This window comes from Crocuta crocuta, unplaced genomic scaffold (assembly GCF_008692635.1).
Source record: "Crocuta crocuta isolate KB4526 unplaced genomic scaffold, BGI_CrCroc_1.0 scaffold551, whole genome shotgun sequence".
NCBI classification, from domain to species: domain Eukaryota; kingdom Metazoa; phylum Chordata; class Mammalia; order Carnivora; family Hyaenidae; genus Crocuta; species Crocuta crocuta.
The window spans coordinates 283,998-572,104 of NW_027530969.1; the positions used below are offsets into that span (position 1 = coordinate 283,998).

The window sequence follows — 288,107 nt, forward strand, 5'->3', positions numbered from 1 at the left end:
TTAGTTCTTCCCATGAGCTTGAAAGTCGGGTCTTCTCAGCACCATATTTTGGGAATGGGAGGGGTTGAGAGGATAGGCCCCTGTTTTCTCTGACTGCCATCCCAGCCCACAGGGCCTGCCCCTTCCTTTATCTCCCAGGCAGCTCCCAGAGCTCATCTGGAAGGAGGAGGGATTCTCTTCCAAACAGCTGCATTAACCTCTCCAAATGGGTTGTTGCAGTTCCTTAATAAGCCACGGCAGAAAAGTAGCACCTTTTTGTGATGCTTGTCTATTCTCCAAGTCTCCAGGCATGGTGGGCCTGGGAGGTGGATGGGTCAGTTGTGTATGGATACGCGTATGGAGTGGAAGCGGGGAGAGAGGTAAGCCATTTGGTCTGTGCCCAAGACTGGGTGGATCCCAGTTTGGGGGAGCCTGATGCTGATACAATTTGACAGGAGGCGCTTTTAAAAAAGAGGAACAGAACATTACAAATGCAGAAATACAGACCTTGGGTATAGGTCTTTGTAAGTATAATAGGCATCATTGGTTTTCTGGTAAGCCCCTCTCTGCTAAGATGCTTACCACATCTTCCACCCATCCTGCGTGGAGCTGGTGGGAGAGGTGGAGGCAGGTGGAAAGAGGGACTCAGGGACTCAGGATGGAGGATAGGAAGAGAGTCCTGCCTCTGCCACTCCCTAATGAAATGGGCACATCTCTGTCTGGCTGATCTCTAAGGTCCTTTCCAGTTTCTTTCATTCATTCATTCATTCATTCATTCATTCATTCATTCATTCCATCCATCCTTTCATTTCGTGAGCAAGGCCATTTAAAAGTCCAAACCCCTATTACCTTTTTTAATAGAAGCTCTCTCCTGCCTCATGTTAAATGCAACAAAATACATTCATATCACTCATTAAATATATAGTTGTATTTCTGTAAAATTTAAAATATTTTTAAACTTTAAAAAAACTTATAAGTTGAACCTTTTCAACTTCACTTTTAAAAATTTCATTCATTCAACAAATAGTTTACTGAGCTCCTAGTATGAGCCAAGCACTGTTCTGGATGCTAGGGTACAAAGTTAACAAAATCCCTGCCCTTATGGAGCCTATGTGGATCAAGCCCAACAAATAGATACAAAAAATGTATAGTATGGCAGATGGTGATAACTGCTAGGGAGAAAAGTAAAGCAAAGAGAAAAGGCAAAAAAAAAAAAAAAAAAAAGCAGGAATGGGGACAAAGTTGGTTTATTGCCCATAAAGGCCCCCAGGGTTTCAGTGGTTAGTTCTGGCCTTAGCCTGTGATTAATAAGGGACTAGTGAAAATAGCCCCATGAGATAAAGTCAGGGAGACTGGAGTCTTGCCAGAAAAACTCAGGACCCTGGAGTTCAGCCTTGATTCAGGGATGACTCAGATGTGCTTTGGCATTGATTAACTCAGTTTCTTTACAGGTGAATACGATCTCGCAGTAATCAATAGGTATTGCTAAGTTACAAGTTTAAAATGGAATGAAATGTTTATGAGTGCTGAGTCTAAACCTAAGGATGGCATCCTAGTATTACATTTGTAGACATTCGTTAAGTATGTTTGAGATTGTGCTGGTTTCTATTTCACTTTGGAAGCAGACATGTGTCTTTAAAGGTCTCACATATTTTGTATCCCCTGGAAAGCGCACAGGTATTGGGCAGAATAAACCGTCCTGTTAATGAACTCCCTGCCCCAATGGGCAGCTGTTCCTGTGGGCATGTTCCTGTTTGCCCTGCAATGATGTTCATATCAACTTTGGGCTTCTGCATTTATGAAAGAGAGATCATGTCTACCTCATAGGGCAGTTTGACGCTGCAACAAGATTGCTCCTGGTCCTCACACAGCCCCCCTCCCCAATTCTTTGTACCTTCTATGTTATCCACAGCAACTCTCCTTGAGAACTCACCCACCAGCTCCCCACTCGGCCTCAGCCCTGTGCCTGCAAGCCTGACTCCAGAGCTGCTGTCCCAGAGGCCTGCTGTTCCAGCATCATCATTGTGAATTTCAATTTGGTCTCAATGCCTTTCTCTCCTTTCTTCTCCTTGGTCACAGTGGCTCTCTCCTGTCCTTTGGGGACATTTGGGGAATCCACTGCCATCACGTTCTATGGCCATGTAGGAAAGTTTGTTCTCTGCTGCAGCAGCCAGGCCATTAACCCACTGCTGCCCCCTGCTCCTCCTTTGAAGATCATGCCATCTGGTTCTGGGATTTTCCCCTTCACCTCTAGTGACTCTGGCACCTAATGTGTGGGCCTGGTGCCCTGACTGTCAGTATTGCTCCCCTGCATGGGGATGTCCCACCAGAGCCTGTTCCCTCTCTCCTGACATCACTCCCTGCTGGTCGTCAGCAGTAGGCACACTACTTTCCAGGCCACATGTCGTCCTGCTCTGTGTGTCTTATTTGAGGGCCTTCCCTTTCCTGCCATAACCAAACTAACTTACCTCTCCTCAAACCCCAAGTCACATAACCCATCCCATTTTCCCCAGTCCACACCTCCTTTTGTTCCACCTGATTTCCTTCCTCTGGGGTCTGGACTTCCTCAGCCCTTCAGACCCTTTGGTGTTGTTCCCGCAAATGGCCTAAACTCACCTAAAATTTATCCCTCAGCTGGTGCACCCTCAGCCCCAGACTGTCCTGTCTTCTTTCTCCTCTCCTGCTCCTTGGCTGGGAGTTGGCTGGTGGAGAGTTATCATTCCATGTTAAATGAACCAACTACAAAATCATCCTAACCCTACCATTTTCTCTTGGCAATCTGATTGATTCATTTCTCATAAATGCATGCTTTCATTACTCAGTGACTATCTCAACCTTGCCCTTTCACCCTCAAATTCTTAATCCTACTCCTATTGCCAATTTCTAAAAATTATTTCATCTACTATTTTCTGGCAGCCAATCATTAAGAGCTTTGTCGTCTTCTCTGTGCTAAAAATGCCTTCCTTGTCCCAGTATATAAACTCTTGTCCCCCTCAATCATAACCCCCTGGCTCAGATAAAGGACATTCCAGGTACTGAAAACTGGCAAAGAAAGGTCATGCAAAATTATCTGAACTCATGGACAGCAAGAGATTAGCAAGCGTAGTTCTGATTTTCTGAAAGTCAAAGGTGATTCCCTACAACTTTAGGCTTGGTGAGCTTATCACCATCTCAGGCAGAGTTATGGAAGGAAGGGCTGCTTTATGTGATTTAGAAAATGTTACAGCAATTAGGAGCCAAAACAAGTTCTCTAAGTCTCATTTTGACAAGGTTGCTGAACTGGTAAATCAGGAAAATGCCATGAGTCCATTTGATCTGGATTTCAAGGAAGGCATTTTCTTTTCTTTTCTTCTTCTTCTTCTTTTTTTTTTTTTTGAAAGCCTTTACATTGTTTATTTTATTTTCAGGGCTAAAGTTACCAGTGGCAGTTTTTTTTTAAGGAAGGCGTTTTCTGACAACCCTGTGAGCATAGAAAAATATGGTCTGTTTTAAAGTAAAATTAAGAGGATTAGTTACTGGGAGAGTGTGCCCAAAGAGTGCTGAATAATTGATTAATCTCAATCAGAAAGGATGGTTCTAAAAGTTTGCTGAAGGGACTACACACTGAGACCTTCCCCATTCAATGTTTTCCCAAATTTTTTGGATTATAATACAGAAATAATGTTTACAAATATGTAGACAATATTTGTAAAGGGAACTATTTTGGAACAAACTATTAAAGCCAGAATTAACTCAGTGGACTCTAACAAGATATCTTTAAGAGAGAAAATTCATTAAACACATAATATTAAGTGAAAGAGACAAATCATAGAAAAAAATTACAACATTCCATTTATATATTTGAAACAGGCAGAACTAAACAGTGTTTTGTTAGACAAAAGTAGGGGATAAAGGCTGTGAAGAAAAGCAAGGGAATGGTGATCACAAAAGTCAGGAGAGTTGGGAGGGAAGGAGTGGCCATGATGAGGGGAGGGCACAAAGGGGCCAGGGGTGGGTTGGGGCTGTTCAATTTCTTAGCTTGGTCGATAAAACACAGGTATTTATATTAGCATTCTCTTTCAAAGTGACTGTATCTTTCCACGCACTCTTTTTGGGTGCTTATGACATTTTACAGCAAAAAGAAAAATTGATCCATCCATCCATCCATCCACCCATCCACCCACCCAGCCACCCATCCATCTAAAGTCCTCTGATCCAAAGAAACTCCCCAAGGTCCCAGCAGTCTAATCACTGTGATGTGTGGAAAAGACATTGTCAGTCAAAGAGTCAGGTGATTTAGGCTACACATGGAGAAGAATGGGCTCTCCACTGCTCTGTGCAGGCCGCTGGGGTCAGGGGCAGTGAGCATGAACAGTTGGGGAGCTGCTGTTTACCTGGGAGTTAGGGAAGCAGTGGGGGAGAGGCACTTGACCCATGTGATGTGAGGGGCCATCTACTGTCCTCACATGCCTGCTTTTTCTGCTAATAGGATGTTTAGGAGCAGTCACATGTGGCAATCACATGATCCAGTCTTCCAAGGCTGTTCATGGAAGAGGACTTCAACTTGGCCTGTGTGGTTCCAGAAGACAAAATGATAGGCTGAAGTCACTGTGGGACTGACTTTGACTCCATAAAGTAACTTTCTAATGACAAATGGCTTTAGAAAGTACCGAGCTTCCTGTCTCTGGATGCATTCTCGCTGACACTGAAGGAGTTCTGTTACAGAATGTTGTAAAGGGCACCAAAGAGTGTGATCAGCTTAGGTGACCTTCAAGGTCCCTTCTAAACTCCACAGGTGTTGTTTCTATGAAATTCCATGATTCTATGAAACCTGTGCATTAATGCCTGTGAGAGAAGGCTAGAAGCTAAATCTGAAACAAAAGAAATTTGTTTTTAAGTATAAGCATCCTGTTTTGAACAGACATTTTCTTTTTCAATCAATACATGCTATTGGTTTAAAGGGGTCAGGCACCTTCTATCCCACATTTATAAGATTTCAGTGGCAAAGAGCTTGAGACCCCGCTCCCCCCACTCCCACCCAAAGCATAGGTTTTCCAGATGTGCTTCAAGATTCTTGGTGCTGGAGGGATACCTGAGGTCCTGTGTCCATCTCTCTTCCAAATGCAAGAATACAATATGGACTCACAAGTTGGCAGCTGGAACCACAACTGGACAAACTGAGGACTGTACTATTCTCTTCTGCCACCTGCTGGCCCTTCCCCTCAGGTCTTGTTTCTCCAGGACACTGGTGGTATCTACCCAGGAAAGTTCATTTCCAGGAGGCATCTGCCACCCAGAAGTTCTGGGAAGGAAGAAGGGTTGGGGGGACCCTGACTGTAAGGGGAAAGCTTGGATGACTTCCAGTGTTTCTTAATCTAGGAAAATTTTAACTTCACAGAGGACAGTGAAGGTCTAGAAGAGATCTTCAAACTCGTTCTAAGCCAGAGCCCTCCAGTGTAGCTCACAGATAGGCCTGGTTTGGCCTAGTGGTGTTGAATAATATTGAGCTCATGTCTACAAATTTGACTTAAAAGTCAGATTCGTGATGTCATTTGCTATTTATTGGGTATTCGTGAAGTTGTAAAGCTGAGAGCAGTAAGTAGGTGAGTAAACTCACATTCCAGTTATGAGACACACCAGGAGTGAGATTACAACAGTCACAAAAGATCCCTGCCCTTGGCTTTTGTCTAGCAGCTGCTGTGGAAGAGGGGAGCATCAGGGCATGTGGGGAGAGCTAGAAGAGGCGGTGACCAGTCAGACCTGAACTAGCAGGTGGGCTGAAGTTTTAAATTATATTTGTGATTAAAGTTTTGACTTAAATGATCAAAATTTTAATATCTAAAAGGAAGTTGTAACTTAAAAATGGAACTGTTCCTATTGGGGAAGCTGATCAGAAAGTCCCAGAATCTGATCTGTTGGTACAAGATATCATCAAAGGGTGGGCAAGAGAATCCGGAGTACAACTTAAGAAAGGCCTGGAAGAAAACAGCCATTTCTTTTTTTTCTGTCCTATCAAGTTCAGCCCCTCTGATGAATCAGTTAATAAAAACTTATTTCCCCATGGCGATCGTTGGCCAGAGCTGAGAAGCAGCTGCCCCCTTTAGAAGATCATACAGGGTGTGTGTATGCACTTGCCTGCCTCACTGGCCCTCATTCCCATTACCTGCCTGAGACCCACAGCACTGGAATTCACCTTGCTCTAGTCCTATTCCCCACTTTCCAGTGGGCAAAGAAAAGCCCAGAGGGAACAACTGACTTGTGCCAAGTCACATAGAAAAGGAGCTGAGTTTTATCCTCAAGTCCACATTCCAAAAGATAAAATCTTGGCATGGAAATGGCATCCGGCTCCCTTCCTTCACTTTACTGTGCAAATCCTTACCCTTCTGTGCCCTCTGCCCTTTTAAACCTAATTAATATGATTGAAACCATTTTATTTATTTATTTACTTTTTTGAAAACATTTTAAATGTTCTTTACCAGATCTTTTTTCCCATTCTTTGAGTCATGGGAGGAAAAAAAGCACTGGACATTGGGCAGCTAAGGCAGTAGGTGGCAAGAACATCTTGAGTTGCTTGAGGCCAGTCCTGTCCCCATCACCTCCTCTCCCACCCTCAAGTGCAAACGGAGATGAAAGAAGCAGCCTTCTTCCTTCCCTTGGGTTCATTCTCCATGGAGCTCAGATTCAACAGGAACACAGGAATTCTCTGAGGGACAGCCTGTCCTTTAACTCAGTGTCCAAGCAGAGGTGGTTCTGTGGGTGGGGACCCCAAGGCACTCCTAATCCTCCCGTTCCTCTCCATTTCTCTCACTGCCTCCCCCTAAGCACCAGAAGCCAGGTGTGATGTCTGGGAAGTGGCTGGGCTTTTTCTTTTGGCTCAGATACCCCAGCAGACAAAGGCAGAGAGAAGTCCCCCTCCCTTTCCTCATTAGTTGAGCCGCTGCTACATCCAGGCCAAGAAGTGGGCAGAAAAATCCCCCTCTAAAGCTGAGTCCAGATGGGGAAATTCTACCTTTGATAAAAAACTGGTAATACTGGTTACCTCCAAGGAGAACCAGGAACACTTGTCCCTCTGTACCCTTTTCTTCTTTTAAGCAGACTTAATTTTTTAGAGCAAGCAGTTTTAAGTTCGCTGTGCAACTGAGCAGAAGATACAGAGATTTCCCATTTACCAACTACCCCCACACATACACACAGCCTCTCTCATTGTCAGCATCCCCAACAGAGGGGTACATTTGTTACCATTGATGAACATCCACTGACCCGTCATAATCACCCAGAGTCCACTTTACCTTAGGGTTCCTTCTTGGTGTACATCCTATGGGTTTGGACAACTGTATACTGACATGTATCCACTATTACAGGATCACAGAGTAGCTTTCTTGCCCTAAAAATCTGTGCCTTTTATACCTAATTCATATAATTGAAAACATTTCATTTATTTTTTGAAAACTTTTTTTTTCAACATTCTTCCCAGTTCAGAATCCCAGAATATCCTGGGGGTGGTGAGCTCCCCCAGGGGAGTTCATTCACAGTGCTTTCAGGGAAGAGCAGGCAAGCTGATGTGAGGGTTTGTGTTTCCAGCATTTTCTTTAATCTCTGATACATGAGCGGTTGTCTGAATTGAAGTGAGGGAGAAAACAAATCCAGGTAATCAACGTACTGTTCTGTTCACCAAGGTTTTACTATGTTACAAATCACCAATCATTAACTGGTTTTAAACATGGGGGATAAGGTTTTTCACCACTGGCAGAAGAGGGACCAAGCAGGACTTCACTTTGTGGGTGAGGGGAAGGAACATGAATGGCCTTCTCCCTTCTTGTTGAAGAAGGAAACATTTTCTAACCACATGCACCTGTAAAGGCTTCTCTGTGACCAAAATTAAGCTTTGTCTATTTGAGACCTTCCACCCCTTTCCAAAGACTTTTTTAACCCCCACATGAGACATTTTAATAACATCCCAGAAAAGGAATTTCACAGTTCCTAAACAGGTATCTATAACTTCAGCTCCTCTTACAGCTAAGGAGGTGGAAAGACTGGGCTGACCCCAGGAAAAGGCAGGGGCAGGGTGGGTGTGGCCACAGAATTTACTACCTGCTAGGAGCTCTGGAAGCACCTTGGGGAAGACTGGGAGATAATGGTGGGTGGGGGTTACCCAAGGGATGCTTTCACATCCAACATTCACGCCTCTGGACAGCAGCCTTGGGAGGTCTCATGTCCATTTGAGGACATGAGGAAATGAGGGTCTCAGGTGATGTGGACAGACCAGCACACGGTAAAGGCAAAGAGAACAGGACCCACACAGTTTCATGTGAGGTCCGGAGCAAGACTGTCAGCACGGAGTCTCGTGGCCATGTTTTTGTAAAATGTACAGTGGCTTTGCTGAACATGGGCTGGTTATCATTCTCATTGATGAGGGTGATCTTCACCTTGGCATAGCTCATATGGTTGGGCACTTTCATTGGCAAAGAGGTCAAAGTTGTAGCAGTCCAAAGTCTGAGTCCAGAAGGATGGCCACCCAAATGTGAATGTCTGCTTTCCCGTGGACAGAGGTGGGGGAGATGATGAAGTGCTGGGAATTTTTCCCCACCAGGTACACCTTGAACATGCTGTTCAGCCCCAGGTGTCATTACTCTGTACGATCCTCTTCCCATGGGCAGACAGCAGAGATGAAGGAACACTGGAGTCTGGAGCCCCGTCCAGAGGAAATGGAGTTGGGAGAGGTTGAGTGAACCATCCAAGGTTGCACAGGACATTAGAGGCAGTGAGGCTAAAAGCCCAGGCCCAGCTCCCAGGCCAGGGTGCCTCCCAGGCTGAGGGAAGTGGGGTCAGAGGTTCCCCCAGTTGTGGCTCCAGTGCTATATGAGTTACTGGAACAGAGTACCACTGAGCACTCCAGGGCGAATCTGAGTGAACGCCAGCAGGTGAGGCCAAGCAGGGAAGGCTGCCCTGGAGAAGGGGAGTTTTGAACTGGTTTTAGAGAAAATGGACTGGACTCTTAAATTCTACTTTTCAAAGAAGCTATGTAAGCCTCACTGACACTGAGTACATTAACTATAAAATTAAAAACAGAGTTTTGAAGTGATAGAACAAAGCCAAGGGCTTCACAATGAAGAGAATTCTGGCAAGGCCGAACTGGGTAAGGGGCACTGCCTCTAACAATATTTTTGTTTACCTTTTTCAGTCTGTAATTTTGACCAGTTGACCCTGGATTTGGCCAAGAAGCTAAAAAGGTTCAAGAATAACAGACCAGCCTTTAACACCTGAAAGATCCTATTCTCATAAGCATATCCCAGAAATCTTAAGCAAATGTTAGCCTCCTCTCTGCAGGACAAACTGCTGAGGCAGAAACCAAAATACCACCAGGAGTGCAGGCAGTGAAGGGCTCAGCTAGGCAGGATGTGAAACGTCAGGCCATTAGTCTTATATTTTTACTGCAGTGGTTACAGGATGGGGTTGACATGGGAATGAAAATGCATACTGACTTGGGAGAGTTNGTTTGGGAACCAGTAAAAGCTATGTAAGATTTCAAGGGTGAGCCTTCATTCTCCCCTGGCCTCCACTCCTTGGCTCTCAACAAAGGCAGAAATTGCCAGGTCAGTACCACTCAGTACATGCCGAGAGCAGGGAGGTTTCTTATTTCACCTGGCCACGGAGCAGAACTATAGCCCCAGCTGTAAATGTGGAAGGTTCCTCAAGTAATTGATACCGTGAAATCAGAAATTTACAATAAAGCAATCAATGTGAGGCAGAAAAACAGACGGCAGTATATTCTAATGATCAACCACGGTTAACACATGGTGCCAGATGAACATTTATATTTTCAGTGTACTCTATGGCCACCAGCTGTACACGTTGGTCTCTACATTTTTTTGGTTATGAAAATTCTGGTTTCAATTGATCTTTCCTATATAGGTTAATTTCCTCAAAAACTTAAACCCTTTGGGATGCCCGGGTGGCTCAGTTGGTTAAGTGACCGACTTTGACTCAGGTCATGATCGTACAGTTGGGGAGTTTGAGCCCCATGTTATGCTCTGTGCTGACACCGTAGAGCCTGGAGCCTGCTTCAGATTCTGTGCCTCCCTCTCTGCTTCCTACTACTCATGCTTTCTCTCTCTCAAAAATAAACATTAAAAAATAAAAAAAAAACCCCAAAACCATTAAACCCCAGAATTCTCATAGTTAAGGAGGTTAAAACCAAATGGATGTAGGGGCACCTGGGTGGCTAAGTTGGTTGAGTGTCCGACTTCAGTTCAGGTCATGATCTCGGGGTTTGCTGAGTTCCAGCCCTGCAATGGTCTCTGTGCTGAGAGCTCAGAGCCTGGAGCCTGCTTTGGATTCTGTGTCTCCCTCTCTCTGCCCTTCCCTCACTCATGCTCGCTCTCTCAAAAATAAATAAACATTAAAAATTAAAAAACAACAACCCCAAATGGATGTAGGTATTGCCCCAACTAGTGAGAAATAGAACTCAAATGTCTTCTAATAATCACTTAAGAATTCAAATATGCTTTTGCAGCTGGGGGAGACACTTGAACATTTCTGTGGCTCCCTCTACCCCAATACCTGCCTGCAAAGGCAGTTACAGAATAAGCGCTACCATAGAAGGGGTGAAGCCATGAACAACACCAGTCCTGAGCCACCCCATTCCTCAAGGATGGCTTAAGCCACCCTATTCCTCCAGCAAGATTTCACATCTGTAGCCTCCTCGTCAAAATCTCAGCAGACCCCTAGGATTTGTGGGAGGCAGGGTATCAAGGTGTAAACTTCAAATACCAGTGCTCAAATATCATGGCCCTTGAGCTCCAGGTTTTTGACTTCTCTTCCTGGATTCCTGGGCAATCTTCCCTTCACCCTAATTTCTTTTCCTCTCACTAAGGAGCAAAACTGACTGTTTGAAGGGCATCATTTCAGGCAGCCAAGAACCTCCTTGTTCCTACTCGCCTAAAATAAGTATGTATATCCCATCGGTGAGACTGAAGTTTAGAGGAGCAAAGTAAAAAGTAAAATCCCACACACTTCGTTCTACTCAAACTATAAGCTTTTATTTTACATATCATTCATCCAGGACATGAGGAATATGCAGCTGACATCTTCCCGTTTCTGAAATGATACAGCGCATGTAATGTCTCTTCCCCTGTGCCGGGCCCACGTGCGCCCAGCAGAGAAGAGCTGTCACAAAGCAAAACCTGAATGTGAGTCTGCTTGGGCATCGGCAGTGGCTTCCTCATTTCTGAGCTGTCACACTTGCCGGAGTTACATGGGTCAAAACTGACAGCTTGGAATTTAAGTTTCTAATTTTACACTTCTGATTACATTAAGTTACAGATTGTTTCACAGTCTACTTTAAAATCAAAAGGTTGCCCACTGACTTTACTATGCTCATTCTGAGTGTGGGATCTGTTACTCGCCATCACACTTCCAATCAAATAGAGAAAGGGCAGGCTTCAGTTTTTCCAGGAAAAACTGGAACTGTTCTATTTCCTTACCCTGTGCAGTTTTCCCCATAACCCATTCAAGCCCAGAGAACAAGGGTTTTCCCTCTCAGATGCAAAGGTGGGAGGGAGAGCCTCTGCTGGCTCCGAGCTGGAGGCTAGAGCTGAATTCTCTCCATTCCTGCTCTGCGTATGCCTGATGCCCTCCTTCTTGAGTGAGGAAACCTTGGCACTTAAACAGTTAAAAGTCTCACCCAAATCTGTGCTTCGAGACAGTCATAAACAGTACAACAAAATAAACAGGAGATACTGATGGGGTTCAACTAACGCTTATTGCCAATTCTGCTGTCAGAATTTCCCATGCTCTGGGAAGTTTCGAGAATATGTGTTCCAGCACAGGAACTGTGACAGAGCTCCCTTGCCCAAAGATTGTGACCCAAGATCAACAAAGGTGGGTAAGAAACAGATTCTTCAGCTGTGAGGAATAAAACAGAGCAGTAAATTGTGTGAGGTAAATTCAATAAAGTGACCCTCAACTGCATGCAGGCGAGTGGGGAAACGAGACACCGTTAATAAGAGAAGCCCTCAGGATGCAGGGATCTGATCAAGGGCACAGCTCATAAAAAGAAAGACTGGGAATTTTCCTATAGAAAGTTTAGGACACATGCCAACAGCAAGAAACGAGATGACTTCAGTGCTAGCAGTTTGCCTGTCAGCACTGAACCAGTGTCCTCGAGAGAAAATGTCCTTTTTTTCCCCCTGGGATCCCGGGCACTAGGGAAAAGCCTGCCCAACACACACAGGGAGTGGAAGCAGCTCGAGCAACTCGAGAGCTAGGAATTCAGAGAGGCCTTGACACTGTAAACCAGGGTGAGGGGAGAATTAGGACACGTTTAAAATGTAGACCCCAGGCTCTCTCACACTGCACTAAAAATACAGGTCTGTTTCAAAGGTCCTACCTAAACTTGTTGTGAGGCAGGGTACAGAGGAGCCCTTTGGAAGTGGTGGCAGGGTGAGGTGACCCAGGTGGTGGTAGAGGCAAGGTATCCCCATTTTAGGTGTCTGCTGCAGCGTGAAAGACGTGCCTAGGGTAAGCTCACGGACCAGCTTGCCCTCAATCCAGAGAGGGTTTGGGCCAGTGGGCATCTGGCGGGAGTGGGAGGAATGCATGTAACAGTGTGTGTGGGGGGGAGAAGGTACTCCTCTAGAACCTGACACATTGAATCTCGGATAGATGAGGGTATTTTTTAGAGCCAGATCATCCCCCAAACCAGCTTGGGGATAATGAGTGGATTCTAAGAATTCATATACCAATGTCCTTCCGAATAAAAAATGATACTTTATTATTACATTTCAAAATCACAGAACCCCAGACAGAATATTATCTCACACACATCCACACATCCACACATCCACGGTCACTAATTTCTGGAGTCAACTCCCATACCCCTTCTCAAAATCTGGCTGAGCTATGCCTCGGAAATTTTCCAGTTTCCAACTCCACACACCAATTTGGGGTAAATGGAAACACTGAAGTCTTTTGGTTTTACCCATAGTTCCATAGTGCTATTACAGGTAGAGTATTTGTTGGAGGAGACCATTTTTGCTGGGTTAGAATACAGTGAAGAATAAAAGCAAGTTGCGTGTAAAGCTCTGGGTGTGGTTGAAACGTGAATCTGTATGCCTCCTGACCTGCAGGCTTTGTTCTCTCCCCCTTTCATGGTTCTGTTTTGTCTCTTTCTACAGGAAATGCAATAAAAATATATCTTCTATTCGGAATCACACTGGAGAGTAGGTGGTTCAGATGAGTAGTCCTGTTACATATTAAGTTACTGGGGCTACAACTGAGAAATCTGAACTCTGGGGTTACAACTCAAAATAAATATCATTCAAGGTAAATAAACAAATTACTTGGCTGGCTCGTGAAATGCTTAATTGTTTTCTAAAATCATACCCACAACATGGACTTCTATTTTGGCTACATCTCAAGACACGAGTCAGGTAACCTACATCTCTGAAAGGACTCGGAGCATGCCGTCCTATTTCTCCCCTCAGTGCTGAGAAAGGTTCCAGGGCCTGGAAGTTGTGATGTGCGTGGCTCAGGTTACTTGGTGCTCAGGCAAAACACTGCCACATGCCCAACCTTGATGAATATAGACTCCTTTTTTAAGTACGACGGTACCTAGTGGGAGGCCCTCGCTCAGAGAAAGGACACAGAAGGTAGAAGTAGGATAAGCCAAGAGCTGAAGACAACTCTGCTAAGAGACTCAGATAACACAATGGAACAGGAATACTGAAGCCAGCAACCTTCTGGAAATATCACCATCACCATCACAACCCATAAGCTTTTTTCTGTAGTCAGGAAATCAAGGCTGAGGGGAACATTCGCATATATTGCTCACTAATACATTCTTCTTAACAGAAGTGAAGCTATTTTGAGACTATGAAAAGCTTTTCAAGACATCTGTTTTCAGGGACAGAGCACAGTAATGAATACTTTTCAGAGCTGGTTCGTTCTAAAGTCTATCCCAAGAACAAGGGCAGCCAACTTTTGTGAGGTACTAAGACATGTTCCGGCAAAAACATTTTCACTTTCCTCAAGTTATATGCTTTTTTCAAGTCCAAATATATTATAAATATCTGGTCCTTTTCTGTTGGCAAAAAAGGAAACTTTTTTTTTAAACTCTCAAGTTGGTAATATTTGTGTAGAATGAAGGTAGAATTTTACTCGTTTTTTTATAACTCAGAACACAGATGAAATCATAATGTCTGCAACTGTCCCTAAATTCACATCTTTAAAAAGTCCTTTCCTCCATTCACATGAATTCATCTGAATCATTGCCGTCCTGTAGGAAACAGAAAAGGGACACCGTGAAAGCCTTCAACACAAGTAACTCCATTTTAAAAATGTACACAATTACTCTTAAGTAACAAGCTTCTTCATGAATAACTGTAGTGTTCAGAAAGTAAAAAGTAAAATCATTAAATTCACTCATGAATTTTCTATCTGAAAGTAGGAGTTGTTTAAAATAGCTGGGTTCTCTAAGGTGTTGTTGCATGGCCTCAATTACATAGTGACAAGTGCCCAGTGGTTTCCAAATCATGAAGTAAGGCTCACCTGACCTAGTACAGGATGTAACAAGCGTGATGGGAAGCAAATGTGATTGTTCCTACAACAAATACAACAAAATATGAATCCAAACAGACCCTGCCTCGTATCCTTCTGCCAATGGTGCTGCCAATATGCAAACACATTTTTGGTCTAAATTTCATGATGTTGAGTCTCAAGATTGTCACCAGATGGTTGGTTTTTTTTTTTTTTTTTAATAGGAAAAGTGATTAGGAAGTCACAGGCTAGGTTATCAAGTTAGTTGGCCTGCCAAGTCATTGATTAAAAACCTGACATGATGGTATGTAGTATAAAGGCACTGATTTTATTGTGTGCTTTATAAACGAGTCCTAGAGGCAAAGGACAAAAGTGGAGCACCAGGCTCCTTTTTGAGCTACTGCACACCCTGAGAACACTGCTCCAAATGCCAACAGTCACTAATAGTTTAAGTTCGGGACATTTGCTTGAAAATGGGTCACCCTGAACATATCAATTGTTGCAGCTTCTCTTCCCCACTGCTTGATCCCCGAGCTGTTAGAGAAGGGGAGAGGGCTCAGGCTTACAGGTGTATGTGTTTTTCACCTTCTTACCAGCTCTTATTAAAGATGGGTAAGAAACAGGAGATACAGGCAGGAAACGATGGTTTCTTAAGTCTGGTTTAATTTCTGGTTTCGTTCGTTTTCTCTGTGCTTCTCTTCAGTTAGCACAATGCACCCAGGCCACAGTAAAAATGTCTTAGATAACTGTACCAAGAGCAAATTAATGTTGGTATTCTATGTCAGGGCCAGAACTGGGACTGCCCTAGAGTCCGACACTGAAGTCACAGCATTACAGATGTTCAGAGAGTCACCATCTATCTTGAAGGTCAGCATTAAATCTGGAACACTGAGGAGGAAAAACGCTCTAAGATAACCTGGGTTGGTGACAATGAAAGTGTGTCACTCCCTATAAAGGCCGAGAGTCAGATCTGCAGAGTTCTGGCACGTCCACGGATCTGTATTTGGGGATTACAGTAACTTCTAAGTATACGTCTGAGATCCAAGACTTTATTTGGACAATTTTTATACTTAAGTTCCCTTTAAGAGTCAATATGGTTTTCCTTTTTTTTTTTTTGTTTACCTATTTTGAGAGAAAGAGAGCATGTGAGCAAGTGTGAGTGGGGGAGGGGTAGAGAAAGACTCCCAAGCAGGCCCTATGCTGCCAGCTGGCTAGCTGCCAGCGCAGAGTCCAACTCGGGGCTCGATCTCACAACCTGTGAGGTCATGACCTAAGCTAAAATCAAGAGTCAGACACTTAACCAATGAGCCACCCAGGTGCCCCAATATTTTTCAATATAGCAAAATAGGTATCCATCTATAAAGTGAGAAGCAAATAAAACTGAATTGAAAAGTAACTGTTTACTGATACCAAATTTAGAAAGGTTAGGAAGAAATTACAGATTAAAAAGGATTATTCTAAATAGGAGAACAAAAGCTCAAAATTAAAACCAACTTCAGAGTGGGAGACTAATAATTTTCCTGATGAATTCATATAAGCCAAATTAAAAATCAAGTCCTTTGCACCTGAGTGGCTCATTTGGCTGAGCATCCAACTCTTGATTTCAGCTCAGGTCATGATACCAGAATCATGAGATCAAACCCAGCGATGGGCTCTGCAATGAGCGTGGTTCTTGTTTAAGATTCTCTCTTCCTCTCTCCCTCTGTCTTTGCCCTCTCCCCAGCTCATGCTCTCTCTCAAAAAAAAAAAACAAAAAACTGAAAATCAACTGAGCTTGCAGCCAAATTAGATCATAAAAGGTCTGTATCCCCTTAACAGCAGAAAGTTACAAGGAGAATTAAAATGTATTCTTTTGAAGTATGGGGGAAAGCTGTAAGAGTCCTTCCACTACAAGAGAGAATACAAATACCCAGTGTAAAACTTCTTTGGGAATGGGAATCTGATGGAAACCTGGTGCTCAGGGACAGAAGAACAAGCAACAGAGGGGAGAAAGGTAGAAGAGTTTGTGATCCTCTGGTCTATAGCTCTGATTTACTAATCCTGGAACTTTTAACATCTGTCACTAATCAGATCACATTTATGTATGTGTGTGTGTGTGTATGTGTGTGTGTGTGTGTGTGTGTGTGTGTATATTTATTTATTTCTGTGTGTGGGGGGGCAATTCCAGAACACTCAACTTTAAAAATCCACAATGATGGAAATGAAAATGCCTAAGGTCATGTATAACATTACGCAGGTGCCAGATTTCTGCTGGATTAGCCTCTAAATAACAGAACATTTTGATAGCAACAATAACCACAAAACAAAGACATTAGATTTAGGGTATGTTCAAGACTTCTGTTTTACTATTAAGCTGTTTTAAGAGTTCCAAGAAATCTAAGAATAGTTTCCAGAAGGGATTAAATACATGTCATCATCATTAATCCTGATACTATGTGGGAAAAGAGAAGCTAAGAACTCTATCAGTAAGAAATAACAATGACTGGGGCGCCTGGATGGCTCAGTTGGTTAAGTGTCCCACCCTGGATTTTGGCTCAGGTCCTGATCTCAGGATCCTGTGATAGAGCCCTACACAGGGCTCCGTGCTGGTGCATGGAGCCTGCTTAAGATTTTCTCTCCCTCTCCCTCTTTCCCTACCTGCTCACGCAGTCTCTCTCTCAAAATATAAAAATATTGAAAAAAAAAAAACTAGGACCATTTACATTCGTAGACTAAGGAAGAACTTTCACATATATGTCCTTGTTTAAATTTTAGTGCAGACCCATGAAGTAACAGGTCTCTTCCACTGCTGATGAAATCTCCCTCAGAGAGGTTAAATCACTTTATCAGGCTTATCCAATTAGTAAATGACAGTTTTTAAGGCTCTAAACTTCAAATTCAAGGCTGTATTTAATTACATAATGCTACCCTGGAATGTTTCAGGATAAATCACAAAGCTACATCTCTGACTCACAAAGAAGCCTCATAAATTTAGTTCTTCAAGGAGACATGAATAAAAACATTGTTATTATTACTCATTTTTAGGACATCCAGATATGAAAGGTGTAAAATCCTACTAACAATTCTAATTTGTGAACTAAATATGGGGTTTGACTAGATGACCTGTAAGTGATCTTACATTCTATTAATTATTTCTAAGCACCTGAGGCAATACTGCTTAATAGTATTTTCTGTTCTATATCTACACTGTCCAATACGGTAACCACTAGCCATATGTGGCTAGTATGACTGAGGAACTGAGTTTTTACACTAAATTAGATGCTAATTGAAATTTAAATAGCCACATGTAATTAGTGCCTGGTATCCTGAACAACACAGATCTAAAGTATATATAGTTGACTTGAATAACATGGGTTTGAACTGCACATGTCTACTTTTACAGATCTTTTTCAACAAATACGGTACAGCTCTGTAAATGTATTTTCTTTTCCTTATGATTTGATGTTCTTTTCTCTAGCTTCCTTTATTGTACAAATACAGTACATAATACATATAAGATATGTGTTAAATGGGGTCCCAGGGTGACTCAGTCAGTTAAGCATCCAACTCTTGATTTTCGCTCAGGTTATAATCTCTTGGTTTGTGAGTTTGAGCCCCACATCGGGCTCTGTACTGAGAATGTAGAAACTGCTTGAGATTCTCTCCCCTTCTCTCTGCCCCCCTGCCCCTCCCCTGCTTCTTTCTGCCCCTCCCCTGCTCTCTCTCTCTCAAAAATAAACTAAAAATAAAAATAATAAAAAAAAGATATGTGTTAATTGACTGTTTATGTTACGGGTAAAGCTTGTAGTCAACAGTAGGCTACCAGTAGTTAAGTTCCGAGGTAGTCAAAAGTTATATGCAGATTTTCAACTGTGTAGGGGGTTGGTGCACCTAACCCCATATTGTTCAAGGTCAAGTGTATCTGTAATCTGTACTATAAAACATGCTATATAGCAAATATATCTACCCAGTTTCAATTTTCTGCAGACTGTTAAGTGATAGCTAAATTGTGCTATCTCCAGTCACTTCAAAATAAATCTGAGAAAGACAGTACTCATGGACGATAAGTCCCTGACACAGTTCTAATAAAATAGTTAGGTGCTGACACTAAGAAGATTCTTTCAGTACTGTAATACGGATCACCATTTCTCTTTATCATAGGATGTACTATCAGACCGCACTTCACAACAAAGTACAACAATCTCTTTCCATGAGGTGACCTACTTTAAAAACATGAGCAAGTTCACAGGGAAGGAGGGGTGATGCCTCCTAGAATCCACCTGAGTGCACGTTGGTTACCAAATCATGTCAAGCCATCAGCAACATGTGAGTCGGTATTGGCTAGTAGCTCAATTATTAAAAACTCTTAATTATTTTAAGGCACAACACTAGAGCAAATAACTTGAACATACCTGATTTGAAGACATATTTTCAACTTTCATTAGAGATGAATAGCTCCTAGGAGAAAATAAACACATCTGCAATCAGGTTACTCAGCCAACAAAATATTTCATGAACATTTACCAGGCATCCAGCACTGTTGAGGGTCTTCTGGAAGAAAATATAATCATTTGCCCTCAAGGAGAATGCAACAAAAAAGAGGCAGGTATCTCTGAACAGTAAATAAGATGTGCACAGAGATTTACAAAGTGCTTCCTCAGACCCATGTCATGTCACTGCCACAATAACTGGGAGGTAAGTGACATTATTCAGATGAGGAAATGCATCTACAGCCACGAGCGGTTTGGATCCCTAGTCAGGGTATGTACTGCCCAGGCTGCAGATGCTAAAGGAATTCAAGGAAATGTGGCAGCGTGGGCAGAGCTGCCGGGGCACTCTCCTTGCATGAGGCAGAGCCCAAAGCGAGCCTAATAAGTATGTGTGATGAGCAAGGGAGGCAGATCCAGAGAATGGTAGGGGCAAAGACAAAGAGATGGTGTTTATAATGACATTTCAAACCAACTCAAGTGGAGTCTGAAGGCCAAACAGGGAATTAGGCTAGATGTGTAGGCCTCAATTATGTTGTCCTAATTGCGGGAGTTAACACAATGTGAACAGCAAGAAGCCACAATATAAGACGGGAGTAGAGAAGAGACATAAGAGATTCAACTAGCATTTATTAAATATCCATGATGTATAAAGCCCTGTGATAAGCCTGGGTGGAGGATGGGACAGAAAGAAAATAGAAAATGATGAATAAGACAAAGCCTTATTCCCAATGAGCTCACCAGGAAGGGAGATAAGGCCTATTCAAGCCATAGCTATACAAAAAGTTCAATTAAAAATACACAAAGAGACAAAGGAAAGTGAGACCATATAATACCAATGTTTTAAAAAGGGTAATCTGTAGTAGACAGATGAAAGGAAGAAGGGACATTAAGGCAAGGAGCTTAGTTAATAATAACAGTATTTACCATTTACCCAGTATTCTTTATTTGCTGGATCTGTGTTATATGCTTCAAAAATTACTGCTAATCCCCCAACCACCTTATAAGGCAAAGAATAATATTATGCCTACTGAATACCATATGATTTCATTCATGTGGAATTTAAGAAACAAAACAAATGAACATATGGGAAGGGAGTAAAAAAGAGAGAAGGAAACCAAGAGAGACACTAAATATCGAGAACAAATTGAGGATTGCTGGAGGGAGGTAGGTGAGGGGATGGGTTAAATGGGTGATGGGTACCAAGGAGGGCACTTGGGATGAGCACTGGGTGTTGTATGTAAGCGATGAACCACTAAGTTCTCCTGAAACCAATATTATACTATATGTTAACTGGAATTTAAATAAAAGCTTGAAACAAAAAAAAAAATACATAGGAGGCAGAGCCAGGGAATTTAGGAAGTTGTCCAAAGTCTCCCAGCTAAGGAACTAGTGGAGACAGCAGGCTTTTGCACCCACATTGGACTCCTGAGCTCACACTCCTGCCATCATGCTCCAGTCTGCTGCGTCCCCGCGTGAGGATATCCTCCTCCCGACCCCCTCAAGCTCCAGGAGTCCATGCTGTCAGCAGCTGTCTTCATAAGAAGGGATAACATTTAGAGAATCAACGATGACATCAAGTTTCTAGCTTGGGTGATCTGAAGAAAATAATGCTGCAGTTGAGAGACATCCAGGTAGATATGAACTGTAGACACTGAAAATTGAGAACTGTAGGGAAGGAGAAATGTCACGGTTAGAGGCAACCATCTGGGAGACAACTGGAGCGAGGTCAGGTGAAGGTTGTCAGACAAAGTGGTATCTGTAAGAAATAAACACTAAGATCAACACGCTGCATGAAAGGCATGCTGAGAAAAAAGTGGGCAGGGCAGGAAATCTCAATTGGGGCAATTGGGGCTGCACTGTTAAACCACTTCTGGAGATTAAAATGAAGATGGGTACCCAGAAGCCAGGTTCAAGAACCACTGGGTCTTGAGGGCCCACTGAGATGAAAGCAACACACACATTCACCCTTCTTTACACCATGCCCTTCCCCTCAGCTCCATCCCATCCATCCAATGGCCTATCTGACATTTTTTCTGGATACCTCCAAGGTATTTTCAGATTCATATGTGCATATGCAACTCAAGGGCATCCCCACTACCAAAAAGTTTGGTTCTTTTCCAGGATTCCCTAGCTCAAAGAACTGAATCGTTACCCATTCCATTTCATAAGCCAGAAACCCAGGAGGCATTCCTTTTCTCGCTCTCCTACCCCCTCAATCTGAACTCTCTTCAAATCTTGTGATTTTATCTAAGAACTTACTTCTCCCTGGTCCACTTCTCTCTACCTCCACATCACCACCCTTTTCCAAGCTACCAACATGGGGACAACTGCACTAGCTTGCTAACTGGCCTATCCACCCCCGACTGGTTCCCTTTCCCATCTGGTCAGCAAATGAGATTTCCAAAACACCAACCTTGTCGTCGTACTATGTTTCAAACTCTTTGATGACCTCACAAAACTCTGATGAAGGATGAAGACAAACGTGGCCAACAGGCCCTGCATGCACCGACACCTAGATCCAGGTGTTCATTCCCTTGTTCCTGCTGTTCCACACACTTGGGTCTGCCTTTAGTCTGGTGTTTCACCTTGCTCCCTCCACATAGGGTCTTCATATACATAGTTCCCTCTGCTTAGAGCCTCCATGCGACCCACCCCCCTCACCTTTTTAAGTAGGTTTCACACCCTTTTAATTAGCAAACATAGTTTTGATCTTAGCTCAAGAATCGCTGTATCAGAGAAGCTAATCTCAGTTACTTATTCATTCATAATGCATTGACTAAATCACTCACTGCATATGCAAAGCACTGGGTCACATGCAAGGGTGCACATAAGTGCTCTTCTGAAAGAGCTTCATTAAAATGAAGAGCTAAGGCTTTATTTATAGAAGGCAGCAGTAGTAGTGTCTGAAGGAGAAACAAAAGAAGGTACAATTAAAGCAATTTCTACATCGAACTATATCATCCTTATAACCACTAGTCTCACTATTACCTTTTCTACATGTTGCCACTGAACTCGTCCTACAAGTCTACTTCCTAATATCCTAGGAAACCTGTAATAGCTCCTTATCACCTACAACATGGAATTGTGCACAAAGCAAAACTTCAGTCACCCTCCGATGTGCCTAATTTTTCATTCTTTCATTTGCCTACATATGACCTTGACCTTGCCAACCCATTCATTCCTTGCCTTATAGGCAGCATGATGTGGACTTCAGAATTACAGACTTGAGTTGAGATTCCTGCTTTGCCACTCATCAGTCAAAATTTTTCACACATTATCTTGCTAAAGTTGTCTCTGCCCCCAAATCAAGTTCATGTTACTATTCAGATGATATGCTCACCTGTGAGCATCTGGGTCTTGGACTTCTCTGACTTCAATCCCATAAGCCTTGGGTTCAAATTCCAACCTCCTAGTCTCCCAAGTTTTAAAAAATCTCTGTTAGTCCCTACCTTTTTCTTTTCTGATCTCTTAGTTACCTTCTAGTAACTACCTTTCTCTATTGTTTATTTCTTCTGGTTTCAATATCCACATAGTGGAGCTTGACTTTGATGTTAATAGTGCTTGTTACACTACCACAAAGGTACAAGATTCAAACAGAGCAGGTAAGCTTTTACTTGGATGTAACAACGAGTTCAGCCACGGAGATGAAACAGCCCTACTGGACACACTGAAGCCAGCATGGATACTCTTCCCTAGTACATGCCAATAAGTGACGGGGTCTACTGGGAGACTCCTGGGGAACCTGCTTAAAGGATTTCTCCAAATGCTTGTTCTCTAAAAACAAAGGTAGACAGTAGAACTGATCTCCTTCTCTCACTCTCCAAGCCAAGGTCCTTCTAAAACTCCTACTACTTTGAAAACCTGTGTTGAGTCTCTCCTGTTATTTTCTCTTACTCTATGAATGGCTTATAGGGTAGCAGCCATGGAAAGAAAATAACATGTGAGGGTTCCCCCCTACACCTAACTCTATGCAAAGATTCTCTAAACCAGAACCCCATTAGATGCTAGGCTGACAGGGCATATGTGAGCTACAAAAACTAAGGAGCTAATGAATATGCTGGTAAGTGAGAATTAGTACACAAAGTCTAAGGAAGGGGACATTCTCACAACTGTTTAGATGAATCACATGGTTAACAGATGGTGTTAATATACCCTCCCAACAACCCAAATATTTCTAAAACCTACCTATGAGCATGGTCTTTATGGAGACCTATTTACATTACTGGATCATTACAATTTCTGCATGCTAAGGACAAGGAGTAAAGATGGAGTTGTCTCCAGAGGCTACCATTCTGCCTCTGAGAAGGAAATCAGTGCCTTCTGTGTGGTGGGGTTTGGCTTGTTCACTGCTGAACTAAAGGCTGACAGATAAGATCCTGATGAGAGCTCAAAGAACTTGGGACTACATAATGGCAATTCCATCCACCTTTTTCTCCCCGTAGAAATTAGAAATGAGAAGCTTACTGTCATTCTGGTTCAAAAAGTTGAGAGGATAAAGGAGACTAGAGTCTAAATAATGGTTTCAGAACTGAAAGGAAGCTAGAGATCTGTGGATGTGAGGCTGTATTTCTTCACTGAGACCATCTGGAAGCACTGGGGATAACTTCCGGGACAGGAATAGCTTCCCGGCTTCTCTGTAGAGTCCCCTGCAGATTCAAGAGTCTTTCTTAAGCAATCAGGGCACTAAAGTGAACATTCCCTACTAGATGGTCCAGAAAAAAGAACCAACTGCTGGTGAAATTTAATAAAATTCTGGCTGTCAGGAAGCCAAGAGAAAGACTTTAAACTGAGAGGCTTCTGTAAGCACAGCATCTGACTTCTTGGGTGGAAGAGTCAAAGACAGAAATTAAAGTGACGTGTGAAGCTGTACAGATATATAAAAAAATTCTAAAAGAGGTCAGGAGCTGAGAGCTCGCTGCTGGGATCTCCCCGAAGCTGCAGGGCACGGCACCCAGACGGCAGCGGTAAGCAAACCCGTGCTAGGTCCCCTCGTCGGTCCCCAGCCCCGCTGCTCTGCCCCGTGTCCTGCTACCTTCAGCAGCTTGTGAAAGCAAGTCAGTTTGGTGGCATTGGTTTCATAGACATGAACGTTTCAGTAGTAGGTTTTTTTGGTTTTCTGAGATCCATGAAAATTTATTTAAAAGAAAGCACTAGGAACGAAGTAGAAAAACATAGAGTAGAAAAGTGACTTTTCCATTTATTCCACTTATATTTTCCTTTTGATATATACGTGCTGGAGTAATACAGGATGAAAACTTGTGTCTGAGAAAACAAATGGAAAATCTACAAGTGACTAGGGACGCCTGGTTGGCTCAATGGGTTAAGCGTCAGACTCTTGATTTTGGCTCAGGTCATGATCCCGTGTAGTGGGAGGAGCCCGATGTCTGGCTCTGTGGGGATTCTCTCTCTTTCCCTCTCTCTCTGCCCCTCTCCTCCTTACACGTCTGCTCTCTCTCAAAACAAATAAGTCAATGTTAAAAAAAAAAAAAAAGAAAGAAAATGGGACTGATTAAATTTCCTTTTGAAGCAAAATTTTCATTCAATAACAATGAGAATTTTCCCCCTCAGCATATTTAAATGTTTTATGTGTTGTGGACACAATAAAAGAAAATTTGAGAGATATGAACATTGTGTTTTGGTTTAAACTAGTAAAATAAAACACACAAAATCCCCTAAATATTACTAGTATAGCTTGATTTGAAACAAAAATGTAATGCATTTTAAGATAAATTGACATATCTATAAGTTACTTGACTTATATAGAATAAATCTTACTTTAAACACTGAATAGACCGAATGAGGCAGAAAAGTGTGGTAATAGCATGTGTGAGCTTGAGAATCACACAGATTATTATGTGACTTTGGGTGAGTTACTTACTTGCTTTTTAGGCTCATTATCCTATTCTAGAAAATAAATAATAACAATATTTGACTTATATGGCTATTGCTACGATTAAATGAGATCACACAGCTAAACACAGTACAGTGTTTAGAAGATGACAAGTGTCCAAAAATTTAGCTATACTTAAGTTTTTAAAGTTTTTTAAAAAAAATATGATTTTTCATTTTAGAGAGAGTGTGTGTGCATGCGGGGGGGAGGGAGTAGGGAGGGAGAGAAGGGAAGGGAGAGGGGNGACAGACAGACACACGGACAGGAGAGGGAGGGAGAGAAGATCTTAAACAGGCTCCACGCTTAGCATGGAGCCAGACACGGGGCTCGATCCCACCACTCTGGGATCATGATCTGAGCTAAAATCAAGAAATGGATGCTCAACTGACTGAGCCACACAGACGCCCTTCTTGTTAAGTTTTCAAGTAAATTAAGTGATATTATTATGCCTAACATATCATGTTTCTAAACAAAATTGTTAGGTTTGTAAAGAGCACAAGAAGGTATGTTTTTGATCTTTTCTCCACTAAAACCAAAAATGAATAAGCTACTCTCAATCCCAAGTTGCTCAAAATTACACATATTTTACCACACTGATTGCGTTGATAGTTTTTTTTTCGCTCACAACACAAAGCAGACTCACAACTTAGGTCAAAAGAAATCTGTGCATTTGTTTATCTCATGTTAGCAGAATATAACTCAGGATAATACTTCTGGAGTTCTCCATTTGAATGTTATATTTTAAATGAGGCCACTTATGCTGTTTTAGCAGAACCCTGAACAGGAGCACATGCATGCAGATAATTAATAAATACCAGTACTTGATCCTAACATCTGCATTCTGAACCAACAATCTTTCTAATGATCCAGCCTTTTCTGGGGAAACCGAGTCAGGACATGGCACTACAGCTCATTTTGATCCTATACCATTTCCAAAGGCACAGCAATGCCTTTTCCCCCCTTTCTTTTTGATATACTTTCACAAATGATATCTATGGAAAAATGTAGGAAAATCTAGAAATTCTGTATGTAAAAGTTGCAGGATTAAATTCCTTCTTTGACAAAGAAAACCTAGAAGCCTCCTCGGGTACAGCACGCCACACCTAGTGGTGGGCAGAATAATGATCCTACCCAAAGATGTCCACATCCCACTCTCCAGAACCTGCAAATATGTCATCTCATCTGGCAAAAGGGACTTTGCAGATGTGGTTGGGTTAAGGATCTTACATGTAAAGATTATGTATTGTCTGGGTGGGCCCAATGTCATCACACTGGCCCTCAGAAGCAGAGAAGGTCAGAGAGGTGGCTGCGACTCTGGAAGGTGGGTCTAAGAGACGCCCTATTGCCAGCTTTGAAGATGGAGGATGAGGCCATAAGCCAAGGAATGTGGGTGGCCTCTAGGAGCTGGAAGAGAAAACAGACTCTCCCCTAAGTTCCACGAAGGAACACAGCCCTGCGAACACCTTCAATTTAGCCCCGTGAGAACCACGTTGGACTTCAAATGTATGGATGGCTGGAACTGTAAGATAATAAATCTATGTCGTTTGAAGACATTAAACTTGTGATAATGTGTTACAGTAGCCATAGAAAACTAATACAGTCAATATTTCGGGACCCAAATTGTATTTTAACTACGATTTATCATTTATTTTTAAATGATTTTATTTTATTTTTTTAAGTAGGTTCCATGCCCAACATGAAGACTGAACTCACAATCCTGAGATATGGAGTCACATGCTCTATTGACTGAGCCAGCCAGGCACCCCCCTCCCCGCGCCCCATTTATCATTTTAAAATGGAATGTTTTGGGATAGGCCTCATGATATTAATTACCTTAAACTTTCAAAATATTAATAAAAAGGGTTTTAAAAACAGGTTTTAGGCACTGGTCTTTAGAGCGAAGACAACCTTATTCAAATACCATACTAACTAATGTCAAACCATTAATATAGCACGTTTTCTTCTCTCAAAGATGTTTACAGACCAAACTCTAAGAATAACCTTTGGCAGTTTATCTAACTATCCAGTTATTTTATCCAGCTATTTTATTTCACATGCTCTCATAGCCTGCCCCTATAACAGCATGTCATCTGACCAGCGCATCAGCATAACTACCTTTTTCTAAGCTGTTTAAGGCCCTGAGCTTGTCATATGTCTCTCTCTCCACCAATATATCCTTCCTCCAGGTTGGTTCCTGGTGAAAATCAGCATGAGTAATCTCCAAGGTCAACACCAATACTGTAGCTCTGACATACCTAAGTTCATCCATTTCCCGCTTCTTCTTCATCTCTTCCTTCTCTCTCCTTTTCATTTCCTGAATTTGGGCTTTCTTCTCATTCCTCTCTTCTCGGTCTCTGCATTCCTTTTCTGCTGCTAGGTCTGGGAACCGTTCCATTCTGGTCTTTTCTAATCGGTTCAGGATCTCATTCACTTTCTTCTCCACTGTCACAATTTTCACCTTTGAGAGAGATGAGGGTGCGGAGCGGGGAACAAAATTGAACTGTAATCTATGTTCCGCTCCCCGCCCCCGCCCCCCCAACAGAGGAGATGTTGTCTCGGGGGCTGAGCAACACAGCTGAGAGGGACTTAGAAAACATACATCATGCTGAGCCTTCGACAACGAAGGTGTGAGACAGAAAACACCGGGACTCTGCTCTGCGCACTCTGGTGGTGCACAACACTTACATCCTTCTGCCTGTGAAAGCCTATCTGTCCCACATCCATGTCAGCCGTTTTCTTTAGGTTCGACCACGGTGTATATACCACATTAACGTTGTTCATCTTGCAGCCTGCCAAGAGAGACTGTCTTCAACGTGCAGGCAGAACACTGAGCAACGTGTTCCCACTGGCAAATTACCAAAATCTAACAGAGAAAAAGGCTTAGCATAAATAGCCATCAAGTGATTCAAACCACAGAACACTTTTTTTAAACCCACCCACAAATGGCAAATGGTAAAGGCGACCAACACAATTCAAGCATAAGTATTAGGAAGGAAAGCAGGAACTGCTGAGACACCCTAATATAGAATGCAAAATTTATGATATGCATTTTTTTTTAAAGAGAAAAGGATTGAATAGATTTCCTCAGAGGAGTCCTTGACCCAATAAAGGCTAAACAGCAAGATAAAGCAAAACGCCAAGGTCTGGGATTTAAGGGACTTGCCTCTATCCTGGCACCACCATGAATCAGCTGTGTCACTTAGGAAAACTCCCCACAGCTCCCGGAATCTCATTTGAAACACAAAGAAACTGGACTGGTTCAATAGAGGGGTTTTTCTTAGTTTGTTTTTTTTTTAATTCTTTTAGTAGTGACACCTCTGTTTACCAAAGAAAACATATGAAAGTAAGAAAAGCAGAGATGCTCCGGATGAAGGGGGTGCCAGGTACCCCATTCATTCCTCCTTCTAGCCCCCTACCACCTCCAGCCCACATTTCCTCTCTGCCACTGCTTTTCAGGCGGCTCTAAGCATCCCAGTTTAATCAGTGCTCCAACACTCTTTAAGGCCCTTTTATTAAATCACCGCGTGCACTACAGAAATCTGGTGAACATGTCCTTAAGCGATCAAAATTAATGTCACCAAAAATGGGGCAAAATGGCACCATGTGCCTCCTGACTATAGCGCCCAAGATTCCACTCACGTAGCATTCCTGCCCGACAATGCATGGACTCATGCTCGAGTGGAAGCACCAGACCAACCCAAATCACAACGACAGTCTACAACTGGCCTCCACTCAAGGTGCCAATGTCCTGAAAGACAAAGAAGTTTCTTTAGCTAAAAAGAGACTAGAGACTTGATGAGGAACTATACCACATGAGCCTGGGCTAGAAAAAAAAATGCTATAAAGGGACAGTAGTGAGACAATTGGAAAAACTTACATGTGGCCTGTGTATCAAATAACAGTATTCTATCCATGTTAAATTACCTGAAATTTGATCACAGTAATATAGTCACATTGCTCTTAGGACATGGGCTATAAGATCAGGGCATACAAAAGTTTTATTTTTCTTGAACTCTCCTGTAAGTTTGAAATTTTTTCTTCAGAATTAAGATTTTTAAAAATCTCCACGTGCATGGTGCTATGGGAGATCCAAATATGGATCAGACAATGGGTCTTGCCTTTCAAAATTACAAGGCAGGTAAGTACATAATAACCATAATGAAAAACAGAACTTGTCCAATGATGTTGGAAAGGTATAGGCAGAATGCTGAAGTAGCTCAGAGAGAACTCAGTGGTCACCCAAACTGGAAGAAGGGAAAGGTTCCATGGAAGAGGTTAATGCAGTTGAGTGGTTAAGACAGAAGACTTCAAAGACACTGTCTGACTTCAAGTACAGCTACTGCCACACTTCACAGCTCTGAGATCTTGGGCAGGTTTCTTAATTCCCTTAAGTTCAGCTCCCTCATCTATAGAATGAAAATAATGTGTTTAACTCAGTAGGGTTGATAAATGAAATAATTTGTAATGTTCTTAGCATGGTGCCAGACATGTAACTAATACCCAGTGTTAACTCTACTACCATTACTACAACTACTGGGGTGGCCCTTGAACCTTAGCTTGGTGCTAGACATGGGGTGATTGACAAGGAAGATGAAACTGAGGGCAAAGAGACAACATAAACAAAGGCATAACGTAGGAAAACAGCAAATACGTGCTTTGGCTGGAGTGTGAAATAACTGAAGGGAAAGGAGCCTGCAGTCAGATCAGAGATGTTTAACTTCCAGCTTAACAAGTCTGGACTTAACTGTACAGATAAGGTGAGGTGTGTTACAGAGAGTGTGGAAGCTTTTAGAAAGTTTAATCTAGTGAAAAATTCTAAAGTGAATCAACTGGCTGACCAGATTCTACGATGACAAACAAGATTAACCCAAAGCCCTTGGTTCTGAGGTCAAGCACAGCACAGCAATGCGAATGGAGTGTCCTTAGCAAACCCCACAGAAGAAGAACCCCTTCTTCACCCCTTGGTGTCCTCTGCTAAGGACTCACGAGCAAGGCTCCTGGGCTTTGCTCCTTATTTTGCTAAGTCAGCTCTCACTGTGGAAGGCCAAAGAGGAGAGTGGAGAGAGGCAGTATTCTCTTCTGTTTTCTCTAGAACTGGTAGACTATAAAAAGATTACAAAGCAAAAGACTGGGTCCAGAATAAAGAGTCCAAAGTGATCTTTTAATAAAGTCACATCTGCTAGCCAGGGGCATGGAAAGGGGACAAGAACATGTGAAAGAGGTTGCAACACACACAGGATAATGATTGCTTTAACTTTGTTATTTTTACTTTAATAACTGATGCTCTTAACTGGAAATCTTAGAAACTCTGTTCCACTCATAAAAATGGAATGTCCTAAAACTACAACTTAATGATTTATGGAGTTGGAAGTCAGTGGCTCTACAAGACCAGACTTCTACTTTCTTTGGCTAGGTATCTGACCTATTAAAGTTGCCCAAGTTAGATTTAGGAAACACAGTCTAAGCAATAGAGAAGGGGTACACAGGCCAGCTCCTGTCCTATAATCACCGACCCCTGGTACCTGCTTTCAGCTATGTGTCTGCCCTGTGCTTATCCTCTACCCAAACCTGATTTCTTCCCAACCCTCTGGATCACCTTTGAACCTCACATCAAACCAAACTTACTTCTACTCTACTTAAGTCTATGTCCTATACCCCAAAATCCAATCTCCTAACTAGCTTAATCATTCTTAGCAGAACACTATCTCCTTCCTGGCTCCCCTTTTTAACTCTCATTTCCTCCCCCAAAGTTGTCCTTCTCGACCTATACTGACTACTGACAGATTAAATCTACTACTGACAGTAGAAATAAACAAGCACCAAGCCCAGAATTACAGGCCTTACCTAAAACACTTAGACTGATTGTTCTCAACCCTTTTTGCACATTATAATCTCCCAGAGAACACTATAAAAATACGAATACTCCTGGATCACCCAGACCAACTATACAAGATTCTCTGTGAGATAAAAAGATCAACAGACTCGATACCTTCACAATTCGCAGGGAAAAATAAGTATTTAAGAGAAGGATAGAAAGAAAAAGTAGGAAACAGGGATACAGAGACTTGAATTCTAGAATCTAAGGTCAGATGACAGAAATAAAGATATCACACATTAAAAATAAAACCATGAGACACATCTCTTGCTTAGCCATTAACTTAACCTCATTTCTGAAAGTCTTTCTACAAATAACCTCAAGGGTAGGCAGGTCTAGACAACTTTCTAGTCAAAGTAAGGAAGACAGGGTGGAAAGAGCCGAGAAAGGGCCACAAACATTCTAGAGGGGTGGGAGATTGGCTTTCAGTCCTCTGACAGATAGCAGAACTGCTGCTTTAAAGAACAAAACAGGGCAAAGATATACTACATATTATTCCTCTGACTCCAGCCAAAGTCCCTGACATGTTCTCTGAAACGTATTCCACCCCAGAGACAGAAATCAGTGTTAATTCTGAAAACACCTCTAGGAAAACTGACCTTGAATACTATTGGCCTTCACAAGATGGGCACAGTCCATCAAGACTTCCTTTGGGATGTCTTCTATTTTCTCCCCCTGAAATACAAAAATAAACCAGATGGTCCACTGCCTTGTCACTGATCGATACCGGAGCACTTACAGGCCTTGAGTGCCTTATGAGGCACAATTTTATTAAAAGCAGAGACTCTTCACTGTATTTCAGAACACTGTAAAATGAAGTCTATTATGGGAATGTTTGAGAGAAGGAAGTACAAGTAATACAGAAAATATTAATACTTAAGAAGTGGGGAAAAAGGGTATGAAAAACCCCCACCTCAATATTAGCTATAATTATGTCTGAGTAACTTTCCTTTCTTTCTTGTTACTTTCATCTCTTAAATCTTACTTCTAGAAACTGTGTAGGGAAATGGTATCTATTTTTGATAACTGGAAGAAGTCTTCTTTGATGAGGTCCCTACAACTTTGCTCTCAAAGAGACATCTCATAGTTTTGGCTGTCAAACATCTGGTAGGTCATCTATCAGCCTTAATTAGAAACCCAACTCTTGGTGCATTAGATATAACCATCCACCCTAAGGGAAAAATAATATTGACTCATTTTCTGTACAGATAATGTAACAAAGTCAAAGCTGAATAAGCAAAGCCATTCCAAAACAACAAAAATATTTCCAAGGCAAGAGCAAGTGGGAATCACCTCAGTATGGCTCCAACTAGGCACGGGATTAAAGCACTTCTGTATGGGAACAAAATGTTCTTCCTACCTAAATACTGAAGATTAATTTATACTATTATGCTTCTAAATTAGTTTTTGTTTAAAAATGGGTATCTCTCAAATACAGAATTTGGACAAAAAATAAGTGATTTAAGTTTGCCATTACACTGTGCAGTTCTCTGACCGCTTAAATAGAGGATTCTGAATTTCACATCTTGATAACACAATGTCGTTATTAAGAATATCAACCATTACACCAGACTATAATAGGATGTCTTCAGGGGCTTCCAAAATACACAGAAGCAGACTGACCCTGTACTAAACAAACAAACAAACAAAATCCCACCACGTGCCAGGCACTAAGTAAATAGCCGTATGAAATAATGATACCTTCACTTTAGCAATGAAGAAAATGAAGCTTAGTAAGGTTAAGTAACCGGGCCAAGGTCCCCTAAATCCAGTAAATGACAGGACAGAGGTGAGATATAAGCCCAGGACTAAAGCCGTGTTGTAGCAACTGACCCCAGAGTACGGTGCTTGTGAAATTCTTGTGGAAACGTACTTTCTTGGTCTTTGAGGTCAGGCTACATCCTGATATCCCTTCTTACTACCTGTGTCTGTCACTATTCCTGAAACGATGTCATCTTCCTGTTTTGCTACTTCTAATATAATATGAGCAGACTTAAAAAAAAAAAAAATCACTCAGCTTAGCATTATGCCTGTGGAGAGTCTGAGATGCCCTTAATACATCAACGTCAGAATTATAACTGTGGACTTTGTGCCAGCCATATTAATGAGATGAGGCTTTTCTGTGGGTTTTCAAAAATCAAAGAAGCCTAGGAAAGAACGCTGCTGAATATCTATGACCTTCAAGGTCTAGGTTGAATTCAACAACAAAATTAACACCTATGATGCTTTGCATGTGGCAGGCATTATCCTAACTGCTTCAGTCATGCTCACTCACTCCTCACAACAGCCTAGTAAGATAGGAACCGTCAGCTCCCTTTTACAGATGAAATGGGCCCAGCTAGGTAACTTGCTCAAAGTTACATAGCCAGTAAGCAGCACAGCCAGGATTCAAATCCAGCAGTCTGGATCCTGAACCACTTTAGTCTTATTCCATCTCCAACACGTACTTGGTGTCTACTATGTACAAAAGGCTATGCTGTTTACCACAGATCAACCAGGTAAACAGTCCCTAAAGAGCATTTATTTTTACTGAGCACATTATGTGCTTCCAAAAGAAAATGAAATTAAACTTCTTTTCAAACAAGGAGAAACTGGTGGTAATGTCAACTTGGGACTGCCACTATTCTTCCCATTTTCTGACACACAGAGCCTAAAGGAAAAAAATTTAATCTAAACCAAAAGGAAAGCTGGTAACACCATACTGTATTTTCTTTAAACTTAAAACAGCTCCAAAATGGCAAGAAGTTGCCAAAGAGAATCCAGAGTTTTATTCCAGCACAGAGCTCACAATCTTCCTCTTCTCTTTTACAAGGCAGTTCTCAAAGATATCAACAGTATAAATAAAGATGAGGCACAATATTTACCCTTGCTAATAAATTAGGAAGTGACTATTATAACCCCAATGAAATAGCATCTTGTATTTATTGAATTATTGTCAAAAGGTTGCTATTTTTTTAAGTTATACAATCCCAGGAAGGTTTGGAAAACCTGTATATATCAGGTAGCATTTTAAGCTAGCATAATACTTTGAGAGGGCAATCTGATCTATCTTTTGACTCAGTGATTCCACTTCTGAGAATTATTGTAAAAAATCTAATTCAAAAGAAAAACAAAGTGGTTCATAAAAAAAAAAAAACCAAACCAAAACAAAACTTGTTGGGGATTCATGATGCTGAAAACAAGAAACAACTTATATCCTGACAGGGGAGCTTTCAGATGGGGGAGCTAGGTAATTGTGGCATATCAACTCAAGGCAGCCAGTCAAAACAATAAATATGAAAATAGTACAGTAACATGAAAAAGTTTACAAAACTGTCATGTTAAAGAGTAATACAATCAACTAGGGGAATTAAAAATTTGTTGTAATAATACAATCAACAGGATGGAATATATATGGAGATAAAACATCTGAGTGCATGGCATAACATCACTGAAAGCCACGGCGTGAAAAAAAAAAGCTTACAAAAATAACTTTGGAAAACAGCATTTCAGCTGGAAATTACAAGGCAAAAAAACAAAAGAATTGCATGTAAACAGCATGCTTTACTTGATAAAGTTGTTTCCTATGCGAACATAGCTTAACAAATCTGAAACCACTTACACATATAGTGGAGTCAAAAAACAAGTACGTGATAGACGGCGGTAACCAGGTCTCACTATGAGAAGGAAGTAATAGAGAAGCAAAGAGAAAAGACTAGAATGGCCTCTAGAATAACAGATTCATCACAGCCATCAGTTTGAGCTCAGACTTAACATAGATACAGATGGAGAGACAGAGAAATAATCAATCACATGAATTACTAACAGGGATTAGTATACATACATGTACTTCCTAGCTCTTTCTGCTGAGAGGGCCTAGAAGCAATGACACTCGAGGAGCAGTGAGCACACCAAGTCCAGATCTTGGCTTCTAAATACCATTCCCCAATAAAAGGAATCAGGGTTCCTTGGAGAAAGGCCTGATTCTAGGACTGGGGCATGGAAAATACAAGATGAGCCCATAGCACCTTAGAATGCCAGAAAGAAAGTGCTCAAAAAAGAAAAGGATGGGAGCATATCAAAGGAACATAGGTGCCAGCTGAAAGAGCTCCAACCAAAGCTGGGACAATTTCAGCAACCAAATAACACAAAACTAGATTATAACCCAAAATATAAAATAAATGTATGAGTCTATACTGATACAAATAAACTACTGTATTAAATATGTAGGGGAGAAGAGGTAGAATCTTCCTTATAAGTTTATGTAGATATTCCCCACTCCAAAAAGTGAAGCTTAATTCCACTCCATCCCCTTTGAGTATGGTTTGGACTTGGTGACCTGCCTCCAAATACTAGAGTGGGAGAGGGGAGAAAACCTGGTAAACACCGGCCTGGCCAGGAGGTGAAGGTTAGCAGCATTAGTGATAAACTTTATTAATGCACATGCCCCTGACATGATGTGATGAAGAGGGCACTCCACCTCTGCTTTTCTTCCTCCAGAACCCGTTAACTCCAGTCATGAGAAAAACATCAGATAAACTCAAATTGAGTGGCCTTCTGTAAAAAAACTTGACCAGTACTTCTCTAATTGCCATGGTCATGGAAAATAGGGAAAATCTCACACTTTTGGAGCATGAACCGTTATGGTCCAGAGACTAGGCAGACGTGACAACTAAACACAATGTGGGACACTAGACTGTATCCTGGAACAGAAAGAGGACATTAACGGAAAAACTGGTGAAAGCTTAGTGAACAGTGACATACCAATGTTGGTTTCTTGGTTCTGACCAATCTGCCATGCTCATGTAAGATACTAACAATGGGGAAAGCCAGGCATGGGGTATATGGGAACTCTGTACTAGCTCTGCAACTTCTCTGTAAATCTAAAAGCATTCCAAAATAGGACATTAAAAAAAAAAAAAAGCAATACACATAACAAGTACATACACCCTACGATTCAACTGTATAAAATATATGAACATTAAGGCATTAGAAAAATAGTGGTCTTATCTTACTATGAAACACTGCATCTTTTTACTTTACTTTTTTAAAAATTTTATTTATTTATTTTTGAGAATCAGAGAGAGACAGAGTGAGCAGGGGAGGGTCAGAGAGAGAGAGAGATACAGAATCCAAAGACAGGCTCCAGGCTCTGAGGTTGCTGTCAGCACAAAGCCTGACACGGGGCTTGAACCCACGAACTGTGAGATCATGACCTGAGCCAAAGTCGGACGCTTAACTAACTGAGCCACTCAGGTGCCGCATCTTTTTCCTTTACTATTATAATGCTGTTTTAACTGTCCCAAAGAAGCCCGTGATAACTGGGAACATCTGTCCTTGATGAGGCAGGAGAATCACATGAGTGTGAGCAAAGGAACCACACATGATCTCCACTGGAGAATATAAGGTCCAGAACTGTCAACTGAAATGAAAGGGAGAGAAAGCGGAGGTGACAAACGACATATCTCTAGTTGCAGGATAATTATGTCAGTCGTTCTAGCTTGGGTACATATGCTACATCCCCTTTCAAGTATCAAAGTCACTAGAATTTCCCTTAGTGATTTTCTGGGTCAGGGGTAGGGCATCTCTTTGTTTGCTAATTTTTTTTTTTATCTTTTGCACATATTTATTACTTTAAGCAATTTAACTGCAAAAAAAAAAAAAGGAAAGGACAAGAGAGGATGATAATCACTCTTAATCATGCTAAGTCATGAGTCCACGTTTAAATCCAGTTACCTTATGTAATCGAAGGTACACATGAGCCGAAGAGAGTTTGTCCACATGAAACCTACAAAGAATGAAAACCACTTTTAGCAAAAGGTGCAAGACAACCATCTCCTCGGGCCCCTTGCGTTTAAAGCATTCCAATCCAAAAAGTATTAACTCAGTGCTTACCACATGCGAAGCACCATGGGGAGTAAAAACATGATCACTGCCTCCAGAGGGCTCACTATCAACTGGGAGAGGTAAGGTAAACACAGCAAGTTCCACAGCTGCATGAGAATAAGTGCCAAGCTGAGTACTAGAGACAATAAATGGAAATACCTTGGAAAGGGTGATTTTTTTCCTTTCTTTTTTTCAAAAAATTTTTTAAGTGTTTTCTTTATTTCTGAGAGAGACGGAGATGCATGAGCAGGCGAGGGTCAGAGAGAGAGAGGGAGACACAGAATCTGAAAAAGTCTCCAGGGTCTGAGCTAGCTGTCAGCATAGAACCCGACGTGGGGCTCAAACCCACGAACTGTGAGATCATGACCTGAGCTGAAGTCAGACGCTTAACTGACTGAGCCACCCAGGAGCCCCAAGGGTGATTTTTTTCAAGTGAGAAAGAACTATCAGTGATCAAAAACTTCATTGATGAACTGAGATTTAGATGGTCCCTGACTAAAGCACAGGACTTAGAGAAAACACAGGGAAAGGAATCTCAGGTGAGGAGAGAAAGGAATGAAAGAAATCATCAAGATCCATGGTGTTGCAAGCCTGGGAGATTGGCAGGACTATAGAGAAAAATACTTTACAGGTGGAGAAGGCACGAGTTTGGGAAAAAGATGAGAGGATTGGTTTGGGGCATCCTAAGTTTCAAAATCAAAGAGAAGCACAGAGTTGGAAGAGTCATAAAATGGGTCAGACCAACAATTCATCCCGCCTTATATCTAACAATGGCACTAATGTGTCTTCTGGGAAAGCACGGGGATTGCCCTTTATGATACAATCCTAAAAAAATTCCAATGTCCTAAATTTACCTTCCGTTAAGGCTCTATCATCCACCAATGGAATGAAATCTTTCTAAACTTAATTCCTTTTACACGGAGTCTAACATTTGGAGATATTCCCCAAATAAAGTTGAGTTTCTCTTTCCAACTTCCAGAGATGCCCCCAGAATTGTAGCACCAAACAACAGTAACACATGACGGTCACTTTGGGATTCTGATAACATTAGTCATCTCTTCCTTAATTCCTCACATTTCTAGACTAAAGAGTGTTCAGTAAAACCATAAGGAGGCACCACTATACCCTACTATATATTTCTCTAGACATTTCCTTAGTATTAATGTGTTTTTAGGAGTAAAATTGGTCACACACCTACTGTAAGACGTGGACAGAGTGATTCTATACAAACATTAAAATTATGATGTTCCTAATGTCCTCCTAAGGAAGTTAAGCATTTTGCTACTCATTTGGATACAGAAAAATACTACACATTTTTGGCAGTTTGTGATGACTCTAGGTTTTATTATTATCCATTACTGGTAGCCAGAGGTGGACACTGACTTATTTTTCCCATATAAGTTTTATATTTCCATATAAGAGATTCCTACTGATTATTGTCTTCAGCTTGGCCTTTTCCACTGAAAAAATGTGTTTTTGCAAAGATAGAAATTATGTATCTTATTATTCTCTTTCAGGATCTTAGGAAGCTAGTTCAGTTGAGAAGTAACTTGCCCCATTCTAACTTGTTTTAAGCTTATTCTCTACTTGTAACAACTCTTTCCTACATACCCATAGTAAATGGATTGTATTCGGATTTTTCTTGGAGGTCTGATACGGAATTTCGTTGAAAGAAATACACAAATAATTCCATGTCTATCCGGTGGAGTCATATATAAGTCATCAAAAGCCTAAAACACACTTGGGAATATCAGTGCTGCTGCACAGAGCAACTCCAGGCTGGGTGGCTTATCTCTACAAAGGCAGGGGGAATGTGTGGAAGTATGGGGCTTCGGCTGCACTGTATATCAAAAAAAGCCAGCTCTATAAACAATCTTGAGCAAGATTCCTTAAAAAAACAAACAAAAAAAACCCTTTCCAAACCTCCCAAAATGTTTACTCTGAAAAGTTTAAATTATGCCCAGTAGTTCCCTAGTTCTTCCTGGTCCTTGTCATCATCCTCTCCTTACTTAATCACTATTTTCTTTACTGAATGCAGAGACTGAAAAGCTCAGTAAATGAGCATCAATGACCTCGGGACACGGATGCAGAGCCTCAGAAGTGGGGCCACTGAACTCCTGAAAGTGGGGTCCCTGGAAATACTATTCATTAGGGAGTTTGGAGGCAGTAAACACACACTATTTCTATTTTCTTTTGTTTAAAGGTAAATTCAGTTCCATTCTCATTTAGTCCTGGGAAAATCCTTTCCTTAAAAGTGCCTCAGAAGGTTTTCTGGTATGAACTCAGATGCTGGTATCTACGCAGGTAAAGTTCTAACTAAAGTTTACCTCAAAGTGAACCAGGTTGAAAACGTACCCTGGAATGTCGATCAACTGAATCATTCTTAGCATGCCCAGGAACCTGTCCAGGATCGACACAACAGTTCTGAAATTTAGGGCTGGCTATTCTACCTCACATCATGCCTCAAATAGCTTTTGAAAGTACAAGTAATCACTTCCAACAAGAGTTATCAATCTCAGAGTGTCAAAATGGGTATTCAAGGTATCTGTAGACACCAATTTGGTTAAGCAGCATTCCAGAAGATAGTCAACCATAATGAAATAAAAAACCCAACTGAGAATACATAGGGCATAGGCTGTAAATTGGAAATTTCTCTTCCACTTATTAAAAAAAAAAAAATTAGGTAAAAGGCTGCGGCAAATTGACTTTCATGGTACATCTGAGTATGTAACCTTTTCTACGTAGGTGTTTATGCTTCAAACCTGACATATTAAAAATTCACAGCAGATAAACTACCTAACAGATGCAGCCCTTCTAATCTCCCTTGACAGGATCTGGAGATCTCTGGGTTTTAAGAACAACTAGAATAATTCAGCTCAATGACAGGTGCTCAAAATGGAGATACCAGAACGCAGTTACTGTGAAGAAATGTCCAGTAGAGATCATTTCTAGACAGGCCAAGACTTAGTTAGGAAGTCAACAAGTATCTACTGAACATAAGCCAGGTCCTATGCTGGGTGATGGGATGTGGTGGTAAACAGGTGACCATTGTCCTCATGAGGCTTATGGTCTAGGGTTCCAGGAAGGGAAGCAGCACGCAATCCAGAAGCCCTTGGCCATGCAAACTGCCCACCTGAGGTTAAGGGGGTATTAAGTGGTGTCTACCTTGATGACACTTGTTATTTGAGCTCAGAAGATGGGCCTCTGTGCTGGGACAAGACAGGAGGCAGACCAAAAAAAATAAATAAATAAAAGACTTTAAAATTCCTCAGGTTTGTCATGCCTCTTGGTTCCTACAGTGTGGACGTTAGAGAGGGCAGACAGGAAAGCACTTCTTCTGCATCGTGTATTAGTCCCTCCATAATGGGGTAGGCTGGAGCAAGAGAGAAGGGGCCCTTGGGTGGGTACCTGCAGCTACACCCAGGGCTTCTGGGTAGGGCCACATCTGGGGGTAGCTTAAGTTAGTTTCTGTGTAATAGTTTTCCTAATAAATGTCCAATGCCGTCCACTTCATTGAAAATCAAGCTACTCTTCTAAAAAGTGACCACCTAAACTCTGCCTCTGTAGGGAATTAAATGAAGGATTCAGGCCCACACTTCGAGAAAAGAGGTCCAGAGAGAGTTGCAGCAATGGCCTGAGGAAGGAAGGAAGTCACCCTCAGCCAAAGAGCAGCAGCCGAAGGGAAGAAAAAAATTGTTGTTTCAGAACTAGAGCCGGCTGGGGGAGGGCAACAACCAGAGCGGATCTGTTCAGTTCTCTTAGCCTTAGTTTCCTCATCTGAAAAATGGGCACAATACCAATAACTACTTTACAGGACACTGTGAAATTGAGTGTATCAATAAGGTAAACAGCTACCAATACTTGGCATATAGTTAGGTCTTCAATAACTAATGACAGTGTTTACTATTACTATCATTAAAGCAAACAAGATCTGTGCTTATCTTCAGGGATGAAATTTGATAGGGGAGTGTTTGGAGTTGTGGAGACCACACCCTGCTCTATGTGTAAAATCAGGTGCCAGGAAGGAGACATCACAAGAATAGGAGCTGAAGACAAAAAGAAAGCAAACTGAGTCCTACAGTATTAAATGAAAGTAACAGGGGTCCAGATCCTTCTAAAAGGTTCCAGGTTTGAGTGGCAGAAATGCCCACATGGCATTCTAAGGCAGTTAGAAAAAGAAAAGAATTCAACTAAAATGAAGGAGTTTTTGGTGTGTTTTGCACCGTTTTTGGGGCTGGGTTTGTAAGCAGCAAATTAAATTATCTTAGAAGAAGGCAAAGAAAGTATAGTTATTATTTTTTAAATTTCCAGAAAATATTTTAGAAACGGGGGTAGAGGCTGCATCAAGACAGGGCTAACCTTATGAGGGAGTTGAGAAGACAAAGGGAACCCAGCCTGCGTTTTCTTTAAAGCTGGACCTGGTCAGATTCTCTATCTAGTCCATCCACATGGAAGCTTCTACTTCCCTCCCCACTTCTTGTGAGGCCCTCATCCATCTCCCCGAGAAGAGTGGTCTGAGCACGGGAGGGCGGCGGTCTCATTGACTCACTCAGAAGACACACGTGAGGTAACAGGAAGCCTCTGAGGTCCGGCCTTAGATCCAACCCTGAGACATCACCCCCCAGTTGACATGGCAATTAGAAACGAAGGCAGCTGGCAGTAAGCTACTTACCACTGAACATGAATAAAACGCAACGCATGAATTCCAGGTTTCATCATAAAAGTGAAGTGGTTGGCCAAATCCAAGACATAAGTAATGCATAGAAAGCAGAACCAAAATTGTTACTTACCAAATGTCTTCAGGCCAGCCATACTTTATTAGATCTTCATCTATAGCAAGATACAAGAAAACAAAGAAAAGGTTAAAAAAAAGCTGTCAAATGAAAATATGCCAGAGTTTATACTAAGCTGGGGAGTAGAGAAATACCAATTCTTTTCATAACTGTTTCTCTCCCTTAATGGAGAAAAGAGTAATTGAGAAAGGCTTTGATGCCTGAAAATAGAGGAAAAAAAAATCTGTAAAAATAGCTTTTACGTTAGTTATCATAATTGATATAATTTTTATAACAATACTTCTAAGAAGTTCAAGAGTTTTCTAAAATTTTTTTAAATGTTTTTTATTTATTTTTGAGAGAGAGAGAGAAACTGCATGAGCAGGGGAGGGTCAGAGAGACAGGGAGACACAGAATCTGAAACATGCTCCAGGCTCTGAGCTGGCTGTCAGCACAGAGCCCAATGCAGGGCTCAAACCCACGAACTGTGAGATCATGACCTGAACCGAAGTCGGACGCTTAACTGACTGAGCCACCCAGGTGCCCCAGATTTTTCTTATTTTTTTAAGCTTATTTATTTTAGTGGGGGAGGGACAGAGACAGAGAGGGACAGAGAGAAAATCCCAAGCAGGCTCTGCACTGTCAGTACAGAGCCTGATGCAGGGCTTGATCTCACAAGCTATGAAACCAAGAGTCAGACACTTAACCGACTGCGCCACCCAGGTACCATCAAAGATACCCCCCCAAAGATATTTCTATTAAAAGTCAGTAAAACTTCAAATTACAGCAGCTGAGAGGTTAAATAAGGTCTTAGGAAATTGATTCACTGTAATAAAGTTATTTGTAAAAATGGTTTTGCTCATCACTGAACTATGTTTTACTTCTTAAAAAAGACCTCTTAATTATAAAGTTGTAGAAAATTAGAAAATAAAACCACCACAAGTATAAAAAAGGAAACAAAAATCACCTAAAATTCTATCACATATGATAATAAAAAAAAAAACAGAAATAGCTAGAAGTTAAAAGTAACTGCCTCTCCAGGATGGAACATGGGTGTTGGAAAGGACAGGATGGAAAATATTTTTACAATATATACTCTCTTACTATTTGGATTTTTTTGAATTTTTAAAAAATTTTAAAACTTTTTTCTAAATGTTTTATTTCTGAGAGACAGTGTGAGCAGGGGAGGGTCAGAGAGAGAGGGAGATACAGAATCTGAACAGGCTCCAGGCTCTGAGCTAGCTGTCAGCACAGAGCCCGACACAGGGCTTGAACCCACGAATCGTGAGATCATGACCTGAGCCAAAGATGGACACTTAACCGACTGAACCACCCACATGCCCCTTACTATTTGGATTTTTAAGCTATGTATATATTAGATAAAAATAAAAAATTAAAAAGTTCTTTGGAAACAATGACTACTTAATTCTATCATGTGAATAAACTTTTCTATTGTTCACATTTTTTTTTTTTAAGTTTATTTATTTTGAGAGAGAGCAAGTGGAGGAGGGACAGAGAGCAAGGAAGAGAGATTCCCAAGCAGGCTCTGCACTATTAATGCAGAGCCTGGTGTGGGGCTCAAACCCATGACCTGAGCTTAAGTCAAAAGTCAGATGCTTAACTGACTGAGCTACCCAGGCACCACTGGGCTGTTTTTAATTATAAATGCTTCAGTAAATATTTTTAAATTTAATATGTTCACATTCCTGGTTATTTCCTTACAGCATATTTATATTCTTAAAAGGTAAATCGTTAGTTTGAAATGTATACTTCTATATTTTTAAGAATATATATCACTACAGAAAGGGAAGATCAATTTACACTAATAGCCATGCTAATAATTATAAAAGAACTGTGTTTAATACAAAAGCATTAAAGTATGAGATACAAAGTTAACAATTGTAAAGTAAACAAAATGATTGATTAGAGGACTTAAAATGTACCCAAGAGCGTATAATCTATCTAACTTGAATGGGGATATTCATTTTCCAGAAGAGCAAAATGAGGATAAATCTCAGATGAAGATAACCTTAGAAACTGCAGACACCATACATTTTCTGAAAGGCTCTCTATTAGCTTACATGGGAAGGTGAGCCAACAGCCAACAAGTAATCAAAAAAAGGAAAGGGAAATATAAAAACCTCTTGTCTTTAGTCAGGCAATGTTTGGCTTCCTAGTGACACCTGCTGGCTAATAAAAAGAAAACATGGCTTTTAGTGAAAGAAAGTAAATTATTCAATTAAAAATTCACTAATGTTTCATTCAGTCCTTAGTCTGAAGTCATCAAGAAATAAGTATGATGTGCTTGGAGCACTAGAAACAGGGCACTTTAAAAATGTAATGCCATGAACATTGGGGTACATGTGCACTCTCAACAATAGCTAAAACATGGAAAGAGCCTAAGTGTCCATCAACGGACGAATGGATCAANCCGCAGATCATGATCTCGTGGTTTGTCAGTTCAAACCCTGTGTCGGGCTCCATGCTGACGGCTCAGAGCCTAGAGCCTGGAGCCTGCTTCAGATTCTGTGTCTCCCTCTCTCTCTGTGCTCCCCTCTCATCCCCCACACTTATGTTCTGTCTCTCTCAAAAATAAAAACTTTAAAAAAGTTAAAAAAAAAAAAAAAAGAAATACCTTTCTTACAAAGCAATCTAGGAAAGCCGGCACCTCCAAATGACTCCAAGAGACCCTGGGTTTTTTTTTCTACATACATTTTATTGTTTTTAAGTTTAATTATTTTGAGGGAGACCGAGAGTCGGGGAGGGGCAGAGGAGGGGAGACAGGATACGAAGCAGGCTCTGCATTGTCAGCATGAAGCCTGAACCAGGGCTTGACCCACGAACCGTGAGATAATGACCTGAGCCGCAGTCAGACACTTAATCTACACAGCAACCCAGGCACCCCTCTATGTTCATTTTAATGACAACAAAACTCTACTCGAGTGGACTCTAGAAAGAATATAAATTGGGGCGCCTGGGTGGCTTAGTCGGTTAAGCGTCCGACTTTCGCTTAGGTCATGATCTCGCGGTTCGTGGGTTCGGGCCCCGCGTTGGGCTCTGTGCTGACTGCCAGCTCAGAGCCTGGAGCCTGTTTCAGTCTGTGACTTCCTCTCTCTCTGACCCTCCCCTGCTCACACTGTCTCTCTCTCTCCTAGAAATAAATAAAACATTTAAAAAATATATATATAAATTTACATCTGCAGACATAAATTATATATTTACATTTATATCTGTAAATATAAATTCCGACAATGGATATTTAAAGGATTCTCCATCAAGCCCCTCCTAACCCACTCCTCCTTCTTGGGTTTCCCTAATCACATTTATGCTGCCCCCTCTACTTCTATAGCACTTATTAATATTGCTTCATTTTGCCTATACTTTTTAAATAGACATTTTAAATTTTATTCTTTTATTTTTATTAATTTTGAGAGAGTGCATGAGTGAGCAGGGGAGGAGCAGAGGGAGAGGGAGAGAGAATCTTAAGCAAGCTCCATGCCCAGCACGGAGTCTGATGTGGGCTTGAACTCATGAATTGCATGAGATCATGATCTAAGCCTAAATCAAGAGTCAGGTGCTCAACCAACTGAGCCACCAAAGGCACCTCTAAATTAGACTTAACTTTTGACAGCAGTTTTTAGGTACAAAGCAAAATGACCCATTACCCATTTTTGCATGTGCCTCTCCACCTTTAATACTCTAAAAGCACAGAATACACCTTCCTCTTTGGACACTCAGATGGCCAATGGCCCCATACAGATAAGCTCTAGCAAACAGTTAACTAAAATGGAAGGAAAAGAGATCTGGTGGGAATGTCACTGGCACAGCTGCCTTAGGTCAATGACACTAGCAGCCCAGCAGTGTGGGCCAGTCCTTCACTGTAAGAAACGTATCAGTCCCCTGCCCAGAGTTACACGGTGCAAAACCCATGCAACCATATGCAGGAGCTCTCCTTTAGGTGCTTCTCAGTAACCTAAGTCTTGGGTTTGCATCCTTGATATGATAGGAAGAAAAGTAGATTTGGTTATATGTGGATCCATATCTACTGCAGATAATTGGTTTCAACCAGCCTCCTTGCTCAACATGTAAATACAAGGAGATAGCATCCCCTCCTCAGCTACATTCATCAGGACAATGCTATGAAAAAAGTACAAATTACCTATGATGATGTAGGAGTTACTAGGAGAGATATAAAACTCAAGTATACTGCAGACTGCTTCTCCATTAAGTCACACTACAGATATGTCATAAATTCATTATAAGGAAAAACTGTTTAAAAATTAGTTATTTTATCCTGTTGTTTTTTTCTTTTGGCTAGAATGTAATAGTCTTGCTTATTCTGATTCTGCTTTATGGCAACCAGTATTACTACACAGTTCTAAATCATTTATATAGGTCTGATTAAGAACTATAGATGTTTCCATATAGGGGTGCCTGGGTGGCTCAGTTGGTTGAGGGTCTGACTTTGGCTCAGGTCGATTTTACAGTTCGTGAGTTTGAGCCCCACATTGGGCTCACTGCTGTCAATGCGGAGCCCACTTTGGTTCCTCTGTCCCCCTCTCTCTCTGCCACTACCCCACACACACTTTCTCTCAAAATTAAAAAAAAAAATTTTAAAAAGATTTCCATAGCTATCACATATATCAAGTTACATATTTTATGTACGCTTTATATATGTGTACATACACTTATGTCATATTAATCACATATATGTTAATTACATAGTTATATATATTTACATCTTAGTTATACATAACATTACTGTTCTTTGACATCTTTTAATTTTTGGCCTTATTTATTTCATTACTATCATATGTCCCATAAATGTTATACTTGCCTCTTTTAAAGAATCAAGTATAAACTGTTGTCAGTTTCATACTGCACCTAGAACAAACACTGATGGTTGTAGGGAGGAAAAAAGGCAATATTGGAGGTTAAAGAAAAGTAACCGTAGGGTATTACCCAGTCTCAGACTGCTGAGGCAGTGGTCCAGCCCTGGAGTGTTCCCATGAGAGGGCGGAGCCAGCTTTGGTGCAGGCTCCAGTGGTGACGACTCCCATTACTGAGTGCCCACGCTGGGCCAGGCGCTTTACACACACTCTTTGATTTAACCTTCACAACCCTGCAAGGCAGATACTGTCCCATGATCCTCTTCTTTCGTCTCAACAATGTGAGGTTCAAAGAGGTTAAGTAACTGTAGCTAGTTTGCTACAAGCTGGGATTTTAACCCAGATGGGCCAGACTTCAGAGCTGTCTTTTCCAGAATATTACACTAGCCCTATGAGAAGAGCCACTGTGTCTTCTCCAAGCTTGAAGAAGAGTGATTCTGGTCATTTCTCCAAGCTCCCTGGTTGCAAATGTTTTCTCCCTCAGCTCAGTGCTGTCAACTCATTGCTCTAGAGCAAGAAAGCTAAACTTCTCCCTCCTCACTCATGCAATCAAAAGGTCATCCCCTTAAGCAGTTTTCTTTTTAAGCTTTAGTTCAAATTCATTAGTGGGTCAAAAAATTAATTTAGCAGGTTGAGACTAGTTTTTAAAAAATAAAACAGAAAAGAGGGCACAGCAAAGAGTATGGGTATTTTTTGGAAATTTTTGGTTTAGTTACATAAATGTATGCAGTATGGAATAAAGTATTTCATTCTGCGGAGAGTGGTCAAGAAACTTTGAAAAAACTGTTAACATTTCATGACTCAAAAAGAGCCATCTTCAGCCTCAAAAAACATAATAGATATGTTTCCTTGATTCCTAAATGTGGTAAAAATGTACAGATTATTAATGTACAAGTCATAGATTATTTTTACTTGATATAAACTAGCATGGGTTAACCTGATTCATGTCACCCTAAATCAAATGATACCACAAAAACAAGTTTCTAATCAGCAACAAGTGATCCCATAGGCTCTAATACTATTTGATATAACTAAATTCTAGGAAAGTTAACCCATTGGAGTTCCTTCTAATGGACTTAACTAGTAGTAGTTAGTTGAAAACTCATATCCAACCAACTATAGGGGATGGGGGAGGAGGCAATTAACACTTACCTGTTGGAAATTTCAAAATCAAATGCTTTTGAAAACTTACTTTCATATTTATCCTTTCCCATGTAAATAGTGTAAGCAGATGAGTTAACTAAGACAAAACAAAAATATAAAACACAGTTAGATAACTTCATCCCCAGCAAAACTGCTTCACAGGAAAATCAAGTGACAAATACTTACATCACAGGTTGGCAAGACATGGCCTGTAGGTCAGATACAACCCTGTTTTTGGATAGCCCACAAGCTAAGAAACAATTTCTATATTTTTAAAGAGTTGAAAACACAAAATGAAAAAGAAAAACTACAGAGACTGGATGTGGCTCACAGAGTCTAGAATTTACTATCGGGCCCAAACAGGAAAAGTTTACTGATCCTTATTAGAGAAGCTTCTTCCCTACTTTCCTAAGAATATAGTTTAATACAACTCCAGTTTAGTCCTATAATTTTGTCTTCTTCTAAAGAGTTAAAAACAAAACAAAAAACCCAACCTTCACCTCAACCATTTAAAAATAGGTTCCTATACTTAGCTAAGTTTTTCATAATTTTATTTAGCCAGTATTAGTTTTTACCAGCTGTGCTACACATTATAATGGGCCCCTATCCCATTCTGGAGAAATATGGTTTTCAAACATCTTCTAAATCAGTGATTCTGAACCCTCATTACACATTAGAACCACCTAATTATGTCCCAGCTCCACTAAGACTAACCAAACCCAAATCTCTGGTGGGTAAGCAATAGTGTTTTTTACAGGATCTCCAATTATTTCCAATGTGAATTCAGGGTTAGGAGCCACTGCCCTAAACCAAATTGATTATTCACCTTAGAAATGACATTTGCTTTACTAAGCTAGTGTCTTTTAATGTAGGCATCTTCCATCTGGGGTCAACTAAAAAGTTCACTTTCCTAGTGGAAATTCTATCTGGGTACTGGATTTCCAAGCTAGTCTACCAAAACTTGTTTGACCCCATTTGTACCAAGACTCCTGAATTAATAGCCCCTGGGCCTCCAGTCTGGGTAGTTTGTTGACTGTTGCTAGACAGCACAGAATGAGTATGTATGAGTGGAACTCTAAAGGCCAGTGAGCAGCACTCTTTCATTTATAAATTCTTAAATAAATTGCCTGTACTTCCAATAATGAGAAGCTCTCTAAATTTTTTTTTTTTTTTTATTTCTAGGAGAGAGAGAGAGAGACAGCGTGAGCAGGGGAGGGTCAGAGAGAGAGGGAGTCACAGACTGAAACAGGCTCCAGGCTCTGAGCTGGCAGTCAGCACAGAGCCCGACGCGGGGCTCAAACCCACGAACCGCGAGATCATGACTTAAGTGAAAGTCGGACGCTTAACCGACTAAGCCACCCAGGCGCCCCGAGAAGCTCTCTAAATTATCACAGTTACCTCTCTTGGGGAGGGAAAAATCTCATTTCCTTCAGTCAACAGTTATAATGACTACAACCCAAAATACTTGGAAGTGGTTGAGAGAACTAACTGGAAAGGAGAGTATTTGCATTGACAGAAATAGCTGCTTATAACTGAGCACTACATTAGCTTGGTAAGGCCTTAGCGTAGCTAGAACAGCCATTGTTAACAAATACCAGAAGTGCAGAAATAAAACCATTTCAGATTCTCTGCATGAGCTAGCAGTATTCACCCTTTGATCCTACAATGTCACCACTAAGTACATACTATAACTATTCTATGAAGCAATGATGTTTTTACAAACTAAACACTCATTAGTTGAGACTGGTTAAACACACCATAGAATATTCAAACAAATACCAGGTACCCACTGAAAAGAAAAGGTAGAAATTAAACAGAACAGCATTTTTGTATAAAAAGCAAGATTCAATTTGTAAAAAATGAATATATAGTTGTTTGTACATGTTTACAAATTTATTTTTTAATATATGCACCTATCTTCTGTATATGTATGGAAAGATACACATACAGCTGTTAATAATACTTTCCTTGGCTACTAGCTCACTTACAAAATATATAGATGGTTTTGTAATCAGACTGAAAGTAATTTCTAAAATGATTAAAATAAAATAAAGCTGTTTGTGCAGGCTAAGCCATCTAAATTACAGTCAAGAGAATGACAGACTACTGTTTGGATGGCTGACCTATAAAATGAGGCGATTAAGAACATAACTCAAATGCAAACTGAACATAACTCAAATACAAATATTTGTATTCTACAAAATAATTCAACAACAGTGTCATGAAAGAGAAAGGCTGACCAACTGCTCTAGATTAGAATGGACTACAGAGTAATGAATGACAGCAGAATGCAACAATGATTGGTAATTTCCCTTTGTTATAAATGCATTATTAGGACACCGATGAACACTATATAAAGTATGATTAGATCATAATACTGCTGCAACATTAATTTCCGAATTTTGATAATGAGGAATGCTTTTTGATTTTAGGGGGAAAAACCTGAAGTATTTAGGGGTAAACTGCAAATTTTCAACAAATGTTTCAAGAAAAAGTGTGTGTGTGTGTGTGTGTGTGTGTGTGTGTGTGTGTGTGTAGAAAGAGGTGAGACAGGAAAAGAAAGTAGAAGTTAAAATATTAGAATCTAGGGGAGAGGTTATAAAGGAAATCTTTTATTATTTTTGAATTTTTCTGAAAAACTGAAATTACTCTAAATAGAAAATTAAAAGTAAAAAGGAGCATGATTGCTGAGCAAGAAGTCTCAATGAAGTTCCTATGTTAATAAGGAAAAAAGAAAAGTAAACTGAATTATTCTAGTACTTTTGTTATTCTTGCCCAAGTATGTTTAATTAGTATGAAAGGTAATTATCTTGAAGGTACTAGATTCAGGTATAGCAACCAATCCACCCTAGAGACTCTGTAATAATGTCACGGTTTATAGAACAATCTATCTTGAGGGGCGCCTGGGTGGCTCAGTCAGTTAGGTGTCTGACTTCAGCTCGGGTCATGATCTCATGGTTCACGGGTTTGAGCCCTGCGTCAGGCTCTGTGCTGACAGCTCAGAGCCTGGAGCCTGATTCAGATTCTGTGTCTCCCTCTCTCTCTGACCCTCCCTTGCTCACGCTGTCTCTCTCTCTCTCATTCTCTCTCTCTCAAAAATAAATAAAAACATTAAAAAATTAAAAAAAAACTATCTTGAGATAGACGCAATTAAAAGGTACTAAAACTACAGGTGAACTCAATGAACCAAGTTCAGATACTTGGTGGGTCAATCAATCAGATGGTCTTGAATTTGACAGTGGAAATACAGTAAGGCTAATGTTTCATTATTCCATTATGACAAGGCATGAAACATGAAGTCAATGAGATTTTATTCAGATACTAATTTTAAAAGTAAAGGCAATCCCCCAAACAAAAAACAAACAAAACAAAAAAAATCCTGAGATTTTCTTCCCATTTAAAAAGTTTTTAAACAGTAAACCGTAAATTGGTTGAAAGCTTGGCTATCTATATGAAGTCGTTTCCTGAAGATTCTATATGTTCAAGTTGCTTTATGTAATGGAATACGTAGTTTTACTACTGTTTAACTGACAAGGTTATAATTTTTCCATTAACTTTGTAATTTTAAAAGATTTGCTGCACAGGTGCATTTTTATTAGACTTAAAGACCAAATATTTTTCCAACAGGAAGCAATTCTGACCTTATAATAGAAGCCAAGGAAAAAAATATGACCTATAGTCTGTGGGCACCTGTGTATTACTAGTGCTCAAAGAATTTAGAATGGCTGTAAGGAGAATTAGGCAGCTAGCATAAACTACCTTTAGTGCCTGTATACCCTACCTGTATTTTTTTTTTTAGTATTTATTCATTTTTGAAAGAGAAAGTGGGGGGAGGGAGGACAGAAAGATGAGGAGACAGAGGATCCTAAGTGGGCTCTGCACTGACAGCAATGAGCCTGATGTGATGCTCAAACTCACAAACCAGGAGATCATGACCTGAGCTGAAGTCAGACACTCGACCAGCTGAGCTACCCAGGTTCCCCCCTCCCCAACCTGTATTTTTTAATTCCACTGTTGGGCCTGTAGTTGGGAAGCTAAAAATTGATGTTAGACTTATGACAAAGTTAGCAAACGGAACAGAAAAGATGAAGCATGACAATGCTATCAGGGCCCTGAAACGATTTTTCAGGCTAGTGTGAATTTTATTTCTGATAATTTTAATAATATGAGTAAGACAAACCAAATCTATAAATGCAGAGAAATAGCTTATGGGACACTGTGGAAGTCTAGACTATTGAACAAAATTGTGAGATGTGACAGCGTGATGGTATAGGAGGGGTGACTGGGGATGATCTGTGTTACAGATTCCCTGGGTCTTAACGTTCTCATCTGCAAAGAGAAAGTATCACCCTATTCAAACCCACACAAACAGCATGGAACTAGTTTCGCTTAAATCTCATCTTTAACAAGTAAGGAGAATAGCAATAGTATAGCATGTGTTATGACTAAGTTAAAAAATACCGTTAGTTTATTCAACAAGCATTTATTAGCTACTATGAGGCAAGCACTAAGCTAGGTAAACAAGGAGATCCTGCCCCTGTCCTCAAGGAGCTTACAGTCTAGATGAAGCAGACAGCATTTAATACTACATATGAGGAATACCAAAGGTACTTGTGGGGTGTTAGTGGCGTTCCCAAAATGGTTTATGTAAGCAATCTCTGGGGTGGGAGTTAGGTCGGGAAAGGCACTTGTAAAAGATGGGCCAGAGTTGTCTTAAGGAAGTTAATTGGGGATTGACCAAGCAAAGGGAAAAACGAGTCCAGACCATAGCACTTCCTGGGAACTAAACGCCAGGAAGTTTAGTTCCTCTTCGGCCAAAGAAAAATCAGAAACATTATCATGTCAATTTTTGATATCTGGGACATCAACTCTGCCTAGAGAGTACCCTGGCCACTCCAGGGTCTTTTTACTGTTTTGTTTCCTTCTAAGCCCTACAACATCCCATCCTAGAACGGTACGGAACCCTTCCTGTAAGGCTGAGTTCTTGGCAGGTATTTCCTTTCTACCTCAAAGTGGATAAATTACAAGGACGCAGCCAGAATAAAGGCTAAGGCGGTGAGGGTGAGCCTGGGGTGGGATGTGAAGAAGCCCACAAACAGGTCAATTTCAGGTAACAAAAGGGGGTCTCTCTTCAGGAAAAGAACTCCGGATGCAAGGACAGCAGGGGTTATGGTCCACTTATACTCCCGCCAGGCCCTGGTCAAGGGCACACGGAGAGACACGAGTGGGGACCGAGAGCGCGCGGGAAGAAGCACCTACTGACTAGGAGACCTTTTAGGACCAAGTCCAGGCTCAACGGTAGCCTGCGGGTCACAGCTTCGGAACCCCGCGGTCGAGCAGTAACCGAGGTGGTCGCGGCGCTCACTCACCGCTGTTGCTGGTAAAGTAGAACACCATGATCCCGGCGGCGGCGCAGCGACTCCAGCGCAGAATAGCAGCACTCAACTCGCAAGATACCAGGACACGAGAAGCGCGGAGGCCGCCTGTTCCCCGGAACTCCTCGCTCACTTCCGGCGTACGTCAGGTCGCGTCATAACGCAAGCCCGTCGGCGCCATCTTTAATCCTGGCGAGGAAGAAGGTGTAGGCGAGCTAAGAGGCTTTATTGGCCTCGGGGTTGAAAAGGAAGGATGAAGCTAGAGATTTCGTGGTTGGAAAACACAGCGAGAAAACTGTCTTTTTAAAAGAAAAACACTGCTGGCCGATTTTATTTTCAGAACTTTCACCAGTCTCCACTGGTTATATCTGCCACCCACCACCCCCTTATTAGCTCCCTGGGAGCAGAAACAGTTAGCCTTCTTCACAGGTGTTCACTCTGCTATTCACAGTACTTGACACTGAGTAGAAGCTCATTTTATTTTGAAATGAACCCGAATTCCTCCACTATTCACGTTCTTGTCCCACCACTTGTAAGGCACTTGTTGAGCACATTGTGTGCTTCACTTACCTTATCTGCAAAATGAAGATGAGTAGACCAACTAATTCATGAGTTATTTTGCTAAGGTTAAAAAAGTTAATAGGCGTAAAGGGTTTAGAACATAGTGAGTGCTCAAAGTGGCTAGTGATATTCCCCAGAGGCATATGCTTACTGAGGTTTGGACTCTTGTTGGGCTATTCTGCCTTTTAATCTGAGCTCTTCCATCTATTACCTGTGTGTGATAGGGCAAATTCCAAACCTCTGAACCTCAGAGATCTAACAGCTTTTGTCAAGTGGGAATAATTTCACTCATGTAAAGCTCCCCAGCAGTTAGTTTTGACCTGATTTTTTCCTTTTCACTCCAACAGGCTATATTCTATGAAGTGCACCACGTAACTAAATTTATTTAGAACTAAGAATGTGCCAAATACTGTACCAGGAGCTACTGAAAACAAAGAGAATAACAGTAGCTGACAATCCAGGAGTACTTTAAGAACATACAGCTTCCCTAAGCAAGAACCTAAGCTATATCCTACAAATTGTAATTGTTTCTAGGCCCTCAGTTTTATTCTCAGTAAAATGGGAATAATAATACATAGCTCATAGACTGTGACGAGAAGGAAATGAAGTAAAACTCGTAAAGCGTGTGAGACTGCCCGGCACATCGCAAATGCTCAGTGCCGGTTTTCGTTTTAATTTAAATTGAAATATAAAAAATGAACTAGAAATCTAACCTATTACTAATAAAAAAAAGTTAAACTAAAGACAAAGCTTCAAATGTGAAACATAACTGCCTCGAAAATATTAGGAAGACTACTTGACAAAAGCATGCTAAACCAAGTGACCCCAGAACATCACTCGAGTTCAGGAGGGTGCCTTTATTCTGCCGAAAACCACATTTCCCAGAATGCATCTAAACAAGACCTCAGCAAGGGAGGCCGGCGGTGCCGCAAGGGATTATGGGAGGGGTTCATTCCTCACGGGGCGATTGAGTTTCACCTGCCAAGGGCGGGAGATGTTGGAGACCGCCTCTTTCATAAATCAGGCAAGGGCCAGTGAGCGACCAATCACCGAGCCAGCCCCCTGGAGGGTCTGAAAAGCGGCGAATCAGAACGCAGAGGCTTCAGGCTTCACGGGCGCGCGGTAATTTGAATACAGTGGAGAAGACACTGGCTCCTCCAGAGAGAGGTCGCTTGCGCTGAGGTTCAGGTTAGTGCCACGGCGGGCTGAGGCGTGGGGTGGGACACCGAAGAGAACGGGAGGCTGTGGAACGTGGGGGAGAGTGTCAAGGACAGAGAGCTGTAGCTCAGGGCTTGGCTGCTGGAGACCGAAGCCACCCAGGTTCTCTGCACTTAGATAGAGGTCACCGGGTTTCCATCTTTCTGACGCAGAGTTTCGTTTTTGCCCTGACAGCGTTCGGGGACAGGCGCGCTTTTCTGTCATGCCTGTCCTCATTCAGCCCCAGAAGAGTCTTCTCTTAAGCCGCTCCTGGACATTGAGTTCCAGAGACCCTGGTTTTCCGTTTAACCTTGAAACATGCTTGTGTAATACTTTTCTAGACGTACCTGATCCGAAAGAAAGGGAAGGGAAAACTTGTGTTGAGCAGAAGTGCTCTCTGATGCTAGAGAATGAACGTGCATGACTTGTTTATTTTCAGCAGCCTTAGGAGGTCCGAGTATTTTGCAAATCAGGAAACAAACGTCCTGCTCAAGGCTCCTCAGGCAGTAAAATGGGAGAGGATTAAGCTAAACCTATTTTGTTGCTGAACTCTGAAGAAAAGGCTAGATAGAAACGGTCTCTGCCTTCACTGAACAGTCAGGCTGTTGAGGAAGACAGTTAAGCCAGCAAGAAAATGTCTTAAGTGGCATATTAAGGAAGTATGGGTCTGGTGAGGACAGTCACAGGAAGATATCCCCGTAGAGTATTTTAACTTGGTGTAAATCAATCAAGCTAATTAAAAGGGAAACTGTGCCCTGAAATGGGGTTAAAAAATACTTCCTTCTTGGGAGGATTATTTTCCAACCTGAAACAGATGGACTGATTCTTTTTTCTTGTTCTTAATTGTTACTGTGATGCAGTAACAATTTTTTTTTTACCGCCATGGCTTAAATGTTTATTAAAGTGATTTGCTTTTTAAAATACCCTCACCCATCTAAAAACTTTCTCAGACTCTAAAAGTATAATTTTGATATAGTGATTTCTATACAAATTGGATAAATTGGGTTATTAAAATTTTCCTATTGATTTTAGGAGTTCAGTTAAGAAGATGTCAGCTTTTACTCCAAGAAAAAAGAAGCAGCGTTCTTTGAGTTGTGACAAGTGAGTCTCATCCTAGAAACTCTTAGAAACTCTTAAAAAAGAAAAATCCAACCTCTGTCATATCTTCTCCGTTCTATTTCTTAAAATTTCCGTTATTCTACTTGTCTGCACCTTGTGGCTATAGCATATTCTAATTCTAGTCTGGAAATATTGTAAGCTTTCAAAATTAATTAGTTGGTGCCTTTGGAGAGAATCAGAAAGAGCTTTTTCTATTACTTGGAAATGTATGTCAAATCTTTTATTTCCTTGTTCCTCTCAACTTTCTTATATAATAATTATAGTGTTTTTCATACAGTACTTGTCTGCGAGCAATCCTTGAAAGTCTGCTTATCCAGTGCTTACTACGTGTCATAACAGGTTATAAATCCCCACAGAATAGGCTTGAGGTCAGTTTATTACATAAAACTAATCATTTTAGTGGACATGTAGCCTGTCAAGCCAGGTGAGCTATAACTATATGGGCTATAATTTGTATATGGCCACAGTCTAGATATAGGTTTTAAAACATACATATACACACACCCACATGATATCAAATGTTTTGTTTTTTTAAATTTATTTTTGAAAGAGAGAGTATGTGTGCATGTGATTGGGGGAGGGGCAGAAAGGAGACAGGATCTGAAGCAGGCTCTGCACTTACACCAGAGAGCCCCATACAGAGCTTGAACTTGGGAACTGTGAGATCATGCCCTCAGCCACATTTGGATTCTTAACCAACTGAGCCACCAGGTGCCCCAAATCTTCTTTGTTAACAGTTTGTTTTTGCAGACATTACTGGGACCTTACTTTTAAAAAAATATTTGAATGCTTTGGTAAAGACAAAATTTGAGAACCCTATTTTTATGTATGTATGTATTTTTTTAGTAGGGCAGAGAGAGAGAATCATAAGCAGGCTCCATGTTCAGTGCAGAGTCCTACGTGGGGCTCGAGCTCATGATCCTGGGATCATGACCTGAACCAAAATCAAGAGTCAGATGCTCAGCTGACTGGGCCACCCAGGTGCCCTGAGAATACTATTGTTAAACTGATAGGTAATTTGTATGCATGGTTGTTTGGTAGAGAGAATTGTTTTTAGTTTGACCTACAAGTATAGTTGTTTATTACTTAGTAGTAGATTGGCATAAAATTGAAGCAAAATAAAGCTTAATGAAACTTATCAATGGACTTTGTTTCTTTTCAAAGCCCATTATCAGACATCCCATCAAAGAAATTAATTTTGGACTTTGCTGAAAATATATTTCCATCATCTGGTCAAAATGAAGAAAAGGTACTTTGCTCTCAGCAAGGCCATTTCATTTCAAGTTCACTCAAAACAACTGAAAAAACCAGATTGGCATCTGCAAATCAAGGTTCACCATTTAAATCTGCTGTGTCTACTGTATCCTTTTACAACAAAGATAAGTGGTACCTGAATCCATTAGAAAGAAAGCTGATAAAAGAGAGTAGATCCATTTGTCTAAAATCTAATCGTGAAGATAAATCTTTTCCCATTGTGGCAGTCTGCTCCAAGAAGACCAACAAAAAACCACAAAAGAGTTTAACTTCTAAATATCAACCGAAATCTAAACGCATCAAGCCTGTATCAAAGAATTCTAAAAATTCCAAGCAAAATCGAGTGGCCTATAAGCCAATTGTGGAAAAAGAGAATAATTACTACTCAGCTCAAAATAATCTGAATGCTCCTCGGGTTCTAAGCCAAAAAGTCAAACCACAAGTTACACTCCAGGGTGGAGCAGCATTTTTTGTTAGAAAAAAGTCCTGTCTTAGAAAATTGTCTTCAGAAAACAAGCCACTACTGGTACTCACACAAAAGAATACATCAGAAGTGATTGAAGATTCTGATGTAGAGACTGTCCATAAAAGAAAAAGTTTTGAGACACAGCAAGCGGCAAAGTGCTTATCGCTGGAAAAAGAACCGAATGTTGAGATGCTTTGTGCAAGAAGTAAAAATGAAGAGAAATTAATAAAGGTAAAGAAAACCAAATGTATCACTTTAAAAACTAAATTGGCTGTCTGCAAAAAGTTCAATATATCTAATATGTATATATAGCATGGTTGAACAAAATTTTATTATTTTTGCAGTCCACAGGGCTGCTTTTATGAAGCCAAATAGTATAGTTTAATCACTAGAAAGAATTTAGGGGCAAGGTGCAATGATGAGACTTCTCTTTTTTGGCTTAAGCCTACAACATTTTCTTGCATTAAGGTATGCATTTCACTAAATCCCCTTATTACTAAAATCCAGAGAAGCTTAACAATTTTTATTTTGTAGTGGGTTTTTTTTTTGTTTGTTTAAAAAAATTTTTTTTAACATTTATTTATTTCTGAGAGACAGAAAGAGAGCATGAGCAGGAGAGGGGCAGAGACAGAAGGAGACACAGAATCCAAAGCAGGCTCCAGGCTCTGAGCTATCCGCACAGAGCCGGATGCAGGCTCGAACCCACAAACGGTGAGATCATGATCTGAGCTGAAGTCAACTGAGCTACCCAGGTGCCCCATATTTGGTAGTGTTTTTAGAATGTAGAAATAACAAAACATATGTAGTAGATTTCCAGCATATGGACATACTGTTTTTGTTTCAGCTCGTTATTTAAAGTACTAGATTATTCCATAAAATTTAAATTAAAAAAATTTTTTTATGTTTATTTTTGAGAAAGAGATGGAGAGACTAACATGAGTGGGGTAGGGGCAGAGAGAGAGGGAGACACAGAATCTGAAGCAGGCTTCAGGCTCCAAGCTGTCAGCACAGAGCCCAGTGCGGGACTCGAACCCATGTAGTGTGAGATCATGACCTGAGCTAATGTCAGATGCTTAACCGAGCCACCCAGGCACCCCTTCATAAAATTTAGAGAAGGCAGAAAGTTAAAAAAAAAATTATTTTGTAACCCTACTACTTGGAGATGATCACTGCTCATATATAGTTGGATTTTCATTTATTTTATATAGTAGATTTCCATGGTTGCCATTCTATGCTTTTTTGTTTTTGTTGATATTTCACACAGCTAGCCTAGACTAGTGCTGTCTATTAGAAATAGAATACCAACCATACCAACTACATGCAATTTACAATTTTCTAGGGGATAAGAAAGTTTAACGCAATATACTTTAAATGTTACCATTTCAATATAATCATAAAAAGTGATTAGTGAGGTATTTTAAATTCTCTTTTTGGTATTAAGTCCTTGAAACCCATGTTTATTTTCATTTGCAGCATGTGTCAATTGGAACTAGCTGTGTTGCAAATTCTTCTTAGCTACTTGTGACTGGTAGCTACCCTAATAGTGCAGATCTGACACTTTCTATTATTGACCTCCTATCAGTAATCTTACCAGAGAAAAGTTTTTTCTTTCCCCCCAGGTACCTGGGGCAGAAAGCAATTGAGGCTTTAAGAAAGGCTGTCTCCCAGTTCGGGGCTTGCATGTCTGTGGTGACTTGTTTATACTCATCATAACCCATGCAGCTAGAGAAATGATAGGCTTTCACAGTGTCCAGTACATTGTGAGGCTTATATATTGAGCAATTCAAACTCTAGTCCTTTCCCTCTTCACTACCTCCTCATTCTTGTTCTCATTGCCTCCTCTCAAATTCAATCCCGGTTCATACCTCTTGTAGGAACTCACCTAAACTTCAAGTCTCAATAGCAAAAATTATAAATTGGTGGCCAGTATCCAGCCCATGGGTGTTTTGCTTGGCTTAAATACTGTTAAAAAAAAAAAAAAATAGAGCAGGATTCTAAAGAAATGGTATTTCATGAAAGTTGAAGTCTGATGTATCATGTAAAATTGAAACCTGACAAAGCTAAGCTTTCATTCCTCTATGGCAAACTCTTAGGACAGATTATCAGGCTACCATTTGACAGGTATGGGTGCCGCTAAATCAATGTGTGTATATGTATTTAGATCAGTACAGTTTTGCTATGAATTTCACTTACTTGCTGTCCTTGTAGGCATTTAAGTTTGCAGTCCCTACTAAATATTTCTGCCTGTTTATCAAGTATTGCCAAGCGTATTGCTAAATGGAACATGTACTTGCTGGCTAAGCCGTGACACTCTGAATTTATTCATTCTTCATATTTTTTCTACCAAAAAACACCCCTCCATCTTGATTGGAGTTTTGGTGATACGAGTGTATAAGTTTATCAAAACGGATCAAACTGTATATATTTGCCCTTCACATAAATGTACGTCAATTTTTTGAAATGTACAATTCGGGCTAAAATTGCCAATTTAAAGTGGTGGTGGGGGCTGTCTGCATTAGTATTCTTTCTATTTGGTGATAAAGATCAGGCGTTTATACAGTGACATGATGAATTCTCTGCAACACTCTTTTCTCACTTTCTTTTCTATCCTTTATTTTGAAGGTCTGGGTATGATGGGTTCTGTCTAGTTTTCAGTAATTTTTAGAACCTAGGCTTTACATGCATCTTACATTTGTGGAACTGAGCTCAGCTCAAGATTTTTTTTTTTAAGTTTATTTATTTATTTTGAGAGAGCATGAGCAGGGGAGGGACAGAGAGGGAAAGAGAGAATCCCAAGCAGGCTCCACACCATCTGTGCAGAGCTTGATGCAGGGCTTGAACTCAACCAACTGTGAGATCATGAGATCATGATCTGAGCTGAAATCAAGAGTTGGGCACGTAACTGAGTGAGCCACCCAGGCACCCAACTCTGCTCAAGATTCTTAAGATTTTGTTAACACTCACTACTAGCATTCATCTCTCCTAGCTAATGGTGACTCCTCTTTTCCTTAGACTGTACATCACCTTTCCTGGACTCATGGAGTCCTGAGAAATGGTGAACTGATGAGTTGTCCCATCTCTGCTCGGATGTAATGGTCTTGAATAGGAGTTCTACTTTAATCAAAAGGTTTTTTCCCCCTTTCCTCCCAAGCTATGTATTCTTCTCAAGTGTCACCTAATTAGTAGTGTTAGTGAAATATTTCAGAATGCTTTCTACTTTGCTTTTCCCCCTTTCCTGCTGCTGCTCAGCAAGTGGGATCTAGAAGCCTCTCTAGCCTCTCCAGAGTGTTCGTTTTCTTTCCTTGGCTGCCTGTTTTTAACACTTCTGACAGAAGGTTGTCCCTTCCAATTTGGTGGCTGTTGGGGAAATTTTTGCCATTTTTGCTAATTTTTTTTATTATCATAGAAGGAATGTTCTATAGTCTTTATCCTGTCATCTCTATCAGGAAATAGATGTTTTGACAGGATGACAAATTGCAGAGTTAAAATATGTATGCTCTATTATGTAAATTTAGTAAATATAGGGAAAGTTATCCTTAAAATAGTCTGAAAATTGAGGATTTAAAATCAGTTAAAAAGTGTAATTTGTAATAAACTAGATATTTTGTTTTAGAGATCTGTGGGGATTCGTTCATGAAATAGAAAATAGTTAAGAATTAGAGGGTTTTGGTTTTTTTTTAATTTTCCCTATTCATTATTTTTAGGATTCATCAGGTGGAGTAGTTTCTTCAAGAGAATGTAAACTTAATGAAAATAAGTGTTTTCCTTCAGAGGATTGTCTCAGTGAAAACAAAGCAGGTAAGTAAGAGAAAACTTCTCAAAATGAGTTTTTACTTGTAATAATTTATTACAGGTGTCGATATGGAATTCTATACAATAATATGTTGGGTTGTTTGGTTTGTTTTTTTTTTTTTGATTCAGTATGTGTCTTCTGTTTGTATCTTTGTGTTTATCTCAGTGACACTGTTTTCTATAGTAAGCAATGCAGTGCAGTTTGAAAATGAGGAAGGCAAGGAGACCTTAGGCTGGAATTTAAGACAAAATACTGATGCATAATTAGTCTATGGGATGTAGCAAAGCTACTTAAGCATCCTATAACTTGTCTTCTCATTACTCCTGTTCTACCTATCCTTTACCCAAAATAATAGGAAGGGGTAAAAACAATTTATATTATATATTCGTCATCAAAACCCTACTGTAAGTAAGCATAATTTAAGCCATAGAAAGGACACTGACGTTGGCTTCAGGAACCTTGGGATTGTGTCTAGGTCTGCCACTAATTAACTATGTGGTCTAGGGAGGAGATGTCTAAAGTAAGGGACTAGTCTTCATTTAAATTTCTCTTAGTTCTGAAATCCCATTACTAATGACTTGTGGTGTCATTGCTCAATTAAACAGTATTTACTAAACTATGAATCTATAAAGAGGTCAACTAACACTTTACTAACAATCAGATTCTAGATAACTTTGTTGGTTATATCTATAAGTTTGGAAGTAAATTAAAATTCTTGGAGTATGTATGTTGACTACAGTGAGAAAACTACAGTTCATAGGAAAAAGCTAGGGATAAAACCAAGAGCATAATCTGGAACTATAGCCCTTATGAGGACCTAATGATATTTAGAGGAGGATTGTTCATAATGATATTTGAGATATACTGTTTTTTGTTTTTTTTTTTTTAAATATTTATTTCTGAGAGAGAGAGAGACACCATGAGCAGGGGAGGGTCAGAGAGGGAGGGAGATACAGAATCTGAAGCAGGCTCCAGGCTCTAAGCTAGCTGAGCTGTCAGCACAGAGCCCAACACGGGACTTGAACCCAAGAACTGTGAGATCATGACCTAAGCCGAAGTAGGACGATCAACCGACTGAGCCACCCAGGTGACCCGAGATACACTGTTAATAACTAGTATTTACTAGGTGCTGAACATGTACCAAGCAATGCTAAGTGTTAATATATGTTATGTTTCCCATGGGTTGTGCTATTACTGATATAATAGAACATGTAACATAACAACAGTGGCTTTCTCTTTACAGTAGTTAATAAAGTTTGCTTTTAAAATAAATTCATTTCACAGGTGCCTGGGTGGCCTAGATGCTTAAGTGACCAACTCTTGATTTTGGTTCAAGTCATCATCTCACAGTTCATGGGTTCGAGCCCCACAACAGGCACTGTGTGGACACTGCAAAGCCTACTTGGGATTTCTCTTTCCCTATCTCTCTCTACCCCTCCCAAGCTTGCTCTCTCAAAAAATAAAAAACTGTAAAAAAAATTAAAATTTATTTCAGTATACTAAGTCCATTTAAAGAAAAACATTTGATGAACAAAAAATAATACAGATGGTACAAGGATATGGCAAAATTCATAAAGGTAGTATACAAATGGTAAAAGATTGTAACTTAATAATTACAGTTCATTTCTCACAACTTAGGAAATGGGTTTGTATGCTCAATTTATGAAAGAAGAAACAGTCTTAGGTTAAGTGACCAACCCACAGCAGATCAGACCTGTCTTGGCCTTGTTTCTAGACAATAAACTCTATTTTTCAATGCAAGGTTAAAAGTTTGCTTTTTACTCAGTAACCCACTTGTCCCATGTTCTCTAAATAACTAGTATTTTTAGTATTTTAACTTTGTTCATTTTTTTTTTAATAGGATTTTTAGGGGTGCCTGGGTGGCTCAGTCAGTTAAGCATCCAACTTCAGCTCAGGTCATGATATCACTGTTCCCAAGTTCAAGCCCCACGTTGGGCACTGTGCTGATAGCTCAGAGCCTGGAGCCAGCTTCGGATTCTGTGTCTCCCTCTCTGTCTCTACCACGCACCCACTCGTGCTCTGTCTCTCTCTCTCAAAAATAAATAAACATTAAAATAATAATGATAAAATAGGATTTTTACTTTGCAATAATTTTAGATTTATAGAAAAGTTATAAGGACAGTACAGAGAGTTCCTGTATATTACTCCCCTCATTTCCCCCATTGTTACCATCTTCTATCAATATTGTACTTCTGTCAAAACTAAGAGACTGATACTAGTACGTTACTATTAACTAAGCTGTAGACTTTATTTGGAGTTCAGGTTTTCCATTAATGCCCTCTTCCTGTTCTAGAATCTAGTCCAGGGACCATATTGCAGTTAGTTATCATGTCTCTGTAGTGTCCTTTGGCCTGTGACATTTTCTTAGTCTTCACCTTGTTCCATTCTTTCATGATTTTGACATTCTCAAATACTGGTCACTTATCTGTACAATGGCCCTGAATCTTGGTTTGTCTGATCCTTTTCTCATCAGTAGATAGTTAATGGAATTTGGGGAAGAATGCTCCTGATGGGAAGTACCCTTCTCACCACATTGGATTGGGGGTACTGATGTCCATATGACATTACAGATGATGTTAACCTCTATCACTTGGTTAAGGTCAAGTTTGTCAGGTTTTTTTCACTGCAAAGTCACTCTTACTCCTTTCCCATACTCTTCTTTGGAAGTAAGACACAAAGTCTAGCCCATCCTTTCATGGAGGGGATTAAGCTCCATCTTCTGGGGGGTGGGGATATTCACATATATTATTTGGAATTCTTACATAAAGAAGTGTTGTCTTTTAATTATTTATTCAATCTTGAAATAACTTACGGACACTAACCAGTATGGACTCATGAATATTTTATTTTTGGGGTTATGATCCAATACTACATTGTTTATTCTATTGTTCAGATTGTTTTAGTTTTTAACCAATGGGAGATCTTTTCAGGTCATTCTCTTTGACATGTCCTATCCTTTTGTGTTTTTTTGAGCACTTCTTTATTTTCTGGCACTACAGGGTACTCCAGCCTCATCCTGTATTTTCCCTGCCCCAGTCCTAGAATCAACCATTTCTCCCAGGAAACTGGTGTGTTCTGTTAGGTGTCTATTTAGAAACCAAGATTTGGACTTAGTGTGCTCACTGCTTCTGGAGTGTCACAGCTTCTAGGCCTTCTCAGTAAACAGAGCTAGGAAATATATGTATATATACTAACCCATGTATGCCCACATCTATAATTGTTTCTGTCCATCTGTATATATACTAAGTAAATGTAAATTCAAACTTGCTGCCCCTGACTCAAATCCAATGCCACAGGGTTTATCCCATACTTTCTTGTTTATCCATGGCTTCCCTTAGTGAAAAACCTGGTTCCCACAATTCACTATCCACCCACTTAATTGTTCAGTCCCAGTACACCTGCACAATAGTTTCAGAATTGTTAATTCATACTCCTGTAAGAAATATTTACTGGCTAAAGTATAATATTTACAGTCCCTTTGTCTTTAGCCTTATAATTTTTGGTTAAAACACAATTTGATAAAGATATTTAGGTCAGCTGCCTGGTCTTCCCCTACCTCCTTCATCGCGGTTATGTCACCCATTCTAACACAGGTAGTGTCATTTGTCACAGTGTGCATTCCATCCTGGGATCCCTCAACATCATGATGTTTACATTTATAAAGTTCAACTTAATATTTCCTTTCATGTATTGTGCTTTTGGTGTTGTATGTAAAAACACATCCAAACTCAAGTTTTTGTGGATTTTTCACTCACATTTTCTTCTAGAAATTATACAGTTTTTACATTTTACAAATAGATCTGTGACCCATGGTGAGTTAATTCTGTAGAAGAGTGTTGTCGGGGTTTTTTGCATAGGTCTGTCCAGTTGTTTCAGCACCATCTGTTGACTCTCCTTTCTCCATTCAATTACTTTTGTCTCTTTGTCAAAAATCAGTTGACTGTATGTGCGTGGGTGGGATTGGGGCTCTCTTATTTCGTTCCATTGATCTATTTGTTTTTTCTTTTGCCAATACCATACTGTCTTAATTATTTGTAAAGTCTTGAAATCAAGTGATTTGGGTATTTTGGTCTTAATAACATTTAAAGTTTTATGATTTAAAGCTTTGAGTTATTTTATAATACAAAATTATTGTCATTTTTCCCCCTACCAGTTTCTCCTGATTCTGTTGTCTACCCGATCTTCAGTGTGTCTTCAGTCAATACAAAAAGGTAGGGATTGCTCTTATTTTAATGGTTAAGGTTTATTTAATTTTGAGTTCTCTGTATATCTTTATTATACTATGTAATTTGGAGAGTATTTCTCCCCCCCCCCGCCCCCCACTAAAGGAATATTGAAAATAAGATGAAATCAGGCCCTCTCCTAAAAACTTCATAAGAACCTAAGAGTTAAGAGAAGGGAAAGATCTTTATGGGTTGGAGTGGTAATAATTGCTAACATTTTTATACAGTACCTGACCCATAATAAATAGTTTATACCCATTATTTCACTTGATTCTTATAATAGCCTAGAAGATTGATACTATTAATAATTCCATTTTCAGCAGAGGAAACTGATAGTAATTCACATTTCTTAGAAGCAACAACTCTTAGCAGCCACAACTAGAGTCCATATCTGAATTAAAGCCCATTCAGCTGTATTGTCTTTCCTGGGTGATAATATATTACTAATTGTTCATGTTTAATGAGAGTTTGCAATCTCATGATGTAGGTACCAGGATTACCCCATTTTATAGACCTGAAAACTGGCCAGAGGAGTGAGTAACTTAGAGCAGCTTAGTGCTGTTAGAAATCCCAGCCAACGCTACCACTATCCTAGTCAAAGCTAAGACTGGGAAGGGGGGAAGCATGGGTGGGGTAAACATGATATAGGCTGGAAAGCTCTGGAAAAGAAGTATCTTATGGTCTTAACATCTTCCTAAGTGTTTTTGTCTTTCTGTCCCCACTTGATGATAAATAACTAGAGGTAATGAGTAAGGAACTTCCTAACGGAGTTCTACTTTTAGGGCACCTCACCTTAAGTCACCGCAGAGATTGGGTTGGGTGGGCAAATTTCCTTCTTTAAAGGCCATGTTCCTAGTTTTTGCATCTTTCTGTTTTTTCACCTATGTCTTCTTTCATGACTATTTATTGAGGATTGAAACCTACCACAATTAGCTGATAAAAGTGTATAAACTAATTAATCTAGCCTAAGGAGGTATTAGTATACTCTTGGTTGGATTATTTGAAATTTCTCTTTATGTAGGACCCAAAGGGTCAGATCTCATCAATACCTTGTGGTTTAATCTATGACTTTTACTTTCAGTAGGTTACAGATTCTCCAGGTTCATTGTCTCACATTCATTTTTTGTTTGTTCACTCATTCGGTGAGCATTTATAGAGCGTACATGGTATTGAGCTATACTGAGTTTTGGAGATGTGAAGATAAATAATACATGATCCTATCATGGAAGTTATAGTTAGAGCAGGACAGGCATTATAATAAATTGTTAAAATTGCTAAGATAGAAATAAAGAGATTGTGGTCATATGTGCAGGATGGGAATTGCTGAGTTACTCAGCAAAGATTGTATAAACGGCAGGAGTCAAGCAGCCTAGAGAGTATGTTTTATATTATGGGCATGTACCATTAGTGGTTTGTCAAAGCAGTTTAAGAGCATCATGTCCAGCATTTTTTTAATGGAATAATGCATCTTTCACAGTTATTTATAAACAGTAAGTTATTCAGTGAAGCTTTCTGGTTTTAGTTTTATGTATGTATCTATATTGACCATAATGTAAAATAAATTAATCAAAAAATTTTTTTTGATGTTTATTCATTCTTAGAGACAGAGCATGAATGGGGGAGGGAAAGAGAGGGAGACACAGAATCTGAAGCAGGCTCCAGGCTCTAAGCTGTCAGCACAGAGCCTGATGCAGGGCTCAAACCCATGAACTATGAGATCATGACCTAAGCCAAAGTCAGATACTCAACTGACTGAACCACCCAGGTGCCCCTAAATTTCTTACCATAATGTTGTCAAATCAGTTTGAAAGACATTCTTCTAGTCAAATGATGACAGCATAGTTTGGCTTAGCTTAAAGCATTGGACACTTTTTTCTAGTGTTTTTTTGTTTGTTTCTTTGTTTGCTTTTCTTGTCAGTTTTCTCTGAATCTCTTGCTTTGGGCCTCTGGGTTTTTTCCTTGCCTATTTTCTTTTACCTCCACTTTCCACAGATTTTTATTACTTTGGTCTTTGGAAAACAAAGGTCCTTTCATTAGAAGACTTGGGTTACAAAGTCAGGGCCTACACAAATTGGGTGGAGATTGGAGCCAAATGCAGAAGGCATACCTCAAATAAAAGAGCATGCACTATGTTAGTTATATTCTTTGAAGAAATAATGGTCTGATGATCTTACAGTGTCTTTTGCAATATTAGAAATATACATTTTTAAGTGAGATCTCTAGATTTTAAAATAATGGGCTAATCCACAGTTTTAAACACTGTAAGCCAATCAAAACATATCTGTGAGCTGTATTTGGCCCGAGAGCCTCCAGTTACCACCTCTTTAGGCCAGTCCCTACATTCTTTTCTAATGGGAACAGGTTGCCTCAACATCTATCCAGCCAAAATATTTTTTTTCCTAAGTATTTGAAAATAGGGTGGTGCTTTAGGTGTGAGGACAAGTAGCCTTACTCACTGCCCAAGTAAAGAGTTGTTGGATATAATATGCTGGTAGCTGACTTCCTGTGGAACTGTGAGATTCAGGAATAGAATCTTTATGTTTGCTGTGGTGCTACAGGAATTTCTTTATGCCCACATGGGTAAGCATTGTCCTAGAATTTGGTAAAGCAAAAAAAAAATTTAAAAAGAAAATCACTTTTAAGAGTGAAGTCAACTGCTATTCTTTACTAGTTATCTTGAGCAAATTACTGATCCTCTCTAAGTGGGTCTCCAGTTTCGCATTATTCTAAGCCCTTATTGCTTCTTTTCTGAGCCCTATTACTTATTGTCAATAGAAAGCATTAAAAATTGCAAGGTGCTCTGCAAATGTTATATACATATCTATTTTCGTTTTAATTTCTCAGACATTTTAATTTAGTAAATAATGTTTATAAACTTTCATTTCAAAGATCTTTAATTGAAGAACAGTCTTCTGTGGGATCCATCGTATCTGCTAACGTCTTGAAACAGATCAATACACAGAAAAGTACTAATACTAGAGATGCAAATAAAGAAACAAAAGACCAGCTCATCATTGTGAGTAAATTTAAAACAAAGCTCTCCTGTAGGTGGTTCTTGAATGTAGAATGTGAAGTCAAACATGTTGTCTTAGCATAGTTAACGTGGTTTATAGACATCTGAGTTGTGTGTATGCCAGCTTTGTTATAGTGGTAATATTTAAAACTAGTCAAGTAGATTTGCAAACTGATAGTGTTGGGCAGTACTAGTGATTTAGTTGAATGCTGATGATGCGTTGTCTCTGGATAAGGATCTTTTTTTTAAAAAAAGAGTTTTTTTAAATGTTTTATTTATTTCTGAGAGAGAGAGAGAGACAGCGTGAGCAGCGGAGGGTCAGAGAGAGGGAGACACAGAATCTGAAACAAGCTCCAGGCTCTGAGCTGGCAGTCAGCACAGAGCCCAACACGGGGCTCAAACCCATGGACCGTGAGATCATGATCTGAGCCAAAGTTGGACGCTTAACCGACTGAGCCCCCCAGGCACCTCAAGGATCTTTTTTTTTTTTTTTAAGTTTATTTATTTATTTTGAAAGAGAGAGTATGTGTGCAAGCAAGGGAAGGGGAGAGAGAGACAGAGAATCCCAAGCAGGTACCGTGCTGTCAGCATAGAGCCCCATACGGGGCTCGATCCCACGAACCACGAGATCATGACCTGAGATGAAATGAAGAGTCAGATACTTAACCAGCTGAGCCATCAAAGATCCTTTGATCAACAAAAATTTAATGAGAATAGCTACGTTTTATGAGTCCTGGGTTTGGCAAACTATGGCATGGACCAGATCTGAACTGTAGCCTGTAAAGGTTTGAAAAAAAGAAAAAGGGAAGAGTATGTGACCAAAAAAGCCTAAAATATTTACTGTCTGGCCCTTTGCAGAAAACATTTCCCAACCCATGCATTCATTCAGAACTTGGTATTTTCAGTAGCATTAGTCACTGTGTTATGAGATAGAATGGAAGTTAATAAGCCATGACCTTAATTATTCCTGACTTTTCTATATTCATGAACTTATCTGTGCTTTTTCTGAACTTTTATTTTGTATTTGTTTTTTATCAACTCGAGGCAAAGAATTTTAGTATTCCTAATCACTTAAGGAAAAATACTATATAATGAATATACACGTCCTGAGATTTTTGCTCTGCCTCTTTGAAACAAGACTTTTTCAGGTCTCTCACTTAAGAGCTTAATAAATATGCTCTATTGTTTATCTTAGCCATTATCTTTATGATTTAATCTGATTCCTTCTTAGAACTATGGGTCAAAGAATCTTGATTTTTATTTATTTTTTTTACACCATCAATGAGACCATTTCTTTCATCAGTTTATTGAATTTTTAGGTCTCTTCTCATTCCATTTTGTTTAGGAGATGAGGAAAGAGACATAATAACCAGACTTTTATTTACTATTTTACTTGGGCCAGCATAAAAGAAAAACAGAGAAATCTGAATGAATGGTTGCATGAACTGAATATAGAGCTATTTGTGATATGTTTAGGTGGGTTTTTTTCTTTTTCCCCCAATTACAGGATGCAGGTCAGAAACATTTTGGAGCCACCATGTGTAAGTCCTGTGGCATGATCTATACTGCATCCAGCCCTGAGGATGAAATGCAACACGTCCAGCATCACCACAGATTTCTAGACGGGATCAAATATACAGTAAGTTAAAAATAGTCTTTCAGTTTATTCTAAAAGTAAAACTACTTTAAAAGATACATTTCTTTTGCTTACATATCGGAAGGTCTATATATCCTTAAATATCATCTACAGGTTTTTTTGTTTTTTTTGTTTTTTTTTTTAATTTTTTTTTTATTTATTTCTAGGGGAGAGAGAGAGACAGCATGAGTAGGGGAGGGTCAGAGAGAGAAGGAGATACAGACTCTGAAATAGGCTCCAGGCTCTGAGCTGGAAGTCAGCACAGAGCCCGACGCGGGGCTCAAACCCACGAACCGCGAGATCATGACCTAAGCGAAAGTTGGACGCTCAACCGACTAAGCCACCCAGGCGCCCCTACAGTTTTGTTGTTTTAATATTTGAGGCTGGTGGTATTTAAAAGCTAACTTAGAAAAATTTTTTTTAATATTTATTTTTGAGAGACAGAGTTTGATCAGGGGAGGGGCAAAGAGAGAGTGAGACACAGAATTTGAGATAGACTCCAGGCTCTGAGCTGTCAGCACAGAGCCCAACAAGGGGTTTGAACCTGCAAACTGCGAGATCATGACCTGAGCCAAAGTCGGATGCTTAACCGACTGAGCCACCCAGGTGCCCATAAAAGCTAACTTTTAATAAAAGTGCCATTTCAAACCTTCTATCCTGAATTAAGTGTTGTTCTTGGTTGAGTAAACACCCTTCATCCTTAACTCTAGCCTTCTAAGCGGAGCTGAACAATTAGGATATAAATCTCAGAGAGTTGAGGAGACCTTACTTCCTCATGCCTCCTCACGTTAGTGTCTTCTTTGTAGTAAGGTTAGAAAAACTGCTTTTCTATGACTTCTCCAGGCTTTTTCTTTTCCGAAAGGAGAGGTTCCACTTTTTCATCAAGCACCTTTCTAGGCTAATGCATCCTGTTGTCTTTACGTTCCACCTGCTACTCAAATACATTTTTTTCCTATAATATTTTTAGTGTGGTTTATTAAAACTCTGCTTATCGTAGCACTCTTCTACCTTCCCACTCCTAATAATTCATTGTTTTTTCTCGATATTCCTATGAAGGCTCTTAATTGACTTTATTTTATAGTAGATTATATACATGTCTCCCAGCACGTAGGATATCAGCCTCTTGAGGACAGGTACTTTATTTTAGGCATCTTTTTTTTCCCTTCCCACATTCCTTTAGTCAGATTTCATTCTTTTTCATATCATTTATTGTTCATCTTTTTGTTCTCTCCAGACCAAATTATTTAATGGTTTTATATGTATGTAGTTTTTTTTGTTGTTGTTTTTTAATTAATTTAATCTTCAAATTAAACTGTGACTTTTTATTCTTTCGTCAGGGCTGGAAAAAAGAACGTATAGTAGCACAGTTTTGGGATGGGAAAATTTTGTTGGTCCTGCCACATGATCCAAGTTATGCTATCAGAAAGGTATGGGACATTAGTTTTTTAACTCTTGTTCTCCTACTCCCTCCCTCTCCTCTCACCAAGAAGTCAACCCATGTTGAAGTATAAAACCCCTTTACTGATAGCTAATCCTCTCTGCTCATGCAAAAATAATAGTAACCATCAATTTTGTGTTCATAAATGTATATATAGTTTCTGTTATTCTTTTTTAAAAAAATTAATCTCTTGGTTTTTAACATCATTAGGTAGAAGATGTCCAAGAACTTGTCGATAACGAATTGGGCTTCCACCAAGTTGTTCCCAGATGTCCAAACAAAACCAAGACTCTTCTCTTCATATCTGATGAAAAGAGAGTAGTTGGGTGTTTAATTGCAGAGCCCATCAAACAGGTGTGGTGTATGTCTTTTAATTATTGGCATAATGTGTGAGCAAAATAAAGTAGTTGGGTGAATTCTTCAATGAGCATTTAAGAATGCTACCATTGATGGGCCACCTGGGTGACTCATTTGGCTAAGTGCCCAACTCTTGGTTTTGTCTCAGGTCATGATCTCCTGGTTTGTGAGTTCAAGCCCTCACATCGGGCTCTGTGCTAACAGTGCGGAACTTGCTTGGGGTTCTGTCTCTCCTCTTTCTGCCCCTCCCCTGCTCATGCTCTCTCTCTTAAAATAAAAAAATAAACTTTAAAAAAATAATTTAAAAAATGCTACCATTGATGACATTTTTCTCTGCTACAGTATCCTTGACCATGTGGATAATTGGAGTCATTTATTTCTATTATATTTGGTATTTTGCCCTATATAAAAGCAGGATGAGTAAGTCAGTCTTATATTCATGTACTCATTTCCATACCTGGACTAGTGATTTTAAGTAAGCAAATCTGTAGAGCCCAGATATTGAAGATGTGGCCTAGTGCAGATTAGTATATTTGGCAAAATAATTATTGTCCCTTAATTAGAACCTGTTTTAGGTACTAATGAGCAATGTTCTGGAAGAGGAGTTGGCAAACTTCAGCCCATGGGCCAAGTGTGGCCCACCACTTGTTTTATGGAACTGAGCTATGCTTATTTATTTCCATATTATCTGTGGTTGTTTTTGTAACAGAGGTATAACAGAGATCACATGGCCCAGTGAACCTAAAATATTTATAATTTGACCCTTTACAGAAAAATGGTTGCCAACTTTTTTCTAGAATAGAGAGATTTTGTCTTCAAGGAGCTTTTAGCATAATCTTTAGCTAAGGAGAATTATAACTCAAAGGTGTTCTTTTTACTTGACTTTATAGTATCCCACACTTAGGTCTCTTTCCTTTTAAAAATACTTGATATCTCAATACATCTGAAAATGATGCTAGCATAAATTAAAAAAAAATTTTTTTTTTAGTTTTTATTTCTGAGAGAGAGGGAGACACAGCATGAGCAGGGGAGGGTCAAAGAGAGAGGGAGAATCAGAATCTGAAGCAGGCTCCAGGCTCTGAGCTAGCTGTCCGCAAACCCTTACGCGGGGCTTGAACCCATGAATCATGAGATCATGACCTGAGCCGAAGTTGGGCGCTTAACTGACCAGCCACCCAGGCGCCCCTCTAGCATAAATTTTTTACTGTTGTGTAAGTGTCTCCCTTTCTCCCTCATGTCTACTATCTTTATTACTCTTCCTTATTTTCTTTCTTGTTTTTATCAAATATATGTATATATGGATGTATATGTATGTGTATATATATGTATATATACACACACACAGACATATATAATGCATACATAGACGTACACCCACAAATAATATAGTATCCCTTGTGTGTTTATCAGAAGTTGGAGAGAAAAGCAGCTGCTTTGTACTAGTGATCAATTTGGCCTTTTATTCTAAAGAAGTAGACTATTTATGAAGTGATAATAAGCAAATATAGGCAAATAACATATATTCTCTTCTTTTTCTTATTTCAAAAGCAAAGTTTTCCTGATGGTAGTTAAAACTTAAGTACCCAACTATCAGAGTGGCTATATTAAAAAGTAGTGATGAGGCACCTGGTCATGATCTTAGGGTCATGGGATCAGGCCTCATATTGGGCTCTGTGCTGAGTGTGGAGCCTGCTTAAGATTCTCTCTCTCCCTCTCTCAAAAAAAAAAAAAAAAAAATAGTGACAATACCAAATGCTGGCAAGGATACAGGGAAACTATATCTTTTAGACATTGTTGGAGAGAACATAAAATGTCATGACTACAAAATGTTTGGCAGTTTCTTAAAAAACTAGTCCTATGTTTATCATATGAGAAAGCAATCCTACTACTGGTTATTTATCCCTGAGAAATGAAAACTTACTCTACACAAAAGCCCATAGCTGAAAGTTTATGGCAGCTTTTTTCCAATAGTCAAAGCCAGGAGACAAACTCTTCTTCAGCAGGTGAATGATTACACAAACTGTTACACCCATGCAATGGAAGATTACTTAGCAGTAAAAAGGAACAAACTGTTGATATATGCAACAAATTGGACAGTTGTCAAGGGCACTGTGCTAGTGAAAAAAAGCCCATCTCAAAAGGGTGTATGCTGCCATTTATATGATATACTCAAAATAACAGAATCATAGAGTTAGAGAACAGATTGAGGTTGCCAGGGCTTAGAGTTGGAGGGAAAAGGTAGGCATTATTATACAGAGCGAGCAAGAGAAAGATCCTTGAGATGATCCAGTAGCTCTGTATGCTGCTATGGCTACAGGTGTGATCAATTGTCCCATGACCTGGGACTATATGCAAACATGCCTGTGTTAATCCTTTGGTTTTGGTATTGTACTATACCTATAGAATATATAACCATTGGAGGAAGCCAGGTGAAGGATACATGGATCCTCTGTACTATTTTTCAAGTTCCTATGGACCTATAATTTTTTCAAAATAGAAAAATTTTAAAGATCCCTAAATACCACCCAAATTTCATAGTTAATATGCAAAAATCTTCTTTAGTGTTATCATTTTTTAGGATATCATAAATACAGTTTAGGCTAGAGAGAATGGGAGAGGTTTATGTACTATATTAAAAGTAAGAATCTGATTTTTATAATTTTTTAATCAATAGAAGAAGGAAGTTTCATGATGGTATGTAATCCACCGGAATGTGGGAACATGTTAGCACCAGTACTTTTTTAAGCATTGTGTGACTGTATTTATTTATTTTCAGAGAGAGAGTGTACACTTGCACAAAGGGGAGGGGCAGAGAGAGAGAGAGAGAGCGTCCCAAGCAGGTTCTGCACTGACAGCATAGAGCCCAGTGTGGGGCTTGATCTAATGACCTGAGCCAAAATCAAGAATTTCATGTTTAACCAACCCAAGTGCCCCCATGCATTGTGTGACTGTAAATGGATAAAAATCCAAGAAGTAGCAGAATTTTAACATTTTTGGTGAAGGTAATATTAATTTTAGATACTTAAGTCTTGTTTGAGGAATGGTTTTTACAAAGAAATGTGAATTCAACTGTACTGTTAGCTCTCAATGCACCTATATATCATTGCAGGCCTTCCGTGTCCTGTCTGAACCAACGAGTCCAGAATCCCCAAGCTCTAAAGAAGGTCATCGGGCTTGGCAGTGTTCAGATGTACCACAGCCTGCTGTCTGCGGAATAAGTAGAATCTGGGTCTTTAGACTGAAACGAAGAAAGCGCATTGCAAGACGACTGGTAGATACTCTCAGGTAAGAAATAAAATAAAATGGATCTAGACCCAGATTAGCTTTCCCCAAACCTTTCCTGGCTTATGAGTCAAAGGGAATGATGCTGTGAAGACACTTCTGTTTAAATACTACCAAAGTCAGGCTAAGGCAAGCATTGGCACTGGAAAACAAACAAACACTAGGTGTACTTAGTTTAGGGCACAACATTCCAAGTATGAAACATTGTAGCATGGTGCTTATTAAACCACCCGTGATGAAAGACTAGTTTAATTACAGACCAACACTTTAACAGAATGCAGATGAATTGCTAAAAAATGAAATAGGAAAGCAAAATAAAAAATGAAAAATATAAGTCCAAATTTTTATTAGATTAAGCAGTTGTGAAATTAACATTGCAATAAATATAATTTATACAAACAAAATATAGGTTTAAAAAAACTACAGAAGGGGCGCCTGGGTGGCTGAGTTGGTTAAAGGTCCGACTTCAGCTCAGGTCATGATCACACAGTTTGTGGGTTCGAGCCCCGCATCGGGCTCTGTGCTGACAGCTAGCTCAGAGCCTGGAGGCTGTTTCAGATTCTGTGTCTCCCTCTCTCTCTGACCCTCCCCTGCTCATGCTGTCTCTCTCAGAAATAAATAAAAAACATTTTAAAAAATTTAAAAACTACAGAAATTGTGCATTCATTGTTCATTGACTAGTGTGCAACTAAGTAATTAATGAAGACTTACTATAACTCATAAGTCTAACTAAATGTAAAAGTGAATTAGGCAGGCAACCCACAAAATGGGAGAAATCCATCTAATAAGGGTCTAGTATATCCAGTATATATAAAAGACCTCTTACAAAACAACAATAAAAAGACAAATGGCCCAATTAAAGATGGGCAAAGGATTTCAATAGACAGTTCTCCAAAGAAGAAATACATATGGCTGCTATCAATGATTTACAAAACCATGATGAGATACCACTTCATACTCCCTACACTGTTAGCGATTTGACTTACTTGCTTGTTAATGTACGTGATCTAGGTTGGATGGATGAGTTTCATTTCACAATATTTATTCTCTCAACCTCTGTACTTAGAAGAACTGGTTACAATCTAGTGATCATACTTTGAGGAGTGATCTTCTAGCCTTTTGAGTCTGATACACTTTTTAGGAAAGAACACCCAAGACCACTGTGGGATCCTGTGTTGGGCCACAGTCCTAGTCACCTTGCACATGCTTTATTAAGGGGAGTAGTGAGAATTAGTGTCTATAAAGATTTTTATTTGATAGTTCATTATGAAATACTTTTTTTTTTTTTAGTGTTTATTTTTGATTGAGAGAGACAGACCCAGTGTGAGCAGGAGAGGGGCAGAGAGAGAGGGAGACACAGAATCAAACAGGTTCCACGCTCTGAGCTGTCAGCACAGATCCCAACATGGGGCTTGAACTTGTGAACCGTGAGATCTTGACCTGAGCCAAAGTCAGACGCTTAACCCACTGAGCCACCCAGGGGCCCCAAAATACCTCTTTTTCATATTTTATGTTAAATATTTTATATTAAGAGATACAAATTTGGCATGGGAATACCAGTATCTAACCTACTTCCACCAGGCAGTAGTCTGGGGCTTCTCAAACTTTAAAGTGCATATGAATCACCTGGGGATCTTGTTAAAATGCAGGTGTGATTGAGTAGGTTGGAGTGGGACCTGAGAGTCTCCATTCTCAGGTAGTGATGAATGTTGCTTGTCTGTAGATCATACTTTGGGTACTAAGGCAGTAGGTTATCTATAAGCAATAATGAATAAAAAATTCAGATGCCCTTAAAGGAGAAATAAAAACAGATGCATCTGAGAATACATCTCTTCTCACATCTGTGACATAATTGGCAGCTCTCCTATATGAGGGGCCTTAGGCTTCATTCTCTCTTGTTTATAGAGGCAATATATGCTTAAATCCTTACAGTAGTGGAATATCGTTCCTAGTTGTTTTACATAAGAAGCAATGGCGGCTCACCAGGGATATTAGTACACGTTTATACAGACAGGCTAGTAAAAGGACAGAGTTAAGACTCAGACCTACAGATCTCATGTTTTTTCTATAGCTGATGTCACTTATAAAGACAGTAAGCTGTATTTAATCCAACCAGTATTTTGCTTTGGATTCTAGTAAATTTAGCAATAAACTTTGTGTGAAATTATGTAGTATACCATATGCTTATATCTTTTAACTCTAATAGAATCCAATCTTTAATTTTGTATGTTTTTAAGTAATTTCAAACCTATGGGGCACTTGGGTGGCTCAGTCAGTTAAGTGTCCAACTTTGGCTGAGGTCATGATCTCATGGTTGGTAAGTCTGAGCCCTGTGTCAGACTCTGCTGACAGCTCAGAGCCTGGAACCTGCTTTGGATTCTGTGTCTCCCCCCACTCACACGTTGTCTGTCTGTCTGTCACTCTCTCTCAAAAATAAACATTAAATCTCAAAAATAAACATTAAAAAAAACTATAAAAGAGTAGCAAGAATAGTAAAAAGAAGCCCTTATTTACCTTTGCCCAGATTCATCAAGTTTTAACATTTACTTTCTTCCTGAATTATTTAAAAGCAAGGTATGTATATTATGCTCCTTTAGCCCCTCATACTTCAGTTTGTATTTCTTAAGTCCAAAGAGCTTTCCTCATGTAAGCATACTTGCATTATCAAATACAGGGTATTTAGTGGCAATGTAATGCTTTCCTCTACTGTATGGTCCATATTATCAGTTTCATTGTCTGTCTCCTTGTCCTTCATAGCATTTCTTTTTCTTGCCCAGATCACATTGCATGTAGTTGTCCTAGCTGTTTTGTCTTCATCTTCCTTTGCTTAGAACAGTTTCCTATTCTTTGTCCTTTATGGGATTGAACAATGTGAAGAGTGCTGGCCAGTTATTTTATAGAATATTCCTCAGTTCTGTTGAATTCTTGTAACCATTTGTTTTAATCTTGGTTTGAGCTGGGTCAGGAGAGTTGTGGTCAAAATACAGGTTAGTTTCTGCCTCCTTAAAGCTCTGAGCATGTGGTGTGGTTGAAGAGAAGAGAATAGTTATTGGTTAAAATTGCTGATGCTGATTTTTTTGGTTTTAATTAACAATATTATCCCCGATTAGTTGCTCTTTACCATGGATTACCTGGAGTCAGCTAGATAGGAGAAAATATTTGCAAATCATTCATCTAGTGAGAGTCTGGTATATCTAGTATATATAAAAGAACTCTTGCTACACAGCAATAAAAAGACAAATGACCAATTAAAGATGGGCAAAGCATTTCAATACACAGTTCTCCAGAGAAGAGATACATATGGCTGCTATCAAGGATTCACAAACCAAAACCATGATGACATATCACTTCATACTCACTGAACTGTTAGCAATATGACTGACTTCTTGCTTGTTAATGTATCTGATCTAGGTATGTTTTTTTTTGGTTCTTTTTGCCTCTCAGCAGAATTTTTTCAGGACCTGTTTTCCTGTCTGTTGAATGGTATCAGACTTCCATCTCTAAAGTCTAAGGCATTAAATCATTTTGTCACTTAACAAAATGATTTTATTTTAATCAAGAGTATTTAAAAGAGGGGTGCCTGGGTGGCTCATTCAGTTAAGCATCTGACTCTTGGTTTTGGGTCAAGTCATGATCTCGTGGTTTGTGAGTTCGAGCCCCAGATCAGGCTCTGCTGACACTGTGTAGCCTGCTTGGGATTCTTTCTCCCTCTCTCTCTGACCCTCCCATACTCACTCTCTTTCTGTCTCTGTCTCTCAAAATAAATAAATAAACTTAAAAAAAAAAGTACTTAAGGGATTGCAATTTTATATTTAGATTACTTTAAAATAAGTATGCTAATATTTAATCAGAATTTTAAATTAGTTCCATTGTTAAATTGTCTTTTTTCTCTTGTTTAGGAATTGCTTCATGTTTGGCTGTTTTCTCAGGACTGATGAAATAGCATTTTCTGACCCAACACCAGATGGCAAGTTATTTGCAACCAAATACTGCAATACCCCTAATTTCCTTGTGTATAATTTTAATAGTTAAAGCCAGTCTCTACTATAGAACAGTTACTGTGTGGATGAATTCAGACAGCCCCATAGCCTATAATATGATCTACTTAACAGGTACCAAAATAAAAATACTAAGACACGCACATATACACGTAAACCTATATTTTATTTTTTATGAATTGAAATGTGAGGGATAAATTTCTTGAAAAGTATCTGGGGACTGAAAAAAAGGGAAAACCTTTGGGTAATATATACTGACTAGCACTGGAATCCTTAGTTGTGAAACTTTATGGCTAGAACTAGAAAATGACATGCCTCCTTCATAAAAACATGGACAAAGCAAGGTGGTTTGCACAGAAATGGGGCCACTTCTCTCTGATGAAGAAGAGAAGTGCACTTTTGCACAGGGATTACCTCATGCCCAATCAGAAACACATAAAATTTAAAAACAGGCAAATAATTTCCATGTCCAGTCTTTAAAGGTAAATCCCAGTTTCTGTACACAAAATTTTTACTTTATAGGTATTGGCGGTAGCAACTGAGTTTGAAAATATTTAGAAAGTGTTTTGAATTTTTAATTTGTAATAGGACTTTCCCATCTTTATGGTAAAGAATGAGTAAGGTTCCATATCCTTTGATGTAGAACAGAATTCTGTAGCTTAATGTTTTAATCTTTTTGAAAATCATATTAAGTCATACCTGTCATCAGATTCAATTAACTATAGTAATTGCACTATTGTCATTTCATTAATTTCGGTGTGAAAATGCTAATTGTACTAATCCTTAGTACACTTTTACTGGGGATTGATGTCATTAACAAAATGGATACCTATTTCATTTAGATAATTCATATGGTTACATTTTTAATACTTTTGCATGTTTAAAATACATCTTGTTCTGAGATATCTGGCAAAGGTGGTACAAAATAAATAGTAATATAACTATTACTGTTATATAGTAATATAACTAAAGTTAGTAAATAAATATATCTAGGCCAGAGAACTCATGATGACATATGTAAATACACCTCCATATGCACACATTTTTCTAGTATAATTCTTGGATACTTTCTTTGAAGAGCAAAGAGTTATTCATATTGTTTTGATTCTAAAAATCATTTAACTGCTGCCTGGTGGTAAGGCTCTAAGGGGGTAGTTTTCCAGGTTATAAGTCTGTAGAATCTATTCACTTGCATTCTTTTATTTGCCTGTAAGTTAATATGTTTTCAAATTTTTAAAGCCTGGATTCCAGAAAGAATGTGGAAGTGTTAAGATGTGTGTAATTTTGCAAACATTTTAATGCTGTTTTCTGCACTGCTGTTTTTGTTTTAAATATTTTATTTAAAAAATTTTATGAACTTTATTTTGCTTGCTCAGTGCTTTTGTGATGAATCAATTAAAATTCTTCTCAATATTCTTTGTCTATTTTTTTATACAACCAAATGTATTGATTTTCTTTCTAAATTATTTTTGTGGTTATAGAAACAGTACATGCTCCTTGATTATAAAAACGAATCATTGAAAAACATATCCACACAAAAACCTGCACACTGGATGTTTAATAGCAGCTTTATTCATAATTGGTAAAACTTGGAGGCAGCCAAGGTGTCAGCCACAAAAAGGCACATAGGAAGCTTAAATATTACTGAGTGAAAGAAGCCAGTATGAAAAGGCTACTGACTGGATGATTCCCACTGTATGATATTCTATAAAAGGCGAAACTGGGGAGGCCATAAAAAGATCAGGGTTTCAAGGGGAGGGAGGGATGAATAGGTGGAGTACAGGACTTTTTAAGGGCAGCAAAACTACTATGCTTGATGCTCTGATGGGTCCATCTCAAACGTTGTCCAAACCCATAGAACAGACACACCAAGAGTAAAAATACTAATTTGTCAGTGTAGGTTCATCAGGTGCAACAAGTGTCCCACGGGTGGGATGTTGGTAGTGAGGGGCCATGCATGAGGGGAGAAAGGGTTTGTGTGGGAAATCTCTGCTGCTGTGAATTTAGGATTGCTCTAAAAAAAGCTTCTATGAGCATTGGGGTACATGTGCTCCTATGCATCGGCATTTCTGTATCCCTTGGGTAAATTCCTAGCAGTGCTATTGCTGGGTCATAGGGGAGTTCTATTGTTAGTTTCCTGAGGAACCTCCACACTGTTTTCCAGAGGGGCTGTACCAGTTTACATTCCCACCAACAGTGTAGGAGGGTGCCCGTTTCTCCACATCCTCACCAGCATCTCGAGTTCTCTGATTTGCTCATTTTAGCCACTCTGACTGGCGTGAGGTGGTATCTCAGTGTGGTTTTGATTTGTATTTCCCTGATGAGGAGGGATGCTGAGCATCGTTTCATGTCTGTTGGCTATCTGGATGCAACATGGATGGACCTTGAGGGTGTTATGCTTAGTGAAATAAGTCAGGCAGAGAAGAACAAATACCATATGCTTGCACATATAGGAGGATTAGGAGGAACTTAATGGAGGACCATGGGGGAGAAGAAGGGGGGAAATGGTGGGGGAAAGGGAGAGAGGCAAACCATGAGAGACTCTTGAATGCTGAGAACAAACTGAGGACTGATGGGTGTGGGGGAGGGAGATGGGCATGGAGGGGAGTACTTTTTGGGATGAGCACTGGGTGTTATATGGAAACCAACTTGACAATAAACTATTTGTAAAAATAAATGAATAAAAAATAAAAGCTTCAAAAAACAAGCAAGGAAAATCTGAGAAATTATAGCCAAGGAGACGTGACCGCTAAATGTAATGCAGGGTCCTGGAACAGAAGAAAGACATCAGGTAAAAATCTGAATAAAGTATACCTTAGTTAATGTGTCAGTATTGGCTCACTGGTATGTCAATAGTGACCAATATACTATGGTAAAATGTGGGTAATAGGGACGTCTAGGTGTGGGGTATATGGGAATTCTCTTTGCAGTTTTCCTGTAACTCTAAAATGGACATCTTCGTTATCAACACCTTCATAACCAACACCCCAGGCCAAAAATAAAACACTGCCAGCTGGCCAGAAGTCTCCCTCATGTTCTCTTTAATCATTTTCCTCAAATGCAACAACCTTTTGATGTCTACAATTTTAGTCTGGTTTTCAACTTAATATAAGTTGAAAATGTTGTTAATATATGTTGTCAAGATGCATCCAGGTTATTCCATCTAGTTGAAGCTCATTTTCATTGTTGTATATTCCATTATAAGAATATACCATAATTTATTGGGGTGCTTTGGTGGCTCAGTCAGTTGAGTGTCCAACTTTGGCTCAGGTCATGATCTCGCGGTCCTTGAGTTTGAGCCCCACATCAGGCTCTGTGCTGACAGCTCAGAGCCTGGAGCCTCTTTCGGATTCTGTCTCCCTCTCCTCTGCTCCTCCCCGACTCATGCTCTCTCAAAAATGAATAAATGTTAAAAAAATATGTATACCATAATTTATACTACTGTTGAGCATAGCTACCTTTGCTATTACATGCTACCTTTGTGATAAATCGTGTCCAATGTATGGGGTCTCTTTCTGCCTGTTTATTCCCACTAGCCTTGCTGGTCATCCTTACACTAGTACCACATTGTTATCATATTCTTGAAGTTGGTATTGTAAATTCTTCACCTTTTTTCTCTCCAGAAGTAGTTTGTCAATTCTTGATTCTTTACATTTACATGTACAGTTTACAGTCGGTTTAAGATCCTCAAAAAACCATCAATTCAAAAAAACATCTGTTGAGATTTTACTGGAATTGCATCACATCTACAGATCAGTTTGGGAGGATTGAATGTAAAAGATATTTTATCTTTTTCTGGGGTATTTCCCCATTTAGTTTCTCAGTAATAATGGGGTTTTCAGTGTAGTTATGTAATTTTTTAGGATGTATCCTTAAAGTGATATTTGAAGCCACTGGAAATAAAATTGTTAAAGTTTCATTTGTTTGCTGATAAAACATAACAGACTTTTCTATATTGACCATGCATTCAGCAACTTTTCTAAGTTTATTTAAATCTAAAGATTCATTGGTAGATTAGTTTTGGATTTTCAGGTTGTTTTTTTCTTGTTTGTTTTGAGAGAAGGTGCAGATGCACACATGTGTGAGCAGGGTAGAGGTAGAGAGAGGGAGAGAATCCCAAGCAGGCTCCACACAATGCAGAGACAGACACGGGGCTTGATCCCAGGAACTGTGAGACCATGACCTGAGCCGAAATCAAGAGTGAGATGCTTACCTGACTTGAGTCACCTAGGTGCCCCTGGATTTTCAGTTTTGAAGCAATGTCTCATTCCATTTTTCATGAAAAAAAGCTTTAAACATCTCCCCCTCGTCTTAGTTGGGCTGTCCTAACAGAAATAGCATAGACTGGGTGGCTGAAACAATTTAGGTCTCTGGTTGGTTCCCAAGGCTGGCAAGTTCATTATTATCAAGGCACCGGCAGATCCAGGACCTGGTGAGCGTCTGCTTCCTGCCTTGCTTGTAGCCTTCTTGCTGTATCCTCATGTGGCAGAGCTCCTCTCAAGGACACTAATCCCACTCAGAGGGCTCCACCTTCATGACCTAATCACCTCAAAACCCTCCCTGCCCTTCCAGATTCCATCTGGAAGACTTCAACATGAATTTCAAGGGGACGTAAACTTTCTAATCCATAGCAACTATAAAATGTTTACTAGTAGCTTGTTAGATATACTCTTTCTTATGTTAAGGAAGCTCCTCTCTATTCCTAGGTTTCTAAGAGGCATTTATTTTTCCAAGAGGCTTTTTAAACATTTAACACTGGATTTTATCAATATTTTTCTTCTTTGGAGAGAACTGATTTTTCTTCATTGGGTGAATATGGTGATTACTGTTCTTAAGTCAACCTAGTCTTGCTGAAATAATCTCAACTTGGCCTTGAGGTTTTTATGTTACTGGCTTTGGTTTATTAATATTTTGTTTGGGATTTTCTTCATCTGTTCATGAGTGAGATTGGGTATCTGTAGGATGTGCACAGATGTTTCCTTTACTCATTTATGATGTTTGTTTTTCTTTTTTTACTCTCTAGATGACTCTTGCTAAGGCTTATTAGGCTTACGAATTTTATTCATATTTTCAAAAACAACTTCTGGCATTGTTGATCGTATCCATTATAGAGTTTTCTATTTCCTATGGTAGGTTTTCTATTTGTCTTTAAATTTTTATTCATTTCTTTCCTTTTGGGAGGGAATGTTACTTTTTCTTAGCTCACCAATTTTTCAGGCTTTCAATAGCATTTAAGATCATATATCTCGGAGCCCCTGGGTGGCTCAGTCAGTTGAGCATCTGACTCTTGATTTTGGCTCAGGTCATGATCTCATGGTTCGTTGGATCGAGCCCCATGTCAGGTTCCATGCTGGGTGTGGAGCCTGCTTGGGATTCTCTCTCTGCCTCTCCCTGCTCATGCTCTCTTTCAATAAACTTAAAAATAAAAGACTAAATCTCTATAAACACAACTTTAGCTGTATCCCATAAGTTTTTATACATACCATTTTTATTTTTTTGAAAGCACATGTGCATAGGGCAGAGGGAAAGGGAGAGAGAGAATCCCAAGCAGGCTCCACACCAGGAGCGGAGCCAAACTCGGGGCTCAATCTCCCAACCATGAGATCATAACCTGAGACAAAATCAAGAGACCCTAAACGGACTGAGCCACATAGACACCCCTGTATATAGTATTTTATTTATAGATCTCTAATTTCATTTTAATCCACAAATTGTAGATTAAGTAGAAACCAGGAGGCAACAAATAATCCTACTTATTATCTCCATTTTTTTTTTTTTGAGAGAGAGAACGCAAGCACAAGCAGGGGAGGGACAGACAGGGAGTGAGACACAGAATCTGAAGTAGGCTCCTGGTTTCGAGCTGGCAGTGCAAAGCCCAACATAGGGCTTGAGCCCCTGAACCGTGAGATCATGACTGTGAGATCATGACCTGGGCTGAAGTTGGATGCTTAACTGACAGAGCCACCCAGGTGCTCCATCTCCATTTCCCAGAGATGCAAATAGGCTCTTGGAGGCCTTACACTGATAGCAAAGGGAGACTTTGTGGGAAGTGAGAAAGCTACTTGGGAGAAGCCTGTTTGCTAACTATAATTAATTACAGTTGTAATTAATACAGCAAAAATTTGTCCCACTGTATCCTCAAACCAGTCACATTACTTTTCTGAGAATGAGGCAAATGACCAAAAAGAAGGCAACATCTAAGACTTTAAAGAGCAAGTTCCAGCACAGGAATATAAAATGTTCTTACCATTGGTATCAGATTGTCTGCAACTTAGTGTTGACTTCAAGGCCCTCTTCAGATACAAGAGGGAAAGCATGCAAGATCATTTTGCAACGTCTGCCATTGACAAGTGCTGTCAATGTGCTGACCCAGTCCTCGGGCATTAGTTTGTTCCCATTCAGATACTCTAACTGTAGGAACTGGACACAAATTTCTCAAGGATAAGAAGTATTCAATTATGTATTAAAAAGCTGTAATTCATGAGAATGGACCAAGAGGGATACTCACTGCCTTGTGAGCTTAGCAGACCAAATAAGAATGAAATCATATAAATCAAAGTTAGGGTAACTAAATGTCAGGGCGCAAAACTGTATATAAGATTTATCTAGAAGGCAGCTTTCAGTTTGCCTTTTTTTTCTTTTAAGTTTGTTTCTTTGAGAGAGCATGGGTGAGTTGGGGAGGGGCAGAGAGAGAGGGGGTTCAATCTCCCAAACCATAAGATCATGACTTGAGCCAAAACCAAGAGTTGGTTGCTTAACCGACTGAGCCACCCAGGCGAGTTTATTTATTTATTTTGAGAGAGACAGAGACCATGCAAGTTGGGGAGGAACAGAGAGAGAGTGAGAACCCCAACCAGGCTCTGCACTGCCAGAACAGAGCCTGACGCAGGGCTCAAACCCACGAAGCCGCAAGATCATGACCAGAGTTGAAACTAAGAGTTGAACACTTAACTCAGCCACCCAGGCGCCCTCTGACAGTAATTTTTAAAACTCTTTCTACAGTCAAGTCTGGGTGTATCACCTGGAGTCACAGGCACAATACATGAACAAAAAATCCCCAGGTGGCTGTGGCACACAGACTGAATTAGAAAGTGCTAATTCAAATCACCTTCATTTCAAAGATTAACAAAATGAGGCCACAAGAGAGAAACAAACCCACCACATTCACTCAATATGTCTAATGATGACACTCAAATTAATGAAGTATAAAGGTCTTATACTTCTGGTAACTAAAGTCTCCTTTATTCTATATCATTCTATTAGAGTTTTATTTTTACAGCAGAACTGTGATATGCTTAAGGTATAGATTACTAAAGAAAACATTAAAAAGGGATCTCAGTACAGAAAATACATTTAATAAATTAAAGCAACAGCCAAAGATCCAGGGAGATCCAAGAGCACAAAACAAGCCTTAACCAAAAATGTCTGGAAACACCCAAGGAGCCAGTCTTTTGAGCCATTTTTCTTGGCTTCTAGTGACCATATTTAATAATGAACGTATCAGCCCAAAAAAGGCCAGCAAAAAGTTTAATGGTTTAAAAGATAAGCAAACATACACTTATGTTTTACTGTGCAAAGTGCTACTTCAACAGATCCGTTAAAAATAAAGAATATGTGAGAAACATTAATAAAAGTGATAGTCACTCAATCCAAATTAATGTTAGACATACAGTTTATAGCATTTTATTACTGCTAGTGTTTTAAATCTGTATGTACAAACTCAAATACTTGAGTAGGTAGTTTCTTAAACTTTATAGAAAACCTACTACAATCTCAAATGCTTATATTCATAAGCATGTTAAGAAATAATATAAGTAACTGTTCAAATGTTAACTAGGTGCTACGGTCCTAAAAGAGGCCACTTCCAAAAAGTCTAGTAATTACAGATTATCATAGAACTATATAATGTCTTCCAGTAAACAGAACAGTTAGACACATGAGTCATACATAAAGCTCAGCCATCACGGACACAAGGTGATCACTGGACATCCATTTCCAGCGCTGCCACAATGTGTGCAGCGGAAGGACGATCTTTGGGGTCTTCATTAGTGCATACAGAGAAGAGTTCAATAACTCTCTGGTACGTTTCATCCAGCTCTTCCATATTAATGGGCGGCCTCGTCCCCAGTGCTGCATAGTATGCTTCATCGTCAAAGTCACTTTCATCAAAAGTTTTATCTGCTCGTGAAGGAGTTGAAGATTGAAACAAACAAAATAACTGTTATGTTGTGGAAAGGCTTAGCAACTTCTCAAACTCACCCTCCCAAAACAAGAACTCATCATCCAGTATGCTTTTCAGGGTGTCTCTTCAATTATACTGCCATGGTGAAGATTAGCAACTGTCACGGTTCATAGGTTCCAACCCCCACCCTCTTACTGTAGCTTTCCAGTCTTTCCCTTAAGACTGTGGCAGGATTCTCAGACAAGGAGTTGTGATACTGAGGCTATTGTTTCCAGGAAGCAACTTTATTTGTACCAGCATGGCTCAGTTGGGTTCGTGCCTGAAGAACTGAGCCCCCAACGCCAAGTGGTGTAGTTTTTTATATATTTTCTATTTCTTTGTCTCCCATATATGGTAACAGACAAACATGCAGTCTGATTAAGTGGTCTCATGTTACAAGGTCGTGAGGGATGTTGTCACATATGCTTATAGCCAGGATGCCTTGAGGTTTTTTGGTTTTGTTTTTCTTTCCTTAAGGGAGGGGACCCTACCACAAGACAAGAGGAATTTTTAAGGAAACTTTCTGCTCTGCAGGATTTTCTCAATTTATCTCCCTATTATCAATTAACCTACATCTCATTTATATGAGAGTAAACTGAGATAGCACCAAATTAGTCAGTTGTAATATAATCCACATCTCATGCCACTAAATCAAACAATATCCTGTTTTAAATTTCAACATAATAGATAAAAAATAATTTGATAAGCTAATCTTTAGTTCAAACTGAAGAAATTGGGATTTATGTTAAAAAAATGTAGTTATACCTTCATCATCATCATCATCTGGAAGATTAATGTGTGGAATAGATAAAGTCATCATTTCCCACAGAGTCAGGCCAAAGGCAAATATGTCTGCCTTGTCAGTGATAATACCATTCTCTTCCAAAGCTTCCTTGGGTTTCCAAGGCTCAGTGCCAATGTAACAGGCCTCGGGGTCAGTCACTGAAACGAGTACGATACAAGTTAAGTTGGTCATAAGGGCAAGCTCTAAAAATCACTAAGAAAGGCTAGCAACCCAAAGAAAAATGGGCAAAACAGGTAGTTTAAAGGTTAAGAAATGTAGACAGTAAACATGAAAATACACTCCCATCTCATTCATAAGAATTACTTTTTCCTTATCACATTGTTAAAAAGCTAGTCAGTTGGCAAGGGTATAGAAAAACAGCAGTTCTCTCAGAAGGTGGCAGGAATACAGAGAGACAGTGGATGTCAAGAGCACACACTCTGGAGCCAGACTGCCTTGCCTGGGTTCAAAGGCATCTGTGAGCTGAGTGACTGTGAGGAGATCAATGCATCTCTGTGCTCCAGTTTCTCCATTTTCAAATGATGCTATCATTAGGCAGAGGAAAGTACCATTTCTCTGCTTTCTGTAATGGCTACGGCAGGGGAAAGGATAAGGGTCAAACCACACATTGGGTCTTGAAGCTTCTGCCCAGGAATGACATGGGCCTACTCCTATTTCCATTTCCTTCCTCCTTCCTTCCCTCCCTCCTTTCTTTCTCCTTCTCTCTCTAATAGAGAAAAAATGGGAGGAGGGAGAGGGAAAAAAGGACAATTCCAGCAGTCAGGAAACCAAAGAGCCAGGAGACAAGCACTCATTCATTCATTCACTCAATGTCCTGGGGGGTACATCTAATAAGTACACTCTGAAGATAGAGTGAGAATGAAGAAGCCAGACTGGGACAGCACCCAGCATTGGATGGCAAGAACGAAAGATGTCCTTATTACGGCCTTTTCACTTAAACCAGCTTGAGGACAGTACACTTGTGAAGGCAGTCATGTCCAGTATAAGCTCCCTGAAGGTTTTCCCCTTCTACCTAAGAGGCACCTAATGGAATGCTCAACTAGGTAAGAGTCTACACATGGTTGACAAGGGCAGTGACTCTGGTGATAAAGGAGTCAGTCATACCTCATTCTACGTAGGTCAGATTCCTACAGGGATGTGCCATGCCAAATAGCTTTCTAGAGCTCAGGATCTAATATCAATCGGAGCTCCAATCTTAGATGCCAGCCAAGTGCATTTCCGCTGATATTTGTCCGAGCGTGAGATTAGAACTTAAGCATAATGGAAGAGGTTTCCCCACATATGTTACTGATCAAGACTGCTTCTCTGTGAAGATGGACTGTTCTGACCAAAGTCTGATGTGATCATAAATTGATGGTTCACTCATTCCCTTTTGTCGATACAGAAACAACTGATATTTTGTTGCCCTTTGCTGCATTCAAAAAGGTTAAGCAGACATTACCTAATTTAGTTCTCATGCACATTATGTCAAACTGAAAAAATTAAACTGAAGCTTCTCCTCATTTAATTAGCTGAAACATTATTTATTTAGGGATGCCTTTCTCAACATCTAGGCTGCGTTAAGTGACACTGTCATGTTCACATAATCCTTTCTATCGTAACAGTCATTACATTTTGGTATATATTATTCAAGAGCAGCTTTCTGTCCTAGATTATGAACCCTAAAAGGGTAAGAACTGAAAAAAACAGAAGAGGAAGGAGACAAATATATTCTATGGGATGCCTGGGTGGCTCAATCGGTTGAGTGTCCGACTTTGGCTCAAGTCATCATCTTGCAGTTTGTGAGTTCAAGTCCCATGTTGGGCTCTGAGTTGACAGCTTAGAGCCTGGAGTCTGCTTCAAGTTCTGTTTATTCTGCCCCTCCCTCACTCATGGTCTCTCTCTCAAAAATAAATATTAAAAAAAATTACAAATGTATTCTCCAAGGTCAGCATTACCTTGATAGCAAAACTAAAGACACTACAAAAAAAACCCAACAATAAAACTACCAGCCAATATCCCTGATGAATATTTATGCAAAAATCCTCAATAAAATATTGGCAAACTTCATATAATGGTATAATTAAAAGGATCCTTCACCATAATCAAGTGGATTTTACTCCAGGGATGCAAGGATGGTTTAAGATTGACAAATCAATCAACGTGATAAACCATATCAACAAAACAAAGGATAAAAATCATACAATCATCTTGAGGGGCCTGGGTGGCTCAGTGGGTTAAAAGCATCCAACTCTCCATTTCGGCTCAGGTCATGATCTCACAGTCTGTGAGATCAGATCAAGCCTTGCGTTAGGCTCTGAGCTGACAGAGCCTGTCACAAAGCCTGTTTGGGATTCTTTCTTTCTGTTTCTCTCTGCCCCTCCCCCACTTGCATGTGTGTGCTCTCTCTCAAAATAAATAAACTTAAAAAAATCATATCATCATCTCCAAAGAAGCAGAAAAGGTATTTGACAAAATTTGACATCTGTTCATGATGAAATCTAATAAAACAAAGTGGGCTTAGTGGAAATATACCTCAACATACTAAAGGCCATATATGAAAACCCACAGCTAATATCAATCTCAATGATGAAAAACTGAGAAATTTTCCCCTAAGATCAGCAATGATATAAGGATGTCCACTTGTGCGACTCTTATTCAACATAGTACTGGAAGCTCGAGCCATTGTAATCAGACAAGAAAAAAAAAAAATAAAAGGCATCCAGTTTAGTAAGGAAGAAGTAAACTGCAGATGAGATGACATACATGTAGAAAATCCTAAAGACTCCACCAAAAAACTATTAGAAGTAATAAATGAATACAGTAAAATTTCAGGATATAAAATTAATATACAGAAACTGTTGTTCTCTATAACAAAGTAGAAAAAAGAGAAAATTAAGAAAACAATTCCAGGGATGCCTGGGTGGCTCAGTCAGTTAAGCATCCAACTTCAGATCAGGTTTTTGAGTTTGAGCCCTTTCATCAGGCTCTCTGTTGTCAGCGCAGAGCCTGCTTTGGATCCTCTGTCTACCTCTCTGTCCCTCCTAGCTCTCTCTCTCTCTCAAAAATAAACATTAAAAAAAAAATTTTTTTAAAGAAATCATTTTAAATCAGTTTAAAAACAGAGCAAACAAAAAAACAGAATAGACCTACAAATTCAGAGAACTGATGGTTGCCAGAGGGGACAGGGATGGGGGGGGATGAGCAAAGTGAGTGAAAGGGAGATATAGGTTTCCAGTTATGGAAAGAATAAGTCATAGGGAGGAAAGTTACAGCATAGCATTGTATGGTGACAGATGGTTGGCTTCAGTAAGCACATCACAATGTATAGATTTGAATCACTGTGTCGTACACCTGAAACTAACATAATATTGTGTGCCAACTATAATTAAATTAAAATCAAATTATAATCAATTAAATTATCAATGAAAAAATACATATAAAACTTTTAAGAAAGTGTAAGGACTGTTTATCCTATTTTCCTCTATGTTCATAATACTTGGCACAGTGCTTGACCATACTAGGTATTAAAAATATCTGCTAAACAAACAAACAAACAAACCTAGAGATAACCATTGTTAAAATTTGGGCTTGTCACAGAACACCTTATATTATAGTTGTGAAACATGTGAATATCCCACCATTAAAACACAAAACTTAAAAATAACTTTTAAAGGGCCACCTGGGTGGCTCAGTCAGTTAAGCATCCAACTTCTGCTTAGGTCATGATCTCGCAGTCTGTGAGATGGAGCTCCGCATCAGGCTCTGTGCTGACAGCTCAGCGTGTGGAGCCTGCTTCAGATCCTGTGTCTCCCTCACTCTCTGCCTCTCCCCCACTTACACTCTGTCTCTCAAAAATGAATAAATGTTAAAAAAATTTTTTTAAATTAAGTATATATTTTTTTCCAAACTTTTCTTAATGTATACATATTTAAGTGCTATTTTATGGGGGCACCTGGGTGGCTCAGTCGGTTAAGCATCCGACTTCAGCTCAGGTCATGATCTTGCAGTTCGTGGGTTTGAGCCCCGTGTCGGGCTCTGTGCTGACAGCTAGCTCAGAGCCTGGAGCCTGCTTCAGATTCTGTATCACCCTCTCTCTCTGACCCTCCCCTGCTCACGCTATTTCTCTCTCTCTCAGAAATAAATAAAACATTAAAAAAAATTAAGTGCTATTTTATGATGTTGATCTCACTCAATATATTTGGATATACCATTCCTACAAATATAAACCTGTATCATTTTAATGGCATTCTATTGTGTGGTGGTACAATAAATTAAACCATCCCTTACTGGTAGACATTCACCTCAAGTTTTGCATAGTCTGTTCTGCTACAGTGTATATTTTTATAACACAAGTTAGCACATACACAAGTAAAAAAAGATTAATTTTCCCCCTATTACCTAATTGTTATTTTTAAAGTGCTTAGGGGTAAACTTCCTCATAACAAGAAAGCCTTAGCCCAAGAGAAAAAGACAAAAGAAGAGAAATGCCTTCTTTTTTTTAATTTTTTTTTTAATGTTTTATTTATTTCTAGGAGAGAGAGAGAGAGACAGCGTGAGCAGGGGAGGATCAGAGAGAGAGGGAGTCACAGACTCTGAAACAGGCTCCAGGCTCTGAGCTGGCAGTCAGCACAGTGCCCGACGCGGGGCTCGAACCCACGAATCGCGAGATCATGACCTAAGCGAAAGTCGGATGCTTAACCGACTAAGCCACCCAGGCGCCCCGAGAAATGCCTTCTCTTAATGCATGGCTGGTTTAGTAGCTTTAATCAACCATAAATTAATGAAGCAGATAGTGCTGATAAAGGAGCTGCAGAGACATCTCCCCTAGGCTTGAGAAAGCCAGGGGGAGAAAGCCAGATTGAACTTTTAATTTTAATTAAAAGTATCTATTGAAAAACCCAGGGTTTATGGCTTCACAGGATGGGCTGATGCCAGGTACCCATGAAGATTTCACGTGTTAGTATTTTTATCAGGATTATTGTTTTCGTTACTGCTGTGTCTTCAGCGTTGCATGGGTTTTGATTCTTCTGTCGTAACTATTTCTTCTACAAGCCTAAGTCTCTTGGTTTTGCAGAAATTAATATATCAGGTTATTATTATAAAAAATGTCTGCAGTGGCCAATTATTTTTTGGAATATGTTCTTGAGAATGAATGATAGGATCAAAGAGCATTTTGAAAGGGTTTGGTTTTTTTTTTTTTTTTTTTTTGGTGTGTTTTTGTTTTTTAAATACAGATTTCCAAATTGCCCTCTGAAAAGACTATACCGTTGTAGTAGTTACCAGTGCTATTCCAGTAGTACCAGTAGGTTGTACTCTCCCCCTTCTGGACACAAAGAAGGATGCACTTTCTGGCCTGTCAAGGTTGGATGGAGCCACCTGACTTGTTCTGGTCAGTGAGTTGTGAAAGAAGTGGCTTGTGTCATTTCTAATCTGGAGCATTTAATTGTTAGTGCAAGACTTTCTGAGGAAATTAATTTTTAAAAATTTCAAATACGTATTAATTTAAATAGTCATGTAGCTAGTGGCTACTGTACTGCACAGCTCTGAAGCCTTTTTTATCCTCCATACATAACAATGACACAGTGTTCTATATAGTGGATGTTCTAGCAGCTTAAGTCCTAAAAGTGAGAATGGAATGTAGCCATAATGGACCTGTAGCCTGAATAAGCTGTGGCTGCTTTAAGCCACTGAAGGTTTTGAGGATTTATGCTACTACAAAGAAACTTATCCTAACCTGAATGATACCTGACAGGATACTGAATGATAACCTGAATTGCAACTTCTACTTAGCGTATGAGAGTACATGTTAAGATATCCTACTGCTCATAGTACCATAAAGAAATTTTTCAAAGAATTTTTCAGTACCTATGACTTTTTAAAAAAATGGTTTCTAACACCCAAAAAATAGATAATCCAGTGAAGAAATGGGCAAAAGACATAAATAGGCACTTTTCCAACGAAGGCATCCAGATGGCCAACAGACACACGGAAGATGTTCAACATCCCTCATCATCAGGGAAATACAAACCAAAACCACAATAAGACACCACCTCATACCTGTCAGAATGGCTAAAATTAACAACTCAGGAACAGATGGTGGCAAGGATGCAAACACTTTTGCACTGCTGGTGGAAATGAAAACTGGTGTGGTCACTCTAAAAACAGTAAGGAGGTTCCTCAAAAAATTAAACATAGATGGGGCACCTGGGTGGCTCAGTCTGTTAAGCCTCTGACTTCAGCTCAGGTCCTGATCTCATGGTTCATGAGTTCAAACTGTCTCGGGCTCTCTGTTGTCAGCAAAGAGCCCACTTCAGATCCTCTGGTTCCCCTCTCTGCCCCTCACTAACTCTCTCAAAAGTAAGTAAAATGTTATAAATATTAAATAATTTCTGAAAAAATAGAGCTACCCTACAACCCAGCAATTGCACTACTAGGTATTTATCCAAAGGTACGAAAATGCTGACTCAAAGGGGCACATGCAGCCCAATGTTTATAGCAGCACTATCAACGATAGCCAAAGTATGGAAAGAGCCCAAATGTCCATCAACTAATGAATGGATAAAGAAGACGTGGCATATATATGCAATGGAGTATTACTCGGCAATCAAAAAAAAATGAAATCTTGCCATTTGCAACAATTTGGGTGGAATTAGAGTATTTTATGCTAAGTGAAATAAGTCAGAGAAAGACAAATATCATTACGATTTCACTCACATGTGGAATTTAAGAAACAAAACAGATGACCATAGGGAAAGGGAAGGAAAAATAAGATAAAGACAGAGAGGAGAAAAACTATTAGAGACTCTTAAATACAGAGAACTGAGGGTTGCTGGTGGGGTGTTGGGGGGGGGCGGATGGGCTAGATGGATGAAGGGCATTAAGGAGGGCACTTGTTAGGATGAGCACTGGGTGTTAGATGTAGGTAATGTATCACTAAATCCTACTCTTGAAAAAATACCATACCATACCATACCATACCATGGTTTCTAGCTTTGGCGTCTTTCTTAAGCCCAATTTTAATGAATTGTTTATCTGTAATTTTTTCCTACTACTCTTTTTTAACATCTTCAATCTATGAGGATTAGTGTGATGGAAAACAGCTTTATTTTTTCTAAAATGTCCACACATCATCATTTGCTATCTCAATGACTTCTTTCTCAATAATACTAAACATCAGTTTTATCATATAGTAAACTTGATATATTTGGGACTACTTGACTTCCTTAAATTTTTCTGTCTATTTTGGCAGGAATATCACTGCTTTAACTACTGTGGCTTTATAATACTTCTTAACATCTCCTCAGGAAAATTCCTATTCATCATTCTTTCACAATATTTTCCTGGCTATGTTTGAATATGTTATCAAGGATGAACCTCACATGTTTACAAACCATGAACTGTTACATGTTCTAAAATAAAATAGATCATATATTCAATCACTTCTGCTTTCTGTCATTATGGCTTCATTTCTTTTTTTTCTGATGTGAATTGAAAACTCAAACTTAGTTTCATAAAGGTTAAATAATGAAAATGTTTTGCTTTGAGTAGTGTTGACCCTATGAAATAGGTTTTGATTTGATTTTCTAAGTGTTGTATACCTGGAATTTGATTTCAGCTAAGAATTATTTACAAATATTTTGAATTCCTAAAAAATGTGGGTGTTTTTGTTACCAATTATATCACTAATTTCTAGATTTACAGCACTGAGGACAATGTAATCTCAGGTTCTCTCTTGTAACTTAATGTGTGTTCAATTTTAACAAATATTTGGATGCATAAAGATTCACCTTATTATCTACTCAGATATTCTACATCTTAGTTTTGTCTATTTGGTCTACTAAAGACTGAGAAAATGATGCTAAAAATGTCTTATTTGTATTGTTTCCTAATTTCTCCTTTATTTTTGAAAGTGTCAACTTTGTAGCAGTTATATAGTCTAAAGGCTCATAACAGTCCTATCTTTGTGAATGATTACAGATATCTTTATAAAGTCACTCTATTCATCTTGGCTTTTTAATTTGACTCAACTTATACTTGAGCTAGAAATTTAAGTGTACAAAAGTTCTAAACAGCATTTATTAACCTTCCTTTTACCATATATTCATATGAAGAAGCAAATTTAAATGTTATTTATTAAATAATATGTTTAAAGCAGGGACCCTGTTTATGAGGCTGGCTCTGTGTTCTTACCAAGATCTTAAATTTGCTGAGAATGGTCAGTATTTATATCAGAGAAGCAGGAGTCAGGGCAGGCCAAAGGGCCAGCAGAAGACCTAGCTTTATTAGCACCCCTCTTTCCTACTTCCACCTCAGTTTCCCCAATCTTGTCACTATGCAAAACTAAATGAATTCCTTTACAAAACCTTGTTAAAACTCTGTTTTCTATTCCCAGACCTTTCACCACATAAAAATCCCAAGCCAGGTTAGAAATAGTTCCTAACGGAGGACCATAAGGGAGAAGAAGGGGAAGAAAAGTGGGGGAGAGGGAGAGAGGCAAACCATGAGAGACTCTTGAATGCCGAGAAAAAACTGAGGGCAGATGGGGGGGGAGGGGAAGGGGGGTGATGGACATGGAGGAGGGCACTTGTGGGGATGAGCACTGTGTGTTATATGGAAACCAACTTGACAATAAACTATTAAAAAAATTTAAAAAATTTAAAAAAATTCTTTAAAAAAAAAAAGAAATAGTTCCTAAAGTCATCTTCAGTTAAAGTATATTGATTAAAATACAATAATTTATATTGGTAAGGGAGGGGGCTGGAGGCTGAGTGGAAAATAGACAAGAAAGGAAGGATATTATTTAGTATATACTTTAATACACAGTTTTTAATTTTAAGTATGTAAACCTATTACCTATTTAAATATGTAAAAATTAGAAACCTAAAAATTGCATAAAAATAAAGTTTTAAAAATTCAAATAATACTTACCAGTCATATTTTCATCCAGTGGTAAAGAGACTCCTACATCACAGATTTTAATGGTTTCAAAATCACCTTTAATTACAACATTTGAGGACTTTATGTCTCCATGAAGCAGTTTCTTTTCTTGGTGTAGATACTAAAACGGTGAAAATTTAATACATCTGAGCAAATATATAAACTGATAAAAATATATGATAATCTCTAAACAAGAATAACAACTTGAACTCCCTTCCTGAACTGGACAATTGTATCTGTTCATCATTTGAAATGATCTGAAGTCAGAACAGGGAACACCCTTTGTTAACACAGTCTGCCACACTGACCAGACCTCACGGAGTCTTTGAAAATTAATGTCCAGGCTAACTTTTTGATTTTCAAACCCATCTCATATTAAAAGAAGACATTGCAGCTTTAAAACTATACCACAATTGGGGCACCTGGGTAGCTCAGTCAGTCATGATCTCATGGTTCATGAGACTGAGCCCCATATCAGGCTCTAACAAGGGGAGCCTGCTTAGAATTCTCTCTCTCCCTCTCTCTTTGCCCCTCCCCTTCTCATGTTCTCTCTCTCAAAATAATAAAAATATATTTTAAAAAATATATCAAATTTTACTTGAGGCTAGTCATTTTTGGATAAATTTGGGACCTTCACAATGAGGCACACTTTTCTCAAATTACTGAGGTGATGCAGAACAGCAGATGACTAAGGATCACAGAGGTTACAGGCAGAAGAGGAAGCAGCAATATAATCTAAGACTATATTTTGTTTTACACATTAACTCTTTCTTAGTAATGATACTCACCCATAATCAAAAATAATCTTGCTATACTGTTATTTGTTCATTCATCAGCATTTGAGCATCTACTATGTGAACTAGGCTTGAAAATATTGCAAAGATAATTTTTGGTATATACCTTGGAACACTTACTGTGCTTAATTATTTTATTTTATTATTTTTTTAAGTTTATTTATTTTGAAAGAGAGAGAGAGCGCGCTGGGGAAGGGCAGAGAGAGGGGAACAGAAAGAATCCCAAGCAGGCTCCATGCTGTCAGCACAAAGCCTGACATGGAGCTTGATCTCATAATCTGTGAGTTCATGACCTGAGCTGAAATCAAGAGTCAGATGCTTAACCAACTGAGCCACCCAGGTGCCCCTTACTGTACTTAATTCAAATGTTGTTGATCATAAATTGAATATGTCTAAATATATTTATAGTGAAATTTGGCAATTCCCTTATCCATATACATTTAGTCATTATTTATTAAATAATTCAAATTATTTAGTTTATCCTTTCCATTTAAAATCAGTTTTTCTATATACATATTAAAATATATTTTTAGAAATACCATCCTACAATTTGACATTTCATAAATCAATTTTATACTAACTTTTTAAAAAAAATTTAATATTTATTTGAGGCGGGGCACAGAATGCAAGTGGACGAGGGGCAGAGAGAGAGAGGGAGACATAGAATTCAAGGCAGGCTCCAGGCTCTGAGCTGTCAGCACAGAGCCTGATGTGGGGCTTGAACTCACAAACTGCAAGATCATGACCTGAGCCGAAGTTGGATGCTTAACTGACTGAGCCACCCAGGTGCCCCACTTTTATACTAAGTCTTAACATGCAACTTTGATGTAAGTATCAATACATGATCCACTTTTGAGTCGTTCAACTGAGTTTTAGAGCCAGCATTACTTCTGTTTGGTTACTTAGGATAAAGAATTAAAGAATTCTTTTCCTGGGATGCCTGGGTGGCTCAATTGGTTAAGCGTCAGACTCTTGATCTTCTTCAGATCATGATCTCACCATTTGTGAGTTCAAGCCCCGAGTCAGGCTCCTCATTGACAATGTGCAGCCTGCTCTGGATTCTGTCTTCCCCTCTCTCTCCTCCTCCCCTGCTCTCTCTTGCACTCTCTCTCTTAAAATAAACATTAAAAAAAAATAGACTCTTTTCCTTCTTTACGCAGTATCTGTCAAAAGGCACAACAATTTCTTTGCATAACATCGATTGAACTTTTTTCATTTAAGCCACAGATGTAAACTGATAATCAAAACTTAACATCCCACAAAACAATCTTTAAGCGGTTTACTCATATTAAAGAAGGGTTAGGCTACACCCCCAGGAATAATTACTAAATTTGTGTTAAATTGACTAATCCTTTTAAGTATACCTAACACATGATCTCTATAAACAAAACTACCTGGCTTGGGTTATTTGAGGCTATGTAAAGGCTTCAAATAATACTTTGCTGATCAAAATAAGGAAATAGTGCACTATGCAATAGGAGAGTTTATAAAGACTTTAACTTAGGGTAACTAATTTTTTTGGGGAAAAAAAAAATCCCACCTTGTAATTAGGTATATATAAAGTCCCACAGAAGTCATTTAAAATATAATAGCATGGTTACCTTTAACCCTCTCGCCATGTTCAAAGCAACTTTTAAAATTATGGCTGCTGGGAAAGGATCCTGGCTGTCTTTATTTCGTTCTTCTATTAAGTCATTTAGAGACTTTTCCCCTCCATATTCCATAGCAAGACACAGACTACCATCACTGGCTTCAGTGAAAGCACGATAACCTTAAAGAAAACAGGACATGTTCTTATTAGAATAGGGAAGAACAACTGTATTTATGTTTTTTTTTTTTTACAATGATGTGATAGAAAACGTATCTGGAGTAACACTGATGAAATACAATGAAACCACTGTTTATAAAGCTAATTCAGTATAATTAGCTTTATAATTTAAAATGACTTCAATGTTTGTGAACAGTATCACAATCAAAATATTTTTAAATGTTCTATGCCTTCTTAACATAATGGTCTCACAAGTCTTATTTACATTAAAAATGAAAATAAGGAAATTCTGTAAATGAAGATCACTTAATATTCCTGAATTCTGTACAGTGCCAGCTTCGTAATGACTGTATTTATTCCCATGAAATTTTAAATATATATAAACCTTAAAAATATTATATGATAATTTATATTTTAGAACAGTCACAATAATTTGATTGTTCCCAAACTCCACCACCATCTTTATTTTTATTAGTGAAAGGTTAAGATATTATAAAAACTGTTTCTGAATAAACACACATACTACTTCGAAATAAATTTAAACTTACCTACAATGTTTGGATGATGGAGATTTTTCAAAATCTTGGCCTCATCTATTAGCCTTTTTTGATACATACTTTGATAATGATCGTTACATCTAGGGTTAATCTTTTTCACAGCCCAAGGAGAATGAGACAAACCTCTTGGAGATCTTAAAAAAATAATCAAATATAGTATAGAAAGAATAATAACCATAATGCATTTCAAATGACTAGGAAGAACTTACAAACTTTCAAAAGGGCTCAAGAATAATTCGTTTTAAACATTTTTAAAAAATATTTTCAACTATCAACACCTCTGCTACATATCCTTTTTAATGAAAGATATATAGCTGACAAATCTGTTAATTATAAGAGAAGTCTGATACCTATTGCTGAAAGGGATGGGTTAAAAAGGGATAATTAGAAGGAAAAAGATGGAATGTTAAACTTCAAAATTATTATACTATTTCCTGATTTTTCCATTCCAGCATCTTAGACTACCAACTACTTAACAAATATTTTACTATATGTACCACAGGTAAGTTACAGAATGGCCAGTAATAAACATTAATGTCCAAGAAGTTTAAAGAAGAGATGTACAAAAAACATTTGGCCCATATGTGATCATGCAAAGAACAGCAGATTTTTCTTAACCAACAAATATTGTGCCCCTACACTACCCAGTCCATCCTGTACCGTTCACCATATACTCAAAGATGCATATATGTTTAAGAAGATAATAAACATACAAATGTGAAAAAAATATAAACTATTTTCTAGGAAGATACAGCCATTTGAAGAATATTTAAGGTGTGAACATTTTGAGGTCTAAATAAATACATAAAACAAAGTCAGGGAAAAGTTTACCTGATAAAAGTAGGTAGTTATTTATGGGTACAGAAAATTAAGAAGGACAAAGTATATGTGACATATAGGCACAAAAGCTAATGAAAGAGCCTCAAAAGTTAAAGATAAAAAATTTAACAATAAGAAGATAAAACAATAGGCCAAGTCAGGAACCCACTTAGCTTTTTACTACCTCATGAACACACCTCTATGACTGCAGGACCTTTGTTCTTTTTTTTCTTTTTTTCTTAAATCAAAAAAACATGAACTCAAAGGATCGCTAGATTTCTTAACTTACCATACATCTATCATACACAAGCTTATCCAAACTATTCTTAAATCTCCAGTTTTAGATAACAACAGTATTTGAGAATGACCTCTCCCATATCATTTTATTATGAAAAATACATTTTTCAAGGTGCCTGGGTGGCTCAAGTGACTAAGTGTCTGACTTTGGCCCAGGTCATGATCTTGTGGTTTGAGGATTTGAGCCCCACATAGGGTTCTGCTGACAGCTCAGAGCCTGGAACCTGCTTTGGATTCTGTGTTTCCTTCTTTCTCTGCCCCTCCCCTGCTCATACCCTGTCTCTCTGTCTCTATCAAAAATAAATTAAACATTAAAAAAATTTTTAAAAACAAAAACCAAGACAGACAAAAATGAAAAAAAATAGACATATCAGATGATGAGGTTGGAGAAATATCCCAGAAAACAGGGCAAAAACAGAGAAAACAGAAAAACTGCCCCCTCTCCAGGTAGATAATAGGAATTCCTAACAGAGAAGATAATGGGTGATGGGGTGGGGGTGGGGGAGAGGCAGTGAAAACTATCAACAAAGTAAGTTAAATAATAACATCATAAATTTAAGACTAAGAATTTTCAGATTCCAAAAGGTCCACACCCATGTATGTCATTGTGAAATTTCAGGAACACTGGTGACAAACAGGAGATCATACAAGGTTCCAGGACAGTGGGAAAGACAGATAACATAAAACAGATCACATAAAAAGCTTTAGAAATCTCAACAGCAACACTATATAAGCTAATAAGCAATGAAGCAATACCCCCGAAATTCTAGAGGAAAATTATTTCCAGAGGAGAATTCTGACCCAGAAAAACAAAAAGGGCCATTCAAGTATGAGAGTAAGATGAAAACATTTTCAAAAATGTAGATTCTCAAAAATGGATTTCCTGTGCATCTTTTCATGGGGAGCTACTACATGCCCTCAATCAAAATGAAATGTCAACCAAGGAACAGTAAGATGTAAGATACAGAAAAACAGAGGCTCCAATTCACTGGAGAAGTAAAGGAAGTGTCCAGGTTACCAGCAAAAGAAAATCCCAGGTTGACAGGGCCACGTTAGGAGTGGTACGGTCAGGCAGTGACTGCTATCTTTCAGTATCTTTCAGTATGTGAAGCTTTCTAATGAAGTCTCTCATACAGTAGAACTTTGTTGGCAACGCAGTTTACATTTAAGGACAATTTTTTTTTACATTTATTTAGTTTTGAGAGACAGAAACAGAGCGTGAGCGGAAGAGGGTCAGAGAGAGGAGACACAGAATCCGAAACAGACTCCAGGCTCTGAGCAAGCGTTCAGCACAGAGCCTGACATGGGGCTTGAACCCACAAACCATGAGATCATGACCTGAGCCAAAGTCAGACGCTTAACTGACTGAGCCACCTAGGTGCCCCATAAGGACTTTTTTTTTTTTTTTAAAGGGAGTAAAAACGAGACTAATCATGAACCTGTAAGAATTTTTTCCTTTCAAAATAGTTTGGACAAGAGTTTTTAGACACTAAGAGTGTTCATAAAATAAAAAGCACAAAAACACACAAAGACGTGTTTACACAGCAAAACATTTTTTAAGAATAGCCACTTATATATAATTGCTATGTTATTCTCAATTCATTAGCTTGTTTTAAATAATTTTTTTAACATTTATTTATATTTGAGAGACAGAGCACAAGCAGGGGAGCAGAGAGAGAGGGAGACACAGAATCTGAAGCAGGCTGGAGGCTCTGAGCTATCAGCACAGAGTCGGGAGACGGGCTCGAATTCATGAACCACGAGATCATGACCTGAGCTGAAGTTGGGCGCTTAACTGACTGAGCCATCCAGGCACCCCTCAATTCATTAGCTTTTTACTGAAGAAAGCATTTCCATTTGGAAACAACATAAACCTAGATGAAGCTAAGGATATGCTGGGAGTCAGGCTAATTCTAAGAATGCATTAAGGAATATATATTGACTTAAGTTGCTTGCCACTTAGGAAACTCCTTACAGAGTAAGGAGTAAAAGAAACAACTTTTTTTTTTTTTTTTTAAGTTTTTTTACTTATTGAGAGAGAGTGGGAAGGAGCAGAGACAGAGGGAGAGACAGAATCCCAAGCAGGCTCTGCACTGTTAGCACAGAACCTGACACGGCGCTCAATCCCACAAACTGAGATCATGACCTGAGCAGAAATCAATAGTCAGACACTTAACCGACTAAGCCACCCAGCCACCCCAAAAGAAACAATTTTTTAAAAGATGTGTTTGTTGACACTTATAATTTCATTTTTCTTTTAACACAATTTTCCTACTGTAAAATCCTATTTATACCCTCTCACTTAACAACCTAAGGAAAAAAACATAACTTCTTTAAATAAGAGCATCTTGAGAAGGCTACTCTCCAAACAGGAGACTAGCAGTCACTGTCATCCCCCAAAATTAGCATCCCCTCTGAGATTATCTTATTGAGAATCCTGCATTGTTACCACACAGGAACCCCAATCCTCCATCCCTTTCCCTTCCCACACAAGCCAAGGAAAAATTGTAAATTACTTCTCCCTTAGTAATCCATCAGGATGAAGCTAGGAGAAAAGTATACCAGAAAAATCTCTGACAAATTATAAATGTTCTAGGACTGGAATATAGCAGTCGGATAAAATCAGGAACATACCTCAAATCAAAATATTTGAATTTTCATATTCTTCTTTGTCTCCAAGTACAATGCAACTATGTTCCATGTGAAAAGGTTAATCTGGAATGTTACACTCACCTTTTCATAAGGTAGACATTTACCCCAGTACCAAAGCCAAGCTTCTGCATAAATGGAGAGGCTGGAATATTTATACATGGAGTTGAACATAATGCTGATGTCAGAAAGAGAAATAAAAAAATCTAAAGTTAGTGTGAAAAGACCTCTACAAAAGCATTCTAATGTTTTCAACATATGAGTATTAATTGGCATAGTCTTTTGGAGAGCAATCTGATACTATCTACCTTAATTTTAAATGGATATCCTTTGACTATGTCTACTTTTGGAGCCCTATCTCATAGTAACACCAAAGCAGGAGTCAGCAAACAGCCTATATTTGTTTGGCCCACAAGCTAAGATTTATTCTTAGATTATTCAAGTGTTGTAAAGAAATAAAAAAAGAAGAATATGTGGGGTGCCTGGCTGGCTCAGTTGGTAGAGCATGCAACTCTTGATCTCTGGGTTGTGAGTTCGAGCCTCATGTTTGGTGTAGAGATTACTTACAAATAAAAAAACCCTTAAGAAGAATATGCATCAGAGTCCCTATGTGGCCCACAAAGCCTGAACTATTCACTCTATGCTGTTTGCCAATGTGTGAAAGACTTCATAGACACACATGCATGCACACACATATATCTGAATATTGGGATCTGATTTTGTGACTGCAACAAACAAACAAAACACCTAAGTAATCACCATTAGAGTCATAATTATACTATATTTGTATTACAGAGCATTATACAATCATTAAAAAAGATGAGATAGAAGAGTCCTACTTTTGTTCATGAACAATTGAATAGCTTTCTCATCATGAACAACTAAAAAACTTGAGGGGTACCTGGGTGGCTCAGTCGGTTAAGTGCCCGACTCCAGCTCAGGTCATGATCTCGCAGTTTGTGGGTTTGAGCCCTGCGTTGGGCTCTGTGTTGCCAGCTCAGAGCCCGGAGCTTGCTTCAGATGCTGTGTCTCCCTCTCTCTCTGCCCCTCCCCTGCTCATGCTCTGTTTCTGTCTCTCAAAAATGAATAAACATTAAAAAAATTTTTTTAATAAAAATAAAAAACTTGATACAAGTTTTCAGACATTTGACAACAAATGTCTGAGAGAAGAGAAACAAATGATGTGAGGCCTATCAGTGCCCTAACGCACTTTCTGGACTGTAGCACAAAGAAAGACAGACCAGAAATCTTATCAAATTTAGGAGACAGATCAGGGATTAAGGAGGACTAAGAAGCCAGAATTTGTGGAGCATAGAACTACAGGGAGCCACAAAATGAGACAGAAACCTCGAGTGACCTGAAAAGAGGTCTCCGTGAGTGTGTTTGGTTATCTGCACATAAAATGAACAGAACTCTCCAAAGTCAGGGAAAGTACCAAATGCAAGCAGTAGACTCAACAACTATCGGAGATCACACAGGTCTAGGAATAGTCCACTTACCATCAGCCAGAGTGTGGTAACTCTGTAACACACATTGAGTAAAGTCCTTTAAATGATCACAACTTAATAGTATAACTATATTTTAGCCCAAGGAAAAGGTTTAGAGTAAAGCTTAAAAGCAAGCCTCAAAAGAAACAAGCTAACATGCAGGTAGCTTAACTGGACCATAACAAAATAACGCATCCCTGCAAGGAACAACAAAATCTAGTGTTCAACAGTGTAAAAGTGTCCTGCAGCCAACTGAAAATGGCAGGGCTCAGTCAGTTAAGCGTCTGACTTCGGCTCAGGTCATGATTTCATGGACTGTGGGTTTGAGCCCCACATCGGGCTATGTGCTGGCAGCTCAGAGCCTGGAGCCTGTTTCAGATTCTGTGTCTCCCCCTCTCTCTCTGTCCCTCCCCAGCTCATGCTCTGTCTCTCTCTGTCTCAAAAATAAATAAGTAAATACAAAAAATCACAAGGCATGAAAGAAGAAACATAATCCATACCAGTAGAAAAATAAACCAATAGAAACATATCATAAAATAACAGTAAATATAGAATTTGGGGGTTAAGAACCTTAAAATGTAAATCTTAAAATAATTTACTCAATAATGTAAAGGAAAATGTGAGCAGAACAAGCAAAGATATAAAAAACAATCCTCATGGAACTTCAAGGAATAAAAAATACAATGGATAATAATAACATCATCTTAGAGGAGAAAATAACTAACTTTTAAGACAAAGCAACAAAAACTACCAAAATGAAGCACACACACACAAAAAAAAGATTAGAAAAAATATATAGGGGTGCCTGGGTGGCTGAGTCAGTTAAATGTCCGACTCTTGATTTCAGCTCAGGTCTCAATCTCACAGTTATGAGATGGAGTCACCTGTTGGGCTCTATGCTGGGTATGGAGCCTGCTTGAGATTTTCTCTCTCCCTCTGCTCCTCCCCTGCTCGCACATGCTCTCTTGTGTGTATTTGTACTGTGTGTAAAAAAATAAGTAAATAAATAAAAATAAAGGAAAAATATAAAGAAATCATCAGTGAGCTATGCGACAATAGCAAAATAGTAGATTTAATCCAATCACAGGGAATTACATTAAAGGCAAATAGTCTAAACAGTGCTGTCCAATAGAACTTTCTGTCATGATGGAAATGTTCTGTATCTATGTTGTCCAGTATGGTAGTCACTAGTGATATGTGGTTATTCAGCACTTGAAAAGTAGCTAGTACAACTGAGAAACTAAATTTGTAGTTTTATTTAATTTTAATTCATTTGAACATAAAAAAATTTTTTTTAATGTTCATTCATTTTTTGAGAGAAGAGAGAGGGAAGTTGGTATGAGCAGGGGAGGGGCAGAGAGAGGGAGACACAGAATCCAAAGCAAGCTCCACAGAGCCTGATGTGGGGCTCGAACCCATGAATGGTGAAATCAGGACCTGAGCTGATGCCCAGCTAACGTAAGTTGGATGTTTAACCAACAGAGCCACCTAGGTGCCCCATTTGAACCTAAATTTAAATCAGCACATATGGCTAGTGACTAAACAGTCATATTAAAGGCAAAAGTTGTCAGAATGGATATAAACAAAACAAGACCTAACTACATGCTATCTATAATAAACTCACTTTAAATATAAAAACATAGATGGGTTAAAAGTTTAAATAAGTGGAGGGGCGCCTGGGTGGCTCAGTCAGTTAAGCCTCCGACTTCGGCTCAGGTCAAGATCTCACGGTTCGTGGGTTTGAGCCCCGCGTCAGACTCTGTGCTGACAGCTAGGTCAGAGCCTGGAGCCTGTTTCAGATTCTGTATCTCCCTCTCTCTCTGACCCTCCCCTGCTTGCTCGCTTGCTCTCTCTCTCTCTCTCAGAAATAAATAAGACATTAAAACATTGTTTTAAAAAAGTATTAAGTTGGAAAACATATGCTATTTAAACACTAATCAAAATTAAACTGGATTGGCTCTACTACTATACATAAAGTGAACTTCAAACAGACAGTACAACATTGGATAAATAAAGACATTTCATAATAGTAAAGGGATAAATCATCAAATAACCATCCTAAATGTATAGGTGTCTAGTAACAAGCTTCAAAATACATAAAGCAACCACTGATAAAACTCAAAAGTATATAAATCCACAATTATACATGGAGACACCTCTCTCAGTAAGAAAAAAGTAAAATTAGTAGATACAGAAGACACGAACAAAATAACATAGGTAAAGCAACCAGCTTGACCTAAATGATATTCACGGAACACTGTACTTAAGAACAGAAAATATGATCTTTTCAAGTGCCTGAAACATTCACCAAAATAGATAAACCTCAAGTCAAGAAAGAAAATGTAAAAATACAAGTATCAGACATGAAAAAGGAGTGATCTCCACAGATGCTACTGACATTAGAAGGGTAATAAGGTAATAAAACTATACCATGGATAACATTTTGCCCCTATATTTGACAACTTGAAAGTGAAAAAATTCTTTGAACACTAACAAAGCTTACACAAAAAGAAATAAATCATTTAAAGAGCCATATAGCTATTAACTGTGAAGGCACAGTTAAAATCTTCCTCCTAAGAAAACTTCAGGCCACATGGTTTTACTGTCAGTAAAAGAAGAAAACCAGTTAAGGAAAAACTTATCAATTCTACATACACTCTTCAAGAAAAAACAAAGAAACACTTCCCACCTTACTTTATGAATATAGAATACACTGGTATCAAAACCAGAAAGACATTCCCAAAACATATACCTATAGTCCAATATCCCTTGTGAACATAGAAAATATTAGCAAACTGAATCAAACAATACATAAAATATATCATGACAAAACTGGTTTATCCCAAGAATGAAAGAATGAAAGGTTGGTTAAACATTTGAAAATTAACATAATAGGGGCGACCAGGTGGCTCAGTGGATTGAGTGTCCGACTTTGGCTCCAGTCATGATCTAGCAGCTCATGAGCTCAAGCCCCGCATCGAGCTCTCAGAGCCTGGAACCTGCTTCAGATTCTGTGTCTCCCTCTCCCTCTCTGCTTCTCCCCTGATCATGCTCTGTCACTCTCTCTCTCTCTCTCTCTCAAAATAAATGAACTTTAAAAAAGAAAAAGAAAATTAATAGAACTTACCACATTTAAAGAATAAAAAAAGCAAATTATCCCAATAGATTCTGAAAAAGCTCTTGACAAAGGTAAACATTCATTCATAATAACTCTTAACCTGATGAAGGATGATAGAAGAAAATAAAAGGAAATCCCTCAACCTGATAAAGGAGAACTATGAAAAACCTACATCTAACTTCACTGGGGATAAGGCAAGAGTCGCACCTCTTCTATTCAAAAATACAGTAGAGCCAGTGACATAAGGAAAGAAAAAGGAAATAAAATAATACAGACTAGTTAAAAAAAAGAAAGAAAAGTAACACTGTATTTATCTACGACAGTACCTACTACGTATATAATAGCCTAAGCCGTCCCTAAAAAAGCTAATAGAGTGAATAACTTTAGCATGGTTTCAGGATACTATTTGTTGAAAAGATTATCCTTTATCCACTGAACTGCCTTGGAAAATATCTTTCCCTCACAAGGGCACTGCATGTATGAGAAGGGGAGAGGTAAAGTAGTTCCTTAATGGTTCAAGTTGATTCTTCATCAGGGAGAACCTCCAAATCTACTAGACGGTCAAGAAAATTACCCAATAGATGGCCAAACCCTGGCCTACAAAATAAGTCTTATTTGTTAAAATCAACATTAAAAAGAGGACTTATGCTAAAATTGCTTGTGTATGATAAATAATAACTAAAGGATCAAACTCTAATAATGCTAAGACATGTCTAATAGCATTAATAATGAAGAAAGATTTTATATCTTACCAGATTTCTTTTTTTCAGATAATTTGCTTGGTGTCTTAAAATTATTGATTTCTTCCATTGTAATAATTGCTCTAGGTCCTATGATGAAAATAAATGGAAAGTTACACTGAAATTCTACAGGATACAACTCTCATTCATGAAGAAAAAAATCCTATAACACTATGACTCATTTTATCATATGAACATAAAACCTGAGAACTGAAAAAGACCAAGACAAATATTTACTCTAATTTTGTTTACAATGAGAAAACTAAAACCTAGAGAGGTACAACTACTTGCCCAACGTCACTGTTTGTTTGAATTAAAAAGCAATATATGCACTTGGCAAAAAAGGGTAATATATACACTTGGTTAAAAAAAACAAAGTCACCTAGTACAAAAAGGTAAAGGTAAGTTTCCCTCTCATACTTCTCAGAGGTCACTGTTCACAGGTCTTTTATGACCTTTAAAAAAAGGGAAACAAATATTCATCAGATGATGAAAAAACAAAATATGGTATACACTACGCACAACAGAATATTATTCAGTCAGAAGAAAGAGTCCTTATATATACTACAAAGTGAATGAACCTTAAGAACATTATGCTACAGCAGGAGTGCTGATGCATAGGGGCACATGTACCCCAATGTTCATAGCAGCACTCTCAACAATAGCCAAATCATGGAAGGAACCTAAGTGTCCATCAACTGATGAATGGATCAAGAAGATGTGGTATATTTATACAATGGAATGCTACATGGCAATGAGAAAGAGTGAAATCTGGCCATTTGTAGCAACATGGATGGAACTAGAGGGTGTTATGCTGAGCGAAATAAGTCAGGCAGAGAGGGACAAATACCATATGTTTGCACATATAGGTGGATTAGGAGGAAGTTAACAGAGGATGATGTGGGAGAAGAAGGGAGAAAATAGTTGGGGATTGGGAGGGAGGCAAACCATGAGAGACTCTTGAATGCTGAGAACAAACTGAGAGCTGATGGGGGAGAAGGGAAGTTATGGGGTTATCGGCATGGGGGAGGGCACTTGTTGGGATGAGCACTGGGTGTTATATGTAAACCAGCTTGACAATAAACTATTTAAGAAAAAAAAAAAAAGAACATTATGGTAAGGGAAAGAAGCCAGAGACAAGATGCCACATGCATGATTCCATTTGCACAAAGTGTCCAAAAGAAGCAAATCCACAGACAGAAAATAGATTACAGGTTGCTAGCGGCTGGGGAGAATGGAGAACATAGAGTGACTGCTAATGGGTATGGGGTTTCCTTTTGTGATGATAAAATTAGGTAGTGACTTAATATATTCAACTCTGACTATTCCTTAAATCACCAAATTCTATCCTTTCAGAAACTGAATTTTATTATAGTGAACTATATCTCAATAAGTTCTGTAAAAATTGTCTATGAACAGAAAATGTACATACTGCATATACAAGCAATTAATCCAAGCTTTTCATTTCTTCTGTAACATATTTCTTAAAGAATATTTTAAATAAAAACTTTAAATATTACTTTTTTCTTTTTTTAAAAAAGTTAGGTTTCATATCAGAGTATTGTAAAGCAAACTGTTTCTACATGTCTATAAGCTTGCTTGGTTTGTCTATAAAAAATCTGGGAGCAGATAAAGGGTTTGTATCCAAAATATATAAAGAACTTATACGACACCAAATAATAATAATTTAATTAAAAATGGGCAGAAGACATGAACATTTTTCCAAAGAAGACACAGATGACCAACAGGTACATGAAAAGATGTTCATCATCACCCCATCAGGGAAATGCAAATCAAAACCACAATGAGATATCACCTCACACCTGTCAGAATGGCTAAAATCAACAATGCAAGAAACATCAAGTGTTGGCAGGGATGTGGGGAAAAAGGAAGCCTTGCCCACTGTTGGTGGGAATGCAAACTGGTGCAGCCACTGTGGAAGACAGTATAGAGGTTCTTCAAAACCTGCAAACAGAACTACCCTATGGAGGAAAAAAAAAAAATAAGTGCTCTGTGACCCAGTAATCTCACTACTGGATCAAAAACACAAAAACACTAATTCAAAGGGATACATGCAACCTGAAGTCTACTGCAGCATTATTTACAATAGCCAAATTATGGAAGCAACTCAAGTGTCAATCAATCAATGAATGGATAAAAATGATGTGGTTTAGGGACGCCTGGGTGGCTCAGTCAGTTAAGCGTCCAACTTCGGCTCAGGTCATGATCTCATAGTTCGTGGGTTCGAGCCCCATGTCAGGCCCTGTGCTGACAGCTAGCTGAGAGCCTGGAGCCTGCTTCAGATTCTGTACCTCCTTTTCTCTGACCCTCCCCTGCTCGCTCTCTCTCTCTCTCTCTCTCTCTCTCTCAGAAATAAATAAAACATTAAAAAAAAACACTTCTGTTTAAAAGATGATGTGGTTTGGGGTGCCTGGGTGGCTTAGTCGGTTAAGCGTCCGACTTTCGCTTAGGTCATGATCTCGCGGTTTGTGGGTTCGAGCCCCGCGTCAGGCTCTGTGCTGACTGCCAGCTCAGAGCCTGGAGCCTGTTTCACAGTCTGTGTCTCCCTCTCTCTCTGACCCTCCCCTGTTCACGCTGTCTCTCTCTCTCTCCTAGAAAAAAAAAAAAAAAAAAGATGATGTGGTTTATATATGCAATGGAATATTTCTCAGCATAAAAAAGAATGAAAGCTTACCATATGCAACAACATGGATGGATCTAGAGAGTATAATGCTAAGTGAAATAAGCCTGTCAGAAAAAGACAAGCAGGGGGGAGATAGGGGAGTGGGAGTGGGTGAAGGGGATTAAGAACACACTTATCTTGATGAGCACTGAGCAATACATTGAATTGCTGAATCACTATATTGTACACCTGAAATGAATATAACTATATTCTAACTATATTCACTGTATGCTAACTACACTGGAATTAAAATTAAAAAATAAGTTATAAATTGGGAGACAGAGAGACCGTATGTTTAAATTTTGTATAGAGCCCTAATAAATAGCATTTTAAAAAACTCTGCCAAGAAAAATCACCTCAAAAGCCCAGCTTTAATTGTCTATGAATGAGAACTTTGAGGTTTCTTAAAAAATGTGGCTACAATCACTGCCGTCTTTGGATTTACCTGAATTTAGAACACCAAAGATCCCCTTTCCATGCAAATATACATGAATTTTACCAAGCAAAACATTTAACTAGAAGGGAGGAACACATTTTCAGAACAAGTTTCAGACTTTTCAGGAAGGATAAACTATTTTAACAGAGTGGGTGGGAGTAGCTACTTCTACTTTTGAAATAATTTCCCATGTAGTTCTGATTCCCATTCTTCCATTTTCATTCATCACACTCACAAGAAGTTGTGGAGGAGCACCGCAGTGATCTTCTAAGACTTTTATCTACCTAAGGCAAGCTACTCTTCATTCACTCAGTCAACAAACATTAATGAGCATGTATGTGTACTAGGCACTATTCTAGGCGCTGGAGACCCAGCAGTGAACAAAACCCAAACAAACAGTAAAATAAGAGTCTCATGCTCTACCGACTGATTTAGAAGGGCGCACAAACAGTAAAATAAATACATTAGATAACAGTATATAGTCAGGGGAGATATACACCAGTGAATGGAGGCAGAGTATTGGGAAAGGGCTTGAAATTTGAGTTAGGATGGTCAAGGGAGGTCTCCCTGAGATTCATTCGAAGGAAGTGAGGGAGCTAGCACACGCAAACATCTAGGGAAGTACGCAGGACAAAAGTAGTGAATACAAAGGCCCTGAGGCAGAAATGTTCAAGGAAAAGCTAGGAGGGCAGGACTAGGAAAGGGAAAAGGAAATGAACAAACTGAGCTTGGGAATGAAGAGTAGCAAATCAAGTAGAGCACTGAAGCCATAAAGAACTCCGCTTTTATTCATACAGTGTGGGTCACAGTAAGGATTTCAGCTCTTGCTGAGAAAAGGGAAGCTATTGGAGGGCTTTACAAAGATGAGTGATATACTCCATTGTAGGTTTCAACAGGATCACTCATGCTTGTGTTTATTAACTGAAGGAGAACAAGGATGGACGCAATCAGACCAAGAGAGTGGCTACTGCAATCATCCAGGAAAGATATGGTGGCTTAGATCAGGATGGTAGCAGTTAGAGAGTGTGAGAAACGGTTGGGTTCTGTATGTATTATGAATCTGGAACCTGTAAGATTTCCCAATGTTTGGATTTTTGTTAGGAACAAGAGAAAAGTCAAGGACAGCTCTAAGTTTTCAGACAGCAGCTGGAAGAATAGAGGTACCATTACTGAAACCAGGAACTCAGTTTTGAATGCCTGATTAAACATTCGAGTAAAAACGTGAAATAGGCAGCTGGATGTAGGTCTGAAATCCAAGTTGAAGACACAAGTTTGTGGCACATCAGCATGTATACGGCATTAAAACCAAGACACTGGATAAGACCACCTAAAGAGTACATATATATAGAAAACACAAAGCTCTGAGGAAGCTCAACATAAGAAATGAGGAAAAGAGTAACCTGAGAAGGAGCCAGAAAGCTAGAATGAAAAAAAAAAAATCTTATTAAGTATGTTGTCCTAGAAATTTTACTGCCTTGTAAATAAGTCTCATTGCCTTTAAGGATTTCATATTTAGAAGCAGCATAAGTGTTAACAATTTAAGCAAGTCTTTGAACACTACATTCTAGAACAAACAAGTCATCTAAATTTAAACAAGTCCTTTTTTTAAAATTAAGTTTATTTATTTATTTATCTTGAGGGAAAGAGGGCACAAGCGGGAGAGGGGCAGCAAGAAGGAGAGGGAGAACCTGAAGGAGACTCCGCACCATGGAGTCAGACCTGGATGTGGGGCTGGAACTCAAGAATGGTGAGACCATGACCTTGAACTGAGCCGAAAGCAATAGAGGGTCACTCGACTGACTGAATCACCCAGGGCCCCTAAACAAGTCTTTTACCATTAGTGTTATTAGTTCGGACTCGGTCCCACTTTCCACTCCAAGCTACTTACATCTAAATAGGCCACAAGCTATCCATCCCACATTTGCCTAAGGCACCTTTTTCCTAAACACAATTTAGGCCTCAGTCTGACAGACAGCTTCTGGCCACTAGCCCAAACTCTCAGCTATTATATATAATCTCTCTATATCTATCTATCTATCTATCTATCTATCTATCTATCTATCTATTAATTGCTAAATAACCATTGTAATCTAAATCACAAAATTCCTACGAAGGCAGCAGCATAAAATTGTGATGATTTTATATGAAATACAATAAAAATGAGAGTAGTATGACTGTGGGCAAAATATTATAGTCTATGGAGTACTTAGGATATTTTTTAAAAAATCAAGTACTGTTTAAGAAGCAGTATTTAAAAATTAACAGAGCTCAGCAAGCTAATCAAAAAGATCTATTGGATCAGATGTCAATAACTTTTGGAGCCTAAGCCACCCTAGGACTAAACAAATACATGGAGGGGTGCCTGGGTGGCTCAGTCGGTTGGGCAACCGACTTCGGCTCAGGTCATGATCTCACGGTTCACAGGTTCCAGCCCCGCGTCGGACTCTGTGCTGACAGCTAGCTCAGAGCCTGGAGCCTGCTTCAGATTCTGTGTCTCCCTCTCTCTGACCCTCCCCTGCTCACGCTGTCTCTCTCTCTCTCTCTCTCTCAGAAATAAATAATTTTTAAAAAGTTAAAATTAAAAAAAAAATACATGGATACTAGGCAGAGCTGAAATCTATAGATAGGCAGGGGAAAAAAAGAAAAAAACAAAATGACAGAATTGGTAAGGAAAATGGAGGGTAAAGGTAGACTGAAAAAAAATACAAAGTTCTGATCAGATTATTTCTAAGGTGCTGTACACTTTACACCCTATAGATTCTTGGACGTAGAGGCACAGGCTGTTCATGCCCTGATCCAGGAGCGTATAGAGTGAGAGCTGGTTGTTAAAATTCTTCTTCCACCTACTCAGTCACCTCACTTGAAAAATGGAAGCAACATCAGGTGAGAAGTTCAAGGAAGAGAAGTGTGCTTCATACTTTCTCAATCCCCACCCTCTCCATTCCCACCAGAAATCCTTCACCAATTCTAGCGGCCCCTACGAGCTGGAATTGAGACTCACTCGGCTGCAGGGTCATGAACCCCCGTTTCCACCAAGCACGAGCCCCCGTGTTCGGATCTGGTGCATCTAAGCTGTACCTAAACACTGGGGTCTCGCCTCAAGCAGAGACCTGGGCCTCACGGTCTATAAACCCAGTTGTAAAATAACGGCACCCCGCCGGATCGGTCCTCACCATCACCTTCTCCTACGGATCTTCCTTAAAAGTACAGTTCGCTAGGCTGCGCTGGAGAAAAGGGCGATTTCTATCTTGAAATCCCCACCCTACCCGTGATTCACATGCACGCTCGGGCTTGGGTCACAAACATTTTTCGAAAGGTAATTTCCAGTTTAACGCCACATTCCCAGCGTCTTCATCTTTCCCCTCTAGGCCCCTGAACTGTCACGGAGCAAAGCAAAGGCGTCGGGTCGGGGGCGTTCAGCTCCAACCCGGTCCCACGCGTGACCAAGGGTCCGCAAAAAGCTCCCTTTACCGCAGCCGCGCCGGGGTGGAGAGGTCCAGGCCAAGGCTATCTCGAAAACTGATCCCGCGTGGCCGCCAACAAGACCCTCAGCGGCTGCCTCAGCGCTCCGCCACCTGCCTACAGACGAACTTAGTAACAGTCGTTGTGACGCGACACTCCCCGCTTTCAAACCCGCGCGCGCCGCCCCTGAGCGGCCGCAAACTACGGGTTGGCGCGAAGGACATAACAAGCCGTTCTTGCCGTTCTTGCTCCTTCCCAGCCTTTTCCAGTCTCGGCGAGCGCATCTTGCTGTCAAACCGGGATGCTTTGAAGACAAATAAAAGGAAGAAGTTCAGGAAAGGACAAACTGATTTTTATAGCCATTGTCAGCCTTTCACGGGGACAATTCCGGTTAAAAAGAAATATACATGTACTTAAGGCTGAAATTCTTCCCCAATTACACTGTTCTCAAAATGTGTAATGATTATTACATAAATTTTTATTACAGACTTATTTGGTCGCGAAACACTCTAACTAGAAATGCATTAGCCTAGAGTAACAATTATTTTTGGCTATGAAGAAAAATAGTTATCTAGAAATTTTGCTGACTCGTAATTACCACATTCAGTTCAATATTTGTTCATTTATTTCATTCACAGAGCACCTACCAGGTGTGTATTGAATGCACGCTGCATAGGATGGACGATAGTAGTTACTACAAGAAGCACACGGATGAAGATATAGAAGGACCTCCTGCGCAAGAGGTTAGACTCTGTGGGGCAGGAGGAGGAGGGAAGGGATGAGGAAATGCCCTAAGAAACACACACACACACACACACACACACACACACACACATATATTATACAAAAAAGACTATTTTGTAGGTCATTATGATCATAAACTCATTTTTCAAAAGAGGACACTATGGCACAGAGATGTTAAGTCATTGGCCTAAAGTCACAGAGCTAATAAATGGTACAGTCAGAATTTGAACCCATGTTGAACTTAGACTTCCTCTTTAACAAATGTGCTCAAACTCTCTTCCCCCCCCCACCTCCACTTCCAGGGCCTTCCCATTTGGTCCCCCTCTGCTAAGCATAGATGGTCTCATTGCACCTTCCTATTTGCATGTTAACTTTTTTTGTAGAGACATAATATAAACTTCATCATCTTTTTTTTTTAATGTTTATTTTTGAGAGAGACAGAGTGTGAGTTGGGCAGGGGCAGAGAGAGAGTGAGACACAGAATCTGAAGCAAGATCCCCGCTCAAAGCCCAACGCAGGGCTTAAACCCACAAACTGCGAGATCATGACCTGAGCCAAAGTTGAACTGGCTGAACCACCCAGGCACCCTAACTTCATCACCTTTTAATTTTTTTTTTAATCTGAGAGAGAGAGAGAGAGAGGGAGAGAGAGAGAGCGAGCGAGCAGGGGAGGAAGCAGAGGAAAAGAGTCTTTTTTTTATTAATTTAAAAAAATTGTTTATTTTTGAGAGAGAGAGGCAGGGAGATACAGAATCTGAAGTAGACTCCAGGCTCTGAGCTATCAGCACACAGCCCAATGTGGGGCTTGAACTCAGATCATGAGATCATAACCAGAGCCGATGTCGGATGCTTCACTGATTGAACACCCAGGCATCAGGACAAAAAGAAAGACTGAGAGAGAGAGACAGTCTTAAGCAGGCTCCACGCTCAGCACAGAGCCCAATTTGGGGCTTCATCTTATGCCCCTGGGATCCTGACCTGGGCCGAAATCAAGAGTCAGGCACTCAACTTGCTGAGCCACCCAGACACCTCTACCCTGCTCATCTTTTAAAACAAAAATTCTATAATTTTCTACATTTTTAATTAAATCCTATATTTTTGTAATTCTCTATTTTCTATTCTTACTGGCTAATAAAATCCTGCCTAAAGCTACAGACTTATAGCTTCATTAACCACTGCTTGTGGAAAAAAACTCAAGGGAGATGAGGGTATTGACACAGGTGTAACATGAGGCAGAAAATATTCACGAGAATGAAAGCCCTTGGGTACAGACTCATAGCCATCCTGTTCCCCATCTTGCAACCGAAAAATATCTCCAGAGATTATCGAGAGAAACATCTGAACTTCACAAGCTTAATGTTATTGCCTGTGAAATGGAATCGTTAATCTCAAAATGCTACATACCAGTCAGTTGTCATGGAAACAGCTTCCAACTTGGACTGGTTATTTCTTCCAGTGTATAAATGGCCTGGAATCTTTGGTTTAGGTAGTAGAACCCCAAACTCTATTTGGCTCTAGGCTAGTTATGCCCCAAGTAATATCTGCATCGTCACCTTTTTATGGCATAAACTCCAGTCTCTCCATTCAGGGCCTACCCTTCTGACTTTCAAAAGCCTAGTAAGAAGCAAAAGGAAAAAAAAAAAAAGAATCTTTTAACATTTTTTCCTTTTTTCTGCTGCTGTTACATTTGCATTCTCTTTGAGGCCATATGGATCTAATGATTGGCTAAAAGAGTGGTGGGAACTTTTTGGAAACAGGAAGAAAAATACATTTCAACATTTTCATCTTCTTACATCCGTATATCCAACCAGTCAACTTGACATGTCCCTAGTGTGCTGTTTAGGCATCCTGAACAGCTTGTCAGGCTTCCCAAGATGTGGAAATGCATCTGTGTCATCCCTTTCCAGGGAGAGGACCTCGGATATGCCAAGCAGCCTGTTTCTTCTCACACAGCTTTAGTTTTCAGGAAACTTCTTTTTTTCAATTGGACATATCACAAACCCTAGCCTAATGACAACATTTAACTAATATATCTTTAAAAGTAATTTCTGGACCCAACTCAGGGGCTCGAATTCATAACCCCAAGATTAGGAGTCAGATGCTCTATTGACTGAGCCATCCAGGTGCTCCCTTAACTAATATTCTTGATGAAACTACTGTATGCCAGCCACAGGATGACATACCAGGGAAACAGCAAGATCAACAACTTGGCCTCTTTTTTTTTAAGAGTATACTGTCTATTGGGGAATTGTTCTGCAAAAGACCCTGGAAGAGAGTGACAAGACAAGCTAGCAAATGGGAAAAAATATTTGTGAACCACATATCTGCAAAGGATTTGTACCTAGACTTTGAAATAAAACTCTCAAAATTCAACAGTGGAGGAAACCAACAATACAGACAGAAAATGGGCAAAAGACATTGTAAAAGGCTAAACTAATGGCCCCAAAGATGGCAGGATCTAATCTCTGGAATCTGTAAGCATTAGCTCATTTGAAAATCAAGGCTTTGCAGATGGGATTAAGTTAAAGGATGTTGAGATGGGGAGTTTATCCAGGATTACCCAGAGAGCCCTAAATGCAATCATATGTGTTCTTCTGCGAGGAGGCAGAGGTGATTTGACACATACACACGTACATACTTAAAGGGGAAGGCAATGTGAAGATGGAGCAGAGAGAAATTTGAAGATGTGGCCCTGTGGCCACAAGCCAAGGAACACCAGCAGCCATCAGAAGCTCGGGGAGGCAAAGCATGGATTAACCCTCCTCACTCACACCCTAGTCCACAAGGATCCAGCCAAAGCCTGCTGTAGCCTCAGGATGATGTTTCTGACTATCACCTTGGCCCCTCTGCACTTACTCTCACAAAGAAACCAACCACCTTTGCCTAATTTTTGTCGTCTGCTTCATGGAGAAGGGAAATGGTAAAACACCAGGCAAATGTAACATCTTAGCATAGCTTCATTACTTTTGGCTTCATACTCTGCCCCCTCTCCCTGAGGAGAGTAAAAGGGCAATCAGGATTGTGGATGGATTGTGATCAAGAGATGGAAACGTTTGAGGATAGAGAAGAGAAAACAAGAATGGGAATATCAGTAAACTCTAAGAGGGACTCTGCTTGCCTGGAGTGGCATCTGAATGCTGAGGATCTGGGAGAGGGTTCAGCTGTGGCCTTGGACTGAAGCAGGAGCCGGGAAGCCCTCCACACAGCTGCCTCTAGGAAAGCTGAACTCCACCAGTCTTTACTCATCCTCAGTGGCTAAAGATTTCCACTTGCAGCTCTCTGATTTTTCCTACCGCCCAATGAGAAGGGAATTTTGCTGGTTCTGGGAATACGAGGCTTGAAAAACAAGAAGTCCTTTGGAAAATGTGCTGGGATCAGAGTGGCCTGTAATTGATGAGTTCCTTCCTCCACTGTGGTCCAGAGACCTGAGAAGATGTGGCTGAGAATTCTAACCTCCCTCAGGGAAGACGCCTACTTAATGCCTAACAAAGATGAGTATTCCAGCCTCTGTGATTGTGGGAGACTTCTGGGCTGGCCCTGACACGCGGCCACAGTTTGGGCACCCTGACATTGTTTTTGCTCCATAGTGTTCTTTGCTTTCTAATTCAGCCAAAAAACATTTTCTTGATTCTCAGCTCCCTGGGATGAATCAATACAGTGAGTAATAGGAGGGAGATTTTGGTGGCTTGTATTTTAACTACTCAATACCCACCTGGAATGTATAGAGAGCTTAGAAGAAAGGGAAGGCCTGCTTGCTTCATGCTACTAGAGATTATCCCACCACAAGGCAACAGATTGTGTGATGAGAAATAGACCAGATGATCTCAAGACATCTGAAAATCATAGGTTCAGTGCCTTCTCCCCAGGAAGATAATTAAATGGAGAAGCTGGTCAGGCTGTACACACATGTACCATATATTAAAACCAATGAGCCAGAATCATAAAAATAAGCCCAAAGCTTGTTACCACCAAAACACCCTTAACCAGAGATCACTTTTCCAGTAACATGATACACGCAGTTTTTCAAATAATTACTCTGTAGGGACTGTACAGAGCTAAGTGGATGTCAGGGGAGAAGGACCCCCCAATATCCCCAAAGCTGTGACCCCTCATGTACCTGTTAATATTCTCAGCACAAATTCAGCCATCCTGAAACAGAACAGTCCTAAGCTAGGCATGTAGCTTTGAAGAAGTGGGTACTACAGTGAGCAGGAGTTATTTATTACTTATTTACACTATAAATTGGAACTAGGTAGACTTTGATTAGGCTCTTTTCTGTGCATGGAAAGAGAAATTACACTTTAAGAACTGGCTCCTGAAAATTCCAGAAGTGGGTAAACTCATTCATCCCCTCCCTCCTTCTCTTACTCATTCATTTTTCTATTGCACAAATGATCCTGAGCCAGATGCTAAAGGTTAGAAAGATGAAAACAAACAAAAACACCCTGCCTTTAGGAAGTCTGTAGACTCGTTAGCAAATAGATACAATACAGTGTGTTAAGTAGAAAACTGAGAGCCTCTGCTTGAAGGGTGGGGAAGATTTCTCTGATGTGGGTCTTGCAGGATGAAAAGTTTGCCTGAGCATCCTGATTGGTGGGTGGAACAGGAGTGGCAGGGCTCTCCCAGCAGAGGAGTGCATGGAGCCATGAGAAAGGATATACAGTTTTTGAGCAATACATAGCTGGGAACGTGACTGGGAAAATAGGTAGAAGTCAGATCAGAGGCTTTTCTGATGGTAGGAATTAGGATTTCGTTTTGTAGGTGGTAGAGGGATTTAAAGCAAGATTGTTGTACAATCAGATTCACATTAGAGGAAGAGATCTCCTTGGTGTGTGTTGGTGGGCAGACAACTGGAGATTGTCCAGGTGAGAATTGGGGAGAATTAAACTGGCCAGTGACGGTGGGCTGGATGTACAAAATTAATCTAGGTAGTGTTTGCCGGGCAGAATCAACTTGTAAGAATTGTGAGGCTTTTAGAGGCCCATTGCCAAAACAAAAGGAGGTTAGTCCCTCAGGAAGAGTATTGGAATGTGGTCAAAAGAGGAAAAAGGCCAAAAGGGCTTTCCCAGATATTGTTCCCCTGTGGTGGGGAGAGACAGAAAGTTGAAAGGAAAGGAAACTAGGAAAGGATTCTACCAAGCTGAACTGACATCACATTGATTTCCCTTGTGGTTTAGATGTAAAAATTCATTTGTACATAGTTAGAAATTCCAGGCCAGATCAAGACTGTAAGCATGCGTTTTTACATCTTCTGTTAAGTTTCTTTAAAAAAAGAGGTCTACTTTAAAAAATGGATTTATTATAATTCGTGTTGAGTCAAAATTCACATACAGTAAGATGCATGATTTTATATGCACAATTGATAAGTTTGACTTATCTCACACCAATATACAAATGTATACCTCTGAGTAACAGATACCGAAATCAGAAATTTCCCTCTGCCCCCTTTCTGATAATCCCCACCATCCATAGATAACCACTATTCTAATTGCTATCATCCGATTAATTTTACCTGTCTTTGAGTTTCATATAAGAGTCATGCAGTATTTGCTGTTTTGTGTATGTGGCTTTTTTTTTTTTTTGTCTGAATGGATGCATAACAATTTGTTTCTCTAATTTTCTATTGATAGATATTAGAGCTGTTTCCAATTTGGGGCTATTATGAATATAACTGCTATAAACATTCTTGTACAAGTCTTTTTGTGGATCTATGTTTTCATTAGTCTTCAGTAAATATCTAAAATGGAATTTCTAGGTCATGGAGTAGGCATGTATATTTATTTAAATGTAGGAGGACCTGCCAAGTTATTTTTTCAAAATTGTGCCATTTTACACTTCCACTAACAATGCACAATTTTATTTCTAGTGCGAAATAGTATCATATTGTGTTTTTAATTTCTGTTTCCCTGATAACTAATGATATTGAGCATCCTTTCATGTGCCTATTGATCATTCACATTCTTCTATAGTGTTCAAGTATTTAGCCCAGTTTTTCTTTTCTTTTTTTAAGAATTTATTTATTTTTGAGAGTCAGGGGAGAGCACCAGCGAGAGAGGGACAGAGAGAGAGGGAGACAGGATCCAAAGCAGGCTCTGGGCCGAGAATGGAGCTCAAACTCATGAACTGTGAGATCAGGACCTAAGCTGAAGTCAGGCACTGAACTGAATGAGCCACCAAGGCACCCCTAGCTGATATTTTCAATTTGGTTGTTTGTCTTTTATTACTGACTTACAGAAGTTGTGTATGTACTCTGAATGCAAATCTTCCATTGGATACATGTAATGCAAATATTTTCTCCCCGGCTTTGGCTTGTCTTTTGATTTTCTTGACATCTTTTGAGGAACAGGTTTTTAAATTTTTGATGAAATCCAACTTAACAGTTTTTCATGTCTTTCATGTCCAGCATTTTTATGTCCTTTCTAAAAAGACTTGGCTTAACCCAAGTTTACAAAGATACTCTCCTAAGTTTTCTTCCAGAAGCTTTTAGTTTTTAGCTTTTAATTTAGGTTTATGATCGCCTCAACTTTTGTGTATGGCATGAGGTAGGGGTCAAGGTTGATTTTTGCACACATATATCCAGTTCTTCCAGCATTGTTTCCTGAAAAGACTTTCCTCCATTGAATTACCTTGGTGACTTTGTTGAAAATCAATTGACAGTGTACATGTAGGTATATTTCTCAACTTCTTAATGTTTCATTGAGAATTTGTTGTCCTTATGCCAAAATCATATTGTGTTGATTGTTATAATATTATAGCAAGTCTTTAAAAATCAGGTACTGGAATCTTTCCACTGTGTTTGTTATTTACAATGTTGTTTGGACTATTCTAGGTTCTTTTCCATATATTTCAGAAATAAAAAATATCAATTAAAAATTTTTTAATGTTTATTTATTTTTGAGAGAGAGAGAGTACAAGCAAGGGAGGGGCAGAGAGAGAGGAAGATAGAGAATCTGAAGCAGCTCCAGGAATGAATCCTACTTCATCATGGTGAATAATTCTTTTAATACACTGTTGAATTCAATTTGCTAGTATCTTATTGAGAATTTTTGCATCCATGTTCATCAGGGATATTGGCCTGTTATTCCCCTTTTTTAGTGGGGTCTTTAGCTGGTTATGGGAATCAAGGTAATGCTTGCCTCATAGAATGGGTTTGGAAGCTTCCTTTCTGTTTCTAAAATATGGAATGCTTCACAAATTTGCATTCATCCATGCACAGAGGCCATGCTAAAATTCTCTGTGTCATTCTGATTTTATTACATGTGCTGCCCACATAAACACAATCTTTTTTATTTATCTTTTGATTGCTTTGGATTTAATTTTCTCTTTTTTTTTTTAATTCTAATTTTTTCCCTAGCTTCTTAAGGTAGAGACTTAGATCATGAATTTTAAATATTTTTTCTTTTATTATGTGAGTATTTAAAGCTATACATTCCCTGTAAGCATTTCTTTAGCTGCATCAGATAGCTTTTTTTTTTTTAACATTTACTTATTTTTAAGAGACAGAGACAGAGCATGAGTGGGGGAGGAGCAGAGAGAGAGAGGGAGACATAGAATCTGAAGCAGGCTCCAGGCTCTGAGCTGTCAGCAGAATCTGACACGGGGCTCAAACTCATGAACCAAGATCATGATGTGAGCCAAAGTTGGATGCTCAACCGACTGAGTCACCCAGGCGCCCCTTCTTTTGTTTTTTGTTTTTTTTTAGGATAGATTTTGACATATTGCATTTTCATTATATTTTAGTTTAAAATATTTTCTAATTTCTCTAGTGATCTATTCTTTAATTCAGGCTTATTTAGAAGTATGATTATTAATTTCCAAGCATTTAAAGGGTTTTTTTTATAGCTTAGTATTACTGATTTCTAATTTAATTCCATTTAGTTAGAGAACATATTTCACAAGATTTTAAAAAATTTATTGGGACTTATTTTTATGACCCCAACACATGGTCTATATTAGAGAAATTTCCATGTTCATGTTTAGAAACAGTATATTCTGCAGTTTGGAATGGATTACTCTATGAAGGTCAGTTAAATAAAGTTGGTTGATGGAGTTGTTCTCAATGTAAAACAACATATATTCTATTTATATAGTGACTGCTATATCCTTACTGATTTTCTTTCTACTTTTTCTATCAATTCTTTAGAGAAGGATGCTGAAATCTTGAATTATGTTTCTAGATTTGTCTGTTCTTTCTCTTAGTTTTGTTGGTTTTTGCTTCCAGTGTATTAAACCCTAAGTGATCCCATGTTTTCTCATCGAGAGGCACAGAATACTGGTTGTGTCCCTTTTATTGATAGTAGTTACTAATGGTCAGTTCCTTGGTCCATTAACTTATCAGGATTACATAAAGTTGATGTTTTAGTTCTATCAGTTCCTTGTAATTTAGTGGGTTTCTTCTCAGCTACTGTTTAAAAAAATTTTTTAATACTTATTTATTTATTTATTTAAATATTTTTTATTTATTTCTAGGAGAGAGAGAGAGACAGCATGAGCAGGGGAGGGTCAGAGAGAGAGGGAGACACAGACTCTGAAATTGGCTCCAGGCTCTGAGCTGGCAGGCAGCCCAGAGCCCGACGCGGGGCTCGAGCCCACGAACCGCGAGATCATGACCCAAGCGAAAGTCGGACGCTTAACCGACTAAGCCACCCAGGCGCCCCTAATACTTATTTATTTTTGAGAGAGAGAGAGAGAACAGCAGGGGAGGGGCAGAGAGAGAGGGAGACAGAGAATCTGAAGCAGGCTCAGCTCTGTCAGTACAAAGCCTGATGTGGGGCTCAAACCCGCAGTGAGATCATGACCTGAGCCAAAGTCAGATGCTCAACTGAAAAAGCCACCCAGGTGCCCCATCTTCTCAGCTGCTGTTTTTTTCTGTAGTTATACCATCTGTATAAATGCTTCATTCTTTCTATTTACCCCTGTTTTCAAAATAACGAATTGGTTGCAATCATCCATCCACTTAAGGTTTTTCGAAAAATATCATTATAAATACATGGATTTGAAAAAAGTTGATGGATTTTTAATCCACAGTAACTGTTGTCCTTCCTGACACTCAATCTGTAACATCTTTGGCTTGTGGAAGCCTCTTCATGTTGGCTCACGATCTTGTTTATATGACCTTAATAGTTTTTGGTAGCTTCATCTCTAATTGATATGATGAGATGTTTCAGACTCATCTTGTACATTTCTTGCCCCAGATGTGGTATTGACCATTTCAAAATGCCCCATGTTTTTCTTTTTAAAGTGGGAAATAGTATTTCAATACCACAATATCGTGTTAGGGATGATCTTTTCATTTGGTCATTGTTTCTAGGTACAGTGGTTACTTGTAAAAAAAAAATTTTTTTTAGTATTTATTTTTGAAGGAGAGAGAGGAAGGGGAGGGGCAAGGAGAGAGGGAGACACAGAATCTGAAATGGGCTCCAGGCTCTGAGCTGTCAGCACAGAGCCCAATGCGGGGCTTGAACTCACAAATCGCGAGATCACAGCTTGAGCCAAAGTGGGACGCTTAACCAATTGAGCCACCCAGGTGCCCCTAAATCCAACTTTTTTTAAAATAGATTTTTATAAGTGAGAACTCCCCTGTCCAAAGGCTTGCTTGTGACAAGATAGGTCAGTCCAGGACACACTGGGACAAATTGTTCCTAGATGTTTTTGACTCTTAGTCCCTGACTTTGTATTGCATATTCCTGGCAATCACCTCATCATTTAGGTTTTAGATCCTGAACTCGTGTTCCCCTGAGTTCTCCTAGTTTCAACACATGTCTGGTGATCTGGAACTTTCTGATTCTCTCTGGGCTAGAGTCCTTTCTTCCTTATTAACCTGGCTAGTGACTGTCTGGTCACCACAGCTCTAATTCCCAACTGATGTTACTGGTCAGCAATAAGATGCAACAGGAAGCCTTATGGCCTGATGTGCTGACTTTTAAGGAGTGAGGCTTTCTCAAACAGGAAAGAACTTTAGGAAAGAGCCCGTCTGATTTGCCTATGAAGCATTGACCCAGATCTCCTTTTGGCTTGATGGAATCTGAGCTTTACTCCCCACCCTAGAGTCCAGGGGGGAGATTTTTTGCCAGAATTATTATTTATTTCCAAACATTTCATATTCTGAAGAACGTAGGGGAAAAGACACATGATTTGTTTTGGAAGATATTTTGCCTCGCCTCAGGTTGTGTCTCATCTTCCAAATAATTTGTGGGATGAGTGGATTACCTGATTTCTCATGTGAAAGGAAAAGAGGAAGAGAAAAATAACTCATGATTCTCTGGAGAAGCAACATGGAATTAAAAATGGAAAAAGAGGCACCAGTTATACATTCCATTTACCTCCAGCAAACACTGTGTAGGGGACGCCTTGACCACAGAATACATAGTGCCAGAAATGAATGCCGACTACTTTTTTGTTCAAATGTGACATATTTTCCACAGAATTTGATTCTGATCTTTGCTAAGACTGCCTATGGCCACTCAGTTACTGGAAATCTACAATGCCAGTTCTTTGCTAAGTGGCTTTGGCAAGGCCTTTCCTAGCATTTAATCTCAGTAAGAAGGCTCCAGAGACTTTATTAGCTGTATAAAGAATTATAGAGATATTAACCCAAGTTGGATGAAGCCCAGAGCAGCTGTACTGCTCTTTAAGTGCAAGAAAATTTCTCAGAGATATATTATGCTAAGAGAAAAGTGTCCTGGGATTTAACGCTAAATTATATGAATAATGTACACAAGAATTCCTAAATTTTATAAAACAAGTCTATTCCTGAAAACTATTGTGTTAAATCTAATGTTGCATACCCAAACCTACTTCCCTATTCAATACCTTGTAATTTCAAAGTTGTTTAATCTCCGCTTGTCGTTGAATGTCAATGTTATACTCTTATCTTTCAATCCTTCTATTCTCTAAGTTTCTTTGACAAGTATTTGCATGTAGAAAATGTAAATATACTGTGGTGGTGATATATGTATTATTTTAGAGAGAGTGCATGTGCACAAGTAGGGGAGAGAGCAAGAGGGAAAGCAGGGATTCTCCTCAGTGAGGAGCCTGACGTGGGTCTCGATCCCATGCCCCTGAACCAAAATCAAGAGATGGACACTCAACTGACTAAGCCACCTAGGTGCCTCAATAGCTATGAATTTAGAGGTGAGTTTGTTAAATATTTTGGTAAAGTGAATATTCACTCAGTGTTTTGGTTTTTATATATAGACTAAAGTCTTGGCTTCATCTAAAATGTACAAATTGGGGGGAGGGGTAAAGAAAGGAGACCATTAAGTTTGCCATTTTTATTTGTTTAACTTGAAAATTTTGATGGTTCCAAAATGCCAATTTTCCAATCTGTCTGTAACAAAATTCACACGTTTACCACAAAAGGAGTAACATAAGGGGAACGAATGATATTTTAGAAGGCTAAATGCATTCAACTAAAACAAAGTTTTTAAAGTTTTTAAAATTTCTTTCGAGAGAGAGAGAGAGCAGGAGAGGAGCAGAAAGAGAGAGAGAGGAAAAGAGAGAGAATTCTAAGCAGTCTCTTCAATGACAGTGCAGAGCCTTATGTGGGGTTCAAAGTCACAAACTGTAAGATCATGACCTGAGCTGAAACCAAGAGTTGGATGCTTAACTGACTGAGCCACCCAGGCACCCCTAAGTGCATTCAATTTAAAAGATTATGTTTCAGAGATGCCTGAGTGGCTCAGTCGGTTAAACATCTGACTTTGGATCAGGTCTTTGGGTCTGATCTCGAAGTTAGTGCATCCAAGCCCAGCTCTAGGCTCTGTCCTGACAATTCAGAGCCTGGAGCCTGCTTTAGATTCTGCGTCTCCCTCTCTCTCTGCCCCTCCCCCTCTCACACTCTGTCTCTGTCTCACTCTTAAAAATAAATAAATATTTAAAAATTTTAAAAATAAAAGATTATGTTTCATAGTCCTGAGATTATAACTCTTTCTTTATTGATGCTTAAATACCCTCTTCGATCTGAAATTGCCGTGGTTCATGTAGATGGTCTTTCAAAGATGTCCATGTATGACAAATATTAAAAGTAAATAACTGTTGGCACTCAGAGCCTGGAGCCTGCTTTGGATTCTGTGTCTTCCTTTCTCTCTGTCCCACCCCCGCTCATATTCTGTGTCTCCCTCAAAAATAAATAAACATTAAAAAAAAGTTATTCTTGAGGGTTATCATCTCAGAACTTGAACTCACAAACCATGAGATAGTGACCTGAGCTGAAGTCAGACACTTAACTGACTGAGCCACCCAGGCGCCCAAGAATAACTTTTAAACATACAATAATAAAGCCTATCACATATATGATATGAGCCTTTTTTCCACATATGAATATCTTATATTTGGTAGTTATGGAACTAGGATCCTTATGAAAATTATAAAGTAATTATTTCATCTTCAGAGTATAGACACCGTTTAAAAATTTTAAATAATGTTTTATAGGAAAAAATTACAAACAATAAAGAATAAAATAAATTTTTGGGGCGCCTGGGTGGCTTAGTTGGTTAAGCGTCCGACTTTTGCTTAGGTCATGATCTCCCGGTTCGTGGGTTCGAGCCCCGCGTCGGGCTCTGGGCTGACTGCCAGCTCAGAGCCTGGAGCCTGTTTCAGTCTGTGACTCCCTCTCTCTCTGACCCTCCCCTTCTCACGCTGTCTCTCTCTCTCTCTCTCCTAGAAATAAAAAAAAAAACCATTAAGAAAAAAGAATAAAATACATTTTTATAGTAAAAAAAAAGTAAGTAACTGTTGATATAATAGTCTCCGAATTTTTTTTTCTTGGAAATTAACTGGTCAGTGGAATTCAAAAGTGTAGGATCCATTGGTTTACTTAACCTTCTAAAATGTATTTTCCTGTAATTAACATGCACTGGCATGAGGTGGTCATAATGGTCATAATGCTTTGGCCATGCATATTTTATCAAATGAGATAAGTATGCTCTTCCCTTTAAAATTCTATATAAATTATATTTTACTGTTGAAATAGGTACAGCCAATAGATTTTCCGTTAATGGTTAAATTTCATCTTGTTCTAATTCTCAATTTATTCTAATGCGTGATGAGCTACACCGGTGTTTTTCAAAATACATTTTGTATAGCACTCATTCCTCATGGAATAGTTTTCCACACTTTATAACAAATTACCACAATCCTAGCAGTTTTAAACAACAAACATTTAGATTTCTACTTTTGGAATGACAGAGAGCTCCATGGTCTCCAGCAAAACAAGCATAACTAGTGAAAATTATTTTTTTTAATTTATTTTTTTTACAAATAGTGTATTGTCAAATTAGTTTCCACATANGTGTAGGAGGGTGCCCGTGAAAATTATTCTTAAAATCTTAATATTTAAAGGACTCGGGAAATTGTCCATAGGGCATAACAAATAAAGAAATATTTATTCAATAAAATCTAGTAAAACTTGGTAAGAACAGTGAGAGTCCGTAGCATTCAAACAATGACTCATCGCCTTCCTGCCTCCTCCCAGCTCCATGTGACGGAAACTCCACACCAGGCAGGTAAAGCCAAGAATAGCAGGGCTCCTTCTCCTAATTTTTACTTAAGGGATATGGATCTTCTGGGAGGGGTAGACCGCTGGAAGTTTTCGTCTGTCCCAGTCACATGTCAGCATGGAGATGGAGAATCAGAACTCTTGTACACTGGAAGAAATATAAAATGGCACCTCTGCCTTGGAAACCAGTTTGGCAGTTCCTCAATGGTTTAATCACATGGTTACCTTAGGACTCAGGAGTTCTACTCCGGTACACATTCCCAAGAGAAAGAAAAACATATGTCCATACAAAAACTTGTGCATGAATGTTCATAGCAGCATTACTTATCATAGCTGAAAGGTAGAAACAACCCAAATGCCATCAAGTGGTGAATGGATAACCAAATGTGGTATATCTATATAATGGAATATTATTCCGCAATTTTAAAAAGTTAAGGACTCATCTATGTCATAACATGAATAAACCTTGAAAATGTTATGCTAAGTAAAATGGTAAAAGAAGCCTGTCACAAAGACACCACATATGTATGATTCCCTTTATATGAATGGTCTAGAGTGGGCAAATTTGTAGAGAAAAAGAGTAGATGAGCGGCTGCCCCGGGCTGGGGGAATAGGAGAATGATGGCTGACTCCTATGAGGCAGGGTTTTTTTTTGGAGGTGGTCAAAATATTATAAAATTGACTGTGGTTGTGTTTTCCCATTGCTGTGAATAGAATTAAAACCATCAAATTATACACTTTACACGGGTGAATTGTAGAATATGTGACTTGCATGGCAATAAAGTTGTTGTCAAGAAACCTACAAAAATCAACCCTTACTATCTCATATTTTCTGTGGATCAAGAGTCTAGGCATGGCTTAACTGGGTACTCTGTTTAGGATCTCACAAAGCTGCAATGACGGTGTTGGGGAGGGCTGTGATCTTATCTGAGATTAGGATCCTCATCTAAGTTCACTGGTTGTTGGTAGCATTGAGTTCCTTGCAGTTGTAGGACTGAGGTCCTCAGCTTCTACAGGCTACCTGCCATTCCCTGTGTGTAGTCCTCTCTGTAACATAAGAGTTTGCTTCTTTTTAAAAAAATTTTAATGTTTATTTTTGCGAGAGAGAGAGAGAGTACAAGCAGGGGAAGGGTAGAGAGAGATGGAGACTCAGAATCCAAGCAGGATCTAGGCTCTTAGCTGTCAGCACAGAGTCTGACGCAGGGCTTGAACCCACCAACTCACAAGCTGTGAGATCATGACCTGAGCCAAAGTCAGTTGCTTAACCAACTGAGCCACCCAGGCGCCCCAACAGTTTGCTTCTCCAAAGCCATTTACTAACTTTTGTGATTTTGAGTAATTGATCTAACCTATATCCCACGTTCCTCAGTTGAAAATGATAATAATTATAGTAATAAAAATAGCTGCTTATTATGGTGTTATAAAGATCAAATAGGATAGCGCATGTGTGCCTAGCTTCTCATATCCAGTCAATAAATCTTAGCTAATACTATTATTAATAGACATAGGATATTAGCAGATGTTGCAAAAGATTTTTATTAAAAAAGTTTGAAGAGTCCAACTTCTAGAATGATGTATTAAAATCTATAAAAACCTGTTTCTCTGTAAAGCAATGAGAACATTGGCAAAAATTGCCAAAGTCAACTTTTTAATAACTCTGGATATTAAACATTTGCAACAGTCTGAAGAGCTTTTATTTAAAAAAAAAAATAAGAAAGACAGCTGAATCTCAGTAAAAAGAGTGAACTGTATAGCATTTTAACTTGTCCTATCCCACTCCCTTCTCCTCAGCTCCATAGTAGCCTTGAAAACCAACAGCCTCATGGTTATGGAATCCATGAATCAGCAAGCTAGCAACCACTGAAGGGAAAAATGTGTTTGAGGCCTCTTAAAGCCCTATTCCCAGAGTATTGTCACTCTTTCATCTGACTGGAAGTTCCCTTGAAACACCCACTTGCAGAGCTTGTCTTTATTTGATCTGACTCAGAGTTTGCTCTGTTTGAACTGCCTTTTCCCTGGGGCATTTGTTGAAAACAATTAGTGGTAACTGGTTAACATCACAGCTGGCTTTGGCTACACTAACAGTTGGGGCAAAAAAAGAGTTGACCAAAAACTTGTAAAAAGAAAAGCCGGAAAATGGGATTTTCACAGGAGGCTTTGAAAAGCTCTGACACATTCCTGGGAATCTAGAAAGCCACATACATGGGTAGGGTTGTGAACATGCTCAGGAAAGTCCTGGGAAGGCTGTCATCTCTCACCTCTGCTTGACCTTGAAGCTCCCCTCAAGCAGGGAGTGAAGACCAAGGCAGTGTTGCAAATTGCTTGCTAGAGCACTGAAGTCATCTCCCAAATGCCACACAGAGCCTCTGGGCAGACATTGAAAGACTTGTCTGTTCAAGGTATTTAAGGAAATCCCTATCCAGTTATTAGCTGACTGCTAAGGTAACCTACTGGAGACTTCAATGGCTACACAAGGAGTGTAGACTTTAAAGAATTCACTTAGGAAAGTCACTAAACAAAAAATAATAACAAAGACAACAACAACAAATAGCAACAAGAAAAATAAAACCTGTGGAGTGAAAAGCGGGGGATCGTGTAAAAGAATTTCAATTTAAAATAAAACTAGAGGGTGGCGCCTGGGTGGCTCAGTCGGTTAAGCATCCAACTTTGGCTGAGGTCGTGGTCTCACAGTCTGTGGGTTTGAGCCCCACGTTGGGTTCTGTGCTGACAGCTCAGACCCTGGTGCCTGTCTTCAGATTCTGTGTCTCCCTCTCTCTCTGACCCTCCCCCACTCACTCTCTGTCTCTCTCTCAAAATAAACTAGACATAAAAAAATTAAAAAAAAAATAAACTAGAGGATATAAGATGAATCTTACCCATGTGTCCTCAGGAAGACAAAAGTTAAGGACTAAGATACTGGTTTCCTGTAAAAGCCTGATTTACAGAAAACTGACAATGTTGGAATTTTCCTGGGTGATGAGAGGGTGATCAGAGGTTTTCCAGAGGCATGAAGGGGAGATGACCCTGATCAGACTGGTCTCAGAAATTGGGCTGAGTGTGTCTTTGTGTGTGTTTGACTGGACTGATTCTGTCTCCCTGGGAAATTGTCAAGGCTGGTCTTCATTTATTTTGATTTTTAACTGACTCTAAGTGAACCATTCCTTCTTTACCTTCCCTGCCTATAAATACAACTATCCCAAACCCTCATTGGACTCACCTATAGATTGCTTCAGTTCACCTGTTCCGAATTGCAATTCTTCTACCATTCCCAAATACACTCAACTTTTTGAGCTTGCCTCAGTTTATCTCCTTATTTAGGTCAACACCCATTTCCAGAGCTGCCACAGTATATTATTTATATGTCCAATTTTCAACAACAAAAAATTGTGAAGCATGCAAAGAAACAGGAAAATGTGGTCCATACATAGTGAAAAAATAACAGTCAATAGTAACTATCCCTGAAGAATACCAGATGTTGGAATTATTGGACAAAGAATTGAAATCAGAATTTAAATATTTTTAAAGAAATGGGGCGCCTGGGTGGCTCAGTTGGTTAAGCGTCTGATTTCGGCTCAGGTCATGATCTCACCGTTCATGGGTTCGAGGCCCGCATTGGGCTCTATGCTGCCAGCTAGCTCAGAGCCTGGAGCCTGTTTCAGATTCTGTATCTCCCTTTCTCTCTGACCCTCTCCTGCTTACGTTCTCTCTCTCTCTCTCTCTCAGAAGTAAATAAAACAGTAACAAAAATATTTTTAAAGAACTAAAGATAACTGTTGTTTTAAATTTATTTATTTTGAGAGAGAGGGCATGCGAGCAAGGGAGGGGCAGAGAGAGAGGGAGTGAGAAAATCCTAAGCAGTCACCACACTGTCAGTGCAGAGCCTAATGCGGGACTCCATCTAACACACCATAAGATCATGACCTGAGCTGAAATCACAAATTGGATGCTTAACCGACTGAGCCATGGAAAAGATTTATATCTCTTAATAAAGAGATACAAAATATAAAAAATAATGAAAACAAAGGAAGAGAGCAAATATGTTCTGTAAGAAATACTAAAGGGAGTCATTTGTCCTTCAGGCCAAAATGAAAAGATACTAGACAGTTAACTTGAATACATATGAAGAAATAAAGAAGGCTGGTAAAGGTAACTACATAGGTAAATATAAAAGACAGTACAAATATACCATTTGTTCATAAGTTTTTCCTCTGATTTATTTTTATTTATTTTTTAAGTTTATTTATTTATTTTGAGAGAGGGAGAGAGAGAGAAAAGAGGGAAAATCCTAGGCAGGCTCTGAGCACTATCAGCACAGAGCCCAATACGGAGCTTGAACTCATGAACTGTGAGATCATGACATGAGCTGAAACCAAGAGTTGGATGCCTAACCACTGAGCGACCGAGGCACCCTCTTCTACCTGACTTAAAAAGCAATTGTATAAAGCAATACAGTTCACTCTTTAATAATGCAGGGGTTAGAGGTGTAGGAGAAAATTTACATGTAATTTTGACTCTCCCAAAACTTCACTACTAATAGTCTACTGTTGACTGGAAGACTTGCTGATAACATAGTGTTTATTAATACATATTTTGTATGTTACATATATTATACATTGTGTTCTTGCAATAAAGTAAGCTAGAGAAAAGAAAATGTTATTAAGAAAACCACAAGGAAGATAAAATATATTTACAGTACTGTACTGTATTTATGGGGAAAATATCCATGTATAAGTGGACCCACGCAGTTCATACCCGTGTTGTTCAAGGGTCAGCTTATAATTATAAACCTGTACTGATGAGCACACAATGTATAGTGATGCAATTTGTATAACAACAATAACAATACTAAGAAATGGAGGAAATGGAGCTATATAGATAGGAGCAAAGTTTTTACATAATATTGAAATTAAGTTTGTATTAATTGAAACTAGATTGTTATAAATTAAAATGTTACTTATAATTTTCAGGGCAACCACTAAGAAAATACATTTTAAAATATAGTAAAATAACAAAAAAAAGGAATTAATATAGTATACTAGAAAATATTCAACAAACAGGTAGTAATAGAAGAATAGAGAATCAAAAAAGACATAAGATATGGAAAGCAAACATGGCAAAATGGCAGAATAAATCCAATGGTGTTAGTAATTACATTACATGTAAAAGGATTAAACAGTCCAACCAAAGGCAGAGATTGGCAAAATGGACTTTTTTTTTAGTTTTGGGAAGTAATGGCCAAAATAAAATTAAACAGATTTCATTACTTTTCAGAACCTTGTTATTCAAGGTTATCCTGAAATTGTTTCAGGATATTGACAGTATTGACTTCTGGTTAATTTTGCGTCAGAAGTGGTTTCAGATTTTGTTGTCAAAATTTCCTTAGTTTCTCTAACATGGTTGTTGGGTTTCTCGCTTTTTCCCTTGCAGCTCCCTGATTTTAGCTACTAGAAAAATATTTCCCCAAGTGGAACACATTATCTCTTCTTAGTTCTTCTGGGTTTCTTTCAAGTGGCATAACTAGGAAGGCAAAGAGTCACTTAACAGTATAGTACTCCTGATGATGAGAATAACCTGGAGATAATTCTTAAGTTTTCATATCTCTATTATAAAAAGGTATTTTATTTTTTTAAAAAATATAGTTTATTGTCTAGTTGGTTTCCATATAACACCCAGTGCTCATCCCAACAAGTGCCCACCTCCATGCCCATCATCCACTTTTCCCTCTTCCCTACCCCCCATCAACCGTCAGTTTGTTCTCAGTATTTAAGAGTCTCTTATGGTTTGCCTCCCTCCCTCTCCTTAACTATATTTTTTCCTCTTCTCCTCCCCCATGGTCCTCTGTTAAGTTTCTCCTCTTCCACATATGAGTGAAAACATATGGTATTTGTCTTTCTCTGCCTGATTTATTTCACTTAGCATAACACCCCTGCCATCCATGTTGCTACAAATGGCCAGATTTCATTCTTTCTCATTGCCATGTAGTATTCCATTGTATATATGAACCACATCTTCTTGATCCATTCATCAGTTGATGGACATTTAGGCCCTAAAAGGGTATTTTTGATGTCAGCTACCAAGGTTTTACATGTACATGAAAACATTTCTCCAGAGCTCACGGAGACAGGGTATTGGAGTAGAAGCCACAAATCTTTTATTCTAATTTTGTCACTTATCAGCTATCTCAGTTCATTTGGGCTGCTACAACAAAATTCCACAGACTGGGTACTTTATAAATAACAAAAATTTATTTCTCATAGTTCTGGAGGCTGGATGCTCAGGTTCAGGATGCCAGCCTTGTAGGGTGAAGACTTCTCACATAGTGGAAGGGTCAGGGAAATTCTGAGGGGTCTTGTTTATAGAAATACTAATCCCATTCATGAGTATTCATGGAATACTAATCCCATCCACCCTCATAACCAAATCACTCCCCAAAGGCCCCACCTTCTAATACCATACATTGGGTTTTATGATTTCAACATGTGAATATGGGCAAGGGGATGGAGCACACACAAAAATTCAGACCATTATACTAACTATGTGACTTTAAGCAATTTACTTAACCTCACTGTGCCTCAGCTTCTTGACATAATGGAGATAATAACTGCCTTAAGAACTTCATAGGGCAATTATGAAAGCAAAATCAAATAACACAAAAGCTGCCCTAAATTAGGTTACACTATGCAAATAAAAGGGTTTATTTTTATTGGTGATGATGGTCATGATGATAAATCACTGACTGACTACAAATGATTGGTTAGCTTAAGAAAGAATGATTGTTCAAATGAGTTATTCTTTTTTTAAAAATTTCTTTAAAATGTTTATTTATTTTTGGGAGAGAGAGAGATAGAGAGTGACTAAGAGAGGGAGACAAAGAATCCAAAGCAGGTTCCAGGCTCCAAGCTGTCAGCACAGAGCCTGATGCAGGGCTCGAACTCACAAACTGCAAGATCATGACCAGAGCCAAGGTTGGACGCTTAAGCAGCTGAGCCACCCAGGCACCCCCAAATGAGTTGTTTCTTTTTTTAAAAAAGTAATTGCAATAGGCTTCCTGCCTCTATTTTTTTAAATGTTTTTATTTATTTATTTATTTATTTATTTATTTGCAATAACTGAAAAATGTTTTTATTTTATTTTATTTTTTACAAATAGTTTATTGTCAAGTTGGTTTCCATATAACAACCAGGGCTCATCCCCACAAGTGCCCCTCTCCGTGCCCATCCCCCCTTCCCCCCATCCATCAGTCCTCAGTTTTTGTCAGCATTCAAGAGTCTCTCATGGTTTGCNCTTTGGTGGAGAGCTCTTTCATTTCATCATTTTAGTTAGTTTTCTGGCTCTTGTTAGTTTTAAAGACCTGTTATGCTCTCTGCACCTGTGAGCACTGCTGTATCCAAGAAGACTCTTTGACTGTCCAGGGCCTATCCTTTCAGAGAGTGTTTTTTGAATGGTATCTCTTCATCTCTCTTGTTGAGACCTTGGTTGTTTTGTTTTCCTACTCGTAGTGATATTTGGGCCTCTCCACCATGTGTACTTTGGCTTGTTTCTTTAGGTAGCCATTAGAAGGCTTTTTCAGTGTAATCTGCGTCCTTTTTCTCCCAATCTCTTGGGTTCCGTACAGTTTCCTATGGCTTCAGATCTTTTCCGTGTAAGGCATGGGCGCGAGTGCAGGTACGGAGCTCCCTACTTCTCCACCATCTTGCCCCTCCCTTGTTTTTATTTATTTCTGAGAGAGAGAGAGAGACAGCGTGAGCAGGAGAGGGTCAGAGAGAGAGAGGGGGAGACATAGAATCTGAAACAGGCTCCGGGCTCTGAGTTAGCTGTCAGCACAGAGCCTGACACGGGGCCCCAATGCATGAACTGTGAGATTCATGACCTGAGCCGAAGTCAGCCGCTTAACCAACTGAGCTAGCTACCCAGGTGCCCCCCAAGTGAGTTATCCTTGATTAAACAGGTCTAAACCCAGTTCTGTGGGTTTCATTACCATGGCCATAAAATAATCAGTTATTTACTAGAAGGGTGGTTCTCAAGCTTTAGTGTTTTATGGAATCATCTGGAAAGCTTGTTGAAACACAGAAGTCAAAATCCCTTCTCTGGAGTTTCTGATTTATAAAGACTAGACTGTGTTTGATAATCTGCATTGCCAACAAGTTCCCAGGAAATGCTGATGCTGTTGGTCCTTAGACCACAATTTGAGAACCACTGTCTTGTTTTAGGAGGATGGGAAATTTTTATTCTTGTTACAAATTGTTACAAGTGCCCTGAAGGAAAAATGGCAGGGTAATAAGAAGGTATTAAAAAAACAAAAACGGGTGGGATCGCCTGCGTGGCTCAGTCCATTAAGTGACCGACTGGTAATTTCAGCTCAGGTCATGATCTCATGGTTGGTGAGATCAGGCTCACATAGGCTCTGTGCTGACAGCATGAAGCTTGCTTGGGATTCTGTCTCCCTCTCCCTCTGCCCCTCCTCTCTTTCGCTCTCTAAATAAGTAAGTAAATAAATAAATATTTTTTTAAAAAGCAGGATGCCTGGGTGGCTCAGTTGGTTAAACCTCCCACTTCGGTTCAGGTCANAAACTCACACACTGTGATACCATGACCTGAGCTGAAGTCGGATGCTCAACCGACTGAGCCACCCAGGTGCCCCATGAGTGTCTGACTCTTGATCTCTGCTCAGATCATGATCTAATGGTAGTGAGCCCCAAATCAGGCTCCATGCTTAGTATAGAGCCTACTTAAGATTCTCTGTCTCTTTTCCCTCTGCCCTTCCCCTGCTCACTCTCTCTTTTTCTTAAAAAAAAAAAAAAAAAAAAGCTGACCTAGTTTGGAGGGAGCCCATAGCTCTTAGAGAAGAAGGCATTTGAACTGAAATTGAACATATAAATTGTAGTTTATCAATGTAACAGGGTAGCGAGTGGGAAGAACTGCTAGCCTCAAGGAAGAGTGTGTCAAAGACTCTGAGGCCTGATAGACCTTGGTGCTTCTTTTGAAGGGGGAGAGTGCAGGGAGAGAGGGGAGTGGAGGCACCAGGTGAGGCTGGGGAGAGGGGCACAGGCCAGACGAAGCAGATTCTGAATTTCATCGGAAGAACAATGGGAATTTGTTGAAAGAGTTTTCTCAAGGGAATGAAAAGACCAAGTTTGTATTTTTTTTTTTGAACAAGCAGAGGATGGGCAGAGTAAGAGGGTGGGGGGCAGGACAGAGGATCTGAAGCAGGCTCTGTGCTGACAGTAGACAGCCCAATGAGGGGCTCGAACTCAGGAACCATGTGATCATGATCTGAGCTGAAGTCTGACACTTAACTGACTGAGCCACCAGGCGCCCAAGTTTATATTTTTTAAAGTTCTCTCTGCCCACTGTATGGAAAAATGATTGCAGGCAGGCAAGAGTAGAAGTGGTATGGCCAGCTGGGAAGGTATTGAAGTTACCTAAGGGAGTTGGTGGTGTGGGCTGAGGAGGTGTAAGTGCAGTGGAGAGCTGCAGGAAGGGGGAGGTGATGCGCTGGATGGAGGGGCAGGGGAGAGGGCTATTAGCATGCCAGCTGGACAGTGGTGGGAAGTCCATCGCACTAGGGAGTACTGGATGGCCGAGGGCCAGCATGTGATGGTGGTCATGAATGGTTGTGGATCCTGGATACAGTTTTGAAAATACTGTATTATAATTTTTAAAAATTGACATACAGTTGGGGTGCCTGGGTGGCTCGCTTGGTTAAGCATCTGGCTTCAGCTCAGGTCATGGTCTCTCCATTTATGAGTTCAAGCTCTGGGTTGGGTTCTGTGTTGACAGCTCAGAGCCTGAAGCCTGCTTCAGATTCTGTGTCTCCTTCTCTCCCTGCCCCTCCCCTACTCACACTCTGTCTCTGTCTCTCTCAAAACTAAATAAAGATTAAAAAAATTTTTTTAATTGGCATACAGTAAAGTTCAGGGATTTTTTTGGGAGGTGGGAGTGGGAGAAATATTCTTTGAGTTGTGGCAAATGCATAGATTCACATAACTGCTACTACTATCGGGATACCTAATAATTTCATTTCCAAAACTTCCTGCATGCTGTTCTTTGTACTCCTAAAGCCTGGCAATCACTGATACAGGCTTGGGCCTTATAATTTTACTTTTCCAAGAATGTCAGATAAATGGAATGATACAGTATATTATCTTTTGGATCTGGCTTCTTTCACTTAGCGTAATGTATTTGAGATCCCTCTGTGATGTCATGTGTATCAATATTTCATTTTTAAAAAAATTCCTAAGTAGTAGGAATTTTTTGCACTGTATAAGTATACCACAATTTGTTTATCCACTCACCCACTGAAGGACATTTGGGTTTCCACTTTGGGGCATTTATGAAAAAAGCTGCAAGAAAGATTCATGTGCAGTTTTTTTGTTTTTAACGTGAACATCAGTTTTCCATTTCTCTAAAGTAAATGCCCAGAATTGGGGTTGCTGGCCCGAATCAGTATATGTTTAACTATAAAAAAAAACCTGCTAAACTATTTTCTAAAATCATTGTGCCTGTTTGCATTCCCACTAGTAAGGCGTGAGAATTCTGGGTGCCCCACATCTTCATCACTACTTGGTATTGTCATTTTTTTGTTTTTTAAAAAATGTGGTCATTCTACTGGATGCATAGTGGGGTGGTTTTCATGGTGTTGGATGTCTTTTCATGCATTTATTTACATACGTATATCTTCTCTGCTGAAGTATCTGTTCAAACTTTTTGCCTAATTTCTAATCAGGTTGTTTGTTTTCTTATTGGTGAAGTGGCCATATTGATGGACTGACTTTGTGATATATGGGTAATAATGTAGGCCATTGGAAATAGAAACTTGGGGTTCAGAGGAGATGTCTGGTCTAAAGATACTCATTTGGGAGTTAGTAGCATATAGACTCATGGAACTCCAAGGAGTGCTCATAGAACCAAGTCGTGAGGAATTCCAGCATTTAGTGGTGGAATGAGGAGAGGGAAGGGGGAGCCTGTAAAGGAGACCTAGAATAAGCAACCACAGAAGTTGAGGGAAATCAAAGAAGTGTGGTGTAAAGGAAGCCAGTGATTGTGCTATAAAAAGGAGATGGTGGGGGGGTGCCTGGTAGCTTAGTCGGTTAAGCGTCCGACTTCGGCTCAGGTCATGACCTCAAGGTTCATGGGTTTGAGCCCCATGTCAGGCTCTGAGCTGTCACACAGATGCTGTCAGCACAGCAAGCTGAGGCTGCTTCGGATTCTGTGTCTTTCTCCCTCTCTCCCCCTTCCCCTGCTCATGCTCTTTCTCTCTCTCTCAAAAATAAACATTAAAAAAATTACCAAAAGGGGCGCCTGGGTGGCTCAGTTGGTTAAGCATCCGGCTTCGGCTCAGGTCATGATCTCACGGTTTGTGAGTTCGAGCCCCGTTTTGGGCTCTGTGTGGACAGCCAGCACAGGGCCTGGAGCCTGTTTCAGATTCTGTGTTTCCCTCTCTCTCTGACCCTCCCCTGCTCACACTGTCTCTCTCTCTCTCTCAGAAATAAATAAAAAACAAAAACAAAATTACGAAAAAAAAGGAGACAATGAGCAACAGAACTGAATGCTGATAAGTGATCACATATAGTAAACACTACAGAAGGACCATTTGGTTTATCAACTAAAGAAAAATTTCTCTACTTACAACAAACATGTGGGTTTTCCACAACAAGCATTTCTCTAATTCTCTGTAGACACCAACTGGATGTCCTGCAATTTAATTCAATTCTGACACAACTACCTGGAGTTAACACAGACCCCACAGGTCAGGGGCTAAGTCCCACAAGATTGCCCCATAAGATGCCAATTTCTAGCCTGGGTTTCCCATATTTCTGACCAACTGGCTATAAATCAGGACTTCCTGATTTATAGGACTCTCTCCTCTGGATTGATAATTTTCTAGAATGGCTCACAGAACTCAAGGAAACACTTTACTTGCTATTATCAGTTTATTCTAAAGCATAGAACTCAGGAGCAGCCAAATGGGAGAGATGCAAGGGAGAGGGCAAGGTTTAGTGAAGGGGCCCTCTCCAGGCCGGCCAGAGAACCAGCACCTCCAATCTAGAGAGAAGCTCTCCCAATCTCATTGTTTAGAATTTTTATGCAAGTTCCATTATTAGGCACAACCGATTAAATTATTGGCCATTAGTAACTTACTCAGGCTCATGTTCTCTCCTTTTCCCAGAGATTAGAGTGGGGCTTAAAGTTCTAACCCTCAAATCAAATGGTTCATTCCTCAGGTAACCAGCCCTTATTCTCCAAGAGTCACCTCAGGATAAACTCAGGTATGGTGGGAAGGGACTTATGAGTACCAAAAGGATCCTCCTCATCCTTATTGCTCAGGAAATTACAAGGGTTTTAGAAGATCCATTCCAGGAACCAGAGACCAAGACCAAGTATACATATTTCCCAATATCATACCAACTCACTGGTAAGTCACTGGTAAGCTCAGGACTATTTCTTTTAAAAAGACACTTTAAAGTATCTTTAAAGGGGTAGATGTCCAATTGAAACATGATGAGAAAGGGAGTGGGATGTGAGGAAATGGAGTCAGCAGGTCATTTAAAAAAAATTTTTTTTTAATTTGAGTATAATTGACATACAATGTTCCATTAGTTTCAGGTGTACACATAGCGATTCAATTTCTCTCTATGTTATGCTATGGTTATCATGAGTATATGCTCATTACCACATGTCATCCTATATCACTATTATAATATCACTGAAGCAGGTCATCTTTTGAGATTTGGTTCTGAAGAGGAGACAGACAGGATAGTAACTGGAAGTAGGATCAAGGGAATTGTGTTCTTACACTTTGCCAGAATTTTAGAATTTCTTTTTTTATTTTTTTAAAACATTTTCATTTTATTTTTGAGAGAGAGACAGAATGCTAGTAGGGGAGGGGTAGAGAGAGAGGGAGACAGAATCTGAAGCAGCTCCAGGCTCTGAGCTGTTAGCACAGAGCCTAATGTAGGGCCTGAACTCACAGACTGTGAGATCATGTCCTGAGCCGAAGCCAGTTGCTTAACAGACTGAGCCACCCAGGCACCCCCAGAATTTTAGAATTTCTAAATTAAGACTTGACCCTTTTCATTCACTTACTCAACATTGATGAGGTCCTGCTATGTGCCAAATGCAGTGATGCTGATGCAGGCAGGCTGGGTCCCAGGACCCAGAGGGGGTCTCTTAGGGCCAGTCAAGAGGGTCCTTGGCTATACACAGAAGTCAAATGTGAGCCAGCAAGAAGTGAGAACAGAGTTTATTGCAGATATAGAGAGAGCAGATATATACAGAGCATCTGGGAGACTCAGAAAGAAAAAGGAGAATGAGACTCATCTTTGTTTAAGGTCTAGGGTTTTACTGATAATTGTGCTGTGGTTCATGTGTCCTCTCAGGCATCCAAGAACTGGTCAGAACAAGGACAGAGTGCTCAAGTGTTCCCCATAAGTCACTTATGCCCTGGAGCCAGGGGTCTTGGGTCAAGGTGGAACATGTAAATGATGACCTCACCCAGTCACTCCTTAAGTGTTATCTGTTTGTTGGAAGACTCCAAAGAAATCATTATGTCCTTGACCTCTACAGGGAGAATAAACATTATCTGTACTACGAACCATGTGTAGGGCAAGGATACAGGTTCTAATAAGAATAGAAGCAGGAAAAGGAGCAAAGAAATGCAGTTTTTTTCATGGGGTCCTTTTGTTTCCCTGTCTCACTACTTGCTGAAGAAACAGCTAATTATGATCACGGTACCAGAAAGCAGGCAACTAGCTATGTATATAGTTCCCGAGCAGAACTGTGCTCAGCCTTCAGGTACAAGAATGTTCTTCCTAGTAACGTTTTTCTTGTGTAGAAAATGTGAGTTGTCTCTTACAGGTTTTGAAGTCATAAAATATTGGCACTGGAAGGGAACTAAGAGATCATCTAATACAACCCCGTCACCCACAAGTGTAGATAGACATTGAGTCCCAGGAAGGCCACATAGCTTGCCCCAGGACACACATCTAGTAACTGGCAGATTCAGGCAACAAGCTCTTATCTTCTGCTTTTCCGATCAGGGAATTTTCCACGACCCCAGGCCAGCTCATACACATAAGTGTCAATTTCTGCATTTTCTGAATTCATATAGCTTAACCATTAACTGATAATGTTAATGAATTCCATGAGTCAGTACTTAGTTTCCATATTCTCCCAATTAATTGTGGTTTTGGGGTAATCCATTCCAAATTCCTGGATTATAAAGTGCAGTGTCAGCTGCTTTTTCAAGGTAATTCATTCCAAAACTTGGACCAATTTCATCTAATGTAGTTGAGAGTTAGCTGAATTTGTTTCTAAATGTCCTTGAGTTAAAAATCAATAGTCCCACTTATTTCCCTAATAGCAAGAGTAGAGGGAGCAATTGAGGCATGGGTTGGGATGTCCACAAAACTTAGGGAAGCGAATACTCTGGGGAATGTAAGGGTCAGGCTTCAGGCAAGCCCACTGTAAGCTGGTGGATGATGTGTTGGAATGACTGTTTTGGGAGCTGGCCTTTCTTTGTTGTTGCAGTGAGAGATGACAACAGGAAGAACCTATGGTAATTTCTGACCTTGAGTCCCTTTGGCAATCTTGACTGGGCTCCTACATCTGGGAAATATCAATTTCATTTGGACTCAGGAACATCTTCTACTTCATCTAGAACTGGTTACTTCCCCAGCCAGCAGCGCGTCAAGGAAAAATGGGAGAAAATATCATCCATTGTACAAAACAGCCATTTTCATGTCTAAGTAGTGTGGCTTTGGGTGAGTGATACTGTCGTTAAATAGTGGAACTGGAAAGCCCTTCTCAGCTCACATAATTTGCTATTACAGACAAAAGAGCCAGGATGAGACCTGAAACAGCTTACAGTATTCACATTTGTAGTGGGGCACCTGGCTGGCTAAGTTGCTAAAGAATGCGAATTTTGATCTTGGGGTCATGAGTTCAAGCTCCATGTTGGGCACAGAACCTGCTTAAAATGAAAAAACAAAGAAATCGTGTTCATGTTTGTGGGTGGTACCTGCCTCCTCTTGTTGTCCTCAGCTTCTTCACCTGGAAAATAAGGAGGCTGAACAAGATGATATCCTTTCCTTCTGTGACATTCAGTGCTCTTTGAAAATCCCTTGGAGCCTTGCTATTCAACACGTGGTTGTGGCCTATCAGCCTTGTAGCATTACCAGGAAGACAGATCTGCAGAATCGGGGGCCCCACCCCAGACCTACTTAATGAGCATTCAGGTTTGAACAGAATATGCAAGTGATTCATGTACACATCACAGTCTGCTTTAGAAATCTGATTTTGGCCCTAGACAACTTTGTTCTTCCTCTGATGAGGCTTTCAGGTCGCATTCTCTCATTAGCCTGCAGGTGTCACCAGAGAGCCAAAGTGGGCTTACTGAAGAGGAGGGAAATAAAATACATAAAGCGTTTTTCTCCCCATTTACTTGCTATCTACTCTATCCTCCTGCCAATCAGATTCCCTTAAGCTTTGGCCTGTTACCCAGTAAGCCACAAAGAAATGGGCTACGAAGTATATTTGAAACTGTTCTCACTCTGCCTTTCTAGAAAAGAACTGGACCCTAGGGGTTCTCTTGTCTCATGAATAGACTCCCATGGAGTGATTAAAAAAACCTCAAAATCCTGTGTTTGCTTAACAATTCAGGTAACTATGTGATTGGTATCACCACTCTAACAATGTAATATGATGAAATATGGTTTATTTTGGTCCCAGAATTTATTTATTCAGTATGACATTTGTACTGTATTGTGTTATTAATCAATTCCCTTTAATTTTAAATTATAATGACCATCTTTCCAGTAAACCAAAGGCCAAAGTCTTCCAAGTTATTATATAAGTGCTATTATTTGTATAGCTCTTTAGATTTTGTAAGACTTTAAGTTTAACATATATTTTAGTCCTGGTAACATAAGGTGTGTAGAACACCCCTGTTTATAGATGATGATCCTGAAGCTGGAGGTTCATTCAGTAAGTTGAGCATCTAAGTCTTGGATCCAGGTCTTCTAATTCCACATTCCATAATCTTTCTATTTTACTAAGTGACCTCCCCTAATTACAATCAAATTTCTGACCAATGAATGATGTCAAACCGTCACCACTGAGGTAGTTTATTTTGGAATTTTAACATTTTTGCCTACAAACATTTTTTTCCAGCAACGCAATTCAGCAGTAATAACTGAAAAGATAATGGAATTTTCAGAGAAGATCCCATTATGTCTATGGTTGGGAAGCTACTACTGGGCAACGTGGACTTTAAAAATAATAATATTCTAGGGGTGCCTGGGTGGCTCAGTTGGTTAAGTGTCGGACTTAGGTTCAGGTCATGATCTCACAGTTTGTGAGTTTGAGCCCCGCGCTGGACTCTGTGCTGACAGATTAGAGCCTGGAGCCTGCTTCAGATTCTGTGTCTCCCTCTCTCTCTGTCCCTTTCCTGCTCACACACTGTGTCTCTCTCAAAAACAAATAAACATTAAAAAATTTTAGAAATAATATTCTAAAATGCCATGGGATGGAGATATTTCCCTGGAAAGCAAAGTCCATACCTCCTTCTCCCCACAACCATCCCTCTACACAGCCCCTAATATACAAGTTCTCTTTCTTCTCTCTCTAGTGCAGAAAAGAGATTTTTCTTTCTCCGTCTCTATCTTCCTTTCTTTCTCAGATATTAAGCACCCAGTATTTGTCAGGCCCTCTAGCAGGTGCTTATGACACAGTGGAGAAGCAGGTCCTGCCCTCGTGGGGTTGACAGTCCACTGAGGGAATTAGACACTGGACAAATGGGAACAGTAATGTGGAATGGGAAGAGCAGGGGATCATAGCAGCTGATTGTAGAGGGGCATACTCTAGTGTGAGGATCAGGGAAGGCTCCCCCAGAAGCAGTAGATAGGCAGTCGCTGGGGGACAGGTAAGGGGTAGAAGTAGGGCAGAACTCTTCTCTATAAGGGGCAATGGCATATTGTTGGGCCTGTCAGGTAGACAGTGAGGGTGGTGGCAGGAGAGTGGGTGGTGGGACATGATGCAGCTAGAGAGATGGCCTGGGGCTAGATGGTTAAGGGCTTCATGGCCCCAACACAGTACTCTGTGCTCTAAAGTTACTGGTGATGAGTTCATCTATTTAAACATTTCATGGGGGTATTCTGCTGCTATTCATATATTTTGAAGAGCTTAAATATTAACACTGGGTTATACTTTCTCATTTTTTTATTTTTAAGTTTTTTCAGTTTGTTTATTTGGAGAGAGAGAGAGAGAGAGATGACACAAGTAGGGGGAGGAACAGAGAGAGAGGAGAGAAAGAATCCCAATCAGCATCCATACTGTCAGCACAGAGCCCAATGCCGGGCTCAATCCCATGAACCACGAGATCATGACCTGAGCCGAAATCAAGAGTCAGACGCTTAACTGACTGAGCCACTCAGGTGCCCCCAGTTTTTTTTTTTTTTTAATTTCAGAATTAAGAATACACCCAAAAGAGCAGAAATCAGAATAAAGGACTGCATGTTTACATCTCTTTTTTTGTCTCCATTTAACTCCTATATAAATTCTAATAATTCAGCCGTATTCTGGGTTTTCTGTTATAAGACCATATCATCTGCAAATACTTAGCTTTATTTCTTTCTTTTCAATCCTCACACTTTTAATTTCTTCTTTTCTTACTGTGCAGGCTAAGATGTCTGTCACATTGCTGAAAAGTCAGAGACAGCTGACATTTTTACCTTGGTTTTGACATTTAGAAAGAAATTGCCGATATTTACATGTAAGAATGTGTGTTACAGGCTTTTGATGAATACCTTTATGAGAAGTTCCCATCTATCCTTGTTTGCAAAGAGTTCTAATTATTAACAAATATTGAATTTTCTATTATCTATTGAGATAACCATACATCTTTTCTCCTTTAATCTGTCAACATGGTGATTACATCAGTAGATTTTCTAACATTAAACCAAGTTTGCCTTCCTAGGATATTTCCAACTTGGCATGACATATAATGCTTTTTGTATGTTGCTGGATTCTATTCACTAATATATTGTAAAGGACTATTTGCATCTATGTTGATGGGTGATATTGGCCTATAATTGTTCCTTCCTCAGACATTTTTGTCTTGTTTTTGTCATGAAGTTTGTTCAAGTTTCATCAAATGAGTTGAGGGAGTGTTCTCTCTTTTTCTGTTCTCTGGAAGCACTAAGATTTCCATGCTCTGTTCTTTGGGGTTTGTTAGAGCTTGCCTATTAACCCTTCTGCAGATTCTATTTCTTTAGAGATCATTGCATGATTCAAGTTCTTGATGCCTTTTTGGCATTGAAAAAATTATCTGTAATTTCCTTTCAGTTTTCATCTAAATTTCATCTGAGTTTTCCAAAAACCCTAACACAAAGGCAGAGGAGTCTGCACCCTGTGACCATGGTCTCCCACTGGCTCCTCTAGCTTGGCCACAGCTGATCATACCAAGCAGTGAGTGGCTTGCACGTATCTCTTTAGGTGAGCCAGTTAGAGTGGGTCTCTTTTTTTGCAATCATTTGAGACTCGACTGGAACAGACTGCATTTTATAACTAATGTCTCCAGAACCTAGCAGAGTACCTGTCTTAAGGGAAAGATTCAATAAACATTTGGATGTGTTATTTCCAGCTATTGCACAAATTGAGAAACTTAAAAGCAGGTTTCTTAATATAAATTAGCCTTAATATAAATTAGGCACAACATATACAGTGTTGGGAGGGGAGGAGAAGAAAATAAGCGTAAGGGTTAATTAATGAGGTGGAAGAGGTCCAAAGAGCCCTTGTTATATACCTTGAATATGTAGCTATATGACCTTGAATGTACTTGTTCAGAAGATTGCTCATTTACTAACAGGAATTAGTAAGAATTTTCAGCAAATTCTTCCTTTTTTTTAAAGTTTATTAATTTATTTTGAGAGAGAGAGAGAGAGAGGAGGGGCAGAGAGATAGGGAAAGAGAGAGAGAATCCCAAGCAGGTCCCACACTGTCAGCACGAAGCCTGACACGGGGCTTAAACTCAAAACCTCAAGATCATGACCCAAGTCAAAATCAAGAGTCTGATGCTTAACAGACTGAGCCACCTAGGTGGCCCACAGCAAATTCTTTCTTTTCTTTTTTATTTTTAAAAAAAATTTTTAAATGTTTATTTATTTTTGAGAGAGAGACAGACAGTGCACAAGTGGGGGAGAAGCAGAGAGAGAGGGAGAGACACAGAATCCAGAGCAGGCTCAGAGCCTGACACGGGGCTCAAACTCACGAGCTGCGAGATCATGACCTGAGCCGAAGTTGGCTGCTTAACCGACTGAACTACCCAGGTGCCCCAAATTCTTTCTTAATCTACATTCCAAACACTGAAAAGCAGACTAGGCTTCTGCCTCCCAACATGGTAACAACAAATGTCAGGGTGAGAATAAATCTAATCTTCTTATGCTAAGGAATGCCTATCTCCTTTCTTTGTGAGAAACAATATATAAGCATCAGCAGTGTGTCCAAGGCACATCTATGAAGCACAAGGTGTTTGGTTTATAAACTTCCCGTCTTTCATTTCCTGTCTTTCATTTCGCCTTGAGAGCCATAAGCATCAAACGTAAGTATCATTTCCTAAATCTCTCCAGTCCAACATCTTGTCTTCAGGACTATGGCCATGGCCTTAGTGTAGACAGGAGCTTAAATCTCAACTCTACCCCTCAATAGCTACATGACACTAGGCAAGTTACTTAATTCCTCTGGGCTTCAGTTTTTACATCTGTAAAATGGGAATGATGATAATTTATTCCTCATAGGGTAGCCATAAGGATTAAATAAGTCAAAATAAGTGAAACATGCAACACAGTGCCTGGCAAATATTAGGCAAATAAATAGTTTCCTTTCCTCTCTCAGTTTTTTCTTTTTCTTTTATTCCCTCACCACATTCCACATTCTTGATATTCCATAGCAGAGTCAGTTACTGGCTGCTAAAGAAGGGCTGGTAATGACATGTTTGTTGTCCAAGGATCACTGTTCATAACACCAACCGTAGGAAAGGTCAGTTCTTACCCCATTGCAATTTTTTCCGCTCCCTGGGGTTGTGCTAATTAATACCACATTGGCATTATCTTGTCTTTCCCTTTAGATTGAGAGCTTTCTGGAGGCAAGGACTGCTGCTTTCTTCATGTTTAATGCCCACTTGCCTGTGTTCTAGAACTGTACCATATGTATTCAGTTTGAGTTCACTGATTTCCTTTACTTTGAGAAGGAATGAACACATGCCATCTAGTCTGGTAGTATGCCTTTGGGTTTAGATCTGAGCCTAAGTCCCAATTGCTGCTTACAGGTTGTCACTCTGGGTTAGTCACTATTCTCTCTCAAGGCCATTCTCCTTATCGATAAATTGGGAAAACTAACCTACAGCATTGTTTTAAGGCTATTGACGCAGGTAGTTTCCATTGCAAGTTGCAAATACTTCCTCCATTTTGATTCCACTTCCTTGAGTCTAAATGAGGGGTGAGCCAACTTTACTTATGGATATTTTTCGAAACTTTGGTTTTTCTTTGCATGTTTTTTTAGGAGTTTAAAAATATTACTTGGTCTTGGGGCACCTGAGTGGCTCAGTCTGTTGAGGGTCTGACTCTTGACTTCAGCTCAGGTCATGATCTCATGGTTGACAGGATTGAGCCCCACGTCAGGCTCTGTGCTGATAGCATGGAGCCTTCTTGGGATTTTCTCTCTTCTCTCTGCTTCTCCCCTGTTCTCTCCCTTTCTCTCAAAATACATAAATAAACATTTAAAAAAATGTGACTTGGTCAGAAGAAATGGTGGCCTTTGGTGGGTATCTTTGAAAGAGGGAGTTCCTGGCAACAATTTTTGAAGCTTCAATTGCTCTATCAGCCAGGATCCAGCCAGAAGGCAAAACCAGAGAAAATTCACTATAAAATTTTGAGAGAAAATTCACTATAAAAAATGTTAGTGAGGGGCGCCTGGGAGGCTTAGTTGGTTAAGTGTCTGATTTCGCCTCAGGTCATGATCTTGTGGTTCGAGGGTTTGAGCCCCGCATCGGGCTCTCTGCTGACAGCTCAGAGCCTGGAGCCTGCTTTAGATTCTGTGTCTCCCTCTCTCTCTGCCTCTCCCCAACTCATGCTCTGTGTCTGTCTCTCAAAAATAAATAAATGTTAAAATGTTTTTAAATGTTAGTGAGAAAACTGAATGTGCAAAAGGAGCATTCTAGGAGACCATGGTGGTAAGCAAATGTAGGAAGCAACCAGTCTCCCTACAGCTGTGAGAACCAGGAGAACAAAGGGGGAACTTTAGAGAGGGGTCCTGAGGAGCTGCCACATAGAGCCCTGGGCAGGACACTGGCGGCTGGTGCTGGTATCTCTCAGAGGAGGTGATGAGGCTGCTTCTACCAGTGTTGGGAAAACTGGAATCTGGATTCAGCTGATGCTAGAGGAGGGTGCTTCAGATGCTATGGGAAGATGTCTTGCTGGGGTGATGCCCACAGAAACCTCAAGCAAACAAGAAAAGCTCACAGAGGGAATAGCTTTCTCCCTGTAGCAGCAGAGAGGAGCAGGCAGGGTCAAGCCCTTCTCTGTCATTGAGCCTCGCAATCTCCCTCTGGGGCTGCCCACATGAAGAGCGCAACAGGGAGCCATCAAAGCACAAGTCCAGTTTGCAGAGTATCGCTAAGTATCACAGAACTGGGTGTTAGGATGGGTTTGGGGCTGAGAGACAATGAATAATTGACTCACACGTTGAGAGTGGCCATTAAAGTACAAAGGGCTTTGGATGCCAAACTGGTATGACGTCCCAGGACCACAGGTACAGAGCTTTGGATTCTCTGCTTGGGATTCTTGGAAGAAGCAAGGAATTACCACAGAATCTTTGTAAAAGGTTAGAGTTTGAATGGGCATTATGCCACACACAGAGAAGTTGGTACTTAACAGGGCATTTCGTCAAATATTGTTTGCTATGGTCATCATTTTAGTAAAATGAGCAAATATTATATATAACTTTTTTTTTAAGTTTATTTACTTTTGAGAGCAAGAGAGAGCACTTGCATGTGCAAACAGAGGAGGGGGAGAGGGGGAGAAAGGGAATCTCAAGCAGGCTCTTTGCTGTCAGTGCAGAGCCCATCATGGGGGTCGATCTTACGAACCATGAGATCATGATCTGAGCTGAAATCAAGAGTTAGACACTGTGTCTCCTGTACCTAGTACAGAGCCTTGAGCATGGTAGACACACAGTAAATACTTATTAAATGAACATGCCAATGAAAGAAGGGCAATGACTTTGTCAAAACCATTCTTCTGTGGGTAGAGCATGAGTTTCCTCTGAAAAAGAAAGGTGATTCCTTGTGCCTGTTAAAACTGACCTGAATCCATCCATCACAGGAGGGAGAGGTCTTTTCTTCAGACCCAGTGTGAATAAGGTCACACTGACTAGAGCCCTGGTAGGCCACAGCACACCCTTCTACTTGTAGAGAACATAACAGAGGATGTAAGAAAGCACCCACGGTGTGGACATAGGTGGGGCTGAGAGAAAAGTGGGCCAGGCAAGGAGCCAGGAAATTTTTATCAGCTCTTTGGGACTACAACTCAAGCAGTTCTTGAAGAGTCTAAGACTGGAGACTTGTTGTTTTAAAGCTGTTTGCATTTTTCTGGAATTATTTCTTTGTAGCTCATCCTTAGCTTAACCACCTGTACTAGGAACCGCCCACATGGAGAAGGGCAGTGGCCCAGCTTTTTCTTCCTCATCTAATGTCTGTAAGGCACCACTAATGTCCTCATCTCAAATGCCAGTCAGAACTAACCTTTGGAGCCTATGCGTGCTGTCGTTAAGCCAGCCACTGTAGTAGACTCGATATGTGGAAAAGACCCAAAACTCTCCCCACCATAAGCACCCCTTAGTTTCTCCAGCTACGCTGTTTTATATGATTTCTATACGCTAACATTTCTATAAAATGTCAAATGTGTGAATCACTTGCGTTTCTCTTCTTGGAATGGCTCTCCCTTCCACCCTCCATAGAACACCCCTCTCCCTTCCTTCCTTTTCCTGTCTTTCCCCTCCAACCTTAGCTTTTTGGAGCTGAGATGGGGTTCTGGCTGTGGCTTTGTTATTTATCCCTCTCCACCAGCTCACCCCTCCTCCCACCCTCTCCCCCATTAGAAGAGGCAAAAGAGCTTTCAATAAGGACTTTCAGTCCCCTAGGTAATTCTCCCACCCTGGCTAGAGAGAATCTGAATAGTTCTCAGCTCTGTGTGAGCTCTTGTAATGGTGCTTTCCTCAGAAGTTGTTCGAGCTGGCCTCGTGGGGTTCACACAGATTATTGTTCAGCTGACAACTCAAGGGAACCCCTATGCACCTTTCTGGAACTTTCTTTGTATAGTTTTCATAGTTCTCTACTCTTGAGCACCATGCTCTGCAAATTCCAGCCACCTTGGTCTCTCCTGTCTCCAATCTTTGTGTCTTCACCTTAGCGAGATTCCTGGACTCAGGGTTACCCTCAGCTGTGCCACAGCTGGATGGAGAGCCCAGGCCAGGGTAGGCTCACCCACTTGTTGCATTTCCTCAAGGATCACAGTCTTATGTTGTCCAATGTTTGAAATTATGTGTGAAGCACACTGTTCTGGTTATGACAGAGGGAAGGTAATTATAGGAAGTACTCTTTCATTCCCAAGTAGGAACTCTGGAGACGTCAGGAAATAGAGAAGTGTTCTTTCCTTGATTGAATAAAAATGCAATTCTCTTATAAGCTGGGCCTGGGACCCCTTCCTTAGGTTACCTCCTAAGGCTTAAGACATCATGTTCCACCATGTTCTTGGTCTACACTGTGTTTATTTTGCTCTGGAAGTATTAAGGCAGCCTCTTATAAGCTGCCCCTTCTACCAATCCCCAGTGAGAAATGATCAGACCATCCAGTTTTTACCAGTCCTCCTCATGCTCACAAGAATTTCATGAGAAAGAATGTGACACAAAGCTTGTTAGTGACATGTTCTTAGCTTTATTGAAATTCTTTCTTACAAAAGGTCTGATGTATTTTAGGCCACGCCTAATTTCCTTTAGTCCCTGAAATACAGATCCATGGTTATTTCCATGTCCTCTTAAGTAAATATGTAAACTAGTAGACTTTTCAGTTAAGGTTCAAACACATATCATTGCGATTTTCATTTGATGTAAAATAAGACTTGTGTTTTCCAAAATGAAATGACCAAGTAAGAAAGTCATGTGGGTCTTCATCACTGGGATAGCTGGATTCTTTGCCAGAACTGACCTGGAATGTATTTCATTCAATGTGACATCGTTCCACCTTTAGTATTTTCTCTTTTTAATGCAAACTTGGCAATGTGCTGAGCTATGTAGTAAAGAGTGCTATGTTTATATATGCATACATATATTGGCCCTGGAAAAAGATGCATGAGTACATGCGTGTTATGTAAACATAGCAATTGATCAGGAGAGTCTCTGATCATTAGGACATTAATGGATAACAAGCATATTGTAAGCAAAGAACAACCAATAGCACATATTGGTTTCATCGTCAGCCAGGAATTTTGTTGGTCCTATACCTGGGGGGTCCCGGGTGTCACTTTCCCCAGCTAAGCTGATGCTCACCCCATGTGACAGGGATTTGTGTGTCCAAGGCCTGATTCAGTCTGTGACTCCCCCAAGGGAGGGGAGTCTGTGTTCACTTACCACCATGTAGCTTCCCTAGTCCTAGAATATGTATGGCCTAGTTTGACCTCCTCCTCATGTCAAAGGAAGAATGTGATCTCCCTGTTGCTAGGAGAGGGGTTTAGATTGAGGACTAGCAGAGGTCCATGGCTCCTTGTTCTGCCAGAGGTTATAGGAAGTCCTCATTTCTTCCCATGTTTAGAGGATCCATAAGGACATGCGTTCTGATCATAGGAACACACCCAAAGAAGCCTGGAAGGTTCAATAGCATCACCTTCAAACAGCTCTGAGACATAGGTAACTTGTCCTTAACCCTGACCACCAGATGACTGAACATTGGTCTCAGTTGAACCCAGACAAGTCCCCATGTCACTCTCCAAACTGCTTTCCTTTTGGTTGGCCTGGAAGCCAGTCATGTCCAATCTTATACTCTGTAGGTCTGGAGTAGGTAACCTTGTAATCCCACATGTCTTGCACCTGAGCTTCCTGCTCAAGCCTAGGAAAGACACAGTAGGATGCAGGTAGAAACAATGGTTTAGTCATTCTCAATCTTAATGGCCAGGTGAATGCGTCAGTTGAGTGCTACCTAGAGGTAAGGTCTTATCCAAGCTAACAAGCCTTGTAGAAATGCTACAAAGTGGATAAATGAATTCAGCACCCAAGATACTATGCAGTACACATGAGAGTCACTCAATAGATGTTAGTTTCACTCCCCTTCTCCAAAGCCAGGTTGCCTCCTTCAGGTGACTTGCATTTCCCTCTCATTCCTACAGCTGGACCTTCCTCTATGTCACTTCCCCAAACTAACAAATGGTGTACAGAGGCAGAGTAAAGAGAGGGAAGGATGAATCATCTGGTATGGTCTCTTGCCGGGAAGGAAGATGTCAAAACTCCTGGCCTAAGGGAATTATGTGAAGAGTAAATGACCTACTGTGCCTCCCTCCCATGTCCACAGCTGCATTTCTTGCCAACATATTCTCAGCAATTAACTGACAGACCAAAGGGAGCATGGCTATTGAGTCCTGATGCATGGTGCTTAAAGGGTGGGCAAAATGACGATCCAGTTGACCAGGGCTTCACCTGCAGGAACCCTGGTAGAAGGGAGAGATGGGCAGTAGTTCCCAGAGTTGCACTCGAGAGCTGATGTCCAAGAGGAGAATGATGACAGGCCATTCTCCTGGGTCCTGGGATAGAGATATGGGGGAGGGGTGATGCTGGGCTGGGCAGGGCAGAGGCATGGTCCGAGCAATGCCCCTGCCCCAGGGATGCAGGAAGGAGGCTCAGCAGCTGGGCCTAGACTGTGGACTGCGCCCACTTTCAGTGTCTGTTGCACGTCACCCCAGCATCTTCAGCATGTCCGCAGTTTGTCACCCCCCATTTGGAGAAGCTGCAGCGGAAGATGGTATCTTCTGTGCCCTTGCAGGCGACATCATCCATCCAAATCCTCCCTGTGCCTGTGGGGACAAGTCAACATGGCTTCTTAGCAGATATGCAGAAGAGTAGGACAGAGGAAAAACAGAGCATTGCTGTGTCTGTTCTTGACCAGGCTGTCCTGGGCTCTGCTGGAAATTCTCAAATCGAGTAGTTCCCACCTGCCCTCTCTACCCCACCAAGACCAAATACTCATTTTCTAGTTTTTTTGAGGGCAGAATAACAATAATTGTGGTGATGGCAGCATTTATTGGTATCTCCTACATGGTACACATTCCACACATGGCATCTTCCTCCATTCTCAGCACGGTGCTATGAGATAGACGTTAATACACTCATTTTATGTATGGAGGCCTCAGGCTCAGGATACAGTTGGTGCACAGCTACTCAACTTGTAAGTGGCAGAGTCTGAAACTCAAGTCCAAATTGGTCTTGGCCCACACTTTATAGGAGACACCTCATAGCATTTGAGATATAATCTCTTGCAGTCTTTGTTGATGAGTACTCAAGCATGGCCTAAACTGAGGGACAATGTCAGACAGATCCTGGATTTGACAGATCCGGTGCCCTAGAACCAAGTATGTCTATGCCAACATGACCTCCAATCTTTTGAAATTTAAAGCAGATGGTTCCACTCTACAAGCTCTAAACAGTGGTGCTAGAATGACAGGGGACTCCAGAATTTAACATTATAACCATATTTGTATATCATATATTTAACGAGCCCCCACTGATCAACTGGCATGACCATCACCCATGGTTCTGGTGTGCTGTCTTGTGCAGATGGCCATGACACACCCCAGATGGTGGGAGCCCTCTGGAAGCATGACTGAGCTTTAGGATACTCACAGAAACAGTGGCTTAGAGCCTGTTTACTCAAAGTGTGATCCTGGACTGTCTGCATCAGCATTACCCAGAGATGATTAGAAATGCAGAACTTCGGTGGTGCCTGGGTGGCTCAGTTGGTTAAGCGGCTCACTTTGGCTCAGGTCATGATCTTGCAGTTTGTGAGTTTGAGCCCCTCGTCGGGCTCTCTGCTGACAGCTCAGAGCCTGGAGCCTGCTTCAGATTCTGTATTTCCCTCTCTTTCTGTCCCTCCCCTGCTCACGCTCTCTTTCTCTCTCTCTCTCTCTCTCTCAGAAATTAATAAAAACATTAAAAAATTAAAAAAAAAAAAAAGAAATGCGGAACTTCTGGGTCCCACCTAGGACTACTGAACCAGAATCTATGTTTTAACCAAGAGGTTATGCACTGCAATTTGAGAAGCACTGATGTAGCAGAAGAAGTAGGGCTTTACAATAAGTAGGACAAATCTTGATTCAAATCTCAGCCCCACCTGGGGGACCATTTCAGTTTTAAAGCTGGGAGGGGGTTCCCAGGATGTGAGAACGTTGGTGCTAAAATCAGGTACATGCTGGATGAACCAGGACTGATGGTCACTCCAGTACCTTAGCTTGTTAGGTCTACGAATTGGCACCAAAAAGCATGGGTTCAAGGTCATAATTTAATAAATTAGCTCTGTCAACCTGATCAAGTCAGAGGAGGTAATAAATTGTTTCTGATTTTTCTTTTCTTAGATATTTATTTTATTTTTGAGAGAGAGAGAAAGAGAGAGAGAGAGAGAGAAAGCCGGGGAGAAGCAGAGCGAGAAGGAGAGAAGATCCCAAGCAGGCTCCACACAGACAGCAGCGAGCCTGATGTGGGGCTCAAACCCATGAACCATGAGATTATGACCTGAGCTGAAGTTGGATGCTCAACTGACTGAGTCACTGAGGTGCCCCTGTTCCTCATTTTTAAAGGGCTTTGAAATCTACCCAAGCCCTATAAAAATGTAGCTCAGGGATTGGCACCGTGCCCTGATCCTAGTGGCCCTGTATCCTTTCAGCTCTATCTCTCAGTATCCAGATAACTTCTCCTTGTGGAGAAATTGTTGGGATGACTATAAAAACCTTGAAACCGTCACTCCATCTTGAACTGCATAGGAGAAATCTCTCTACAAAGGATGTTATCTAAACTATTTTACTGCCCACAAAATCTACCACGTGAGCTATGTGGTTTAGACATAATTTCGTTACGCAGAGATCCTCAGCATCTGTTGTCATGGGATTGCCGAGCAGTGAATTCAGGGACAGAGCTGGGAGGAGAGGCCTCCTTCCGCTGTCTTGGCTGTTGTTTCTTCACAAGAGCCTCTTCCCTGGCTGGATACCCTGTGCCTCTTACACAATAAGACCTTTGAGGCCGAGCAATAATTTGCAGATTAAATGTCTTCTGGAAAACACATCAGTTTACAAATTACCCAGGAAAAGCCTGCAGGCCCAAGAGCTCTGGGGGATTAGTCACACCCAAAACAAATAAAGAAGTAAATGAAGGAAACTGACAAATACAGAACAGGCCCAAGGTAACAAGCCCAAATGTGCATACAGGATCATGAAACTCCAAACTCTGGTTGGTGTTTAGCCAGGGAATTCTGGCTATTGTTTTGTGGTGGAGGAGCTAATAAAATGAGAACAGGGTCATCAGATCAGTGGCGCTGGGTATCTGCAGTATTACAGCAGCGCAGGGCATCGCTGAAGGGCCAGTTAACCCGTGAACCATTCCTGCCACTCGCCGTGTCAAAGAGCCTAGAATTCCCAATTCTATGTACCCATCATCACTTTAGCTTTAGAACTGATGTCCGCGTCCTCAAAGTGTGGCCCCAAGACCAGGAGCGTCAACATGACCCGGGGGCTTGTTAGAAATGCAGAGTCCGGTGTCCACCCAGACTTCAATCAGAATGTGTGTTTCAAGAAAGACCTCCACGATTTGTGTGCGTGCTCAAGTCTGAGAAGCCCTTCTCTAGATGACTCCTTCCATGCAGCTAGCTCTTCAAGCTCCCTAACTAAGCCCCGTGATATCTAAGTACCACTGTTCAGATCAGAAAAGGGAAGCAACAGGGTCACATTTTTATCTCGAGGAGGCATAATCGGGACCAGAGGCCAGGTCTTCTGACAGTGAGACACTAGGGGCTGTTTGAAGGTGATGTTGTTGGAATGAGTAAGTGGAGATTTTATTCTACCCTCCTCATTCCTTCCTTCCTTCCTTCAACATGCATTTGAGGGCTTCTCCATGCTCAGCACTATCCCAGGTGTTTGGATAACATCAACGAACAAAGAGTGAGGAAACAGCAACAGAAATCTTCTGCCTCACGGAGCTAACATTTGAGTTTCTCCATGTTTATTTGGAGTAATATTAATAGAAGGGAAAAGTCGCACTGAATCTTCCAGGCTCCCATTGGAGCTGTACACAGAGGCAGCCGGTACAGCTATCAAATAGATATTTAAGAGTTGGGAAAACTGAGGCCCCAGAAAGATGAAGTGACTTGTTGCCTAACGACTAAGGGCATGAGACCATGACCCAGGCCTCTGACGTGCAGCCAGACCAGTACTTGCTCCTCACGGGTACACAGTATACAGCACGGATGCTAGGTCAGGGGTGGTGTGCCGAGGGCCAGTGGACCCACTGTCTGCTTTTGTAAACAAAATTCTGTTGGAGCACAGCCCCACTGTTTGGTTATGTTTTGTCTATGGTTGCTTTCATGCTACTGGTGCAGAGTTGAGTAGGGAGAGAAACTATTTGCCCATAAAGCCTAAAATATTTACTCCCTAGCCCTTTCATGTTTGTTGATCCGTGCACAAAGCCATCTTCCAGTATTCAGATTTTATCATAGAGAAAAGGGGCAGACACTGGTGATGATATGATTAGAAGCAAACGCCCCCAGTTCCATCCCTTGTACTCCCACCTACAAGTCTGTCTGCATTTGTACCCATCCTCACCCCTTCTGTCTACGTGTCTCACAGTAAGATTTTCTCTGCTCTGCAGAGGCTACCTCCCAGCTGGGCTGCCCACCTGGAACTCATTCCAGCCATCAACCTCCATCTGCTCTGTCTGCATTTGCTCCTTCTCCAACAGATCTTGGACCAATTTAAAATTAAAAAAAAAAAAAACACCTATAAGTCTCTTCCATGTGACTCTTTCCTTGCTTTTTCCCAGAGAAACTGATAATTTGATTATTGAGCCCTGTCCAGGGAAAATTTTATGGTGCCAGACCCCCCAAGAGAGACGCCAGGGAGTGGCAGTGTCTTGTGTCCTGCGCGGGAGGACTCGGATTAGGCAGGCACAGAAGTTCCTTCTTTCCTTCTTTCCTCCCTCCCTTCTCTCCCCCTTTCTTCCCTTCCCTCTAGCATTTATCCATTTATGCTAGTATGTCCCAGGTGGAGTCCTGGGTTTGGGAACTGTGAAGGTAAAGCCTTGTGCACAAAGGTGTTTACACATGCATCAGAACTCAGGAGGGTGTGAGATGTGTCATGATAGAGACGTGGCACCAGAGGAGCTCTGAGTAGGGACACTGACATCCTAGGGCACCGGTGGGGTGGGAATGGAAGTGGCCAGCAAAGCTCTCCTCAGGAGCTGATACTTGGGCTGACTTGAAAAGCTGAATAGGAGTTAGCTAGATGAAGGGCATCCCAGATGGAGCACGAGAAGATATGGAGACACGAAACAGCCACAGGAGTTCAGAGAACACAAGGGGATGCGAGTGGCGGAAGACTGAGAAGGAGGGTGGGAGGCAGAGTAGGAAGGGTCTCATTTCAGAAAGAGCCCTGGCAGAGAAGTGTGCACTACGGGGCCCACACCATGCTTACTGCCCAACATGCATGATCTCCTGTAGTGTTTGCCATTAGCCCTTGGCAGCGGAAAGGCTGAAGTGAGGGGAGGCTACAGAATCTACTCCAGGTCACTGGCTACAAGCGGCAGATCTGGGATTCTAACTTGGGTTTGACCCACAGCCTCCTGACCACTGCTCTACCCTGCCTGGGTGACTAAGGCAAGAGCAGGGGTAATAAAGGGGCGGATACAAAGGATGGCAGAGAGCAAACATTGTAGGACCCAGGGACCTGCCAGATGAGGTGTGAGGAGTGGGAGAGAGCTGGATGGGGACAGGCTTGCAATCCTGGCTGGCTGGGTGCAGAGAGAAGCCAAGCCCTGGAGGGAGGGGCCGGGGCTTGGGAGATTGAGGCTGGGGATGGGCGGCCTGGGACTAGGTGTCGGGGCCCTGGTGGGGAAGGAGGCTGTGGTCAGAGGGTAGATCTGATGTACGGCCCTACTGCTCCAGGAGAGACGGCATCCCCTGCCCTCTGCGCCCACGGCCACCAGGACGTGAGAGCCCTCACCATGCTGTTTAGAATTGAAAAACATACTGCCTTCCCTCTACACTGAATGTGTTGAGGGTGGGGGCTAGGTTTACTCAACCCTGCACCCAGTACTGAGCCCAGTGCCCACCGATGCCTGAGGAAAGCGGGCAGTGCAGCCTGGCTTAGGAGAAAGGGCTCAAATGAGCTTCAGCTGGGTCAGCTCCTTCCCGTACCCTCCGTGAACCCATTAATAACACCTGGCCTGCCGATCTGTCCAGGTCTCGAATATCACACGACATAAGTTACTGGACCGCGATGGGGAAATAACAGGGCAGATGTGATACGTAGGGGAGAGTGAGCCTGGCTTTCCACTGACTGGTTTCAAGTGGCGATTTCAGAGCTATACCACATGTCACATGATACAAAAATCAAGGGTGAATGAAAGAGGCCACAGAGTCAGTGTGGGACTAATACCACCCATGACATTCAAATGATTTGTTTTCTCTAAAACAGTTTGTTTTTTAAAAATTTTTAACGTTTTTTATTTTGTTTTTGAGAGCTAGAGACAGAGTATGAACTGGGGAGTGGCAGGAGAGAGGGAGACACAGAATCTGAAGCAGGCTCCAGGCTCTGAGCTGTTAGCACAGAGCTTGACACAGGGCTCAAACTCAGAAACTGCAAGATCATGACCTGAACTTGAAGTCGGAACTTAACCGACTGAGCCACCCAGGTGCCCCTAGCTACTGTTTTTTTTTTAATATATTTTTTTTAACTTTTGAGAGAGAGAGAGAGAGAGAGAGAGAGAGAGAACAGTGGGGGAGGGGCAGAGAGAAAGGTGGACAGAGAATCTAAAGCAGGTTCCATATGGACAGCACAGAGCCTGATGTGGGGCTTGAACCCACAAACCCTGAGATCATGACCTGAGCGGAAGGCAGCCACTTAACCATCTGAGCCCCAAGAGTTTCTGCGTTTTCTCCCACAAGGTTTTACTTCCACTTAGTAGGCAGGAGTCCTCACTGGAGCTGAGAATGGAATAGCAAGGCCTATTCCTACAGTTCTGGCTCCTCATGTAAACAGGGATGGCGTTTTCCTTGAAGAAAACAGGCTGAAATCCAGCCCAAAGCATTAAGTGGGAGGAAAGTGCTCTCCTGGTGGGCTGTCCTCCGAGGAGCTGGACTCTCTGAACTCCCCACGCGCTTTGGCCTTTCGGTAGAGGGGCCAGGACAGGTGGGGCTGGTCAGCTGCTCTCCTGCCAACACCTTGACTGTGGACTTTACAGTCTCTGGAACTGTGAGAAAATAAATTTCTGTTGTTTAAGCCCCACAGGTCCGNGGGTGGGGCTGGTCAGCTGCTCTCTGCCAGCTGTCACAACAGATTTCAGCCCGTCAATTTCTGTCAGCGGGATCGTCTAAGTCTGCTCAGACTTCTCTAACAAAGTGCCATTGACTGAGTGGCTTGTAAACAACAGACATTTATTTCTCTCAGTCCTGGAGGCTGGAAGTCCAAGGTCAGGTGCCAGCATGGTCAGCCTCTGAGGGCAGCTCTCTTTTGGGTTGGAGACTACAGACTTCCCTTGCATCCTCAGGGAAAGAGGAAGACAGAACTCTCTGGGATCCCTTTTATAAGATCACTAGTCCTATAATGAGGGCTCCGCTGTCATAACCTAGTCACCTCCCAGAGACCCCCACCTCCTAATCCCTCACATTGGAGGTTAGGATTTTAATATATGAAATTGGGGGAGACACAAACTGTCAGTCTATAACAGTGACTGGGGTTCTAAGGGCTGAGATTCTGAACATGAGTTACAACAGCCTCTGGTGGGGATGAGCTGAACAGTGATCAGAGGAGTGGAGGTGTCCTGGCCAGTCTGGATGTGACCTGGCCCCATTTCCCTATCTGGAGAGGATGTGCTGGCCCCTCCTCTCATGCCATACCATGAGTCCCTTTAGCCACTGAGCCTGGTGGATCAGACAGCCATAGCACCAGGAAAGTCAGCAAACATGCCTGGCTCTACTCCATGATACAAGGAGCCCCCACAGCGGGGCTAGCTATTCCTCCACAGGTCACAAGGGGGACCTGGAAACTGAGGGTGTAGTGCATCAGTCCAAATCCCTCCCTACACCTGTCAGAACTTGGGTCCTCTTGACAGGTGAATGGGCACATTTCCAATCCCAGGGAGCTCAGTCTGGAAGGCATATCAGAGTCTGAAAGCCCTTTTAAGTTACAGATGGGGACGCCAAGACCTAGCATCTTAGACAAGAAACAAGATCACATAGCCACGGGTCAGCGCTCTCTCACGAGGGCGTGGGAGTACTGGGTTTGTGCATGTGGGACTGTTTTTTAGTTGTAGGTCAACACAGGTTTCTTCGAGTGCAAGGTCTGATGGAGGAAAAAGCATGTGTGGATGTGAGTGTTTATACTTGAGTGTGAAAGAGTGTGTGGTGCTACAGATGTTTAGTGCATGTCAGTAGGTGAGTAGTAAGTGGTCCCTGTTTGGGGCACCTGGGTGACCCAGTCGGTTAAGTGGCTGACTTTGGCTCAGGTCATGATCTCGCAGTTTGTGAGTTCAAGCCTCACATCAGGCTCTGTGCTGACAGCTGAGAGCCTGGAGCCTGCTTCAGATTGTATGTCTCTCTCTCTCTCTGCCCCTCCCCTGCTCACACTCTGTCTCCCTCTGTCTCTCAAAAATAAATAAATGTTAAAAAAAAAAAGTGGTCCCAGTTTGTGTGTAGTAGGTGGTGGTCACAGCAAGTATGCGAAGATCTAGAGAGTGTTATGTGCTGAGCTGTGTCTCCTCAAATTACTATGTTGAAGTCCTAACCCCAGGACTTGAGAATGTGACTGTGTTTGGAGACAGTCGCTTAAAGAGGCGACTAAGGTAAAATAAGGTCATTGGTGTGATATCCAATATGACTATGTCCTTTTAGGAAGAGGAGACACAGACACCACACAGAGGGAAGACCATGTGGAGACACAGAGAGAAGACGACCACCTACAAGCTGAGGAGAGAGACCTCAGGAGATACCAAACCTGCCAACACCTTGACTGTGGACTTTACAGTCTCTGGAACTGTGAGAAAATAAATTTCTGTTGTTTAAGCCCCACAGGTCCGCTCAGTGGCTGAGCAGACTAATACAGAGAGCTAACCTGTAGGACAGACTCAGTGCCATGGATGGTAACTGGAGCTGGGACAGAACTGTCCTCAAAGGAGGAGAGGGGTGGATGGTTCAAAACCTCTATCTGCACCCCACCCTCCAAGTGTTTTGTAGCATCCTTAGGAAGGGAGATATGCCTGAGCATGTTGAAAAGAAAGCAACAAAATGGTGAAGACTTTGAGAAATCCTGTCACATGAAGACAAGATGGAGTAATCAGGGATATTCATCTGAAGAAGAAAGGACTCAGAGAGGGGCAGGGACAGCCAGCAGCATGGGTAAGAGCCTGGCCTCCTAAGCCATCTGCTGGCCTCTAAGGGAAACCAGGCTCTGTCATTTGGTAGCCGTGTGAACTTGTGCAAGTTAGTCAACCCCTCTGTGCCTCTGTTTCCTCATCTAGAATGCAGGGATGATCTCTGTATCTACTTCCTAGGTGTTGTAAGGATTAAGTGAGGGAGTATTTGTAATGTGTTTAGAACTGAGCCTGGCGCACAATGGGTGCTATAAAAGTGTTCAGCACTCACTGTGCTTCCTAACAAAAATGTAATAGGGGCGCCTGGGCGGCTTAGTGGGTTAAGCATCTGACTCTTGATTTCAGCTCAAGTCATGTTCTCCAGGTTTGGGAGTTGGAGCTCCACCTAGGGCTCTGCGCTGATACGTGGAGCCTGCTGGCATTCTCTCTCTCCGCCTCTCTCCACTCTTCTCCTGCTTGCACACGCGTCTCTCAAAATAAAGAAATAAAGTTAAAAAAGAATGTACTAAAATTAAGTGGGAGCAGGTTTAAATCTGTGCCTGAGACACAGGGCTGAGAATGAGGGCCTGCAGGGGAATGTGACAGGACAGAAGAAATAAAACGAAGTCAATTCAAGGAAAGGACGAATGTTCTAATAATCAGAACTGCGTGAGGGCATAGCTCCTTGCCTGGGGGCCCGTGAGCCGCACTTACCTTGACCAAATCGAGCTGTCCGGTACACCTCCTCCACACCACGGAAGCCCAGCATGCGGCACACCACGTCCCCGTCCTTCTTGTCCCAGCCATCGTCACACACCGTGNTTTTTTTTTTCAGAGCAGTTTTTAAGTTCCAGAAAAATTGAGAGGAAGGCATAAACATTTCCCATACACCTTTTGTCCCTACACAAGTCTAGCCTCCCCACAGTGTGGACATCCCACACCAGAGTGGTGCACTTGTTGCAAGATGAACCCACACGTCTGCGTCACAATCACACAGAGTCCACGGTCTACCTTAGGGTTCCTACTTTGTGAACATCCCATGGGTTCGGGCAAATGTATACTGACACGTATCCACCATTACGGTATCATACAGAGTAGTTTCATTCTCCTAAAAATCCCCTGTGCTCCACCAATTCATCCTTCTCACTTCCCAGCTGCTGATCCCTGGTGACCAATGATCTTTTTACTGTCGCCATAGCTTTGCTTTCCCAGAATGTCATACAGGTGGTGCCACATAGCATGCAGCCCTTTCAGATTGGCTTCTTTTACCTAGTGATATGCATTTAAGGTTCCTGTGTGTCTTTTTGTGGCCTGATAGCTCACTTCTTTAGAGCAGTGGATAATATTCCATTGTCTGGATGTGCCACAGTTTATCCATTCACCAACGGAAGGACATGTGCTTCCACGTCTTGGCAATTATGAATAAAGCTGCTAGAAACACTCCTGGGCAGGTTTTTGTGTGGATGTAAGTTTTTAACTAATTTGGGTAAATACCCAAGTAATGTGATTGCTGGATTTTCTTCCACGTCTTGGGACCTGGTGACCAGCACTCATGCCTACCAGGGCAGAGGGGGAAGGCGGAACAGAGAAAACCAAGGGAAGATGCAGACTCTCTGAGCAGGTGCCCGGCTGTGCAGCACAGTAGGTGAGGAGCTCCCTGGCAAGCGTCTCAGCCCTGAGCCTCATCATTCAAGCCCATCTCCCCCTGGGGCTGTAAGCATGAGAGTGTGAGGCCAGGCAGGCCTGGGTGCAGATTTTGTCTCTGCTGCTCACTATCTGTAAGTGTGAGATAGTAGTTCATCAAATCTGAGATGCCACTTTTTATAAGGCACATCACTACTACATACACTACTAAGAAGGAAAGAGTTCTGCCAGTGACAGTGGCAAATTATGTCAATGACTAGATGCTTCCAGATTTCAGTGATGTGAAATTGTGTGTCAGGGGATCAGTGAGATACGGCAAGACACGAAGAACTTAGAACAGTGCCTGGCACATAGAAGGCTCTTCTGTCTACCTGAAACACTCATAGCCTCTCTGAGGGTATTTCCTCAACTGTGACATGGGATAACACATAGGGCTACTGTGCAGCCTAAATGAAGTCATCTGTATAAGGCTCTGAGCATGATGCCTGGCACCCTGCACACTCAGAAAATCCTAGGTCACCCCTTCTTTTCTAAGGCTAAAACTATTACATTCATCTATAAACTATTTAGCACAGAGCCTGGCTCTAGGAAATGAACAGTAAATGTGCTCCACGGATGAACGAATGAAGATTCATCCCTTTGCATTAAAAGCATTGCCTTATTTCTCCAAGGGGATATTCTGGGGACTCAAAGAGCACTGGAATAGCTGAAATAAGCCTTATAACCATCTCAAAGCCAGGGTTTGGCTGGAAAGTCAGTGTCAGGCCATATACATTGTTAATTGTCAGAGCTAGAGTGGGAGCTTGGGCCTCCTGATGTGTCTTCTTTTTTAAGCTCACTCATTTATCCCAAGAGAAAGAGAAAGGGCGAGAGTTGGAGAGTAGAGAGAAAGAGAGAATCCCAAGCAGGCTCTACACTGTGAGCACAAAGCCCAGCTCAGGGCCTGAACTCAGGGACTGTGAGATCATGACCTGAGCTGAAGTCATATGCTTAACCTACCGAGCCACCCACACTGCCCCTTCTGATGTGCTTTCCAAGGTCCTTTTTGCCATCCTGCCTGCCCTCCACTCTGGGGATGGGGTGATGATCTTCACCCCTTAGAGACCAGAACTTTCTTATTTGACAATACATTGGAAGGGTCACTGGGTCTTAAATCTGGCCACACATCAAAATCATTTGGAATGCCTGTGAAATACAGATTCCTGGGCCCTCTCGGACCCTACTGGATCAGAATCTTGGTAGCAGGAGTCAGGGGTTTGTATTTTTTTTTTTTTTACAAGTGTCCCACATGATTTCAAGGGAATACATGTATGTTGACTGACATTTGGGATTAACAGGACTAGATGATCTGTAAGGTTTTTTTCCAGCTCCGGTGTTCAGTGATACCAAAGCCAGGGAAGAAGTCAAAGATGTCTCTTTTTTTACAGCCGGAAACCACCTGGGGCATGTAGGGTGGTAGTAAAGTCACTATACTGTGAAATGGTGACAAGTGAGTGAAATGATGGAGAAAGATCCTTATGTGAACTGCCAAAGAGAAAACCTAATCAAGTTCTGTTCTCAGTAAGTACTGCATCCTTGGGCCATTTTTTTTTTCTCTTTTTGGCCAGGTGGTCTGGGGGACTCCCCCATCCAATGACTGTGACCTTCATAGGCCCCTGAAGGAGAGGGCAGAATTGATAAATCCCACATTTGTACAACATGAGAAAGGAGAGGAGTTAGAATTGGCCATGTGTCTGTTATGTGCTGCCTGGGCTGGAGAAACCCCAGGATATTCTGCACTGGGGAACCGAAGAAGTCACCAGGAAACCACACCATTCCCAAGGCACTGAAGGATCACAGATGGAGGGCTTTGAAAGGCTTCTTGAAATGCCTAATGCCATTTTCTACTCATTCTTCATCACTGACCACTTTCCCCATTTGGTTTTGCTGAAAACACAAGCCCATACCAGACTGTCAAAAAGGGCTGAGGATGAGCAAGAGAACACAGGAATCCTGGAGAAGGAAGCCATCAAAGCTGGAAGGCAGAGACTGGGTCTGAAACAGAGAAACCCCCCAGGGAGCGGTAATGACAAGCTAACCTAGAGCCAGAAGCAGCAAATGAGCCCTGGCCCTGGCTGGGGGCTTGCCCCGGATGGGTTGGCCAAAGCTGAGATGTCAACCCTGATTTCTCACAGACCTGTCTCACCTCTGTCAGCACTCTGTCATAGTGGCAGTGGGCCACGCCAGGCCAGCCTCCAACAGAAGCCTCAGTGTGGGGTTTTAAGTAGAGAGAGAAGTGACAGGAGAATATTGTGGGTCCCAGAGTGGGCCAGGCAGAGTTCAAGGTGTCAGGTCAAAATAATAGGAAGAGGCTGGGTGCGACATAAGAAGCCAGGGCTGACGTTCAGAGATTCCCCCATATCCTCTCTGCTCTGGCCAGTCTGAACGCTCTTTATTCATGTCTTTGTTTAGCAAAATAAGTGACTGACCATTTGGTAGAGGCCTGGTCCTGTTCTAGGAGCTATGGATACATCCATGAACAAAGTCTCTGCCCTCAGAGACTGGCATTTTAGTGGAGAAACTAGCAATGAATCTAGGGGAAAAAATGTAAGTATGGCCAACTAATGATAAGTGCAGAGACAGGAACAGAAGCACAGTAAGGGAACAGAGAATGAGAGGAGGTGTAATCTTGGATTATGAAAAAAGGAAGGGAAAGAAGAGTGAGGGGAGGTGTCAGCTTGGACAGAAAGACAAGGAAGGAAATGGAGAGTGAAGGGAGATGCCATTTTGAATAGGGCAACAAGGAAGGAAATGCAGAGTGAGGGGTATGCCATCTTGAATGGGTGGACAAGGAAGGAAGTGTAGAGTGAGGGGAGGTGCCATCTTGAGTGAGGAGACAAAAAGTGAATGAAGAGTGAGGGAAGGTGCCATCTTGGACAGGAAAACAAGGAAGGGAATGGAGACTGAGAGAAGTGCCATCTTGGAGAGAGACCTGGAAGGGAATGAAGAATGAGGGAAGGTGCTATTTTAAAGAGAGAGAGAGACAAGAAAGTGGGTGGAGTGTGAGGGAAAGTTGCATCTTGGAGAGAGAAAGAGACAAAGAAGAGAATAGAGAGTGAAGGGAGGTACCACCTTGGATGGGAGGGAATAAGGAAGGCCTTGAGGAAAGACCTGAATGAACCAGGGGAGTACATGGATTTCCCCATCTCAAAAAACCCTCTATGTACTCCTGCCTTAGCTTTTCCTGTCCTTTAAATCTCAGCGTACATGTCCCATCTCCCAAAAGGCCTCCCTTAATCCCCCACACCTGGCCAAGTCCTCTTCTATGGATGTATTTATCACTTCATCTACTAATTGACTATCTATCATCTTAGGACACTGTGAGCATTCCAGGAACAGATCACATGGCCTATACAGTGCTTATACACCAACATGCTCAAGCTGTGTAAAATGAAGGCATGAATGAATGAATTCAGATAATACAGACCCAGATGGGCAGGTCCTCTGAATTGGACATAGTTCTTCAGAACCTAGGGCTTTGGTATGAGTCTGGAGAATCTGCCTTCAGGGCATCCCACAGTTCCAACTCCCCTCTTTATTACATTATATCCTCTTCTACTAACTCATTCCCTGATGGCTTCTTTTGGTGGGATGGTCCTGGGTTCTGGACACCAGGACTAGGTTACTGGTGCAATGACCATAACGTTCCAAACGAGAAAATAGGGTTGTGGTCATATGATTATGGTAAGTACTAGAAGAAATCTGGAAAATGTCATCTGGATGCTGAAATATTGGAATTCCCAGAAGGCTTCAATGTATATGGAAGTGACAAAAGAATATTTGGAAACAGGACAACTTCAAAAAATTGCACACGTATGGTAACCATAATTTTGAGACTCAGAACATCAGTTTCAAGGATGTCTCTCCAGTCTATGCCCCATGATCCTCATAAACCAAGCAATGCTGTGGCCCCCAGAACTACCCCACCCCTAGACTCTACGTTGGCTCATTGAGTATTGGAACCTGTTCCTTATAACTTGTTCCCAGATCCTTCAGATTTAGAGTTTTTCCTCACAATGGAGGCAGAACTCAGTCACCTGCCCATCACCTGCCCATGGGATGCTGCATTCCCCAAAAGAATGAAAATGATGCTGAACTCCACATTACCTCCCCTGGACTCATCCAAACGACATGGCACATTCTGTTCAAGTCCTTACAGAACTTAGCACTAAGGCTAATTTTTGCATCCTTTTCTTTCCTGTAATAAAAGCTCACCTCCGTGGATAATTCCTTTGGGAAAACCAGAAGCTGAGGTTTGATCTGATTATGATACACACTGCCCCAGTGCAGGGACTTGGGTTGGTCCATGGACAGTATCTTTGGCCTTCTGCTAGAGCTGTCGGGGAGGGTACAGTCAGGCATCGCCTCGGGCCTGGGCAATGATACCACCTCACAGCATGCACTTGTGGAATCACTAAATGACTGCAACAGTGACCCCCTCCCTGGCCTGGGAAGGACGTCATGACTTGGTAAAAGATTTGGGTTTCTGTGGTCAGAGGGTTTGAACTCTGCTTTTCCCAGCAGTTTCTGCCCCAGGCAAAGCTTTCCCACCAAGCAACCAGCCACCACTCAGAAACACTCTCATGCCACAGATGTGTCATCCCCCACATGAGCAGATGTGGTCCCTGAGAGGCAGCTTCAGCCTGGTTTGTAACCCCCTCAGGACACTTCTTATAAGTCCAGGGAGCTTCTTCCTCAGACACCCGCTCAGAGTGGTCCCCAAGGAGGGTGTGGGGCCACTTGAGGTCAAGGAGATGACTCTCTGCATGACAGGAAATGAAAATGGCAGGCAAAGATTTTGGACTGCATACAACTTGGGCATTTTTAGGCCAATAAAAAGAGAGAATGGCCCAGTTTGAGGGCAGAGGGCAAGAGTGCTCATGATAAGGGGCATCTGGGTGGCTCAGTCAGTTAAGCATCTGACTTCAGCTCAGTTCATGATCTCTCAGTTCGTGAGTTTGAGCCCCGCGTTGGGCTCTGTGCTGACAGCTCAGAGCCTGGAGCCTGCTTCAGATTCTGTGTCTCCCTCTCTCTCTGCCCCTCCCCCACTCACACTCTGCCTCTCTCTCTCAAAACTAAATGAACATTTAAAATTTTTAATACAAACAATGAGTGATCATGATGACTTCAGGCTTTTGCAACCATATGTGACTTCCCTTAACAGCCACCATTGCACTGTCTGACAGGTCACTTTACCTTTTTCTTTGCATCCAGCCTCAGTGAGGCCTGGAAAATCCTTCCCAAGCAATAAGAAAATCAGCAACTCTGCAGAAAACCCTGCTCTCCACCATTCCTCATGTGGATATCAGATTTTGATTCATAAAGGGAACCTTCCAGGTAGAGAGAATATGAAACTCGTTCTCTTGTTCTGCGGTTCCTACCCTGCAGATTGGAATCTACCTGGACATGTACTCATGGTTTGCAAGTGGACAGAGCCGTAGTGACCACAAGGCTGGCCCCCACCCAGCCCTTTGCAAAAAGAGATCTGCAAGATCCGGGGTTAAGGGAAATACCAAGGAACTTCTCCTCCTCAAAAGCCTGGAGGCTGCCCTGGAGAGTTTTCTCACTTGGCAGCTTGTCCTAATCCCTGACCCACTAAATCTTGGGCAAAACTTCTCCTAGAACTCCCCAAAGCAGTGATATCCAGATGCTTACAGGGTTAAGCCTGTTTCTTTTTGTCCTGCTACCCATGCTTTGGGGTCAGAGGTATTCCCCTTTTATACAGAGAAACAGACAGAGAAGAGTCCCTTTAAAAAAGTTCACATCAGGGTGCTTAGGTGGCTTAATCAGTCAAGCATCTGACTCTTGATTGAGGCTAGGTCATGATCTCATGGTTTGTGGGATCAAACCCCATACCGGGCTGACAGCATGAAACCTACTTGGGATTCTCTCTCTCTCTCTCTCTCTCTCTCTCACACACACACACACACACACACAAACTTAAAAACAACAACAACAAAGCTCAGATCGGAAGTAGTCACTCCTTTGTCTCGTGGTGTAACCCTAGGGAGGAAGCGGATGAACAGAACCCAGGGCAGAAGACTTGCCCTCTCTATCTGGACAGCTGCCTTGCCCTCTCGCAGACCAAAAGGATAAAGCATTTCACCAACAAGTTTTCCACAGCATCAGTAGTTCTAATCTCCGCTTGGGGCTTTCCTGCCCAGCTGCAGCACCAGACCATAGAAACCCCCTCCTCATTCCCCGACCTGTTCTACTGACCCTGCCCACTATCCAGGCCACTGCTGGCACCAATCACGAGGCCCTCATCCTTCTTGAGGTAGGACCCCAGACCTGCTCCAGTCCTGGCCTGGCCCCTCAATAACAAGGATAGGGCTGAGGCACAGAGGGGGTCAGATCATGGAGAACAAGGCTTGGTGTTTGGACTAGGAGTCTTTGCATTTTCTGGAGACATAGCGAGTAACAACTTCCTTAGGCTTAACAGGGGGCTACAGGTATCCCCATTACTTAGGGCATAGAGTTTCTTTTAGTCACATAGTCTTTAGGCTTTTCTAATCATCACAAATGATGGAGAAGCCTTGAGTTTGCCAGCTGACTGAGACCTGGAGATCACTTGGTCCAAACTGTTCATGTGATACTTGAGGATACAGAGGCTCAGAGTGGTGATATATCTTGCTGACAGTCATCCTACGGTTAGTAGTAAGTAGAAGAGCTGGGACCTGACCTTGAGACTTAACCTTTGAGCCAATTCTCCATCTATCCCTTTCTTTCCTCATTTTTCATAAGATCCCTCATTCTTTCTGAGGTCTCTGGGCAGGGTCCACTAATTCTACTTAATGACTTTAGTACAGGATGCCTTTTGATGAAGCAGTTACATTAAAAATAATTACTTTAAGCCCTGAACTATAAAGCTTCTACCCATAATTCATAGAAATCGTTTGGCTTCTCCTAACTCTTAGGGGAGGACCACGAATGTGGGGATGCCCTTGTGAAGCACGGCTATTGCTGAATTTGTATTTGAAAATGAACAGGTCTCTGTTCCCAGGCAGGGTAAAAGATAAATCAGCCTTAGCTTTTGAGATCAGTGATAATATTTATTAATGTCCAGGGTAATTCTACTTCTTGTGCACAGATTTGGGGTGCTGAAGATGTATTATCTTTATTAGTTTTTTACACATATCTTTATCAATGCATGTATTTCTCTTTCTAATTATTCACTTACTTATCCATCCAGAAACTCTTCTGGAATCCTGCCACATTCCAGAATGGTACCAGGGGCTAAGGATGCAAGGACAAATAAGTGTCATCTTTGCCCTCAAAGCTGTCTAATGAATTGATGGCCTAAAATGGATAAGAGCACAGAATGCCAGAGCTGGCAGAGACCTCCTCAGTCCAAACCCTCACACCTACAGATGAGGAAACTGAGGTTCAAGAAGAGGAAAGAACGAGCTATCACTGGGATACCAGATCTCTTTCTTTCTAGACCACTTCTCCTTCCAGTGCTGACCACTTTCAGTACTGCCTAAGCCACAACACAAAGTTAAGCTGGTCTGAGGCTCTGAAGGGGCCAAGACGGAGGCAGGCTGGTACTCTCCTAACTGCTTGAGAGAACTCAGGGAAAACTTGCAATCTCTGAGAGTTATGGAAACATATCTCATTTTCCCTTGGGCAGAGAAATGGTATTTTGTTTGTCCATGATCCCTCAGTACTTAACATCATGCCTGGTTGGCTGAACATGCTAATTAAATGTTTGATGGGATGGAGGGCAGATGCGTGGATGAACGCATGACTTTGATAGTGGGTATGATCGGAATCCCCAGCCGAATGCCTCATATTTCCTGTATCTCTGGTTCCAGTCTTAACCTTCTGTGTCTGACTGTTTAAAAAACGTGCTGTGCCCATCCACTGATCCTACCAGCTCAGACAGGAATGGTGTCACCCCAGGATAGAGACCACATGCTCTCTGTGCACACAGTGGCTGGGGGCCCTGACCCTGGGTTACATCTATTGGGTCTGTTTCTCTGTAATTCATCTAGACTCCCTATTACTGATTGATCTTTAAACAAGTATTGACCTAGTCATGGGGACAGAGAGGTATATAATCAGGCTTCTACTCTGGACACAAAAATGCCACAAGGCAATCCAGGCCATCCCTACCCAGTACCACAAGAACGGATCTGAGGCAGGTGGTGTGGCATGGCGAGGAGAGCAGCCAGTCAGTAGAGGGGACCGGTGGGGGCTGGTCAAGCTATACTGCCAAAGTTCTTAAGTCTAGAGGCACTAAAACACTCTTCATTTATTCACCTGGCACACTCACTTTCCAGGGTTGCTGAGTGGATCAGTGACAAAGATTCTCTGCTTGACCAAACCCTAGCCAGGCTCCTGAACCCTCTCAAGTAGGCCTTAACCTTGACCTATAAAGACTTGAACAGAATACTAACATAATTTCAAACAGCTCAACGCCACATCCCTAGAATGACCCTAGCCTCACTTAACGTGCTTGCTAGAGAAAACTCAAGTTGTCAAAAGAATTTATTGTGTATTCCAGCCAACACCTGAAGATAAGACCCTGTCTCCCAGCCTCTGTGGGAGGGAAGGAGCCTAACTTGGATAAGAGCCAGTTAGCAAACCCAGATGGGTTTCATAAGGACCAACTCCCTTGCTGTTTTTTATAAAAAACTCCTTACTCCCTTCCTCTCCCCTTATTCTCCCTTTAAAATGCCTGGTCACCTCTGTACAAATAGAAGTTGAAGTCAGTTCACACTGGCCTCTTTTCCCTATTGCAAGAGTATGTTACTAATTTAAGATCTGTCCCAGCCACTTTAACTAGCATCCAGCTTTGTTTATCTTTGACATCAGATGTGATAAGATTGTCATTAGACAAGGTCAAGGTGTATGCCATGCTCCCATCCTGTGGGCACTTCCTTACACATGGGTAATGCCATGAATGATTGGTCTGGCTCAAGAGCTCAAACCACTATGATAATGATTAGTAGGACCACCCAGATTCCATTAGGAATATGAGTTGGGGGACTATGGTGATAAGTGAGCAGTAGCAGATGCAAAGAGAGGCAGGGACAATGGAATTAATAAGCCATGTTGGAGATGAGACACTAGGGTGAAGCCATGAACCCTTCCTGTTGGGGCCCCAGAAATGCCTTGGATTCTGGATGACCTTCACATCCCAGGCTCTGCAGCTCTCATTAGTATTATGAATCCTTATCTTCCAAAGTCTTTCCCCAGTGTCCTTACAATAAGGCCCCATTACTTGAAGTGATCCAATGATTCTCTTGTCCTTGCTACAAAAAATGCCCAGAGGGAGCACCCAGGAATGCCACACATCAATCTAAGGGCTGGTTAGCTACTTGCCTCTTGGGTGCTGGGTGGATTTGGGAATTAAGATAGAGAAAAACACAGTGGTGATAATCCCTGTGGGGAGGCAATGGGGGGGGAACTAGAAAGAGGCTGGTCCTGGACTCAGGAACAGGGTTCAAATTCTGGTTCCATCAGTGGACAGATTCAACCTCTCTACACTTGCCTTCTTCTTAAAATGGATATAATGATGGTGGTTGGGAGCAATTACACAAGTCCTTGGACTTAGTACATCATGGGCACCCATCACTATGAACTCCCATCCTGTCTGTCCAGTAATTCGTCCAGCAACTTATGGGTCAGCTCTGAGAGGTCACCATGTGTTGTGGACGATGGCTGGTATACAGTGGCCCGAGCAGGGATCGCATCCTTGAAAGCTTCTTTGCAAAGTAATCCTGCCATATGGGGAGTGGGGGCAAGGGGCACTCACACCTCCAACTGGATTAATCTCTTGACTTCCTCTGCTCTCCCCAGAGCACAGTTTCTGGCTCCTTAGTATATTACGAGAGAGGGACGGGGCGTCAGCAGAAGACTGGCTCCTGCTGTCAGCAACTCTCTGCTCACTAATGTGAGCTGAATGTGATTCCTTAAGCAAAGCAGCTCCAGAATGGTCCAGGAATGTGGCGCTCCAGCCGAGGTCTCTCTGGGGCTCCTAGCACAGACCTTACCAATCCAGTATGTGGGGTTTCTCCTCTTGAAACAAATGTTTCCTTGCTCTCTTTGCCTTGTAAATATATGTGTAGGAAAAGCAAGGTCCCAGACAAAGTAGGTGGGGTCAACCCCAGATTCCCCTGGCTCTGAATCCCTGAACTCCAGAACCGGAAGGAGCCCTGGACATCAGTCTTGAACTCCCTTTCACGCTTTAAACACATGGATCCTCTCCACTCTGTATCACGTCTGACAGTGGCTCATCTTACCTCCTTTGGGAACCTATTCCAGGGTTTTAAAGCCAGCATCAGGTTTCATTTCATTTACAGCATCTGCTGGCATCTCTGGATGGCTCCAGTGTTTTCCATCTGATTATTCCCTACCTTGTTTTACTCTCTATGCTTTGGGTTTTGCAGTTATTGGGAAGTGAGATGCAAAATACCTTCTTCTTTCTCCAGCATCTTCTGGGAATGCAACCAAGGGAGTGGCTTCATTACTGGGTCCCTTGGAAAGGTCAGCTTCATGGCCAATGGCTACCATCTCATAACCGGTTTCCAGGGCTGGGCTAGACTTAGAACTGATCACTGCCTGTGGAGCTTGTCTGCATCTGACTCAAAGCTGCCCCCAACCCAACTACCGCAAAGCCTTGCTCTGGGCACTACCCAAGAGATTTCAAGTCAAGGATGGGCACCGAAGGGAACTAATGTATACTCAGTTCCTACTACATACCAGACATGGCAAGGTAGCTGATGCATGCATTCCCTCATTTATTCTTCACGTCAGCTCCATGAGTTTAGTTATTATGGATCTCACTTAACAGAGGAGAAAATCAGCTCAGAAAAGTCAAGCGATTTGCCCCAGGTCACACAATGGCTATAAGGAAGAGCCAGGGAGGAGAGCAAAGGCTTTTCATTTTCAAACTACAGAGCCAACTACCAGTCTGAATACTTAAGACAAATATTTACTAACAGGTCTCTTCATACAAAAAGTGCCTTTCACCTACTGCCCACCAGCCCCATGGGGTCTGCGGTCATTAGTGTCTTTAGGAGCATGGAAAGCAGCCTTGGTGTTGCAGCAGTGGCTCTCAGGCCTGGGCTGCAGGTAAGAATCACCTGCGGTGCTTTAAAATCTACCAGGGCAGGGGTTATAACTTCGAACAGCTCACGGGTGATGTCAGTGCTCATCAAGGTGGAGAAGAAGTGCATGAAGGGACTGATCGGGGCTGAAGCTCCGGCTATGCAACTTACCAGTTGTGGGACCTTGTGAGTAAGGTGTGTAGATAACACCTCTTCTGGGAGGGTTTCCCCCATCTGTCACCCCAACAGACGCTCCCCACATACGAGAAATATTATACCGTCATTCCCTCCTTCAGGTCTTTGTGCACTCATCATCGTAAGCTCCGTGAAAGCGAAAACCGCTCAGCACCCTGGTGGCTTCCATCTGTGGGAAATGTGGTCGGTCCTCGCTGGCAGGCAGTCTGGCACATTGCAGTGCTTAACAAATCGCATTGAGTGAGTGGATGCATGAATGGGATCCACAGCCTTCTGCCGGGCTCAAGGAACAGGACTGATCCCTAAACACCCCAGAACTTGCTTGGCTGTGCATCTGAAGGGCCCCAAGGCCCAGGGAATGTTGCTTCTAAGTAACAGGAGAGGAGGGAAACCCAGCCTAAGCCTGAAACATTACAGCTCCTTTAGGTTTGTTTATCCTGCCTTCCAGGCCAAAGTAAAACTGAGCAAAAGAAAGGAGGTTGTGTAGAATAGAAATAAACACAGGGGGCTGGGAAACTAGGCTCTGATTTTCTGCAGCTGCAAAGTAGAGCCCCGGGGATAATTTGGACCATCTGCCCATTAAGGAAGTTGAACTTTTCATTCTCTGGTGAAGAAAGAACTCTCCATGGCCCCAGCCGGCCTGCAGCATGGGGGCTGTGCACCCCACCTCCCAGAGGTGGGGGACGTTGGGCCCCATCCTTCTCTAGACACGACGCTTCTCTTTTCCCTGACATCTGTGGGAAATGTGGTCCGTATGGGAAGGACAGAAGCCATCCCGCAAGCAAACTAAGGAATTTCTGGTCAGGCTCTGCTGGAGGGCATTGCTTTTAAAATGTGGTCTGGCCTGTGGGTACGCTTTTATGAAATGCTACTTCCTAATGGTAATCTGCTCTTAATACGGTGCTTTGTGCCTGATCTTCAAAGCACTTTTGTTAGCCAGTTTCATTTTGATCTTTGTAGCCCTCCTCTAGAGTGGGGGGTACTTATTATACCCATTTTACAGGTGGGGAAGCTGAGACTCAGGGAAAGAAGGGTTGCATTGATAAAGTGGCCACACTCGAACCACATCGGAGTCTCCAGTTCCCAGACTACTGTTCTGTGTCTTTAATTGGGAGTCACATGGGGTGCTTGGGCCTTTGCTGAGTAGAAGGGGAAGCCAGAAATACCTCCCAAATTATCACTGTATTGATCATGCCGGATTTTTAAAAACTGTTTTTAACATTGGTCTTCCCAATTCTATTGCCTATTCTTTTGGAAACTGGGGGTCTGTCCTGTCTGATTTTGTTTCTCCATAGTCTTACTCAGGGCTGCCCAGCTACTAGTAGAGGTTCAATAAAAATGTGTCTGATCAAATGCAGTGCTTTCTCTGCCCAGCCCTGAACCAGGAGCTCACCCCAATGCAGTAGGAAGGTGCTGCTAATGCCATTTGTAGGACTTTCCTAGGCAGCCCAGTGGAGAAGTGAGTCCTTTGCCTTGCTTTAGCTCTTGGGCCTCTCAAAGGGCAGTGAAGGGTCAGTGAGTGTCAATGAGCCTTTAGGAGTGAAAGAAATGCCCGAGAACCAGGAGAAAAAGCTGTGATACGGAGGTCTCATTACATCACGTCTGTAGCTGAAGGGGGTTCTGAAGTTTATACAGCATCTCTCTAAAGTCTTCATGAACCTGCAGCCTTTACCTCCAGGTCCCCTGTCCAGGACAGGTAGCCTTTGTTATGAAGGCACTTTCGCCCTCTGCCCTCACCCACAGTGTCCCCACCTTGCCCTATTTCTTCTCTCAGTTCGTTTCTCAGTTCTCAAGTTCAGGGTCTGAGAGTCTTTGGCCGAGATGCTTCCCAGCTGCCATATTATACATTCTTGAAGGCAGGCACCACCTCCAGCACCACGTTCACCACTTTCTAGATTGACTACCTTGGGCAAATAATTTAACCTCTCAGAATAGCTTCCCCGTCTGTTATGGGATAATGACACATGCCTTAGAGAATTATTCTGAAATATGGGTGAGCTAAGTGACTGGGGTGGTTGGATTCTCAAGAAATAGTGTTGAATTCCATGTAAGCCCAAAGGATCGAGATGGGGGTGGGGCGGGGTGGGGATCTGAAGGATTGGGGCAAGGGACTGGCCCTGCATTTGAGTCAGGGAGGAAACTAGCTGTGGCCCCTCCCCCACAGCATCCACAAGACCTCCCAGGATGTCCACAGGCTTTGCCTCCCGCTTTCATCTTCTTTTTCCCATGAGAATTGTATAGCAGTGTGCTTTAGAAGATGGGCTGAAACCCAGCACTAGGGGAAGTCAGTCCATGTCGACAACTGGTTCCAAGGACACCTCGATGGTGTTTTTTCCATTGTCAAAGGACAGGGCGGGAAGTGGAGTCATGCATTTAATGCAGCAGTAGCTAAAGCTGATCCAGTGACGTCAAAAAGACCCAGAGGGGACCTCCCGGATTCAATCTGCAGTGCCTTCAGCGAGCTTCCCCTCCAACACAAGAGGAGGGAGTGCAAGGTCATGGGGATTAAGAATTCCTCAGTTTGTTTGTGTTGCTTTCTAAATAAACAGTTTATCCACTCCTGGTTTTAAAGTATGTCTCAACCGAAATCTTTTCTTCATATGAAACCCACATCAAAGACCAAAACTCCAGTCCTTCAGCGGTCTCAAGGTGTTGTTTTTGTAGAAAATGCCCTGTTCACCTTCAGTCTGAGGTTTGTATTACTAAACAAGTTTTCTTCAGGGCAGATCCCAGAAATCGTCATGTGTTTGCCAGGGAACTGGGCAATGCCAGTCCTTGGGGGGCTGCCTCTAGATTCCTCTCCAAAAGATGGGTACAGCAGTGTCCGCTACATGTGGGTAATGGGAGAAATGAAGGCACAGCATACAACATGCCCCTTGCTCACTCACGGTGAGTGGTGCTTAGGGAGCAAACTGGTTACCTTCAGGCACAGTGTAAAAGGCCCCCGCAGACCAACAGTTATAAAAAGCAAACCTTCCCAAGTTTCACCTAATATACCTAACCCCAGAGTCTCAACATTAACTGCAAACACTGGCTTGCTTCTTTTCCAGCAAGCCCTTGGTTTTGGCCCTCAATTGTTTCCTGCTTTCACCTAGTATGTATATATGTATTTTTATTCTTTTTTTAAATGTCATTTTTGAGGCAGAGAGAGACAGAACAAGTGGGGAAGCACAGAGGGAGAGGAGAGAGAGAGAGAGACAGACAGACAGACAGACAGAATCCGAAGCAGGCTCCAGGCTCTGAGCTGTTAGCACAGAGCCCAATGCAGGGCTTAAACTCACGAACCATGAGATCATAACCTGAGCCAAAGTCAGACTGACTGAGCCACCCAGGCGCCCCAACCCAGTATGTATGTAGAATACAGGTACAGTTGACCTTGAAAAACACAGATTTGAATTGCATGGGTTCACTTACATGTAGATTGTTTTTACTAAATATAGTACCATTCTGTATGTGTGTATGTTTTCTGTTCCTGGGGATTTTCTTAATAACATTTTCCTTTCTCTAGCTTACTCTATTGTAAACATACATCATATAATACACATAACATATAACATATGTGTTCCTCGACTGTTATCAGTAAGGCTTTTTCAGTCAACAGTAGGCTATTAGTAGTTAAGTTTTGGAGAGTCAAAAGTTATATGTGGAGTTAAAATTTTTTTTTAAATGCTTATTTATTTTTGAAAGAGAGTGAGAGAGAGTGCATGCGTGTGAGCAGGGGAGGGGCAGAGACAGAGAGTCCCAAGAGGCTCCATGCTGTTAGCACAGAGCCTGACCCAGGGCCCGAACCCATAAACTCTGAGATCATGACTTGAGCTGAAATCAAGAGGTGGACACTTAAGGCACCTGGGTGGCTCAGTCAGTTAAGCGTCTGACTTCGGCTCAGGTCATGATCTCACGGTTCGTGGGTTCGAGCCCTGCATCAAGCTCTGTGCTGGCAGCTAGCTCAGAGCCTGGAGCCTGTTTCAGATTCTGTATCTCCCTTTCTCTCTGACCCTCTCCTGCTTACATTGTCTCTCTCTCTCAGAAGTAAATAAAACAGTAAAAAAATGTTTTTAAAGAACTAAAGACAACTGTTGTTTTAAGTTTATTTTGAGAGAGAGGGCATGTGAGCAGGGGAGGGGCAGAGAGAGAGGGAGTGAGAAAATCCTAAGCAGTCACCACACTGTCAGTGCGGAGCCTAATGCAGGACTCCATCTAACACACCATAAGATCATGACCTGAGCTGAAATCACGAATTGGATGCTTAACCGACTGAGCCACCCAAAAGATCTGACCCTCCCCTGCTCATGTTGTCTTTCTCTCTCTCTCTCTAATAAATAAAACATTAAAAAAAAAGACTTTAAAAAGAGGTGGACACCTAACGGACTGAACCATCCAGGTGTCCTCAAAGTTACACACAGATTTTTGACTGCACAGAGTGGGGGTTGGCGTCCTTAATCCCCACTCCCACATTGTTTAAGAGTCCACCGTGCTATTGGCCCTGCTGATGGCCTCTTAGCACCCGTCTGCTTGTCTCTGAGAGCACCTATCCCCAAGGGGCTTCATTTCTCTTCACCTAAGCAGTTTTCGTCACCAGGACCCACACTGCAGCTCTTCTCTGTTCCCTTTCATAAGACATGACTGTACTCTAGCTAGCACAGCTGTTCCTAACTCTCAGGCAGCTGCCCTACCCCCACCACACTCCCCATTCTACCACCTGGCTTCTTAAAGGAGCCAGGTCTTTTGTTTTTCCAGGCCCTCCTGAATCTATTTTAAGCCATCACACCAAGGGCAGCACGGATTAATCTGAACCGAACTGTTTTCTGCACACAGCAATTTAAAGCCCTCCTGGAAGGGGTCACTAGGAAGCTCTCAAGAAAAGTCAGTGGATTTGTTTTTGGAAGGCTTAGGGATAAACTCTTGGCAACCTGGCGCATCTGGAAGGCCAGATCCCATCCTCTGCACAGAACAGGCGGGGAAAAAAGAAGAAAGGGCAGCCAGGGAGGCTGAGGGACTGGCATCCCCGCCACATTGTCAGTGGGGTCAGAAGGGGACTCGGGTCTCAGGCTTGCTACTCCACGGCCCATGCTGCTCGTCCGGAGCTCATGTCTCATCTTCTTCTTAGGAAGCTTTTCTACAAGAGGAGCAGCTGGGCCAAGAGAAAGAGTGCGAGCAGCTGAGCAACACGGGCCTAGAATATGGGCCTTTCTGTGGGGAGGAAAGGGCCGCCTACCGTGTACCTGGCCTTGGTCTCAGAGCTGAGGGTTACCAGGGATAGCTGAGGCTCTGTTTTCATGACCTCGGCCGGTTACCCCTTGGTCCCAGTTCTCCCCCAGTCACTTCTCATTGCTGCCACGCCACACCCTACTTATAGCCCATCCTGGCTTCCTGGTGCCTGGAGATCAACCCTGAACTCCTGACATTGATCCCCGCATACCTCTCTGGCCTTATTTTTTGATCCTTATATCCCCAAAGCTCATCACACCAAACTGGGTTTATCGGGCAATGCTTTCCTGTTTTGTGCATGGCTCTCCTTCCCTGGAATGCCGTTGCCTTCCACACCCACCTGTTGCATACCAATTTGTTGAAGACACCTCAGCAAGTGACTCCCACAACAGCAGGCAAAATTAACCTCTGTAGATAGGTCTATCATAGCCCTCACCACATTCCACCACAATCTTGTGCGTGTTTATCTTCCTAACCTGCTAGGGAGCTCCTCAAGTTGAGGCTGGGCCTTACTTCCAGCCGTTAGCCAGGGCCTTCAATACCAGCTTGTCAAATAAGTGAATAAAGCAATGCTCTCTTCCATAAATGTTTTCCTTCCTGCCACACTCTGTCTTTCCTTTTTTTTAATGTTTTTTTTGATATAAAGTTATCTTTAATCTAATCATTACATATAATGGTACAGAACCTCAGACAGATCCTTCTACAAGGTTTCTCCAGACAAACTGCATCAGCAGGTATCAAGTACTGATGAAAGAGGGAGAGGAGTTCAAATTTGAGTATGGCCATACAGCATGAGTAGCTGCCATCTAGACTGAATAAAAAACAAAGAATACTTCAAACAAAAACAGAGTAAGCAACAAGGTATATCTGGCAATCATTGGAGAAGTCATCTTGACATTTTATAGGGGAAAAAATTGGCAAAGTGTTCAAGCATTTTATACACAAACGTGCCTGGAAAATGGTTGGAAGTCTGGGGACAAATTTTAAAGACAAGACGTTCAGAGAAAGATGTCCCATAGCTTTTGCCAAAAACTTGTTTTAACCAACATGGAGAGAAAATACTGGTTTCTACCATAATTCTTCCTTTAAATTATTTTTTTTTTTACAAATAGTTTATTGTCAAATTGGTTTCCACATAACACCCAGTGCTCATCCCCACAAGTGCCCTCCTCCATGCCCATCCCCCCCCTCCCCCACATCNCGTTTCCTTTGCTGTGCAGTTTAATGTTTATTTTTGAGGTTAGGCAGGGACAGAGAAAGAGAGAGAGACAGCAGAGAGCCAGACACAGGGCTCGAACTCACGAAGACTGAGATCACGACCTGGGCCAAAGTTGGAAGCTCAATTGACTGAGCCACCCAGGTGCCCCTTCCATCTTTTCCTTATGATGGAAGTGAGGGAAGCCAATCCCTCTCACCTCTGCTCCTTTCCTCAGCCAACTCCATGCCATGGCCCCGGTTTCCGACCTGTGGGCTTTGGGCATTTGCTGTCCCTGTTCTGGCTTAGTTTCCATCTGATTGCCACACCCTCCATTTACCAAGTCCTTGTGCTCATTCCTTTCTGGCGCCTCCCACTCTGCTTCAAGCAGGACTGGAAGCTGTTTGCCACCAGACAATTTTTCTGAGTGAATTCTGGAGCCCTGTGCATTTTCATTTCCTAGACATACGCTCAGGGGAGGAGACATTTGAAAGACACTTGACCATCTCCACACACCCTCGGGGGCTTGCATCTGCCCCCACCCCCCCACTCACTGTGTGAGGATAAAGAGAAGGAATGAAGGACTGCACGAACTGAACGAGCCTATGAGTGAACACGACCAGGTGCGTGTGGGTGCTGCCACGCCCATTGTCTCCATCCAGCCGGCAGCCTAGGTTTACCCACAGAGAACGGAGAAGCAAGTGAAGGCAGGGCTCCGCTGGGAGACACAGGGCGTCCAGTGTGAAAACCGTGTGCCAGGAGCCACACCGGCCTCTCTGGATGGCAGTCACAGCAAGGATATGGTAGCGTTTGCACAGCTTCTGCCATGAGAAATGAAAACTGGTATCTCCTTCTGCTACTACTGGCTCATGTTGGAAATGAGGCTGCTGGTCTTGACCAGGCCTCACAATATTCCATATCAGACCCATATTCTGAACACAGATACCTCATAAGGAAAAGCACATTCCTGCCTCTACAAAAGAGATTTTAGATGAAAGCTCTGTGTATGATTGTCAAAAGGCTCTTCCTATGGGCCTTGCAGATTCAAGACTTAGATAATAAAGGGGGTTAAGAACACAAGAGTTACAACTGAGCCTGGCCCCGAGACAAAGAGCCTAACTTAGAGTAAAGGAATAGATAAGGGTAGAACTTAAGTTAATACTTACACCTTTTTCTAACTGGTGATGTATGGCAGTCCCTTCCCCAAGGCCTACTTTCTGCAAACACCCTCCCTTACAGGTGGCTAGGATGAGGATAGATAAGAGTAGCTAAAGCATTACCCACGAATAAAAGGCTGACACATTTAGGGCCTCCATGGTGTTCACACATTCAGCATCAAATAGGTTTCCACAAACAACTTATTAACCAACTCAAAAACATTCATCCTCTTGAGAGCCAGACAGAATGACTCTTAGCCCATCTATACACTTAACCTATGACCTAACCTTAGCATTATTAACTTAGAACAAATATGTATCCTGTCTTTTACTAAGAATACCCTGTTAATTCTTTAGTTATAAGAGTTACTTAACCTCACTATAATTGGAATAGTTCTGCAAGAATATTTCTGTAAAACCTGCTTCTGTACACTTTCCAAAGCAACTTATCACAAAGAGTTATCCATTGTAAAAATTCCTTTTTCTGATGTCATGTTATCATTTAACCTATAAATAAAGACACCAAACCCGACAGGACAGAGATGCCTGTCTGGTGATCAGAAAGAATCTTGGGGCTCTCATTCTCTCTCTTGCCGACACCGTCCATCCTTCAGGGACCCCTGGATCTGCCGGAGCGGCCTCCGACAACTGTGCTTGGCCTATCATGGAGCCTCCAAAGCATAAGGTAGCCAAGGCTGAGTGAAACTCAGCAAACTATGAGACAGTAAAGACTTCCTTAAAAGTGAGAATTAGCACTTTCCTATCAAACCCACTGAGAAGAGACAGTAGCCCAATGAGGGCCCCATGCTGTCAAAGGCCAGAGACAATAAAAGGTAGTCCAAGGATGTAGCAAAGGATGGAGAGTGGGCTCAAGGCCAGACAGGCCCGACCTATCACCTGGCTCTGCCCCTTACGAACTCCAGTGACCTTGGTCAGGTCCCTTCTTCTCTACCCTTAGCCTCTCCTCCTCTAACGTGGACATAAGTCTGCCTCCTGACCTGTGCTGTCAAGATTAAGTGAAATAATGTGCATGGAAACTTTGCTCTCAGAGTACCAGCTATAAGTTTGTTAATAGTCGCATGTGAGAGTTGATTTTTCTGAGAAGTGTGGTTTACTTTTAGATCACCTTGTTGCTGGTGCATTAAAGTTGTATCAGGAATTAAAGACATACATTCAGTTAATGAAGAAATATATTTGCATATAAAAGGTCCAGCATCTCTGTCTCTCCATGCTTGCAGGAATGCTAACTTTCAGTGCCAAACAGATTCCCTGCGGTCCCCAGGGAGGCTAATTGTACATACAGGGATGGGAGGAAGGGGACTCACGGACACCAAAGGCCTTCCTTTGCATTTCTGATCTATTTTTTTAATGTTTATTTATTTTTGAGAGAGACAATACACAGAAGGTGAGCAGGAAGAGACACACACAGAATCTGAAGCAGGCTCCAGGCTCTGAGAGATCAGCACAAAGCCGGAAACGGGGCTCGAACACATGAACCATGGTATCACGACCTGAGCTGAAGCTGGATACCTAACCGACGGAGCCACTCATTCCTGATTCTAAAACAGAGATAGAAATGTCTCAGCAGCTATGGAAAACCTCTAGAAACCACTTCCCTGATAATTTCTTCAGAGCTTACACTACACGATAGGGTACCTGGTACTCCCTGTCCCCCCACACAAACTTCCCTGAATGTTACAAACACACACAAGGTGTTAAACATTTTTCCAAGTTTTCTGAGATGCTACTAGAAACTTTCAATAAGCACTGGCTTAGAATTTACCCCTGGGTCATTCTGCATATTTTTTTCCCACATGAAACCAAATTGAGGAAAAGTTTTTAAACAATCTGAACTTATATCCTGCTTGAAATTCATGCTGGAAACTTTACCCACCCCTGAGCTGCAAAAGTACTATTTGTTTTTCCTGCAAATGGACCATATATGAGGGTAAAATGAACATCTTTCTGTCTTGAGATATGTATATATAGCTTATTTTTTTCCTGGCCAAACTCCCCGAAGCCAAACATCTAACAGAATGACTGATATCTCCATTGCCTCAAAACCAAACAAAGGAAAACAAAACTTTACCTGTTGTCAACCAGAAATCAGGAGATCTGGATTCCAGACTTGGTTTGAACCATGACCTAGCCGTAGGACGGTGGGGATTCTCTCCAGCTCTCTGCTCTGGATCCCAGTTCAGTGTATTGGGGGGGCAGGTGCTCAGGAGTGGGAAAGGAGTCAGCCTGAAACCCCATTTGACTCTAGAATCATGTGACTCCAGATGAAAACAAGGGTAAACAATGGCAAGATCCTATCTGGGAAAATATTTTTCTTTATTTATTTTTAAATGTTTACTTATTTTGAAAGAAAGAGTGTGAGTGGGGAAGGGGCAGAGAGAGAGAGAGAGAGAGAAAGAGAGAATCCCAAGCAAGCTCTGCACCATCAGTTAGTGCAGAGTCTGAAACAGGAGTTGATCTCATGAACTGCAAGATCAATGACCTGAGCTGAAATCAAAAGGTGGACACTCAACTGACTGAGCCACCCAGGAGCCCCCTGAAAAAATTTTTTAAATTAAAAACAATTAAAAATTTTTTTTAAATTTATTTTAAGAGAGAGAGAGAGAAAGAGAGAGAGAGAGCGCCTGCACGTGAGCAGGGGAGAGGCAGAGCAAGAGGGGGAGAAAGGGAATCCCAAGCAGGGTCCACACTGTCAGCACAGAGCCCAAATGTGAGGCTCAAACTCATGAACTGTTGAGATCATGACCTGAGCCGAAATTAAGAGTCAGATGCTTAACTGGCTGAGCCACCCAGTCACACTTTTTTTTAACTTTTATTTTTTTAATTCCCCCCCCAAAATATATATATTAAATATTTTTATTTATTTTTAGGAGAGAGAGAGCGTGCGAGCTGGGGAGGGTCAGAGAGAGAAGGAGTCACAGACTCTGAAACAGGCTCCAGGCTCTGAGCTGGCAGTCAGCACAGAGCCCGACGCGGGGCTCGAACCCACGAACCGCGAGATCATGACCTAAGCGAAAGTCAGACGCTTAACTGAGTAAGTCACCCAGGCGCCCCTCCCCTGAAAAATATTTTAATATTGATTCAAGACATCTTCTCTGTAATGCTCTCTTCAAAGGAAAGTCCCCAATTTCTGATTCTGACCTGAGGGATAGGAAATTTGTTTCTCTTCTCAATCCTTTTATGTGGTACTACCCCACCTGCTGGAACTTTAGGTTTTTGCTGCTAAAGGTGGGAGGTGTTTGGGAAAGGTTCCCTGAGCTGGGTGACCCGAGGAGGGTGTCTTTTCCACAGCGTTCCTTTGTGGAGGAGGGCAGAGCCCTGGTGCCGAGTCCTTTTCCCCACCCATTCCATCTTATGGTGGGGCTGCCCTGGGCTCGGGGAATGACAGAACCTTCCAGAAGCGGGCACTCAGTGCTCATCAGATTTTCCACACTCTCCTGAAAGATGATCTGTGGCTTCTCCTCAGAGCTGCAGTCTCAGGGATCCAGTTAATGCCTCTTGGACTGGAACTCCTTAGAAACTAAACCAGGAGTCTGAATATAGCATGGGTTTGGTGTAGTCAGAGGCAGGTCAGGGGGTGGCGGCTGTGGGAAAGCAGCACCCCCACCGCCACCACATGGGGCAGCCCTGAATTGCTTCGAAGTTTCCTTTAAATCCATATCTCCAGGTGAGGGAGTCACTAGGGGTTTTAAGGAGCCTGACCCGACTCTTAAAAGACCAGGGTCCTAACATCTCATTCCAGAATTCGAGAAGCCAGAGGCCTGGGTTTCCAGTTTGCTTCCACTCCTGCCTTGGGAGAGTCGCCCTTCCACTGAAAGCCCCTGGGACAGGTGACTGATGGATGGCCTTGCAGCTACGACCTACAATTCCCGTGCGTCTCCTATGTTCGGCACGCTCAGTGTAAAGCCTCCTGTCTGTGGAGCTGTCTCTGCTGAGCCAGGTCTGTCACCCGTGAAGATTTTTTTTTTGGTCTTGTCAGGAGACCGCAATGAAAAGCTTAGGGTGTTGTGTCAAGGCCCTGTCTGAGCTCCGGGCTCCAGAGAGGGTGTGGCCTCTTCAGGGCAGGAAAGAAAGAATGCTGTGGGTCCCTGAGGAGGGGCTGTCCCGAGCTGACATCAGCCTCTTGTGGCGCAGGCCATAGACTCCAGGATCAAGTGGATTAGAGGCCCTTCCCCCATCTCCCCGCCCATGCCCAAGGGAGCCCCACACCACTGTGGCTCCGCACCTCACAGCCCGGTCCAGTTGCAGAGCCCAGCCAGCTGGGCCTGCAGAACCAAGGTAAACAGTGCGGAAAGCATCCTTTGGATTAATGGCGACCGGCAACCACCACCTCTTCCCAGGCTAGCATGAACCTCCTCTCTCCTCTCAAATCGGCTGAGGAATAGTCGCCAAAGAGTTCCTGACAAGAACCCCCTGGTATGTGGGCAGTGTTTCTGATCTCCTTCTCAAAGGTCATCTCTCCCCAGTCCCTCCCTTCCCGCCACTGCACCAGGAATTATTTATTTCACAGAGCTAAATGCCGCCATCCTTCTCAGCTGCTTTGGCAGCATTCCATCAGAAAGCAGTCAACAAACAGAGCAGAGAGCACCCTGAAGACAAAGTACGGAGCCCAGTCCATTAGATAAGTGTGACTCAGATCTGTCACAGATGTTCTATATCATATCCAGACTCCCTTATTTTGTCTTCAAAACTCTTCTTGGCTTCTAGCAAAGTCCACCAAGTCTCCTCATCTAGCCAGGACACTCCCAGTTAAACCCTTGGCCGCCCCAGAAAGGGACCGTAGACAATGCTAGGAAGACTGAACCACAGAAACTGTTTGGGTTAGAGCAACCAAGGTAAAGTGGACACAGTGAGCTCAGGGTGAGCACCAACACACCTGGTCCTTGGGCAATGTCCACCACCTCAGAGTGACTAAGTGCTGTCATGTGCATTTTTCCTGTTTGATCCTTAATCACTACCTGGGAAAGAGAAGGGCCAGAGGAGGTAGCAGGCAAGTTCAAGTTTCCGAAGTCCTTGCAAGGGGCACTGCTTAGGAAAGAGGTCTTCTTGGTGTTGCATGACTGGGATGGAAGCCAAGATTGGCAGTAGGGAAACTCTTGGTCTGGGGCCCGTGTGGGAATCTGCAGTGGCAACTGTCCCTGAGTTCACCAGCAGGTCCTGATTGCAGGTGCTTTTTCTTCAGGCCCAGTCTTCCTAGGGACCCAGGACCAGAACACAGATGCCCTCGAAGGGGATAGTCTGTTCACGGCTTCCCATGGAATGGCATCATTTCAGAGCCCAATAAATACTATATGCTAGCATTTTGTTGCAACTTGGCTAGGAGACTCATTCTTCTCTGACAGTCTCTTGAAGACTCTACATGTAGCCCTTGTCAACATTTTAGGGAGGACCCTCGTCAGAGAGACTTCCATTCCTAGACTTGGTGTTCTGCTCAGTAAGGAGATCCCTAGCATCACTGCTCAGTTCATAGCAAAGGAGGAAAACAAAAGGGATTCTGCTTTGTCTCTGCACCTTTTCCCATGTAAGTACCAGGAAAGACAGTATGTCTGAACTAATGTATTATGCGGCATAATAATATTCAGCACCTACTGAATCTTGGCCATGGTCGAGACAAGGTAACAAGCACTTTATGTGGACTAACTCATTCAGTTGTCACAATGATCCTGCGAGGTAAGGATGCTTCTTATCCCCATTCTAAAGATGAGAAAACTGAGGTGCAGAGATTACCTGGCTAGCTAGTGAGGCAGCCAGGAGGGAAGGCAGGCAGTCTGCCTCCAAATCTTCCCATACAACCACTGGGCTATGGAAGCATGGTCTGTGTCCCTGGAGTATGGCTATCTCTTGCTGGGCCAGCAGGGCCCTGAAACAGGTAGGGAGATTCTTTGGCTCCAGCCTCCAGTTCCCCAGACCTGTGGGGCTGCTTGGATGATGGCTACAGAATCCAGTGACCCCAGTAGAATGTCCTTACCGGCATCCCCTGCTCTGTCTCCTTTGTCCCCCTTCTCTCCTTTTGGGCCCCGGTCACCTGAAACAAAGGAGGAAAACTGGCATTAGAAGTGGAAATAAATCCTACCCATGAATAAAATACTATTGCAGGAGATGTATCAACCCGTGACCCAAGAAACTCTCAGCAGGAGCCCATAGAGCTGGAGGGCCTGGCATGGCAGGAAAGATAAGAGCTTGAGTCAGTTATGCTGCATGTTCTGGTCACCCGCAAGAGGGAGATTGGAGCAGGGGGCTCAGCTGAGAAGTTTCGCTCCCTAAAGCGTAGAAGAGTGGTGTCTACCAGCACAGACTAGAGTACATGGTATTCAGCAAGAAGAAGACAGGGCAAAGATATTCCTATTAAGTAGTCAAGGCTTTATTTTTTTGTAATATTTTTATTTTTTTATTTTTTAATGTCTTTATTTATTTTGGAGAGAGAGACAGAGAGAGTGGGAGAGGGGCAGAGAGAGAGGGAGACACAGAATCCAAAGCAGGCTCCAGGCTCTGAGCTGTCAGCACAGAACCCAATGCAGGGCTCGACTCACAGGCAGTGAGATCATGACCTGAGTTGAAGTCAGACGCTCAATCCACTGAGCCACCCAGGCGCCTCTTAATGTTTTTATTTTTGAGAAGAAGAGAGAGACAGAGCGTGAGCTGGGGAGGGGCAGAGAGAGAGGGAGACACAGAATCCAAAGCAGGCTCCAGGCTCTGAGCTGTCAGCACAGAGCCCGATGCAGGTCTCAAACCCAGGAACCACAAGATCTTGACCTGAGTCAAAGTCACACACTTAATGGACTGAGCCACAGTAGCTCCCAGGAGTCAAGGTCTTAGAAGTACGCATCCAAGTTCACCCTAATAAGCACAGAAGGAAAAGCTGGTGGAGGACTTCAGTTAAATAGAGAGGACAGAGTTTATGGGTCAGGCATATTTCCCAGTGGGGGAGGCTATGAAACATGAGGGGGAACTCCCAGGGAATTGTAGAATTTCCTTTTCAGGATATGGTTGAAACAACAGAGCTCCTTCCAAGCTAGCATCACACTCTACAAAGAAGTGGAAGGTCCTGACACCACTCAAAAGACAGGGGAAGGCACTAAAATAACTCGGGAATTCTATTCCAAGTACCTCCAGAAGAATATCTGCAAGTCAAAAGCCTATGGCGGATTGCCTGGTGAAAAAAAAAAAAAGCAAGCCAGCAAGATCCAGGGATGAAGGCCTAATGTGATCCAAGTTTCGAAGAAAAAAAAAAGAAACCCCAAAACTAAGGCAACCATATATGTAAATATGAATATGCTTAGAGAAAGTTCTGGCAGGATATGCTCCAAAATGTTGACAGTAGTTATTCTAAAAAGTAATGGCTTCAGGGACTATGGGGGAGGGGACTTGCTTTTTACTTTATATGCTTCTGTATCGTTAAATATTTTCAACAAGCATATGCTGCTTTTGTAGTCTGTTTTAAAATCAGTTTTTAAAATGTAGATCATAAAAGGAAGGAAAACCTCAGCCTGCTTAATCACCAGAAAGTAGAATAAAAGTTCTCAGTGATCCAAGACTAAGAGACCATCGTAGACTTGGGGTAGGAATGATTAATAGTACTTTTTCTTAGTCTTCATATTCACAGGGGAGAAAGTTAAGACTGGATACACAGCCTCAGATTTCCTCATCTTATGCTACAGCTACCATAGAAATCTGTACACCCTTGAAAAGAAGGTGGAGGGGTGCCTGGGTGGCTCAGTTGGTTGAGCATCAGACTCTTGATTTCAGCTCTGATCATGATCTTATGGTTTGTGACTTTGAGCCCCACATCAGGCTCCACGCTGACAGCTGACAGCTCAGACCTGCTTGGGCTTCTCTCTCTCCCTTACTCTCNTGTGCACATGTGCATGCTCTCTCTTTCTCTCTCTCTCAAAATAAATAAATATTTTTTTTTTTAAAGAAATGAATGTTTAACAAGACTAAGAGACTTGCCCAAGGTCACTGAGCTGGTCAGTGGCAGAGCCAAAATGCAAAGCCAGTCCATCCAGTCTGAAGCCCGTGCTGCTGCCCAGGGGCTAGCAGTGAGCAAGGCTACATGGGTGCTCTGAGGTTTGCTATTACCTTTGAACCCACGTATGCCCATCGGTCCTGTGGCTCCCATCTTTCCATCATCTCCCTTGGGGCCTGGCAGTCCTGGGGTTCCTCTCTCTCCTGGCAGACCTGGGGAGACACAGGACAGTTGTGGGGCCTCCAACTCAGAGCTGGAAGGGCCCTTACAGGTTATCATCTGGCCCAGCAATCACCCTCAACCACATGTTGTCTTGTGGCTTTTCCTTACTGATTCTTCTCAGTTAAGTTGAAGAGGCTGCAAAAACAGTGTTCAAAAGGTCAGCACAAACCTTCCCCATGGGTGCTTCTTATCCAGTTAGGCTGGGCCCCTTCCCCCAGAAGGTCCAATTCTATTGTGAGTAATGGTGCTATTGAACACTCAATTTGGGAGATGTCCCTTTACCTCTAGTTATGAAACCTCTAGAAGTTTCAATTCAGCAAACATATTTTTGAGTACTTTCTTGTGTCGCACACCATTCTGGATTCTTTTCATAAAGTACCTCATTTTAGCTTCACAATAAACTGAGGTACTATTTCACCTATGTTACAAACGAAGAAACTGAGGCCCAGAGAGGTTAAGTAACCTGCCACGGTCACACAGCAGAGAGTGCTAGGGGCAAGATCTGAGCCCTGGTCTTCCTGAACTAAAAGCTTGTGGTCAATGAGCTTCATCTCATGCTAGATGAAAAGGGCTTACTGGTATCTAGGGTAAAAGGCAGATGAAATAGCTCCCAACCTCTTTAACAAAAAAACCCACAAAGATCCCTTCCCTGCTGGAAACCCAGGGAGGTAGAGCAAAGGGGATCACAGGCTGAGGAGGAGGAAGTCAGTAAACGGGATGGATGACTGGCTGCCAGCTGCCAGATCAGGCCCTGAGGCTCCTGGCCACGAGGTCCCGTGGCCATTGCCTGCATGTCACTATGGACAGCCAGAATCAACAAATACTTTCACCCAGTGAGAGTTCTGCGCCCCAGAGGCCTGACCTAAGCCCACAGTTATCTCTGTAAAGCAGAGAACTCTTAATTAACTGATTACTTGTTCTTTCCTGCTTTGAATGTGGGCTGGCTTTCTCTGTTCTTTTTCTGTGACATGGAGAAACCTGTCTTCCAGTAATTATTTCTCCAGAGGTAACATCAAATGTCTGGAGGAGGACGAATGGCCTCAAGGACGGTGGGACCTCAGAGAAGGGCTGATTGATTTCTTTTTTTCCTTCCTCCACACAAGGTGCCTGTGTGGAGTCCACTGGCCCCATTGCCACAGAATTCTGAATCTAGTATAGGGCATGCCCAGGGCTCCCCATCGTATAATTTAATAAGGCAGAAAAAGAGCTTCCACAGGCCTGTGAGCATCTAGGCACTCTCAGTTCTGCACTTGGGAAGTTCCCCTGGGGGGGAGCCAGCAGGAGAGGCCAGGTAGTGGGCTCTCCTTCTGTTACCTGCTGCCCCCTCTCCTGTTTGCAACCTCCTCAAGATCTAGGAAGAAAATGGTTTGGAGATAGAATTCCTAACATCAACAAACAGACATCTTTCCCCAAATAAACTTCACCTCTTCTTCCATCACTGAGAAGACTTTGCACTCTCCTGGAAAACACTGCTCACAGCAGAGGCTCAGAAGCAAATAGTCTGGGAGGCAACGTTTACGAACATAACAGAACAGGAGCCTCCTGAGACAACGAGTCTAAGAAGAACACACTCTTTCCAGAAGGCCAAAAAGCATCCTCCTCCTCAGCCACCGGATCTTCAGGGCTGTCACTAGCGTGCTCACTGATGGGGCAGAATCAGCAAGGAGGAGGGAGCATTAGGTGTCCGGTGGCCCAGGACACACTGAAGACACAGAGCTCACTTGGGGAACACCCTCAATTCCTTCTGAAGGCCCCAGTCATGGGAACTCTGCCTCCTGGGCTGAGAAGTGGCTTCAGGAAGCTGTGAGCCTCTCATCCCCCCCTTTGCCTTCAGATCTTGGTACTTTATATGGAGAATTATTTGCTCCATCTTTGTGATCTCAACAATGCATCAGTGTCTTGGCACAGCAGGGCTTTTGAAGCTGGGTGGATTGGGCACTCTCCTGGGGAGCCCCTTCACCAATACTGACGAGGGAGTGGAGGGTTAGGGAGGGATTGGGGACACCCTCCACTTCCTGGCATGCCCAGGTCCTTCACGGGGCCTCCCAGTTACCTCGAAGTCCAGGTAATCCAGGGATCCCAGGCTCGCCTTCCTTCCCTTCATCCCCCTGATCACCTTTGGGGCCGGGAGGTCCTGGAGGGTTACAAAATGGCACCAAGGTTAGAGGGTAGCTTTGTGGAATACGCCCCCCATAAAGGAAGAAAAATACTCCCTCTTAAAGAGAGGAAGGGTCCACGTTATGCCTTGGAAGCACATAGGGTTCCACCTAGCCCAGTCTTGTGAGTGTGCAGGGGAAATCAGGGAAAGCTTCCTGGAAGACATAATATCCAAAGTGAAATCTAGAGGAACAGTGGCAAAGTAAAAAAGAGGAGTGGAGGCATGTTGTGGACTGAATGTCTCTGGTCACCCTTCCCTTCCAAATGCATATGTTAAATCCTTGATCTTCAATGCGATGGTATTTAGAGGTGGCGCCTTTGGATGTGATTAGGTTAGATAAAGTCATGAGAATAGGGCCCCCAAGAAGAGAAACAGAGAGCGCTCTTGCTCCCTATCCCCTTCTTCAAACTTGAGGTGCTCTTTCTCCCTCTCCCTCTCCCTCTCCCTCTGCCATGTGAGGACACAGCAAGAAAGTGGCCATCTGTAAGCTAGGAAGAGGGCTTCCCTTAGAACCTCACCATGCCAGCACCCTGATCTCAGACTTCTGGCTTCCAGACTGTGAGACAGACATGTCTGTTGTTTAAGCCCCGCAGTGTGTGGTATTTTGTTACAGCAGCCCAGACTGACTGAGACGGAATGACAGGGGGATCAATCTCTATAAGAGCTTAAGGATAAGAAAGAGATATGTGAGCCATGGTGGGATTAGGAGCTGGGAGCACATAATGGGCAAGATGGGTGAGAAAGTGGTGGCTCTTGGAGTTATGGACTAAGTGTTAGACTTGACCCTGAGGGCACCAGAAACCGCAGCAAGACCTGAGGGAAAAAAGAGGGTCATCAGATCTGCACACAGGGGAGACGGCTCAAGCTGCCATATTGGAAAATGGATAAGGACAGGAGGGAAAGCAGAAGCAGGGAGGCCACAAGGAGCCTGCATCCCAGGAGGGAGGTGGTGGAGCCCTGAAAGAGGGAAGTGGTGTTCTGAAGGGATGTGAGTGGCTCTTTGGCAGTAGAACAGACCTTGACTAAACATAGGTGAGGTTGGGGGAAGCAGAGCACCTGGCTTGAGCATCTAGGGGGAGGGAGGTGTCTAATTGCTCCTGAGTGGACTTTCTTCCAGGGCCAGGTTCCACTGGGGCAGGGATTTCAGCACATGTGGCTGGATTCAGTACCCACAACAATGCTGCATTTATCTTCTAAGAATATTAGTTATAGAAGTTATTTGTCTGAGGCCACACAGCCAGCTAGCAAGAGAAGGAGCCCAGGTTTCAACTCAGGGCTGTCTGGCCCTGCCCCTCAGTCTCACCCATCACAGTACATGGCTTGCCATTCCCAGAATGCAATTAGGCTTCCCTGCCCCCAGCCTACTGTGCTCCCCTTTAATCTCCTATACCTACCTGTCCCCACCTCCCACCACCCGGCTGCTTATCACTTCACTCTTGGCCAGAGCCTCTCTGAGCCAGCATTCCTGCTGAGGGTGGACATGGCCCATCTGAATGGACACACTTGGTGCCCTTTGACACTTATCTCACACTGCCTTGTCCTGGACTCATAGGTGTACATGTTCTCTCCTTCCTAACAAAATTGCCAATTCTGTTCTTGGCATCCCTGTCTCAGCTGTGAAGATCCAGACTCTCAGCTCCCTACTCTTGCTGCCTTGTGAAAGAAGACGACGACCAAGGAAAATGCCAAAGCATATTGTAGCAAACTGAAGAGTGTCCCTTCAAAATTCATGTCCGCTTGGAACCTCAGAATGTGACCTTATTTGGAAATAGTGTCATTTCCAGATGTAGTTGTAGAGTCATTTAAAAGGGGCTGATCCTGGAGGAGGGTGGGTCCTGACCCGATGGCTGGCATTGTCATAAGAAGATAAAGCACAGGCAGACACATGGGGAGAATGCTATGCGACAGAGGGGGCAGAGACTGGAGTGTCTACAAGCCAAGGAATGCCAAGGGTTGTCAGCAACCACCAGAAGTTAGGAAGAGGCCAAGAAGAATTGTCTCCTGGAGCTTATAGAGGAAACATGACCCTGCGAACACCTTGACTTCAGACTTTCAGCCTCTGGAATCATGAAAGAATCAGCTTCCATTGTTTTAAGCCACCCACTTTGTGGTCCTTTGTTATGGTAGCCCCAGGAAACCAAAACATACACACTCACAACACAGCAGCAATGGATTGCACAATAAATATTTGATGAATGAATGAGATCAGAGGGTGTTAATACATACAAAACAACCAGGCAGCCAAGATCGAGATGTACTGATACATTCCAAAAGTTGGCACCATCCTCAGACCCTAACCCAAGTTGACAGCTGTTTAATAATTCGATGGCACATACACAGGAAAAAAGCAATCAACAATTTAAAAATGCACGCGTTACACACAAGTCATTTAAAGGGGCTGGGTTTTGTGGCCATCTTCCTCTCTTCTATGAGGAAAAGCAGGGGAAGACTGGCTACATTGAACTCAGCTTTCAGACAACAGCACTGGGAGACAGAATCTGTTTAGAACATACCTGAGATTATACAGCAAAGGAGAGGCCTGGTGGAAGAAGCAGATGAGCTTTCCACCCCATATTCCAGGAATCTCTCTGTCAGGTCAGAGCTGCAGCCAGGGACACTGAGAGGGGCCTGGGTGTTTACAAGCAGTCCCTGAGCAAGACCTCCTTCTCTCTGCCCCCAGTACACCCCCCTGTGCCCTCCTACCTCCCCCATCTGGAACTCAGCGCTCCTGGAACTGAGCAGGTCAAGGATGCAACAGGCTGAACACTCCACTATTTGCTCCATTTGACCTGCCAAGGGCATGACTCAACATATAGATCTTCCCAGGAGTAATTCTCACCAAGGAAGGATGCTGTCCAGGAAATGACCCCTGGTGGTAGGGCATCAGGGTGGTGGAGATCATTTGGAAGACAGGGGCTGAGTACAGATATGGAGCGTCTTAAGTTCAGATCCTGGTCAGGTAAAATCTAAGTTAAAGTTCTTTCCCCAGGCATTTGTAGTGAAGAGTAAGCAGATGACATGACACACTGGATGTAAAAGGGTTTGGTAACCTTGAGTGGCAAGGCCATCCTAATCATCTGTACCCCTACTTTCATAATGCTTCATCAGAACGACTCCAAGATCACCACATATAGTCATTCTGAGCTGTGCCTGAAATGACCTTGCCATGCTTGGCTAGCTCATTCTGGGAGAGGTCTGAAGACATCCAACACATGGGTGTAGTTTTTAAGACACAGATAAGTGGCTAGTAAGGCCCTTACTAGAGATGAACTGGGAGGAAGCTGGGATGGACAGTAAAGGCGGGCGCTGATTTCCAAGCCTTGGTCACGCCCTTAGGTAGAACTGGTCCCACAGACTCAGAAGGACCTAAAATGTGGCTGGTGTGAGTCTCACGGGGCCAGGCTTCCTGGAACTCCAACAACTGAGAGCTTCTTCAAATCACTGCTGCCCATGGATAATACACACTTGGGGTCTGACATTTCATCATTTTCTCTGGAATCGAGGCCAAAAATTGAGCTTGTCTTGACTCCTCCCTTTTCCCTGCTCCCCACATACCCTTGCTCACCAAGGCTCATCTTCAAGGTGAATCCCCTGTCATGTCTCTACCTCCTTCCCCATTGCCACCACCCTTATCAGGGTCTCACACCCAACCTTTTAAATACCCCCTTGTCTGAGGGCTCTCTAAAACCCGTTGTGCTGTCCCATTGATCTTGCCAGAATCTAGTGAACTCACAGCCTCTGAGGTTGTTCATAGCACAATAGGCCATGGCCCCTCCACTGAAGACCCCCGCAGATCATTCACCACCTTACCCTTTCTGCAAACTCATGGTCTGATGCTTCTAGACACAAGCTCTCTTTTATCTCTGCCAAAACCATTCTCATGTGTTCCCAAACATCCACTAAATCTTTCCCTTTCTAAGAGTCCTGTCTCTCTCAGGCCTGAAGCTCACCTCTAAGCACACTCTTCTGATCTCTCAGGGAAGAGCCCCAAATCTCATAACTGGGAGGCTCCTCAGACATCACTATGCACAAACTCTTCATGGGAGCACCCTTGAACTTGGGCGGGCAACCCTGTGCCCACTCATTGGGCCCTATCACTCATCACGCACTGTGGTCCCCAAGGTAGACAGGCCTGTCTATAGGGCGGAAGCCCCTCTCTCTGCGGCCCTATGCCTCACACAGCACCTGGCATACTGTAGAGATTTATGAGTGACTTCTGGGCAGTTTGTACAAGCCGTTATGGTATCACCGGTCCTAGTGGTACCCAGTTGAGCTTTTTAATTTCTTGACTCTTTACACTGTGACTTGCTCATCTTTTCTCTCACTAGAGCAGGTCAGAGCATGGAGGCAGTCTGGGGCAAGGAGGAGTGGGGTCTATTTCTCCTCAGTTGTGAAAACACTTCTGGAGCCCCCTCCATTCTGTTTCTGGTCTGGGGCATCAGCTTCTCTTTCACCTTACCTCCTACAGGGGGTCAGGGTCAGGAGGAGGAGGAAGGAGAGAATCCTCTAGCCCTGTGCCCTGTGTCTGGGGTCCTCTCTGAGGCCTGCCCACCAGTCCAGTCCTGTCCTCCCACACTGCCCCCAGGGAAGTTCTGCCCCCAAGGGGGCTGCCCATGAGCTGCGCCGGCTGGAAACATCTCATGAACAAATGAAGAATATGTGACTGAGTGTTTGGGAGAAACACCAGGGTTCTTCTGGGAACCAGCCAACAGGGAGGGAAAAGCAATCCGTCCTCCCTTCCCGGATCCTGGAATGAGCGATGGGGTGGGGGACCTGCATGTGCTGGAATCAGGACAGACTCCTGCCAAGAACAAACTATCATTACAGCTGATGAAGTGGGCCTGAAGCCAGCAGAACAGCGACCAAAATCCATAATATAAATACCACCCCCATACCACGCTAATCCCAGGGCGGCTGACCAAGGTGGAGTCCTCCAATTAATTGCCCTATTTCCACCCCCTGACGTCACGTAGGCACTGGGCTTTCAGCTTTATTACCTTTACAGTTTTGCATGCTCTCCCACTCCCTTCACTGTGTGCCCAGGGCAGGTACCGTTAGCTGTGTTTCCTGGCTTGAGGGGCTCAGCCCAGAGACGCAGGTGCTGCCCCTGGCTGTGGCCCAGCCTGTGAGGCCAGCTTTCCTCTGAGCCTCATGGGTTAAGGGGTGGCGAGCCAGGCTGGATGCAAGTGCATGCTCTCCACTCCTTTTCCAGCAGAGAGGCTGGTATGGAAAGGGACAGAACAGAATGCTGTCCAGCCCCCCGGGGAGCCGCCACACAGCCGTGCTTCCCAGTCCCTGGTGGAGCTGAAACACTATTTACACATCACCCCACTCACATATCTGTGCACTAGAGGCCAGAGTAGGAACCCAGAACCCATGGCCTAGCTCCATCACATCATCTGTTTATAAACCCTGCTGGAACCAGACTCTCTACTGCACAGCATGTTTAAAAAGCAGCTAGCAGATAAATCTGCTCTGCCAATGTGTTGTCATGAACTGAGAGGTGTCTTTTCGAGTTCTGGTTGGGCCACCGACTTGGGAATTGACTTGGGCAAATCATTTCCCCTCCCTGAGCCTCAAGGTCCTCAACTGTAAAGCAAGAGGACTGGACTAGCAGATTACAGAGCCTATTATCAGGGTAACATTCTGTGATTCTATAACCTTCCATCTAGCAAGCCGGCCATCTAAATATGGCGGAGAGTCCTGCCTTCCTGCCTTGCTGCCACCTCCTTCCCCCAGTAGGGCCCCCCTGGCTGGTTTATCTCTCTTCTCCTGGTATGCCTCCCCTCTCTGGTTATGTTTTTCCCTCCTGGTATGGCCTCTCTCTGGTTATCTTTCCTCCTCCTGGTATGTTCCTTCTCTAGCTATCTCCCCACTCCTGGTACACCTTCCCTCTCTGGCTATCCTCTCCCTCCTGTATGCCCCCCTCACTAGTTACATTTACCCCTCCTGGGATGCCCCCCACTCTCTAGTTATCTCCTCACTCCTGTGTGCCTCCTCTCTCTGATCTTCTAAGCTCTCTGCTTCTCTCAAACCACAGACAGATTTCAACAGACATGATTAATACTGAAAACCCAAAGCAGAAAGCAGAACGCACTGCTGTGAATGTACACAAAAGACAAACTGGAGACAAAATTCAGAGAAAACTGTATAACAAAGTGAGAGAATGAAAACCATTTGGGGTCAAGCTCAAGAATAACATAAATAAGCTCATATTTGAAAAATATACATCGTTGAGTGTTTGCGGATTTTGTGCCAGGAAAGGGCAAAGAGTGGGGGGAGTGTGAGTGTGTGTGAATGTGACTGTGTGTGTGTGTGTGTGTGTGTGTGTGTGTGCTTAAAGACTAAGAGAGGAACTGGACAAAGTTAGGGCAGAAAGGCCATTTCAGAGAGCAGTATGGAAATGCATAGAAGCTTAGCCTGTAAAATACCTCTATCCAAAAGCCAGGGTAGAGTTTTGTGTCTTTAAAGTTGAATGGTGTTGGGGCACCTGGGTAGCTCAGTCAGTTGGGCGTGTGACTTCAGCTCAGGTCATGATCTCTCAGTCCATGAGTTCAAGCCCTGCATGGGGCTCTGTGCTGACAGCTTGGAGCCTGGAGCCTGCTTTGGATTCTGTGTCTCCCTCTCTCTCTGCCCCCTGGCCCCCACCTGCTCACTCTCTGTCTCTCTGAAATGAATAAATGTTAAAAAAACAATACTTTAAAGTTGAATGGTGATTACATCAGATATGCCAAACAGAATCCTCTTTAATCATGCCAGCTGGCTCCCTGGCAACCACGAGACAGGGAGGTGGAAAAGGGAGATACCAGATACAGTGGTAATCCTGGGAGCCAGAGGGACTGAGTGGTCATCTCCAAGGAGCCAGCAGCCCATCGAGAATGCAAAGCTTGAGGACTAGAAGGCAGGGGAGGGGCTGCCCCCAAATACCCTCAAGATGGAGTCCAAAGAAGTCCATTCTCTTCTCCCTTCATTGCTCAGAGCTGGCATCATTCTTCCCTAGAGGGCAGGATGGTCAGTGACAAGAACATGATTTCTGAACCATTCACACATTGACTTTTCCACTTGCCAATTGCATAAGAAACACTGGGAAAATTATTCAGGTTCTCATCTATGAAATGGGGACAATCATACTCTTTTGCAGGATGTGAGGATTATCAGTCTTTAATGTCTATTTAGAGAATAAGTGTGACACAATGTCTGGATTATAGTAGGTTGTAATTTAGTATGGTTGCAATCATTAGAAAGTACCTGACAGACTGCTGTGGGCAGAGAAGGCCAAGGAAAAGAGAAGAGGGGGAAAAACTAAAATCTCAGGGGTGTGGATTTGGAAGAATAGATTCTACCTCCTGCCCTCCTTTGATTTCAGGGAAGTGAAAGCCTGAGTGACCCAGGACAAGAAAATCAATGTCCTGACTGTCCAGGTTCAAGATCTAACAGTTGCTTTGCAAACATTCACAGAGTTCCAGTTATGTGCACTGCACTGGGAGGTGCTGGGAGGTGCAGCGGGGCACGAGAGCAGAGGCTGGAGTGTAGCGCAGCGTGGTGAGCACCGGGGAGCGGGTTAAACGTTCTGATCCGATCACTGAATTATACACTTAAATGGGTGAATGCTGCAGCATGTAAATTATACCTTATTAAAACTGTTTGAAAACAAAAAGTCCTGGGTCAGATCATTACCAGCTGTGTGGCCTTGTGTAAATCAGGCATTTCCTCTGGGAGCCTCAGTTGTTTTCCTACAGGAATCCTACCCTGCACTCAATAATAAAGCCTGCCTTCAACCAACCTCACAGTTGGTCTTGGGACCCACTTTAAAGCAAAACAATGTACCCCAAAGCCCTCTGTGGACTGGAAGGTACCATGTAAATGGAAGCATCCATCATTACCACTTTCTGCTCTGCTAAATGGAGTTCAAGGGAGGAGACATCAGTGAGCGAGAGGGGCCGGTGGGGTTCTTGGAGGAGGTGGGTTTGGGTTTGAGTGAGATCTGAGAGCCTAGTTGTGTAGGAAGAGGCCTACACATGCCGGGAAATGGGCATAGGCCTTGTGGGCATAAAGTTCCAGGGTCCTGTAGGGCAAGATTTAATAAAGGGGCATCGACTCTCAATGGGAGTGGATTCAGGGCGGTAGGGGAACTCCTGGGGCCTGGAGGAAAGCCTGTACAGGTGGGGCCCAGGCAGGGGCGGGGCTGGGGCTCCAGCGGGCCTGGGTACCTTTGGCGAGGGAGATGTTCCTCAGCGCGATGGAGTGCTCCCAGTCTTTGAGACGCAGGTCCTCGGTGACGGTGTTGAGCATGGCCAGCTCCTGCTTGAGCTGCAGCGCCATGCCCATGTGCACCAGCCTCATGCGGCGCGTGTCCTCGCTGGCGTTGCTCACGAGCACCTGCAGGTCCTGCAGCCGCGTGCTGTGCAGGGCCACGTCGTAGGACAGGCTGCGGTTGAGGCCGCGCAGCGCGCCCCCCACGTCGGCCAGCTCCTCGCCCAGGACGCCCACCCGGTGCGCCAGCCCGTCCAGCAGGCCCGCGTGGCGCCGCAGCAGCAGCTGGCTGCGGTTGCTCTCCACCTGCAGCTGGTAGAGCTCCAGCTGCGCGGTGTCGCTCTGCTGCCCGGTGTGGTCCCGCAGCAGGGCCACCGCCTGCTCGGTCTGCGCCGCCTGCGCCTGGAGCCCCCACAGCGCGCCCTCCAGCCGCTGCACCGCTCCCGCCAGCGCCAGCAGCGAGTCCGACTGGTTCTGCAGCGCGTCCTGCACCTTCCACACCTGCTCCGTCAGGTCCGCCTGCAGCGGAGCCTGGAGCAGCCGCAGCTGCAAGTCCCGGAAGCTCTCGTTCAGCCGGTTCACGTTCCGAGTCAGCGCCTTCAGGTCGTCCGGGGCGCTCCGGGGCCTGGACACTGCAGAGGAGGAGGGAGGAGATTGAGCTCTGTTGGGAGGGTCCCAGGACCCAGGAGGCAGGCGCAGCCGGAGCCTAGCATTCAGTAGGCGCTCAATGAAGGGAAGGCAGAGGGTGGCTATGGTTGAGGGCCTCAGTAGATCCCGCGTACTGAGCTAAGCCATGGGTCCCCAAACTTGTCTGTCCATTAGATTGACGTGGTGAGGTGTCCCGCCCACGAAAATTGTGATTGACCTGGTCTGGGGTGTGACCTGGGATCTGGAATTTTTAAAAGAGTCTGATATATTGAATATATCTAGCCCCTTTGACTTTAGGAGGCTGGTACCATTATTATCCCCCTTTCGGGTTAAAGCTGCTCAAATTCCCAAAAGTAAAAAGCAAGTAAGTCCTGGAGTCAGGATTCCAGCCCAGGAAATTCTGAGCTTGCTTGCTCCAGAACCTGGGTGCTTCCCTACAAGTCTGCCCCAGAATTGTTTGAAGGGAGCACCCAAGCAGCAAGCCAACTCAGCCAGGCTCTAGGCAACACTGTATTTCCCAGCCTCCTGAGTCCAGGCTTGCAACCCCACCCCTGCTCACCTGCTGCACCAAGGGCCCCAGGTACAGATGTTTTTATATTCATTCGCCCCCTTCTCTGCCTCCACCAACTCTTTCCCCAAATCCTCTATTTCCCTCCTCAAGCAAACAACTCATCTCAGTGACTTTTCACCCTTCCCTTTGGGAGAGGCTCCCTTTTCTTGCTTATAAGCAGCTATTTCACAATACTAAAGGGGAGGCTGTGCATCTTAACAATTAACACTCTAGCATCTGGTGTCTCCTGATAGCTTGTGGACTTTGCTGACTCAGGTTCAGCACATACCCCCGAAGTCAAGGGATGCTGCTTTGCTAGGCACTGTCCATGGCTGTACCCACCTCTGCTCTGCACACTAGAGAAATGGAAACTGGTGTGGGACAGGGTAGGAGGTGAGGCAGGCAGATGAGGCACAGAGGGAATTCTGCTTTAGAAATCTTGGAATGGGGAGAGCAAGGAGCTTTGTCTGCAGCCTGTTCACACAAAGAGGAATTGGGATAGGATAGCTCTCTCCCAGAACCTCAGGTAGGAAGGGGGCAGATAAGTTGTGCAAGTGTTTGAACCATCCTTCAGTGATGCTTTTGAAGGCTCACAGCATCTGTGGTGGCCACTCTGGAGGAGCTGACTCACTTCAGATTAGATTCAGAGACCCACAGCATGGGCCTTGGAGTCTCCATCTCAACCTCTCCCCCACCCACAACTTTGATCTCCAAGAAGATCACATGCCAAGTTGTTACCCAGCCTCTGCATATACCCGTTTTTCTGTCTTCTGTTACTTCTAACTGTTGGAATGTTCTGCGTTCTGCTTGGACTAGAAATCTGCCTTCCTGTAGTCTCCATCCACTGATCGTGCCCTTTGGGGTCATATAGAGTTAGTGAAATATTTTTTTCCCACAAGACAAGCTCTTCAGAATTTCAGAATTTCTGGTTTGAAATCTGTATTGCCTTCCTCTGTTCTCTCATGACTAGGTTCTAAGCCTCCCTCCATATATCCTGGCTGCCTCCTCTGCACACACCCCAGGGTGTCAGCATCCTCTTAGAGGGGGAGCTTGACCTAAGTGTGCTTTTCCATGGTGTGGACAGACTGGATAAAGTATGGTGGAAGAGTCATCTCCTTCAGTCTGGGCATGAGACTTCTCATGTGGCCCAAACCAGGCTCTGGTTAGCTTTATCCAGGCTTTGTGGATTTTGGTCATTGGATTTGGGTCTATGCAGTCTTTGGTGAAAATTTCCCCCAGTTTATGGATGGAAAGACTGAGGCCAAGAGAGTATAACTGAACTCCCCGAAGGCATGCATCCTGCCTCTTGGTCTAAGGGTTCATGCTCCTGCTCCGTGCTCTGGAAGCTTAGTTAATGAGTTCTCAATACAAGTAAAGGTTCTGGGGATATGAATCCATGACCCAGTCACAACCACAGGAATTGTCTGCTTAGGAAATCATCAGAGGCCAGGATTTGATTTTAAAACCAAGCTGTTTCTCCTGTATTCAACCCAGATTGGTTGGCAAGTATTAAAGACAGGGTGGTTGGAAAACAGAAAGCCTGATAAATAGTGTCAGTCCCTCCCCACGATGCCCCTGGAGTTCAAAGACACACTGCTTATCAGATGCAATAAGAACACTCTGAGCTTTGAAAGTTCTGGGTTGAAACTGGGATTGTGAGTGACCCAGGGGAACAGTGCAACCTGCTTGCTTTGAGTTTCAGGTCTGCCAGGAGCAGCACCATGAAGGAGGCGGTCTCCCTTACTCCCACCATCTGCCAGCTCCCCAGTCACTCCTTCCCTCTGAGATAGTGCCCGTGCCTGACAGGTGCCCTGTGCCCTCAGAGGGCCCTGGCCTCACCCATCAGCCCCCTCTTAGAACCTGCCAGCTCTAGGGCCCTTCTCTCTGCCCAGAAAACTGGGCTGAAGCTTGCCCATATGGTGTGGTTGACAGTCAGCTACCTTGTCTCTGAGAGTTCATTTGGGTCTTATTGTTCATTGCACAACCAGCATAAACAGACACCCAAATAAAAGAAAGAAAACATTCCCCCCAAATCCCACAGCCTCCAACAAATACACTGGTTTTCTTTCTGTTTTCTTTTTCTTGCTCCATTGCTAGGCATCCCCAATCTTTACAATTTGACTTCTGAGTTGGGTTTTTTATCCCTAATATGATTATTTCATAAACATCTTCTTATCCTTCTATCTGTCTTTTATAATTTTGGTGGCCCCATAGAGCCCAGCAAGGGGATGTGTTTTAATTTACCCATTCTCTTACCATTAAAAATTGTTTTCAATCAAAGCAAAATAAATGCAGAAAGCTCTCTCCTTGTTTTGAAAGTCTTCTTAACAACAAATTCCCAGAAGTTGGAGAAGTAGATCAAAAAGTATAAACATTGTTGTGATTCTGAAAAACTCTGCCCAATCACTTCCCCCAAAGTTGTACCTATTTATGGGCACATTATAGATTTTTAAATGTGCCACTTTAAACATGCCAGATACTCAGTGCAACAGAGTGTAATGATATTCATATTGTTAATTTCACAGATGTAAACCAGTACCTTGTTATTTTCTGTGTCAGTATATGTGCATTTTAGAAGAGGCCTTTTCAAGGGAATGCATTAGCTCAAAGGAGCGATTTAGACATTTTAGGTGCCCAGGCTAATCAGAACAGAACTTATTTGGAGGGGTGTATCCTCTCTGGAGCACCAAATCATACTGTAGAATCCTGGAGCAGCCTCCATTTTTCGGGATCACTTACCCACCCCAAAAATGAATTATCTCCTTCCAACAGTCACAGTGCATTCTCAGCCCACACCACTACCACCACCCACCCTTTCCCCCCATTTAATTCTTTCCAGATGTGTGCTGTCCTCAACAGGGAACAATTCTTCCTTGAGTGTGACTCTCTTAATTCACGTTTATGCAAACAGTTCATTTATCTCTCTGCCTGGCGTATTTTCTTTTAATGTGCTTTAATTATTCTTCAACTTTTATACTTTCACAAAGGGGACAAGAAATCATAGAGTAACAGTAATAAGTGGCATTTCCCGAGACCTTACTATGTGCCTGCACTATTCTAAGTGTTGTCACATGTAACTACCATATGAGATAAATATTACTATTATCCTCATATTCCAGACAAGGAACCTGATGCACAGGGAGGTTAAGTAACTCACAAGGTCACACAGCCAATAGAGGGAGGAGACTGACTTTGGGCCTTGGGCAGTTTGGTTACAGAGCTCCCGGCTCTTGACTGCTTCATGGTACTGCTAATATTGGGATGGAAAGCATGAACAATTTTTTTTTAACAAAGGCACAAAAATATGGAATAAGCTTTTGAAGATAGTGAGTTCCTCATCATAAACCCAGGCTGGAGTCAGGCTGCTTGGCAGCAATCATGTAGACATTCAAATTTGGATTCTGATTCAGTACTGAGTGCTGAATCCTAATGAATGTGTTAATGCATGTGATACTGTAATAATACATGATGAATGCATTAATGTCTGCCTCAGGCCATGTCCTGGGCTAGGAGGCTTGCACACACACATGCCTGAAGCCTGTACAGCAATTGAATATTGCCTCCCCACCTGCTCCCCAGTCCTGAGTCAGCCCTCTATTCCCTAGTTGTCCTTTATATTCATGAAAAAAAATGTCATGTGCTAGTTCAGTGAAGGTGCTCCAGATATGACTGACCACAAAGGCTGTCTTCCCCAAATGCATCTGGCATACCTGCAGTGCCAGCAAGCCCAGAGATCCGTGTGTGGGCAGGGAGGAAGAAAGCTAAGCATTCTGTTTGGTGTTTAGTGACTGAAACCTTGGGCGGTGGTGTCGATAACCCTTTATCTTTGTATAAAAGTTCACACTCATCACCTTTTAATTTTCAACATAACTAACCTTGGGAGGTAGGCAGGGCAAGTATTTATAATCTGATCTAGGATGAAAAAAAAGAGGATCTGAGAAGTCAAGAGATTGCCAAAAGTATCAAGTAAAGATGTATTGGGGTCCTGTGTCTCCTAATTCAGCACACTGTCCTTGACACCTACTACTGGGAGAGTCAGTCATTAGCTGAACTCCAAGATCTATATGGGGAAGGAGGGTGGGAGATGAGGTTTACTAAGCACCTGCTGTGTGCCAAATCCGTTCTCATCTCTTACCGGAAGTTGCTTCATTCATTCTTCCCAACAAGCTGGTGAAGTAGGAATTATTAGGTGCATTTTCAGATGAAGAAGCTCACGAAGGAGGCAGAGCCCAAAAGCAGGCTTTGGTTGCTCAGGCTCTGAAGGTCCGACGGGCAAAACATTTCCTCCCTTTTCCTCCCTTGAGCAAAACAGCATAGAGTCCCTGTCCCTTGTCTTGGCAGGGGAGCACACTGGCAGGCCACCGGAGCACCCAGGTGCTGGCTCGGAGAGCAGGAAATGAAGTGGCATCTGAACAGAGAGGGGGGAGGGCGACCCGCGGGGCGGGGGAGGGGCAGGCGCTAGAACACCGCCAGATGCCACGCAGTTCCCCGGCGATCCTGCCAAGCCTGCAGGCTGATAGTATCACCATTTTATAGAAGAAAATTCCAACACTGGAGAGATTAAGTAACCAACTCAAGGCCACCCTGATCTAGGAGTCGTAGTTTCTTTCATTGCCCTGCGTGGTGCTACTGCTTTGTCTTCATTTAGGCAAGGGACACTGGAGGAAGGGAGGCAGGCGGGTATCAGAAGTCAGAGATCGAGTTAAGGTCGCAGTGTGGGAAAGGATGAGGCTGAAACGAAACTACAAAGTGAGCTGGTTGATAGAAGCACCAAGAGAAAGCGGGGGGGCCTTCTTTCAGGGAGTCTGCAGAGCTGGCTTGAATTTACTGAGCTCTGGATACATATGCGTTTAACAGAAAATGAATTTAAAAGTGGAGACTAGGGGTGTCTGGGTGGCTCAGTTCATTAAGCATCTGACTCTTGCTTTTGTCTCACATTATGATCTCATGGCTCATAGGTTCGAGTCCTGTGTCAGGCTTTGTGCTGACAGCGTGGAGCCTGCTTGGGATTTTCTTCTTCCTTCTCTCTGCCCCTCCCCTGTTCACACACACACACACACTCTCTCTCTCTCTCTCAAAATAAATAAATAAACTTTTAAAAAAGTGGAGCCTAATATTCCTCCAGAATGTGTAACAATGAGGTTATCAGTAGAACTTTATGATTTAAAGAGATGCGCACCTGTATTAGGGCTCCCCTGGCTCCAAGACTCAGGAGTGAGCCAGGACTTGCCTTGGGGCATGTCCTGCAGTCCCACATGGCTCCAGGCTCAGAAGGGGGACTGTACTGGGGGCTTTATGCTCTGCAGTCACCATTTTGAACTTCTGATAATTTTTTCTTTGAGTCTGTGTAAATGGAGTATGATAGGACATTGGCCCCTCAGCCTATGTGCAGCCTCACCTCCTGCCAGCCTGGGATAAAGCCTCCCACTCCCACCCAGGGGCCTCTGCCCCCACGGGGATGCCAGGGTTCAGTCAATTCCAGGAGGATCTGGACTCATGCGGGAACATCCTTGTGCCTGGTATCGTTATTGTAAACAGCAAATAAAATCCAGCATGACAGGTCAAGAGATAATAGAAGAAAAGAAACAGTTTTGGGTGCCTGGGTGGCTCAGTTGGTTAAGCATCTGACTTTGGCTCAGGTCATGATCTCATGGTTCATGAGTTCAAGTCCCACTTTGGATGAGTCCTGCTTCTTTCTCCCATTCCCCCCAACCCCCCCGCTGGCTGTGGCATTCTCTCTCTCCTTCTCTCTCTGCTGCCTTCTCTCTCTCTCAAAAAAAAAAAAAAAAAAAAGGAAGAAAAGAAACAGCCTTTTTTCCAGCTTCTAGAAAAGGGAAACTTACATTTTCATTGTGCACCTATGGCAACCCAGAACAGACAAATCCCAGGCTGGTCTTTCTTGGTCAGCTCAGGATGCCATAACAGAATACTGAAGCCTGATGGCTTAGACAATAGACATTTATGTTCCAGCTCTGGAGGCTGGAAGTCTAGGATCAAGGTGCCAGAACGCTTGGTTTTTCCCAAGAACTCTTTTCTTGGCTCGCAGATATCTGCTTTCTAGTTGTGTCCACATGTGGTCTTTTCTCTGTGTGTACATTGCTGGTGCCTCTTCTTCTTCTTCTTATAGGGACACCAGTCCTATTGGATTAGGACCCCACCCTATGACCTTATTTACCTTAATTACCTCCTTAAAAGACCTCTCTCCAAATACAGTCACATCAGAGGTTAGGACTTTGACATATGAATATGGGATGGGGGGCTAATTCAGTCCCCCTTCAGCGACCAGGAGCTGCACAGGTATAGAGAATGAGTTTCTGCTCCCCTCTTGGGGGTACAGGGAATAATATTTAGGACTAGTATGTAATCTACTCTTCCAAGCAGTTGCACAGTCAGGAGTGACCACAACAGGGCAGATTTACACGGTGACTGTTGAGTGGAGCAGGTTTGGTTCATACTGTTTGATGTTTCTGAGGGACTTCAGGCAGAGATGTCCAGAAGGCTGTTGGAATTGGGGCCCACCAGGAGAGAGTGTGAAGCCAGAAGTGCAGATATGGGAGTCACCAGCCATACATAAATCTGGATGTTGTGCCAGTGGATGAGGTCAACCATGATGAGAGGACAAGTGTTGGGGAGGGGCTTGGTGCCCTCAGGGGAGAGGAGAGGCATGGCGCTGCTGCCAGCACTAACAGAAATGCTGCAGTGTCACCTCAGACAATGAGCTCCCTTTGTGCAAGGGAGGCCTGCAGTCTTCCAGTCTTCTCCAGATCAAAGCATTCAGTGAAGTGCCAACACTGAAGACAGCCATGTAGGTTGGTCAAATAAACATCCTTGCATTAGTGACTGGCCATGGATGTGAGGTTGCAAAGAGAGGGATGGGCCAAGAAATAGTGCATGGCTCTCGTTCAATGGGGCCACCTGCCAAGGGCCAATCACTTATAGATAGAGGGAGGAACTTCCTGGCAATCCCAACCCAGAACACCAGGTGACCTAAGTTTACTTCTGTGGGAAAACTATAAGATCCTAAGAGAGATTTGGAAAGGATTTCCTCAAGAATTGTGGTCATACTGGTCCCTCTTCTTAGAATCCTTGTCTTTTCATAACTATTTGTCTTAATCATCATTCAACTATCACCTCTTCTAAGAAGCCCTCTTAGAGCCTTCTCTACTTCCAGTTGGATAAAGTTTGCTGCTTTTATCTCTACTATACTAATAATCACCACAAAATGCAAGGATACCCATCAGTCCCTTCCCTTAACCTGAGAGCCCCAGGAAGGCAGGCACCTTATCTCTTTATACACCCTAGACACTTGTTCAAGGAATCGAGTGTGTAAGCCACAGATAGGAGTTAAAACTAAATAACTCTTTTGTGTGGTTTTTTTTTTTTTAGTATAACTTAAAATTGGAATGTGGTAGTGGGTTGAACAGTGTCCTCTCAAAATTTATGTTTACCTGCAGCCTCAGAATGTGACCTTATTTGGACCTTAACTGAAGATGTAATTGGTTAAGATGAGGTTTTATTGGATCAAGATGGGCCCTCAACCCAATGACTGGCATCCTTATGAAGGTAAGAGAACATTTGTAGACACAACAAGGAGGAAAAGGCCATGTGAAGATGGAGGCATACATGGAGTAATGGAGGCCCAGGAGTAAGAACACTGAGGGCTGTCGGCAGCCATGGGAAACTTAGAGAGATGCATGAAGTGGATTCTCCCTCAGAACCTGCAGAAGAAACCAGCCTTGTAGCCTCCTGAGCTGTGAGGAAGGGTGGCACTTTGTCAGGTGGCCACAGGACATGAATACAGGTGTCCAAGGCTGGGCAGCTCCTTTGGTGTCAAGGAAGAGATTTATGCAGGAGTGAGGTGTCATTAAAGTGGAGGAAAGCACACATCAGGCTGTTCGGTGGTGACTGAGGAACGTTTATAGGATGTTTACCAAGAGAAGAGAATATGGGCTGATGTGGACTGAATGTTTGTGTCTCCCCCAGAATTCATGTGGAAGCCCTAATCCTCAATGTGATGGCATTTGGCAGTAGGGGCTTTGGGAAGTGATTAGGTTTAGGTGAGATCCCTGAGGGTAGAGACTTCATGATGGGCTTAGTGTCCTCATAAGGAGAGAAAGAGGCAGCAAGAAGGCCGACTGCAATCCAGGAAGAGAGCCCTCACCAGAAGCCCACTGTGCTGGCGCCCTGATCTCAGACTTCCAGCCTCCAGAACTGTAAGAAATAAGTGTCCATTGTATAAGCTGCCCGGTCCATGGTATTTTGGTATAGCAGCTGTAGATCAGTAAGACAGGGCCCTCAGTGGGGAGACTGGGTGAAGCAGCAGGGTCACCAAGCAGGGTGAGTGTTAAGCTAACCAGGCGGGTATCATCCAAAAGGACCACCCGCAGGGTGAGGGGATCTCTGCCAGGGGACAGTCAGTGAGCAGGACTGTAAGGCCCAGCCTCAAGGGGAAGAGCTGGGAAGGGCAGGCAGGATGCAAGCATCAAAGCAGAAGCCAGTTCTGGAGCTAGAGACACAAAGGAATGGAGACAGCTGAGGCAGGGAGACTGCGAGGGGCTCAAGATCCCAGGACAGCTGACAGTACAGAGTCAGAACAAGCCCCAAGAGCCCCAGGCCTGCAAGGACACATCTGGATTCTAGAACTGGCCATTCACCAGATGGTGTGGGGTGGGTTGCTCAAATACTGTGTGCTCTCGGCTGCTTGTAGGCATGAGGAAAGTCTGAGGCAGGAGAAGCAAAGCAGGTGAGGAAGGGAAGTATAGGGGGACATTCATAAGGACCCAAAGAGGAGGGCAGCAGATCGGTAAATTTTCGGTAAGCCCTATCATCTGTCTATCTATCTATCTATCTATCTATCTATCTATCTATCTATCTACCTACCTACCTATCTATCTTTATCTTATTTCTGGTTCAGAATGGCCTGAATGCCTACCTACACTGGGCTTTATCAGTTCATAGACAGGCATGCGTGTCTCACTGAGCAAGCAAAGGTAGCCAGGTCTGGGTCTTGTATGCAAGTTCCAGTCAACAGGCAAATGATGAAGACCACCTACCCACTGGAATGGTGAGTTGGCTGCAATCCAAATGCCCAGCCTGTACAAATAGATCCTGTCTCTGGCACATTAGGGAGCACAGACTGTGAACTGGAGGATGGACAGAGCACAGGCTGGCTAGTAGCTAGCTGACGGCCACAGATATTCATATTAGGATGGTCTGGCACAGCCTCAAAGGAAGAAAAACCCCACCAATATATTTATTACTTTCCGCAGAGGTGTGGCTGGATACTCTGTACTCCTGGCACTAGGGTTCCCTTTGGTGGTCCAAGCAGATGGAGTCTCTGGTAATTCACTGTGGATTACTGTGGAAATGAGATCCAAGATGAATTGTAAATCAAAAGGCTCCTATTAAGGAGACTGCCCCAGGACTCCCATTTCAAGACTAGAGGATCTGAAATCATTACCAGAAATGTCAGGAAACCCAGTGGTTTGATGGCATGCATACATCTATTAGGAAAGAGACTGTGAATTCACAGATAGAATTAGGGACCTGCTATTTTGACATAGACATGGCAGGCATCTTTTCTTGTAATTCAGGGCCTCTCTTGTCCTTTGTTAAAAAATTTTTTTAACGTTTATTTATTTTTGAGAGACAGATGGAGACAGAGCCTGGGAAGGGAGAGGGAGAGAGAGAGAGAGAGAGAGAAAGAGAGAGAGAGAGAGAGACAGAATCTGAAGCAGGCTCCAGGCTCTGAGCTGTCAGTGCAGGCCCCAATGCGGGGCTCAAACTCACAAACTGTGAGATCATGACCTAAGCCAAAGTCAGAAGCTTAACTGACTGAGCCACCCACATGCCCCAGGGACTTGCTGTTTAGACCAGCATAGTACCTAACACAGAACTTGAACCCAATAGGTGGCCAATGAATAAGCTGTCAAATGATTAAGTGAATGATTCAAAGTAGAGAATGTTATGAGGCCACCAAGTGCCTTCATCTCTTCTCAGAATTAGAAGGGCTTGGATGAGAAGAGATGGACAGAGCAGCCCTTGGGCCCTGCCTCACTCTCTCAGCCTACATTTTATTCTACCCAGGGCCACAGTGACCCACTTCCAGCTGCTGCAACCTGGCAGCACCTTACTTTATCTACACTCCCATCTCTTGCTTTCTCCTCCAGGGCTTCTATGATTTCTCAAAATTGTGTAAGCCACTTGGACCTCATCCATGCATGGCCTTGATCCTCTGGGGGGAACTTGACCTATGGGGGCAAGGGCTGGTCTATAAATGCTCTTCGCACACAGGCAATTCTGCAGCTCTTACTATATAGCTCTTTAAAAATCCTGGCAGGACTGACCCCCAGCGGCCATTGGCGGGGACCAACTTAAGGACGCATCCTTCTTTCTGGTCTTCCCCATCCCCCACTCCTGCTTGCCAGATTCACTTCTCACAATAAACTTCCAAGCCTGTGTCTTGGGCTCTGATGTCATAGAAATCCCAGGCTAAGACATGAAGCATCACAGAGGGGCTGGCTCTCTTCCCATCTTCCTTTTTTGCCCTTTGCTTCTTCTTTATTTTTTTTTAAGTTTATTTATTTTGAGGTAGACAAAGACAGTGCGAGTGGGAGAGGGGCAGAGAGAGAGGGAGAGAGAGAATCCAAAGCAGGCTCCACACTGCCAGCTGTGGACCCCAACACAGGGCTGGAACCCACAAACCTCAAGACCACGACCTAAGCCAAAACCAAGAGTTGAAGCTTAACCAACCACGCCACCTAGGCACCCTGCTCTTTGCTTCTTTACATCTTAATTTCCTGTTGTCCAAGAGCTACAGATAAGTTTGAAATTGGGATATTCATTTGTTCATTCATTAATTAGGTCATCCAATAGTGTATATGAAGTATCAACTCACCATATGGGTCTGGGTGATAATAAATACAGAGAAGTCTAGAATACAAGCTTTCCTATCAAAAAATTTATCATTTGCTTGGGGAGAAAGCTACACACAACAAAATGAACCTGTTTAAACTCTATAGTTCTAATGTGTTTCAAAACGTTCATTGGGAAATGAAAACGCCAAACCCATCATTAAGATTATCTGAAGAAGTTGGACATTATTAGTGTAATCAGTAGACACTCTTCAGTAGTCGGGTGTGTGTGTGTGTGTGTGTGTGTGTGTGCAGTGTTCTGTGTGTATTTTTGTCAGAAGATCCCATCAGTTATGTGGAGAATGAACTGGGGAGGTCACGAACTCAAGGAGGAAGACGGAGTAGGAGGCTGTGGTCCTGGTGACAGAAGACAGTCTAGAAGCTGACCCATGCCTGCTGGGATGGAGAGGAGGGACACACACAAGGCATGATAAAGAAATAGCATTGTGAGAACTCAGTGGCCTCTAGGAACTGGAGGCTGACAAAGAGGAAGGCTTCAACACCATTGAATGACATGGCATCTGGTGACATGCAATCCTCAGCCCTGTTGAATCAATCATGAATCATCACAATGACTGAAGCTGGCAAGAGTAATGTTGCAAGATGACAATATCAACATTCAAAATTACCTTAATGGGTGTGAAATCTCAACTGAAGGCAAGAGGATTACATAAACAGAGACAAATGTGATATTTTACCTTTATATCAGACTCTGAAACAGTCTGGATCCCACCTTAGTTAGCTGGTAATTGTCAAATTCCTACCTATACCTAAGATATGCCATAGACCTCTCTTAATCCCCAAAACAACCTGTGAAATAGGCACCGTTATCCCCATTTTAAAGATGGGGTAGCTGAAGCTTATAGAAATTAAGTAAATCTTGCAAGGTCTCATAGCCAGCGAGGGACAGACCCAAGATTTGGAGCCAGGGTCTTCTGACACTAACGCCAGAGTCTCTCTCTCCACCAGACTCTCCTCTTGGCTTCACATGGTGGTGGTAGGGGGTGGGGGGCAACAAACATGCTACATGAAAAAAAAAAAGGGGTACAATGTTATAATCAAGTGTTGTAAATACGCTTACTGCTCATGGTCATCCCAAGGTGCACCTGAAATCACCCTCTAAGCTTCAGTGGGTCATCCAGGGACAGGCAGGTCTATCAAGCATTCTACCCGGGGATGATTTTTGTTATTGTCGCTCTCTCTCTCTTTTTCCCGTCTTTGTTTATTTTATTTATTTTTTGGCAGGGAGGATATGTTTTTGAAAACACAAGTGAGTGGTGTATTTGTCTGCTTGGACTGCCATAAGAAAATACCACAGGCTGTGGGGCTTAAACATTTATTTCTCACAGTTCTGGAGGCTGGACGTCTGGGAGCAAAGAGTCCACAGGGTTTATTTTTCCTGAGGCCTCTCTTTTTCACTCGCAGATGGCCAGGTTCACTCTGGGTCCTCACATGGTTTTCCCTCTATGTGTGTGTCTGTGTCCTAATCTTCTCTTGTCATAGGCACATCAGTCATATTGGAGTAGGGCCTGTCCCCGTGACTTCATTTAATTACTTCTTTAAAGACCATAACTCCAAATCTAGTTATTTAGAGATACAATCTGAGGTCTGGGGGGTTAGGGCTTCAACATAGGAATTTTGAGGGAAGCACAATTTAACCTATAAGAGCCTCATTAACCGATGAGGCCCTTTACTAGATGTGAACTGGGAAGAAGTTGGGATGGACAGTAAAGGCAGGCACTGATTTCCAAGCCTTGGTCATGCCCTTAGGTGGAACTGGCCCCCTAAAATCAGAAGGACCTAAAATGTGGCCAGTGTGAGTCTCACGGGACCAGGCTGCCTGGAGCTCCAACGACTGACCTAGTTCTCAAATCTCTGCTGCCGGTGGATAATGCACACTTGAGGTCTGACAATTCTGCTTAGAAACTTAAAAGTCCTCTTGCAGGGAACCTTCTCAATACTTGAATGGGCTTGTTGATACATTCTTGCAGTTAGTGCTAGGAAGTGGCCTTCAAAGACTTCAAAGACTAATTATAGTTAGAGAACAAATAAAAACCTCTCATGACAAACCTGTTCTCAAAGCACAAGTGGAAAATGGAGTGCTATTTCAATGAAGTGAGTTGCCCTTGATACACTAATTTTTCCTAGTGTATCATTTCAGCCATGTTGGCTAAAGTCCCGTGGATATACAATATAATGAAGTCTCCAGTCTGTAAGGACTCAGTACTTCATGAGGGGTATAAATACCACTCTTCTAGAACCCAAAGTGATCTTATCTCTAGCAGTTTTCATCATATTTGAAAAGGTGAGAAAAATCCTTAACTTGCTGGATTTCACTTCATGCATGACCTTTCTTTTGTAAGACTAATTTTTTGAAGCTTATTTATTCATTGAGAGAGAGAAACAGAGACAGACAGACAGAGACAGAGAGAGCAGGGGTGGGACCTAGAAAGAGGAAGAGGGAGAGAGAGACAAGCAGGCTTCACACTGAGACCGATGCAGGGCTTGAACTCATGAAATGTGAAATCATGACCATATCTGAAAACAAGAGTCCAATGCTCAACAGACTGGGCCACCCAGCCGCCCCCATGCATGACTCTTCTATAAAAATGTGGTGCCTGCCCACCACAAAGCAGGAACTCCTTTCTAGAATCTCATCCCATCACTGAACTAGCAAACTGACCATTTAAATATTTTTATTATTTATTTATTTATTTATTTATTTATTTATTTATTNATGAGCACTGAGTGTTATGTGGAAACTAATTTAATAGACAATAAACTATTAAAAAAAAAAAAGAAATATCCTCTACTTATGTAATAATCAGCTCCTGAATAATTAACAAGAGGAGAAACTTTCATTGATTCAGCACTTCCTGATCATCAGGCATTGTGCTGGGCATTTACCACTTATGGAATACCTGGTACATACTCACAGCTCTTTTAATTTTTATAGCAGTCCTCAGAGATAGATGTGGGAAAACATAGGGTTTTTGATCCACAGGCCATATATTCACACCAATCTGAAAATTATACATATATGGTGGAATAGGCATTTTTTGTGTCCCACTACCTTAAACAGCATGCCCCTTCTGCCTGCTTCAACAAAGGCCAAGCCCATGGTTGGACATTGGAGAGATCACTCATGTGGGCTCTACAAAGACTGTCCAGGGCAGGCCTCTGTGTGGGAGCTGAGGTGTGTGCTTGCAAGGTGTGGGCAATCTCTTTCTTGATCTGGTAACATTGTTTCAACTTCCAAGCTCCTTTTTCCATGCCCCCCAAAAGGATCTCTCATCCCTGCCCTTCTAACCCACAAATGTGCATTGCAGCTCTCTCGGCAGGAATCCGACAAGAAAGGAGCAATGGCAGGCCTGAAGGTTACCTTGGCGACCATCTGGATGCCCCTCCCTATTTCACAGGTTAAAAGATGGAGTCCTAGGGGGGCCTGGGTGGCTCAGTCGGCTAAGCAACTGACTCTTGATTTCAGCTTAGGTAGTGATCTCATAGTTTATGAGTTCAAGTCCTGAGTTGGGCTCTGCACTGACAGTATGGAGCCTGCTTGGGATTCTCAATCTTCCTTTCTCTCTGCCCCTCCCTTGCTCATTCCATCTCTCTCTCTTTCTCTCTCTCTTTTTATTTAAGTTAAATAAATAAACTTAAAATAAAAGATGGAGTCCTAGACAGAAGAACCCTCTTGCCCCAGGACACCGCTTGGCAGAGGTATAGATGGGCCATTTGCTGAGCTGGATGTAAGAAGAGAGAAAACTAGTATCAATGCGTGTGTAGTCAGCACCAGACCATGGGCTGGATGTAGTCATGTATTTTATCTCATGTGATCCTCTGGTATCACTGTTCATATGTCCAGTTTTAGATGAGATGTGTTCTGCATTGTATACATATTGTATTATATATATATATGCATATCTATATAAAGTTGTTTTTTGTATATTATGTTTTGACATCTTAAAAAACCTTTCTAGCTGGGGAGAAACTGCTTCTCTTGGAACTAGCCAATTCTTAGAAATAGCAAGAGGCCCAGCTGGGGCCATGCCTGTGACAGCCACTCTTGAGTCACACCTCCTCTATCTGGCCCCCAGAAGCTTTATTCCCCTGATTCCAGCATCCCAGGGCCAGCTACAAGGCAAGTGGAGAGAGACCACTTCTGTAGCCTAAAGTTCACCAAAATTATTCAAAGTAGCCAATCCTAGTTACTTACGCTGCTCTGCCCTGCCTTTCTCCCAGAGACCACAATAAAGGCCATGCCCCAAATGCTCCCATCACTCTTGTGTCTGCCTCCTGAGCACCCCAGTGGTTCCCCAGGTGGCCTTGTGTAGGCATGTCCCTCCCCCCCCGCCCCCCGTCTCCAGCACCTGTGAGTACACTTGACCCTGTTTTCCTGAGCTTCTCCTCTGTCTCCTCTTGTGGCATCACCTGACTGACCACATCATAAAAAAGGTACAAAATATGTTCACGTGTCCAGTTTTTACAGGTGAGGCTTGCAGAGATGGAGTGGCTGGTTCAAGACAACAGCACCAGGAGATGGTGGATCCAGCTTCAGCCCCCGGCTGCCTGACTTCCTGCCCTACCCCAGTGCACAGTCCATCCCTCCCAGGCTAGTAGGAGCCTGCTGACACCGGGTTACAGGCATCCTCTTCCACCTCCCCGGTCTGCCCCTGGCCGCAGTCACATGAGGCCGGAATCTGAAATCAGTGAGGGCAGCAAGTGTGTTTCTCTGTTTCTATCTTTCTGGACAGTTTGTTCCATGAGTGCTTGTTTTCAAACAGCCCCGTATCAGTCCCCCAGGGTTTCCATGCGGCTCTTGGTTGGAGTGGTGTGAGCTCTCCTGTTGGACGTTTTTCTCAAATCCATCTTTCTTTGCTTGTTGAGCTTGTCATAAAGTATTTTAAGGAGGTTGGAGATTATTCTCGCTAATAGGCATGTGAGGAATCTGGGCCAGACTTGCCAGGAATCTAGATACTTTATTGGGTTTCCTCTTGTCCAAACATGAGGTTGTCAGCCCCTGTGTCAGATCTCTCACATTGCTGTTTTGCAAAAACCAGACTTACTGGGCACTAAGATGCACTGAGCTGAAAGTGACCTTAGTAATCATTTATTTCTCATTTTCAGATGAGGAAATGAAGGTTGAGAAAGGTGATATGAAATGCCCCAGGTCATCCAGACCTAGTACTCATATTTCTTGAAATCCAGATCACTGCNTGATAATGCAAAAAGTGTTTCCACCTAAATACACAGAGCTTTTTCCAGTGAAAAACATTGACACTAAGAATTACTTTGAAGTAATAATTGGCCCCCAGAGCATCTTGAACTATTAGGTTGGATATCTTTAATATTGTAAAAATATTTAGTATTGCAAAAGAGACACATGAAATCATGCCAGTGACAATCATCCATCACAATATGACATTATGTGAATTCAGAGCCTTTCCTACAAAAGGGAAAATTTTAATGACAACGTTAAACATACTGTAATAAAATACATTGCCTATATGTCATGTTTATGATGTCAATTTCAAACACTGACAGCTTTGTGTGAAGTACAAAAGATTATGTAAAAGAAGGGGATTTACAATTTCATAGATTCTGAGAATTGGACGGGCCCTTAGACACATTAGAAAGGAAGGAATATTGAACTCAGAATCCAAAGTCCCGCCCAGCATTTAACTTGCTACTGTCAGAAAAGGGAATTCATCATTCTAAGTATCTTCCTTTTCATCTAAAAATAGAATTAATAACATCTACCAAAGGAGGGTATTGTGAGAACTAAAGAAAGAATAAACCTTAAGTGAGCATTTACTAATGACCAGGCATTGAGTTTTGTGTTTCATGCAGATACGATCTCATTTGATAAAAATACATGGGAAGAAAACCTCACATATATTGCAAAGCTCTATTCGAATTCAATCTATTGGTATTTACATACACCATCTGCCCCAGAGGCTTTCCCTTTCTTTGTTGATTATCAGATTCATGGGCCTTCATTTTCATCATGGAACATCAAATAGTTGTTGTATAGAGGTTTACATTTAACAAAGCACTGTTAGGCACATTATTTTCTTCACGTTTGTGACTTTCTGGCAGCCTGGACACATAGCTCTTCACCTTCTTCACCCCCAGTGTCCCCCAGTGCTGTTCACCCTAGGACCTGTAATCATTTGGTATTTTGCAAAGAGATCCCAGAACATTGACTCCTCTCTTTTTAAACTACCACCAAGTTTGTTGGCTCTCTCACTGTCTTCAGTGGGCAGATTGATCCTGGGAACTTGACCTCCTCCATTAGCTCCCCTCTGGCTATGCTTGAAACACCGTTGTACCTGGATTCACAGCTGCTTTCATATGCCCCAGGCCTCTGGGGGAGTTTAGCTACCTCTCTAGGCATCAGTGATAAACTCAAGGCAGCCTCTTCTGCCTCCTTTCCTTGCTTTACCTCTTGGACAGCACAGTACCACTGAAGAAATGTGCAGACTTGGCTCATTCTTGCGCTGTTTGAATATACCTGGAGTTGAACTGCTTTGAGAGGATTGGTGGGCTGGGGAAAAAAATCCTTCAGCTGACATCCAAAAGCTTCTTTGAGCCTCTTAATGCCCAAGCGTGCTTTATCCCTCACTCTTTCAAGTAAACCTGAACTTAATTTACCAAGAATAATATGAAAGCCACTTAGCATGAACTCTATGCCCTGTGCACCTTGCATCTCTCTGCCTCCACACTGTTTTCTCTAGGATCAGAAGGTGAAGCCCTGGGACCCCTTCTCAAGGTGATACAGCAGCCTCTGCATTCTACATCACCCCTGCTGGTTCCCCACAAGGAAGCCTGTGGTGGGAGATGCCTGTGACTCCTTCATGGACTCTTATGCACCTGGAGTACCCAGTGGGAGGGAGGGCGGGACGGGTCAAGGAGTTACCTCCCAACTCAGGAGGATTTCCCATAAGCAGTCATTTAAATATTTGAAGACAGATCTCCTTTCCTTAAGGTTTCAAGTCCCTCCATGAACAGTCATTTCTTGAACATGTTTCAGCTTGTCTACATCCAGTGGTAAACGCTTAACAACCCATCCTCTAGGAGCACAACAAAAATCCCACTTCGTAGCACTTGCCAATTTCTGAGGTGTAAATATTCCCGCAATGGCTGATTTCAAGCTACCAGTGTGATGTCACTACATATGGGGCTGGGGAAAGATGCACTCAGTTGGAACTGACTCCAGCACTCCATGGTTTGTCTCTGTCTCTAACTGTAGTGCCCAGACAGGAAACTAACACTGAGCATGGTCAGAAATGTTAGATAAAGCCTCACCTTATGACCAGTTTTGTAATAACGGAGTTAGGCAAGCATTGTCAAATGGATGCTAAAATCATCATGTGCAAGATTGTTGGTATCTGTACAGTATCAAAGTGTCTCCCACAGATCACTTCTTAATTAGAAAGGAAATCAAGATATCTTGACAGGAGATAAAGACCTTAACCAAGTGATCATATTTAACATTACCAACAAAGGGGGAAATGATACCATATGCACCCTCATGTGATGCACTGAGCTGAATTTAATAAAGTATTTCTGCCAAGAATGTTTAACCTATATCTAATCATGGGAAATTAGTCAGATCCATTCAAATTAAGCAAGCAAGTGACCTACATTCTTCAAAATTATTGATGTCATGAAAAACAATGAATGGCTAGGAGCCACTCTAGATGAAAGAAGACTAAAGAGACATGATATAACTAAATGCCTGATACTGGATCAGATCCTGGATCAGGGTAAAAAAAAAAATGCTATAAGGGACATTACTGGAGCAATTGAAGAAAGTTAATTATGGACTATAGATTTATAATTATATTGTACCAAAGTTAAATTTCCTGAATTTAACCACTGTAAGTGGTGATATAAGAGAATTCCTTGTTCTTGGAAACATTTACTAAAGTATTTAGGGGTAAAGTTTACAGTTTACTTTCAAATGGTTTCACAACAATAAAAATAGTAATAATAATAGTGGGGGGAGGGGGGCTTGGGGAAGGAGGAAGGAAGAGAGAAAGAAAAATATGGCAACATGTTAACTATTGATGAATCAAGATGAAGAAGAGATATGAGTGCTTATTATACAATGTTTCCAACTTCTATGTAGGTTTAAAATGTTTTCAAGAGAAAAAAACTGAAAAGAAAAAAGACAAACACTGAGAAATTATGGAGTTGTCTAACCTGCATGGGGCCCAACAGGACTCTCACCTCTCTTATGCTCCATACTATACCTCTATTAATATAAGTCCTACTGCAGTCGCTTCTGGTGAGTAGCCACATCATACATTGACTCATACTGCCAACCTCAACCCTGAAACCTTGCTTTCAAATTGCTATCCGGCACATCATCCCTATGCTGTAGCATCGAATCTTATGCTCATCTATATTTGATTTTAAGGTCTGGACTAACTCCATGGGATTCAGACTGCTTTTGGATTCGAGTTCTGCATTCCTTTGAATTGAATACGGATCTCTGAACCACAAAGAACATAAACATGTTATCTGGAATTGAATTACATTCAACAAAATTTACCGAGCCCAATGCGCAAAGCAGTGAATCAGGTACAAAGAAATCAGCAATAACTAAATAAGATGTGATTGCTGACTGTGGGCCTCTGGAAGGTAGGAACTAGGCCTTCTACTTCCTTGGTGACCCATAGCATCCCATGCCAGTGAACAGGTGGTCTGTACTCAATAAGTCTCTGTTTTAGCCTCACGTAAGTAAGCCGACAGAGGGCTTACAGAGACAGTTCCCTTAAGAGATGATATAATGAACAATCAAATATATGAGAAACTTTATGAGATCATTAGCTAACAAAGAGATATAAAATAAAACAAAATGAAATCTCTCTAAAAATAATGGGACAGTGCTACATCATGCTGGCAAGAGTGTGGTGAAAACTAGTATGTTTATACATCGCTGATGACAGTGTAAAATGCTTTTGGAACGCCATTTGGCAAGATCTATCAAGAGCCATAAAAATGTTCACGTCCTTTGTTCAATAATCTCACCCCTGGGAATTTACCCTCAGGAAATAATCCAAAAAAAAGGGGGGGGGGGAACACTATAGCATGAAGAAACTCATTGCCCTTTTATTTGTAGAAGTAGAAAATAGAGAAGTCGTGAATGAACAGTTCAAGGTTAATTAAATCATGGAGCCATCAGTCAGATGGATTTTGATGAAAGCCTACAAATAACAGCTATGATGTCTATTATGCAACAGTGTGTGAAATGCATATGCCATAGTATCAAGCAAATGCACACATGCACACCCACACATAGTTAAAAGAAAACTGGGATTGCTGAAAATATTTGATTTTTTAATCAATGGAATGATAGATAATCTTGACTCTGGTGCCTGATGGTATTGCTTTGTTAGAGCAATATAAAGAATTTTAAAATAATCAGGTAAGGGATGAATGATGAAGTGATTGTGTTATGGGCTGAATTGTGTCCCCTCCCACCCTCCAATAAATACATATATATTTTTTTGTATATTGAAGTACCAACATGCAGTACCTTAGCATGTTAGCAATATTTGGAGATAAGGTCTTTAAAGGAGGTGATTAAATTAAAATGAAATCATCCCATAAAACTGGTGCTCTCATAAGAAGAGGAAAAGACACCAGGCACAGGCAGCAAAGAGAGGTGACCTTGTGAAAAGGCAGCAAGAGATTGGCCATCTGTACATGGAGAAAAGAGGCCTCAGAGGAAATCAGTTGTGCCAGCACCTTGATTTTGGATTTATAGTCTCTAAAATGGTGAGAGAGAAAATCAATTTCTATTGTTTAAGTCACCCAGTCTGTGATGTTTTGTTATGGTGGCTCCAGCAAACTAATACAGACTATAACAGTCCGCCTAGCCAGGCAGGGCTGATCCAGCTATATCCAAGGGTCTGATAACCAGAAGACTGGATGTGGTAGAATAGTCATTATTGACACTCCAAATGTACCTAGGACCAGAGCATCTAATGAGGGCCCTTTTGCCATCCTCATGCCACTGAGTGAAATATCCACTTTCCAGGCAGTGGCTCTAAAACTTGTTACAAGGCTCTTGTGTGGCTCAGTTGGTTGAGTGTCTGACTCTTGATTTTGGCTCAGGTTATGATCTCACATTTGTGAGCTAGAACCCCATGTTGGCCTCCATGCTGAGTGTGGAGCCTGCTTGGGATTCTCTCCACCTCTCTCTACTGCTCCCCTAGTTATGCTCTCTCTCTCTCTCTTAAAATAACTAAATAAAATAATAAAACTTGCTCCAAATCAGAAGTACCCAAGAAACTTGAAGATCATAGCCTGTAAATTCTGATTCAGGAAAGGGTGGGCCCTGGAAACCACATTTCTAATAACAACCCTGCCTCAGTCCTGTTTTAGTGACATGGTTGTGTTGAGGGCTGTGGGGTGATGGGAGGTCATTATCCCCTTAGTGTTTTGTTCTCTTCTCAATTCTCTCTCAACCTCTTCTGTCTCTCCCAGGAAACAGAGGTCTCAGGTGGTCAGAATGTCCTGTGGAAGTTTAAGTGTAAGCTGATTTATTATTATTTTTTCATTTATTTAAGTAATCTCTACACCCAGTATGGGGCTGGAACTCACAACCCAAGATCAAGAGTCACATGCTCATCCCACTGAGCCAGCCCAGTGCCCCATGTGCAACCTGACTTAAAAATCCAAAGGGTAAGCAATGCAACTTCTGAGTATACACCCAAAAGAATTGAAAGCAGGGATTCAAACAGGTTTTTGCACACCCATGTTCACAGCGGTATTATTCACAATAGCCGAATGGCAGAAACAACCCATGTAGATGAACCAACAACCCATTGATGGATGGATGAGTAAACTAAATGTGGCCTATGCATATAAAGGAATATTATTCAGCCCTAAAAAGGAAGGAAATCCTGTCCCAACGTGGGTTGCAATGTGGATGAGTCTTGAAGACATTAATTACGCCAAGTGGAATAAGATAGCCATGAAAGGAAAAATTCTATATGACTACACTTACCTAAGGCACCTGGAGCAGTCAATTCCACAGAGACAGGAAATGGAATGGTGGTCACCAGGGATAGGAAGGGGGGCAGGAAGGAGTGGGAAATTAGTGTTTAAAAAATAGCAGAAATGCATTCTGAAGATGGATGGTGATGACAGTTCCATAACAATGTGAATGCCCTTAACACCACTTAACTGTACATTTAAAAATGGTTAAGATGGCAAGTTCTATATCTCTTTTAACACACACACACACACACACACACACACACACAAATTTGACAGGGGAACTAATAAGAGGAGCTGGGGTGGGTGGGGTGGGAAGATAGACTCAGCCTGGGGCCAGGGACCCCCTAGGGTACGGGTGGGACTTGGGGAAGAGCCTGGCTGGGTCCAGACAAGCACTCTGGGCAAGCATGACTCAGGCTCTGCCCAGTCCCACCCAAGGCCGCATGATCAACGGGCCCACGGAGAGCCACTCCAGCAGCGGCCCTGCTCGACTTTCACAACTGGAGTTGCAGGGCCTGGCCTGGGGCCCGGATGCTGGAATCTTCTTTCCCTTCCCCCACCTTCTCGGCCATCAAATGTAAGGTGGAGGGGCCTGGAGTTGGCCCTGGTTTGGGGGGAGGAGGTCAGGACTGCCAGCCAGCCTTTCGGCCACCAGCAGGAAGAGTGCAGCCTAGGGCTCGTGTGTTTGGGGTTTGTGTATCTGGGGCTTGAACGCGCTTCAAACTGCCCGTTCCTGTGGGGTTTGGTGGGTAACGTTCCCAAGTCCCTCTCCAAGGAAGAAAAACAAACAGCTGAGAGCGTGCGGTTCCAGCTGTGGGACACTTTCCAAGAAGGAGAGGGGAAAAAAAAAACCCACAACAAACTCCAGCCCCAATGCCTAGTTAAATCGAAAGCAACGGGCTGCAAAAAGGAATGGGGACTTCTCCATTGCCTCCAGTTTTATCAGGGACATTTAAAAATCCATCCTCGACTTCATAATTTGCTATGTGGCACTTCAGCCGCTTCTGTAGATCTGCCTGTATAATGTGTCCTTTAGAGGCAGACGTCAGAAAAACCCACATGGCAGGCTATGTGAATCCATATTCATGGGTGGAACAGAGAACTGGGTCGGAACTAGCCCCCTTTGTGGAAAATCACCCTCCTTTGTCCCTTGGGACCAAGTGCCTCAGTTTCTCTATCTACTGAGGCCATGTGGTGTGGTGGATAGAACCGGCAACTTCAGAAGACTTAGTCTGTGCGGATCCTGTGGGAACAGAGCCCTTCCTGCCTGGTCCTGAGCTCTGGTTTCAAGCTGATCAGCGGTCCCTCGGTGAGGGGCCAGGTGGAAACAATGCAAGGAGCAGTGGAGGCTCGTGGCATGAGCTCCTGACTAGGAAACCAGAGTCTGAGCACCAGCTGAGACCCTAACCATCAGTGCCGTGTGAATTTAATCAACACCTGTTGGCCTGTGAGAACTATCAGTCTCTTGGAACTTCGATCTTCTCCCCTGTAAATGGGGCTGACTGTGTCTAGCTCACAGTAGTATGTGAGAACCACATGACACAGTGGATGTAAATTAGAATACCACTGTGGTATCATGGTGGCAGTGGTGGGGAAGCGGTGGCGGCCACCTGTGGGAAGGCAGGGGTGTTGGGCAACACAAAGCTGGGCAGCTGGGGAATCAGGCTCTGGTGCCGCACAATAACTCAGGGTGGGAATAAGGCAAGAAGAGTGTAGATTAGCTGTAATACATGATTCATCCTCTTTCCGCCTTGACCGCATCCCATTAAAAGAGCTTTTCCCTCTGGAAACTGCAATGTTCACTGTGACTGGAGCCAGAGGGGAAAAGCTGCTGGCTGACAGCGTTTGGGGTCTGCGTCGTCCCCTGCAGGCAGCTTAGGCCAGAACGAGGTGGGGGACACAGGCGTGGAGGCTGCAGAGGGGTGGAATGCCAGAGGAGCCACTGCCCCAGCCACAGGCAAGAAACTGCAGAAACAGCTGGGCTGGCATGGGCTGGTGGCCAATGGGGATGTCACGCAGGAATGAGCTACTTCTGGACAGGTCTGGGGCCACCCACTAGGTCCCAAGCAGAGAGCTGGGAAGGCACAGTAACTGGGTTCTGCACATCACCTTTCCTGCTCCTCATTCTGAGACTTGGGCCGGGAGCAGCGCCACCCACTGACTGCCTGTGAGCTGAGTCCTTGCAGCAGGTCCAGAGCCCCCAGGAGGCAAGGGCTTTAGTAGACTGCCACTGCCAACTGGATGCCAGTCCCCCAGAGTCGGAGGCAGTGACACCAGCACATTTATTGCCATTAAATGACCCATGTCTGGGCTTCAACAAGAGCCAAACTTCAGAGGTGCCAGAAACACATACGCCTCCCCAGAACCTGGTCCAGGCCCCCCTCACACCCCCTGTGTAGTCCTGTACCACAGTGGGGACACCAAGCACGGCTGCACATCCAAGTTCCTTCCATCTCCCCCACTCCTGCCCCGATACCTGCAAATAGCTCCTGCTTTGCCGCCCTCTGGCCAACAACGTGATTTGCCCTCAGCGGGATGATCCAATGCCCTGGAAGAAAGCTGGGCCTGCAGAAGAGCAAATTCCACAGCACCAGCTCCCTGGAGCATGGCCTGGAAGAAGGGGGTCACAGGCTCCAGGAGGGCATGTTCTCTTAGTGCCGAGAACACCTCACCTTGTGGGATGGGATGTGGCCAGATAAGAGACTGAGTGGGGACCTCTAAAGCTCCAGGGTATTTGCCTGGGTCACAAGGCAGTTCTAAACTTGTCCATCATCAGGAAACTGAATGCTGAGTTTTCTTTCTTCAGTTATATATGAACAGATACCATCTATGCACTCAATCAATCACATTGAGACCTTTTATAAAACACCTACCCTAGTGCTCAACTCTATGAGAAAAAAATAGATTAACATGGACTAACCCGCTTATTAAGTACATTCCAGCCAGAGTTCCATAAGATTACCTTGTACTGGAGTTCCTTTCCAAGAGGTGGTGCTGCCTGAGTACACGGTCTCACTCAGGGGCCACCATATTACTTGGAGAATGGCAGTGAGATCCCCGCTTTACAGACAAGCAAACTGCAGCTCAAAGAGGAAAGTGATTCACCCAAAGTCACAGAGTGAAAGTGGAATGGTATGGGATTGGAACCCAAAGTCTGCATGATTCCAAAGTCTAAGCTAGTGTGGTTGACACAAAGCTATTTAAATATGGTCCCTGTGTTCATGGAGGTTATAGTTTCGTGGGGAGTCAGGCATCAAAACCACCAGCCTCATATAAGACCAAGATGAAAAATGCATGCAAAAGGGGAACACTGTGGGAACAGGTGCCAGGGCTATTTCCTGGGACCTAAATTCTCACAGCTGATGGGAATTCAAAGGTCTAGTTCAGAAGCTGCCAATATGGAGCCCCTGTATAACCTCTAAAGAGCCCCAAAGTGGAAATGGGTTTGTCAGAGGCCAATAACTGGTGACCACTGATGTATCAAATGATCGGGGCTTGAGGCTCCCAGAGGTAGGGCCTCCTGCCTGAGGTCACATAGCCAGTGGCAGTGCTGAGACTGAGAACCAAAGGCTTGACCATCAGGGTGGGAACCTGTCCTCCCTGTGCAGTACTGACTTTTCCTTACCACAAGGTAAGGCAGAAGATGGAGTCCAATCTAGAATGTGAGCTAACCCTGACAGAATGCCCAGAAGACTGCATTAGTATATAGGAGCTAGGGACCAAGGGACCCATATCCTTCCTTTTTCCCATGGGAGAGAGTGTATTGGACATATTTTTAATTTTCTTGTATATTTTGATGTTTTGACATCTTAAGAAAACCTTCCTGGCCAGGGAATAGACTGCCTTTCCCTGGGCTAGCCAATTCTTGGAGATAGCAAAGGACCCCACCAGGAGGAGGCTTTTGATAAGCAAACTAGCCAGTGCAGAGCCACACTTCTTCTATCTGGCTGGTGCACCCCAGGAGGCGATTTTCCTCTGTCCTAAGCATCTGCAGGTCCAGGTCCAGGTCCAGGCAGATGGCCCACCAAAGCTATTCCAACTAGTCAGTCCTAAAGTGATCATTTTTCCTTACCTGCAGAAACCCCAGTGAAGGCTATGGCCTAAGTCCACCCCTCCCCACTGTCTTTTACCTCCTGACCACCCTGCCCCCTGAAATTCATGTTCACCCAGAACCTGTGAATGTGGCTTTTGGAAAGAGGGTCTCTGCAGATGGAATGCAGTTAAGGTCATACTGGATGAGGGTAGGCCCTCAATCCAATACAATTGGTGTCCTTATAAGACAATTGGTGTTCTTATATGAAGAAGAGGAGAATTTGTATGTAGAGACCCAAACACACAGGAAGAAAGCCATGTGAGGCCAGAGGCACAGATTATATAGATGCATCTATAGGCTAAGCAAATAAAGATTGCTGACAACTACCAGAAGCTAGAAGTGATGAGGAAGTATTCTCCTTCTGAAGAGTGTTCAGAGCAAATACAGCTGCCCACACCTTGATGGTGGACTTCTCTCCAGAACTGTGAGAAAATGCATTTCCTTTGTTCTAAGCCACCCAGTTTGTGGTGCTTTGTTATGACAGCTCCAGAAAACTGATACATGTGGAGAGTCATTTTCTGATCAACCCAAGTTTGAATATGAGGATCTAGCTAGAGATACCCATTTGTATGGACCAAGTCCTTGGAAAAGTGATGAACAGTGCCTCTCTTTCTGCCTTTGCTGCCACTACCTAAAGGCATGGGTTGCAGACCCAGCAAAGCACTGGTTACCTTGGCCTCTGAGCCCTCAGGCTGGTGCCCACATTTGCAGAATAATTTCTGATGCACATAGGTATCTGACCCTGAAGTAGAACTAGTGAGCAATGTTTTTCTTCATCCTTGTTATGGACTGAATTGTGTATCCACACCCCACCCATCAATTTATATGCTGAAGTCCTAATCCCCACTGTGACTGTATTTGTGGATAGGGCCTTTGGGGAAGTAATTAAGGTTTAATGAGGTCATAAAGCAGGGTCCTAATCCAATAGGACTGTGGCCTTAAGAGGAGAGAGAGAGACATCAGGGATGCATGCACAGAGAAAAATCGTGTTAGGGCACAGTGAGAAGGTAGCTGTCTGTAAGCCAAGGAGAGGGGCCTCTAGGGGAAAGGAAACCTGCCGCCATGTTGATCTTGGACTACCATCCTCCTGACTGTGAGAAGATAAGTTTCTGTTGTTTAAGCTGCCCGGTTTGTGATATTTTGTTATAGTAGCTTGAGGGAGCTAATACAACCTTGTTCCCTCTTTCTGCAGGCTAATCCAGAGGGAAACCAGATGGCCCGAAGGTGGGAAGCAGGACCAATGGCTATGAGGACGCAGTAGGACGGGATGGGGAGGGACGGTGGAGTTGGGTGCCAAGAGGAGAGATGTAAGAGACCTAGGGGGAGGGGCCCATGGAGTCAAAGCAACAGGGAGGGCCCCACGAGGGTCAGGAAAGGGACCCTTTGAGTGGCCCCAATGTCCAGAGTGAAGGGGCATGGGGACATGCTGCAGGAGCCCTTTCCTCTTTGCACACAGTGGGGATCCAATAGGCCATTGGAGCCTGGGCTAAAAAGGGCAATCTTCTGCCCTCCTAAACTTGGCCAGCACAGAACCAACTATTGTGTCGTGGCCTCCATGCAGAGTTGGAAACTTTAGCATCCAACAACAGGGATTTTGTTAAAGAAATGATAATATGATCATAAAATGGATTTCAGTTTGGGTTTGGGCATGTTGAAGCTGAGGTGCCCCAGGGTACATCACAGGGAGCTCTTTACAAGGCAGTTGCCTATACAGAAAGAATTAGGCACTTGAAGTCCTCAGAACCCACACAAGGTAGCAGAGGCTGTGAATGCAGATACGTGTTAGGAGACAAAGGTCACAGCACTGAGGTGTGCTCCTAACATGGAAGGAGTTGAGCATGTGGGGGCAGTGGGGGGTGGGGGGAGGAGACAGGTTGCCCTCATGCACAGCTGATGGAAATGTAGCCGTTATAAAAACAATTAGGGAGTGTCCTCAGGAAAAAAAAAAAAGTAGAACTACCTTTTGAGCCATCAATCCCACTTCTGGGCAAATACCCGGAGGAAATGAAATCAGGAACATGAAGAGACATATAGGTATCTGTAGCCCCATGTTCACTGCGGCATTATTCACAGTAGCCAAGCCATCACAGATTCATCCATCCATGGATGGATGAATGCATAAAGAAAATGTGGTGCATACACACAATGGAATATTCTTCAGTCATGAAACAGGAGATCCTGCCATTTGCAACAACATGGATGAGCCTGAGGGACTGATGTGACTGAGGGATTGAGATGCTGAGTGAAACAAGTCAGACAAGGGAGACATACTGTGTGATCTCACTTATATGTGGAATCTAAAAACTTCAAACTCCTAGAAATAGAGAGCAGAGTGATGGTTACCAGGAGCTAGGAGTGAGGGACACGGGGGGAGATTGGAGAAAGGGTGCAAAGGTGCAGTCACACAAGATGAATAAGTTTTACAGACCTAATACACTGCATGATGACTATAGTTAACAATATATGTGACATTTGCTGAGAGGGTAGATCTCAAGTTTTCTCATGTGCATAAAAATCTTAACTATATAAGGTGATGGAATGCTGATTAGCTTGATTGTGGTGATCATTTCATAATGTACGTGTAAACAAAATATCACATTATGCACTTGAAATAGATGTAATTTTTATTTGTCAATTATACCTCAATAAAGCTGGGGCAGAGAGCTAAAATCAGGAAGAAAAGAAAGAAAGAAAGAAACAAAGAAAGAAAGAAAGAAAGAAAGAAAGAAAGAAGGAAAGTAGGAAGGAAGGAAGAGAGACAGAGAGGGTGGTAGGAAGGGAGGGGAAAGAAAGAAAGAAAAATGAGAGGGGGGAGGGAGAGAAGGAGGGAGGAAGGAAGAAAGGAACCCAGTTGTAAGAGAAACTTGGAGTCTTTTACTTGACTCCCATTACCCCCCAAATAATGACTTTCCGCTCAAAGACTGTAGGGATTATTAAAAGAAATAGCTACTTAAGGGGCGCCTGGGTGGCTCCATTGGTTAAGCCCCTTCCTTGCTCACGCTCTGTCTCTCTCTCTCTCTCAAAAATAAATAAGCAAACAAACAAAAATGTTTAAAGAAATAATCACTTAGCTAAGCATTGAGCTTCAAGAACCAAGGGAGGCTCTGGGAAGCATGTGTCTGGTTGCAGGTGACAGCCAGGACCCCGAGGAAGGTGCCTGGGAAGACAGGGCCTCCTGGAGGATCAGGGGTCTGGGGGTGTCAGGACCACAGGATGCAAGTCCCCATCAGCCACAGAAGCACAGGGAATGCGGAGTGGGACACTTCCCCGGCCCCGCCTTGGTCTCCTTTACAAAGCTGAGGCCAGATCTAATCCTTCCCAGCTCTGGTTTCATTAGTTGTCCTCCAGCCTCTCCCTTCCTGTGTGCCCTTGGGGCACCTGCCCCTCTTCTCCAGCTGTGGCAGGACTGTCCTCTGGTCCCTGACTCAAGGGAGCCTCTGTCAGCAGCCCTCCAAACCCAAGTGGGAGCGGCACATGCACACATGTGGGGAGTCAAAGAGGAGAGACCTGCTGGCCCCACCCCAGGGTGTCCTGGCACCTCCTGGACAGTCAAAACTATGCGAGGTGCCCTGTTCCTACGGTTACAGATGGATTCCTGTGGCTTTTTAAGAGAGTGGCTTTATTAAAACACCAACATTAGAGGAAACTGAAAGAGAAGAATGTGTACCAATAAGCGGCTCGCTCTGCCACAGTGGCCTCCATCCCTCCTCCCTCTTGTATACAAATCTGCTCGCACAGTGCTCTCAGGAGCACCTGAGCCAGCCCATTGCGCAGTCTTTCTTTCTGAGCTGACTTCATGAACGCTCTCTCTGGTTGCTTCCTAGTTCACATTCAGAATGGCTGTGTAATATTCCTTTGTGTTGCTTTGTCACAGTGGAGTTACACAACCCCCTAAGGTTGGACATTTAGGTTTTCTCCAGTTTGGGATGATGATGAATAACGTTGCTCAGAGGTTTATATACCCGCCATTTTTCCTACATTGTAATAATTTCCTTCAGGCCAATGGAGTAGGATTTCTGAGCCAAAGGATATAAACTGCTTTTATAGATCCTGAAAGGACACCGACTTCCTTGAGGCAATCTGTTTGTTTATTCATTCTCAGTGGCCCCAGCTAATGGTCAGGGGACAAGTGTTAATGGGTAAATAAGAGATGCCTTTCCTCAGACTCCTCCTGGAAAGATGCAGTTTTTCCAAAACCCTGGCAGATAATACGGTGAACTGTTTCACAGAGGACAACTGGCCAGACCTCGTCGTTGTTGACAACAGCAAGGAAGAGAAACAAAGCATTCGGCAGAAGAAACCCCTCCCAGGCTGAGTCAGGGAAGCCGCGGCTCTGTGTGAATCCCTTACTTCCCATCCTGGGAGCGGGCACTGTTGCCTCCTGGGAGTCACTTGGGACATCTTTCTCACTGCCTTCCCCCATGTTCATGGAGGTGCCAAGTGGGGGAGGGGCTCCAAAGACCTCTTAGAGATGGGGATCTGTGGGACAAGGCGGGCTGGCTCCAGGTTGCACTACTAAATGACAGCTGATAGACGTTAGCGTCACAGAGACGCATGGTGAGAGACTGCTGAGAGACCTCAGCCATGCCCCCTGAGCTGTAGTAGAGCCTGGGCCTGCCTTTCTTCTGGGATTTCCTGAGGAAGGGAGAATGTGGGAGGAANATCCTTTGGATTGTTCTAAAAAGGATTTCAGAGAACCTGGGGCTCTCACAGAGATGGGCAGGAGCCCTGGGGCACCTGGCAGCCATCAGGCTATACCCAGCTACCAGCTGAAAGGGCAGTTGGGGGCCAAGAAGTCAGGCTTCCCATCTCTGAAGGACTTCTCAGATATGGAGAGCATGGAGTGAAGCTGCACATTATTCTAACAAGGCCAAACACATCACCTACCGAAGACCATAGCAGTGGGGCACCCACCTCTCCTGGAACCAGAGAGAGACAGGGAGAGCCATCACCCACCCCACCACCAATGTCCCCACAGACTTCAGAAACTCTCTCCTTTGTTATCCTTCTTCCTGGGCCTGTAAAATCATTCATCATTGATCTGAAATTCAAATTTATCAGGGCATCCCGTATTTTTATTTGGTAATGCTCCCCAGTTGGGAGGCAATTGGAGGGGTCCAGGTGAGAGATGATTGGGTCCATCAGGGCTGGCTGATGGGGTGAATGGGGGAGGCAGGTGAGAGAAATCTAGAAGGATTCCTTGGTTTTTGGCTAATACAACTGGGTAGGTCATGGTGTTATTTACAGAGGTAGAGAAAAATAGGGGAGAAACAATTTGGGGAAGAAAAATCAAGGGTTCTGTTCACATGTTTAATTTGAGACACTCATTATATAAACAAGTAGGAATGGCACAAATAGGTAGTTGAACAGATTAATCTGGAATTTGGAGCAAAAGTTGGTGGTGAAGACAGATATGAAATATGATGGAATTTGATGAAGATCACCTGCAAGAGAGCTCAGTTAAAGAAGGAAAGAAGGCCAAGGACTGAGCTCCTGTTACTCTAAGAGTTAAAGGTGAAGCAGATAGGAGCAGAGCAGCATAGGAGACAAATGGATTACTTCCTTGAATTAAATCAGAACTTCTCAGAATACATTAGTACCTCTTTTTTGAGATTTACAGGGAGACATTTGTTGAGCCCCTGGCATAAACCAGGCATTGTGCAAGGCACTTAGCGAATCATTACAACACTGGTAAGTGATCGTTATTATCCTTGTTTTAATTTTTTTTAATGAGGGTTAAAGAATTTCCCCAGATCACAACGTATAAGCAATCAAGCTGATATCTGAGTTCAGGTTTGCCTCTTTCCAAAACATCTGTTCTTTGAAACGCACTGTTTTATAGGGTTGTCTGTTTTTTTTTGTTTTTTTTGTTGTTTTTTTTTTTCATATCTGCTCTTCCAGTTGGTTCACTCTTTATTTACGTCAGGGGCCTCTCTTAATTTCTCTTCATATCTCCCTGAGTCTCATTGCTAGGCACATAGTTGGCACTCAACAGACGCTTGCTGTTTTGAGTCTGTGGTCTAAGCCCTTGGGCAGGGGCAGAAAATGTAGAGTGCCCATAAGATCTTAACAGAAATCCTGAGAGTTTATAACTTCTGAGAACAAAAGCTTGTTAGTTCCTTGGCTTCGATCCTGGCCCAAACGCAAAGCTCTCTGTTAGTGACACCGTATACTTGATAGTTCTGGCACATGCGAGCAGAAGGCAGAACCAGAAGGCAGAAGGAAAGGTAGGGTTTTGAACATACAGCAGCTGAGCCATGAAGAGGGAAGTGTGAGCTGCAGGAGGAAGCAAAAGACTAAGTCAGGCCTATTCCCATCTATTTTTGCTTAAATAAGAAATGTTATTTTCTTAGCAAAATCTGGGTGCTGCGTAAACAGTGCTTCTAAAATTTCCTCCAATCCTGGTTCCTTGGACAGAAACCAAAGCAGTTGACAAGTCTCTCTTGCTATTTCCTGGATAGCATGGTGAAATGAGGGCTGGATGAAGGCACAGTTATACGCAATTATACTCACCTAATGACACTGATGATTCTTACTACAAGCCACAGACTATTGTAGGTAGTTTCTATGGATGAATTTATCCCATCCTCATCATGACACTTCAAAGTGGGGAGTGTTATCACTTCTGCTTTATAGATGAGGACTCCAAGCTTCAGGCAGCTTGAATAACTTGCCCAAGGACACATAGGAAGTGGCAAAGCCAAGATTTATACCCTGGCAGGCTGACTCCAGTGCCCAGGCTCTTTGCCACTGGGCCATGGTTAATGCCTCCAGCAGGAGACTGGGGTAAGAGAAGGGCTGACTGACTTCACACAATCCTATTGTGCATGGCCCAGGTCCCACACCCCAGCAGTGGGACTGTGAGCCAGCATGCGTAACTCCTGAGCTTCAGTTTCTTCAACAATAGACTATGAGCTCTTTTGTGGTTTCCCTAGATTGTTAAGAGAATTAGATGACATAACATATGTGAAAATTCTTTTAAAACTATAAAGCACAATCCATAAGTGAAAGATTAAAGGGCTGATAGTGGTCAGTATAAGCCTAAAGGGGGAGTGGACAATGTTTTCTGCAAAATGCCAGGGAATAACTATTTTTTGCTCAATAGGCCATACAGTCTCTGTTAAAACTACTCAGCTCTGCTGCCATAGCGCAAGAGCAGCCATGGACAATACATGAATGAATGAGCACAGCTGTGTGCAATAAAACTTTATTGGCAAAAGCAGGCACTGGCCAGATTTGGCCCTTTGTCTAGAGGAAGGATTATAGAAAGATGTAGCTGAGATCGGTCCTCCACATTGTTCTATCTAATTATGGTAACACTTTGACTGAAGACCCAAAGAGCATAATATCTAATTTGTAGGTGACTTTCTCCCATGCTTGCTTTCCTCACCTCAGGGGTGGTCAGAGGCATCCATCTATGTAAGAGAGATATGAAAGGTCCTTCATCCTGGGTCATGGAATATTTGTGGAGAAGTCAGGATGTCAAAATTCTCTTCCTTTTTTTCCTGGCCACTCCCCTGGAGCTCAGGAGAGGCTGGGGTCCCTTCTGTTGGGGAAGGTCTGATAGCTTGGGAAGGCTCACACAGACAAAGTGGAATGTAGGGGGAAAGGTAGTGTCTCAGGTGGCAGGGTTTAGGTTTAAGGAAAAAGGCTTGGGGGGGGTCTTTGAGGTGATCCCACCCCCCAGGACAGTAAAGTGTGTTCATGGGCTGCTGTGCCGTTGCCCATGTCCTCCTGGGAACTATACACGTGGCGGCAGGCTGTGGAATGGAGACTGTGTTGGGATACTGGCTCAGATGTCACCGATGACACAAGCCTGAAAGGGAAAGCTCAATGACAGATGTCCGAATGCAGATTCAAACGGATCCAACAGGCTGCAATACTTGGCAGAAGCCAGCGTGATGACATTTAATTGGGATTACTAACACGATCTGCATTTAAGTTAAGGCAACAAGAAAACCAACAAAAGCCAATTGTACTGACATGGGATGGAGGGGCCCTCACTAGGCAATATTCACTCTGAAAGAGGTCTGGAGAGAGGTGGGGGTGGCCAAAGGACATGATTATTCGTGGCTGCTTCATATCCCATCAGTTGGATGTGGTATCGTGTGTTACTATGAGTCACCGTAAGGAAGGCTCGTGCAAATTTAGGCTACATCAGGATCCGTGCAGTGTCCGGATCAAAGTTTGTCACAGCACAGCACACCCTGCCCTGGCCAGGCTACACTAACAGTGCTGTGTCTAATTTTATTTTCCACGAAAACTTGGAGCTTCTTGGATGGAGATGAGAGGGGGAGGCTGGCCATTACGTTGATGCCAAACCTTAGCTGAACATCTACTCTGTGCAGGGCATCATGCCAGGCACTGGGAGCACAAAGACGAAAAAGACACAGTACCTCATCATGAAGGAGCTTTGTTCTGGACAACAGGAGGAGCAGGCACATAAAATTATGACCTCAATATAATGTAGCAGGTGAACACTCACACACACACAGGTCTCCTAACCAAGTCACCATTGGAAGAATGACTCTTGCTTTGCCTAGTTTCAGTTCGCTGAAGAACAATCACGAAAATGAGGAGAAAGCCTTGTTGTGAGCTGTTCCAGCAAGAGGAGCTAGAAATAGCACACGTGGGATAGTTGAGGAGGATTAGGCAAGAGTTTCTGTCACTTGTGACTGCTCGTCAGTAGAAGCACAATACCTCACCTACCTGGGAAGTCAGGAGGGAGGTTCTTGTCCTGGGAGGGAGGGAGTTTGTACAAGATGTCCTCTGAGACCCCTTCCAAGGCTAAGCTCCTGAGTGCCATAGGTGGGAACAGCACCTTGGAGCTGGCTTGTTCACTCTCTCCCCTAAGGAGACAAAGCACTGGAAACACTATCTTGTTTCTTGGCTTACTGAGCCCTGCACGGTCACGACAAGTCCAGGATCCCTCAGACAGTCTCTAGGCTTCCCCTGTGGATTTATTAGAAATGTGTGGGGTATGGGCACAGACTCTCTCACCACACCAAGCATACCACGTCCTCTGTTTATTGACAAAACCACTGGGTGCTCAGGCTAAACAAGCAGGATTCTAACCCTTTGCTATTCTGACAGCAAAGTCCTCCTGATTGTTTCAATACTGATGATAATAGAAATATTATAGCAACAATACTAATGACTAATGATGATATTTATTGACTACTCTTTTTGTGCCAGGCACTAAGAGTTTTCATCTATAAATTAATTTAATCCTTACAGCAACTCTATGGGGTAGGTACTATCGTCATCCCATCTGATCAATGAAAAACAGGATTTGAGAGGCTTAATCTTTTGCCGTAAGATTATAGAACCATTCAGGGGCACAGCCCAGATGTGAACCCAGAAGTTTCCCTTCAAAGTCCATATCCTGAAGAGAATATAACTATTCACTTAGAATGTTTGAGGGGCACCTGTGTGGCCCAGTCAGTTGAATGTCCAACTTTGGCTCAGGTCATGATCTCATGGTTCAAAGATTGAAGCCCTGTGTCAGGCTCTCTGCTGTCAGCATAGAACCTGCTTTGGGTCCTCTCTCTCTCTCTCTGCCCCTCCCTGCTCTCTCCCACTCTTTCTCTCTCTCAAAAAAAAAAAAAAAAAAGGAGTGTTTGAAAGACATATAGAGTAGTGGAACTATCAGTTAGCCCACTGAGTTTAGACTACAGCTTGCATTCTATTTGTGGATCATGACATAAATGTTTTGATGGTGAATATTTCTTGAAAAATGACTAGAATAGAAAATCATCAGCATCCACCACACATTTAAGATTATTTCAGTTATGGGTATATGTGTTAAGTAGGTCATGGTCAAAAAGTTTGGGAAACACTGATCTAGTCCAACCTGCTCACTTTACAAATGAGTGTACTAAGGTTCAGACAGTGACTTTTCCCAAGATTACAGAGTGTTAATGGATGAGCTGGGACTCAACCCAAGTTTTTCTGACTCTCAGTTCCCACTATCAAGCTTAACTGACTGCAAAGAAAACCAAGAAAAAACAAGCATGGTAATATAGCAGTGGTAGTACTACTGCTATAATAACAACAGTACTGCTTCTAGCATGCTTACTCTGCCAGGAGCCACTTTTCTAAGTGCCTTAAATATATTAACATATCTAAATCTCATAACAACCCAGTGAAGTAAAAGCATCCTTATTTTCCTCATTTTCAGATGAAAAAACTCAGGTACAGAAAGATCAAGTAACTTGGTCAAGGTCTTGTAGCTGGTAACAGAGAAGAGGGGATTCAAACTGACACAGGCTGGTTTCAGAGTCCATGGTGTTAACCAGTATAAGGTACTGCATGATTCTGCCTGTTTTAATATTCTCCCTAAATGCTATAATGCCTACCCAGTATATACTATGATGTATGTGTCATAATATAATCAATTACACACTTCTTCCACTAGTCACATGTCCTTGAGCAGTGACTCTGTATTTACCATGCCATTTAGATACTTGACTGAAACTGAAATAATCATTTTCCCCCACAAATAAGATCCCCTTCAAGGTTTCTAGTCTCTGTCATTCATTCATTCACTCATCATTTGCATATTTAAAAACATCATGCGCTTGCAGAATTGAAGAGAGTAGGCAGAATTTTTTTTTAAAAAAAGGCAAAACTGCATAACACCCTTCCTTGCTCCAAAAAGGATTAAGGCAGTGTACAAGGATACATTAAATACACTAACATAACAGTAGATGAGATCAAGATAAAAGAAGTAGTAAGAAACACTAAACGGGTAGGAATGGGACTAACGGAAAACTGCTTTCTGGAAAGTCTATACAGTGGCTGTGGGTGGACCACAGATCTGTCTTCAGGTTTTCATTTTAATTACTTTCAAATTCACACATCTTGCAAGGGGATGACAACTAACTCTCAGTTTGCATTAATTACCTCTTGAAAGCAATTTTAATTACTTTCAGATCCACAGTCTCCTGAAGGTGAAAACAAACTAATTCCTCAAGGCAAGCACACCTCCTTCTGAGGCTAAGACAGAAAATAATTTCTGTGTGTGTCAACACTGTGTAATGGAATGAACAACGTCTTCAGCAGCACCCCTATAATAAGCACAGAGTGGAATTTCATGGCGCTGTTTCCGACAGGGTGTCTCAGTAAAGTCTAAGGGCATCAATCACACTCTTCATTCCGAGATGCATGATGAAATCAGTAATCTACCATATAATTGGATATGGGCTCTGAGCACACTGTTCTCATTGCGGAGTCAGACAGGCCTGCTTGAAATGAGGCGATCAAAGAAAAGGGGTGCTCAGCTCAAACAACATTTGGATCACTTAGTGTTCAGTTCTCCCCAGGCTGAGACCTCCCCAGCCACTACAGCTGTTGGGAGTCAGATTCTCCTTTGCATCAGCAGACTCTCCTTTGGCACATAGCATCGGCTACATCATACTGTTCTAATGTATATGTGTGCTTCTGATTTTATTTTCTTTAAGTTTATTTATTTGAGAGAGGGAGAGAGTAAGCAGGGAAGGGTAGAGAGAGAGGGAGAGAGAGAGAATCCCAAGCAGGCTTTGCACTGGGGCTCAAACCCACAAGCCATGAGACCATGACCCGAGCCCAAACCAAGAGGCAGATGCTTAACCGACTGAGTCACCCAGGCGCCCCTGTGTGCTTCTGATTTTAAACTCTCACAGAGCAGGAATCACACCTCATGATTCTTTTCATTCCCATGCTATGGACTAAATATTTGGTCCTCCCAAATTCATGTTGAAATCCTAACTCCCCAATGTGATGGAATCTAGAGGTGGGGCCTTTGGGAGGTGATCAGGACATAAAGGTAGAATCCTCCTGAATGGGCTTAGTGCCTTTATAAGAAAGGCCCCAAAGAGCTCCCTTGTCCTTTCTCCATGTGAGGACACAGTGAAAAGACAGCTGTCTATTAACCAGGAGGTGGGTCCTCACCAGACACCAAATCTGCCAGTACCTTGATCTTGGACTTCCGAGTCTCTAGAACTGTGAGAAACAGCTGTTTGTTGTTTAAGCCACTCAGACTGTGGCAGTTTGTTACAACAGCCCCAATGGACTAAGATACCAGGATTTGTTCCGTTGCTCTGCACCCACTAAGCACTCACGCACAAGTGAAGCAGTGATTAAGGATGATGATGGCAATGTCTGACTGTTGCTGTTAAGAAAGAATTAAATTAAGCTGTGAGAGGAACCCACTTCACTAAGAACTCTCCCCATTCCAGTCTATGTTGCTGTAAAACTCCAGTTTCCCACTAAATCAGCCCCCAGATGTTTGCACTTCCCCTTTCTGCTATTGCATTTTCATAGTTGGAATTCAAATTCCTTAGTAGTGTCATGGTAGGTGAAAGTAGGAAGAAGAGGTTGTTCCCCATGACCATTCTTTGTCACCACAGTAATGGCCCAGAATAGTCATGAGTAATACTGAATCTCCTATAACCCTTTCACTCCATCACATCTTCCCTAAAGTGCTGAACCAAAGACCTCAGGACCCCATGACTGTCCAATCTCAATCCTCTTATTCATGAACTTAAGCCTGATGCTCAGTACTGTCCCAAACTGAATGTGGAACAGAACAAAAACCTAATATGGTACCATTAGCCCAGGCAATAAACAAAATGGGTTGAAGAGATAGAAAGTCTTAGAGGAATTGGAGGGTAGGAAGAATGGACTGATGTGGCCTCATTGAGTGGATGCTGGAAGACTGTGTACATAGAACTTGGCAATGTTGTGGGAGTATCAAGAAAGTTGGGTAGAAAGCCCAACTGAGAAAATAGTGTGGGTTAAAATAATTTAAATCCAGATGGTTGGATCAGACAGGGGATGTTGGGATGATGTGTGAACACAAGGTACGGTAAGTGCCTTTTATTTTGAATACTTGGATAAAGAGATGAATTGAGACACGTCTCATGAGAAGTTTTATAAAAGTGATATTTTAATGCAGTTAGATTATAACTTTATAATATTGAAAAACAGCAGGAGCAAACACGTATACTGCTATCATTTTTTACCAGTCAGTTATTTAGACATGGCACTTGGTCACAGTGGATAATTTTGTCATCAAATTGTAGGATGTATGAGCTTTGGGTCGACAGCGAGGTTTTGAAGTCTGAGAGTGGTTCAAACAGAGCTCCTCCTGTCTCAGTCAGTCCAGGCTACCATATCACAATATCACAGAGTGGGTGGCTTAAACAACAGATATTTATTTGTCACAGTTGTGGAGACTGGGAAGTCCAAGATCAAGGTGTGGGTAGATTCTATTGTTGGTAAGGGCTGTTCTCCTGGCTTACTGATGACCCTTTCTCTCTGTGTCCTCACATGGCAGATCTTGCTCTCTCTCCCTCCCTCTCTCTCTCTTTCTCCTCCCCTCTCTCTTCTTATAAGGGCATTAATCTCATTATGAGGGCCCCACCCTCATGACCTAATAACCTCCCAAAGGTTAAGCTTCAACATATAAGTTTAGGGGTGGGGCACATTTCAGTCTTTAGCACCACTTGTGCAAGGAGACTTCAGCAGGACAATGAAGATCATGTTCTGCCCAATATGGGGAAGCAGCCACAGCAGAACTCCTAACAGAAGGCTAGATAAGCTCTGGTTTACACTGAACCATGGATCTCTCCATTGTCTTGGTATTTTCATAAAGGGAACATCACTGGAGGTCTCCAACCAGGGCAATCTGAAGAAGCTTCCTACCTAAGGTCAGGCAGGGGCTCCTTGAAGAATCCGACTTGTCCACCACATTCCTAAGTCCCCTCCCTAGGGAAGAGGCAGTTGGTGACTATAGTTTTTCATTGGGTACCCTCACCAAAACCCTCCCAGAGGCCAGGATGATTTTCCAGACAAGAACCCAGGGAGGGGACAGTGGCGATGCCCTAGAGGCAAGAGATAAAGTATGATGCTCTGTTTCATCAGATTAGTTCCAATCCATCCCAAACTGTCATTCAACACAGGCAATCTGGCACCCAGAAACTTCAGGTCCAAAGGTGATCATAATGATCAATATCCTCCCCAGTGTTCTATATAGAAAACTAAGGAAGCATGGCAAAACTTTGGTTAGATTGGAAAACCATGATCCACCCTCCCTTCTGAAACTTCCAGGATGTCATCATAAATCTCATTCAACTTCCAAGTTGACAAATCCAGGAGAAAAGTCTTTTTGCATCATACCAAGCAGCACTACTTGCTAGGAACTCTCTTCTATTTTGAATGGGAATCTTTCCTTATAAAATTCAGCCATTTGTCTACTTCTACCCTCTGAGGTCACACAGAATATGCCTGCTTTTTCTGTATGGCAACCCTCCAGACACAGAAGAGAACTTTCTCTTCCTAAGAGATGATGCCCTTCCAGGCTTCCAGGCTCTAGAGACCTGTCCCATGGTCCCCATTTGTCTGGCACTCTCTCCTAGACCCTCTTCTGTCACCTAAAAGTTCCTATTCAGCAGAGAGACTATAATACCATAGCCTAGCTTTCCTGCTGGGCTAAAATAGTTTCCAAAAATTCTGGAAATTTGTTATGGTTGTGGCTGCCAAGCCCACAAAACTCAGATCCCAGTCTCCCACTGAGCAGCCCAAGAACATGTTCAAATCATCCTCTGGCTGGACATTATCCGTGGGTCCTTGAGATGAATCATGACTTTCTCTCATTGTTGCTGTTGGCTGTCCCCCCACTCAGGTCAAGGGGTGTTGGGACAGACACCACCACAAATGATGCCCTTTGTCCTGAGTGTGGAACCCTGAAGGTGATGGTAGCATTGAACATTCCATCATAGGCCCCAGGTGACTATTCTCACTTGATAGAAAGTGAGACAAGACCAGTGAGGTCCTGGGCATCTGCCTCATGATTTCCAGCAAAGGGTCATCTGCAAGTGCTTAGCCTCAAGATCCCTGTCCTAGAGTTAACTCATGGGCCCCACCCTCAGCCCTCTAAGTCCTCTCAGCCTGGCCAGCAGCCTTGCTCTGACCAACCCTCCTCCATGCAACACCCATACTTCCATTGCGTGCATCTCCTCTAGATTACCATAGCACTTGTTGTCAACATACAATCTCTGTCATCATCCCTATCACATTCCTCCTTAAGACAGGGCTCTAGCTGTGTGCCTCTGCCTTGTCCACCAACTGGGAGCTCCTTGAAGGAAGCCCATGGGTCTTATTTAGCTGTATCTCCACTTTTAGCATGGAACCTGACACAAAGTAGACATCATGTAGGATGGGTGAGGTTGAAATAAACTGATCCCTTGTTCTTACTTTGTCAACTCTTACATAGTTTCATTGAGAAAAGCGAGAATTGGGCACCTTTCCCTCTGGGTGGGAGTCAGGAGAGACCACCACAACCTCTGTCCCTCTCTGCTTCATCATCTCCATCACAGTGGAGTGACCTGTAAGCTGTGAGCTAGGTTGCTCAAAGCATGTGGTCTTCCACTTGATCCCTTTCTAAGTCCATGATCTATGCTTCTTCCTGTCTAGAAAATGTGTTCCTAACTCCAGCCTAGAACCAGCCTGTCTTGCAGACGGACACTGGGGAGAAGAGCCCGGATGAACTGGGGCAAACCCATCCCACACCCAGTATTTGCAAAAGGACAGCAGGTTTATAATGACTCTGATTAGCCACAGCAGAAAAATGTCCCATGACTATTTTCATCATGTCCCAGGACAAGGGGCTTACCTTGCTCTGTGCAAACCACAGCACAGAGTTCCAAGGAGGCCCAGTGTGATGCACAAGTCACACAATGATGTGGGAAAAGTAAGAAGCCACTCAGAGTAGCTAGCTTTCTGCTCCTGGATTCAGAGATTCCCCAAGCTCACATAGTACCTGCCAACTCCTCATCCCACAGGAAATGGGCAATGTTTCCAAGAGTCATCCTGGTCTGAAAGACCAGCCAGCTTCCTCCTTCATGGTTTCTATGGTGACAGGGGCAGGGTTTGGGCTTATGACTGTGAAAATGAAGAGCAGAGGTTCCAGTTGACATTTATTTTTGCTCCCTATACACCTCCAATCACATTCTTAAAGGCCAGAAGAGGAAAGGGTGCACTTACCTGCTAAGATGAAGATGCCCACAAGAATCAGGAAGACCAGCAGGTACAGCCCAAGGACAGCATGCTTCAGGGCTGACAGGGAGCCCAGTTGAGTGCAGCAGCTACCTGCCCGTCGCTTGTGGCATGGACCTAGATAATAAGGGGAAAAAGAGGAGGGGAAAAAGCACTTGAAAACTCCACAAGCATTTTTTCTTTTGGTCTCATCTCTCCTGATGTACTCAGATACTCACATGGAACCTCTCATACACCTTCTGCACATTTGTAATGCAGCTGTAACAATGGGGAGCTTTCCAGAACATGACAAGCTAATGAGCTTCTAGCTCTTTTCCCCCTCCCCCTCATTCATGAGCAACCCAGATAGGCATGCCCACAGCTCACGTGCCCATCTAATTCACCCTCTTGGAGTCAGTCCAAGCATCAGAGAAAGCTCATATAGGCTGGAGTATGTGTCTTTTACACATACTCTACATTTCTCCATAGAATCTGGAGAAAATTTAAAACAGGGTTTACAAGCTTTAACTTCTACAGTGGCCAGGAAGGGATAGAAATAAGCAAAGTGGGCCATGTGGACCTGTGGAACCTAACAGCACATGCCCAGTCTGGAAGAGATTGTGATGTAGGAGTAAGGGCCAGGTATTGCCAGACACAGAATTTTCACGACAAGCCAGAAGCGATATTGAGGAATTGCACTATTTTTAAAGTGTTGACAACTAGTAATAATAATAGAAGACAAAAAACTTACAAAACACTAGGGATTATAAACAAAACACACTTACATGCCAGATCTGACCACCAGTTTGCAACCACAGATTTAGATTTCTAGGAAAACAAAGTAACTTCCTTCTGCGAAACTACACAAGGCTCATGAGCTTCTGGCCAATATGGAGCAGCAAATTATCAGTGCTCTACTGGACCTCATGGATCTTGTAGTCCAACTCCTCCAGGTTACAGGTAAAGATTGCCAAATGTTAGAGGCAAATCCTAGGTGAGAACCCAGGGGCCCTGACTCTTGGTCATCTTTCAGCTGGACTCCTCCTTCGAGGCAGGCTTCTTGGCCTTAGCAGAGGCCAGGAAGCCACTAAACTTCCATCTGTTACGTCAACTGACAGTGAGAAAGAAGGGATGCTCTCCTTCCCTGATTCCCAGAATGGCAGGTAAGGATTGATAAAGGTCAGGCCTTTTTTTTCTTCAAAACCACATGCCTGTCTTATACTTATTCTCCCTCTCTGGTGAGGGACAGTGTTGCACGTGAAGGAAGGTGTGGGAGCAGAAAAAGGTTGAAATAATTGATATTCAGAAATGTTGTTAAAGATGATGTGATTGTTTGTTATTCCTTGGTAACTTTGGGTTTGCAAGCGAGATGCTTGTGGGACTACTTATTATCTCTTAGGTACCATAACCACTTCTGGGGCCTTCAGGAGGTTTGGTTACCAGGAGGGAAAGGATGGGTGACAACACTGGTGTTCTGGCTCTCCAGAAATATTGTTGAGGGAGGAACATTTTCCCACTCATCTACTCCATTGTACTGAAAATGCTGTTGTTTAAACAGTTAGGTAGAACTATTACATAATATTTCCATAAAACACTGGGTATAATTTGGAGCAGTTGGTAAGGAAAGAAAAATTCAATTACCATTCTCATCAACCCTTAACTGCTATAAATTAAAAAAAATTTTTTTTACATTTATTTATTATTAAGAAACAGAGAGAGACAGAAAATGAGCGTGGGAGGGACAGAGAGAGAGACACACACACACACACAGAATCTGAAGAAGGCTCCAGGCTCTGAGCTGTCAGCACAGAGCCTGACATGAGGCTCGAACTCACAAACTGCGAGATCATGACCAGAGCTGAAGTTGGATGCTTAACCGACTGAGCCACCCAGGTGCCTCAGAAATTTTTGNTGTTAATATGGAAACCAACTTGACAACAAACTATTAAAAAAAAAAAAAGAATAGTTCCTTCCCCTCTATCTGAGGCTTCTATTTAATAGCCAGCACTCACTGGTGACAGGTCCCTTTATCAACTAATACACAACATAGGCCTTCTTCTTAGTTCTTCTAGCAAGACTCAATATTGTACATCAAACAAAATCTGTCTTAAATAGAACATATAAGAATTTCAAACAGAGGTTTTCCACAAATGCATTAGACAAGTAGAACATGAGCTTTTCTGGCAAGATACCTAGAGAATGTGATTATAAGGGGAAAAAAAGACAAGTTAGGGGAAAGATGAGTTACTAAGTCTGTATAAAACACATTTCCTGACTTTTTAGTTTAATGTGGCAGCAGCATGTTAGCTGGGTAAAGCATTCAAATTATTTAGGCCTAGTGGAATATTAAAACCAAAATGATACAGTCAGTAAAACCAGGGCAAAAAGGATATTCACTTATTTGTTAAAAAAAAAAAAAAAGTAAAAGAAATGAGCTATCAAGCCATGAAAAAACATGGAGGAGGCTTAAGTGCATATTACTAAGTGAAAGAAGCCAACCTGAAAAGGTTACATGCTGTATGATTCTATATGACATTCTGGAAAGGGCAGGGGTTAGAGGGAAGGGGGGATGAGTAGGAAAAGCACAGATAATTTTTAGGGCGGTGAAACTATTCTGTATGATACTATAATGAAGGATCCATATCATTGTACATTTGTCTCAACCCATTGAATGCACAACACCAAGACAGAATCCTCATGTAGACTGTGGACCTTGGGTGATAGTGATGGGTCAGTGTAAGTTCATCAGTTATAATACGTGTACCACGGTGGTGGAAGACATGCATGTATGGAGGCAGGGAGCATATGGGAATGCCCTGTACTTTCCACTTTTGCTGTTAATCTAAAAGCACTCTAAAAAATAAAGTCTATTTTTTAAAAAAGTAGAGGTTTTGACTTATGGATTACCAAGGTAAAAACTTTACCCGGCATTTACTGAACACCCACTATCAATTGCCCCACTGTGGTAGCCAGCCTTCAAGATGGCCCCCCATGATCCCTGCACCCTTATGTAGTCTCCTGCACTGCACCAGGATTTGGTCTGTGAGATCACTAGAAGTGATAGTGTGTCACTTCTGAGATTAGAGAGAAGACATAGCAGCTTCTCCTTACTCACTTTATCTCTCCTGGAACATCTATTTGGGGGTAAGCCGGCTGCTATGTCATGAACACCCTTTGAAGAAGTTATTTGTTAAGGAACTGAGGCCTTCAGCCCATAGTCATGTGAGCAAGCCTGGAAGCAGATCTCCCAGCCAAATCAAGCCTTCAGATGACTACACTCTGGCCAAGATCTTGACAGCAGTCTCATGAGAGACCATGGGCCAGAACTACCAAACTAAGCCGCTCCCAGAGCCCTGCCAGATTATATTATATATAAACATATTTCTGAGCAAAATGTTCATCTGAAAAAGGAGACAAAATCTTGGCTTTCCTCACACACCTATAGTTTCCTCAGAAACTGAGAAGATGATACATTTTTGTTGTTTTAAGTGGCTAAGTTTCAGACTGATTTGTTATGCAGCAAAAGATAACTAATACACTATGACAGACATTGTCAAAGGCAAAGACGACAAGCTGCATGAGGGAGAGACAGTGTCAGCCTTGTTCACCTCCAACTTCCCAGTTCTCAGACCAGTGACTGGCAGGTAGTAGGCATTCAAAACAATTGTTGAATGAGAAACGAAAATATGGCAACAGTCCTTCAGATGCTCCCATCTGAGGGAAAGAAGACACATAAAGAGGCAACTTACACAGGTGTGAATGAAACAGGTAAGTAAGAGAGAGACAGCACAAGTGAAAGGTTGCAGTGCAAAGGTAGTGATTCATTCTGTGTCCGGGAAGAGGTCCCAGAGTCTGCATGAAGAAGGCTGCAACTCAGTAGGGCTTAGAAAGGCAGGCCTTTCTAGAGGAGCCACAATCCAGTATCTTTCCCTTCAGCGTCATCGTCTGATTTACAGCTATTCTAAAATTGAAAACTATGACTTTAAGAAGAAAAACTTCTTCCTCCATGTGAGAACAGTTATGAAGAAAGCACCAGGCAAAGCTGTTAGTTATTAAACATAGTTGTTGTTTGCAGGCATGGTCACACACAAGACCAGATCAAGGGAGAAAATGGCACACATGCAAAACAAACAAACAAAAAACCCTCCCAAAATCTAGGAGAATCAAGGGAAAGGTGTTTCCATCTTGTAGTGGCCTCCACAAAGTGTGGGTGGCTTCTCAGGAGATCAGAAAGCCAAGAGAAGGAAGCTTGAGGAAGGCAAGGCTAGAAGCTCCAAGGAAACAAATAGACACTAAAAAAATAAAATAAAATAAAGCAAAGTGACTTGCAGAGAAGGCCCCTGGATGCCAGGCTAAAAAATGTTGTTTATCTCAGCATGGGGCCTATGGCTTCCTGATCAGCTGGAAGTAGATAGATGGTTACCCTGCCTCCAGACATTCCATCTGCTTGTAGCCTGCAGAAGTTTGCTGTAGCCGAGTATCTCTGGGCTATTAAATTTGACACTCTATTTTTTATTTTTTAATTTTTGAAATCTTTTTTAATGTTTATTTATTTCTGAGAGAGAAAGACAGAGCAGAGCAGGGGAGGGGCAGAGAGAGGGAAACACAGAATCCAAAGCAGGCCCCAGGTTCCAAGCTGTCAGCACAGAGTCTGTCACAGGGCTCGAACTCATGAACTGTGAGATCATGACCTGAGCCGAAGTCAGACGCCCAACCAACTGAGCCACCCAGGTGCCCCTATTGCTCCATTTTTTAAAAAACTTTAACTTCTTTGAGAAGGAAATTTTACATCATTGTAAGTGGAAAATCAGTGTCTTCCTCTTACACATTAGAATAAATACCTGACCATTAAAAGAACAAATTTCTATTTGTGTATCACTTAGAGCCTTCTTGAGTATGACTATATTGTAGAGAGCCACATTCAGCAAAACATTGACTTCAGCAAAAGTAGCGAAATCACAATACAACAGCAAATTGCAAGAAAAAAATTGATTTCATCTATAGAGAAGCAAAACTAAACTTTTTAGATGTTCACCATTAAAAATATTCTAGAAGATAGAACGTTCTAGAAGGTAGAAAGTTAGGGATTCAGTGTCACTGAAAGGGGCATGTCAGAACTTTGCACATATCTCTAGCGCTCACCTTATTATTCACAATTGTTCATTTACACTTCTGTTCACCACCTAAGAGGTAGGCCAAGGGCAAGGTGTGTCTCATTGACTGCTCCCTACCCCCCAACCAGCACATGGCAGAACCACTTTAAGGTTCTTTGCAGGAACGAAGACATGTGTACAGCGTTTACTTTTGCTACAAAGATCCTCTCTTACGTTAGTCTTATGCAAATAGTTGATACGTTTCTGTTGGCTATGAAAACATGTTTTTGAGCAAAATTTTGGCCTGAAAAATAAACAAAATCTTGGATTTCCTTGTTCATCCATGGCTTTGGATTGCCACTTAGTGCCCATCTAGGTAAAATGTGAGGGCAATTCCTTGGAACTAAACTGACACGAATCCCAGCTGAGTAGCATAATCATGAGTGGAACTTCTTATCCATCCTGAGGCCTGATCCCCACCCCTGGATGTTCTGATTCTGATTCCAGATGAAATCATACATCTATGGCACAGAGATACACGGTTCTGGAGAGAGGCATTTGTCATATCTAAAGAGAATGTGAAGACACATTCTTGGAAAATCAATGAAAAGCCTTACTACTATAAGAGCTTAGTTTATTTTTTATTTTGATTTCTTTTTAATCAGACAATTCAAATGGGGTTGTCTCAAATAACTTTATCATTTTCAGTTTAAATTGTGAAGGGTTCCTTTTAATCATGAAAACAAGAGGACCCCCTAAAGAGTTTTTTGCTAAAGTACTGTCTTCAGAGGGTGGAGAGGTGCATGGGAGCAAGGATTAAAGAACAGAAAAGGAAAGTTTATCAGCAAGCCACTCAACCCCAGACAGCTGAGCTGAGGACCCACCAGAAGCCAGTTCCTGGTATCAGGGCTACACTACAGTAGGAGCCTTGGAAACTCTGATTCCCTGTTTCCTCGTGTTCTCACTGGGGGAAAGCATGGGTTGGGGGCTCTGTAGAGGGAGGTTCAAAGCCTGCCCCTGTGTCCTGTTAACTGTGAGACCATGGGAAAAAATTCTCAGCTATTCCCTTTATTCAGCCTTTCTTTGAAAAAGTAATTTTTCAAATTCTTAATCATAATTTTGGAGCATTTGAGGAGTTATCTGTTTAAATTTATTTTCCTCTCATTAAAAAAATACAAATTGATAAAAATGAGTATGTACTCATTCCCAAAGAACTGGAGTCTACACAACACAGAAAACAGGATGCAGTGATTCCATGTTTCCCTACTTCAGTTTTACCAGCAACAAACGGTCATTTTCCATTTGTTCACTTTGGTCCCACAACTCATCAGCAGCAGGTGAAAGTAAGGTTGTATTGCTGGAAGAGACCTCAGAGCTCATCTCATCCAACGGATCTTGTTAAAACCACCCAAGGCTGACTTCATCATCCTCACTCTGCTTACTCACCACTCACATTGTTCATTGTAATAGGCAGCCCCAAATAACCTCTGTCTTTGAAGCTGCCCTCCCTTTCTGGCTTTAATGAGCACCTCTGTTTACTTTCCCTCATCAAAGGGAAGAGGAGGGTGTGAGGCAGAGACACTGAACCTGCAGTTTCACGTGACCTAAGTCTGGGAGGGTCCTGAACCACCAGCTGTGGTACACGGAACACTATTCACCTGTGTCCTATTGTGCCACAGACCTGAGTCCCCTAGCCAGATGACCCAGGGAGGGTGGCAGTCCAGGGAGACTATGGTCTTTTGCATGATCAGATAATTCTGACACTTTAACGTCCATTTCTAGGAAAGGAAGCACGGCGGAAGGCACGGTGGGGCCAGAGCTAGTTCAGTTTAGATGTTGTGATGATCTGGGACAGTTTCTTCTGGTACTTCTAGAGATATCTTGTCATTTTGTAACATACCTGCAATATTTGTTATTATTCTCAGTCCCTATCTATTTCCCAAGTAACTGCATAAAAATTCTTGAAAACAATCATGGGCTTGTGTGCTTATTCTCCGTAGGAGGAGAGTGGGAGGAGGAAGGGACTCTGGCTGGTGTGCATATTATTTTGCAGCTGGGCTTAGGAATGGAGAGAGAAAGTCAGGGGGAGGGGGGAGATGAAGGCAGTGAAGGTGAGTTGGTGAGTCATGGGGACCCAGGAGGAAGGGACCTGGAAGAAATGCTGTCAATGTAGATGCTCCAACAACAGCGGCCTCTGGGGTCTGCCTAAATTCAGGCCAAAGACATTCCTACAGAGCGGCCCTGGTTCCCTCTCGAAAAGATTTCCAATTCTTTCCCTGGCCCCTTGTCAAAGGAAATACATCATCTGACGATATGTTCGCAATGCGGAAGCCAGGGCTGGGCTATGTTCAGTTTTGAATCACTACTCTTCCCGGGCCACTTAGGGGAACCTTCCTCCCATTTTCTGGGTACCTCCATCTGGGGCATTGGTCTAGCCTCAGGGCAGGAATGGATAAATTTAACACCCCCTGTCTCAGTCCCTCAGCTGCCCCAGTTGGGTTGCGAGGGCCATCTGGGTGTCTGGTTTCAAAGATGAAGGCTAAGATCTCAACCCATGCCACCTGTGTGGGACTGAGCTGCTTCCTGAAGCCTACAGGTTCGGAGACCACTGGCTCTGTGGCCTCTGGCAGAAAGCAGAGCTGGCTGAGCCATAGGAGAGAGTTAAGTGGACCTGAGTGAAGATTATGAACCTCAGATCCACATAAACTTTGTCGCCCAGTCAGGCCTGGAACCAACAACAGTTAATCATGCATAGAGCTTTGGTGGGAAATTCTGGCCAATTATGGCATAGGTAATAATGTGAATAGAATTGTATCCATAAATCAGTTAACCAAGATATAGATTTGTCAAGGGTCAGCTCCCACAGGGCAGGGTCTGTACCCCACGGGTCCTGGCATGTGGTAGGTGCTCAATTAACACCTGTTTGCTGTTTGTGGTTAAATGAGCCTAATTTACTGCGTACTCCAAACCATTATTTAGGCTTTCTTAATAGCCATGTTTTCTAGCTTCTGATCTGATGCTTCCACATCTTGGGCCCCTGCTGACTCCAGCAACTACCCCTTCCAGGGATAGCCCAAATACAGAAACTTGCCTGTAAGCAAGCCTTTCGTGTGCAGACCACCCAGTCAACAGCCCATCCTACAACCACCTCCTTTATCACTTTCTCCCTCTAGGTCACTATCCACCTCCCCGTCACCAGATACTGGACAACGAAGGCCAGCCCTAGGTCCCCGAGTCCACTGAAATCATTCAAGCTATTGCATCCCAAACTTGCACACACTGCCTCACCCACACAACCCCGTGCCTTGGATGGCGGTGGTGTGAGTCACAATCTTTTCAATGACAGTCCTTCCCTGACCTGTCAGCCTTACCACACATGAATAAGAATAAAGCCTACGTGTTACAATTGCTCTGGAACTAACAATGGGACACAACGGAATAGCAGCTGCCACTTCCCAAGCACCTCTGCTGGGCTGAGCACTTCGATAATTCTAAGCACGATAACAGTCACAAAGATAGGGATTATTACTTCTGTTTTATAGATGATAAAGCTGAGCCTCAGAGAGGTTAGGTGATTTACCCAAAGTGGCAGGGCTGGGATGTTAGCCTTGCAGAAAGGGTCCAGAGTTGGGGTCCAGGTGTGCAGAACCAGGATGTCAGGGGAAGGAACCTAAGGACAGTTTACTCATTCATTCAATGACCACTTCTTGAGCAAGCGGCTAAGACTGCTGACTTCCGGGCTTCCATGGACCATTTAGTCCAACCACAAAAAGGGCAGTTCTCTCTCCCTCAGCCAGCCATGGCCAAGACTGATGACAAAGTATGCTAGAGAGTACCGCTCTGGGGACACCCAGGGGACAACCCCATGGCTGTCTGCCTTATGTCAGCTGTACCCCAAAATAGGAACTGCAGCCTGGGAGCTTAGGGTAGGAATCTTCCCCTAATCACTCAATTTACCGTGGTATCCATTCCGTTTCTGGGTTTCCTTTGGTGATGGAATTTTGTCCCTCAAAAAAAGGTTCATCACCTCCTAGAATCTAGGATCTAAGCTAGCCACAAGCAAGACTTTGGAGCTTTGAAAACTTATCTAGACATAGAGTAGTGAGAACAACATTTCTTCTTTTTCTTCTTCTTTTATTCCTGACCACAAAACAGAAGTCCTTTGCCAGGAGAGCCATTTGCAGAGGGCAGGGAAAGGGCACACTCAGTAAACCAAAGGCCCCAGAGACTGTCTGGGCGTCTGCAAGGCAGGCGGACAGGTGCCTCTCACATCCACATCCACTTGCTGACAAGACAGGGCCCTTCTTATCTTTAATCTGTCAATACCCTTTGGGGATCCCCAGTATAAGCCTACGTGTTAAAAGCAACTCCCCCTGGACACCCTGGAAATGCCTAACATACTTAAGATGTTACACTTACTTTTTTCCTAAAGTTTATTTGTTTTGAGAGAGAGAGAGACAGTTTGAGTGGGGAAGGAGCAGAGAGGGAGAGAGAGAGAATCCCAGCAGGTTCCACACTACCAGCACAGAACCTGATGCGGGGCTTGAACTCACAAACCATGAGTACATGACCTGAGCCAACACAAAAAGTCAGGTGCTTATGGACTGAGTCACCCAGGTGCCTCACACTTACATGTTAATAGATGCCCTAAGGTCAGGGTTGGGGCACATCATAACTCTGGAAGAACTGAGTTCCCACATTTGACAGAGTATAGTGAAGTCAAACAGGACTGGAGAACCAAGATACCAAGATATAACTCACCAGGTAAGGGGGACAAGGTCAAGCTCACTTGTGGACAAACCATGAGATCACCTTCAAGCAGAGACACTTTTAAGAATGAATTGTGCTCTGGGGCCCCTGTGGCTCAGTTGGTTGAGCATCTGGCTTCAGTTCAGGTCATGATCTCGTGGTTTGTGAGTTCAAGCCCTGCGTTGGGATCTGTGCTGACAGCTCAGAGCCTGGAGCTATTTCGGATTCTGTGTCTCCCTCTCTCCCTGCCCCTCCCCTGCTCACAGTCTGTCTGTCTCTCTCTTAAAATAAATAAATAAATAAATAAACATTAAAAAAATTTTTTTAAAGAATGAATTGTGCTCTATTAATCACTATGCAGAGAGAGTTGGCATAAACCAAAACCATTCCTGCAAACTAAGGTGGTGTGTGTGTGTGTGTGTGTGTGTGTGGTTATGGCCTTCATTGGGAAAGCTTGTCCTCAGTTTCCCCTTGCCCTCAGTAATTCTCTTCAATCTGCCCCTCCTGATCCAACTGTTGTCATCTGCCCCCTGTGGGTCTCTAGTATGTTCCATTTTCCTAGTCCTTCCTCCATCAGTTAGATTCCCTGTGCTCTCCACGGTGACAGGTGGATGATAGAAACTCACCCACACAGAGGTGTCAGGAGAGGCCCACAGCCAGCCCCCTCCCTGCAGCCTCCTCCCTTAACAGGACTTTTCTAAAGACAAGGCTTCTGCGAGGGAGGGCACTCTGAACATCTTGGGTTTCTTGACTTGAATCTGCTGTCGAGCCAGACAGTAGGAAGTGGGAAGGCACTCCAGGCCTAAGGCACTGTGCATAAGGCAGGGACCACTGCATGCCCCCATCAGCTCTGTGAGCATTAGCTAACCAGCAACTATGCCTGTGGGGTACGGGCCAGGCTGGCCCCGTTTTGCTGGGCCCCGTCATCACAGCTGTGTTTGTATCTTCCCAACCCCATGGCCTAACTCTGCATATAGAGGTAAGACTCCAGGCCAGAAGTCCCAGGAGATAGTGGGGGCAGGGGGTGCTGGGGAGGGCGGGGCACTCCTCNGGCTTCCCTCTGAAGCCATTTAAGACCCTGTCACTGTGCTCTTGTCCAAGCCTCCTTGCATTTATATCTATTTCCTGCCAGCATCACCTCTTAGAATAATTCATTCCATCTGTCTCCTGCACTGTAGCCATTTATTCCCACGGCCCCACCCTGGCTTCGTCATCACCCAGAAAGTCTCCACCTCTGAAACCTTAAACTCCAAGAATCCATGCTCACAGCCCTCACTGCCACCAGTACGGCTCTTGATTGCATGGGGTGGAGGGGGGGGGGGGANGCCCCCAGGAGGGAAGGGGGTAGGCAGCAGGAAGGGGGGTTTAGGGACTAGAAGGGCAGACATGTTTGAATCTAGGCTCCACCTCTGACCGGCTGGGTGACCTTGGGCAACTTACTTCACCTAGGACTTCACCTTCTCATACACAAACTGGAGTTGATAATATATACTGAGGTCGAATGGAGACAATATATTAAGGCCCTGAGCATGTGCCTGCCCGTGCCATGTGCTCACCTGAGGGGAGCTGTCTTATTATCTCATCACTTGTGATCACTTCTCACAACACTGCTACTGCCCACCACCTCCACTGCCTCCCCTGGTTACCTTGCTTCCACAGGAGCCAAATCAACTCCCAAGCTGCTAGTGCTGCAGGACAAGGCCCCCTCCTCTGCCCACAAACCACCAGGGCAGGCAGAGAGGTTGCCCTAGGACTTGGTGTGCTCCAGGCGAGACCTCTCCTGCAAACAGCCTCACCATCGGTTTCTGCCCTAAAACCAGCATGACTAATCTCCCTGCATCCTGGGTCCTGGCTTCTGTCAGCCCCACAGAATGCCCCATCACCCACGAAAATCCCAATACTTGTTTATGCTCCTTTGGCCATTTCACTCCCCAAATTATTGAAACCTTTCCACTGTATAGTCCCCAGACTTCCCAGCCAGTCATGTAGAAAAGTCCCTTATATTTTCTACCTCTGCTCTGAACATTTCTTCTACTTTCTTGTTTTAATTGAAACCTGTTTCCTTTGTCTTCCCAAGTGTGGCTTTCTTTCTCCCATTCTCATACAAGTGGCTTAAGGGCACAGTACATGTTTTTCTTTGTTCCTTGTTGCTATTTCCAGAACGTTCTCTCTCTCTCCTCCCTTCCCCATCTTGGACGCTCACATCACGACTGCACAGTTCTTGTTGCTAAGCGACATCTGCTCACCCTTCCCCTCTCTGAGCTCACTCTTGCTCTCTCTCTCAATCTCCGTTTCAAACTCCTCCTGACCTCCTTTCCTCTCTTGATTTCAACCTCCGCCCTGACTTGAAATGTGGCTGGGCCACATGGAGCTGGGCTCGAATCACAAAACACACATGGGATTTTGAAGGCTTCAGCATGAGAAAAAAATATATAAATACTTCAATTGTTTTTTCATAGGGATTACATATCAAAATGATAATATTTTGGATATATTAGAGCAAATAAAACATATTACTGTATTTAAATTAGTTTCATCTGTGTCTCCACCTTTCTGTGTGGCTACTAGAAAGTTTAAAATTGCATATGTGGCTCACGTTACATTTCTATTGGCTTCACCAATAATCGAAACCCTTTCTCAATCCCCACTTCAAACATCCCACGTTATTACCACTTCTCCCATCCTCCTGAGGCACTCCTCAAGAATTTTGACCCTGGCACTCCCTGACTTCACCAGGACCTACAAACCGTGGACCCTACTGCCTTTCCTTCATCTTCAGTCCTTCCTTCCCCCCTTTCCCACTTACATTCCATGATTTGCATTATCCGCTTGCTAGACACACCCTCAATTCCCTTGCCCCTGTCTGGCATCCTCACACTTGGTGAAACTCAACCTGGTTAGAGCTAACTCCAACTCTACGCTTCCATCCACATAGCTGAGCACAGCCAGAAATGGAAAACCACACCACCCTGCTAGTAAGCTCATGACCACTAGACCCCAGTGGGCCGTGATGCTATCCAGTGGCCTTGCTACCAATTCCTGGGCCATCCGCACACTCATCCCCTGAGGCCTGTCTCATAACTTCTCCTCCACCTTCACTTTTGGTTTCCTAGTTGAGAAAACAGAAGCTTCCTTAACTCCTTAACAGAGCTTCCTTAAACTCCCCCAACAAGGTACCCAATGAACTGCATCCAGGCCATAGCACTCTGCCTTCCCTTTTGTCACCGTAGTCAAACCGTCTTGTGGTCTTGCCTGAGCCAAAACCCCTGACTCATATCAGATTCCTTCTCTTCACTCAAGGACAGAATTCCAGTATTTAGCCAATGTTTCCCTCTGTACTGTATCACTCCATTAGCATAAACCATACTCTTTTTTCCATTTTAAAATAAAAAAAAATCTTTCTTGACCTCCACTCTATTCCATTTCTCTGTCCTCTTATATACCAGAACTTCTTGAAAGAATCCAGGTACCTACTGTATCCAATTACTTCTCATGTTCTCTCCTGACCCCACTCCATTCATCCTCCCCATCCAATTTCACTGAAATTGTTCTTGCCAGGTGTTATGGGCTGAATGGTGTCTTTCCCGAATTCCTGTGTTGAAACCCTAACCCCCACTGTCTCATAAGGTAACTGTATTTGGAGGTAGGGTCTTTAAAGAGGTGATTACATTAAAAATGAGGCTGTTTGGTTGGGCTCCAAATGTAGACATACAGAAAGACACTAGGGGTGCATGGTCACAGAGAAAGGACCATGAGAGGACACAAGAAGAAGGCAGACAACTACAAGCCAAGGAGAGAGGCTCCAGGAGTAATCAACCCTGTCCATACCTTGATCTTAGACTTCCAGCCTCCAGAACTATGAGGGGGGAAAAATGTCTGTTGTTGAAGCCATGCAGTCTGTGGTATTTTATTATGCAGCCCGAGCTGACTAATACATCAGGTCACCAAGCACCTCCAGTGGCTCAGTCTAATGGCCAATGCTCAGTGCTCTCTCAACTTGACCTTTGAGCAGCACTGGGCACAACTGGCCATACTTCCTCTTCACTGCATTTCCAGGGCTTAGTAACTCATGGTTATTCTTTCACTAGTTGTTCCTCCTCAGTCTCCTTTGCTGCCCCTCCTTAACTCCCAACCTCTTAGACCTTTCAGCAAGGTGCTCACCAGAGCCCCTTCCCTGGACCTCATCTCATTTCTCACACATGTCTGTCTGTCAGCACTAATCTAAAGGCACACATCATAACTCGGTTGCCTCTCACGTCCTCCACTGCTTTTGCCTCTTTGGAGGCACAGCCTGCCTGGATTATCCTAACTGGACTCCACCCAGCATTCTCCTCTACCACCCCATCAAGTCTTTCCCCAACCTCACAGCTAAGGTACCTCAACAGCAGAGTCTGTGTTGGGTCTTCACCCTTTCTTTCAAGCCAGACTTAATCCACTACACTTTGGCTTCTCTCCCACTCCACTGAAATGGCTCAGCAGAGGTAATTGCTGGAAAATCTAATGTCCTACAGCAGCCAGAGTGAGCATTTTAAAATGGGAATCAGATCTTATCCTTTCACTGCTTTGAAACCTTTTGCTGAATTCCTATTGCCTCCAGAGACCCAAATTCCTATGGATACTACAGTAGACTTTCCATGATTTGGCTTTAGCTTCAATATAATTAAGAGTATGGACTATGGATTCAATTAATCCTGAATCCAATTGCCATAGATTAAATGTTTATATCCCCACCTCCCTCAGATTCATATGTTGCAGTCTAATCTCCAACATGATGAGAATTAGAGGTAAAGCCTTTGGGAGGTGATTAGGTCATAAGGGTGAGGTCCTCACGAATGGGATCAGTGTTCTTATGGAAGAGACCCTAGAGAACTCCCTCTCCACTTCCATCATGTGAGGAGAGTGAGAAGACAGCCATCTATGAACTAGGAAAAGGGTCCTCACTAGACACAGAATCTGCCAGTGCCTTGATCGTGGACGTCTAGCCTTTGGAACTGTGAGAAACAAATGTTTTTTATAAGCCACCCAGTCTGCATTGTTATAGCAGCCCCAGTGAACAAAGACCTCAATCTCTCCTGACTGTGATCTTGGGCAAGTTACCAGGTCTCTGAGCCTTAGTTTCTTCATACGTCACTTGGCTATAATAATGGGACTCATCTTACTGGTTGATGTAAGGATCAGATGAGCTTACACTTGTCCAATGCTTAGAACAGTGCCTGACCTAGCAGAGCTCAAAAAGTAAACATTCATTACCTCCCACCACTATCCTTCCTCAGCCTGAACTCTGTGCTGCATCCTTGACTTGGAACACCTTTCCCTGCCCTTTATAACAGGCGCACTACTGTCGGTCCTTCAATATTTCATTCCGGTGTATATTCCTGCAGGAAGCCTTCCTTCCTCCCCAAGGCAGGCTCAGGGCTCCTTCTTCTCCCCTCTAATGACACTTTGCACCCAATTCCATTAGAGCATAAATCAAATTACAATGCAGGATTGGTTTATCTGTCTGTGTCTTTAGGGGAATTTAAGCCTCTTGAGGGCAGGAACCATGACCTTTTATTTCTGCATGCACCAGCAGCACCAAGAAACCTGTCATCTTTGGATGAATGAAGTCTCAATTTCTTTTGTCTTAAACTCACATCTTTAGGCATGTCTTCACCTAGTACTTATGGATTTGGTGAACAAGAATTTGTTCATTCTTGCAACTAGCAAAGGTGCCTTGCTTGTGTAAGACACAGTGCTGGTGTTGGAAATGTTAAGATGAATCCAAAGCAGGACAGCATTTGCACTCAGGGAGATTATGATCCAGAGGGACTCAGGTGCACACAGCTGTAGCATAGAGTGAATAGAGGGGCTGAAAGGGACTAAAGAAGCCAGGAAAAGAGCCAGGCCTGGAAAAGAGACAGAGAGGCCAGGCTTCGAGACTCAGGGGGCCACAGTCATGCTGTTTATCATCTGACACCAGAAATCAATAGCAGATAAACTTGAGAACAAGGTAGGAATCAAGCTCACTGCCCTGGAGGCTGGAAATAGAGAATGTGGAGGGGCGCATGGGTGGCTCAGTTGGCTAAGTGTCCGACTTTGGCTCAGGTCATGATCTCATGGTTTGCGAGTTCGAGCCCTGCATTGGGCTCTGTGCTGACAGCTCAGAGCCTGGAGCCTGCTTCAGATTGTGTCCCCCTCTCTCTCTGCCCCTCCTCCACTTGCACTCTGTCTCTGTCTCAATAATAAATAAACATGAAAAATTTTTTTTAAAGAAAACAGAAAACGTGGAGGACCTAGGGTACCATGGGTAGGCCTCAGGCTGGAAACAGACAAATGGAAGGGATGTAATCACATGCATCCTAAGTTCAAACACTGATGGAAAGCTCTGTATGTAACAAGCACTGTTAGAAGGACTTACTGTGGGATAACTCAGGTAGCCCTTGCAGGAACCCTGAGCCAGGGGCTATTATCTCATTGCACAGAGGACAGAAAGCTGAGGCTAAAAATTGGTTCAGGGTTTCTCGGCACACGACAGAGCTGAAGTCAGAACCCAGCCTGTCTGGCTCCGGAGCCTGCGATTTTGCCACCATGTAATGCCATCCCCACAATGGAGAAGACAAGCCTGGTAAGGATGTTAAGTTTGGATGAGGGTGCCTGGGGCCAGTGAGGCTCTATGCAGCCTCTACCAACTGCATGGTCTGAACCCTGAAAGCCCTTCTCAACCAGATCACCTCTAGGTAAGTATGCTTTGAATGTGGATCGATGTGCTGGTCTACAGTGGGGAGGGCAAGGAGAGAGAAGGGGACAGACTAACCACAGTGATGATGAAATGACAGAGGGCAGGGCCATGTCTCATGATGCCTCCTTGCACCCCTCCCTGCATGTAGCGAGTGCATAGCACTGGCAGAGCACCTTTCTTGTTGAAAAATGAGGATGGAAAAAATGAATGAATGAATGACCGAGGGAATGAAGGCCAGGAACCACCTGAGCAAGGTCCTTGGGTGGGGAGGAATCGGTGATGTGATGAGGGATAGCCATGCCATGATCCATCACCTCTCCAGTCAGGGCCTCTTCTGAAGCTCCCTTCCCACTTAGGACCCAGCTTTCATTGCAGACCTCCGCCCTGCACCCCTGCTCCAGAGTGTGCTGGGCCAGCAGTCAAGTCAGTGCTATTCCCTCAGAGCCGTCCTCATGGTGAAGGCACTGCCACGTGAAACACAGCGCGGTTTAGGGGCTGGGGGCCTGGGTGAAGGAAGGGAGTGGAGGCTCCTTTTGTACCCTCGATGTAGGAAGGGCTGTTGGGACATCTGGGCTCCTCTCACTCTTGCCTCCACAAGACACCAGCTGCCACCCAGGGACAAGAATGGATAGACTCACACATGCCCTAGAACCAGGAGCCCTCAAGATCCAGAACATTTCTTCCAGATTCTACTATTTGGGGAATACGACTAAAAGACTTTGATTTCCTTGAAAATCTAGGCTTCATGAGGGAGCCCACTCACTAAAACTCTGCTTTCTTTAGCAGAAGGTAAGCACCAGCCTTAAAATCCTCGCCAGGCCAAGCGTCCCTGAGAAGTAATGTGGGTGTTTCTTAGGAGACTCTGGCGGGGGGCAGGGGGGAAACAGCAGCTGCTCCTGACCACCTTGTCTCTTGCTCTCCTTCTTCCTCATTTCCTGAGGATTTACAAGGGACTCCCCAAAGGGCAGGGAGGTGAAACGTGTATCGGGAGTGTACTGTGCGCAAGGTGCTTTATGTGGGCTATGGCACCTGATTCTCCCACAGTTCTTGTGACGTAATGTTATTCCCATTTTGCAGATGGGGACACTGAGGATTAGAAAGTCAAGGCCACAGAGAAATAGATGGCTCACTCAAAATAAGACATTTTACAGGATTTAATAAAGGAATACATGCCAAGTGTGGCCAGGGTGTGAAATGCCCCCAAAGGCTAGAGTGGTGTCCTCTGCATGTGACCACCCCGGCCACCAAGGTCAAGGAGGGGAACAGTTGCTGGAGTCTGGCATGAAAAAATCTGTGTGGAGAGGGTGGCTTATAAGGGGCTGTGACCTTGGGTGGAAGAACACAGGCAGTCCAAGATGGCCCTTTAAGATAGAGCCTGGGGGAATCAATACTCCAACCTCCCTGTCTTGGGTCCTTCCACCTCCTGCCCATGGGCTCCTCAATGGCCAATGCAGTGAGCCAGAGTGCAGGGTGAACGGAGGTCACTGAGAATGGGGGGCAAACACAAGGCACTCTTGCACGGAGCCCAGACCAGCCAAACTGCAACATTCAGACTCTTATCACCTTCCCAGGCTGCTCCCCACCTTACAGAGGGATGGTCCACTGGGCCCAAGAGAGGCCCAGGACCCAGCCTGGCCACCGGTGACCATGGATTTTCCAAGCAGCACTCGGCTCTGTGCTCTGTTCAATAGGCAGAGAACCCTAAGAACACCGTGTTGCCGTGCCAGTCAATACCGCTGCTCTCCTCCTGCTCTGGTGCCTGATTCTCCAACCTGTAGAGGGTCATCCTCCCGCCAGGTCCCAGCCAGACCCTCCCAGGAAATCCGCCCCTGCCTTTGAGCGGCTGCCCATCCGCCCTGAGCTGTGCCAAGATGAACCAGGGAGATCTGATTGATGAGAAGGTGGATGAGGGGGTTCCCCAAGGCGAATAATTTAATTTTATGGGTTAGGAAAGCAGGACTGGGGGGGGTGCGGGGGCGCGGGCCCTAAACTCAGCAAGCTGCCTGGCTGGGGCATCCAGGCGCAGCCACGAGCATGTGTAACTCATTACCCCTTCAGCTTCCCGTTTGCAGCCGCGGGATGATGCCGCGAGCGTAGTGGAGTGTCTGAGGCCATGGGGTGAGCATGAATACAGTATTTGTCTGACACTAACACCTCTCTGTGGCCCTCAGGAAGGGCCGCGGAGGAGCCAGGGCCAGCCAAACACCACCCACACCCAGCCCTCCGCCTCCTCTGCCTCCTGGCGCCAGACTGGAGAGGCCTACAGCTACATGGGGCAGAGAAGCAAGACAGCGCCGGGAAAGGTGAGAGGGGAGGGGGGAAAGGAGGGGAGGGAAGGGGGGAGAGGGGGAAGCAGGCCCAGCTGGCCCCCATCTGGTTTTCTGTTCAAAGGGAGGTGGAAGTGGTCATCGAGGTCACAGGAGGCTGGGCTGGAGGACCTTGGAGGTGGCATTCTGCGATTAGCCCTTCCGCATAGTTCTAGCAATGCAGGTTGCTATTCCTCCTGGTGGCACAGAGGGGAGGCCCACCCACCCTTGGGCCCTTCCCACCAAAAGTGGGGGTCCCAATGAGGTGCTGACAGCTCAGACCCAGGGGAGGAGGCAGGGTCCTGAGACTGGCCCAAGGAGAGGTGCAGAGAAGGGAGAGGTCCCGAAGTCGTCACAGAGCAGGGCGTGTGGGCATGAGCCTTGAAGGGTGTGTGGGTCCACCATACAGGAGCTGGGTGAGATGGGCTCTTATGAGGGGGACAGGAGAGCCTAGGCAGGTCACAGCCTCCTCCCCTCCCTCCTCACTTGCTACGTGGAAAGAAGAGGAAGGATAAAGGCAGGGTGGGGGTAAAAAGAAGACAAGTTAGAAGAGGAGGGGGGGGTTCAGTGCATCAGCTCTGAAATAACAAGTTTACGCCCTAATGTCTTTAAAGTCCCACCCACATTAAAGTCTGAGTCACACCTTAATATCTGGGCTGCAGTTTTGCAACTTTGTTTCCCCATATCCCAGTAAACTCAGGGCCAAGAGGAGCCACCACCTCTCCTCCCCATCTCCTTTCCTTCAAGAGGAAAATCCTGGAAGGGACTTGCAGCCCCTGCAAGGCCAGCCAGACATTCCTGTTTAAATCTACTCAAGGCCCAGGGGCGGCTCAGGCCTCCCTTCCCCATCTCTGTCCACCCTCTGCTCTCCCAGCAACCTCCCTCTCCCCCACCGCCCTTCCTCTCCCTCTCCAGTTACGCTCTTCAGAGATGAGGATCAAAAAACAAAATCATGGTGAAACAGATCAAATCTGGCTTGAATTTCCCCTAGTCAGAGCTCACCAGTTTTGTCTTAGAAATGAAAGGGGGGGGGGGAGTCAAAGAANCATGTGCTCCTATGCAGGCTGATTTCATCTTAATACTCCCGTCTCTCTGGGAGAGATGCTCCCCCACCCTGTGCCTAGTGGGCTGCTCATTGAAGAGCGGGGGAGACCGAGACAACTTAGAAATCAGACTTAGAATGCATTTGTTTTGCTGCCTTGAACTTTCAAGGAGCCCAATGTCCATTCGTTCATTCATTCATTCCTACAATAAATAGTGAGAACCTACTATGTGACAGTAACCTAACAGAAACGTTGGCCTGGCTTGGTGTGACCCAGCTGGTGATGTCCTTCCCCACCCTCCTCTTACAAAATTGTGTTCAGTCTTTAAAGACTTTCCAGAAAGGCTTTTCCTGACTTCAGTACATTCATGCCCACTTGTCCACAGGAGAGACTTCCCAGACCTCCTACGGATGCCTGAAACCAAGGATAGTAAGGAACCCTACATGTCCTATTTTTTTCCCTATACACATATACCAGGATAAAATTTAATTCATACAGTAGGTGTGGTAAGAGATTAACAACAATAACTAATAATAAATAGACAGTAGAAGCTTGGTTTGAGAGCAAAATTCATTCCAGAAACATGCTTGTAATCCAAAGCACTTGTATATCAAAGTGAATTTCAAGAACCATTGGATCAGTTGTGATCATGTGATGCTTGGCATCACATACTACATATTGCAAGGCATCGCTTGTTTATCAAGTTACAATTTATTAGAACTGTTTGCTCATCTTGCAGAACACTTACAGAATAAGTTACTCACAATCCAACGTTTTAGTGTATTTAGATAAATAACGATAGATTCTAATAAAAGTTATGTGAATGTGGTCTCTTTCTCTCTCAAAATATCTTACTGTCCTGTCCTCACCTACCTTCTTGTGATATGAGTTGATACAATGGCTCTGTGGTGAGATAAAGCAAGAAGAATGGATACGAGGAGACCAAACTCACACGTATTTTTGCCTACTTTATGTTATATGTAATTGTCCCATGCCATTCCCTTCCACTGAGATCACAGTGCTTTGAGGGCAAGGATGGTTTAATTTCTCTTTGGAGCATCCTTGGCACCCAACAGAGAGCTTGACACATTTCAGGTCTTCGAAATATATTCATCAACTGGAATTTAAAGGAAGAGCTACAATGGTGAGCACCTCACCCAGTAGGGCAGGGTGAGGGGGCTTAGTGGTCAGGAGCCCACATCTTGCCTCTTCTCCCTGCTGAGACTGTCCCCAATCCCTGTGTCTCTGGGTTACCCAACTTCCTTCCTGGCACTTAGCACCTTGTGGGAGGAGAGAGTTAGAGTATGAGGGGTAGGCATTTCTCCTTTTGAGTAATTTTGAGACAAAGGCAGCTAAGCAGAATAGAGAGTAAACATGGTGCTCGCGAAAAGCATTGAATAAAGGACTGCATGGGGGTGAATTTCTGTCAGCTTGACTGGCCATGGGTGCCAGGTGGTACATCATTCTGGGTGTTTCTCACTGAGATCAGCATTTGAATTGGTGGACTCAGTAAAGCAGATTGCCCTTCCCCGGTAGGAGGGGGTCTCATCCAGTCAATTGAGGGCCTGAACGGAGCAAAAGGCAAGGGAATTTGCTTTTTGCTTCCTGCCTGCCCGCAGAGTCGGGACATAGCATCTCATCTTCTCCAGCCCTCAAACTTGGTTTACACCATTGGCTCCTCTGGTTCTCAGGCCTTCTGACTCAGACTGAATTACACCACCCAGTTTCCTGGGTCTCTAGCCTGAAGACATAGATGGTGGGACTTCTCAGCCTCCATAATCATGTAAGCCAATTCCTCATAATAAAGCTCTTTACATATGTGTATATCCCACCTGTTCCTTTTCTCTGCAGAACTTGATTTCAGCCTGTCTCTACCTAATTCACCATAAGTCATTATGAGACTCTCCTGTAAACTTCATTCTAGTCCTCTTTGATGTGGGGACAATGCTCTCCTCGCCTGTGCTCACTGCAAACAGGAGTATATTCATTCATGTAGCAAGCATTTATTAAGCACCCACAAAGTGTCAGGCTCTGGGCTGGACATACAGGATTCAGTCTGTTGACGAGGTGCTCTGGGCTCCTTTGGAGGAAGCATCAGTTGAATTCCCAGTTTTAGCAAACAACCAGTTCCCAAAGATGCAGTGCCCTCTGGGTCACTGGGAGAGGGAACTCCTTCTTGTGGCCTGGGCTGGGGCCTCAGACCCAGGGGGAGGATGAGCACCTTGATGAGGTATGTTCTTTCCTCACAAATGCTTCGGGAAATGGATTGGAGGCTCCTCACCTGAGAGGGTCTGGGCTCATGGGTTCAGAAGCCTTTGCCTGACCTCAGCCTCACTCACTCAGAGGATACAAAGGCAGAGAGGCAGAAAGGCCTGTCTTTTCTGGAGTCAGGAGTCTCGGTGCTGGAACACCTCTATGACTGATGAGCTGTATGATCCTTAATGCCTTCTCAGCCTCCACTAACTCATCTGTGAAATGGATATGCATCTTGCGGGTCACATGGGTTTGTTGAGATGCATGAATTAAAGGACATTTCAAAGCGTGAAGTTTAACATGGGAAGTATTCAACGGGAGGTCACCACTGCCCTGGGGCAATGCCCAGGTTGGGTGGGGAGGCAGGGCAGGTCTGGCACTGCAAGACCGAGCCAGGGGCACTCACCGTCCTCACACAGGTTCAACTTGGACAGGCTCCTCCCGTCAAAGGGCTCCTCAAAGATGGAGCCGGTGTCACGGTCGCTCACAGTGTGCAGGTACATGGCTTTGTTCTCCATCCTGACCTGCAACAGCAGCAGCAGCAGCAGCAGCAGCAGGAAAGACAGCAAGGGGAGGGGAGAGGGAGAAAGGAGGCAGGGGAGACAGAGAATAAACGATAAGTGGATCCAGAAATGAATGCACAGAACAAAGTGCATATCTCCACAGGCCTGAGCCTGAACACTGAGAGCCTCGCATTGACAGATGCCATCTACCAGGTTCTCAGGATCCTCAGTCCCTTCCCAATGTCCTCAGTGCTTGGGAAGGCCAAGGCCCTTTGGACCTTTCTGATCACAGGATCTGTCCCTTCCTTTCAGTAGCTCTTGGTTGGAGCCAGAGCCTGAGCCAGAGGGACACTGAGGGCTGTGCTTGGTGGCGCCTGGAAGTGCTAACCCTCCTGAGGCAAATGGAGTGGTTTCAGAGCCTCTGGAGCTTTGGGCACATTAGAGACTTGAGCTCCTGCTCTGTGCTGGAAATGCGCTGACTGGGCTGGAATGTTCCAAAAGGGCTGGCGGCAATGAGGCCATTGCAGGGATTCACCTCTCACCCAAGCCCGAGGGGCTGGTGGCCTCAATGGAGTTCCCCAAACACTAAGACCCGGGCAGCCTTGGACCAGGGAAGCCGGGTGTCTGCATGGCCTCCTGAGGCTGGATCGTTGGGGCTTTGGGTCTCCCTCATGGTGTTCCAGGAATGTACCCACGTACCTGGGAAACCAGCACCATTTACAACAGCATGTACAACACAATCCCATTTTGTAATATATACACATGCCCCAAGTACGTGACAGAAAGGTGATATTTGGAGATGTTCCGCGTTGCTCTAGGTAAGACATGTATCAGAAGACTCTGATCTTCTGGGCATTTTGTGCTTATTTTTGTTTGCTGGATATTCTAGGTTTTCTCCAATGTGTTTGCATTCTTTGTGTAATAGGAAAAATCTACTTCTTGAGCCAAAACACTTCTTGATGTTCTTTTTCTGATACTCAGTGATCTTACAAATTACTTTCTACCTTCAACTCCGTTCCAGCCATCAGTGTACCTTGACCTTTGGCCCTGATGTTTTTTGACTATCTGGATATTGAACCCCTAAGATCCACTTTTAAAGAGCAAATTCCTTGGAAGGTAAAAGTCCTGGGGAGGATGGATGGGTCCCAGGCCCAGGATGGAGTAAACTCAACACTGAGGCCCAGAGAGCTGAGCAGGGGGTCTACCACCTGGGAAGAGATGATGGGGCCCTGGCAGGTGGTGGAGAAGGGAGGGGGAACAGTGACTGCTGACTGAAGGGAGCAGCCAATCAGTCCTCTTCAGAGGCACAGTAGGAAAGGAGGCATTAGCATCGATTCAGTAAATAGGGATAATGAAAGAGGAGCCTAGCTGGACAGCTCTGGCAGAGCAAAACAGAACCCCCTTATTTTCATGGCTTGACCTGTGTCTCCAGAGACTTCTGACTTCGGGGCTGAGAAGTCAGAACCGACCAGTTTCCATACAACTGTCCTTCTGATGGCCCAGAAGGATGGACAGGGGCTTCCATTCTTGTCTCTTCTAGTAATGAGATGCCACTTGCCCTGCACACAGGTGTACATGTGCACACACACATGCACACCTGCATGCAAACACACATAGTCAGGGTGTTCACAGTCTCTGTGGGCCTTTCTTCCAGCCTGTGGGACAGGGGAGCCCCCAGCTCTGCCAGAATCTCTTCTCGCTGCCCCAGGGAGCCCCCAGACCGCTCCCACCCAGCTTCTCTGTGCTGCAGTCATGTCTGGTTTGCTAGCTCCCCACACCCACGCTCCATCCAAGTCCTCCACCCACCATGGGCCTCTAGGTGGGGCCCCCGAGCAACTCCACTGCTATTAAGCTTCAGGGGACCCTCCCTTGTTTCATAAGCCCTAAGTGCGGCACCCCTCCCACTGGCCTCGATCCTGGGGAGCTGCAAAGCAGGAGGCCAGTGTCTCTTCTGCAAGCGATAATCCTCTCTCTGCCAAAGGCAACACAGAGATCACACAGAGCTCAATGGGGCACTGCCATGTTGGCAGTGGGGGCGTAGAGATGAGCTTGGGCCAGCTTAGCCCTGTCTTCATTTCCACCTTGCCCTCTGCTGATCAGCTCCTGGACCAGAGCTGGAACGCATGGCTTGTTATCTGGAATGTGTCTATAGGGAGGTCCCTCCTCTATCCCCTCCCCAGCCCTGGGCTGGTGGAGCAGAAGCCCTGGGGAGCCTGTTGAGAAGAGGGGCTGGGGCGGAGCAGAGGCCAGATGTGAGTGAGAAGAGATTGGAAATGCTCAGCCAGTGCTGCTAATGTTTGTTACTTGGGAATGAAACCTAAGAATGTTCTGTCTGTCCCAGGGTTTATTTTGAGCTATTTTTCTTTCTTGAGAAATGGGGGGGGGGGGGGNACAGGAATTTGAACACTTCAGTCATTTGGTGTTATAGCCTTTGGGGCCAAGTCTGTGCTCTCAAGCAAGGTGCAACTCACTGCCAAGTGTGGTATTCATAGAGATGATAGGCACCCCTTGGGGGCACACACGCCCCATAGGTTACAGCCCGTTTGCCATCGGCATCTCTCTGCCCCACCAGGACCACAGGGGGGAAGATAGTAACCATCTGTTGTTCCCATTTTAAAGATGAGACAATCTAGGCCCAAAGAGGCAAGAACTGATGATGTCAGAGAAGGGTGAGGCACCAGGCAAAGGCTTCCCACCCAGGGCACTGACCCAGCGACAAGGCCGCTTTCTCCAGGAAGCATGTATCAGTCCCTTTTGGCAGCCACCTTTAGGGCAGTGCAGAGGGTCAGTGGGGGCCCTAGGGCCAAGGAGAGGCTGTGAGAGCTAGAAGGGAGGGGAACGGAACCACAGAAACATCGGCAGGGTGTGGACGCCCAAGTGGCATGTGGATAAAGCCCAAGGAACCTGGACTTCTGTGTTTCAAGTCAAAGAGTGGGGCATTCCTCTCCCAGGGACAGGAAATCTCACCGGCCTCTTAGGGATGTTAGAGCTGCATGTCAGGATGCTACCTGTTAAAGCTGAAGCACTCAGGCAACCCTAGCTCCACCCCAGGCAGCTCCATATGGGCTTGTGGGGGATGGGAGTTCAGAGGACCCAGGGTTCTATCCTACAGCCACTTCCTACTACTCAGGAACCTGGCCCAATCAGCTGAGCTGGTACGGCCTCAGGTCACCACCTGTGTGAAGGGGAGAAGAATATCCACCAGCTACTCAGTTATTTCAGGTCTCGGATGGGACAGTGCACATGGAAGGGCTTTAGGCGGGCACTCAGGGAGTTGGCAGTGGAGTCTGGTGAGAAACACCCCCCACCACCAGCATCTTCTAATCCTGCCAAGCAGTTAGGTAGGGGTGTGGGTATCTTTAGGTTCCTGAGGCTTCCCTCCTGCCTAGCCAGGCCAAGAGGTAATGCTCTTTGGGGTTCCCTTTGCAATAAACAAATGTGGATATGAAATCTGGACCCTCACTCACAAGTCACTCTCTGGGCAGCAGAAGGACTCAGTCAACTCTTCTTGCTGAGAGTGGCATGAGCCTCACTTGTTGGTGCAAATACAGTGTCCCTGGTTTCCAGCATCTAACTCTGCAGGGCTCGCATCTCCTCTTTGGATTCTGTAGCTTTAAACTCATCAAAATCAAGTAAAAAGCACCATGAATATGACCCTCTCCTCTAACTGTACTTAGTTAACTGAAATCATAACCCAAAGCTGTAAAGGTGCAGTGGCACCTGGGTAGCCCCGTGAAACATCGGACTTTGGCCCACGTCATGATTTTGCACCTCATGAGTTCGAGCCCTGCAGGCAGGCTGACAGCTTGGGAGCCTGCTTCAGATTCTGTCTCCCTCTCTCTCTGCCCCTCCCCTGCTTGTGCTCTGTCTCTGTCTCTCTCTCAAAAAAACATAAACATTAAAAAAAATTTTTAATACATTTTTTAAAAAGCTTTAAGGTGCAGATGTTTTATAGACAAGCCCTCCCTTTGTACGTTCCACCACTGGACACATGCACACACACATGTGCATGCACTTCACACACGTAGAGGGACAGTCACCTGTGCCATCTGCTCCCAGAATGGGCTCTTGGGCTGTGGCAGGAGCCAGGTAGAGTTGCCATGAGGCCGAGCTTCCCCGAATACCCGCTCACACCAGCCAGATGAGGCCCGGGGGAGCACACAGCTAGGAGGACCTTCCCACCTGGGAAGGAGGCCGCACCTCCACGCTCTGCGTCCTGAGATGCCCAAGCGCAGAGCACTGCTCCCTCGGCCGCATCCGTACCCCCCAGCTGCCTTTGGGACACTGTGCTCAAGTGCTAGGACAAAGTTAGTGCCACGACTCACCTGAGCGCGCCCACGGAGGCTGAAGAAGAGCCCGTCTCCTCAGTTCCTGGCATGCGCCATGGTGGCCGATGGGCTGGCTGCTGTCACCGCACTGAGACCCAGGCAGCCTCGCAGCCAGCCAAAGCCAGACGGAGTCATAGAAGGAGGCTGCTCCGGTGCTCAGTGACTTGTCTCAGGGGTCACTTCTCCAGGAGGATCAGGTTCGGAGGCAACACTCAGCCTTGTGCCCGATTCCCGGCCTGTGGCTGGGGAGTCCCTGTCTTGATGCCTCGCCTCAGGCAGCCACAGGCAGCACTCGGGAGATGTTCTGTGGAGGCACCAGCAGCTCTGCTAGATACTCACTGAGATGTGAACTGCAGCTGCTCTGGCAGCCAGTCTTTATAAAGTTCTTGGAGCAAATGCTGAGGCTGACTCCCCTGGGGTCCTGACCACGTCCCCCCTCTGGTGGCCAATCTCAGCATTACAACCTCCAGGTTCTTCCTCCCCCCNTCTAAAACCCTGCTCAGAATAATTTTTGGAAAGCTTCTACAGGAGTGGCAGCTAGACCTGGCTCATGAGCCACACAAGAAACCAGTCTTAGGAACTTATTTATAGGACAGAATTGACATTGCTCAATTCATTCACCAAACTTGGCTTAGAATTAATTTACGTATTTTTCTGAAGTCACATCCACCCCAGAGGACACAGATTAGCCACACTGGAGATATTCAGAAGAGTGTTACTCTGAGTGCTGAAGGAACTTTCCAAAGACAGTCTCAATGCAACTCTGTAACAAAGCCAGCATTATGGAGTATCGACATTGCATAAGGTCCAGGGTCACAGGAATGAGTAAGACCGGCTCAAGGGGGTTGCGATCCAGGATGAGCGGTGCACTCAGGCACCAATAACTGTAAACCTAAGTGTGACCTAAAACATTTTTTTAAAGGCAATCTTGCCAAAACGTTAAGAGAGTAATTATATTCAGATTGGAGTGGTGATGGGGAAAGACATCAGGGAAATTCCAAAAATAGTTCGAGCCAGGGCTGGCATCTCAGTTTACAAGTCAAGTACACCACCCTGAGGACAGAGCTCTGAAGATAATGTTCATGAATACACCCCCACTTATTGGGTAAAAATTCAGTCTCCATACTGGAGGTCAGACCTTGCACATGAAAACAGCGTGCCAGGGCTCAGCATTCCCCATAGTGCAGTTGCCAACCCACAGCTGAGTCTGAAATGTCTTAGTCATTTTCAGTGATTGAGCCTTCTGACCATCTCTGGGAAGCAGCTTCAATATGAGGCTCCATTTTACAGAGGGAATAAATAGTAGTAGCAGTAATAAAAAATAAAATAGTAAAAGCAAAGGGGAGATGAGATGGGGGGCACAGAGAAAGAGCAGGGGCAGTCAGGGAGGAGAGGAAAAACACTTATACCATACACCATGGGCTAGGCAATTCTGAGTGCTTTTCATATATTAACTCATTTAGCATTAACGACCCTGAGAGATAGGTTGTTATTATTCCCGCTTATATAGAGAGAGGAACTTTGTAACTTGTCCAAGGTCAAAGAGCCTGTAAGTAGCAAAGCTAGATTCCACCCTAGACGATGACTGTACAGCTTGTGCCCTACCATGCCCTATACTGCCTCTCATGAAAAAGTGTTTTTTCATCACGCATCAATTCACCAGCATGTTTAGGAATACAGTCTTAAAAGGAGCCAGAAATGTGCTCAACATGTTCTGTCCAGGGACCTTTGTTGCAGAGATGCGTATATTAGCAAGTAATACCAGTACATTAGTAAGACCCTGGTTATATCTTCTTTTACCTAAAACAAAGAGCATTTTTTAATACTCCCACACTGGTGTGCCCTTGCCTATAGGGGAAGGGAGGGAAGAAGACACAAATGCAGTCCAGCCTATCAGCTGAGCCTCTCCTTAGTAGTGGTAATTGATGATACACAAATTGCGGTCTAGTTTCTGCACATGAAACTCACATGTAGGCTTAAACTGTAGGTTAAACTGTAACATTTCAGGAGGAAAGGTTAAACTGTAACATTTCAGGAGGAATAAAGCTTATCCTTGTAAAACCTGTGGCTTCAGGCAAATGGTCATTCCTCTCCTTTGTTTCTGGTTTACTTCACTTCTTATAATAATAAGACTTGTCCATACTGTTGCATGTAGCATGGAGTTCCTTCATTGATTTTTTTGTTTAGTGCTGGGTAATATTACATTATATGCATATACTACAATTTGTTTATTCACCTGTTGATGGGTGCTCAGGTTGGTTCCAGTATTTGTCTAATATGAATAGAGCTGACCAAACAGGCAAGGGGACATATGATAAGGACATGTAGGGATGACCCAACAGTTGGGTTTTCTAGTGGGTGAGAGTCCTTCAGGCAGCTGGTAGCTCAAATGACACATCCTTGTCACCTAAAATCAGAACTGTCCAAAAAAATGGTTTGTTTCCATTCAATTACAGAAGGCATTTATAATATGTATTTCCCTCCAGATGATATTATGAAAATATGATTGTGTTGAAGGAGAGCTGAACAGGCTTCAGTGTAGCTACATCAATGGATGTGGAAGTCAATAAGATATCTGAACACAGTCCATGTGCTCACATGCCTCCTGCTTTCTTTAAATGATTCTATTTGATTGTCCCAGTGAATCTCTAGGGCAGAGGTATGGAGAGAGTTAGCATTGCCAGTCTCTATATGGGCACACCAAGCAGGATCTGGCCCAAGAGGAGAGAAGGCACTAGAGTGGAGGGTCACGGCCCAGCCCCCTCAAGGGGCTCCTCATGGCTTCACATACTGCTTTTGTTGGATGAGTTGCAAACCTTCATCCTCAGGCTTGACTTTGTTTCTCCCCCCTCCCCCCAACAAGAATGTATCTTAAAAAGTCTAACATGCCTAAGGAAAAATGCCAAAATCATTATTATCCCATGTGTACATTGTTCACAAACCACGTAGAGCTGGTGAAAGCAGCATCTTGGTCAAAAGCAGAATATTCCAAGCAGCTCAGAAGCTCCCCTGGTGTCCCTTCTGGTCCGTGATCCTTCCAGCCACCAGGTAACCACTGTGTCACACGCCATCACCAGAGATGATTTTGCCCCTTCTTGAATTTCATATAGAGGGAATCATGACACCGCATGTCTGGCTTCAGCATCACACATGAGATTATTCCCCTTTGTTGGGTTTAGCAGTTCATTCCTCCTCATTGCTCTAAGGATTCCGCTGTGTGAATCTACCAATTTATCTGTTCTTCCTGCTGCTAATGGCCATTTGGGCAGTTTCTAGTTTTTGACTATTACAAAGAGTCCTGCTATGAACATTCCCGTGCGTGTCTTCTGGTGAGCCCAGGGGTGCATTTCCCTTGGGTATACCCCTTGGAAGGGAATTGTTGGGTCATTGGCGACATGGCGTTCAGCTTCAGCAGATGCTGCCCGAGAATTTTCCAGAGTGGTTGAACCAGTTTACCTCCCTCCAGCAGCGTGTGGGGGTTCCAGTGCTCCACATCCTCACCTGTGTTAGTGATTTCATCCTGTCCATTGTAACCATCCTGGTGGGTTTGGAGAGTCACCATATTATGGTTTAAAGTTGCATTTTCCTGGTGACAAGTGAAGTCAGGCTCCTTAAACTATGCTCAGTTACTCTAACATTTTTTATCTGAAGTCCCGCTGTCTGTGCTTCTCCATTGATGCCAGCAGGTCCCTGCCTGGTGGATTTGACTGTTCCATGTGGCTCAACGGCTCCCCCGCATGTTTGCAAGGTGAATTCCTTTGTGTCCTCCCAACCCTTTCTCAAGTGCCACCTTCTCAGTGACGCTAACCCTAGTGATCCTGGTTAAGATTGCTATCTACCCCCCCAGCACACCTGATTCTCCTCATCCTGCTCCACTGGCCTTTCCTTTCCCCATTGTCCTCATTGACTTAACTTACTACATATTTCACTGTGCTCGTCAGTGATGACGAATGTATCGTTTACAGTCTGTAGAGTGTCAGCTCTGTGAAGGCAGCTCACTTACACATCCCAAACACTTAGAACAGGGCCTGGCCCACAGTACATAAATGCTCGGTAAGTATTTGTTGGATTAAGATTTGAAGAAAGCGCATTGTAGGTACTGGGAACAAGGAGGTTCTAAGGCCTGAGTATAGAAATAAAGCGGACATGCTGGAGGGGCAGAAAGGAGGCCCACGTGGCTGGAGCGCACAGAACGCAGTGCACCAGAAAATGAAGGTAAAGAGTAGGGGGCCTGGATCTTATTCTGGGTACAACTGAACACCCAGGCTGCTGCTCTTTCTATGTGTCTCCCTCTTCTCCCAGGAAACACAAAGATCTGTATTGCATAGCTATACATTTTTTTTTTGCATTATATCTTCACTATAGGTTGTTATTTCTTTAATTAAAAGTTTAAAAATCATGCTGAAGTACACATAGCATAAAATACACCATCTTAATCATTTTTTAAAAAATTTTTTAAATGTGTTTTTTATTTATTTCTGAGAGAGAGAGACAGCATGAGCAGGGGAGGGTCAGAGAGAGAGGGAGACACAGAATCTGAAATAAGCTCCAGGCTCTGAGCTAGCTGTCAGCACAGAGCCCAATGAGGGGCTTGAACCCACGAACCATGAGATCATGACCTGAGCCAAAGTCGGATGCTTAACCGACTGAGCCACACAGGCGCCCTTCTTAATCATTTTTAAACATTCAGCTCAGGTGCACATTTCCATTGCTGAACAACCCATCACCCCCATCCACTTCCAGAACTCTTCATCTCCCAAGGCCACAACTCCATAGCTCCCCATTTCCCCCTCCTCCCGGCCCCTGGCAGCCCCCACTCTATTTTCTGTCTCTACATATTTAATATCTAGTGTCGTTGCTATTTTTTCATTTGTGGCCTGCTCTACAGAAGATACAGTCTTTAATTTTTGCCCTTAGTATCTTTCTTTTTCTCTAGCTTCTAACTCAGCTTATGTGAAGTCTAAATATCTCAAAAACAATTTCTGCCTGTTGTTCGCAAACCAATGTTCATCTTTTTCTGTTGTTCGGCTTTGTAGAAATGTCCTGGTAAAAATTATGTCTTCTCTCAAAGCCCAGAATTTGAATTTATCATTTTATAAAAATAAATGATTTAATGATGCAATAAATTTTATCAGCTTAGGTCTTATTCAAGAGATAGTTTGGTAAAAAGTGGATATTGTATGCACAAAATGATATGGGAATTTGGCTTTTTTGGTTTCATAAAATTTTGTTTGATCGATAATATAAATGCTTTCTGATTTGCCATCTTATTGTTTATCTCAAATCACTCATCTGATCTCAGCTGAAAGCCACCAACCACCCAAGCCACCAGCACCCCCTGCCCCCTGCCAATAGGAGCTAAATAAATGTGAGAGAGGGAAGATGAATCCAAGGAATGGGTCTTCCAAGTCAGAAAGCAGCCCAAGCCTCTGGGACAGTCAACACCTGATCAGCTCTAAGTCATTCCTGGTGATTTTTAGTTCCTCCTCCATAACTTTCTGCATGTTCCCTCCAAAATAATTATGCATACTATTAATTAGGAAAAATACAATAAACTTTTAGAAAGATGACTCAGACATTGTAAGGCTGAATTAGGGACAATGCCCTAGATTTACGGTGTCAAGTCTGAACTTCGGTCTGACCATTCCTGGTCACATGTCCTTGGGCAAATCATCGAACTTCTTGGCTTCAGTATTCTCTATGGACATAAAGATAACAATTGATTATCACAGGGTAGTTGTGAGGACCAGATAGGATAAGGCAGAGACTCTGAACTCACTAGTGTCATTAAATGTTCCTAGGAGTGCCCTGAAAAGGGAATCTCTGGTCAAAGCAAAAGGTGTTCCTTAATTACAGGACTTATCAGAGCCTTTAAGATGCTATTGAGCATGGTGACTCTCCACAAGAGGGGTGTGGTATTAAGGCTTTTCCAATTTTAGCTGAGCCCAGAGAACAGGACTAACATTCCTCAGGACACACTGAAGGAAATTCTGAGCTAAGGTAGTAAAAAGACTTGTTTACTATTTTAAAAAAAACAAATTTTAGAAAACTGGAAGGTCTTTCCTCTAAGGAACAATCAATGGAAGATATCTCATGCTACTGGAGTGTGGAGAGGAGCCATTTATTCTGAAAGGACAATAATACGATCCTGCTGGTCACCTTCCTGAGAGAGGGACCATATCCCATTTGTCATCATCTTCCTGTCCTGCACTATAGCCTATAATGTTGTTGAGTTGGATGTCCAAAGCATGGGTTTCACTTCTTTGCTTAAGGCCAATGGCTGCCCACTGGCATTAGCTCACCCTCTCCATCCTGTTTTCTTCTGGATTGACTCCCACTCCCCTTTCTCTCTTGGCTCTTTAGCCCCACCCCTTTCCCCCCCTCCCCATCCACACCCACCTACTGAGACTTCACCCACTGCCCATCCTCCACCTCTGTCTCCCCAGACTTTCCAACATCGCTCACATCTCATGACCAACCCAAGCCCCATCCCTCACCTACACCTTCTCCAAGGACTGGGCCTCCTCTTCTTTCAATGACCACTGTTCTCAGAGGCTGCTCCACCTGCCCAGGTGCCTGAACAGAGTGCTCTAGGTAGCTCTGAGCTCACTGAGGTCCAGGTTCATGTGTTATACTCTTGCATGTCTGCTGCCCCCAGATTTGAGCCCAGGGATAGGTCCAACGCAGGTGACAGATGAACATTTACTAATTGCTGACAGGGACAGGAGGCTTCAGAGATGCCGTGTGGAGGAAAGACTGAATTCCAAGGCAGGACAGCCAGCCTTGACGCCCAGCTCCACCCCCACAAGTGCTACAGGTATTGAGCAAATCTCTTTAAACCTTCATTTCCTTATTCGTAAAGTTGGGTTACTACTTCCTGGCCTTCCCACCTCAAGGTTATTACAAGGGAGAGGGATGTTGAAAACCCAAAGCACTTCACAAATGTTAGCCATCGTTAAAGTTTTTCGGAGTTGACAACCCCTGAAAAATGGAGTATTAATCGTCATGTGGTTCTTTCTCTAGTGTCCAGATGCTGACAGCTGGCGCTGAGTCTCAGACAGAGGGAGCAAGAGCCTCCGCCTTGTGGAGTTCCCTGCTCCTCATGCATCATGGAATCCACCCAACCATCTGCTTCATCTCCATGTGCTCAGCTCATTTTCATTCATTTCCCAGAAGGTGTGGGGATGATGAATTACATGAGACAGCCCAGGTTTTCTGACACTGGTCCAGGGACATAGCCAGCAAAGATGGCGAGCCCAAGCCCCATCTTGCACACAGGCCAGAGACCCAAGAGAAGGGCTTGCCCAGACCTCTTTCTGTAATAAAATTTAATGGCCCAGTTTACTCAAAATGGATCATATAGTGAGGGGCTCCAAGAGGATCTGTCCTGGAGCTGAGATGATGTAAATTTTGTTTGGGAGTTGGATGATGAAGTAATTTTAATGTGAGCAATTTGTCATTTGTAGCCAAACGTGTTCATTTAAGTGAATCATAAGAAACTTCTCAAAACAGGGTGAGAATTTGGGCCAAAACTCAGAAGAAAAGATTGAGTGGAATAAATGCACAGCAGACAGCAATGTTAGAAAATGTCATCTGCTTGCAAACAAGATATGAAATAACAGGCTTCTCAGGGACAAGTAAGAAAAAAAAAAAACCCAAGGTTTTAGATGACCAAGGTTGATGTAAGAGTTGAGAAAAACAGCTATTTCAAAACTTAGGCTGCATTAATAGAAGCATGGTGAGCAGAAAAACGGAGGTGACAAAGTACCTGCAATCAGTTCTAGGTGCCTCTGACTGCAAAACCAAGTCCCAGCTTGGATGTTGCCCATGGGGGTGACGAGGGACATGAAGCATCCAGGAACCAACAGGGAAGAACCATGTTTAGCCTAGAACAGACCCACCCAAGGGGACATGATATCTGCTTGCCGGTATATCAGGGCTGTTATGGGGAGCAGTGTTAGGATTTTTTAAAATTATGCTGAAGGAGAGGCAGACTTCCACTCAACATATAGAATCTCTAATTCCCAATTGAGCTATCTGATCTGGGTGTCCCAGCTGCTGACTGCAGACTCCCCATTCACATGGTTTAATCAGAGCCCGGGGAGTGTGTGTGAGGCAGAAGTACCACAGAGGAGTCTCAGGGCACTGGTTGGACCCAATGACCTTTGATATCTCTTCCAAGTATAAGAGTTTTCACACAAAAGTTGTCTCCACCTTGATAGAAAGTAACTTACAATATTGTTGCTTAGATTGCTTTGGTTGGGAGAGAAAAAGAGCATTCCATGCATGCTTTTAATACTAAGAACAGGAAACATTATATTTAGTAAATTTTGTAAGTAATAATAATAAAGATATTTTGGCTGCATATTAAGCCAGAAGGAAAGAAAAGGAGAAAAAAGGAGAAAAGAAAGAGAAAAATTGAGAAAGAATGATGTAGATAAAAGAGAGGAAAACAAGGCAAATAAATGGAAAAAGAGAGGAAGAGGGAGGGAAAAATATATCACCAGAATATAAAGTGATATAATATTTTTATTTCTTTTTCTGCCTTCGTGTAGCACGATACATATCATGACTAGTGCAAAATGGAGATTTTCTGATTTAGATTTTACATTTATCGAAGGTATGCATGCATTTTAATAACCTTTTCAAATAATCAAGTAGTTCTACAGGCTTATTATGGAAGCAGCAGCTCCTAACTTCTCTCATACCCAAGTCCTAATTCCTTTTTTTTTATTTTTTTAATGTTTTATTTATTTCTAGAAGAGAGAGAGAGAGAGAGACAGCGTGAGCAGGGGAGGGTCAGAGAGAGAGGGAGTCACAGACTGAAACAGGCTCCAGGCTCTGAGCTGGCAGTCAGCACAGAGCCCGACGCGGGGCTCGAACCCACGAACCGCGAGATCATGACCTAAGTGAAAGTCGGACGCTTAACCAACTAAGCCACCCAGGTGCCCCCCCAAGTCCTAATTCCTATAGGCACATGGTTATGTTTTATATTTACCTCCACATTTCCAAATAACACAGTTATGCTGCTATTTCTTGATTTTTGTTCTGTTTTGTTAGATGGATTATCGATTCCCACTATAGAGAAGAGAGTTAGTTTTCTTTATGCTGTTTCTCATTTCACACACATTCCTTCCTCTATCCTCCTGGTATGGTTATATCATACTTTTCTTTATATCATCTTTCAGTTTACTGCTACGCCATTTTCATCCATTTTTTCCAGATGTAGTCAAATAGGTCAGGTATTCTAATTTATATTTTTTGTAGATGTCTCCCCTAAATGTTCTGATTTGCTTCATACTGAAACAGTTGCTCTCTACACCTAGCCCATGGCTATTATCCAGAGATTTCTTTCCTTCACCTTAATCCTGGAGCTTCTCCTTGATTCTGTCTTGGGTTGGAGTCTCTGCTTTCTTACTATTTGGCCTTTCACTTTCTTAGTTTACTTCCCTGTTTTGGTGGAGTATATTTATGGTAGGATACATTTATGGAGATACATTATTCTGAAAAATCTTTATACTTTTACCATTACTCTTGAATAATAGTTCGTCTGGGTGTAAAATTTTAAGATGAGATTACCTGCAAATTTTGAAGGCATTCTACAATTATTCTTCCAATATTATGAAGTCCAAAACTATTCCCATTGCTAACCTTTATATATAACCTCCTTCTTTTCCTCTCCAGAAGTGTTTGAAATTCTCTCTGTCCCCAGTGTTTTAAAAATTTTGCAAAGATAAGAGTTGACATGGGTCAGTTTTTATCCATTATCCTAGGCACTCACAGTGAGACCTTTCAATCCGGAGTCTCAGGTTCTTCACTTCTGGGAAACTTTATGGAATTATTCCCTTCATATTTTCCTCCCCTCCACCTTCCTGCCCCCCTTCTCTTTTTCTCAAACATTTGTTATTTAGATATTGGACTTCCTTGACAGAATCTCTCATTTTTCTAGCTTTTCTCCCCCAGCTTCCTTCTTTCTCATTTTTTTCTTGTTTTACTTTGGGGACATTCCCTTGAGTTTATATTTCAAATGTTCTTTTCCATTTTAAAAAAAAGTTCTGCCAGCACTTTTTTTTTTTTTTACTTTCCAGGAGTTTCTTATTCTGTGATAAATTTTTCATCGTATCACTTTTCCTGTCTCTTTGTTGCAATATCTTTACATATCTCCCTGAAGATACTGTTTTTAAGGATCATTTTTAAGGAATATTTTCTTTTCCCTGCAATTGTTTTTGTTTCCTGTAACATACTTATATTCTGTTTGTTTTGGTTGTTATCTTTCACATGATATACTTTTTTCTCTAAAGTCTTGGCTTTCTCTTCATATTTAAGAAGGAAGAACTAAGAGAAGCTATTTGAATGCTCTGTGGACATGGGCAGGTCAACTCAGGGTTTCACTGTGGGGTTATTTACATGGGTTGCTCTAGGGAACCCCCAATGTTTGCCTCTAATATTTTTTTCTTGTTGTTTTATCATATTCAGTCTTCTGTTTGGGGAATCTAAGACTGGCAGCCAATGTTACAGGAACTGAAGGAGGAAAGAGAGGTGGCAAGTTGGTCTCAGTATTCTGTATGTGCACTTGATCAACTTGATTTCAGTGTAACATTACCAGGCTTGATGTCCCTCAACCCAGACACTTTCCAGAGACCAGCCTACAGTTTTGTGTTTGGGTGAGGAAGAACAGTTGCCGAGGGATGTGTAGTCAGAGAGGCTAACTGGGAGTTGAAATGCTTAATCAGCATATTCTCTAATAATCGGCTCGTTTTAAGCCCCACCTGCAACCCAGTTCAAGAGGTACCTGGTGCTGTCAGTTCCTAAGACTTCGGGGGAGTTTTATGGTGTGTGCCAGTTACTACTTCTGTGTAACCAATCATCCCAAAACCTCATGGCACAAAACAAAACCAATTTTAGTAGGTTCATGGATTCCATGGAATAGGAATGTAGACAGGCCAGGCAAAGATGGCTTCTTTCTGCTACACAATGTCTGGGGCCTCAGTTAGGTGAATTCAAATTGGCTAGAAGCGACTCAAATGGCTAAAAGCTGAAACAGCTGGGGCTGGAAGATCCATTTCCAAGGTGGTTTCTTCATCTAGAACTTGGGCTGTGATGACGGGCAGAGTGGGTTCAGCTGGGACTGTCTATTGGAGCAACTATACATGGTCTCTTCCTGTGGTTTGGGTCTCTCACAGCAGGGCAGCTGGGATTTGAGAGAGAGCATCCTGAGAGCAGGTGTTCCAAGAGAACCAGGCAGAGACTGCATGACCTTTCATGAATTCACTTTAGAAGTCAGACAGCATCATTTCTGCTATACTCTATTGACTGAAGAAGTCAGAAGCCCTTCCAGATCAAAGGGAGAAGACAAAGATGTGTCAAAGCAGTTGGGGACTATGTTTTAAAACCACATTATGTTTCAAGTTAGATTATTCCTCAGCCTCTCTGCTTTTCCCATTCCCAGCTTAAGGTTCAATTTTCTTGAAACTTCCAAGCTATCATCACTAATTTTTCTGCTTTTCAGCTTCTAGAGTTTTGTTGCTGTTGTCTTCTTTCCCATGATCTTTGACTGGGATTATGCCTAAAAACAGCAGCAACAATAACAAAATACAAAAACCCTTTTATGGTTTTTTAGTGGAATTCTAAAGGCAAAGAGATAAATGTTTATATTCAATTTGCCATATTTATCCAAAAGTCTCATTTAATTTTTAGAATTCTTTGCATGTATAATTTTATACCAATCCATTGATTTTATCACCCATGATTTTTAAGCCAATTTAAAAATAACCATATCTATCATTCTACATATGGTTTGTATTTAGACCCTTTGCCATTCTTGTCACCCTTCTCCAGACAGCCTATTCTTTCTCAAAGAGCGTGTTGAAATGAACCATGTAACACTGAACTCAGGTCTGTAGGAATATAGCACCTTGAGACAGTTGCCTCTTTGCTTTGGATGCAACTTTTTGCTGTTGCAGCCTGAGACCAAATGACCTTTCTTGACTGCTATTCCACACTGTTAACCAAGTCACCCAAACCACCTTTACACATGGGCTATTAAACCAGGTTTTCCCCATCTTGTTCTTGTGCAGTTGACTCTTAAATTCTGAGAGTCTACTTTACATTTATCCCTTATTATCTTTAATCCTATTAGCTTCAGTTCATTACTCCAATCTGTTAAGATTTTTAAATTTTGATTCTGTCTACCTTGTATTAGCTAATCCTAGCTTTGTCACTGTTAATCCTAGCAATTGGTCATTTACAACTCTGATAAGCCTCCCACCTGCTACCATCAAGCCATTGACAATATACTGAAAAGGTCAGGACTAAGGCTCTGGGCGACTTCACCAGCTCTCTCTCCCTAAGATGATACTGAGTCCCTGGGCAACTGTGCTTGGTTCTTATAACCCAAACAGTTTATCTTCTTGGCATTCAACTCACATTTCTCCATCATAGCCACAGAAATGTCATGAATCTTTTTATTTTTCTACATGAATGGAAAAATTTCAAGATATAAGGTATTAATAGACTTGTGGTATGGTAAGGCCAACAGATAAGGAAAAGATCTGAAGATAACTTGTTACTCAGAATTCTCAAGGAGAAGGGGAATGCCACACCTTAGGGGGCTACATGGGAAGTACCAGGGTCAGAGAGAAGGCAGACAAAGTGAGGAAGAAATGTGGCCAAGGGACTTTCTTGTGATTTCCTTGGGAAGGGGCAAATTAAAACAGGATAATAAGGTTTAGGATTAGCTAGTTGGAATAATTTCAGCAGGATATAGGACACTGGTATCTGACCCTGGGATGACTAGAGGAGATAGAGCCCGATAAAAAGGTGGTTTGGAGTGTGGGCTCTGGACTGGTTGGTTAGCATTTGAAAAGCACACTCACTGAAAAGCAAGTTATTTACTATCTCTAGGAATTGGGGTGGAGAGGAAGTCCCTCCAAGGTCAGCAAGGCCCCAGATTTCAAAGCATCAGAATATAGAAAATAGATGATGTGATTAATACACAAATACACTATGTTAATACACAAATACAGTGGGCTGATGTTGATGCAAGGTGGGTCTCTGGACAGTCTCAGAGAAGTCCTGCCACAGTGCTCATATAGGTGTCCCAAATATTTTCTCTTTTACCTTCCTCATTCAAAAGAAGGGGAAGAAACTGTCAGAATAATGTGATCACTATTTCCACAGACTATTTCTGACTCTTCTGACTCCTCTCTGCTCATGAGCTGTGGGGGTGCTCCACTGGGAGCTGCAGCAGAGGTTCAGCTTATAGGGAGTAGCCAGCACCGAAGACTCTTTCCCTGTGTCCCTCAGCATACTCCTTGTAAAGAGTGTGTACAAGTGTGTGCCCTTCTCAAGATAGATTCATTCCTAGATCAATAGTTTCCCCCTTCCCCAATTCCTACTGAAACTTGTTATACATGGAAACCTCAAACCCAAGTTAAATGCAGTGATTCAGCATCAAACCTGGCTGGGATTAAGTGTCTGCTCCCTAAGATCTACTAGGATGAACTCTTGGCAAGGGTGAGTGAGCATTCTTGCTGCAGGTTATCTCTCCTCTTCTCTGGATTGGGTCACTTTGGCCCCTTCTCCAGCATGTGCTGGCTCTCTGCCACACTTATGCCACTGTGTCCCTGGCAGAGCAGACTATATCCACCAGGATCTTAGCACATGTAAGAACAGACTTGTGAACCTCATTGTCTTTCTCTAGAAACTCTTCCAGTCCCTTGAATGTGTAGAGGGAAGCTGCTGAGGACACAGACTAAATATGGTCAGATTTCAGCCAGAGACAGGAGCTGAGCCAGGAAAACTGCTCAGGAGCAACCCTTCCATCCCAGGATTTCCATGTGTCTACATGTCATGTCCCCAGATGAAGCCAGTGTGCCAGCAGGCACCATGTCTGTGTGAGCATAACTGACTCTCCATTTGGTCATATTCCTTGGGTTGCTGGCTACTGCCACACTAGATGGAAAAATAATCCAGCCCCTTCTCCTTCCACACCTCTTCTAAG

General features: G+C 42.9%; 4 protein-coding genes, 1 long non-coding RNA gene and 1 other non-coding gene across 10 annotated transcripts; 2 read left to right on the forward strand and 4 right to left on the reverse strand.

The window, feature by feature from the left end:
- Positions 1-12,703: 12,703 nt before the first annotated feature.
- On the reverse strand, positions 12,704-52,879 carry CCDC25 (coiled-coil domain containing 25). Of its 3 annotated transcripts, XM_077769684.1 has the most exons (10): positions 52,766-52,792; positions 47,446-47,493; positions 46,202-46,260; positions 41,383-41,422; positions 36,443-36,494; positions 31,327-31,402; positions 27,538-27,641; positions 27,108-27,310; positions 18,885-18,930; positions 12,704-14,233 (listed from the first exon to the last, which is right to left on the reverse strand). In XM_077769684.1, exons 6-10 carry the CDS (start codon positions 31,364-31,366, stop codon positions 14,204-14,206), a joined length of 423 nt encoding a protein of 140 aa, XP_077625810.1. In that variant the 5' UTR covers positions 31,367-31,402; positions 36,443-36,494; positions 41,383-41,422; positions 46,202-46,260; positions 47,446-47,493; positions 52,766-52,792; the 3' UTR covers positions 12,704-14,203. The 3 variants fall into 3 exon arrangements, with proteins under 3 accessions (XP_077625810.1, XP_077625809.1, XP_077625812.1); XM_077769683.1 differs by lacking the exon at positions 46,202-46,260 and having other exon boundaries at positions 52,766-52,879; XM_077769686.1 differs by lacking the exons at positions 27,108-27,310; positions 27,538-27,641; positions 46,202-46,260 and having other exon boundaries at positions 52,766-52,879.
- A 1,484-nt stretch (positions 52,880-54,363) lies between these two features.
- Positions 54,364-80,509, forward strand: ESCO2 (establishment of sister chromatid cohesion N-acetyltransferase 2). Its single transcript, XM_077769716.1, has 11 exons — positions 54,364-54,520; positions 55,562-55,630; positions 56,813-57,599; positions 61,073-61,166; positions 65,336-65,393; positions 68,295-68,421; positions 69,926-70,057; positions 71,392-71,481; positions 71,703-71,846; positions 74,959-75,134; positions 79,031-80,509. Exons 2-11 carry the CDS (start codon positions 55,578-55,580, stop codon positions 79,161-79,163), a joined length of 1,794 nt encoding a protein of 597 aa, XP_077625842.1. The 5' UTR covers positions 54,364-54,520; positions 55,562-55,577; the 3' UTR covers positions 79,164-80,509.
- A 5,366-nt stretch (positions 80,510-85,875) lies between these two features.
- On the reverse strand, positions 85,876-116,015 carry PBK (PDZ binding kinase). Of its 3 annotated transcripts, none has more exons than XM_077769717.1 (8): positions 115,894-116,015; positions 109,316-109,393; positions 104,043-104,136; positions 100,185-100,327; positions 99,470-99,639; positions 97,066-97,195; positions 88,116-88,292; positions 85,876-87,307 (listed from the first exon to the last, which is right to left on the reverse strand). In XM_077769717.1, exons 2-8 carry the CDS (start codon positions 109,371-109,373, stop codon positions 87,108-87,110), a joined length of 972 nt encoding a protein of 323 aa, XP_077625843.1. In that variant the 5' UTR covers positions 109,374-109,393; positions 115,894-116,015; the 3' UTR covers positions 85,876-87,107. The 3 variants fall into 3 exon arrangements, with proteins under 3 accessions (XP_077625843.1, XP_077625845.1, XP_077625844.1); XM_077769719.1 differs by lacking the exon at positions 115,894-116,015 and adding an exon at positions 115,689-115,882; XM_077769718.1 differs by lacking the exon at positions 115,894-116,015 and adding an exon at positions 115,596-115,681.
- Positions 116,016-116,525: 510 nt separating this feature from the next.
- Positions 116,526-145,543, forward strand: LOC144236080 (uncharacterized). The gene is made up of 3 exons (XR_013336404.1): positions 116,526-116,627; positions 142,453-142,540; positions 144,655-145,543. It is a non-coding gene; the product is annotated as an uncharacterized LOC144236080 (long non-coding RNA).
- Positions 123,800-123,905, reverse strand: LOC144236121 (U6 spliceosomal RNA). The gene has a single exon (XR_013336417.1). It is a non-coding gene; the product is annotated as a U6 spliceosomal RNA (small nuclear RNA).
- Positions 145,544-154,088: 8,545 nt separating the features above from the next.
- SCARA5 (scavenger receptor class A member 5) lies at positions 154,089-274,426 on the reverse strand. Its single transcript, XM_077769735.1, has 13 exons — positions 274,103-274,426; positions 269,681-269,798; positions 247,122-247,250; positions 203,833-204,507; positions 195,518-195,598; positions 193,356-193,454; positions 191,186-191,301; positions 190,153-190,234; positions 184,656-184,819; positions 184,322-184,501; positions 180,379-180,525; positions 165,481-165,676; positions 154,089-156,236 (listed from the first exon to the last, which is right to left on the reverse strand). Exons 2-13 carry the CDS (start codon positions 269,790-269,792, stop codon positions 156,100-156,102), a joined length of 2,118 nt encoding a protein of 705 aa, XP_077625861.1. The 5' UTR covers positions 269,793-269,798; positions 274,103-274,426; the 3' UTR covers positions 154,089-156,099.
- Positions 274,427-288,107: the final 13,681 nt, after the last annotated feature.

Coding starts and splice junctions, on each gene's coding strand:
- CCDC25 (XM_077769683.1), bottom strand. CDS start 52,793: ATGGTGTTCTACTTTACCAGCAACAGCG. Junction 27,311..27,537: donor GCTTTCACAGGCAGAAGGAT/GTAAGTGTTGTG, acceptor TCTCTCTCAAAG/GTGAAAATTGTGACAGTGGA. Junction 14,234..18,884: donor AAAATATGTCTTCAAATCAG/GTATGTTCAAGT, acceptor TGTTTCCTACAG/GACGGCAATGATTCAGATGA.
- ESCO2 (XM_077769716.1), top strand. CDS start 55,578: ATGTCAGCTTTTACTCCAAGAAAAAAGAAGCAGCGTTCTTTGAGTTGT. Junction 71,482..71,702: donor CAAGTTATGCTATCAGAAAG/GTATGGGACATT, acceptor TAACATCATTAG/GTAGAAGATGTCCAAGAACT. Junction 75,135..79,030: donor CGACTGGTAGATACTCTCAG/GTAAGAAATAAA, acceptor TCTCTTGTTTAG/GAATTGCTTCATGTTTGGCT.
- PBK (XM_077769717.1), bottom strand. CDS start 109,373: ATGGAAGAAATCAATAATTTTAAGACACCAAGCAAATTATCTGAAAAA. Junction 104,137..109,315: donor ATCTGAAAAAAAGAAATCTG/GTAAGATATAAA, acceptor TTCTGACATCAG/CATTATGTTCAACTCCATGT. Junction 100,328..104,042: donor AATGTCTACCTTATGAAAAG/GTGAGTGTAACA, acceptor TATTTTTTTAAG/ATCTCCAAGAGGTTTGTCTC.